General features: G+C 32.9%; 5 protein-coding genes and 1 non-coding gene across 11 annotated transcripts; 2 read left to right on the top strand and 4 right to left on the bottom strand.

The window, feature by feature from the left end:
- Positions 1-13,991: 13,991 nt before the first annotated feature.
- LOC130441049 (zinc finger matrin-type protein CG9776) lies at positions 13,992-46,038 on the bottom strand. Of its 5 annotated transcripts, none has more exons than XM_056774531.1 (11): positions 45,738-46,038; positions 45,459-45,560; positions 41,266-41,359; positions 37,322-37,509; positions 31,090-31,507; positions 23,768-23,886; positions 23,005-23,490; positions 22,610-22,938; positions 18,524-18,758; positions 17,862-18,167; positions 13,992-14,292 (listed from the first exon to the last, which is right to left on the bottom strand). In XM_056774531.1, exons 1-11 carry the CDS (start codon positions 45,750-45,752, stop codon positions 14,050-14,052), a joined length of 2,535 nt encoding a protein of 844 aa, XP_056630509.1. In that variant the 5' UTR covers positions 45,753-46,038; the 3' UTR covers positions 13,992-14,049. The 5 variants fall into 5 exon arrangements, with proteins under 5 accessions (XP_056630509.1, XP_056630512.1, XP_056630511.1 ...); XM_056774534.1 differs by lacking the exon at positions 45,738-46,038 and adding an exon at positions 37,567-37,656 and having other exon boundaries at positions 45,459-45,505; XM_056774533.1 differs by lacking the exon at positions 45,738-46,038 and adding an exon at positions 37,613-37,656 and having other exon boundaries at positions 45,459-45,505.
- A 10,085-nt stretch (positions 46,039-56,123) lies between these two features.
- LOC130441253 (glycine receptor subunit alpha-2) lies at positions 56,124-88,617 on the bottom strand. Its single transcript, XM_056774840.1, has 10 exons — positions 88,475-88,617; positions 83,061-83,141; positions 80,133-80,207; positions 75,266-75,410; positions 72,711-72,937; positions 71,496-71,578; positions 66,316-66,450; positions 63,732-63,832; positions 56,684-56,844; positions 56,124-56,630 (listed from the first exon to the last, which is right to left on the bottom strand). Exons 2-10 carry the CDS (start codon positions 83,123-83,125, stop codon positions 56,351-56,353), a joined length of 1,272 nt encoding a protein of 423 aa, XP_056630818.1. The 5' UTR covers positions 83,126-83,141; positions 88,475-88,617; the 3' UTR covers positions 56,124-56,350.
- Positions 88,618-112,761: 24,144 nt separating this feature from the next.
- On the bottom strand, positions 112,762-232,407 carry LOC130441527 (head-specific guanylate cyclase). Of its 2 annotated transcripts, XM_056775249.1 has the most exons (13): positions 232,142-232,407; positions 193,916-194,167; positions 189,808-189,884; positions 172,180-172,262; positions 160,349-160,709; positions 148,443-148,576; positions 135,119-135,330; positions 125,515-125,694; positions 125,213-125,351; positions 119,569-119,735; positions 119,326-119,469; positions 113,196-113,350; positions 112,762-113,138 (listed from the first exon to the last, which is right to left on the bottom strand). In XM_056775249.1, exons 2-13 carry the CDS (start codon positions 194,099-194,101, stop codon positions 112,937-112,939), a joined length of 2,040 nt encoding a protein of 679 aa, XP_056631227.1. In that variant the 5' UTR covers positions 194,102-194,167; positions 232,142-232,407; the 3' UTR covers positions 112,762-112,936. The 2 variants fall into 2 exon arrangements, with proteins under 2 accessions (XP_056631227.1, XP_056631226.1); XM_056775248.1 differs by having other exon boundaries at positions 112,762-113,350; positions 232,142-232,330.
- Trnac-gca (transfer RNA cysteine (anticodon GCA)) lies at positions 154,157-154,228 on the top strand. Its single transcript has one exon. It is a non-coding gene; the product is annotated as a tRNA-Cys (tRNA).
- LOC130441528 (uncharacterized) lies at positions 183,115-185,394 on the top strand. Its single transcript, XM_056775250.1, has 3 exons — positions 183,115-183,397; positions 183,579-183,831; positions 183,920-185,394. The coding sequence occupies exons 1-3, from the start codon at positions 183,203-183,205 to the stop codon at positions 184,453-184,455; spliced, it is 984 nt and encodes a 327-aa protein (XP_056631228.1). The 5' UTR covers positions 183,115-183,202; the 3' UTR covers positions 184,456-185,394.
- On the bottom strand, positions 219,713-220,939 carry LOC130441197 (uncharacterized). Its single transcript, XM_056774765.1, has one exon. The coding sequence runs from the start codon at positions 220,937-220,939 to the stop codon at positions 219,713-219,715; it is 1,227 nt and encodes a 408-aa protein (XP_056630743.1).
- Positions 232,408-252,649: the final 20,242 nt, after the last annotated feature.

The raw sequence follows: 252,649 nt of genomic DNA, 5'->3' as shown, positions 1-252,649 counted from the left end.
ATTCGAAGTATAGCCCATCGTATTCTATTGTTTCAACCCAATGTTCAGCAAGCTCTTTGGGCATTCTCAACATCTCCTTTGGATTCAAATTTTTCCCACGCAAGAACAAATAATAATCTAATAGGGGAAGGTCCGGACTAAATGCTGGATAGGCTAGAAATTCAATGCCGTCAAGTTCTTCCATCTTATTATGCGTAAATTTCACAGTTTGTATTTTAGTATTGTCTTGTTGTAAGAGAATCCACTTTCGGTTAAATAAACCTAAATTTTCCTCCGATAAAACCTCATAAATTTGCAACAGCTGTTCACTATACCTATACCTCGGCAGTGATAGCTCGACGTGCATTAAACGTTCTTAATTCCATCAGACAATAAGACTTTTCGCTCGAATCGATCTCTTTTATCTCACCAGTGATTTTCCATGTTCGGGTTGTTTAGAAAAAACCAATTCTCATAGCAAGTAAAATAGTGCGTCTAATCAAGCGATTATCTTTCAGCTCGGAAGAAAACTGTTTCAACGTTTAGCTTGAATCTCAGTTAATTAGGTGGCACTATACGACAATTTTTATAGATCGTACCAAATCATTTTAAAGGGTAGATGTGGAATCTTTAGTAGGTCCAATAATCGGCGAGTGCTGGTACTAGGATAGTTTTCTACTGCTTACTAATGATTTTAAATGGTATAGTATGAGAGGATATGGTATGGAATGTGCACTGTGGTGCGAAAATGTAAACATTCATTTTTATTTCTCATATACAAATTTTTCCGAACATCGAAATTTGTTGTTAGAAATAATTTTGCAAAAAACTTGTGGAAAGTGTTTACTATTACCGACTTTTGTTTAAATTCTAGAAACTTAGAGGGAAAAACATAAGTTGACGCACAGAAGGGAGAAAGTGTTGGGTGATACCCTTATCTTTGTGTATAACTAATATAGAGAAAATAGAAAAACTATTTACTAGGATAGGAATCAAACTAAACATATAGAAATAGAATTAGAGCGGTGAGCACATTTGAATACCTTGGAACAGAAATAAACTACGGGCAATGAAGGCGCAGAGATTGCCAAGAGAATTAAAAAAGCCTTAAATACATATCACAGCATAAACAACTGCCTGATAGATAAAAGAGAACTCTCAAAAAATACAAAACTTAATGTCTATAAAGCAATTTAATAGCCCATGACGACTTACGAATGTGAAACATAGATCCTAATGATAGACAAAAAAAGTATATTGCAAGCTGCATAGATGAAATGTGATAGGCATGTGAGAGGAGTCACAAAAAAGGATGGATTAACAAATAATCAAATACGACAAGATCATGTCACTCATGGAATTCATTGAGCAAAAACCGTTAAGTTGTTGTAGCCATTTACGAAGAATGGAGGATTCAAAACCAGTGAAGAGAATATGGGAAGCAAAATTAGGAAAAAACCAGAGAACCCTAGGACAAAGTTATTGGTACGTGAGAAAAGAAGCACTACATGGAGAGCATCAAAAATAACAGCATTTTCTAAAAAAAAATTTTTAAAGTAAGTGTAAATAGACTATAAACTTCGACCATACGGTAAATGTGGAGCCTATTATATATATATGGCATCTTTAGAAGGTCAATAGGTTCAAGGCAGTCCAAAAATCGGCTTTGCTGGTAGTAGTCTACTGTTTCTCTTGTAACGCAGGTGATCGACCTGAGCGCGAAGGATATTTATTCAAGTATCAAATCTCAATTTTTAAAACAATTAAATAACACTGTGCCGTTTCCAATAATGTCTTAAGAATACGCGAATTTCATATTTATCACACTCCACACTATTTATTATAAAAACGTACTGCGACGCCAACAAGGAGAGAATCATTAAAAGACGGTAAAGCAATTTTAATCTTCATAGAAACAGAGATTAGATTTAGTGAATACGATATGTTTAAATTGTAGCGTAGGAATGGTCACTTTTGAGACAATCTCTGTACAAAGTATCAGATTTCCTACGATTCTAGTTAATTTTTTCTTTAAATTTCATTATTTTTGATACATTTGAATGATTCTGATCATTCATTATGAATTAGTAGACTGTATTATTCAATCGAATGAAGAATGTGTGGCGATTGATTTCCGCATTTATCAATGAAAAATCAGATAAAAACATTCCAATATCACCCTTCGTAATAGTTCCATATTTACACTACGATTCTAATATTGCTCTCACTATTTAAAGCACTAAATGTATTAAGTTAACCAGTTTAGAACAACGGTTACAATTCATTGACCTCCTCCACGCTACCATGATGAATTCCTTTAAGGTGTTACTTCATTCTACGAAATAACAAAAAATATGGAGGCAATATTGATATTTTAGGTTGAATGAGGTATTGTTGTAACATACTTTTAGTAAAATCCATAAAGAGTGTGACTGTGCGTTATAGTGGTGAAAGATCCAGATTGTTTTAGCGTATATGAAAAAAGGGTTCCTTCGGCCGCTCTAAGACGCAAACTGATTACTAGTATTGTTTGATCAAAAGGGAACATAGTTAAAATAAAAAATACGGAAGATATTCAAACAAACATTAATATTCACTTGAATATCTTCGACTTTGTTGGTTCCCCACATATTTCTATCCACTACTGACTTTGTTGATGGGTTTCGAGGACATACTCAAATATCGTTTAATCTCCCGTGATTCCTGAACACATCCAACATCTACAGTCGCTCCGTATGCGAATATTGAGAAACGGAGCAACGCATGTTGTTAGCTTAGTAATGATTGTAGCATAAGTCTTAAGTGATGCATATAATTCTAAAATGAAGAGGGAACAGTGTAAGTGATTGTGTATCACGCAACTATATATTTTGCAGGTTCCTCCGTATCAGTTCCTGGGAGGTGGACTCCCAGCTGTCCATCCATCTCTTAGGTGGTCGTCCGGGTTCTCTCTTCTCTCCAGGTTTCCCTATTGGTTTCCCTCCAAGTACGATGCGTGGCAATCTACTCTCTTCCATTCTTCTCATGTTGGCGTATCAATATCTTTTTCTTTGTCTCTCCCATATTACGATGTTTTGCACCCCACATTGTTCCCTGATGTCAGTGTTCCTGATTCGATCTACTCTTGTTTTTCCCACTATAGTTTTTTGGTTTCCTCTCTTGTTTCTATTCCGTATGTCATGATTGGCCTGATACAAGTCATATAGATCCTAGCCTTGCTATCCTTTCGGATGTATTCGTTCGCCCATATTATCTGCCTTAAGCAACCCGATATGGCAATCGCTTTGTTGATCTGGCTTCTTAGGTTCTTCACTGGGCCGTGAAAACTCGACAGGTCCATAACCAGCGATTTAAATTGTGAGACTTGTTCGATGATTTTGTTCTGAACTACCAGCTTACATCGTATGGGCTCTTTAGCAAAGGTTATGCTTTTCGTTTTTTCTGTGGATATAGTCATGTTCATCGCTTGGTTGACTTGGCAGAATTTGTGTACTTGTCGCTGTAGGTCGTCCTGCGTTTCCGCGAAAATAGCTGCATTGTCGGAGTCGCATACCATGCTGATTCTTTTATTCTGTCCCATTCGGTAACCCATATTTAGTGATGATACTTCCTCTATAATGTATGTCTTGCTTATATCATCAACTAATTTTGCTCTGCTTCTCCATAAAATTAATGACAAAATAGACACCAAATTTAGAAATGCTATTCCTGTGAAAGAGCGATTATCCATAACGTTACATTTTCTTGCTTCTGGTGATTCCTATCCAACAATGCGTCTTTGTCAAGAAGAGACCGCATCCTTTCAGCAAATAATTTTGAAATATAAATTTCTTCGCGACACAATATGTGATTCTTTTTGTATTCATCGATATGCAATACTAGCTCATTGTTTTTCTTGAATAAACACTATACTAGTATACTATACTTGGCGTATAAGCACTTAGATGTTTGAAAAAAAAACCAACAAATCACGGATAAGGTTCGTGAACGCAAAAGCTTATAGGCACGAAACTTTCTCTTGGTACTCACTTGATCAATTTTACGTGCACAGCGTTCGTGTGCCTACGAATGTTCAGATCAGTACGCAGCTGTACAGATCTCTATTCACATTTTTTATTCATGGGTGAGAGCTTTCAGCATCATATGTGTACAAATATTTTGCGTGTTGAAATCCTTGTGTAACATCTTGCGGAAGGTTTCTTGTTAATATTCGGTTCAAAAGATATTGCAAAAGTGGTTAGGCGCCGATCAAATATCATCAGAGTACAAAAACAGTCGATAATCGTATCGGTGTGAGATTGAATCACGACACATTGTTTATTGTCAGTCATCATTTCAAAGATACTATTAAAACATTTTCATTAGAAAAATACGCACAAAACACAACCGAAACTGTTATTGACATCAAGCTTGAAGTAGAACTGAAAGAGGAAGAGATAGCCCCTTTGCTAGGTAGATAACATGATGTTTCCAGTTACCAAGTTATAACTAAGTTATAAGATTATATATTATATAAGATTTTTATTCTTGAATTGACAATATACAAAGATGTAAAAACTTGATAATGTCTCTATCACTAAACTTTACGTAGAATGATAATAATGTCGCATAATATTTAGAATGTATTTTTCAATGTACCTTACAATTAAATTGAATGTTCAAAATGACCAACATTAACTTTTTGACAATAACCTAGGCGATTTTGGAATTCTTGTACATTTTGTATGATCTCAGGCATTACTTTGTTAATTTCTTCCGTTATAGTAACTTTTAAATCAGCAATATTGTCTGGTCTATTAAAATATACTTCAGATTTCAAATAGCCCCATAAGAAGTAATCGAGAGGATTCAAATCGGTGGATCTAGCCGGCCATTCGATAGTTCCACGTTTTCCAATCCACCTATCGAAAAATAACCTCGTTTAAATAGTTTCTAACTGTAAGTGCAGAATGCGGTGGAGCTTCGTCTTGTTGGTAGTAAATGTATCTCATTTGGATGATTAACATCAGGAAAAGTCTTTGAATGAAACCTCACCTTTAACTGTACCCTCGAAGAAATAAGTGCTAATAATTTTTGTTAATGATACCAGCCCAAATATTTACTTTTTTATGATATTGAGTATGAGCCTCACACAGTAAGAATTTTCTCTGCTCCAATATCTACGAGTACAATTCTATTTGTTAACCGTTCCGTTTAAATGAAAGGTTGCTTCATCAGAAAAAACTATTTTGTTTATTATATACGAGGATATATTGAAAAATTCTTAGCCTACTATAGAACCAAACAAAATTTAATGTCAAAATATTTTATTACTCAACATATTCTCCTCTTAATTGGATACATTTATTACAGCGAACCTGCAACATCTCTAGACCTTTAAAAAAATGTTTCTTCTTGCTCTGCAAAGCAGACGTCCACAGCTTCTATTACCTCCTCGTTGGAAGAAAATTTACGACCTTTCCAACTTTTTTCAGTTGAGGAAAGAGATGATAGTCGAACGGAGCCAAATCTGATGAAAAAGGGGTAGTAATTCAAACCCTAAATCACGAATTGTTTGCATGACAACATAAGATTTGTGTACAGGGGCGTTGTTCTGCAAAAACAAAACACCTTTGGATAGCTTTCCGCATCTTTTCTCTTTAATTTTTTCCTGTAGAGTAGCCAGTAATGTCGAATAGTAAACTCCAGTTATTGGAGTATATTATCCAAAAAATCAATAATGATTACTCCATGGCAATCCCAAAAAACTGAAGCAAGAACTTTTCCAGTAGATTTTTGGACACGAAACTTCTTAGGTCTTAGAGAACCAGAGTGTCGCCATTCCATCGATTATTGTTTTGTTTGTGGATCGTAGAAATGAGCCCAAGTCTCATCCATAGTAACAATTTGGCTTAAGAAGTCTACATCGTTTTCAAATCGATCACAGATCGAACGTGATGCTTCTATCCTTGCACGCTTTTGGTCAACATTCAAACATTTAGGAATCCATTTATGATGGATTTTAGGGAACTGACACACAAACTAACCTTCCCGATTGGTCATCTTCTTCAATGGAAAATTTACCTCTTTTGAAGCTTGCAGTCCAATTTTTCATGGTCGCATACGAAGGACATTGATTACCAAGGGTATTAAGCATGCCTTCGTAAATCTGCTTACCTCTTAATCCTTTTAAATTTATTGCGTAACTCTGGTTTACTTTTTTGACGTCAAACTTTACACCGACACTTCTAATAAGTTATTGTTCGTTGCTATGGTAACGCAATATTTTGTTTATGCATGGAACTAGGCTAACTAGATATGAATATATCCTCGTATTTTTATCAATTCTTGTCTTCTCTCACGATCATCTTCATTTAAATACTGAACCAGCTAAACCTTGTAAGCGTGGTATTTTTCTTTATGTGAAATTGTCAATCTCTAGAAGTACATCTAACTTTTTTTCATCAGTAAATTGAAAATGTTCACCTAGTTTCTCAATATTTTTCACGATACTTTTTTTCTATTTTGCTAACTGTAGACAGCGAAACGTGTTGTTACTAAAACGTTCACAAATCTCCTTATGAGTTCTTGTTTCATTACCGGAACCAATATTGTACTGACGTCTTTTAGTAACTTTAAATACCTAAATAACAGCAGGCTACTAGATTCATATCAATTGTTCATTTGGCTTTTTGACTAATATGTTATTATCTTTTAAAGATTTTTTCCTGATGTTTAGTAGTACAGAAACGAAAATACTTGAGTATTTATAAAGATATTTTAATAAACCAGATAATATTGCTGTTTTAAAAGTTACAAACAAGCGCGGTTCTAGGGGGGTCATGACCCCGCCCCTAAACCCTGATTAATTGACTTTTTTGGTTTTTTGTTTCAAACTTTATGAGGAATTGAGGTTTAAAAAATTGCGAAAAATTCGTAATTATGCTGTCAGAAACAACGTAATTAACTTATATTTTGTGAGAAAAAGGCTCAAAATGTCATATCTTTGAGGGAGGACTCGTCCTAATACTAATGAGCCTCCCCTCCACTTTGTCAAGACCCTGGATACGCCCTTGCATACAAAATATTGTACGAGAATTTCAAAATCATTTCGGTTATTGTCAAGTGTTCATTTAGAACATTTAGTTTAATTGTAGTACATTGAAAAATATATTCTAAATATCAAGCGATATTATTTTCTTCATTTCTACGTAAAGTTTTGTGATGACATTATCAAAATTTTACGTCTAAAAAATTAATTTTCTCAGTAGTGATTGCACCAAATTTAAAAAAACTCTAAATTGCTAAGCAGAGGACTAAAATACCTTTCCAACAAGGTGCCACATGACCCCCTTTCTTATCTAAAATTTTCGAGGGGGTGCTGAAGGGGGATAATATTTTCAAACTGTAAATTGTCAATCTAAAAATAAAAATTGACCAGGTTTTTTTCACATAGTACATAATAACGCAAAAATTGATTTTATTCCATACATATGGATCGCATTGTATAACAAATAAAAAAAGCGAACTAACAAGTTTCGTGGAAATTTATAGTTTATGTTTCTTTGGTGATAAATGGGTCTTTGTAGTCCAACTCGAGGCCGGTATATTAACCACACTCTTAACATTGAGTTATTATTAAAAGCTTTCCAAAAATTACTAAGTTTTTTGTTACCTAGTAATATTTTTTTGTTTTATTTGATTATTTTGACACAAATATGTATAAATATAGTACTGCAAAAAAAATTTTGTGTTTGATTAATAATTACGATTTCGGAATTTGTTTGAAATGTGAAATTTTAAATAACTCAAATATGTGACTTAGTGTCTTGTTACCCTCTTCCTCCATGCCCCTCAATTCAAATAAAGCTTTCATTTAATATAAAGTTTCCATTTCCTGCCAGACGTATAAGTTTCCCGAGAGCACGATATTTTTTATTTCCTTCGTTTTGCTAGGGTGTGCAAATTATTAAATAGTATATTTCTGGTAGTACAAATAGTATTTCTGAGCTCAAATTAATTTCAAAGTGTATTGGTAAATTAAAAAACATTTTGCTGTTAGATATCTATAATATGAAATATTTACAAATGAAAACAATATGACAAACACTTTAACCCGGAAAAACTTGCTAGGTGAGATTTTCTTTCACCTGTACACTTTTTCGGCGCCAAATGGTTGCTTAGCAAGGAGCGAATATGATTGTCCGTCTAGCTGCTTGTGGGAGAGATGGGAACACGACGCTATCATTGGTTTAGATTAATTATCCATCTGGAGCGTGTACTGGAAGGTGATTTCTGAGTTATCTCCCAATATGGGCGTTTCTCTCAAAGCGAATTCCGGTGATACAAATTTTGTTTCAGCTTTATCGTGCTGCTTTTTATTTTGAAGTTAATTAGCAGAATTATCCAGTTATATTTCAGTATAATTATAACTAGTAGAGGAAGAATTCTTGCAGCATTCGGGAAAGTTATATACGAACTGTCTGGTAAGTAAATTTGTTATGACTTATTTATAAGACTATTATGTTTTTTACCGAATTTTGGGAGTTTACTCCTTAAGAATCCATTTGCATATATAAGGGGCCCGGTATGAGAAAAATGTGAGGAGTAAAATCTATCGATGAATGACCTCGTTACGTTTTTGGTGCGCACCCTATGATGCGCAACTTTCTAATTTGTCAGTGTCATTGCTGTTTTTATTATAAATGTCGATAATTAATATTGTTATTGTGAAGTTTTAATTTTTATCATTGTGCTCCGCTAAACTGAACTGAAAGTATTTTCAAATAACTATGGCAGAAAGAGGTGTAGTTGATATTGCCGGAACAACTAACAAACACGTGGTTGCAAGGTACGTTATAATTCATGTATTGTATGTATGAGCATGGGCAATTTGTATTTATTAAATATTTTAATAATTATCGATGTAGTTCATATAAATATATATTTGGAAACAACACATAAAATTAGATAATCAACCCAATATGAATTATCGAGCCCACATAAAATAGAAAATTTCTAACCTAACCAAAAATTAATTTTTTTGTCGATGTCTATAAATTCTTCCACGTTATTATGATTTATTTTATAAATAATTTTTAAATATTAACAACTGTACGATTGTGGCGATTTTAACAAAGATTATGGATTGACATTAATAAAATTTTTAAAATCTGAACTGAATTTAGATATTGTTTCTGATAGAGCAATGGGGACAACGAGGTATGGTACAACCATTGATGCGGTATTTTCAAGATTCGTGAACCACGTATCTACGAACGTCCATGTGTCTTATTTTAGTTACCATAAACCACTTGTCACTGTAATTAATAATGCAGACAATGTTGATTTAATTAATATTTAAATAAAATGATAATAGTCTGATAATAATAATTTCATAATTTATCAACATTCCTAATGATATATTTATGCACATCTGAAATTGACTATTGTAAAAAGTTTAATGTAAAATATTTCGTCGGTTAGTTATAATAAATGTATATGAAATGAATAAATTGAATAAATATATATTTATATATGTATATTATTTTCATTAATTAACTAATTTACCCTTTTATACAGTATCAATCTTTTTTAAGTTAAATAAACTCTTTTTGCGTCTGGTTAGACTATCGAACTTAAGGAGTAAACTCCAGTCGTGCGTCGGAGCTGACACACACAATTTTTTTATTTATTTTCTCAAGTTAATTATTATTTTTTATTTTTCTAGTCCAACTATCATGGAATGTCCAGTACCCCGGCAGATAGGATCTGAATGACCAGACAAATAGATTAGATCCTGAAACTGTTGCAGAGAGTAATCATTCTGATCACGATACGGATTCTGAGAAATCGGAAGATGATCTCCGTTCATATGAAAATAACTTATCTTCAAACTGTTTTATGGGTTTGGCATTATGGGCTACTGACGGTACTGCTCCAGAATACTTTAGGGCAATTATGTCACGTTTTCAACGAGAGATGCAAACACTAAGACACTACCATAGACGAGATGTTTGAACCTTTCAGTGGGCGCTTTATTTAGGCAATAAATACCAAGTAAGCCGGCAAAATATGGTTTGAAAATTTATAGGCTTTTGACTCACGTACTTTAAACACTAGCAGACAGCTGGCGGACTCTTCAAAAAAGATAATAGTGCAAGTGTGGTGATCAAAAGATTAGCTGATCATATTTTTTATACTGCACGTAATATTACAATAGATAACTATTTCACATCGATCTAGTTCTTCTTTCAATGCAAATCCACTAATGGATGTTCGCAATAACATTTTCCATCGCTTCTCTATTTATTGCGGTGTGTATCAAGGATTGTATATCGAGTAGTCCTGTCCACTGTCTGATGTTTCGCAGCCAAGATATTTTTTCCTTCCGATCCCTCTCTTTCCTTCAATTTTACCTTCAATCAGTAGATGCAAAAATTGATATGTTGTTCCGCATAATGAGTCCTAACTACGCCGTTTTTCTCTTTTTAATTCAGAAGTTTTCAATCTAGCCGTCCAAGGCACTTCTGGGATTCTGGGGTGCAGCCACATCTCGAAAGCCACCAACTAATTAATCGCAGTCGTCTTCAATGTTCAGCCTTCCATGCCGTGAAGAGGCACTGACCAAATGTAGTACTTCACGAATATCAGTCGTAGGTTAAGATCAAAATCGGGACAAGTAAGCACCTTTCGAAATATCAAGAATGCCTGTCGGGCTTGTTCAATGCGACATTTTATTTCTTTGCCTATGCTTAGTTTTCAAGGAGCCAGATTACCAGATATTTGAATTTATCCACCCTTCACATCGATACCATTAGCGCAATTGCTGGAAAAACGAACAACTGTGGATGGCACAGTACGAAAAAATAAAAAAGATATTCCAGCTGAGTTCCTTGAAACGAAACCAAAGGCTTTGTATGCCAGTATTTTTGGATTGGCTAAAGAATGTGTTCTACAAAACGAAACGGTCCCGTAATATTTTGGAACTTTCTACCTTCCATAACAATGACGTATAGATGATAGCACCGGAGCTTTAGCCAAGCCCGAAATAATAACATTTTACAACTTGACAAAAGGGGGTGTCGATGTTGCGGGTGAAAGCCTCCTACTCAGTGGCTAGGTTGTCTTGCAGATGGCCACTGACCATATTTTTTAGATTAATAACAACCAGATCATTTAAAAAGCAAATACTTACGATTTGATTGAAAGGAGGGTTTTTTTGAAAGAGCTGCCCTAAGTGTGATGAAATCTCACCTTATTACCAGATCGACTATCCAAAATATGAAATCTCAACATCATACTGCTATCAAAAGAATTGCGGGTGATAACTTGAATACTGACGAATACCAGTAAGGTAGGAGACGAATTCTATGCTTTTTGTCCAATACAGAAGAACAAAAAAAACAAAAAAGTGTGTAGTGATTGCAACACCCATTTGTCCATCCCACACTGTATACAATTGCGAAAAATATGCTGATATTGATTAGAAAGCTTTTTCTAGTAGAACAATTTTATTTTTGTTAGCACATTCATTACTTTTTGTAAAAAAGATAAGGGTTAAGATATTATATTTTTGTTTTTTGTAATTTTTCAACTATATTCGAACAATTTATACATTTGGATTAAAAAATTAGTTAGTATATGAACTACATCACATTCTTTTTATAGATAAACATCACAAAATGGAATAAAATTCTCCCGGGTTAACACAAAAACCAAAACATTAAAAATCAAAGAACATTAACAAAAAACAGTCTAAAAACAACCATTTTCCTAATCAGATTCTATATCTGCTTTTAACTACAGTTTTTACATAAATTACAAATGTGATTCAAACATAAATATTTATAACATTTTTTTACAGTATAGCTTAGTTTTGTTATTTAAATCAATACATTCTTGACATCGCTTCAGTTTTTCATGTTCTTCCATTATATATAATAATGAGAGCAAGTTATCGATACTTCTTAATTCGCGTGACAAATGTTTTAATGTTGCTCTGTGATTCCGATAATCACTTATGGGCTCATATGCTGACTGCTGCAGAAATTTTCGTCTTACCAAATCAGAGTTACGATTATTTGCACAAAAAATAATACGCGCATTAATTGCAGCCATATTGAGCAAAGAATATAATGATACCATAGGCCAGCGTCTGTTATTTCTCGCACCATCATAAATTGCTGTTTTCCTATCTACCTCATCAACTCCAGATTTGGTTGTATTGTAAAAAGAAAAATAGAAGATTTGAATTTCTCTTTTGTGGCTGAATCTATTTTGTCATCATGGTGCATACTAGTATTACATTTTTATTCTTTCTTCGTACGTAGGACAACAGAGTCTTTTGGTTTTGAAAGCCAAACATAAATGAATTAATGGGTAGTAATTTTGCATTAATAAATTCTTGCTTTTTTTTCTTAGAGTGCCACAATCGACAGCCTATGACCTCGAAACAAAAACGAAATAGGTTTAATCATTCGTAAGACAATGTTCCTTGCGTCATTACTTAGCCGGTAGGGTCCCTCGGGTTTGGTCCAATGTAAACTTCTCAATTTAATGTATAAAACATTCTAGCGTCCACAAGCGCAAAAGTATTTTTTAATCTACCGTTGCATATTTAGAGATGTTTTTGGCAATTTGTTACAAAAGAATTAAATATATCTGGAATCAGTGCGGTTTTATCATATTTTTTGAGTTCTTCCCTAGATTCTTTGTCATCATTACAGATTACGCGTATTAGAGTACGAAATCGCTGTAATGATGTGATAAGCCAAAACATATCAATTCTATAGATTTTTAGTATTAAGACGGGTGTGTACCTGCCAGGTATAGTAAACAAAATAGAGCTTTTAAATTTGCTTGGTTTGTTAACTTAGCATCTCTAGGTCGACTGTACGTATGCGATAGATTTGCAATATATTTGTGTGTATTATTGATAATGATGTTAAGTATAATTTCATCAAAATATAACATTTAGTAATCCTTGGGTGTTTTGGCACTTTTTGCCGCTCTTCTTACTTCAGGTAAGTAAATGGTCGTATTCGGCGGATGAAGCGCATAGCATAACATACCTATCGATAACGGTAAAATTTAGAGAATAATTCATGCAGTTCCAATTCATTTTTCTTATCTTCATAAACGATTTCAATCATAATTAACTTTGAAATAAGGATCTACATGCACTCAACCATATCTTCTGTATCTGCATCCTCGTATCATGGGGTGACTCCTCTGTTGGCTGAACGCCTTCCCAAAGACGCAGAAGACGTGCCTGTTGTTTTTCGTAGGAATTTACATTTCTAAAATAGAAAAATATTGTGGTAATGAAAAAACATTTGTTTATCAAAATAAGAAGTGTTTTACATCAAGATAAGCCTTGGAGTGATAAAAAGAAATACTTACCAAATAAAAAATTTTCAAATACGGAATGCAAGTGGAGCCACGCTAAAACACAAAATAAAATGAGTTTAATCAGTCGCGCTGAGTCAGACGTCAAATATTCGTATTTCACACTGTCACACCAGCGATTAAACGGAGACTGGCTACGTACATCGACTGTCCGCCTCAAGTTAGAAAGGTAGAGGGAGTGATACGCTCCACGACATTGCGACATCTAAACTACAGTACAAACTAAATGATCTGGGTCAAATAGACCCGACACGACCATTCAAGGGTTAAAAATAATCAATTTCCTTTATATGGTTTTCTATGATTAGTTCTCATGAGCAGCCTAATTTGATAGGTCACTGAAGCTTGCGTTTTCCATACTTATCAGTTACATAAAAATAACTCATTGATATTAAACTAACTCAATAACCGCCAAATAGCCTGATAGGACTGTAGCAATATTTTATTTTGTCGAACCTGAACACTTTTTTCTAATAATTTTGTTACTTGATACGAGATAGGTAGAGCTCGCCCTGAGTTTTAAAGTCTATTCCTGTAAATGCTTTTGAAAATTATTCTTCACAATTAACATTATTTTTAAAATCGATTCAAGACATTTTTTATCGAAAATAAAACTACTTGGGTTTCCAAATATTACTTTTAATTAATTCGATACTTAATAGATATAAAAATAATTAAAATTTAAAACGATTGCGCTGCCATGTCATCAGCGCAAATTCCTAAAAGAGCAAGATCATCATCAGGTGGTAGAGGAGGAGGTTGCAAAGGCATCGAGTGAGAGTGTGGCTCTGGTGGTGGTGGTGCCATTTCAGAAGCAGGCATTTCATAAGAATACGAATTCATCGATTGGTAAGCGGTAGCTTCGAACTGTTGATAGTACTGACCCATCATACTTGGATTCACTCCTTCTGATCCATACAATACCTGAAAAAAATATTTTCAATATGTGGAAAGTGTTTCAAATTATAAAGACAAACGCGATTTTCACTGTAGTATTTGTTGGTCAATAGAATATAGAATATAGAATAAAAAATTCTTGAGTTCCGAATAAATGGACGTGATTTCTATTGGTACATTTTTAAATAAAATTTTGATATCAATCAATTTATTCAGACATGTTAGTTTATGAACAAAATGTATATTGAAATAAAACTGTATCTTCCGAAAACTAAATTTCACAGAAAATATATGAGACTAATTAGACAGCTCTAAATGTTGAGCATATGTTTCAATCTAAGTTCAAAATTCTAAATATTGAGTATTTCACAACATTTTGTTTCTGTCAGACAGTTCTACCAAACATATTCCTATTCAGCTTTCATGAAGTTTAACAATATCTCCATATCAGTAGGTCAAAAAGATAGATCACCACCCTGCATATAAAAAATTTTATACAGATGACTCAATGAAAATAGCTGTTTCTGAAATATTTTTTTATGCTTATTCTATACATATTTGTTTTCCGTTTTTCTCTATACGCCTAGATTTCGTACAATTTCATAATTTAATTTTTCCCGACCATATGTATTTTATGAAGAAAAACACGTTTTTTCACACATCTACAATATAAATTTTGTTTGCAATATTAGAGATGTACATGAATTTTTAATTAATTAAAAAAAATCATGGAGGCATTTTGAAGTATGTAAAATTAGATAAGATAGTAACGTAAAAGTATTTTATTTTAGTTTTTGAACTTTCGTTTTTTTGATTTCCTGCACAACTCTTGGGTGCTTGGCAATCCCTCTTCCTCTGAGATTCCAGCAGTAGTCAGCCACCTACCTTGGTACCCTCTTCCCATTCTGTTTATGTCCTGGTAGAACCGTTCACCTTGCTCTTCACTGTAATCCTCTATGTTATCAGGGAAATAGTCAAGGTGGGAATGTAGGAAGTGCACTTTCAAGCTCATGTTGCATTCAAGATTTTTATAATGGCATTGTTCCTACTATAGTCTATTTCAGAAAGGTATAGAGTAATAAAATGGGGAATTCCGTCCAGTTCGGCTCAATTCCGGTGTCGGCCATAGGTGAAGGTCTTAAAATATTGTGTAGGGATTACTTAGGTAGTAGATTATACAATTACGTTTTGAGTATAACAGATACCGTTCAGCCTTCTATTAGTGCCTCTGCCTAATTCCAATCCTATTTCAGATTAGGCTTAACCATGCGCCATAAGGGCAATTGTGCTTATTATTTTAAATGTACACGATTGCATAAAATACGATTACAAAAATATAACCAGTGCTCGCCAAGCTTTTATGGAAGGCCTGTCAACAGGTGCCTTCAGGTAAAAGGAAAAGACTAATAATCGTCCATATTGGAAGCGAAGAGGGATTTTCAAAAGAAGGTTTGCTAACCTATCAGTCGTGCCATACGGGAGATTACCACGAAGACATGGATTCGGATGTTTTTGAAGATAATTTTGGTGAAATGTTGAATATGTTCCAGCTGATTCAGTAGTAGTTATGGATAACGCAAGTTATCATTCTCGACGCATAGAGAAAACTCCAACTTGATCTTGGAGAAAACAAGAAATTATTGACTGGTTAATCACAAAAAGTATTGAATTTGAAGATAATTTGATAAAAAAGAACTATTAGCTGTAGCAAATTTACACAAACATCGTTTTATGAAATATGCCGTGGAAGATATAGCAGAAAAACATAGTGTAACTGTGCTGCGCACACCGCCATATCACTGCGAACTAAATCCTATAGAACTTATAAGAGCGCAAGTGAAAGTATTTGTAACAAGACACAAAAAGCAGTCCAGCATGTCATTAAAGAAGAGGAGAAAATGTGGGATCTTGACTACTTGATCGTCTACCCGTTAATTATAACGTCAAGAGGAGATGACAGTTTCTCAGATGACGAAGAATATTATGATTTTTTATAATTTAATTTCTGTATAATGTTCAATAAAAAATAAGTGTACCTAATACTATGTACATAATGCCTAATTTTTATTCTGTTAAAATAAAATTCTTTCCTTTTTACAAGTATCCTACTGGCACGCCTTTGGAACATTATTTTCAGTGTTTGTGAATGGATAACAATAGGCTAAACGCATATATTGACTCCAACGCGGGTGGTTTAAATATTCGTTGGGTCACTCTGTGGTCCCTTTGCATACCTAATGAAGTTTTCTTACTCTATACATTTCTGAAATAAAGTATAGATATCTGTACTCAAAATCTTTCATTTTTTTTCTAATTCATACTTGTTTCGAAATTTGAATCTTTCATCAAAATTCAGATTAATAGACCTACGACAATTCCCACCTCGATTTTTCTAAGGTAATGCGCGGAAATTTTTCTGAAAGAAACTAAAAGCAGGCGCCTTCTTTTAATAAAGCGGTCACAAATCGCTTCATCAATCCGAGATTTAGGTCAATCAACCGTTCATGCAGGATTTTTTTTTAAACCAGGTACAAAATTTTGTCGTTTTGGCCACAATTTTTGTTTTTTGTCATGAGTCCCATTTATATAGAAAGCACGACAATTTCAGATTCCTCTTTTGATAGGTTTAAATCTCTAACCAAATCATTTCATTCTGCTTGGGTAAGCAGCTGTGGTTCATTGCGTCTTACTGGCGTAAATTTATCCTCTGATGAATTGGCCTCACTTTCAGATTTAGTTGATACATGTATCAAAATGTCAGGTGGAATCGGTAGATCTGGCCCATGTGGTTCAGGTCGTATTGCTGATGAAATGTAGTAAACAATACTCTTTTTATTTTTAGAACTGTATCCTCTGATCTTGGCCATTCAAAAATAGCACTCATTTACATTATTCCACGGTTCTCGTCATACCATAGAATGCCAAAGAGCATTTGCTTTTATCCTACCCTTCAAAGACGCACATTACACATGTGCGACACATTTTATGGGGAGCCCATGATATGTCTTGATCTCCACGTATTATGTTGAAATAGGCAAAATACAGTTTCTCTACTAACCCATTAGTGTCACTTCTCTGTTTCGCTACTGAAAAATTACTACTCTACGGTATACTGTTTGTTTTCAAAAACTTACAAAAAAAGATGACTAAGTCGAGAGAGACAGAAAGAGAAACATATAACGGCGACTTTGTACATGTAAATCCTAATTTAATCACCGCGGTGCGTCACAGATGTCTGATCATTATTTACTCACTCACATAGGAATGATCGATTTGTGAAAAAAACGAATTGCATTTCTAAAATCCGCGTGAAAAACTGCTTAAAGATCTATTTTTATTTCGTCACAAATTTTAATACAGGGTGGTGTAATTGGAATGTTGATTTTTAAATCATTATTAAATTGTACATTTGATCTTGCTCGAAGAACAACATATATAGTTTGTTCTGATAACTTCCGGATGAAGAAGCGGACTGTTTTCTTTTTTATTAATTACAGCGCAGACAGCTTTTTCTCGAAATTTATCTTAGCAAATCGCAAATGGGAAATTGACCTATTATCTGTAGAGGATTACAAATAGATATTTGAAATTACTACCTCATCATCACTTAAATTGTGATTGTTTTCTTCCATTGCTTGATTACAGTCCAATTTTGGTGGTGGGGGTGCCTGAAGTTTTTCACTAAAATCACTAATTTTGGGTGGTTCTGGAATGGAAACTCTAGTTGTAATTGTTGGCGGAGGAGGTGGTATTGTTAAAGGTGGAATTGAAGAAAGTTTTGGGAAACATACAACATCCGGTTTTGGAATGAATGCTTTGGGGAGATTTCCAGGTTCGAATCGGGTTCTCCTCGCTGGTTCATAAGCTTGTTTCTTAATTTCTTTGGGTTGATCTTTTTCTTCCTGTGAAATAAAATTGTTGTATCATGAAAATATCACTATAGAAATTTGCTAAGACTTTATTTGACTTTATATAATTAGGCGCGCCACCAACAGTAGGTTCTATTGAATTTTACCAACTAAAAAGTTTTTTTGTATTTCGGAAATAATATTTTTTTGTAATATTTTAAAATATTAGATTATACTCAGTGAAGAACTGAGCAATCGAAAATATTTCAAAGCACAATTTGGACCTATTTTATAAGAATATGTAAGTGAAGAGAATGTCGACCTATTAAATGATTAACCTTTAAATTATAAAAAGATCGTCAGTTTCAAAAATTTGTTAAGACTATTTATTTTAAAAAAATAATAATTACCTGTTGGGATTGCTTGGTTTTATTCTTGAATAACGGCATTCTACCTATAAAAGGTAATTTTTTGTAACTAGGTGGTCCTGGAATTTTCTTTTTAGAAGATTCTGAATCGTTTTCCTCACGAGTTTGATCTGGACTTCGTTTATCTTGATTGTAAATACGTCTGTCATGGTCGTGACTTTTACTACGACTTCTTGAATTTCGATTTTTGTAGGATCCCTCTCGCTCGGAATTTCTCCTAAAATTTTAATTAACGTTATAATGGTTATTTTTTTATTGAATGATTTCGTATTCCTTTCTAAGCTAGTAACCAGCAGTAAAATTGTAATTTATACAGGGTGCGTCATGAGGAACTTAACATACTTACTTATTATATATTCCTTCAGGAAGGATATCATGTGGCTCCTAAGAAGTGTCAACTCTTTATTAATTTATAAGTTTATTTGTAAAATTGACCATAAATTTTAATAGGCTATATTGTTTACACAGCTCATTTGAATTTTTAAAATTTTTTTCATGATGAAGTACACTGTTATCAAGCATTCGGCTGGTATTGGCTAAACTGAGAAATTTCATGAGCGGCTTTATATATATCAAACCTCAATTACTGGCTAATAACCCTAAGTGGTTGATGCGTCAAAAGAAACAGCTTATTATCTGATACGTCATTATGATTGTTCTATGTTTGTTAAGATTCGATTATTCACTAGAAATTGAATGAAAATGCGACAACCCTGTCGCATATGTCAGTTCCATTGGTTATTTATTTAGTTTCAAAATCACTTATTGTATTTAAAAATATATAATAAAGGTTGCAATAATCAATACGAATCGCTTAATTGATTTTTCCAAAGTCCTGGAACGTCTAAGTTTTATGTGTTTATACTACCCCTACATCAATATTCACTGCCTACAATAAAGAGATCAGAAAAGGAAAGTGGCCAAGTTTCAGAAAATTCTACTAGGATATTGACTCTACATCTGCAGCTGCAAAAGTTCAGAAGGTCTTGGCAAAGGATAAAGTCTATACAACCATGGCACTGAAGAAGCCAGATGACAGGTTCACTGAAAGCGAGGACGACAAAGCAAGGCTCTTGCTGAAGACACACTTTCAGGGGAGCGGCAGTTTGGTCTCAGAAAAGAAAATTGAAAACATAGCAAAACTTCGAGACAAACTGTAGCAATGGCTAAGCACGTATACAGCAGTGAACGATAAAATGGGCTATAAACACCTTTCAACCGTTCAAGTCGCCTGGAGTGGACTGACTCTTCCCAGCCCTTAAACAAAGAGGATCCTACCACATATGATTCGTCTCGGTAGAAGTAATGTAGAGCCTTGGAGAAGGAAAAAGTTACTTTCATACCATAAGTAGAAAAGAAAGACACCACAGATACAAAATCCTTCACACCAATCAGCCTCACATAATTTTTCTTCAAAGCGATAGATAAAGCTTTTGACAACTACATTAGAACATAGATAGTGAAGTGGGAATCCTTCCGTTTTTGTTAATATGTATACTAAACAGGTACATCGACGAGGACTGCACTGCTACATTTGACAGATGGAATTCAGAATGCTCTGACGAATAAAGACAACAAAGTATTTGCTTTCTTAGACATAGAAGGTGTTTCACATGAGGCTGTCAAAAGAGAGTTAGATGCGAGAAGAGTAGATAGGACAAACTCCAAATAGATGGGTTAACTACTATCAACTGAAACAGCAGAAATAAAAGTAGGGCAAGAGACCACTACTATTACTGCTAACAGAGGATGTCCATAAGGGCTAGGTGAATCACCACGTATGTGGAACGTAGTAGTAGATGAACTTCAAGTGTCCATTGAGGCGACAGTGCACCGGAAGGACTGTTAATTAAGTTGACATCTTCGGGACCATTGTTGATATTCATACAACCACTACATCAACACTAACACTGACAAGGTAAACATACAGTCTCTAAAGACGATAACTTGGTTATCGAAAAGCGCGTCTGACAGTGTAATTGTGAGTGTTGGTGGAGTAGTAGTGTAAACAGTGTGTTCAGCATGACTATCACCAACAGTTCCAGAAATTCCAACTTAACTGGAATGTATCAGTTTAGCTAATATCTATTAGTCGAATGCTTGTTGGTGGTGTATTGCATCATGAAAAAAGTTAAAAGATTAAATGAGCTGTGTAGTGTACAGTATCATAAAAAATTTAAAAGACCAAGTGGGGTCAAGCCAATTGAAATTTATGACCGCTTTCACAAATTACCCTGTAAATTAATAAAGAAAAGTTGACACGTCTTAGAAGCCACATAATATCCTGCCCGAGAGACTACCTTTCCATAAGCACAAGTATAAGAGATATAAACATATCTACAGAAAATTAAATATTAAAATTAATATGCAAAACAGAAAATCACTTTCTTAATATTCTGACCACCCTTTTTAGCACCATCTATGATAGAAGAAAGATTTCCTGAAGACTGATTGCAGTCAACCTTTATCACTATCACTAAAAAATCGAATACGAAGCACTGTGAACTATACCTATTAATCTGGTTAAACCACATAACGAAGGTTTTTACCAAAAGTATACAAAATCAAATATACGCAAAATGTGAAACAAACATCTCTGAAACGCAGTTTGGTTTTTGTAGTGCACTAGGATCTCATCCAGACATGCAGAAATATAAACAAAAAGGTACACCTGTGCTTTATCGATTTCTCCAGGGCTTTTAACAAAGTCAAAAACGAAAAAAGATAAAATGTTATATATATATAAATATTACAAGCAGTTTCTTGTTGGGAATATGGCAACGAAACACCAAAGTAGACTAACTTTAATATATTTTCCGAGCTTTCGAATACTTATGTTTAAGATTAAGATATAAATTTTCAAACTAAAAGGATTCAAAATTCAATTATATATATATATATATATATATATATATATATATATATATATATATATATATATATATATATAAGTATAAATTTATTTTTTTTCCTCTAATTTCTTGGGCTCATAGGTTGTTTGTTTTGTATAATATTTAGGACAATTCAAACATGGTATAGATGATATAATATTTGATTTCTTAGTGTCTTCAGTTTTGTTTTTTAGTGTAGTGAATAGAGGTGATAATGTGTTGTGTGACTTATGACTTATTATATTGATGTTATGTTTCGATAAAATGTATTTCAATTTTTCTGATAGTTGGTTTGTATAGGGAAGTGCTAAATATGTATCTTCTTTACTTGAATTTATTTGTGTAGTTGGATTTATATTGTTCTTATTGTGTAATTTATAGGTGCGTTATCGGATGATTCTATTAATTCGATTTTCTTTGACTTTGGGAAATCGATAGACCTGAGGTTTTTCTTAAATCAATTAATATACTTTAAAGTACTTATAAAAAAATTAACCTTTTTGCTTATAATTTATTTTTATGGTGAAATATTGCCTCCACCGACTGGTCTCACCAATAGACCACTGGCAATGACCATAGAATAATCAGATATAAAGGAGTCTGGAAAATAACAAATTACGGGTAATGTAAAAACTAGAACTGGAAAAGTTCACAAAAGAGATCGAACTATAAAAAAAAAGCTGGCTTAAACTACTACCACTACGCTAGATATAGAGAAATCAGAGATTAGCATAGAACTAGATTACGGAAAGGCATGAAAGTATTGGTAGATCAAAATTAACATCTCACTAGGAGATGAAAAAAGTGCTGGCTCAAACTAATACTAGATAGAATGAAACGGTGAGAAATAAAAGAAACCTATATTGATTTGCAGCATTCATCATTCCAACATATTTATGTACCAAACAATAACAGAAAAGTAGTCATAATGAATGCAGCATAAAAACATTATTGAAGAATAGAATCAATATTGGCTCAAGTGAAAAATGTAAGTGAAATAGAATTTTAACTCCCCCCCCCCCCCCACATAAAGCCATAAAAATGATGGTTCCATGGATAATTGATGCAGTTCCTTTTCATCTATTCTCTTTATCTCTACCAACGATTTTTTCTGATATTTTTTGTTTACTTCAATTTCGTGATTTTATGATTAAAATAATATTATTTTGATATTTACCTATTGTATTTTCCTATTTTATCTTCATCGTTATCCTCATTATCACTCTCAGAATGTGACCTTTTACTCCTACCATGACTATTCGTTTTAAATTTAATCTGATTTCGTTCTCTATCCTTCAGTTTTTGTATTTCTTCCATTTCTCTCTGTTTCTTCAGTCGATCCGCTTCTTCGACTCTATATTTTTCTTCACGTCTTTTTCGCTCTACGTGATCCTGTTCTTCCCGTTCCTTTTCTCGTTTTTTTTTGTCGATTTCCGCCATACGGGTACGTTCTATATCCAATTTGTGACGCATTCGATTTCTCAGTGTGTCCAACATCAACTTTTCCTAGAAAATAATAATAAAAGTAATATTAAAACTTTCTCAAACTGCAAACATGATGCACAAGCTTACCTTTGCAGGTGGTTGTGGCACAGACATCCATTGGTTAATTAACGGATCATTTGAAGTTTCTGCTTCATTATTTGCTTTCAAAGTGTCTTCTTTATCTCGCACTTCTTTCTTTTTATGCTCCTCCACTAGCTTTTCTAATACACTCCATTTTGCTGACAAATCTTCATCCATTATAGATTGTACTTTCTTCATATTTCTCATAGCTACTCTAATACTACGAGATTTGTCCTCATTATCATCAGAAGAACTATCAGATGACGAAGAACTTGAACTAGAATCTGAAGATTGCTTCTTTTTCCTTTTGGATTTCTTTTTCTTCTTTTTGTCTTTAAGGAGAAATGCATCACTGAGATGCTTATCTCTGCGTCTACGTTTTTTTTTGTCTTCTTCAGAATCCGAGGAAGCTTGAGTTCCCTTTCTACTCATCGCTTTTTCACGGTCCTTAACCCATTCCGTTTCCCAACCCGGGTTTTGACCGATAAAATTCTATAAAAAAATCATGGAAAATGTTTCTAAATCCTCTTGATTTTATGTCTCTTCTGTTTCAAAATTATTTTTTTTATAATTTTTAATATTATTTGATGTTTTAGTTTTTATTAAAATAATAAATAAATAAAAGAAGTCGAAACGTCAAATTTTCATCTGTCTTTAAAAAATTAAAGAAGAAACTAATTTTAAATCAGAAGAGACCTAAAATCAAGAACATTTACAAGCATAAACATATAAAAAGACCTAAGAAATTGAAAAAATATAGTTTATTTACCTCATAATTTTGATAATGAGTTTTTGATTTTAAATGTTGTGAAGCACAGTGCAAGTCACCTATCCAAACGTCGCATAGTTTGCAATACCAAGATGGAGCCGGAATGAAAAACTGCAAACCTACATAAAATAAACAGATATCAAAAATTGAGTTCTTTTTATAGTTTTAGTTATATAAAAATTTGTAAGAATAATTCTAACACTAATTCTTATAGAGTATTTGTTTACAAATAAATAATAGTATATTTATACTTTAGTTGGCAAAATGACGTCGAATATAATGTATAACATTATTTTCTAATAATGTAGCATGTATCGCAAATTCTAGATGGATTGGGATCTCGATAACAGTAAAATGTAGAGTGTAACATGTCATCCTACAAAATTTATATAAATACAGACCTTTACAAATCACTTATTTTATAGTGGCTAACAGGACATATACTAAGTTAGGTTTAAATATTTGATTCATAACTATACTGTTATTATCTAATATAATCATAACACCAATAGGGCCTTCCATTTTTTACAGAAGACTTTTCATATAGACTTAATTCACCGCAATCTTTATGGAATTTATGCAGAACAAAAAGTGCCTACGTTATTGTCACTTTAATAGAAACTGTTCCAGGAAACTGATAGTGAGATTAATTATCCCACTACAACTTTTTGTGGCGTACTCTATATCTATTGGGATTTTTATTTAAAAGAATGGACAAAAGTCCAGTTTAGTGGAGTCACAGCGCTTGTAAAATCTCGAAAAAATAAAAACAGCTAGATCAGAAAATCGAACAATAATCTACCTAGCTGAGACTTGGTACAACGCCCAGTAAAGGATGGGTTGATGGTATAAAAAAATATTACACGAAAGCTCCGTCTAATAAAAGTAAAAGAATAACTATTCTACATGCGAGGTCAGAAGAAGGATGGATACCAGATCTGTTTTCAACAGCCAAGAATATTTCGGATTCCAGCCTGGATTATCACCCCGATCAAACTGCGGTAGTTTTTGAAGATTGGTTTTATGATAAATTAATGCCGAATATACCACAGAATAGCGGTGATGGATAATGTATCCTACTAGAGTCGCCAAAAGAATAAAATACGAAGATCCAGTAATAGAAAAAGTGAAATACAAGACTTTTTATGCGAACATGACATATATTTCCGCCAAAGTTATAATGTTCAACAATTGTTAGAAACTGTAAAAAGTTATAATTTTTCAAATAAATAAGTTTATGACATAATTGCAAAGAGATCATGTCACACCTACTTTAAACAGTAATGTGATCTTAGTTGATAAAAACGGAAGTTAAAAATGTTATAGTTGAAAACCGGAGAAACTGTATTCACACGAGAAAAAAAAAAACAAATATAAATAATTTAGAGCTCGTAAAAAACATAATGATTTGCAAGAAAGTAGAGATAATATATATCTAGTAATAAATAAAATGTTATTTATGTTTTTATATATTGTGTATAATTTATAATCCATTTTACAATTTAAGGACCGAATATTGCATTTTTAGAGCACGCAATTTTATTTTTGGTACATGTGTGGGAGGTCAACCTCAAGTTTGTGGGTGTTTCGGGAAAAAGGTGTTTACAACCCTTTTTTCAATATGGTAGCCCCGAGACAAAGATAGCAACTCCCCACACATGTACTAAAAATAAAATTGAGTCCTCTAAAAATTGCAAAGCTCATGTAACATTTTAATAGAATATTTGTGGATTGAAGAATAAAAAAAGTCCCTCGATATTGAAATTTTAAACCCAACAATGATAAAACAATGTAAGCAAAGTATATATATTGTATTAAAATATCAATATTAAGTAAGAGAGAAAAAGAAAAAGAGAATACACCCCCCCAAAGTTCAAAAGAAATACAATAGTATTTGATACTTAAACTGACTACTAATGATTATTAGAGATTCCATCTAAGTGCAGAAAAAAAAGCGTGAAAATAACCTAGAAATAAACTATCAGGAATAAGACATGGAGACTCTTTCCAAGAGTAAAGTACCGAACTCCCCATGTCATTGACATAACTGATATGGAAGTATAAAAAACAATGGATAAAATAGGGAAGAATTCTAAAGTCTTTTTAATCTGGGTTCTTATAATCAAAGTAAATAAAGAGACCAGCCTAGAAAAGAGAAAACTGAAAACCACCTTCCCAGACTGGTTAACTCCAAAACGTTCCTTTGACACTTTACTACCTACTGCATCCAAAAGGTTTTCAGATCTTGTTAAAAACAATCTACACCTTCTCATCAATTCCTTACGAGGCATGGTCGCCTCAGAAAGCACTTGATGACAATAGGTCTAGCAGAAACCTTCTACTGTTTAAATTTGACAGTAATAGTATTCACATACTTTATACAACTGTTTTATTGCTACCATTTTCAAATATGAGAATTTTATGAATGCACTTTACTCAAATTTTTCCATTGTACAAACTTACTATGACGCTTTGACTTTAAACAACTGAGAATATACGAATGAGTTAACTGACCTACCTGAAAATTCACACGTATTTATAAGAAATTAGGAAAATTATAACGACTAATCTCTTATTGAACGAAAGAGAAAAGCTTGAAGTGGTAATCTTATAATATACAAAGTGGTTTATTAGCAGTCTTTTCGGAAACTATGGTCTTGGAATCGATATATCATATTTTTCATCACAATTTCCGACCGTTGATTACAATTTTTGGTGGAAATTTTGACTTGGTATACAAAAACGTTTACTTTACATTACTACTTTCGTGAATTTATCATTCCATGATATTTATTAAGTTGAGTGATAGATTCTAAATGTTTAATATTTGTTATTGAGCAGTTATCAAAGTCATACTCAGTCTATGCTATTTTTATGTTTAAACGCCAAAAGATATAAAAAACAAAGCAATCCGTCAAATTGTTTTTCACTCACTTATATACTGGGATAGAAGGGATCCTAAATATATTTTGATATGATTATTTCGATCAGTTTCCAATAACATCAGTGAACGTGTTCCAGATTATGTTCTCAACAACAGTGAATTTTGCTTAACCCGATCATAGTTTCCGATAAGGTCTTAAAATTTTGTTGTGAATCATTTTACTCGCGAAGTCACTCAAATAATTGTGTATTTTGTTTGAACATCTACAGCTTTCACATAAAAAGCGACGTGACTTGGTCCTCAAGATATTTAAACTTCAATTCGTGTCATACTATGTCACAAAAAAGATCAGTGATAATAAGTTTGGCTGATAGATATATCCAACTATCAGATCCTGAATTTAGATGCTTAGCTATTCAAAAAGCAAAAACTGCATTGAAACAAAATAATTATCCGGAAAAAATGATAAAGAACATATTCAAGAAAAGGATAAACAGATACTACAATCAATTTAAAAACAAAACTGAAATATCAAAACAAAACATTTTTCCTTACCATATGTACAAGGACTTTCCCAACAATTATTGAATTATTTCAATAAATATGATATTAGTATAAGACATAGAGGATATAATACATTATCCAAATATTTCACTAAATTAAAATCTAAAACACCAAAAAACAAAAGAAGTAATATTATATATCAAGTGCCTTGTACTAATTGTGACGCTGTCTACATAGGGCAAACATCTCAGTATTTGTAAAATGGACTAAGAGGTCATCAATACGATAAAAAAAATAGAACTGCATTAACGAACCATGAAATATCAGAAAAACATAAATTCAATTATAAAGATTTAAAAATTCTTTAAACGGAATCTAATACATGAAAAAGAGAAGTTTTAGAAATGGTTCACATCCATAAGAACGAAAAAGCTATAAATGATAAAAAAGATCTAAACAATTTAAGTAAAATTTATTCTAATAAGAAAGGAGATGTGGAAACCAAGGAAAAATTAATTTTTCTTATTGGAACAAAGTTCTAAGTTGATTTTATATTATATAAAGACTTAAAGGAAAGTCGGAACGTCAAAATTTATCTTATCAAATAAAAACTAATTTTGAAACAGAAAAGACCTAAAATCAAGAACATTTAGATGCATTTGTATATATATATATATATATATATATATATATATATATATATATATATATATATATATCTTTATAATTATAATATATGTATATAATTGATCCTTCTAACTTTTTTTCATTAGAGGTGGAAATGTTGAATGTCAATGTAGTGTGCTATGTACAAATTAGAGATTCACATGTTCTATAGCGTTGTCGTAAACCGATTTTTCCTCAATGGCATTATTTACATCGTATTTTAGGCCATTCGTTTATAATGCCCCTGCAATCAAATAGGCATAAATATCTGTTAAAGTAGTAACGTTCCATCTGTTTGGACTTGTAATTTATTTGCCTGTTTGTTTCATTGAGGTGAAAAATACAGTAATTGCTTTTACGAGTAACACAACATTCACGTCATCTTCGCGACTGATGATGATAAACTTAGTTTACTTTCAGTCTCTAAAGACGATAACTTGGTTATCGAAACGCGCGTCAGAAAGTGTAATTGTGAGTGTTGGTGTAGTGGTAGTGTTAATAGTGTGAACAGTGCAGAATTTACTTGCTTGAGTTTTTATTTGTGGGGTCGATTAAAAGATTACACGACAAGAGATTCAAATAATACAACAGACAATACATAAGATTTTAATGGCGGAAATTGAAACTGCTGTCCTATATACATGTCAGTGACTGATTTCATGCATAGAAAATGATGAAAGACAGTTTGAACACCTAGAGTGCCACTAATTACATAGTTAATTATCCAAGTTGTTAATTGTTAGATTTTTTACGTGACTTATTTAATGATTTGTTCTCCTTGCTAGAAATATCGGCTTTACATTTAGATATCGCCATCTAGCATTAATAATTAGACCATTGTAAGAACTTCAATCCAAAATAAATTTTAAAGTTCCTTTTGGGTGAACCAGCCTAAAAGACATTTGCAGAAAAATTCTCAGTTTACACATTGATCAAGACATCTCGGGACAGAAAAAAGAAATCGACATGCGTTTTGATATGAATTAAATTTCATTCCAGTACAATGTAACAAGAATATGGGAGAAAATACCCGCAGTTGCTCCTTTGCGAATGTACAAAAATTGAAGAAATGGGAATTTCTAGCTTTACTGAATTAAGGGTGATAGTATAGGAAAGACCCATCTCAAATTCATAGGACCAATCACCTCCTAAACTTTGTTGCACGAATTTAGAAACACCCTGTATATTGCTGAACAAAAGTTCTCCCAAACAACATCAAGTTTAGAAAAATAGGGACAAGGAGAGATGGGTGAAACTTTGCTTCGCCCAGTTTTAGAATATGCAGAAAATAATTTGAAGAAACTTGTAGGAGCAAGGATCTAGGGAAATGTATTTTATTTATCTCATTAGATATTTTAGATCAATTAATAAAAGATCTCATAAAAGCAGTCTTTTTCCAGAGCTCTTACTGTGTGTAAGCTACAGAATATATCTAAATTTTAATGAAGAGTATTTTTTGCTAAAAGCTATAAGCAAATTTTACTGTGGTTGACATTTTTTTCTAAATGGAAACTTTCGATAATAATCTATTACAGTGGCAAAATTGTGGCGCAGTCTCTGAAAACTTTAACTTGGTTATCAAAATGTGCATCAGACAGTGTAATTGTGAGTGTTGGTATAAAAAGTGTGTTCAGTATGAATATCACTAAAAATTCCAGAAATTTCAACTTAGCAGTCTGTACAGATGAAGCACCAGCAATGATAGGAAGTCACAAAGGATTATGTGCCAATTTCAACGAAAAAAAAATCCTGAGATTGTTACAATACCTTGCTTCTTGCATTAAAAAAATTTTGCTGTACGGATAATGCATGCTAATCCACATTATGGATTTCATAAAGGGGTGCTCTTTGAACTCTCAGATATTTTAAATGATATGGGAGGAAAAGGGATCACCAGCATTTATTGTATCATTCCGAGATTTAATGGTTATGTTACAGAAGTATTTTAGCTATATTCAAGATGAAATGGAAAAATACTGTTCATAAAATGTCCATATGAAATACATCTAGGTAAGAAATTTATCTGAAGTAGATGTAATGGTGGTTGCAAATATTGAAGCAGAATTATTTGGAAAGCTTATTTAGAGCAACGAAGTTGAGAAGGTTCTGATGATATGCCTAAAATTCCAGCATGAAGTTGTAACTAGTTGCTGATTTTTTGGTAAATTGTTTAGTTCATGTTTAAAACGTACTTTAATTTACTCCGATGGAATATCACCAATTATATTGAAGCGATGCGCAGATGAACTAACAATCCGTCATGCAAAATCTTTTCTCTATCATACAAAAGAGGTCCGTACCCTGTAGACTGCAAAGTTGTTCGAGTTCAAACTATACAAAAAAAAAAGAAAAAAGACAAAAAAATCTATCGTCCGATTGATTCAGTCCCAGCCATTGTCAAGGTCATGGAGAAAGACGTTAACCAGCAAATCTCGAGTATGTATATCATCAACGTATGGACAGAAGCTACAGAGAAATATGGGGAATCCACAGTAATCGCACTGGACATATCGAAGGCTTTTGACAGGGTTTGACACGCCAAACTTTGCATAAGTTAACATCGTACAGTTTGTTTTCCTCACTAATTAAATGACTTAGTGGCTTTTACAAGAAGATTGGCACTGCAGCTTAGGATTTGATCCTGTCTGGCCATAAAATATCACCATCACCCCAGATTCGCTTGTCGGGTGTTGAGTTTGGGAGCAATATGCCCTGGCATGGTCATGTGAACGAATTAGTTAAGACAACTTTATAAAAACTTAGAAGCCTTTTTTAAGACCAAAAGCTATATACCCTTAGGATGCTCGACTCAATACAGAAGAGAGCAAATCGACTTATAGACTATCGATAAGAAACCTAGAGAGCTTATAGCATAGAAGAAAGTTTGCCGATCACGACAGATGCCTTTCCGAGCTGTCAAACATAATCCCACCTAAAGCAGTATTTGACTCGACAGGCAGACGTAGCTCATTAACACAGAGTTCGCCTGCAGACGCCCAGAACATCACTTTATCGGGACTCCTTTCTTTGGAGAAGTGCTAGCCTGTGGAATCATCTACCAAGGTACGTCTTCTCCGAACACAACCACCTACAAAAGCTCAAGATCAACATCCACACATATATTTTGGATCGTCAGTCAAAAAGGTTAAGAATGAAATAATTTTAGAAGAAACCTAAATTATACATTTGCCAATAACATAATTCACATTCAGAAAAAAAAAATGTTCACAATATAAAATTGAAATATAATCAAACATAGAACTAATACCTTTAATGGGAATTCTTTTTGTAGGTGCGTTTTCAGTAGTCGGCATTAATTGTTCTGGTGGCAATTTATGCCACGGTGTACTATCTATGTCATTATACTTCATCGTTTCTCGATGCTTCTTATCCTGCAGATGCAAAAGAAAATCTTTAGCAGTTTCCGGAAACTCGTCACACATTCTACACCAATGTAAACCAGTGTCGTAATGAACGTAATTATAATTCTCAGAAACGTTCTTCTTAGAATGGTCGGGCGTAGAAGATGTTTTCCAATTAGTTGATGTTGGGGACTTCGATATTGATTGAGTTTCGTTTTTTGACAATGAAGCTTCTAAATCACTTATAGATTGACCGTCTTTTATAATACCAGAAAGCATTTCAATTACATTATGAATAGCTTTCATTTTTCCTTGAATTTCTTCCTGAAATAAAAAATACGAGTTTTAAAAAAATTATTCGTGGCATATATAGTACACAAAAGAAAATACATACTGGACATTGAGATAAAAGAAATGTGCGTCTTGATTGCTCCTTTCTAAAATGTAAATACTAGTAATTCGATTGTTTACTTATACTTCACTACACTTACATGGTTTATAGTTTGTTTTAAAAAAAAAATATTATAATAGACTCAATTCTTCTGTTAAGTTGAAAGAACAACTCCATTTAAATCCTGTTAAGGCATTCTGATGCCTAGAAAACACCATGGACAAAATTAAAAGAATAACTAGTTTCACAAAAGATATTGCTAAGACTAAAAAATATTTGGTTGATTGATTTTTTTTTGTTTAAAATGTTTAAGAAACATTTTAATACACTTGTGAAAAAAAATCAACGTCGGCGACACCACTGCAATAACAAGTCACTGGCAAAAAAAATGAGCAGGAAATTTATTTTTCTTATTAAAATCTAAAAGCCAATGGCATAAGCTTCAAAATGATATGAAATATTCAATCTTTCTTGTTCTCCCAGTATAACAATATCTAATGATGGGCAACCACCCTATTTATGCTTGTTTACAATTAGGGGTAACTGATCTTTATAAAAGGGCAACTAACTGACCCATCATTATCAGTTACCATCAAACGTCAACAGATACACAATTCTATCCCTCAGTATACACTTTTTATATCGTATTTATTAATTTATATCAAATATTTTATTTGGTAATTCAACCTAGGCTATCCAACTTATTAGTAAGTTAGACTTGTTATGATTACGCAGCACCTTTATTAATTGGTAACGGGGTGGCTACTATTCGATTTATTCAATAAAGACCATTCAATTGTTACATTTATTTAATTTGACATTTGCACATCCAAGAGAGATGACAGAGTCATTGTAAGCACATCGCTAAGACATCGGGTCCTCACTGGTGTTCAAATCCAACAATAGATCAGAAAAACGTGAGGAGTTGCTGAACAGCTGGAAGAAGATTCGAGTCAGTTGACCATGAGCCAAAAAGACCAGCTACTGGCCTCAAATTAACCCGAGCCCACCGAGCAACACGTCTACGATTTGCCAGAGAACACGTTAATTGGGCTGACGAACAATGGCTCCGTTCTCTACTCTGAAAAAAGCAGTGTGCCTGCAAGGTAGCGATAGAAGAGGACGAGTCTACCAAGGAACTGGAGGAGGTTCATTTATGGTTTCGACGAGCATTTTAATGGAAGCAAGAACAAAATTAGTTTAGTTAGATTAACGGCGAAGAAATTTAGGGGATCACGTCGTTTCCTACGTCAGTTTTATCGACGAATCTTCCTCTTAATGTAGGACAATGCCCGTCCACATTTTGCAGATTCTGTTCGGTAATATTTAAAATTGTCGCTATGGATTAGCTAGCACGTAGCCCGGACTTAAATCCTATGGAGCCCTTTTTCATTGCTAAAGATTCTTTTTCGTTTAATATTTTCTCTTTATCAAAAAATAACTCAATAACAACATAGGCTAATAGCTTTGAGATGCTACAATGAGAAAAAGAATAGAAGCTACAGATTTTTTGCTAAAGACTTTTGAACGTTAGTGTGAGACTTGATTCGATTTTTTGGCTCACGAGTGTAATTTCTTATGATATATTTTAATTATTAACAATGACTTTGATGGTTATAAATAATTCTTTCTTGTCGTTGAAATACCAAAAATTATTGAAACATGTGTTTCAATGAAGAGAAAGTAAATAGAGAAATACTTTATTGATTCGTGGGTAGACAATTACACAAATTCAAACAAACCACCATGTACAAAACCTGCATCATTATTCATGATTATTAAAAAACAACCTTTTTCAATTTGAGGTAAATAAAAACCCATTCTAAAAAAGCTTGCGTAGGATTTTTAACCAAGTGGACTTAACAAGACTTTTTTAAACGTTTCAATTTTTCCACTTTTCCTCAATTTTCTTATTTACCTCACATATTTTCAACTCAAGTAAATTATCTTTTCTCTACTACTGTTAATCCATGATACTGTTTTATAACAACTCCTTTTTTATTTGCAATCTGTGAAATTTACAATTAGCAAATGGTTCAAAGAAATATATAAGTTGTCTTGTAGGAAGATTGCTGTGGCAATATCCTTTCACTTATAGTTTGATGGAGGGATAACTACACAACAAATCACTATGACACTAAAATCTGTCAAACATATCACACAGAAGATACCTTCTAAGCTTTCGCTGGATGGGAGGTCTCATTAGAGGTTTAGTGTGTTGGGATGGGAAACAATTCTGAGTACTTTTGACTGAAATATTTCTAGAATTGCTATATTTGAGTTGAAAGCAGTGCTCCATAATTGAATACCATAACTCCAGGATGGGTTTTAGTGACTTTGTATATTAGCAGTTTGTTGTTGATTGTTAGTTAGGATCTTCGACCTATTAACTAATACAGTTTACTGAGTTTTGGACACAATTGCTTTCTCTTGGTTGGTTAGTTGCGAGCTATTTAGTTTTTTCGTTGTTTTCCATAAGTCATAATCAGTTGCTTCTGTTGCTGTTAAGTTCCTGAGGTAGTTCTGTATTAAATTGTTTTAAAGTAAATTACCTTTTCTTTATCATTGCTAATCCATGATACTGTTCCTCCCAAAAGAAATTTATTTTATTTAAAATTTTTCAAAATTGTTATATACTTTCAATTGTTGATATTTGTTTAGTAGATAAAATTAATGTTGATTTATATAAGTTTTCCCTAGTAGCTTCTTTGCCAGTTTGAATATTAAAACATATTTTATGTTACAATTTTATAATTGTATTTTATTGAATTTTTGTCATATTAGCACATTTTAAAATTTTACTGCGAATGGTACTTGTTGGATTTTTGTGCTCGAGTGCATGATACACATTTAGTACAACTATTTTTATATATGTAGTTATAGTGGTACTTTCAAATTGAACTTGATTAAAACTTGTGGTTGATTTGGTTGGTTGGTTTTTCAAAATATTCTACATGGAGATCAATACACTTTTCCATGCATTTGAACAAATTTTCGAAGCATTTTTTTCCATTTCGATTAAAGTACCTCCAAAATATGTGTATAGAAAAACGTTGACCTGGCAATTTATTTTTTATCTGCGGAAATAAGAAGAAATCATTGGGTACCAAACAAGGACTGTACGAGGGATGGCCCATCAATTCGATGTTGTTTTTTTGTTTGAACTGATGTTTGAGAGCCCGCATTGTCATGGTGGAGAATGATTCGTGTTCTTCAATTGGTTTTTCTGATTTTTTCGAACACTTCTGGTAAACAAATAATGATGTACCATTCAGAATTGACCGTTCTACGTTGCTCTAATGGAAAGGTGGTGACATGTCAGGTTATTCCGGAAAAACAGCCTTTTTTTTCAACATTTCTCTGCGCTAATGGACACAATCTTTTTTAATCGATTGTCCAATACGCGGTATCCAACGAGAACAAATCTTTTTAACGGCCAAATGTTCATGTAATATTGAATGTATGCGAGTGGAACTAATTCCCAAGTATGTTTCAATCTCACGGTATGTCAGATGATGATATTGCAATATCATTCTGTAGCGAAAAGCGATTATGATGGAATTCGAAAACCGGCGAAAACCGTGGCTCGAGATGATGCTTTATCAGCGAGTTGATCGGCACACTGCTGTTGGTTTTATCATTTTATCATCATCAAAAGTCATAGAAAATCATCACACGAAAGTGTTTGCGATTCATTTCCATTTTTTGACCAAGATGAATGTTTCAAGTATCTATAAACAACTCAAATAGCACTCCTATAACAACAAGTTCTGATTATGTTTACCATTAAAAATGTCAAATTTTAATATGAAATTGTCAGATTTGGCATATTCAAATCAATGTTGTCATATTTCGAAATTAGCAACCCTCGTACAGTAAAAGAATTATTTATTAATAATGTGCCCCACCTGACAATCACTGACACATGAAAACTTATATTTAACATTTAATCAAAATTATAAATAATGCAGATGGAGTTTTTTATAATGGATTTTATACAGGGTGCTCCCGAACTTGTTTAAAAATATTCTGAAGTGAGTAGATGTGAATGTGAATTTTTAAAGGATGATTACGTATGTATATAAATAATTCTACACTACTATACGAAGGCCAGGGGCGGCTCAGTCAACAATCCGTAACTTTTACAGGGACAACCTGTACAATCTAAAGAAAGCAAAAAAGGTACTCATTGTTCACTCTATAAAATTTATGATTTAGAAGATATGTAGATTTTTAGATCGTTGTACATGCCAAGGAAACAGTTCACCTTAAACAGACATTCTGAAGGAAATTATCCTAAATGGTAATTATTTATTGAAAATAACTATAGGAATCAATCAAATGGAATCAAATCAAATTTCTTCAAGAGCTAATGATTAAATAAATAAACTTTTGTACTACAAACTAGAAGTAGAAAATATCCAACGATACTGACCTACGCTCGTTGCTTTCTATATAAACGAGTTGATAATACATTTATTGGAAAAGTACTGTTTACTGATGAAGCTGGTACACACGAGAGGCTTTTATTAATTCCCATAATTTACACTTATGGGCAGATGAAAATGCTCACGGTACAATGCAAACAAAGAATCCACATCGATATTGTGTTAAAGTGTGGGCAGGAGTAATGCGTAATAGTTTAGTACATCCATATTTTTTCACAATAACTTGAATGATCAGTGATACTTAGAATTTTTCCAAAATTACTTCCCACCCATGTTATGTGACTCACATGTGGTTTATGCACGATGAAGCCTTTCTCCATTTTCTAAATCTTAAATATCTTAAAAGCTTGGTATATGTAACAGTGACTCACATGTGGTTTATATATATGTATATGCAACAATGGTAAACACAAGGAACAAAATGATCAATATAATAAACTTCCATTGTGATGCTATAAGGCAGAATCTTCCAAGTTCACAGAAATATCCTCTGTAGACTCTGGAAGTGCAAAGTGTCCACTTCGAACATTTATTATAGTTTTTTATTTTATTTGATAAGTTGTATGCTAATCTACATTTTTCTACATTTAATTTTTAACCCTTATGTAAGTAACATGATTTTCGACAGCATTCAGTTCAATTAGAAATGTTTGATTGTTTTTTAATACCACCAAACACACATGGACATAAGTAATCATCCATTAAAAATTCATAACTCAAAAATAAGTAGTCGTATGAGAAATTTTTTTTATACCACAGCTTTATTTTTACGTCATCTACTCACTCTCGAATTTGTTGCATTAAGTCCCGGATCACCCTGCATACTGAAAATTTCTACATCTTTAGAACCTTTTTGGAAAATCGGTTTCTATATATTAACCATCACTAAGGTAAAGAATTATTTTCACCAATTCAATAACACTATTCACTTAAAGAGTCACTGAAAGAAATATTTCAGAAATGGAGTTTTATGCAAATAAATTTATATACCAAGTCTACATTTTTTTTCAAAGTATTTTCAATTGAAAGTTATCCATAAATACGAGTAAGTGCTTCAATAACATATCAACTAACACTAAGTATTTCACAAAATCCGGGGATCCCCCCAAATCATTCAGGATAAGAAGTTTATCACTACATTTGAAAATTGTCTGGTCTATTTATACTTCTAGATTTGAAATTAAATTTATCTGGTTCTAAAGTCAAAATTTCACCTAAAAAGCAATATTTTCTTCAAAAAAATATAATCCAACGGTGTTTGATTAGAACCACTAATTCATAAAGATTTTTTAAACAAACCTGCAATTTTGAATTCTGCTGTAAGATGCGGGAGAGATCCGAATCTGCCATTGGTTTGCTGCCCATCAGATCCTGTTTCTGTCCTTGTAATTGCTCCAATTCATGTTTCAATACAGTCGCCTTTCTAACATAATCTTCACGCTGTCTGACAAGTTGAGCTTTTTGTTGTTGCATCTCTTGCACCACAGCTACAAAATAAATATTTTAGTTGATATGTTTAAAGCGAATGCCTAAAAATAACAAACTGAATATTTGGAAAAAAAACTTATTCTGTGATTCGATTTCTTTAACCTTTTAAGTGGCTGAACTTCTCTCCTTTATTGAAGACCGTAACCCTACGAAAAAAGTTTATTAAAATGATAGAATTGAATATAATATCCATATAACACAGATACATTTTTTTCTAGGGTACAGTTATTAACTTATAAATTATTTGCATTCAGGATTGGCAATGTGTGTTAAAGAAAATCATGATCTATTTTTTTTGTTGTCATATACTTCAAGTTTACTTTTAATTCATTATTCAAACTATTGAAAGAGACAGATTTTATGACATTATTTGAGCAACAACTAAAACACAATTTAATCATTATATTTATGACAAAACAAATTGAGAAATAATAATAAAAATGGAAAAACTACTCAAATGTGCACTAAAAACTAAAAAATAAAATGGAAACTTAGGTCCTAGTAACGCTGATTGGTATTGGCGATAAAATTGAAGAAGAGCCAGAAAAAAAATTAAAAAGTACTGTAGTCTTGGTAACTCAAATCACTGCACAAGCTAAACCATTTTAACTCCAATGTAAAAGCTGCAACATTAATAAGTGTAAAGACAACAGAAATCTTGTATATATCACAACAGAAATATATTGTAACGAAAATGTAGTAGTAAATCAAATACATTAAAACTTTAAGTGGATGTTATTTTCGACAATATTTTGAGATTAAAATAAATCTTGGCTAAAGCAAAATTAATAATTTTAAGTTACATACTTAATCCAGGGAAATTCACCGACAATGAACATATAATTATTAAACCCTCTGAATATGTCAAGTTTTAAGAGATTTAAAAAGGCTATAAATTATAATTGAAGTACTTACTGTACATTGTACATGAAAAAAAAATATAACCAAAACAAACACAACACACAAAATACTTTAAAACCCTAACATATAGAAACAAAGGATTTTGGATTGAAAATATAAAAAAAAAAAATGATTGTCATCACCAATTTTTTTCTTACTTCTTTCACTTACCTAATATATTTAGGTTTAGAAAAATAAATACTCTTGTAAGAAAACATCATGAAAATGATATCCCTATGTACAAAGCTTGAAAGATATCTTTAGAAAACCATTTCTATCTACACAGTAGGCCAAAAGTTTAAGACCACCTTAATTGAAGCGGGAAAGTACTCAATAAAATATTGTTTAATTAAAATGTTAAATCATCCAAATGAATAACTTCAAAAGCAAAAAGAAATATAAACAATTCATACTAAAAAAGGCTATAGTAATCTAATCTGATTTTTCATAAAAAAATTCTCATTCATCAACATTCTAGGACTTTTTTCACAAGTCTCGGCATACTGAACAGACTGTTTACACTATCACTACACTAATACTCACAACACCAAATTGACTTACCTATTTTATACACCAATAAACCTTATCCCACGAAAAATTCCAGAGGGAAAACCTCCTTGGCAGAAATCTTCACTTTTATTTCTTGACTATTCAACTATAGAGAGGGCTGTAAGGAATTGGCCCTAATTTAACCTAACCAATAAATTGTTGGATGTATACAGTATAAAACAGGTAAGTCAACTTATTAGGTTTTAGTTTACCTTCAGTCTCAAACAATAACTTGGTTATTGAAACGCACGCCAGACAGGGTAATTGTGAGTGTTAGTGTAGTGGTGGTGTAAACAGTGTATTCAGTATGAATAGCAACAACGGTTCCAGAACTTCCAACTTAGTTAAGTCTCGGCATACCGGTAATGAATTTGTTGATAGTGTATTGTGATATATTGCTACAACCTTCTCATAAAGAATTCCACATTTATTCTCGCGAAAATAGACCACAATTATGGACGTTCAATGGGATTAAGATCTAAGGAATTAATGGCAAACCCGAAGTACTAGCATTTAATGTTCTAAAAATGTTTTCATTCCATGGCTACAAAAGCAACCCTAGACCATAATTGAACTACCACCCTGCTTGATTGTTGGGACTACACAGTCTGGCATCTTATTTTCTCGTGCGTCGTTTTGAACCGAATAGCTTAAACTTGGATTCATCGATCCAAAGAACTTCTTCAGTTTTCAGTCCAATCTCAAAGGACAAGGTCACACTACATCCTTTTTCTCTTGTTTTGTGGTATTATCAAGGGTTTTCGAACAGCGACACAACCCCACAACTTCGCATCTCTCAGTCGCCGTTTTGCTGTAGTCATTGATAAAGGTTTAACTAGAGTTTTGTTCACTTCCACGCGGATTCCTGTTGCTGTTAAGCGTCTATTCGCTCACTGATAATAACAATGAAATTATCTTCATTTTACACAGGTATTCGATAATTGTAAAGAAATCTCACGTTAGGATTTGCCTTCAATATGTGAAACAACGATGGCAGAACGCACTTCACTGCTGATTTCGCACGCTTTTCCTATTTTAAGAAGTCTTCTCTGCAGAAACCACAAGCTTAAACTAATTGAGATTGTGACTGAACAATTTCATGTGACCTCAGGTAATAATAAGTCGGAAGCATGTGTTTTTAAAACCTAAATAATCTTTATTATTGATGGATGAGAAACAAACGCAAAGCAATTACTTATTAGCACATCATAAAATATTATTACGACTCTACCACCTGGCTTTAACGCAAAATGACTTCTTTAGATATACGATATTAACAATAGAACATGCAGTTTGGCAGTTCTTTTATTTATCTTTTGGAGTTTTGTTACAATTGATAGATAATTGTTGTCATAAAATTTTGGCCGGCAGTGTTTATATATCGTTGCAATTGAACACCAATATTTCAAGAGCCTTGTTATGGTTTTAAAGTTTCAACTTAGTTTTCATAAACTTCCCACCAGCCACCAGCTTAACTAGGGGTTTGCTTGAATTTTTTCCTTTTTGCTGCACATTTTAAGTAGTTTTCAAGTTTTTTTATAAAATATTTCAATTACAAACTTATTCACATTTGAGAAAAAAACTTTTGAAAAATTGTCAAATTGGGTTTTGACTTATTGACTCTGAACAATTATATGCAAAATAATTCTTGAATATTGTGAATTAAATTCACAGAATTGCACGGTTCTTTTCTAAGCTTTAATGGTTCAAAATTAAATAATTGATCCATTTATTGTTAACCTATTGTCAAATTTCACCATGACAAACAAATTGAGTTAATCAAAGTATTTGTAAATATCTGATTTGGGGAGGATTATGCCATTTATTTTTTATAACGAAAAAATAATTGGTAATAAAGACTGATTTTTTTTGTTGCAAATCCTGATAACATCACAGTATAGTCTTAATATATATCATTAACAATTGAATATTAAATGAAAATATTTTATACAATGATATGGAGCAATTAACTACATTTAACATAATACATACAAAGATACAATATAATTATAAAATCCAATAAAGATATTGTCAATTGTAATACCTTTAAATTACTGTAAAAAATTCCAAAATATAATTATATCTTATACCAAAAAGACCAATAATTAACATATTTTCAATAATATAAATTAAAGAATAAAGGTCCGCATCCTATTAATCAATATTTCTGCAACCTATTGGACAGAACAGTAAATAATAAATCTAATCATACAAATAATCCATGAAATTTATCTTAATTTATTACACTATAAAAAAACTGCAATTTTTTCCCTTGTATCGATCTTTAACAAATAAATAAGACTTACCATCATTTTGGTTAGGTTCCTGACTCATCCAATTAGTTACTGCAAAATTTCCCGATGTTCCAGATTGTGGTTGAGCAGGTTGAGACTGAATGGCCTGAGAATATAATAATATTTTTCCCTGTTTTACAAATATAAATTTTGTTATATTTCTTAATAAATATACAGGGTATTTCTCAGGTAATCTAAAATATTGTAGTAGTTCCTATAAACATGTGTGATAAATTTTGTAGTTGATAAGATACAGGGTATCGAATTATATTATTATAAGCAGCATCAGATGTTAAACATAAAGGGAAAATAGTACATTACAGAGCATATGTTGAAAATGTGCACCAACATCCAAAATTATACCAGACTTGTATAATATAAGTATGTTTAATATCGGAGTTGTTTAAATGAGCACTTTTAGATATCTCCACACACAAAATCCAGAGGGTTGTGTCCAGGTGAACTAGAGGAAGAGTGTGGAGATCTTCGTCCGATCGAATGGTCTGGAAAAAAGGTTATTTAAAAACTCGCGCACAATCGCTGCTCAATTTGGAGGAGCGCCGTCATACATGAACCACATGCGCCTTCTGATAATAATAGGTACATCTTCCAAAAGAACTGGAAGTTGATTTTCCAGAAAATGAGGTTATGTCTGACCAATCAACTATGCAATTATCTCTTCTAACATTGTCTCCATTAAATATCTTCTTTTGAATTATTTATGAATTTTCCCTACTCCTTTAGGTGTTAGTATGCTGACTCTTGTTTCACTCATAGTCATCTTGATTGATTTTTTTAATTTTGCATATATACCTTGTTCTTTTAGTGCTGTCAATTAATTGTTTGTTTTTATTGAGACAAAGGGCTGTTGAAAATCGATTTGATGCTCATGTGCTTTTTCCATTACAGTTGACACTTGATAATCAGACAACTCCTGAGTCTGATACACTCAGTAATCTGAAATCACGCCTATTGTGTCAAAATTCGTCGGGGGTTTTTTGTTTTTTCTTGGTTTTTATGTGTTTCTTTATTCTAGCTGTAAGTATATCAAATGATATTTCAAAAATAAACGGAACTAAAATAGGCGACATATCGACGGCTGTTAGTCTGTTATACCTAATTTCTTGTTATGTACTTCCAATAGCAAACATTTGCGTTTATTTAATTTTGAGAAGTGTTTCAGCTCGGTGGCTTATTTTAGTTTTTTAATGTCGAGTAAAAGTGCTATTATAAAACGCAAACATAAAACTTTAACTCTTCCTGAATAATAGGAAATTTAGTGATATGATCTTGGTGAATACCCTACAACCATATACGAAATGTTTTACATTGGAAGAGCTACGGTTTACATTTTGAAAATAGAGAAAACATGTGTTGAAGGCGAGACTAAAAGAAAAACTCTAAAAACAAGCAAAAATCCCCATGTTGAAGAAGGCCTCTATACATGGATCCAACAACAGAAAATGAGACAGGCCCCAATTCCTGGAGACATTCTAAAAGAAAAAGCCAAGTTTTTTTAACAACAAATTAAGAAAAAAGATGATTTTTGCACAAGTGTTAGGTGGTTTGAAAATTTTTAGAAGAGCCACGGTATTCATACAGATGAGCCATGAGAAATTATCTGCTAATGAGTCAGATATTTTAAAATCTATTGCAAATCTAACAACAAAAATCACTGAACTGGGCCTTACACCTGAAAAAGGTACAATGCTGATGAAACTGGCTTGTATTGGCGTCAACTTCCAGGAAATACATTTGTAACATCAGATCAACAAAAGGTTCCTGGTCGAAAAATGCAAAAAGAAAGAAACATGTTAATGGTATGTGCAAATAGTGCTGGAAGTTATATGCTAAAACTGCTAGTTGTAGGTAAATCTAAAAATCCCCGAGCATTCAAAAATACAAAAATTGAAAACCTTCCAGTTGTTTATAAGGATCAGGTGCGGGCGCGGGTAACACAAGAAGTGTTCAATGACTGGTTTTTAAATATTTTTGTGCCTGCTGTAAAAAAGCACTTAAGAACAAAAAACTTTTCATAAAAGCCCTTTTACTTCTTTATAACACTCCTGGACATTCAGATATGAATGGCTTCAAAATTAAAACAAAAAATGGCTAAATAGAGGTAATTTTTTTTGAATGATAAGATTTTTTTTTGATGAGGTTATGTATTTACCGAAAAACCCAACGGCTCTGATTCAACCAATGGATCAGAATGTCATCAAGACATTGAAGGCACATTATAAAAAGGGTCTACTGACGGATATTTTGTGCCAACTAGACGTAGAAATCACGTCACTTTTGACAAAATTTAGCGTTAAAGAAGTTATAAATGACACGCTTACACTTTGCAATTAAATTAACGCTCCTTCAAAATATTTAGAAGATAACTTGAACGCCGACTTTACAGATGAAGAGATAGTAAAAGAAAGGACATAATGAAGATAAAAAAATAGAGTAACTTCCGAACGCTAAGCATTCTGGCAGCTGTGACGAAGCTATATTGGCTGAAAATATTTTAATACACTGGTGCAACAACGTGACTAGCATTCACCACAAAAAATAAAAAAATTACGGACTTTTTTAATGCTTGAAATAAATGATAATTTTTATGTTAAAATCAATGTTAAAATAATTTTCATAGGCTAGGTGTTGATAATGAAAGATAGATTTTTCTTAAGTATGTATATGTGTGTACACTGCTAAATTGGTCAAAGAAATACAATATTTGATAATCTAACACTTTTGGTAATCCAACAACCAATCGGCCCCATAACTGTCAGATTATCGAGTGCCAACTGTATTTGTTTTTTTGGATGTACTGCATCTTTTGTTGACCTACTCAGCCTGAAGCCAAATTGATATTATCCCACTATTTCTTGAGATCTACTAGCTAGTCGTTTTTGGATTACTGTTGATGGAATCTTTTATGCAATATCTAATACGGTAACCCCTTTCTAGTTACTGCACTGGTTTTAATCATTTTTCTCGTGTATAATGATAATGTGTCCTATATCCCATCATTTTGGCATCCTTTCCTTAAACCATATTTTCCTAATTAGTTGGTTTATTCTTTCTATACTTTATCAGCTACATGCCTATTTCATCTTTACCAAGTGCGTTTCCATTTCTCATTTAATTTATGTTTTCTTTAAGGAAGAGAAAATGGCCCTATTCAATAATTTTTTATGATACCAGGCCAAACATTGACCGAAAAGGAGTGTTAAAACATGCTACAACTGTTGCATGTAGATTTACATCTGCCTATGTGTGGTTATTATGAAACTTCATAATGCCATGTCTTTAAAAGTTGGCTTTATGTGTAAAACGAAATATTGGCCGCAGAATTGGGATTGTTCATGATTTTATTTAATATTCATTAAGAGCAAATAGTCAATAGGTAGCAAATGTTGAACATGTTCAATGAAATATGGATACAATAAATTATATTTTAGAATATTCCACAGTGTTGTTACTAACATTTACTTCATCAGAAATCTTTTTTATACTTGTTTTTGGATATTGGTCAATAACTTGTAGAATCTTGTTTTCCATCCGTAGAGTTCTCAAATTTCTGGGTCGTCCAATGATATTCCTAGATTTAGTAAAAGTTTCAGTCTCTTATAAATCAATATATATCTTAGTAAGCCTATCAGAACATGATAAATGATCACTTCGATAAAGCTGGACATACATACATCTAGCTTCCAAGGCATTACCATTCGATAATCCATACAAAAAGTGTATATTAACCATTCTATATCAGTAAATGCAGGCATCCTTGTTCCAATTTAAAACAAGAAATCTGTATGACAAAAATTTCTCACTAATTTTTTATGTTAATTTTTAGGTGTGACACTGTATTTGAGAACATTATGTCAAAGACCACTTAGAATAAGCAAGTTCTTTCATATTAGTTCTAGTAGTGTCACCAGGAAAAATAAATTTAATTCAATCAGAAATCATTTATAACAAACAATTCAACACCTTGTATCTCATCAACAAGACTTATCATACATGTTTATAGGAACTATTTGTTTTAAAATGGAGTGACGAAGCACCCACTACAATAGTTTAGATTACTTAGAAAACATCCTGTATATGTTAGTTATTAGTATATATCGGTATCTATGGGATTAAAAAAATTAACGCCTTTTTGTTACAAAATAAAAATAAATTCAGATTCAAATGAGTAAAAATCAAATTACCTGATTTCCATAACCAGTATATCCTTGGTAGTTATAATTCCCAGAATATTCTTGAGGATATGGAGGTTGAGCATATAAGAATTCCGAAGGAGGGTATTGAGGCTTAAATAAAATAATTCATGTCAGTAAAAAAGAATTGGAGCTGAACATTCAATTAAAAAGCAGTATAGAATAGAACCACAAATAAACAATTACTTCATCACATTTCTAATAGTTCTTATATTAATAATTTGTATGAACAATTGGTACTTATTGTAAAAAATTGATGAAAATACCTACATTATTATTGTACATGGTGTCCTGTAAACGGTTTAAACAGAACCACTAGGGAAAGCCTAAAACAAACTTTAATACCTTGATTCAAAGTTATAAATGAAAATTTATCAAAATCATAAAGAACAAAAATCCTAAATTCACAAAATTTGCAGTTCGAATAATAAAGAATATGTTATACTCATTCAAGTAATTATTGAATCACTAATTATTAAATGCGTCCCTCATAAATTTATATAGAACAAGATCGAACTTGACGCCATTTTTGATAGCTTGTGTCCACATTGTCACGTCAACTGTCATCATCAAGGAGGATATGCATAGACAAAATATAATTATAGAGGTCCATTGGAAAGCCTAAGGGCAAATCGGAAATTAAGAGTACTTTTCAAGGCAATTCGCGTGCGAGTTGGAAATACCACTCATACTTGGTATACGAGAAATAATGTTAGCTAAAAACCGTGCTGACATGGTCCACAGAGACTGCAAGCTCCAAGACTTTGCATTTCGTGGCGTCCATAACAGACTTTTTAATTCCAAATAATCTGAAATAGTCTCTCTAGAGAAGAAATTCATCATTTATTTTCGTATAAATATTCATTCAAAAAACAGCTTAATAAAACTTGATCTTAAAAAACAAACAACTGGTGCAAAAGAGCATATGCAAGCACTGTTCGCAAAATGGTTGGTAAAGTTGATTACAAACGGGCCCATTTTACGTAGAAATACGCATATATGTAATATTCCTATATGGGCATTTGGTGTGGGAAAGAAAGGTCCCTACGTTACAGTGCCGACAATATTAATCTTCACACTCGTTCGAGACACTTTATCTATACTGCGCATGCTTGAGAATGCACAGAACCGAGCTGAAACCTCAGAGGATCGTGAAATCGTTATCATTCTGTCTTCCGTAATCGGAACAGCTTCCACTGTCCATGGAGAAGTATTACATATATGGTACTTTGAGTTCCTGGACAGATAGATCACTTATCAGCTGATTGGAGATCTTAATCCAGAACGAGATTTAAGTCACAGTTTCGGAACGTCATATTCAATTTTCGGTGAAAATTTTCAATTTAAAACAGGAACAACAACTTTAATTCTTCCACGATATGCATTTTAATGTATAATAAACTCTAGGTCTAGATGTTCAACAGCTTTTATTATGCAGTTATCAACGATTAACATTTTCTACGGATTTTGCTCTAAGTTTAATATAAATAATAATATCAATGAATGAAAAAGAATGTCTGGTACACAAGCTCTATTTATTTTTATCAACTTTCGTCAATAATTCACTTTATAATATATATTGCATTCGCAAACTTCAGCAACATTGCAAAAATATTGTCAAAAAGTCACTTGCTCTTTGCTTATTTTTAAGTGTTCAAAGCGACTGATAAAAATATTATTTTATTAATTTATAAATCAAATTTTACTACAGTTGGAAGTGATGATATAAAATTGAAAAATCTTAATATTCGCCGATAGGAAACACAATATATTGATTCTAGATAAGGGAACGTCGTTTTTATTGTTGCGTATCGTGGCGTGAGTTCTACAAGTAGGTAACTACAAATTTGGCAAAATCTGGGTTAAGTGTACAGATAAATCCCATTAGGCGAGGTCCCCACAATACTACAACTAGGTATCTGTTGTAGACATTTTACAGTAGATCAACTTAATAGAACTGCAAGATAGAAGCAACAATTGGACAATTCTACATGTCTAGTTGTAGCACTACAAATCTGGGGCTTGATTTTTGAATCAATTAGTTGTGTTGGTAAGGTTAAGGTAAAGCTTTCTACATTTTCGAGCTAGTTGGATGTAAACAGTGTATAATATTTAGTGCTTTATTCTTCCAGAGCTCCAAGATGTTTTCAAGAACAAGACGTATATTGCAATCATGCGACATCAACATAAGTAAGTATAATTTTATTACTCAATTTATTAAAATACCGTTACCGACTCAATAATGTATTTAGGTAATTGTGGACACTAACTCATTTTGTCAGTATCAAAGAGTGTTTAAAAGGATTTTTGGAGTAGAGCTTACAGAGCAATGAAATAGAATGCCGAAATTAAAATTATCGGAATAGTCATTCGGTTAGCGTGCCTTCATCGGTTTGTCACTTATTTCATAACATGAATTTATTCCGGACATTATTATTGAATCATCAGTTCAGAACATTTGGAATTACATGCACTTAGATTCAAACGTATATGAAAAAGACGAAAACAACGCAGCCAAAAAGTTATTCCGTGCAATGAATTCTAACGGGTAAGCATAGAAAGCAATCCAGGACAACATATTAAAATTTAATTGTAATGTATTTACAGTTCAAAACTGTAATTTTAACTTTTGTTTTATTCTCAGGTGCCGTGTTGAAGTACCTCAAGTATTTTATTTTGTATTTGATTTCAAATCAAATTTTCTTCAATTTACGCTCTATACATTTTTTCATTAGAGTTTTCGTCATACAAGAATTTAACATTTTTTTTTCTAGTCATTCTAAAAGTTCTATCTACTATTCATGTAAGTCTTGCCCGTACCGGTTTTAAATTACATTAGGAAGGAGAATCTTACGAACTGGAAGGAGGCAAAAAATGGGCTGGATGCGTTTCGAAAAATCCGAGCTGAATAAGATGAAATTCACGGAGAATTTTGATGAATCCTTCAAAATCTTAGATTTTAATAAAAGAAGCCGTCGGCACACATTGTTGAGGCTGAAGCAGCGGTATGACCAACCAATTCCCATCACCTCCTTGAAACACAGGGATCTGGTTTCCTTGTTCTCGCTAAAGCTGTCAGCACTCGGAGATAGGTACAAACAATTTTATCTAGGTCTGCCTCATGAAGGAGATGTCGGCGAGCCCGAATGCGATTTTGATAATTCTGACAACGAAAATCTATAATTTTTTTTATTATTTTGTTTTTGCTAATTTTTTATTTTTAACTTAGTAAATTTAATTAAATAATATCGTTTGATTTTATCGATTTTGATTTGTTGCTCGTAAAAAAATTGGCGTTTACTTTTGTCAGATATATTCGATTTACATCTATCGAAGCCGATTGAGGTCGATTGTCATTTTATGTTGATTGAAAATTTCCAATATCTATTGACGCCGACTGAAGTCAAATCGCATCAAATCTTATATTTTTGGGGGTATATTGGCGCTTAGTTTTGTCAGATATATTCGATTTACATCCATTCAAGCGGATTTTCACTGTATCTTGATTGAAAGTTTCTGATGTCTATTGAAGCCGATTGAAGTCGTAACACATAAATTCTTATATATTTGAGTGTATTGTCGTTTATTTTTGTTAGATATATTCGATTTACATACATATATTTGGGTGTATTTATATTAATATAAATTATTAACATTATTGCCAATAAAAACTTATAAACACTAAATAAACTGTTCGTGTACTACCCTGCTTGCTAAATGTGTTTGAATTATTAAGTTTGACTCTAACATTGTGCTATAAAGACTTCCTAAATTGGATATGAAAAATCATTTATTAAAAACGACTTTGATCATTTGGTATGTAAGTACTCAATATTAAAAATATCCTTATTTCTAAAACTAGGTAACTGATATTTTTTAGGATACATTAAATTTCAAGGACTGTTTTTCGTCAATTCGTACAAAATTGTGGTCAAAACGAGACATAAATACTTCTAATTAAATATAATCCAGAAATGGTAGTAAAATAACTTTTAGTTTAGTCTCTACAATTTTCCAAAATCTTAGTAAAAGTTTAATTTGCGTTTTTCTCGAAACAGCTGGATTTTAGTAACCTAGTTGTAGTATGTTTGTTTTGATTCAAGGATAAGTTCAACAAAATGATTGGTATTCCTCTGAAACTCGCAAGTTTTATGTTAAATTGTCGAAAAGCATGAAAACTGAAAACTTAAGAAGCCTATCAATAACACCGTTCATAAAAATTCATCGTACACAGCAATTTAATGTTGAAAAAAACATAAACAAATGAAACAAACCGTCAGATGTTTGCATTTATTCGCGGTCTAAGATGGAGCCGATCTTCATTTATTTTTTTTTTTGCTCTTTCCCACGTCTCTTGCCGTTACAAAGTCTTCATATTCGCGTTGGAACTCTTACGTATCTACTTGATTAAATAGAATTATTTTTACGAAAACATTCAGTTTTTATGAATAAATTACCAAAAGTGTTTCGTTTTCTAGCTCTTTCAATCCGGACTCTGATCTGGACCTGTTCAACCTGCTGCCTGCTGCTGTCGGACTCTTTTTCTCTCCCCGAATGGCTGCCAACTTTCGTACGTAAGCTTTGAGAATAGCATTAGAGTTGATAGAGAAAACTGAAATTTTCCGGTTTCGATAGGGGTACAAATGAGGAATTTGTAGTTTACAAATAGGACAAATTAAATAGAAGCCATTCGCTTCATTTTTCCGTAAAAATCGAATATTTTCGTGCTAGAAACAAGATTTTCCACCACTCATGGGCAGAAGGTACGAACGTATAAACGACTGAGTTGATCTGTGAAGATTTATTTTCTTCTAAATTTCGCGAAGGGTCAAATAGAGAAATCGATATTTCGAATGGTACAAATTAAAAGAAAACTAGCTTTTACCCGCGGCTTCGCTCGCATCAAATCCATTAAATAAGTATCAGAAATCATTATAATAGAAAAAAACGAACTCTGTAGCTATATTAGATCCTGAGATATAGATCTTTGAATGTAGGAAAATTGCCAAAAACCTACAAAAATCCATAACTCCACATTGAATGTCCGCGCCTAGCTCCTCTCCAATTCAACCGATTTACGTGTTCAGAAACTCAAAAGAAAGGAGGTGTTTCAGCGAGTGTTCTTAAACTAAAACGAAGTCTCTATATTGAATAGAATCTGAGATATTGAGGATAAAACGTGTGTATGTGAAAAACTCCCATAAGTAATGTACAGGGGGAAATCGCATTTGGATATAACTTGAGAATGGTGAAAATTAGATGAAATCCGATAGTTGATGGCTGATCTGTGCATCAATATCTTTCATTAAAAAAAAAATTAAGCAAATCGGTTGGGTAGAACGCCTGAACGGACTTGGAATGGAAATCATCAATTTTTTTAATATATAAGATTTCTTGTATTTTTTTGCCCAGAAAATCTTATTCTTTCCTGCTAGGAGCATAGATTTTACGTAGTACAAATTATTTGAATTTTATTTTCGGATGGTACCAATTAAATCAAAGACTAACCATGTGCCGTTTATTTAGGAAATGATTTATTCTCTTGCCAGGCTGGCTCCATCGGTCTACCAAATTAGAAACCACTTAGACCAGGAAAGAAGAATGGACGCGCACTATTATATTCTGCTACCAACTGGCTTTATTGATACTATGACTTCAATCATCTACTACCAGTAGTGGAATACAGGATAAATTGGAAGCTGCTCACTTTTAATTTTGATCAAAAATTGTCACATATAAATAAATGAATTTGAAAAATATTGCTAGAAATAATATTACTTAAGTTGTTTTCCACTAGTTTTTCAGCACTTGATATGTACTCTTATTTGTTATTCAAAAATGTATCATATCAAAGGTATGATATTATTAATGTAATGGGTATACTTTGTAAAGACAATTGACCGGATAGAAAACAGAAAAAACGTTATTAACGTTATTTAAATAAAAATTCATCAACAATTGAACAAAATCAATTTGTCTCTTCAATGACTAAGAGATAATTGTGGTGTTGGTGTCATTTTGGTGTTCATCCTTTTTTTGTCAGATTCGAAAATACAGTTGAACGATAAATTCACTACAGACTACAGTTACGTAGTGTAACCGCACATGAATTCTTAGTTCAACATCGAAAAAAAAAGGTCATAAAAAAATTATTTCTCAATATATCCTCCTTCGATTTCCACACAATTTTCTGAACGTCTGATTAAAGCTTCAATGCCACTGTAAAAATATTATGCACCTTAGAGTCGAAATGTTCGTACTCCGTCTGTTTTTTTACACCGGGAAGAAAGTGGATAAAGGAAATAGTGGAGATAGGTGAAAGAAAAATTAAGAAAAAGGAAAGCAGAGTTGTGGATGCAGAATATAATATCAAAATAATAAAAATAAGACCGAGAAGGAACTGATAGACGCAATAGGGAAGACAAGAAAAGGAGAAAATCTTAGATCAAACAGAAATATTAGCAAGACACAGGACGAAATAGAAATATTGGGTACCAGAGGAGCCAGAATCTTCGTTAGTATAGAAAAGTCGATGAAGAATTCTTCGTTGATGTTCAACTTGGCTGGTAAGCAGCAATAGGCTCAATTTCTCTTGAATTTCCTCTCTTCTATTTGTTCTTTTTTATATCCTTTCGAATTATCACTCCTGAATTCATGTGAATGACGCCCTCAAATCTGTGAATCTTTATTTCTCTTTTTTCCTTTCTATACACATACGTAGTGCGGTCCATGAATTCTCATAATAACAAAGAATGAAAAGTCATAAGTAAAAAAACTGATTATTTTTCACAATATTTCCCTTTATTTGCACATACTTTTTAAAACGTTTTTACCCCTTAACTCGATTTTCAGCTTTGCAAACAAAAAATAGTCGGGCGGTGTTCAATCTCTGGGAAGTCACATTCGCGTAGAGTAGCCTTGAAAAGGGAAGCAGTTTGGGCTGGAGCATTTTCATGAAGCAAACACAACTGCCTTAATAAGTCAAAGTAATATGGCGCGATCAAGATTGAACTTGATTCCTTCCAAAGCCCATCCCTCTAAATTCCAAAATATTGTAACCATCACTTTTCTGGTGCTTTTCGTGACCTTTGATCCTTTTGGCACAGGCTTTTGTTCCCAACGCCACTCCATGGAATCTCTTGTCGGATCAAAGTAAAAGGCCTTCTCCTACAAAAAATAACTTCAGCGAGAAAACCTCTTCAGCGGGAATCTTTACATTTATTCGTTAACTACCAAACTAAAGAGTGGGGTGTAAGGAATAGACCCTCTGTCCCTATTTAAACTGTTCTTACATTTAACAATTTTAAGGCCTTCAAATGCATCGAACAATTTCTTATTGGATACATTTTTTTAACAATTTTACTTTATTCATATTTATTTCATGATTATGACTGAGCGAAAAAGTCAAGACTCGGTTTAGACATGAACAATTTAGCGCCGAAGCGACAGGCTACAAGAACTAAGCCCGAGCACATCAAGACAAGATCCAAGTAAAAGAAAAGAGAAGTGGTTTTTACGTTAAACTTCATCAATAGAATACTGGGCATGAAACACTTTTTCGATCAATTAGAAAAGAGACCATTATGCTAACGAATAGCGCAAAGGACTTAAAGCTTCCATACAACTACAGGCTTATCCATCTCCCCCATTCGATGGCAATATAAGCGATCATGTTAGAAGAATAGTTCGGATAACCTTAAGGGGACTGATATGTATTATCGGTATATACTTTTCTCGCGACTTAAAAAATAAAAATGAATACCCGCAAAATTCAGTTGTCGATTGTCAATATTGAAGTCGTAAACTGAAAAGTACACAGAGCCGCCGGGTTATCAAAAATGATAATGAAGAGGGACAGTGTCATGACATTTCCTGTAAGAGAATGATTGGAATTATTCATTGAAAGAAGATCCGAGCTAAAGCTGAAAATCAGTTTCTGCATCATCATTCTTCTCAAGCTCTGTACTGAAGGATATAATGAAAAGTGCCGTAAAAGCCATAAGTCCAGCAGAATATCAGTCGCAGGCAAGCTGTGATCTTCTTTTGGTACATCAGGAATCACCATATTTGCGGTGTGTTGCACCAAAACAAGATTAAAGAGATAATTGTCGTCTCCGCTAGTAGAACATTTGAAAAGCCGAGGACGCACCTCAATATCCGTACGAGAAAATTGGCGTATCACCCATGGAAAGAATACAAAAGGAATCCAAGGACAAGTAAACATATTGGTCATGGCCACCACGGAAGGACCAATGAAAAATTAAGCCAAATAAAGAAGAGGGGCTAACGGAAAGTTTGTCAAATGAGTGAGATTTTCAAAATCTTCAGAAATTGGTCGTCTTAAGCCAAGGCAGAACCCTAAAGAAAAGATTAGTAGGATACTTTTAACACTCTCATATAATGGGAAGGAGAATGAGCAACAGAAAACTGACGGCGTGATAGGGGTGGTGGAAATTCTTCCTAGAGTGTATGGTTCTTTGGGGAATTGATTTTTGAAGAGATAGATTTGGTCTGTTGTAATCAATAAAATTCTAGGTCTGTTTGTTTTATGCTCAATATTATGATCGCAAGACCAAGACCCATGAGTTCCAAACGTATGCACGACCAAGACCTAGTATTGCAATACTCACGCAAGACCTAGCTTGCGGTCTTTTGTGTTTGTTTCTGAAATATTTTTTTCTCCAAATATTGCTCTTAAATCTTATGTTGAAATTTTCGAGTAGAAATATAAATTAAACATTTGTGAAACATTCATAGAAGAAAACATTATCCTGGGTTCTTCACACAGATGATGTTCGAAAATAAAAGGAATGTAGGTATTTGGTATCTAAAAAAAATGTTTAAATGGAAAAGGTATTCATTTGCCATTATAATTCTATTTTAAGAATGAATTAAGAATAAATGTATAATTCACAATTCTTGACAATAATAAAATTAAAAAAAGTATTTGTAAAAACTGTTGGTGTAACAGTTGTCCTTGTATTGTCCTACGCTCCCACGCATTTCATTGATTTGAAGAAGTGTAGCTTCTTTCTCTTCTTTGAATAGCCCTGATGGAAGTTGATATAATTCGAGAAGGTGATTTGAAACTTGACACATAAACTTACAAGCACATAAAGTAATTATGGTCACTGTACTTGTAATCTAAAAAGTGGCCTATAATATTTTTATACATCCAAAAACTCTGAAAATCAACTTATATGAGATCGTTTATTAACATTTGCCTCGATTTAGGGTACTTTATATTTCTAGAATCTTTTCACTACACTTATACCAGCTAGTTATTCACTTTGGAAGCCATTTACTTTCAAATTTTCTTTCAAAAATTGCCTTCTATGAAAATCTGATACAAATATTCTTGTTCGAGAGAGTCAGATAGATCCTTCTAGACCAAAACTACTCATTAGACTGCAAGACCAGGACCACATTATGCAATACTAGTAACCTGGTGTTAGTCTTGTATTTACTCCTCATTCAATTCGAACTAGTGTCCAGACATTCGAAAAATTTTAAAATAACAGTCCACAATGATATGGGATTCATAAATGAATTATATCTTCGTTGCGATGTTTCTGGTTCTGGAGAAAAAAATGTAGCTTACAAAAATGTTTTGGTGACAAATTTCATTCAATATATTAACGTCAATAATATTAAATACTCTAAGCAAGATTAAGAACATAGTGATCAAGAGAGAACAGAAAAAATAGAAAGACCCCAAAATCCTTGCTTGATGATATTAAGAAAGTAACAAGCCAACAATGGATGCAAACGATACAATAATGTGGAAAACATCAAAAGAGACCCTTGTCTAGGAGTGGATGAATAACGGCTGATGAAGAATTATAAGAAAAATGGCAGCGATTGAGAGAAATATAAACCTGGGTGGTCGAACGATGAGTGAAACAACAAAATATGAACAAGATAGAATCAATATGTAATTATATAAAAAAATTGTTTGTTTATCCAGTTTTTTGTGATTATAGTAGCAATTTATTTCGGAGATGTAATGGAAATCATATATGTTAACTTTCCACATGTAGCGGACGTCGGACAGAAGACTAGATACCTTACCCTAGTATTGGCAGTACGCTTCTTAAAGAACCTTGGTCTACCAAACAACTGTCCTCCATTCTTCAAGATGTTGTACGTTTCTCCGCTAGTTTCGGACGCCTAGTTCTTTTAGGTCCGGTTCTATGTCATTCTGGTAGTTTACGACCTACCGGTTTTTGTCGTTTCGCAAGTTTGACCTCCTCGACCTTCCTGCATCCGTTTGACGAGACCAAGCCATTTTAGTGTAGCACTCTTGATCTCTGCTACCGAGCTGGGCTCTCCATACAGGGCGTAAGTCTCAGCGTTAGTACGGATGCGTCATTCTCCTTGATCTTGGATTGAGCCATAGATGCGACGAAGCAGTTTCCTCTCTGACGAGTTGAGTTTCAGTTCGTCTCTAGCACTCATTGCCTAGGTTTCAGAAGCATACATGACAACTGATCTTAGTACTTGTCAAATTTATATAAAATTTTGTCAAACTACATCAGAAACATTGTGAAAACTAACTATATAATCACCATACCAAAGTATGGTCAGCTTCTGAGAAATCACTCTTTCATCAATTCACCCTCGGCAAGTATGGTGTTTTGCAATTAAAACAACTAGTTTTGTTATCATTTTTATTAATAAATACATATAAAAAAATCAAATACATTGCTTATACGAGTATAAAACAGAAAATAAAGGTTCTGAAGGTTTTGGGACAATGCAATGACTGAAACTGTACAAATATCACACTGTATGTACTACTTTGCAAAATTTTGTATGAATATTCTCAACAAGCAGAATGAGTGGAAACAACGATATTTGTTTTTATATTCGACCCTTATACATTAGATATACTCAGCAAATAATATCCAATACGTACAGTTCAGAATAGTAAATAATAGTGGAAAGAAAACCCTAGAAAATCTATCGATATTTATAGCCCTATTTCTTTGTCTTTCGGCAATGTTGACAGTCGACTTTGCTTTACTTCCAGCAAAAGAATTCTCGCTAGTAGGTTTGTCTGAGACACCGGGAGGATTTTTCGGAGCCGGTTTCTTAGGAGCATCTGAATCTCCCAAGACGATATTCACTAGACAGTATTCCATAAGAGCCATAAACACAAATCTAAAATGAAAAATACAGAATTTTTTTACTTATAATTTTATCATAGTACTTACATAGTACAAACGGACATGAATCCATCTACAGCTTTTAAATAGGAAACTGGAGGAAGAGCTGCTTGACTTTTAGCATGTTGAGTCGACAATGTTAATAATGAAGTTACTCCTAAAGTAACTCTTGCTGGAGCTGCCTCTGGTTTTATCCAAAAGGATACCCACTACAAAACACATTGATATTTTCTACCAGCACATTATGGGAAAACCTTGGAATTCTAACAACAAGAATATTTTTCAAGAAATAAATTATTAATATTTAGTCAGTAAAAGCACAAAGTTAGGTTAGGTTAAGTTAACAATATTACTGATTAATTGGTAGAGGTGGTGAAAAACGTCTTGAACAATGACCTTGAAAATAGATGAGAACTAAATGGCAACGATACACAGAATTATTCAAGTGAGAGCTCACTTTTTGACAGTCACAATTTTTACTACAATCCGTCTTGCATTGCACAAAAAATAGTATTAAACAGTTTTTCTGGACCGGGAGTGAAGTTTCAAATTGGCTCCAAATAATTATCTGTCAATTTCCAACCCCATCTTTCTGGGTTCACTTTAAAAAGGGAGTATAAAATATTATTAAACGTTTGGCCAGTAATTTTGCTTATAGAAGCAAGTCCAACTGCACCAGTATTATGACAATTAATTTTATCATCGCCGACGACTCCGCTGGCAATAATTTTTAGAATTATAGGGAAAGGACCATGTAATAAGAGCCACTCCATAAGTTTATTAATATCTTCAATATATGTCTTTACACGAGAATCTCTCGCACCCACATGCTGGTCTATTATGTCCATTATAACATTATCGAGATCTTCCTATCATTCACACACAGAATTCATCGTATGCAAGCTATAAAACCATTTACTAATTACACTTTCTTGTGGACTTCGCCCACGAGCAACACCTCCATCCATAGACTTCGTCATTGATTGTTCAATCACCATATCCATCGAAGTTCCACAATTTAATTCATCATAACGTCTAATAATGAAAAATCCAATAAATCTTTAATAAATACTAGGATCCATCAAGTTCTCTAATTGCATCATATCTTGTAGATATAAAAGCGCAGACTTAAAATCTCCTGATGAATAAAGATAAGGAAGTTTTTCTTTAACGCAATTTAAATGAGCTTGCCAATCTCCCATAGGTTCAGCCCTTATAAATTCCGTTGTAATAGACACCATATGAAAATTTTGTATCCCTAGTTTTGCTGTATGTCCTCGTTCTCTGTACTCCTGTCATTAAACTGATAAAGTAATGCTTCAGCTATTCAATCGCCTTGTTCAATATTATTATAGTAAACATTTTTTTTTCGTTACAAGTTCAATTATATTTGTAAGGTTTTCCTTCACTATCGAGAGCAAGTTCTTTGTATATTATTGAATTGAGGTTTGAAGTAAAAATTGTGTAAAATTCGTCATTATGCTGTCATGCTGGCAAAAACAACGTAATTAACTTATATTTTGTGGGGACTCGTTCTAATACTAATGACTCAATTTGTCAAGACTCTGGATGTGCCCTTGTGCGGATACGATTTCTCGAGCGTTTGCATACAATGGTTGATCAAAAGTAATAATACAATAATCTTTACATCTTCTAAAGTAAAGTTGTGTATATGGTATTGTAGTTACTCGCTGGTTGATTTATAATATCACTTGTTAAATGTTCAATATGACCATAGCAGCCAGGTAGTAATAAATTTTTCCATTTCCCATATAACCATAACATATAAACTTTTTCAAGTGAAAATGTATTATTTTCATAATCAAAATACTACTAAAGCTATTTTGCTATATCCCACTACACATCTGTTTGATAGACTTGTATTGGCACATGAGATTTTTCTTCAAAATGTTGCGCTGAGGGAAGTATGTATGTTCATAATATAGGATGTTCTGCTGTAACTGAACTTTTTCGAGTAATAATGTTAATGATTCCCATGATGTGAAGCGTATTATGACCGTCTAAAGTAAGTACATTTATATCAGCGTTGTTTGCTACATACTGAATAACTGTACCAGTTTTTTGGTGGCAAAATATGCGGTAGACGATGTAGAATTGCTGCTGTCTCATACATTATAGTATCATTATATGAGGCATACAATACGAAAGACGAAAAAATCTGTATAAGACGTTTTGATCCAAATCGTCGATGAAAAAAAAACTGAGAAACGCAATTGCAATCTTATTTGAAATACCTAGGCCGATCAGCAGTTATTATTGAGTGGCTGATAGTTGTACATATTAGTTTCAAATGATCTAATTTTAATCCGGAATATCGCTGTCAATATTTTCAAAAATTCGATTCGGCAGGGGAACATTATCATTATCCATCACTAGATTGAATATCCCCTCGAATAATTGCCGCGGCAGCTTTCAGTATTCTGGATCGTTCTTCGTTCATATTTTGTTTTTTATTTTGATACCAAGCTTTATTAAGAATATATATATATATATAAGAATTTTATCAGCATACTATAGTTGGATTTTTGTCCATATTTTTCAATTCTTGCAATGAAAATTGACAATCATCATTATTTTCAATGTACTGAGATATTTCCTCCATCGCCAAGTTTACTGAATCATCTTCGGGACGACCGATTTTATATCCGGTAAAAAGTCTCAGAAATAAATTATAACAATTGTGGTAGTTAGTTTCACCAGCAACTAACTTAAATTCATGAAGTTTGAAGTCTGCTGATATATTAAGAAAAAAGATTTTATTCTAAAACTTCCAACACAAGTGTGTAATTTGATTAGGTTTGATGTAGATTTTCCACATTAAGTGTTAAATGATATAGAAATCTGATGGTTTTCTACTATTTCCGATTTTAAGAATTTATGTTTTGATAAAATTACAAACTACAGTTTCCCCACACCCTACTATACATATACATTGTCTCCCTGGTTAGGTGAAACGACTCTTAAACGATAAAAAATCTTCGATTCCAATTTCCATTTATTCAGGTTTAGATCTGATTCATGAAGACTAATTCTTAACATAGTTCAAGACTGGAAAAATCAAGTATGCGTCGGAAAACACTTGTTTTTCTAAAGTAAAGTATCTTTTATGTACCAAAAATAAAAACAATGTTCAGGATTAACATCTAGGCGCAATTATAATTTATTTTGTTGAAAAATTCACTCTTACCTCATTACTATTAGCTTGGCAGTGATTAGTGATAATTAAATAAAGTTAAAAACCTCATCTACTTCACCGACTATATCTGGACATTTTTAATACGTTATCAAAATTTTCCAAAAGCTGCCTGTACTTTGTGATATTTCACTGTCATAAACTATTTATTTCGCCTTTCCATATACACAAAAATCCATTTTTGTAAAGTCTGGGGATCTAGCAGGATACCATGATACACTCTCCAAAACCATTTATCATTAAACAGATTGTTTAGCCAATCAGTAATCTTTTTTTGTATAATGATCAAAGCAACTATCGTGTTGATTTAATGTTCGTTCATTAGAGGAAGGTTTCTAGCTAGTATGATACAGCACATCGAACATGCATTTTCGCTCCAATATCGATAGTTTTCTGATGACCTTTAATTTTTCCAGAAAAATATGTTAATTTATGATTTGTTTTCTAATTATTTGCTTCCCTGAAGACAAACAGAACTGCAATCACCTTCCTTGGTTAGTTTCTTCTGAATGTTTACTTTGTATGGTTAAATTTTGTTTACTTCATAAATTCTCTGAGTGATATTTTGGATCTGCATCTATTGAATGTAAGTCAAATAAAATACTTACATCAGTTTCATGTCAAGGTTTTGTATCTTCCTCCTCATAATAAATGTTTTCGGTTTAAAAAATTTATTGATCAATCGTCAAGCAGTACTTTTGTTTATTACAGCATACATATATTTCATTAAACAAAGCAATAACCTTATTTATCGATCTTTGGCCGGCTCCATTGAACCATTGAGTTAAATAAATTTCCCTTATGACGTTATCATATTTAACAATAATTTGAGTTTAATAAAATTGTTTTGACATTTCATTCCAGCAGATTAATAATGTTATGAATTATGGTCTGTGTTACAAATATTAGTCTTAAATTTGGGGAATAAACTTAAAAAAATGATTTTGAAGTATAGAGATCCAAATGTTAACAACTTATACCAATAACTTTTTGTCAAATCTGCCACTCAATAGGCAATTTACTGTGGAGAAAATAGGTTTTTAAAAATTTTTAAGAACTTCATTTCTTAAAACCAATATTATGCTAGAAATTAGTTTCTTACCAAGTAGGGGCTGGATTCTAAGAAATGAAAACTTTAATGGGGAATACCGCATCTTTTACAAGTGTCGTTTTACCCATTCGTGGACACAATGTAGAGTAATCCAATATTATGTAGAGGTAAGTGTTACAAGGGTTGAAAAATGAAAATACTGGTCGTCATCGTTTTGTTGCAGTGACAAAAAAAAGGAATATCCAAAGATAACCAGAAAAAACCTTTTTTATCAGTCTAAATTAATTTTATTAAACACATACCCAATTTCATCTTAGAGCTCTCCTACGTTTTAAAAATGACCCTATGTATTGAAATTGAAATAGTGGGTAATAATGTCAACAGATCTTGACTTTTTTTTAATTTCATTTCAACATATTTGACACTATTTCATTCTGCTCATATAACAATAGATTTGGATTAGGTGATTAACATGAAATTCTATTCAGTGACATTTAATTAATAACATGTAAAAAGGTAACAATTTGAAACAATCTCCTCCAAAGTGCTGCTCTTGTTTAACAAACATTTTTGCTTCATCGTGGTCTTCTCCCAAACGTTTTTCTTTTTATTGGTCCTCAATTTTTGGGAAGCGCTGTAAGTAACAAAGTGATGAGTAATGCGCGTGTGGACAGATGAGACCTCTTTTCGCACATTATTCCGCAAACGTTCCAATACGCGAACCACTTGTTTGAATATTTTTTTCCATCTTTGCACATTTCCAACTGTTTATGAGGTTAAAGGGTGTTCCGATCATCTATTGTTCTTAAATGACTCATTTTCACTTTCAAATTTGTGAAGCGTCTTGTAAATAGTCTTGAAAGTTACTATATCATCGTCATAATCACTTATTTAAGTTGAAATAAAACGTAATGTTTATCGCTCTTTAAAACCATGTTTCATGATGGACACTGTGAAAAGAATCTTAGTGAAGTTGTTACAGTAGCTCAATGACCACCGGAAACTGATTCAAATTCATCACTGATCATATAACTTATGAGGGTTCTAATCATACCTAATAATTAAAATAGATGCAACACGATGGATTGCTGGTATAAATGTTATACCAACATCGTTCACAAGGATCCTTGAAACTACGGCTTCCTTGGATTTTGTCTCGTGGTGCTGGAAATAACCTGCTGTGTACGGCCGTTCAGCGCAGCGGTCAGTTTTTCGGTGACCACAGTAGTAGGAGATAATGTTATGATACTGGGTCGGTGCTGCCCTCCTGAGGTCGACCTGTTCTAGTTTTCCTTGTGACTGGACTTTGTTGTTTGAGGAATTCCGGAGACTCTTGCACGAACTGCATATATACCCTGACTTGCCACAATTTCAACATTTACTCTTTTTCGGCTTCTTGTTAACCATACCTTTTAACAAGTTGATGATCTGGTCCAGTTTTTCCTCGTCACTTTTTTCCTGTATGGTCCTATTCTGCTCATGGCTGCATCATATTCAAGAGTAGCAATAAGTGCATCTACTAAAGTTTTCGGATGGGTTAATCGAAGCATCTTCTGCATATCATAGTCACGTAGGCTATCAATGAATTCCTAGATGCCCAAACATTCCGTAATGTTCTCTGGTGCTGATAGATAAGCAAATCGGACAAATCGGACAATATATACCTCGAACACTTACAAAGCTTCCTCACACTTTGCCTTCAGCTGAGATTTTTAAGAGTTCATGACCATATCACATATCCAACCTCTTCTTTTATTGTTCGAAGTAATCGGTTTCTACAAGAGGTATTATTTGGAGTATATCTAAAGCATCTCCTCGTAGTGCGATAGTTGAGTTCACTGCATTTTTTTTGGACCAATTATTCACTCAAGTGGCTGCCTCAAACTGTTTAACGTAATTGGTCTGATACATCAAACGGTGGGGCTTTGACTCGAGAAAAACTGCCAATGTCTTTTGTCTTAAATTGTGCTTGTGAATTTTATGATAATACATGTTCACTCTCCTTTTTTCTGCTGGAGTATCTGTTCTTAAATTTGCAATATTTTTCTCTAACTCGCTTATCTGACTTGTCATTTCATTTTCGATATCCGAATCAATGGATGAGATTGTTTTTAATGTCAGCGGCAAAGTCAATATCGTTTTCAAATGTCGAAATCTTTTCGCCCATTTTAGTAGAAATATCATTCTTCATTTTAGAAATTGAAGAAATTAATTTACTCCTCACTCTTCTTACTGGACTTTTCAAGCTCGCGATTCTCCAGTTCTGCTTTTGGTTCTATCACTTTCAGTTTACCAAGTCTCTTAGCCATGTTTATATCACTATTTATTCACAATATCCCACTTCTGACACCAATCTAATGCTTTTCTTATTTATTTGAGCTATTTTCTAATGGTGAAGTGAGTTTATTACATTGTCTTTTACTTATTCAATTTATTTAAACATTCACTTTAGACATTATAAAAATTAAATCTTTATACTTACTTTATACTATTTCGTTTCGTTGACTATGAGTTTGAATTAAATACTGACTCTCGCTGCTTAACAACTTATACTAGAGAGTAATTTTTAGCATTCTAGGAAGTAAACGAACAAACAAATAAATATAGAGGCCTTCCTAGAAATTGGTTCTAAAGACAATAAAACCCCGAAGAAAAATAATATCACACGATTTACGAGAAACGACGTATTTGCCAAATTTTATACTCTTTCATCATAACCGGATAGGACCGGCTTCACTGTCCATGTCGTGGACGAATTCTTTCGCCGTATTTAGATCACATTTAGTATCTACTTTCGTATTGCACTTGATGTTTAATTAATTATTACTTACCGACATGATAACTATCAAGCATGTAGGAATGTATGTATGAAACAGATAATATCCCAGTCGTCTTTTCAGAAGGAATACTACTTCTAGGCATGTGAAGTTTCCTACAAATGAAAGAGAGTCAAAAGTAAGTTATACTGTAAATATAGTGCGCAAACCTAACAGTTCTCTTCTCCCTCCTATATTTTGAACAGTAGTGATAATTGGAGAAGGAAAATAAGTGATTTAAGGCAATCTCTCCTTTGACTTGACAACTTAATTACTATACAAAGAGGGTGATAGAAATAATTCTACTCCTATACTATACCTATACCAATATTTTGAGAAAATGATGAAACTGAATCCAAGGTAAGGACATTCAATTAAGGATCCCCTTCTAATCCATTACCCATTACCCAAGAATTCGATCAATCAGATGTTACCTTACAGGGATTATTTTCTAAGTACAATATCATTTTCGATGTTATCTGTGAGATGGGGATCAAGAGTTTCCTCCCAAAGAAGATAGAGCTCCACCGCTCTATTTTACAGTTGAATCAGTTAAAAAGAAGCTAAATAATTGATTTTTTGGCATATTAGTTAGTCAAAGAGGAGCAATGAAATGGCACGTGATACATGAAATATATATATTTTATGTTTGTGAAGGTGATTACACAACCTTTAAAATAAGGTACTACTCAACCCTAATTTCTATTTTAGAGGTTACTTCTGCTACCGCTACAGGGTTGAAGTAATTTAATTGAAAATAAGCCTACAAACGGTTCTCCTTAAAAATAATTGTTATGCGACTTACTCGAATATTTTTATGGGGCGACTCGTTTTCAAATTGACTTCCTATATTTTGGTATAATAGGAAGAAATTTCAATATAATAAAAAATACAGCCTGAGCTGGCTAGATTGAAACCTTTTAATTCGAAATTTCATCATTTGTATTTCATGATAACAACAGAGACGAATAGAATTGAGAAGTCAGGTATATTACGAAGTATACTGCAAATATAGATTAGATAACGTATACCTATTCAAGTGAATAAATATTTTAAGCATCTAATGTAATCTCAACTTAGAAAGCGAAGAATGTTATCAAATCAACATAATAATTCTATTTCCCATTTGGATTCCCAAAATACTATGGTCTACATAGAGCAGATATCTCAGTATTTAGAATATAGACTAAAAGGTTATCAATTCGATAATAAAAAATAAAACTGCATTAACGAACCATGAAATATTAAAAAAAATATTCGAAAGATTCGAAAATTCTTAGAACGAAAAAGAGAATTTTTAGAAATGGTTCGCATTCATAGGAACGAAAAAGCTATGAATAATAAAAAAGACTTAAACAATTTAAATAAAATTTATAGCTCTCTTTTGTAAATTCTAATAAAACTACAAATAAATTAATTGACTACTGCTACATATTTGAAATGTAAGAACTAAAGAAAAAATTTCATAATATATCAATCGATCATCTACAACACGAATATAAAAGTGAAAATTATTTTCATATAATTTTTTATTATATATTCATATATATATTCATATAATTTTTTATTTTAAGATCCGGCCCTCATTGCAGGAAAATTCACTCGTGATAAATATCTTCAAATATACCATAAAGGTTGAACCTTGGGTACACTATTACACACCAGAAATGAAAATAGGTCAAGGCCACAATGAGAATCCAAATGAGAAATAGGAATATTATGTTGATTTGATGAAATCTTTGGATTTCGAAAAAACTAGCGTAGTTGTTGAAGAAAAGTAGCCAATCTGCATTACGATTCTTTGGCTCTTCTAGCTTCCTCCAATCACCTTCTGTTCCCCATCTTAAAAAAATGGCTTGGTAGAAAGCGATATGAAAAAAATGGAAATTTGATGGTAAAAATAAATGTAATGTAATGTAATAAACGTATTTTGAGGAACTTTCCAAAGATTATTATTTGAGGTGTATAGAATTAAAAGGAGATTATGTTAAGAAATTTGTTTGAGTAAAGTACCTTTTTACAAAAAAGTTAATTTTTCATAAAACCTCCATCTTATATATTAAAAAAATTGATGATTTCCATTCCGAGTCCGTTCAGGAGTTCTACCCAATCGATTTGCTTAATTTTTTTTCAATGAAAGGTATTGATGCACAGATCAGCCATCAACTATCGGATTTCATCTAATTTTCACCATTCTCAAGTTATACTCAAATGCGATTTCCTCCTGTAGATTACTTATTGAAGTTTTTCACATACACACGTTCTATCCTCAATATCTCAGGTTCTATTCAATATAGAGACTTCGTTTTGGTTTAAGAACACTCGCTTCAACACTTTCTTTCTTTTGAGTTTTTGAACACTTAAATCTGTTGAGTTGGAGAGGAGCTAGGCGCGGACATTCAATGTGGAGTTATGGATTTTTGTAGGTTTTTGGCAATTTTTCTACATTCAAATATCTATATCTCAGGTTCTAATATAGCTACAGAGTTCGTTCTTTTCTGTTATAATGATTTCTGATACTTATTTAATGGATTCGATGCGAGCGAAGCCGCGGGTAAAAGCTGGTTATATATTACTATCAATAATTTCGAAATCTTACCCGTTGAATATACCTGAGTACAATCAGCAGTATTATTTTTAACTAATGCTAATTGAGGAAGTTCGATGTTTTCATCCACTACCAAAGGAACATCAGGGTCCCATTCAAAAATCATATCGTCCGTTGTGTGAGATACTGAAAAGAGCATTGAAATATCAAAATTTGCGTATAATTTTTGTTAATAGATTTTTTTTCAAGCGTATAATAATATCTATATTTTTTCGGCAGCACAGTTCGTAGAAATAACCTATTCTTTAACTAGTACAGAATAATAAGAAACGATAGTAACATCTTATTATAGGTATTGTAACAAAGTAGGCAGCAACTGCCATTTAGTTTTTATTTGATTTGATGTTTGTCAGCTTTGAAAAGTGTATTGTAAAAATGTCTCAAGAAGAAGAATTTCAATGTACACCTTCAGAATTAGTCGAAATAGCTAATTCTACTATTGAAACACTAATTCCAAAGAAGTCACGAAAAGTGTATGATTTTGCTTATGAAAATTTATAAAATGGCGCAAAGAAAATATTGTACGAAGATACAAACATAACACAGGCCAACAAAAAACTTTTTATTTTAATAGCTGATCTGTATAGATTTTTATGTGCTGAATCCAAATCTGGCCTTAATTTTTTTGTATCACCCATAGTTTCTAAGCAATATGTATTTTATTATAATCTAATACCCCTGTACGGTATATAGGGAAATCAATGAAACACTATGTTAAATCATAAAAATGGTTTGTATTTACAGTATAGTAATGTAGTGTGATAATACAGGGTTTACTTGTCAACTGGAATTTGTCTATAGTTTCCTTCCCTTTTTTCTTTGAAACTTATTGTGTAACTTTTTCTGCTATGGTTCGCTTGCTGAACTTCCCGGTGAAGTGACCCAGTAATCCCCCATCATGTTGGTGTTCCAGCGGCCCTGGTAACGTTTTTCCATCACTTTAAAATCCCGGTGAAAACGCTCACCTTGCTTCTCACTAACTTTTCCTAAATTGTCCAGGAAGTAATCGAGGTGGCTGGTCAAAACGTGACCTTTCAGGCTCATCAAACATCCTAACTCTTCAAACTTTTTTAGCATGTTGGCACCAATAGACTTATATTCTGGGTCTTTTTCATTTCCCAAAAACTTAATGACAACTTACTTGAAGGATACCCATGCTTCTTTTTCATTTGAGGTCATTGTGGATTCGAAGTTAACTTCAAACATCATTTTTCTAATATCAGGTCCGGTAAAGACGCCTTATTTCAATTTAGCTTCTGAAAGGTGTGGAAATTTCTGACAGAGATATTTGAATCAAGGTCCGTCTTTAGGCAAAGCCTTTACAAACTGTTTCATGAGGCCTAACTTAATATGTAGTGGTGGTAGAAGCACGTTTTCTGGGTCTATAAGGCTTTTGCGTAGAATGTTCTTTTCGTCAGGCTTTAAAGACTGTCTAGAAGGCGAGTTGTGTTGATTCCTAACTCTACTGTCCCATCACACAGGAAACATTACTTTTTGTTACTTTCAAATCACCACATAACATCCAACTATGTGCAGAATAACCTATTTTATTTAACACTATTTCTAGATTTTCGTAGCTCTCTTTCATATGTACAGAATGACCGACAGGTACAGAAGCATACACGTTACCGTTGTGTAGTAAAACAGCCTTCAAACTATTTTTGGATGAATCAATAAACAGCCTCCAGTCTTCTTTTTTGTACTCAATTCATTAGACCAGGAATTTCTGAGCAGTACACCAAATCACTCTCTTGTTCAAAATACTGTTCTCTCTTCCTATACAAATGGACGCTAGTTCCAGCCGCCAACAAGTTCTTTTTTTGTAGCCTAGAGCCAAGCAGTTCAGCTTCTTCTTTCGTTAAGCCCAGATACCTAACTCGTTAAGCTCGACCTGAGTAAACAATTTAGGCTCTATATTTTCTGTAACACATTGAAATTCTTCATCGTGTTCGTCTAACTCCGACTGTACATCAGATAATTCTTCTGTTACAATAGAATTTACGTCCTCTGGTGGTTCAGGGGCCGACAAATCTATACCGTGCCCTACTGGTCGGGTGGCGAACGGAAGGTTAGGGTAACTTATTACCTTCTTGTTTTTAGAATTATGACCAGTAATATCTACACTGCAAAAGTAACAGTCATCGGAATGATTTCTTGGTTCCCTCCATATCATAGAAACAGCAAATTTGAAGTGTTTTCTTTCTTTTTTTGACCATTTTCTAAGGTCTTCATCACATACATAACAAATCTTATGCGACGCCCAAGATTTATCCTGATCTCCAAGTTCCAAAGTATGCTAGATAAACATTTTTTACAAAGTCTATAATATTTCTTTGGTGTTTTTTGAAAATAGACTCACCACAAATATAACAAAAACTGTCAGTAAAGGTTCTGAGCACATGTACATACAGGAAACGGAAACGTGAATCTGAGGTTAGGTTGAAACTAAACTAAACATCAGCTGTTTAGTATGTGTTTCAGCAATACTACCAACATTATCTTCATTCATTAAATACCCCTAGATAGGTATGGAGTCGGTCTTGGTTCATTAGACCTATTTTTTCAATTTTATTTTAACTATAAAAAAGCTGTTGCTTAATTTCATAAATGTAACTATGAAATGTGAATAAATGGTGAGTGATACAGCTTTTTAAGCATCATATTAGGAATCAGCAGCCTAAAAAACATAAGAATAAGGTATTTTCAGTAAAAAAGTTTTTTCATCGTTGGCCTGTGTAATGTAAAAATGGAAAATTATACCAAATTAGCTGCATTTTCATAGCGACAAGGAGAAAATTTTACTCCGAAAAAATGAAAGACCAATTTGATAAATTGCTGCAGGATACACCGAATAATGTTTATTTAGCAACAAAGGTGGGCTCTTAATAAGATTAATATTTAAATTGACAAAAATTAACGTATTTCGAACTTTTAACGTTTTATACCACAATAGCTCATCTTTGGCTTTTGTGTTCTGTTTGGGAGGTCTGCGGTTCGATTCTCAGCGCCGACCGATTCTTTTATTACTTATTTCAACGTTTGTTTTTAGGTTATATTAATATTTGAAGTCACAGGACCTTTTAGATGCGAGGAACTCGTTCGCTTGAAGTACAGCGAAATCCAAGATATAGGAAATTTAATTTTAGTAAATATCACAATCATATGAAACAACGGTAGTTTATTATACTTGACGATTTTTATTTGAGCTTGGTCAGACAGTATACGGCACTTCGTCCGGATGATATGGATCTGCATAAAAGTTTTTATTAAATATCAAAACAGTGAATGAAACCGTGTGGTAATGAGTATATATAAAATATCAAACGTTCCAAAAGACATTGCAATGTTTTTTAAATTAACAAATCCTCATGAATATACGGGACATTGCCTTCGTAGGACTTCAGCAACTATTTTAGTTGACAACGGAGGGGATATTACAGCTTTAAAACGACATGATGGATGGAAATCCATCATGTGTTGTTGAAGGGTAGGTACTTCGAGGATGTTTTGATGTCTAGTTAGCCTAGACCAGTTCCATGCATAAACAAAATATTGCGTTACCATAGCAACGAACAATTACTTATTAGAAGTGTAAGTGTAATGTTTGATGTCAAAAAAGTGAACCAGAGTTACGCAATAAATTAAAAGAAAAAAGATGTCCACCTAAATTGTGAAAATAGAAAAATTGGAGTATAGAGCCATCACCAAGTACCTGTATTTAAAAGGATTAAGAGGTAAGCAGATTTACGAAGATATGCTTAATACCTTTGGTGATCAATGTCCTTCGTATGCGACGTAAAAAATTGGACTGCAAGCTTCAAAAGAGGTAAATTTTCCATTGTTGATGATGACCGATCGGGAAGGCCAGTTTCTCTGTCAGTCCCCGAAAATATCGATGCAGCTCATGACATGACTTTATCAGATTATCGAATTGGGCTGAAACGGACATCTGAAGCACTGAATATTTCATACGAACGCGTTCATTATATAGTTCACGTTCATTTGTAAAGGAAAATTGCTGCAAAATGGATCCACAAATGTTTGAATGTTGACTAAAAGCGTGCAAGGGTAGAAGCATCGCGTTCGATCTGTGCTCGTGGACTTCTTAAACCAAATTGTTACTATGGATGAGTCTTGAGTACATTTCTACGATCCAGAAACAAAGCTGCAATCGATGGAATGGCGGCACTCTAGTTCTCCAAGACCTAAGAAGTTTCGTGTTCAAAAAGGGTAGAACAATAACTGGAGATTATTATTTGACATTACTGACCATTTTATGGTAAAAAATAATGATAAAAGACGCGGAAAGCTATCCAAAAGTGTTTTGTTTTTGCACGACAACGCCCCTGCACACAAATCTCATGTTGCCATACACATCTCGTGATTTAGGTTTGAATTTCTGGAGCACCCCCTTATTCACCTGCTTTGGCTCCGTCCGACTATCATCTCTTTCCTCAACTAAAAAAACGTTTGAAAGGTCGTAAATTTTCTTCCAACGAGAAGGTAATAAAAGCTGTGGAGGTCTCGTTTGCAGAGCAAGAATAAACATTTTTTTTAAAGGTCTAGAGACGTTGCAGGTTCGCTGTAATAAATGTATCCAATTAAGAGGAGAAAATGTTGAGTAATAAAATATTTTGACATTTAAATTTTGTTTGGCTCTGTAGTAGCTAAGAATTTTTCAATATATCCTAGTAGAAGATTCTGTTTCCTGCAAGAGACAAACTGCACAAAAAATACTTCATTGGAAAGAGCAACCAAGTACGAGTTCTGGAATCAAAAGAGATTTACCGACAAACATCTTACTAATTATAACATGTATACCAATGACAAGATTGTCAATGCCGAAGCCGAAAGTGGTGGCAGTAGTCTAAATTTAAATAACTGCATTGTACAAAACTGCACCTTTAATATTACAATTAATAAATAGGTAATGCTTATGCAAGCCGTAACTGATTTTTTCATATTTGTATTAATAAATAGTTGAGATATGAACAATGTATTAAATTTTTTTCTTCTTATAAATTGCATTATTGTTACGCTTGAAGAAAAAATATAATATCTTACTCCGAGCAGGAGACATATTATATGTTTCGTACAGTTCAAGAATCTGGGCTCAGCAATAATGATAGCCTTTTACTCATGGTAACATAATGTACTATTATATAACTTACAACTTTCCATTTGCAGTTTACATTCTTGAGTATCATGCGGGTAAATCATAAAGTTCATAGCACAAGAGAGCCTCAATGTTAACCTAAAATTGATAAAGAAGTTTTTTCAGTAATCAGCATTCATTCAATCATCAATCAATAACATCATGTTTGAGCTAGAATATTACGAATTAGAAAAAACTATGGACCCACTTCTGGTTTTCAAGTAATCCCATGGACATTCGTTTGCGTATAATATTCACTCAACTTCAATTGATTGGTCTTAATTTTAAAAAATTTACTACACAGCAAAGTTTATAATAGACTTTTTAACGGAGAGAAAGATATAATTTGTTATTTCATTTTCAGTTGTACTTGAAATTATGAGATGTTTCTAATGAAAAGAATATTCAAAAGTTTTTGTAGGTAAAGAAGCATATACAATAGTTTTAGTAGTTCGATAATAATTAATATAATCAAAGTTACGTACATCAAATACAGTAAAATACGAGCTTACAATTACAAGTGTGTTTTCCACCTAGAAATTTTCTTAACATATTCAATGTTTTAGTTCAGATAATGAAAAATACAGGGCTTATATTAGAAACTTTTTCCACGAGTGATGCCACTTTCGGATGAGGTCACTTTCAGAACTGACGGATCCATTATTTTGCATCATATGCTTTGAGTCGTTGCTGTCTTACTATAGGATATGACATCGCGGAACTTTTATGTGTCTTTACTTGAATAAAATCTGAGGGATGACGTTATTTTTTAGTTTAGTGCTACATCTATTGCCTATTATATTAGAAGATTATTGCCCTTGCAATAACGGAAAAATATTTTCTCACAACTAGACTGATATTTAGTATAATTTTGAAAAAATGTGTGGAAATAATTGAAAACATTAGCAAAGGCGAAAACTCATTTTCTTGCCAATCCCGATACCCAGAACTGGTCGGTATTTCATGGAGGATGATGATGGTAAACCTATTACTATTACCCAGAATATTATAAGACCATGGTGGTGACACCATTTATACGGGATATCAAGAGGTTTTGTCATGTAAAGAATATTCGGATCAAAAACCAGTGGTTTCAAATGGATGGGGCGACTACTCACACAGCTCAACAATCGCTGCATTGCTGCAGGCACTTGTGCAATTGAGACTATCTTTATTGATTGACAAAATTAGAACCAAGATTGATTGACCAAAAATGTGAATACCTACTTACTTTACCATATAAAGTATGGTCTTGTCTTTATAGAGCCACATATAGTGATTCGGAATTGTCATTGTTTGGAAAGTAACAGATTTGGCATTTTTAAAAAACGAATCCGGCCTCCACATTTTTTTCAACCATTCCACTTCGAGTAGTCTATATTCCGTTGTCATGTTCTCGGGAAGTCTCAATCTGTGATCTTTCCAAGTTTGTGCAAAAAATATATCCGCTGCATATGTCTAAAATATATAATTATGAATTACAAAAACAGAAAATGAGAAAATTATTATTCAGAATGCCACATACATACTGAGAATTATCGAATATGTTTTCTTTTATGCTGAAAATGAAAAGATTGGTAGTTTTTTTAATTTATCAACAATAGGTATTGAATGATAATATGCCACTATCTCATTAATCTACAGATAACTGATTCATAATATAGATGTGTACAAAACCTTATGAAACAAACGTGAATAGTGTTATTGAGAACTCAGCCAAATAACCTTAGGAAAAAAACTTTCAAAAATCATGCACTGCATATATTCTATCATTCAAAGTATAAACTGCATGAAATATTCAGTCTCCAAGATGATCCATTCAAGAATGTGACGGTAATTTGCAAATAGATCTGAAAAGGTCGTCGTGGAAAGTATCTGTAGTACTAACCACGAATATTATTTTTCTTTTGTTTGTTAATTAATTATAACTATTGTTTTTCTGTAATTGGATATGTTATTCAACACTTTTTCTATAATCACAATTTCATATTTTAATTTGGGTTTGTAAACCATTCTGCATATATAAATATGAATAATAGAAGTTCTTCAGATCAAAATAACATATTTCATCTCAAATTCAGAAATTTTCTTTTTAATTAACAACAACAACAAAAAACAGTTTTTATGCCTTTATAATCATTAAATAGAGAGGCAAGAATGGAATAATCAATTGAACAAATTCAAAGAAGACCAATTTTTTCAAGTGAGTAGATGCTAAATGTTCAAACATTTATCATGCGGCAGAACTAAATTTATTACCACACATGTAGAAAATCATATTTTGTTGTAATGGTGCCTTGTTAGAAAGTAGAACTGACAAAGAAACAAGTTTTCGTCATTGTTGATTTAGACGAAATCAAGGGGTTGAAACGTATAAGAGATTATATTTCTTTGCGGCCACATAGCTTTTCAGATAAAGTTTATTTTTAGCCTACAGATACTGTGCTTTACAATCTATTGGAAAAACAAATTTGGGAGAATTCCCTGTAGTATTTCTAGTTAGGTTTGAATAACGAAAAGTGCACTTGTCATTGTTGACGTCGAAAGTCAGAAAGCGTTTCACCAGAAGCTGAAGCAGGTATATCTAAGCTGAAGCTCCATGGTGTATGGTTGCTGAAAGATATTGGACGACATTATAACATCAGAAAATGAAGTTTCGAGGATGCTGGTAGACCTATCGTGTAGATTTCGCTTTTTCTTACAAAAATCATAATCTGATATTGTGTTAAAAATGCTAATTTGGTCTGTTTTTTGCCTTTTGCTCGCAGGGGGGCATAAAGTAACCCATTGTGTTGGTATCTAGGTTACAAAAATTCTAGTATGACATTCTTCAGTTAGATTTAAAGTGGTGAACTCAACCTTTAAGAAATGAATAAGGTAATAATTAAAGTGTTAACATTGAATGTAAAGGATGCCTGTCTATTCGAAGTATGTGGATTTTCTTCAAATTGAAACATAATATCCAATTTTATTTCAACTCAACTCCTTCTCTATTTGGAGAAAGGAATAAATTACGTTACAACGAAAACAATTAATAATATCCCACAATCCAATTGCACTAGAAATATCAAAAGTGAACTTGTTTAAATAAAAAACGTTAATCTTAATACTGCAGAAATTTTTAATTTAACGCATTGGTGGCTTGTTACTTTAAACTCAGAAAGTGAGTACGCTTGAAAAACGTAAAATTATATTTTGAACTTCATATTAAAAAAAGGAGCGCGATAAAAAATTATATTTATTGACAAAACGGGGAGAAGTATTGCATCTTCCTAGAGCTAAAGAACGTTCAAAAATGAATATTATATTCCAATTCCCACCGCACAGAGTTTATATTAAAGAAAGAACGGCATGTTAATGTAATTGTAATGTTAGGAGAGGAAAAGAAGAATTTGTTCCAATCAGAATAGAGTAGAGCAAGATAGATAGTAGTATATCGATGTTCTTTCTCTCTATAACAGCAGCTCCCTCTATCTTTATTATTAACTCTATGCCCTAGCATCGGAAAATGAAATGCTTCGTTTATTACAGCCATGAATTTAAATAGAATTGTATATTATTGAACAATATTAAATTGAACTATGAAGTTTGGCTCTTTTGTAGATAAATTATCAAAGGCGAATATCGTTTGGTGAGTTGTGAACTAACTAAAGAAATAGCTCCAAACGTATATTTATCCAATTTTCGCCATATTTACTAATGCTTAAACCGATAGAAACGGATTTTTTAGATAAAAAATTATTGTTTTGACCTGAAAAACCGGTAGTAACAATAATAATGTTATACCATCGAATTTTCGTCGATGCTGTCCAAACCCATGACAGTAACATGAAAATGAACTATGGTTGGATTACCATCACGTTTTGGTGGCCTCATTTTATCATATTTACTTGGATCAGTCGGGAGGATATCACGAATTGTCAAACCAGTACTAAAACATTATTAAAGTGGAAACTTTTAATAAAAAATATAAGCAAAACGTGTTTACGACCATTATTAGAAACTGCATCATCATTTTAGTCTAGTGCGAAATATTCTACTCACGTTCGTTCGCTGTTCTACCAATTTGTTGAGTAGATGTTGTTTTCATTGTGATTTTAAATATTTTATCATTCGATTTTGAAACAAAAATTTTATGGCTGTCATTTTAAGCCAATCAGCTGCATTAGCTATAACGGTTGCTATAAAAACAATTGTTTTCCATTATCATCGTTCACAAAATCACTTAAAATAATATATCCTGTTAATCCTACTATATAAACAGTTCCTATACGTGGAAGGTGTTCCGATTAAGTGAAACAAATAGTATATCGCTCTCTCTCTCCTCCGAGCGCTTCAGATAGTTCTGCGCATCTTCTGCGCGCTTGAAGCATGGGCAGTATAGATAAAGTGTCGCGAAGGAGAGAGAAAAAGCAAATTGTCGGCACCGTAACGTAGGGACGTTTTTTCCCATACCAACTGTCAATATAGGAGTACTGGGACTAGTATTTTGAAAATTTGCTTGCATAGGTTTTTCGAAATGCTCGTCTCAGCTAAAATAATTTCAGTTCTCTGAAACTTCCCGTTATACCGGAAGTGGACCCAAACTTTGTTATTTTAAACGAAATTCTATGGCTTTTATTAAATTTTTGGAACTTACGCGAAAATTCAATATAACTTCAAATAAGGCATCGTATGCCTAAAGTCCACCATTTTTTCATCATTTCACATTGTCGAAAATTTTGGACACATACAGCCCTACACTAAGAAAAATATATTTCTAAGTTTAAGCGAGCTAGGTCTAATATTTTTGGGATTTGGACAAATAACAAATACAGCTCTCAAAATCTGTGAAGACCTTGACAAAAATTTATAGTGTTCAAAAAATGGTGCCGAATTGCGCTATCTAGAAACTTCGTTAGTAAATTCATATATCTCAAATTAACGGTTTTGATAGAAACTTGAAAAAATTGAAATGTTGGTTGGTTGGTTTTTAATTGTCGGTTGTCTGGAGAGACCAAAAAAAAAAAAACAAAAGAAGGCTAACATACCAACAAACAAATAATGAAAATAACTTGACGCTTAAGTGTTGCAAAAGTGTCCCGTTTAGGATTTATCAATTAAGATTATTTCAATTTGCTTGTAATATACGGGGAATGTGATAGGGTTATTAAACGAGCCTGCGATACTTTCCGTTTGCGGCAAAAACATTGAAATTCCAGTACCCTTGAAACTGTCTTTCACGCAATATGTGAGGATTACTATCACTCCAATAATGGGAGTTACGCCGATTAAATATCCCGTTCTTCTGAATTTCTTATCTGTCCAAATTAAGTTTTGTAAAAAATTTTCGTCTTCTTGAGTTTTAATTAATATAAATTCGCAATTTTTCTTTGATCGTCACCTGGCTTTAAATTTTCTACCAACGAGATTCAATACGGATAGAACTTTTGTTTTTTAAGAAACCTGTGAATACTTATCTCTGATATTCCCAAATCTCTTTCCGCATTAGTTAAAGAATTTTCAGAATACGATCTGAAGTATCTCAAGACTATAATTTCATTAGCTTCATTGTCTACGACAGGTTTCAATTTGCAGCACGGTGCAACAAACTGACCGTGGTTTTTACGATTATGAATGAGTCGCGTAAGTGTATCAGGGGTGGGTCGTGGTCTATCCGGATATCGCAAACGGAAAGTATCGCAGGCTCCTTTAATAACCCTATCACATTCACCCTATATTACCACCAAATTGAAATAATCTTAATTGATAAATCCTAAACGGGACACTTTTGCAACACTTAAACGCTATTTTCATTGTTTGTTTGTTGGTATGTTAGCTTTTTTTTTGTTTTTTTTTGGTCTCTCCAGACAACCGATAATTAAAAACCATAAGCATTTCAGTTTTTTCAAGTTTCCATCAGAACCATTAATTTTAGATATTTGAATTTACTAACGAATCTCCTTAATTTAAAGCGTGAAATTCAATTGAAAAATTCGGCACCATTTTCTGAACACTCTCTATAAATTTTTGTCAAGGTCTTCACAAATTTTGAAAGCAGTAAGTGTTATTTGTCCAAATCCCAAAAATATTAGACCTAAGTAACCCAAACTTAGAAATATAATTTTTTTAGTGGAGGGCCAAAAATTTCGAAAATGTGAAATAATTAAAAAATGGTGGACTTTAGGCATACGATGCCTTATATGAAGTTATATTGAAATTTCGCGTAAATTCCAAAAATTTAATAAAATCCATAGAATTTCGTTTAAAATAACGAGGCTTGCGAGTTTCAGAAAACCGAAATTATTTTAGCTGAAACGAGCATTTCGGAAAACCCATGCAACAAATTTTCAGAACACCAGTCCCTGAAATTTGGTAGTGATTATTGTTGATTCTCCCAAGAAATTTCAGAGAGTGTTAATCTCTCAGATATTACAGAAGTTTCTGGTAAAGAATACACAATGCTTAAATCAACACTACATTCAAAAAATTAAATATATACTGAAGAAGTCAAAAGACAAAGAACACATACTTCTGACAACCTGTTTTTAGTAACAAAGATATATTTAAAAAAGAATCTAATAAATCATTTTGTAGTTTGCCTTTGTTTTTCGGGGTATCTAGATTTAATGTGCATCCATCCAGTTTTAATAATTGTAATATTTCGTCTATAATCATAAATAATCATAAATATTAAAATAATGATTAATAAATAAAATAAAAGTTTCAAATATTTTTCTCCACTTTAGAAAAATGGGCGGTCGACGGAAAAGTTGTGTAACAACTCTTACATTAAAATGCGATTAATTATCTAGAACATTAGAGATTGAAACCCAGTAGCGTCACGTCACGCTACGCCACGCCACCCCAGGCCATGCGACGTCAGCTCACGTGGTACGTTGTTCTGTATACATTTGTAACACTCCCCGTGACAACACTCACATTTTATTCTATAATATTCTGATCTCCATATTGTACAGAATGTATATTATATAAGAAATAATATTGCCGCACTTTTTCTATTAACAACACTTATTGCATTTCGAGTAAATGTAATGTAAGGGAACTTTTCCTTAGACTGGCATACAAAGGCAAGAGATGGGCATTCACACGTATAACACTCGTCGGCTACATCTGTGAATTTTAAATCGTCCCACGTGGGATGGTATGGCGTGAGGTGGGTTGAATGTGTAAAAATTATTAGTATTTCTTAAGGATTTCTGAGGGCACTAAATTTAAAGGGTGATCCTTTGAAACAGCAAGGATCATTATTTTTCCGTTAAAAGGAAAGATCTGACAACAATGTAGATACCTTCATAATACCTGTATCACAAGACCCTTGTCCACAAAAATTTTAAAAAATTGCCCAAGCTGTTTCTGAGATAATTGAGGCTTCCATACATAAAACTCTATATAAATTTCTGTTACGTTTTTTTCAAATAATTCTGACCATTTGCATAAGAAAACTAGAATTACTTGTACATGATGCACCGTTACTTGAAAATAAATGGATAAATCTCCAAAAAGATGAAGTCTCTGAAATAGTTTGCAAAATTTATCCTTGATTACAGAAGATAGTCCTTAAATCCTGTTTTACCGACAAAGCTACGTTTACCCCCAGCCACCTTAACTTTCTCACAATTTCACGAAATATCTTCGAAAGTATTGATTTTATTTTCAAACAAAAACTGAAGCTCATAAAAATCTCTACAAAAAAGGCTTTACTCATTTCCCGCGTAAACCTACTTTTTGGCAGTTATGTGTAAATATATCAGCAGAAGAATTAACCTCAACTTACTTAACTTAACCTAACATAATTTTCTCCTGTTATGATGATCTTTAGATAATTCTTGTATTATCTTTACTTTGTGACACAGATTAGTCTTACATAAAATCATGTTGTGAAAGATGTAGAGATTTTCCTACAGAATGCTGTTTTGGAAGCCAGTTTCAGGGTAGTTAAGCTCACATTCTTCCAAACTGGAATTTTGGTATATATATATATATAAGAAATATATATTGTCTCTCCTCACAAAAATTGGTTTTCTTTCTTGCTCCGTGAAGATAGTTAAATTTTAGTATTCAATTACAATAAATACCTTTCTATAATGAAAATGAGAAACACTTATTGACACTTAGAGACAACCAATGACAGACAAACCTACTAATTTTTTAGTATGTAACTAGAAGATTATTATCTGATGTTGACAGTTTTACTGGTAATTTAAAATATTATGAAACACAGTATAAAGGTTACTGTTTAAAAAGGACGCAATCGTATTTTGGAATAGCTAACTAGATATATACTTCGAATCGACTTAAACCGATGGCCAGAATTATTTGTTATAACAAATATTCAACATTTTCTTGATAAAAAAAATCGATAAATTATCAACTACCGTTACTTTATAAAAATATTTCACATCATTTCTGTTCACTCTGGAAATATTCTGTAAGTAAGAAGGGCTTGTAAATCAGAATAAAGATGTCGAGCAAAAATATGGTCATTCTATGATATTGTTACTTATATATAAAGCCCATCCAAATCGATATTTTACTAAAATTTGGAATTCTAAGATTCTTATTTGGTGGTGTAAAATGACAAACGACGTGCCTAAACTCTTGACGCAGTTGCTAATGATGGCTTAAATTTGTTCACTCCCAATATACTTACGCTAACTCTTCTTTATCCTGTTCCATCCTCTCTCTATCCGGTATTTTTTGCGGATAAATATCAAGAGGACACAATCTAAAAAAAATAATGAAGATGAATTCTGTACATTAGAGCTATAGGAACGTAAGCCCCAAATATTTCCAAAACCCTTTTATTTCTGGAGCCATATCACAAATATACAACAATGTAAACAGGGTTTTTTAATGGTTATTTCACTCACACTCATAGTCACACAATTACAACCTTGATATTGACTCAGAACTCTTTTTTCAGAACATTTTTTTTAAATAATGAGGTTCTATTATCATAAATGGAGAAAATATTGAATTTCTTTCAAACCCTGAATACTTTCTACTAAAAAAGTCATGTGCATTATCAACATGCGGAATTAATTGAAAGAGATTATCCCATTGGAGTAATATTCTGAAATATTTTTATTTATTACTACCAATTTCCTTCATTGCTGTTTGTGCGATAGGAATGTCATTGGCATGGAAACGAACCCTTTTTGTGGTGGTGATTGACATCCTCCGAATCCAAGTTGTCAGCCATCGTGGCCATAGTTGAGGGTCAGCATTCAAACCTTGATACAGCATGCAGGGCTTAGCTGGAGTGGACCAATGCTTCCCTCGCTACTCGTAGGAACAAGCATTATTACAGGCAAAAAACTTAAGAAAAACGAAAAGCAGCGGGGGCGTACCGCAATGCCTTAGAAGCTATCCACCTCTTTAGTGAGAATACCTCACGAGAAAGAGAAAGAGAGATAAGCAATCTGCCTCTTCCACAAGGCGTAAGAAAAACAGGCTGGAACCGGGCCAACCGGGAGGCAGAGACGAACCACCGAGGCGTGGACTCAGTGGAGCAGGATGCTGATTGTATCGCTACAGCAAAGGGCGTACACCGGAAGAAACAAGAGCCAAGGGGCGAATTGGAGCTTAAATTCAAGTGTGGTATAGACGAGCAGTCTGGGTAATCAACCTCTGAGGCCCCAATGGAAATTGAATGTACAAGTAATGAGGATGCCGTTAAAGAACAATACGTGAAACACACGTGTTGAATTTACGTACCCTGACGAAATTATCTTTGTCTCTCGGAATTTCTGAAATAGTTTACTACTACTTGGATGGAAACGAGCCTGTAGCGCCAACAAAACGAAAAGCAATGCTGTACTGTCAGAGGAAGAAGCTGCCAATACTCTAGAGAGAAAGCAAGGAAATGGTAGAGGTGAGAAACTCTTAGAATATATATTCTAAATAATAAGTTTTACATACATAATGTAGGGAACACAGCAACATTCGTAGCTAGGGTGAGGGAGGATGTTTTATGCATAACATTGAGTACATCGAACCTTCAAGATCGCGTAAAAAACTAGAGGTTATCGAATGAGCCGTATCTCTCTGATCAAACAATAATCATGTTCAGACTAGAGACCAATTACACTGGTCCAGAACTCAGTAGAAATCCAAAGACAACTGATTGGGAAGCATACAACACCTATCTATAGTATAACTTGATGGCCATGCAGACCAGAACGCCTATACACCAACTGAATCTGGGGTGAGATCTCAAAGAAGTAAGTGAAGCAATACTCTATGCATACAAATAGAGTTGTTCTATACAAAATCGCAAAAGAAGCAGCGATGCTCTCTGGTGGAAAGATCATCTGCACACGTTAAGATCTGAGATACGGCACCTCTTCTACAAGTGTTTTGAGGACTGGCAGAGCTACACCAGGAAACTCACTGCCTGCAATGAAGAAATCAAAAAAGCAAAGCGACCAAGTTTGATAAGATTCTGCAAGGCAAGATTTCACAAGGTCTTGGCGAAGGGTGAACTCTATAAAACCATGGCACTGATGGCAGCTTCAAGGAAGGCAAGGAGAACAAAGCATGGCTCTTGCTAAGAACACAGTTTCAAAGGAGCAGCAGTTTGGCCGCAGAAAAAAAATGAGAAACAGCAAAAGTACGAGAGAATCTGTTGCCAAAGATAAGCACGTATACAGCAGTGCACAATAAAATGGGCTATAAACACCTTTTAACCGTTCAAGTCGCCCGGAGTGGACGAAATCTTCCGAGCCTCTCTTTAAAGAGGACCGGAAGGAATCCACATATTATTCGCTTCAGTATAAGCAATCTAGAGCCTTGGAGAAGGACAAAGTACTTTCGTACCAAAAGTAGAAAAGAAAGATGTCTCACATAACAAATCTTTCACAACAATGAGCCTCACATCGTTTTTCTTCAAAGCAATGGATAAAGCTTTTGACAACTACATTAAAACAGAGATTCTGAAGTGGAAACCCCTCCATCTTTGTCAATATGTACACTAAACAAGTAAATCGACGGAAGCTGCACTGGTAAAATTGACGAACGGAATTCAGAATACTCTAACTAATAAATAAAACACAGTATTTGCTTTCTTAGAATTAGAAGGCGCCTTTGACAGTACTTCACATGAGCCTGTCAAGACGCGAGAGGAGTAGGTAGAAAAACCTCCAGATATATGGCTTAACTACTATCTACTAGAACAGCAAAAATGAAAGTAGGGCAAAACAACATTTCTATTACTGGTAACAGGGGATGTCCATAATGGCGTGTTGCATCCCAACTTATGTGGAACTTAGTAGTAGATGAACTTCAAGTGTCTATTAAGGCGACAGTAAACCGACAGGACTGTTACTTAAGTTGAAATTTCTGGACCATTGTTGATATCCATACTAAACACACTGTTGAAGCAACTACTACACGAACACTCACAATTACACTGTCTGACGCATTTTTCGATAACCAAGTTATCGTCTCCAAGGACTGAAGGTAAACATAAAAGCTTCTACGCGTTTCAATTATTTTCATTTGGTGGAAACGGTTAACGCACTTGATAACAGCGATGACGAGTGGACTGTTAGGTTTTTAAATGGGCCGTTATACTTACGATATATCAGCGTCGATGGAGTCGTGCATACTGAGAAGAAAAATAATTGCCGACAGACTTTTCATATTAGAATAAAGATTCCTGAAAAAAAAAATATTAACTGACACATTTTTTTAAATTATTTTTTTTTATTCTGAAAAACAAAGCTGAAATTGATGACTTTAATTGCAGTTACTATTTATTTATCAAAGTTAATTTTCAATTCAATTTTTTATTCAATGAGTTTTATATCAGACATTCCGGAAATTCCTATATTTCACTTACTTAGGACTTGAAAATCTACAATGTTGAACCTCTCTATTACAAACGGTAAATAGTATATTATTCACTAGTGTATAAATTAGGTTATGATTCATGAGGTGAAGTACACTGAGTAAATAAAAACTCATTATATGCGATTAGAATACTATACTTTATACACGACCTAACCAAATAATATTTTTGTTTGCAGGAAAATTTTGTTACATTATTAAAGACATTATTATTTTATTCTAATAAATATTCTATTCAATATATTATTTGATAATAATCAACACAAAAATCCAAGTATTAGTTTTTTGATCAGCAGCTGGTAGTGTGTCATAAAATTTGACATGAAATATTAAAATACTGAGAATTCTAAGCATACAATAATACTAACATGTTTGAGTGAAAAGGTTTTTGAAAGAATTTATAAAGACATTGATTTAAAAACCATAGTTCGTTGAGAAGGACATATCCGACATACATTCTATATGTCTCTGATAGCTCAATATTAATGCTCTGTACATTATAACTGCAGAAAACTAGGGTCCAAGGTTGGTCTAGGAAAATTTACTTTTGATTTTTGTCTACAGAACTAAATTGAAAATATTTAGCAGCGTTTTAGATGTGAAAATTTTAAAAACCCAATTTTTGTAGCAAAACATTATACTCGTGATACGGCTAAATCAAGAAAGCATCTGATTGATGATTCATTAATCACGGCAGTGATTAATGAGTATTATTAAGGTCGGGCAAACAGACGTATAATGGGTACATTATACAACATTCGTTGATTAAATATATAATCCATCAGCCAAAGTGTTGATTTGAAATAGTTGAGTTTTCAGTAACTTAGTTGGAATATTGGAATGAGAGTAGGTAAGCTATTGCCCCGTCACATGCTTTTGTCTACATGACACGCTGCTATTGAATATTTTGAGCGGTTCGTCAAAACCTACGAAGATATTGAAATTAAAGTAGCGCACGCCAGTAGAGACAAGGAAACTGGCCAAGTAATAATTAAAACGTCAAATTTGTACAACATTTTTGATTTTAGTATCATGAAATAAATAATTGAACCCCAATGTGTTACTAATTGTATCAGGCATGAGTTTGTTTTTCAGAAAAAAGCAAGGCTGTCGAACAAGAAATGAACGTTTTTTAGGAAAGATACCTGCGAATATTCTATTAGGTAGTGAGATTAAGCTATGGAGACCTAGGTGTTTAACTAGTGTTCGGAAAAGTTTATGTTAAATACCTGTTGTGGTCCTTTTCTGTTCTAATATAACGTTATAGTGGACTATGTGTTTGAAATTAAGCATTTTTCTGGACTAGCAGATCAAAAGAGATCTACTAGATCCATTTTTTGCTGATTGAATTTCAAACGGTCAATCCATCGTGATTATCTAGTACCAAGAGCCGTGCTTCAATGATTTCAAGATTGAAATTAAGCTGTAATCGGAATCCTGTTAGTAGTATACACTCAATACACAGGAGCAAACTTTGTTTCGACGTTAGAGAGCTTATAATTTTTCCCTATATCTTGGTATTTGCCTATATGACTCAGCAGCTATTTGTTTAGAGTTTCCAATACATTGTTATTTTTATAGTTCAAGTAGTGCGTATTATGGGATTTCAAATTCCTTCAATCTATGAAATTCAAAATTTTGAGAGTTTCATAATTTTTAAATCACTAGCTCATTTTCATATTTCAAATTTGTTTTAATAAACACAAAAAACAGAATGTATTGGATGAAGCAAAGTACAATAAACGCGATGAAAGAAGTTACTATTAGACCATTGCAAAATATATAGTTAAGGGAAAGTGAACAGATTTTAGTACCTAAGGGTTACAATAGATGTCAAGAATGATCACTGAAGTTACAGGATTTTTTAATTTAAGTTGAACAGCAAAGGACCAAAAGTCCTTTTTCGGTTACTTATCCTGAAAAGTTACATAAAAAACTAAAAATATAATTGAAATATCGAAAAGGACGATATTTTGTGGAAAAAACATGGATATATATGGGTCATGAGAAACTAACTAATAAAAAGTGAAAGCTTGAGTATGTTCAGCTGTAATCTACCACCATATAAAGACACTAAGAAAAGAATAGGCGCTACAATCATAATGACAGTAGAGAGACGTGTCCGTAGAACTCTTTTTAAACAGAAAAGAGGAAGGAGATAACTGATTAAAAGTTGCACTCACAACGAAAAAAAGCAGTAAGAGAACCTATAAAGACAGTTACAGTGGGTCAAAGATTCGTAAATAATGAAAAAGAAACGCAAAAAAGTTTTGCCAAATGTTTACAGTAAAAATGATTATGAATAGTTTTTATGTAGATGTGTAATAATATAAATTAATATTACGAAGAAACAAAAAGTTTCACAATGTCATAGTGCCGACGACTGCTACGATCCGATATATCGTTGAAAGATTAGAAAAAGTTCTTTTTTTATTATTCGCAACTTGTTTACTTTTCGTTCATTTTTCATTACAGACCAGTTTTATTTACAGAGAAGTTTAGACGGGTAAAAGCCCCAAATTAATCATATTTAATATTTCAAATCTACTTTATGTAAAAACGTCGGATATACCTAGCTTTATCTGGCTTAAAACTATAGATATTACATGGGAGCAAATAAAAAAATATATATTAGTTGCACGAAATTCTACATACAATTCTTGGAAAAGGCAATAATACAGGGAAAACGGGAGGAAAATTATTGATAAATATCAACTCATATTAATTTCAGTCACACAAAAGAGAAAACATTAAATCCAAGAAAACCCATGTTCGTTGGAAATTAAGTTGTGAATCAGAATAGTACCGTAAAAAGATGAACTATAAAAATATTTAAAAATAATTCCAAATTTACGTGCAAGAGGTATTCTTGAGTAGACACTCAACCACAACAAACTTCTCAAACTAATCTAGACAAAAAGACACATACAGGGATCACTAAGAAAACTTCGTTCCATTAAAAATAATTTGCTGAAACAGCAATTATATGCTGCTATAAAAATGTGGGTGAAAATGTGAGTATAGTTTGACAGAAGAGTATATTTCAGAGAAGAGTACGAAACTTATACGATAATTTTCTCAATGCTTTTCATCGTTCAATTTCCAACTCACTCAGGTTTTTTTTTACATCCCTAACCACATAGATCTAAGCCTTTCCTTTCTTTTTCTTCCTTCTTGATCCTTCTATAGAATTGATAAGGCTACTCTGTGCCTCACTCTTTGTGTTTTTATTGTATAATTTGTTTGAATAGCTCCTAATATATTTCTTTTATTCCTGATTGTCTTTCCCTGCTGTTGTTTAATATTAATTTGATATAAGAAATTTTGTGCGTTTTCAAAATGGTAGTATCCTATATTTGTCTCTTTTCGAATTTCTACACATATCTCATGATTTTTTAATTTCTTCAAATTCATTTTTAGCCTTCTGCTCACATTTTTGTGGATTCACTTTCCATTATGTTTCTCCGTTGGTTCTTCATAGCCCTCGTCACCATTTTCCTATTGTTTGAATCGATTGAATCGACCATCTGCCTAATTGGCATTAATTATATTTTAACCATGCAAGAAACCTCACCAATTATCTAATTGATTGTTTCCTCTGTTACTTCCTTCTCATTCTCTTCAGCTTCATTATTTTTAACTGTATATTCTATATCTTCCGTTTACTATTATTGGAAATGTTCTTTTCAGATATCTTCAACTTGGTTCTGTTCCTACATTCATTCTCGTATAAAATGCTTCTGTGTTTTTACTTAGACTATTTTCCTGTATATCTTAATATCTAACATTTCCAATCTATTTTTGTTTTTCTAATTGTTTATTTGCATATTTTCTCATCTCTTAATATTTTTGATATCTTACCTTGCTTTTACCGTCTTTGTTTTCACTTCTTGTTGGTATTCCTCATTATATAACTATGTTTTGGGCCACCTCTCCTCCTTTCCTTATTTTTTCTCGGCTTTCAGTAGATGATAGTCTTTAATATTTTCCAATTCTTTTTTCACACACCTATTTTTTTATATCTATTCGCTTCGCTTATTCTTTCTTTTTGCTTTTATTTGATAACTTTAATTTATATCATTTCATACGTTTTTTGCTTTGTGATATTTTGTTCAAAAAAGGCACTACTACATTATAATAAGAATCAGCGTTATCTCTCTTCTAATGTTCATACATCTTTTATCGTTGATTTTTCGCTCGTTTTGTGTTGTAAGTTTTTGATTTATTGTGTAAATCTGGTGCGGCTACCAGGTTGTATAAATGTCCATTGTTATTAGTTTTATCATTGATAACGTGTTTACCAGCTATTTGATCTAAGGAATCCTCTTAATTTGTGCGCTAGAGTTGTTCATCAACATTATTCTATCATGCTTTGCAATTAATATCAGCGCTCCTTCAATTTTTTTTCCTTTGACGGACTATTATAAAATCGATTTTGTTTAAATCCTTAGAAAAGATAGTCCCTCATTTATTGAATTAAATTATTCTATAATGTCCTTTTATTTGGATATTACTATAAATTTTATTCCATACTTTCCCCATCTCCAGCACCAGAGTAGTAGAAATGTAGAATTTTCTATTCAATTAAACCTTTTTCCTTATCCCAATGGCTACATTATATTTTTTTGTTCATAGTATATATATAAGTAGTTTTTCCTGGTATTTTATATACTGCCTTATTTTATTTTGCCTGCCTTATTTAAGTGAGATAACGCAGAATGTTGTTTCTTTGATCAATTTATATATTTCATGTTTTATGAAACTCTACAGAAATGGATAATGGTCTGTAACTGAAAATTAGACTTTATTTTCATTCAATCACTTGAGAAGAGTATTTAGCCTTGTTGATTAGATCGATGCAACAAGAAAATTGGCACATCTCTCACTATAGAAGTTGACAATATAAAATGGATATTCAGATGTTACATATGTCTACAGAAAATTATGCGAAATTTCGAAAGTCCAATTCATTAATATGATATCAAAATCTTTTACAATAGAAATTTTTTGAATTAGACAAATGAATTTATTTGTCTTATTCAACTAACAGCATTTTCTTAATCTATACATGACTCAAGTTTATTAGAAAATTTTGGGAACACATCTAATTTCGTTAAAGCTTTATTAAAAACAATAACTTACCAATTCGTCCTTTTCCTTCACCAACGAACTCAATATAATATTTTTCGAACATTCAATTTTTAACGAGTATTGTTAAGGGTGCCAATAGTGCGCACTCTAGCGGATTATTCCTTTAACGAATATGTATGAACTGAATATTTGACATGCTTTAGGTCTACTTATACTTTTTTGTACCCAGAAGCTGAGAGTGGCGTGAATTGTACCTATATTAGCGCGCGCTCGTTTGTAAGAATTTTCTGAATTATGGGGATGATACAAAATAGGGATAAGGACTTTCTAGAGTTAAATTCATTAGAGAACTTACCATTATCATAAATTAAGCACGTTTCAAGATGCTCTATTTTTAAAATTTCATGTAATAAATACAAGGCACACTAAACGGGTAACTAGTACATTTGATGAAACAATCATTCAATCTTGATGATTACGTTAGTGACTAATAACGAATGTTCTTCAGCTTTATGACTCATTTCAACATAATTGAAATTTTTGCAAACACAGAAAGATATATTACTTTTTGTTTAAAATATTTGACATTCTTCTTTACATTTTTAATATATTAATGATTTCTTTATATTCTCGTATTTTGTATTCAGCTCTCAATCAAGACTGTATTCATTTAATAGGGAATGGCTTGAAAAAAATCGTATTGGATGGTTTATATACAACTTTTATTATATATTTTTTCAATTTTTTGATCGATATTTAAAATAAAATATACAAAAATTTTTATTAAGCTTTAATTAATCTCAAAAATGGTATATAAATCGTGTTTTGTACCTTCTTCCTAGCGAGCCGTATCAATTTCCCTTAACATTGACGATCAGCATGGTAAAACTCACTCTATCTTGAGCTAGTCTAGAAAACTGTTCTTTTTCTCTTATCCCAGTCCATTCTCTAATATTATTCAACCAAGAGGTTTGTTTTCTCCCAATTCCTCTACGACCTTCAACTTTACCCATCATAATCAATATTAAACCGGCTCACACCCATTATGTGTCTCAAATAAGTTATTTTCCTGCATTTAATGTTATCCATATATATTAATCGGGTTAAAACGTTCTTCGCCGTCTTCCGATTCCCAGTTTCCATTTTTCTCGATCTTCCCAAAGATCTTCTTCCAATCCTCTCTCTCGAATATCCTTCTCGATAATGTTATCCAACAACCGCATTTGCTCGGTTGAAGACTTGGACTGCATCGTTTTTTTACATAGTTGTCCACGGTATCTTTAGGATATGTAACATTTGATCATCCGTTTCCAGAGTTGAAATTTTGAATTATCATTAGAGAAGAGTGACCTTATTTTAAAAAATGTTGTACGAGCTACCTCAATCCTACATTTTATTTCCTTATCGGGATCCAGCTGCTCAGTAATGCAGAAATTAAGATATTTGAAACTGGACACTCTTTGAATCGTTTATCCTTTTACCTGTAGCTGTGTGCTATGGTACGGCAAGCTACTAAATCCCATATATTTTGTTTTAGAACAGATAATGTTTAGATCCATCTCTCTTCTCACTCTATCAATGGTGTCTAAAAGGCATTGCAGTCCATTCAAGTCGTCACACAATACAATTGTATCATCTGATTGTATTTATAAATTTACTGTTAATTTTTACTCCATTTGATAAGTTGTGTCTAGCTTGCTTGAATATGTTTTGTACCAGGATGTAAAATTACCACGACTAAAACACTTGATAAAGATTTTTTTATGATGTCAAGAAATTCGAATATACAACAAAAATGGTTTGAAGGTGTCGGTCGTTTTGACTATCCTGCGAGATATTATTTTTGTGGCCAGGATCATTTTAATATAAGTCAGATTCAAATTTAACTTAACTGCACTACGTATGTACATAGAGAAGAAAGAAAAAAAACAAAGATTCACATGAATTCAGAAATGATAATTCACGTAGATATAATAGAACAAATAGAAATTAGGATATTCAAGAGGAATTGAGTCTATTGCTCAATAATCCATGTTAAGTAGAACATCAACAAAGATGTTCTCTTCGACTTTTTTATACCAACGAGGATTCCGGCTCCTCTGGTACCCAATATTTCTATTTCGTCTTGTGCCTTGCTAATATTCCTGTTTGATCTAAGGTTTTCTCCCATCTTAATCTTCCCTATTGCGTCTTTGTACTTCCTTCTCGGTCTACCTTATGATATTATATTCTATTTCCACAACTCTCCTTTTCTACTTCTTAATTTATCTTGTCTTTATCCCTGCCATTTCTTCTATTTATTTTCTTCTTGGTTCACATCTTCTCCTTATACTACTTGTAAGTCTGTCTCTTTCTATTTTCTAAATGTGTCAATACAATATTTTGTTTTTTCCACTATATTTTCAAGGTGTATAATCTTAATTTTTACTTTCATGTCCATATCTACATATCCTAATATCCTAGTAGGGTCTTATTAAACGTGTATTATCACAATTTCGTTGATTCATTCTTCTCATTTCTTATTTCTGTTTTCATTTTCTCATCTTCTGTCATTATAATTTCTAGATATCCATACAACTGTATTCACTTCCATTTTCATGTTTTCTAGTTCTGTAGTCCCCTAACTTCTGCATCTTGTTTCTAATGTTTGCTAGCAATACAACATAACCTGAATATAGTATTAAAGCATAACTATCAGATTGCGCCTGGTAGCTTTCTAATTTCTCTAATAATTGGTATTATTATTTCCACAATCAATCAATATTCTTTATTTTTTTGCCTCTTTGCATATTTCATAAATCCATTTTTTCCTTATTGTACCAGCAATTCCATCATTTCTGAAGCCTACTAATTTCTTTCTACTTCTTCTCTGCTAATTTTATGCTGTTCTAATTTTATGTTCACCTTTTCACCTTGTGTTTGGGAATTAAATTGATCTACGTTTTTATTTCTACCTTCCCTCTTCGTAATTGATTACTCATAGTTCCCACTGCTTCAATTTTTTTTCTTTCATTTTCTCTCAATATCTTCATTTGTCTTAAGAACTTATATACATTACTTCAACTGCTCTTCAAATCTCATGATTCTTTTTCTCTTGTCTCATATTATTTCAAACCTCAAGCTTCTCTTTCTATCATAATCATCTTTAGCTTCTCTTTCTTTATTTGGATGGGTTTATACCGCCATATTTTTATCATTTGGTTTCACCAGCTTGTTCTTTTTAAGTGTTTCTTTGTTCATCTTTGCGGCTGTTAATATTTTTGCTTGCACTTAAACCATTACTAGTCATTAGAAGAAGAATAAATCTTAATAAATGAAGATAAGACCAGTTATTAGCTATTTATGGAAATAAGTATAATAATGACAACAAATAGAGCTAATAATAATCAAAATTGCATCACAGACTATAAGAGATGGATTAGTAATGAATAAATAATGAAATGGAAAGTGAAATCATAATGAGATTAATTATATAGCAGCGATATGGAATATCATCATGGAAATTATAAACTGGATCTCGATCGCACCTTTACAAATAGGAATATCCAGAAAAAGGTGAAAAGTTGCGACAGAAGACGATACAAAGAACTAACTGGAAATTGGAAATTAAAAACATAACAAACAGATAGAACATAGTACAATGCAAAGCATTAGCATTAGAATTAGTCATAATACGTCACGATTGAACGGCTTGATGGTGATCATGTTTTTTATCTTCTTGCCAAATAGTCATTGGAAGATATATTTTCACCTTATTTATTTTTTTGCTTTTTTGATTTAGGATTATTGGAATATACAGGATACAGGTTGTTTCAGGCCTTGATGCAAAAAATTCGGAAGTAGATGGCGTGAAAATAATGCTGTGATGTATAAAAATTTTCCCATACGACCCCTCATTCCTGAGTTATGCTGTGAAACCAGAACTTATATTTAAGTATATTTTCCAAATTATACTTTCGACCATTGTTGTATAGTATAATAAGTGAAATACACATTCTAAGGATCATCGGATATACATGTAATTCTGAATAAGCCAAGTGACAAAGTTTTATATATCTGAGATATCCGAAATATTTGTCCTTGGAAGTGGATGTCTACAATGAAGATATTGGAAGAGTCCTTGGAAACCGTGTGAAGATATTTAATTGGATCCATCTTCTTCTTCTTCCTGCTATGTATAGGCATCATTGCCTGTTTTTCTTCACATCATTGCCTCTGCTCAGTCAGCTGGGAGGCTGCCACTCCATCTTTTCCTAGGTCTTCCAATGCTGCTTTATCCTGCTGGTGATTTGTCCCTTGATATTTTCACAATTCGTTCTTCCGTCATGCGGTCAATGTGCTCATTCCATTTTATCTTTCTATCCAGTACCCAGTCATTGATGTTATCTATCCCGCATGTTCGTCTTATGTTTTCACTCCTTTCTCTATCCATTAGTGTTCTTCCCGCTATTCTTCGAACTATTTTCATTTCTGTAGTCTCCAATATCCGTTTCGTTTTAGAGGTCTCAGATCGGGTCTCTGCTGCAGAGGATAATTTAGGTCTGATTGCGGTCTTGTATATGCGGGCTTTTGCTTCAGTTCGAATGTATTTATTTCGCCAGATTGTGTCATTTAGGTATGCTGCTGCTCTTTAGGCTCTTGTAGCTTGGTTTCTTACTTCCGTCTCCACGTCCCCGTGTCCAGATATTTCGATCCATCTGAATTATATAAAAATATTTTGTAAACGTTTGCTAAAAGAAAATGGAAAACATCCTTCATATGTCATGTATATATTACTAAACTAAAGGAATTTTAAGTCATAAAGAGATGGTAAGAAGGGATGTAATAAGAACCAGAACCTTCCTGAGAAAACTGAGAATGTAAAAGCTGAGCTGTGGATGTCAGATTACGTATAAATTTACATATCGATTTTCTCATAAGTCAACATTTAATTCAATGTCTACTTCATAGAGAAATAATGTTTTAAAGAAAATAACTCCATTCCAAGCATTTATCTAACGTGAGTAATAGATATATGAAAAATTAGTGATTCATTTTCTCGAAAACATGGAATTTGAATGCACTCATCTCAATATTGGATTCATAACTGGAAACATTTCTGGGAAGCTTTTTTCGAAATGATTTCCGTTTGTCGTGGGTAACCTTATCAATACCAGAAGATTCTCCTCGCTACATCTGGAAATAAACTTTTTAAACTGGACTAACCAAGCGATAGAAGGACTCAACAGCAAAACATTGGTATCATGTATTTATTCCATATCTGTACCCCACAAGGAGGTTCGTCATTGTGTAGTAAGTGTGCCAATCGGAAGCAAATAACGTTTCTTTGATTCCTTCAAATGTATGCTGTGTTCTCTATTGGGGCCTTATTTAATGATATAAGGAATGTATTCCAATATCTGCTGAAGTTTTCCCATATGGTTCAAGTGATCGTATTACAATTGATACTATTCCAACTTTGACATTTTGATCATTTCTATATAGACTCAGTTTCTCAGAATCCATTGGTATAAGAATACAATATTGGTTCTTTTGTACTTTATTACAACGTATTGTTTTTTAGCACCGATAGTCTGTGTTAGTCTCCCTTCTTCTGATCGTGCTATTGTTATGATTTCTATTTACGAGTTTGGTTGTAGGTACCGGTATTCATAGAGCATAGTTCTCGTTAGTCCGTTAGGTTCATCCAGATGTGGGGTGTTTGACCACTATCACTCTAAATGAAAATGATAATTGCTATAGCGAGCGTGGTTATTGCTTCAAATTTGTTGAGGGAATTGAGTTACGTTTTTAGTATTAGTTTGATTTTATTATATTTATGCCCTATTTTGGGATATGTGTGGTTGATTGTTGCGTTCCTTTGAAACCCTATACATTTTCTGAGTCTTCAGGTACCATTTTCTCGAGCATTTTACATTTTTGATTCTAAACTCCATTTTGTGTCTATGTTCACTGTGAACTCCTCTATAATTTTTAGCAGCGCTCTGTTCTCTTAGTATCGAGGATTTTGTTTGTTCTCTAACCTATATTATGTACTGAATGAAATTTATTATAGTGATTTGTTACTGTTATTATTATCATTATTGTAATATATGAAACCAAGTTCTTGATCGAACTTTATCCAACTAAAATTACGGTTCTTCGTAAAATTTGCTTGATTAGTGGTAAAAGATATCCTCAAAATAAAGTCATAATGCGGAAAAATATTGTAGGAAGATAAAATTCCGCCAGCATGCCGTTTTTCACTTATTAGAAGGTACTCGAACACGTTTCTCTTTCGATAGCATTTTTTGAGCACTTTCGATTTGTTCTTAACGTTCTACTTTGCTCTATGGTCTGAATTTATAATGTGAACGAACCGATTCAACCGAGAAACAAGAGAAGCTTATTATATCTGCTTTTTCCAGGTAGATAGGAGTGTAGGCACAATTAAAAATAAAACAAAAGTGAATCGAGATCCGTGATCGTTACCCAGAAAATATTGTCAATGAATAAAAATACTCATTGAGCAATATTGATTATAATGCTATATTTATTGTGTTTACACTGTTTTCATTTTCTTTGAAACATTGACAATTTTGACAGTACTTTCTACTGTAGATGATTATACCGATAATTCAGACGTGCTGAAAAAATATCGCAGTTGGTTGGGAAAACTTAGTAGACGTTTTTGCAAAAATGTTCTACATAGAAATCAGTTTTCGTTTTTTCACTGATTATTGTCATTTGTCCAAACTCTATCAAGCTATAACAACTTGAGTAATTTCCAGACTATAGCCATGCTTATAATAGCTTAGGTCCTTTTATTGGAGCGAGCCACAAAAATGTAACTTCACTTAATACACAACTTGGAAAACTCATGAAATCTTCGGTAGCTTTGGACTTTAAATGATATCATCTACAGCAACACTAATGTGTATGCTATGGGACGTGGGGATGGGATGACATCTTGCTTTTACTCAATGGCAGTTCAGAAGTTAAAGGAGTAGGTATGGTTATTCAAATGCAGTGAATAAAAACCGGAACATTAATATGATGTTGATGTAGATTTAGCTCCTAAAAACAATTCCGACAAAATTATAGAACAGGCAAAAATTAAAAAAAAGAGCCAGAAGCCGTATTCATTTTCACATCCAGCAATAGGGTGAATTTTATAGCTAACTATAAGAAGAAGCACCCATTCATCGTTACAAAAACTAGAGAACACCAGTTTGAAGAGAATTTCAAATGTGTTGATCTTAATCGCACTACCACGACAGACTCATTCCCAAACCGCCAGTCATTTGACTGTCTTTCATGAAAATGTCGCAATTTTTTTATGAAAAAAGCAAGCACAAGGGTTTAAACTCTATCACACTCGAGTAGTTCGAGTGGAGATTCCTGAGAATATTGATTTTGAACTTCTCCAAAGAAATGAATGAGATAGAATGAAGTGCTGGGCATCTGCAGATGATCTCGGTGTCCATGAGCTACGTGTGCCTGTCGAGTAGGTTTTGCAAATACTGATCTGAGTGGAATGTTGTTGGACAGCTAGGAAAAGCATCTGTCGTGGTCAGCAAACTTTCTTTTGTGATCTAAATTGTATAAGTTCCTGGTTAACTCTCGATCGTCGAATTACTCTCTTTTGTATTGAGTCGAGCATCCACAACGAATCAGAGCCTTGTATAGGATCCTTCACGACGAGCTGAATCGATATGCCTATGGGAAAGTACTGGGACTAGTGTTCTGAAAATTTGCTTGCATGGGTTTTCCGAAATGTTCGTTTCATCTAAAATGATTTAAGTTTTCTGAAACTTCCGGTTATACTGGAAGTGGAACCAAACCTCGTTATTTTAAGCGGAATGCTATGTTTTTTATTAAATTTTTGGAATCTACGCAAATTTCCAATATAACTTTATATGAGGTATCAAAAATTGAAATACTATAATCAAATAAAAATTAAATTAAAGTAAATGTTCGAATTGGTTGACCCCAACTTCAAAATATTTATAGATTATTCTTAAAAACCCGTGCTGAGTGGCGTTTTGAATTTCTTGCGGTGAAACAGCTCAAAATGCATTCCGAACTCTTTCCTGACAGTCTTCTTTTGTAGTTAGCGGCGAAGCATACACGATATCTTTTATACGACTCATCCTATCCATTCGTCCTCAAAATGAGTCTGTAAAAAGTTATTTACTTTAGGCATAATATGCCTCATATAAAGTTATATTGAAATTATGCGTAGATTCCAAAAATTTAATAAAAACCATAGCATCCCATTTAAAATAACGAAGTTTGGGCCCACTTCCGATATAAACGGAAGTTTCAGAAAACTGAAATTATTTTAGGCGAAACGAGCATTTGGGAAAACCCATGCAAGCAAATTTTCAGAACACTAGTCGCAGCACTTTCCCATATACATATCGATTCAACTCATTGTGAAGGACCCTGTACAGTATTAGGAGCTGTTGCAGATTGTATATCTTTCCGGTTTTAAAAAGGGCTCGTTTTGTTAAAAACCATCAACATGTCCAGTGCGATTGGTGGTTACATTAGTGATTTAGGCCAGGAGATTTCTGTTTGATCGCTGATGATGTTATCAGATTCAAGATATCTAGATTTGCTGGTTCACGACTTTCTTCATGGCGTTGGTAATGGCTTAGACTGAAGCAATCGTACGGTATTTATTGGGAACCGTCTTTTATCCTGGTTTTTCTCAATATACAGTGAAGAGATCTATTTCATCTGATTGTGAGAAGAGTTTGCATAGCTTATTAGTTCAGCTGCGCATTCCTTCAATATGATTGGTGTTCTTTTGTCGGGGTAATTAGCTTTATGATGTCCAAGCTTTTGAGAAGTTTTGTCACATCTCGGTGTCGAGATTTCTGGCATCGATGAACTAACTAGTCTACTTTCTCTTTTGCGGCTACTGCAATTTACCCATCTTCTCCAGTCAACGGTGGAATTTTTGACTTTCAAAAACCTTGACTGACTACTTTTGTTAATTTATAGGAATCAAAAGCTTAGTTTAACTGGTTTTTAAAGAGAATTTTATGTTATGAAAAATTCTAAATTTCTATTTTTGGCCACAATAACGGCCACTATTTTCCAATTTAAAGGAAATAGTATTTTTCACAATTGTGGCGAATGCGTACAATTTGAATGAAACCATTTGAAAAGACCACATTTCGCATCGTTTTATGTTTTTATTATGATTTCTTGAAAAAAGTGAGTTTGATGAGTTTTGAAGTTTTCAGTTGAGAAATAACCGACTAGAATAAGTTATCCTCTCATTACCTTTCTCATATGACGCATCTACTGGAATATTGTTTTGCCTAATTTCACATTATTAATAAAAAGCTCTCACTCTGGAGCCTCAATCTGCGCAAATATAAAATGATTACAATAGAAAATAAAAATAATATGCTTACCATCAAGAACACTGTTGACACTAACCCACTGCCTGTTGGTCTAGAGCGAACTTAGCTTATTATTTCTATTTTCTATTTTGATTTTTTATTTAATATTTTTGTTTCAATTTTCCATTTCCTCGGTGAACTTCCAAGGAGTAAGCAGATTGAGGCCTTGGAATCAATCAGGCAAAAGGGATGATTCGTTTCGTGGAGTAGGCAGATTCAGACCACGGATCACTTCTTACCAATGAACGAATAACCACCATATCCCCACCCTTCTCTTAATAATGGCTCCAAAGCTGGAACCGAAACGTCGAGAATTTTTAAAATTCCAACGTAGTTCAATACGTTTTTTTGTAATCCTGACCGTGGAAACCAGGTTGGCAATGCAATAGATATTTAGTGATATATATAATTATTTCTTGTTTCGTCGCAAAATGACTGTTAATTTTTATCGTACGTTTTCATGTAAAAATAATATAGAAAAATCGGTAATATGAATAAATTTACATGTGAGTTCATTGATACTAAAGAAAATCTGCTCGGCAAATTTTACTTGACAATTTTAACATGTTTGCCAAATTAATGCCCAAAATTCTCGCTATTGAACAATAAATAGTTCATAAAGGAAAGGATAATAAAAAACCTGTTTTTTACGATCTTTGAATGGCGCTAAAACCAATACAATGGAAGGGTTCATCTTTAAGGAGAATAAAAAAGTTTTATCAGCAAGTCAAAATTCAAAGCACAGATAATTATTTTCTATTCACAATATTGTATATTTGTAAGGATTCCTTAAGGTCGAATTATTGGACGTGTGGACGTTCAATTTGGATTATTGACAAAAAATTATCATTTTAGAGAGCAAATACGTTTACTTTGTTATCGAGAATTTCAATAATTTTTTTTTCATTATTCGGACAGATCTATTTCATTTTAAAATTGCATTTATGCTCTTTATACAATTCTAAATAGTATTAGTGACCTGATTAAAATAAGTACTAGACATCATGTATCATATATATACTTCAAACACTGAAAACTCTCACTTCTAACTTTTAATATAGGAATGTACAAGAATTTGAGATGATTTCTGAAGAGACTAAATATATTATTCATATAGAGCCTGGAGATAATTTTTCAAAAAAGTTCATGTCGAAAGCAGTTATGCTCATGACATAACTTCAATCAAGTTTAGTATAATACAAAATGTGTCATAACTGATCGTGAAAAATATTTTCCAGTGTACATCGAGATATAGGTGCAGTTTTATAAGTAGGTCGTTGCTATTAACGCATTTTTATCGAGAAGAATTATACTTTTAAGTATTTGAGAGAACCTTGACGTCAGCTTACGATAAGTAGTGAGAATATAGCCAAAGCGGAACAAAAAATTGAGATAAGACATTTGAACTTGAAATAAAAAACTTTCTGGAACATTAAATAGTAAAAGTCAAGTTATATGCAGTTGGTTGGAGATTTTAAAGCAAGTTTCATTAAAAATGCTTCTCTATGATTCGTTAGAACTTCATACACTACACAAACAAAAATATTATACATAATTTATGTAAAAAATAGTACTATTTCAAATTTATAGTAAGTATAAGTATTTTTCATTTATAGTTTACTTGCAATGATTACGGACGTACATTCCGCTTCTACCACATCCGGTTCAAGATAGTGACAGTGGTACTGAAAAAAAAATAGTGGTCTGTATGATCATAGATATTAAAACGATTCAGTTGCAATTCAAAACCAGCAAATGAAAAATTCAAAGATGCACGAGAGATAGATATAAGTACATAAATACTGATACCGATTGTCCCAAAAATGACAATATTATGCCAATACGTCAATACACCGTCTATATTAAAACATATTTTAAATTTACGTGAAATTTTAGTACGTATACCTACTTTTGACTAAAAACTAAAAAATGCATACTATTTGAGTATTTTTTCACGAGGATACCCTTAAAGATATGAAAATGGTTTCTATTCTGTTGCTTTTAGCAAGGTCATACGTATTTGAATCTGTGTTGAGAAATTTCTAATTGTATACAGGGTGTGTATAAAAAGTGTTCAAAGTTTAACTTCATAAATATCCGATTTCTTTATTTTATTAAATACAACCACCAGGTTTTTTCTATTTTAATGCATTCAGGGGTAAAAAATAAGGCAAATACTTTTTTAGAGATGCAGATGCAGGTCAATAACTGGTTTAAATCGAACTTTTGCTTCAAATTAACCGTATAGCTTAAAATTTTTGAGGATTCTTCTAACAGTATGCGAGTTTGGTCGTGGTCTATCTGGATATCTTGCAGCAAATAAATTACATGTTCTTGTAACAACTTTGACACATTCACCATGTTTTAAAAGCAAATTTACATAATCCTTGTTATTAAATTGAGAACGAACCATTTCAAAAATTTTCGAAAATATCAACAATTGACTAATGACAGTTAAATAAGTGCCATTTATTATAAAGTCTACTAAAAGTATACGTAAAAAATTAAAACTTGTTGAAAAATACAATAATAATTTAAAACCTCAAATATCTCGGAAACGACTGAAAGCTGGAATAGGATTAGTAAATAAAATTTGATTTTTCTACAGACCTTGACAAGATAAAGAGAAATACTTTTTTATTTCTTAGTGTTTGTATGAACGGGTCAAAATAAAATTTAGACCACACATGCATCTCTAAAAATGTACAGAAAACATTTAATATCTGGATAACGGTAAGGCTTAGGTATAGAAAAGTATACATGAATTTGCCTTATTTTTAACCCCTGAATGCATTAAAATAGGAAAAACCGGTGCTTCTATTTAAAAAAATGAAGAAATTTGACATTTATGAAGTTAAACTTTAAAAACTTTTTATATACACCTTGTAAAGAATGAATAATTTTTCAACATAGATAAAGCAGCTGAATAAAAATCTTTTTACCCGACTGTCAGGAAGGGTTATGTTTTTGACGCGTATCTTGTATGTGTGTAATATTCTTTATTACCTTGTATCTCCAGAACCGCTAAACGGATTTTCACATTTGAAGTATGGTTAGCTTCGTTTCATTAGTCCAATTGTTCTTAGATAGGAGACATTTAAAAAAAAAAACCAAAATGGCGGATTTTGGAAGCTATGTAATGAGGTAAAAAAATTTTTTTACTACCAAGCATATCGAGTTGGGTATCAAAATGAAGGATTTTAAACACTGATTGTAAATATGTATATAGCTTGCAGTTTTAATATTAAGTGGAACGATAAAAAATTGCTAATTAAAATAATTCAGACCTGTGCGGATAGATGGCACCACTAGGTTTTTATTAAAACGCGGTATCGTTGTGACTTCTTGTTATCCAAGACTAATATATTTACTACGAGGAAGGATCTACGTTGTTACTATAATTATAATTGTCTTGTGCGATTTAAATATCTTCATTATTGTGAGTTGCCCCAAAATATGAGGCAAGCTGGAGATACAACTTTTGTGGACATATTAAACAGTCTTCACGTTGGAGAACTTACAATGCAGCAGTTACCTATCATAGAAAACCCTAGAGTACCGTTAATAGGGCCATTTGACGATGGAGAAGCTGTCAGAATTTTCATAACAACTAGACTGATTGATGCATATAACGCGACTATGACAGAAAAGTTAAAAAAGCTTACAAAAGTATACACCGTTAGTGCTGTAGACATCTCATTGAACTGCACTACACAAAGAGCAGTTGAAGCCGGGAGAACTGCCACAAGCAGTATTTGTGGAGTTCGATGACCCAAATATAACAGGGAACCGACCTGGTATTGGAGTCCGGATAGAGCCTTGTGCTACAGAATTTGATGCTTTACGTGGTAAAGACAAGATCGAGCGACGAATGTTTCCCTTAATTTTATGCTGGGCAGTGACGGTGCATAAATTACAGGGCACAACTTTAGACCGAGCAGTTGAAGATTTAAGTAGAAACTTATTTGCAAAAGGTCAAGCTTACGTTGCTTTGAGCAGAGTGAAGACTCTCTCCGGACTTGCTATTAGTTCTCTTGACCCTAACAAATTGCTTAATCAACAACATGACATAAACTCATTCAAAGAATTAATCCGGTTACGTAATCTTAACTAAAAAGACATAAATAAAATAATAATTTAAAAAAAAAACAAAAATCCCGCCTGCATGGATAACTACAATTAAAAATCAACTGAAAAGACTGAAACAAGATAAAAATTCAATGATAAGGTATTTTAAAAAAAAATAATGATTCGCAGGCATGCACAAAGAGATATATATCATAGCATTCAATTTCATGCCTCCGACTGCAATTCTGTTTATAATGTTGCAAAAAAGTGAAAAACTACCGTGCTGATATTTCTAAGTGTACAATATGCAGGTACATTGGTTTGGTACTGTGTCAATTCATGTTTCTGGTTTTAAGTACCTAATCATTATTTTTTTAAAATACCTTATCATTGAATTTTCATCTTGTTTCAGTCTTGTCAGTTGATTTTTAATTGTAGTTATCCATGCAGGCGGGTTTTTTGTTTTTTTTTAATTATTATTTTATTCATATCTTTAAAGGTATTCTCGTAACAAACTAATTTATAAGGGTCTGTAACGATCAATTTTTTTTCCAAAAAATTAAAAGCTCAAAAAGTATGCATTTTTCGAAAAAAGTTTCCAGACAAAAGTATCCCAAAATTTTACGTAGATTTCAAAAATGTATTGATATACAGGGTGTTCTATTCAAAATAACAAAGCTACTATCAACTTCCGGTAACTTTGAACTTAGTTTAGTTAAAAAGATCGTATCCGAAAACCCAAACGTGGGAATTTTCATGATTTTACTATAAGTATTTTGCTATAACGCATACATGATTTGCTACAAACCATTATAGAAGGGAAGTAGACAATAAAAATCACCAGCTTTGAAACAACAAAGATACAACTCGATGACTTCACAACACTTAACAAAAGAGCTTGATAAAAGAAACACTGAATATCATGCATTCAGAACAAAGAGCTAGAAAACTTGATTTGTCCTATGAAGACTACAGCATGGAACAGACACCAAAACCCTGCGTTACGATTTCCTATAACATGACCATGACGTCGTAAATGTTTATAACATAAAACACAGAATCACAGAGAAACCAATGTTTCATATAAACATAGAGCACAAAGAAAACAACATAGAGATGTGTAAAATAGAAAAACTTGGCAAGAACATAGTTAAATGCGAACCACGAGACGTCAAAAGGTCAATACCATAATGCTCTAGGTGCCAGGCATATGAAAATACTATGAGCAACTATCGAAAATCATTCACGTGCAGGCTTGCACGAAATAAACGAATGCATACGGAAAACTGTGGGAAAAATCATCCCCCAAAATATAGGGTTTGTGAAATACATAAGCAATTATAGCAAAAACTATATCCAACCTCACAACAGGATGGGCATGTACCCCAGCAGCCACAACCTAAAGTAAGTCAGCAAACACAATCAGGTATATTATATTCACGAGCTGACAACAATAAACCAAATATACTGGAATATATTGAAAAATTCTTGGCCTACTATAGAACCAAACAAAATTTCAATGTAAAAATATTTTATTACTCAACATATTCTCCTCTTAATTGGATACATTTATTATAGCGAATCTACAATGTTCTTGCTCTTCAAACCAGACCTTCACAGCTTTTATTACTTCCTCGTTGGAAGAAAATTTACGACTTTTTGAACTTTTTTTCAGTTGACGGAAGAGATGATAATCGAACGGAGCCAAATCTGGTGAGTAAGGATGGTGCTCTAGTAACTCAAACCCAAAATCACGATTTTTTTGCAAGGCAACATGAGATTTGTGTGCAGGAGCGTTGTCCTGCGAAAACAAAATACCTTTCCGCGTCTTTTCTCTAAAATTTTTTCCCGGAGAGTAGTCAGTAATGTCGAATAGTAACCACCAATTATTGTTCTACCCTTATCCCAAAAATCAATCATGATTACTCCATGACAATCATGGACATGAAACTTCTTAGGTCTTGGAGATTCAGAGAGTCGCCCTTCCATCGATTGTTGCTTTGTTTCTGGATCGTAGAAATGTACCCAAGTCTCATAGTAACAATTCGGTTCAAGAAGTCTACATCGTTTTCAAATCGAACGCGATGCTTCTACCCTTGCACGCTTTTGGTCAACATTCATACATTTGGGGATACATGTTGCAGCAATGTTTCTCGTGTCCAAATTGACGTGAACTATATGATGAACGCGTTCGTATGAAATATTCAGTGCTTCAGATATCCGATATTTTCGAGGACTGACACAGAAACTGGCCTTCCCGATCGTTCATCTTCTACAATGGAAAATTCCCCTCTTTTGAAGCTTGCAGTCCAATTTTTCACGGTCGTATACGAAGGACATTGATCACCAAGGGTATTAAGCATATATTCGTAAATCCGCTTAATTTAAATACAGATAGTTGATGATGGCTCGATATTCCAATTTTTTGATTTTCACAATTTTGGTGGACATCTTTTTTCTTTTAATTTATTACGTAACTCTGGTTTACTTTTTTGACGTCAAACTCTACACTGATACTTCTAATAAGTTATTGTTTGTTGTTATGGTAACGCAATATTTTGTTTATGCATGGAACTGGTCTAGGCTAACTAGATATCAATACATCCTCGTATATAACAAATACAAACAAACTCAAAACATTTATTCATAAGCAAAACATTTACATTATGTTAATCTCTGAGGCACACTTCATGGGTGAACATTACTTGAGGATTCCAAAATATAAGAATTTACTTCACAACACTTCCAATGAATTGCACATTGAGGATCTTCTGTTATCATTAAAAACAGCATAAAACACTATGAAAGGTGAACATTTATTAGATATTATTTACTAGCTACTATCGTGACCACTGATGTAGAAAAAAGCCGAGTAACGTTATCTGCCTGCTATCCTTTGTCCTTCAATACATAAAAACCCAAAAGAGAACATTTGGAAGGATTATTTAGTACATTAGGAAATAAATTTAACGTAGAAGGAGGTTATAATGCCAAACATCCCATATGGGGATCAAGATTAACAACAACAAAAGGTAGAGAACATTATAAAACTACGTTGGCAAATCACTATTAACAATTATCCACTGAGGAGCTCACGTATTTGCTTTAAGACATAAACAAAATTCCTGATGCTAATAGACCTTTGTGTTACTTTACTTATCGATACCATCTGACCACTCAAAATTAATCTTAATTGTATATCTACAGATTGTACATAAAAGAGGAAACATTGCCTTAATAACAACAAAGCTAATTGGAATGCATTTAGAAAATATCTAGACACATTGATATCACTAAACCTTCCCTTAAAATTTGAATTCGAGATAAAATCAGCAGTTAAACTAATAACCAAGAATAAGCAACAAGCAGCATGGACCGCTACACCTATGTATTCTTCTCCTCAGGGATAAATAGAAATGTCATCTTATTGAAGGAAAATATCGCAGAAAAAAGACAACTGGGGAAAACATGACAGCGGACTAGAACATAAGAAAGTAAGAGAAAATTAAACAGAACAGTTAAGATCTTTTGACAGGGTTTGGCATGCCAAACTTCTAAATAAGTTGAGATCTATCTAGGTCGCCATCAATGGATAAACCTCAAAGGGGTTGAGGTCGACGCTAGTGTTCTTCAGGAATGCATCTTGTCACTCTCAACGATCTACTCGACAGAACTACAAACCCAATATATAGCTTTGCCATCAGTTGTGTCGTCGTTCAAATTAGTCGTATCAATAAACTCAGGTAACATCCTAATCCTTAGGCAGCAACAGATCACCACCATCAATACCCACCTTGAAAACATTCCTCAGTGGGGTGGAAGCAATCTGATTGAGTTAAGCAAATACTCATACTGCTTTTTTTTACAAAGGAGGTGGCACTGTACCTCAGGATTTAGTTCTGTATGGACATAAAATATCCCCGTCACCCAAATTCGCTTGTTGTGTGATAAGGTTGGGAGCAATATGTCCTTGCTTAGTTACATGGTGGAATAGCTAATGCCGTTTCACAAAAACTTGGAGCCCTCTCGTAAAACCTACATACCTCATAATAGCTTCTGAACCTTTAAAATTCCCAGATTTGCTCATCTTTGGAGAATTGCTCGTATATTTGGAGCTCGGTTCTCAACCATATTCTTAGAATGTTCGACTCAATAGAGAAGAGAGTAATTCGACTTACAAGCGACCTAAAGTTGACCAGAGAATTGAACAGTTTAGAGCATTGAAGAGAAGTCGCTGACCTGTTTTATCGATACTACCACGGCGGATGCTCTTCTGAGCTGTCCAACAAAATTCCACGATGGAGTATCTTAGGGTCAATTCTTCACCTGATGTACAGAGCAGCCTTACCTACTTCAAGATCCACATTCATAGCAGCATATGCTGATGACACCGTTGTGTTATTATACACTGATCCAACAATAGCATCCTACAAGCTACCCTAAAAAAACAAGAGTTCTGGCATAAAACATGGCGTATTGAAACCAATGAAGCACAATCAATAGGTGTGGTAGGAATGCACGCAAAATTTATTTTTCCTTAAAATTTTGCAATACGTCGCAGTATGTGCATCAAAGCCAGTGTTAACCAAGAATACATGTTATTTTTTTAACATTACTCTTCGGGTTTTAATTTCATATATCTTTTTTAGGTAAGGATTTTGTTTTCCAGAGTATGGATCCTAAAACGAAGTAGTAGTGAAGAAGCAGTGGATTTGGATAGTGACATTGACGAAGCTTCTTCAAATCATGTAAATTAAAATACCGATATTGAACAGTCAATAATGATTATGAGATGGAATTGCTACAACATGGGAGATGGAATTAAAAATATCACAAACAAATATTATAACAAAATTTCTAGGAGTTCGGCCAATTGCTAAAAATTCCACCACGATTTTAGATTGCTGGAAATTATTTTTCACCGATGATCTTAATGTGGATATAGTGATACAAATCAGAACCAAAAAAAGATGTAGTCATCTTAGGAACACAAACGGGATCACCTTACCACATAGTATGATGAAATTCATGCATTTATTGATGTTTTGCATATGACAGGTGTCCTCAGAAGTCATCATTTACACACGTTCAACTGTTGAAGTAGTGGTGGAACTGCTCCTGAATTTTTCGCTGCTGTAATTTTCGAAAGACGATTTCACACTCTATTGTGAGCAATAATGTTTGATGATAGTGACACCAGAGAAGAAAGGACAAAAATTGATAATCTGGTTCCAATATGTAAATTATTTGAACATATCAATCAGCGGTATTCTGCTTGTTACATTGTCGAAATTTTTACGACGATTGATGAGATTCTGGAAAGATTCAGAGGTTAATGCAAGTTCAGACAATATATCGCGAACAAAACGGCCAAATACGGTATCAAAAATTATATTTCAGCGGATACAAACACATGGAAATTTATACTGGGAAACAGCTGAATGGGTCCTATAATTTGCTAAATTATGCCACTAGTGTTGTAATGCGTCTCATTGCTCTAAAAAGCAGATCTGGTCACAATGGGCAATTATTTCACTCCTGTGCCGCCAGTTGATAGTAGTTTCTCTCGTTTATGGAAAAGGGGAAAATAAATGTGTTTTGGTTTCATTCGTTCTCCTCATTCTCCTACTTATACTACAAAGGGAGGAGGTAACGTAGTAAATAGGATGAACTCAGAATATTGTGCTACCAGAAAGAATAACAGATGGCTTTTTACAATCTTTTGCGCATTATTTAACGTTACTATTATCAATTCACAGATAATCTATGCAGCATATACCCAAACAATTGTAAGAAGAAGACAAAATATCGCCTAATTAGTCAAGAGCCACCATTCTAACATTTTACATTCCATTACATTACATAACCAATGTAATTGGTCGTGAAAATGTACATTTCTTAGTTGCGCCAACTGTTCTTGTCCAATATGCCTCTATAGCAAAATATACACAAAACAAAAGTGTGTCAAATAAGCCATAACTCGTTTTAGTGCCAAATACCAAATGTAGTGAAAGAGACATGGTGAATGAGTGTCAGCTCATCATAATGTGCTAGCCAAACAGTTGAATGTACTCCACAATAGTGGAGTGCGAAGGTTGAAACACCTGCTGCTACCCAAACTGAACTATGAACACAGATAAATTTAGCTAGCTAAGATATATGGGAACAAAAAAACGAAACTTTATTATAAATACAACTTGAATTGAGATTTAGAAGAGGTTACCCGCTGCAGTAATTCTCATCAAGTCATCCATCCACTCATATTAAACGTTTATTACCTTTTAGGCAGATTGCATTTACTCTGAAAGTTCAAAGAAAATCGATGTTTTTACTATATTATTTTTCAAATCTAAGCGAATCATATTAGATCAGTGACCAGTGAGGTAGGTCCACAGGCCTATTTGTGAAGATGAGAATTATTGATGTATCTACAAGATAGTTACTGGAAACAGTCGTTTGCTCAAAAGTAGTTTTAATGAATCAGTATTTCGGAAATTACTTTCAATTCATTAGAAATTATAGCAAAGAAAATAGTAGGAAGAGAATAAAATTATAATAAAGATTTTATAGCCCTTGCCTACTGTTCCACTGACAGAGCTAAACTTAAATGGTCGAGATGTAATGTGTCGATGTATTATATATAAAGTAGTGCAATGATACATGAATATCTAGAGCTGATATTGCAACTACAAATAAAGGTACTGATACATATAAATTCACTAAACGGAATAATGAACTCGATTCGCAGTAAATCTGTTAAATACTTTTAATGATAAAATTCATATTTAGATATTAGTATAATTTATTTCACATCACAACTTTCTAATCGGTTAGAATTTTTATTAATTATTTTTCTTCGTCATGTTTTCCTTTTTTGTTCTTTTTGATCCTGCAGTTCAGAAGTTGATAGTTGCCGGCTAGGTCCCCAAAGGAAAAAGATAAAATCGCCGCTATATTACTGCTAGGTAACCGCAATACCACCGCTGAGAGTTGCAGTAGCCAAGACTTCTTCAGATAATTTATCAATTTCTAGTCTATATAACTATTAAGTTTGTGTTATTTTATTATATTAATTGAATTAACTAATTAGTACGTAGTATTAATTAAATTCTGAGAAAATGTTGAAACAAGTCAATTCTTTCTAGTCACATTTTGCCATATAGAGATCAGTCTACTTCCTCCATTCCACTTTTCCGAACCCTTATTTCAAATAGTAATATATACCATGTGAATCAAATCATTAGAATAACGTTTAGAAGAAGTATTCAAACATAACGATCATCCACGTTTTCTTTATTCTTCTTCTTCCTTTCATAATAGCTCTATTGCCTGCTTCTCATCCTGGCTCTAGGTTGTCACTCCACCTCTTTTTCGTGGTCAACCTCTACTTCGTGTTCCAATTAGAGATTTATCCCTTGATATCTTTACCAGACCATCGTCTTCCATTTATACGCTGGTTCCATGGTTTCTTTCACTGTGTTAGCCATTTGTTAATGTTATCTACGTCATATTATTGTCTAATGTTTTCGCTTCTTTCTCAGCCTAATAGTGCTTTTCCCGATATATGCTCTAAAATTTTCATTTTGTGGCCTTTGATGGTTTTTGATGTTTCGGATGTGTTGACAAATGACTCTGAAGGCAAGTTATCATGTACGAGGATGTATTGATATCTAGTTAGCCTAACCAGTTCAATGCTTTAACAAAAATTGCGTTATCATAGCAACGAACAATAACTTATTAGAAGTGTCAGTGTAAAGTTTGACGTCAAAAAGTAAACCAGAGTTACGCAATAAATTAAAAGAAAAAAGATGTCCTCCGAAATTGTGAAAATCGAAAAATTGGAGTATTGAGCCATCATCAAGTACCTGTATTTAAAACGGTTAAGAGGTAAGCATATTTACGAAGATACACTTAATACCCTTGATGATCAATGTCCTTCGTATGCGACCGTGAAAAATTGGACTGCAAGCTTCAAAAGAGGTAAATTTTCCATTGAAGATGACCGATCGGGAGAGCGAGTTTCTTTGTCGGTCCCCGAAAATATCGATGCAGTTCATGACATGATATTATCAGACCGTCGAATTGGGCTAGGATGGATATCTGAACCGCCGAATATTTCATACTAACGCGTTCATCACATAGTTCACGTCAATTTGGATACGAGAAACATTGCTGCAAAATGGATTCCCACATGTTTGAATGATGACCAAAAGCGTGCAAGGGTAAAAGCATCGCGTTCGATCTGTGCTCAATTTGAAAACGATGTAGACTTCTTGAACCGAATTGTTACTATGAATGAGACTTGGGTACATTTCTACAATCCAGAAACAAAGCAACAATCGATGGAATGCGACACTCTGGCTCTCCAAGACCTAAGAAGTTTCGTGTCCAAAAATCTACTGGAAAAGCTCTTGCCTCAGTTTTTCGGGGTTTGCCATGAAGTAATCATGATTGATTTTTTGGATAAGGGTAGAACAATAACTGGAGATTCCTATTCGACATTACTGACCACTCTACGTGAAAAAATTGAAGAGAAAAGACGCGGAAAACTATCCAAATGTGTTTTGTTTTTGCAGGACAACGCTCCTGCACACAAGGCTTATGTTGCCATGCAAAAAATTCGTGATTTAGTGTTTGAATTACTAGAACACCATCCTTATTCACCAGATTTGGCTCCTTCCGACTATCATGTCTTTCTTCGACTGAAAAAAAGTTTAAAAGGACGCAAATTTTCATCCAACGAGGAGGTAATAAAAGCTGTGGAGGTCTGGTTTGAAGAGCAAGAAGAAACATTGCAGATTCGCTGTAATAAATGTATCCAATTAAGAGGAGAATATGTTAAGTAATAAAATATTTTGACATTGAAGAATTTTTCAATATATCCTCGTAATTTTTACAAACATACATCGACATACCTACATGTCTTTTTATCCCCTTATTCAGTTATTTAGTGATATGTGTATATTTCGTTTAATTGTACTCTGTCTATCTACACTTAAACTAAGTATTCAAGTGTTTCCGATAACAGTTTTCTGAAAATTGAGCATATTAAGGTGGTATTATTTTCATACATTGGAATTGGCGGTCCAAATGTGTGGAACGAGCTTTAATAGATTATAAAGAAGCTCACTGTAGATAATTGCCTGATTTATTATGATCCTGTAGAAGTTGCTTATAAGATGCGTATTGTGTACTCAAAAGTATTCTACTCATATCCTCATAAGAATTGTTTTGGAAGTATTGTGAATGTTTGAACAGGTTTTCTTGGCGAGCACATAAACCGCCAATTTTATTGATGGAAAATTGACTAGAAACATTTATATCTGGAATTATCCATTAACTCAAATATAGGCATATGAAGAGAGTCTTTTTTCAATGAAATCGAATAACCGATTTATTTCTTAAATTTTTTGTGCGGCTACTTTAAATCCCATCTCAATGGTCTCAATGGTATAATACTTTTACAAAAAATAGTGACAAAATTCTATTAAATTACACCAAAAATATTGCGTAAAATTTTCTAATCTAATAACTATATTTACTTTATTAGTAAGTTACATGATAAATTATTTGCAAATGGAAAAAACGGAAGAAGAAAACTTAACTATGAAGCTAGTTGAAGCTATCGAGAAATATCCATGTATATAAATCTGGCCTTGTCCAAGATAGTGAAATAAGTCAAAGACACAGGTAATTATATTTGTATTGTTGGGGAAAAAGGGACAATGAGAGTCAGGGGGCAATGGTGGTCAGCGTTCCAGTTCCTAGACGAAAGTGGCCAAACAAACGAATATAGTGAATAAAGACTAATTAACGGGCAGGTCGAGGCTCTCCGCATACCCGTTCAGTACGTCTACATCATTTGCACAAAAAGACCGACGCACATTTTCGCGTGAATTTGATGTAATTTAACGGGTCCACAAAATTATATTTAAAAAAATAATTCTCAATAATTTCTTTTCCAGAAGTGCCGATAATATGTTACAGACCCACAAACAAGGCTCAGTGGTCATCTGAAAGTATATGGGCGTTCTCATAATTCTATAAGATGTGCTACTGAAACCATGAATATACCTTTTACAACCTCTCAAAAGTGGTTAAAGAAGAACAATTCATGGGAACCACGCCTCGGAAGACTTTCTGTATTCATAGCATATGTAGAAAGGTTTCGTCAGTCTGGGTAAAATACTAATCTCCTATTTTTTGTAGAGTCACGGCGATTCAAAAAAGGGAACCAGTATACCAGTACGCAGAAGGGCATAAAATTTCGAACAATTTTGACAATAGCACTAAAATGGCTAGACTCAATTGGCTACATGTCTATTTGAAAGGCATCGTCATCTCTGTTTCGAAACCAAAACCAAAATTTTATTTAGAATCTAAAGAGGAGACAAAAAGCAGTGACGGAGTAAAAAGTCATTTACCAATTGTCAGATGTCATAGTTATCTTTCGAATGATACGTCAAACGTCATTAGCAATACATGTTTTAATCTTTTAGACTTATTTACAACGTCCTTTGTGTCAAGTTTTAGGATTTACTGTGTTTGTCTATATACATCTGATGACTCATGGATGTTCGGTATTATTTGACAAACCACTTTATTTCAGTCATTATTCAGGTCGCGTTAGATTATATAATTTTTACTGGATATGATCCTGTTGCACAGAATCTTCACAACTTTACGTGAAACTTCAACCGCGATTTCTTCACGGATTCAATGAATGTCAATTCATCTAGAGCTAATTCTGGTATCCAGGTTCACGTGCCCAAGAATTTTCTTGTATTTCGAATTGATTTGACAAATTGTTGGCCTGCTTCTGTACACATTATCTATTTATTTCAATAAGAAGACTAAACTAAAAACAAATACTGTGTTTCGAGTGTATATTTTTTCTTGGAAATAAATTATTATTACATAGTATATAATACCAAAAAGTAGTGAGGTATAAGTAGGAGAAAAAGCTTAAAAATAATTTTTCATTATTATTACTTCCACACTGTAAAAATTTGCTATTGCAGTTTTTATTGCTAGTTCTTAACCAGTCTTAAGAAGTGTGATCCCATTTTAAACCGATATCCAATAGTCCAGCTTCGATATGTTCAGCCATAGTAGCATTTTCGTCAACATCCTGATGCTTATAACCAGTAAGGAAGTGACAAGTACCGGGTATGTGAGAGGGAAACCCTTTAGGGAGACAAGTTACGTCACGTTCTTCAGTTATAAAACCACCAGCTCTAATCAATCGTCTGAAAAAGAAATTGAAAATATACAAAACAATATCGTAAAAAAATAGAATTCCATACACGAACGTTGTAGGACTGATATTAATCTTGAGAGGTTCGCTGGTAGATTCGAATTTATTTGCTATAGTCACATTATGTCCAAACATACAATAACGAGGCATTTTCACTCCTACAACACCAGCTAGAACTGGAGCTGTATGAATTCCAATCCGCATCTGAAAAGTTAGATGGGAATTAATACTTAAAAAAAATATTTCTCAATTTTCAGATGACTTAGATTTTATTTATTTTTCTCATGTTATTTATATCAGTATTTGCGTGAAAAGAATATAAAATTCAATGAAAATCCACTTCTTTGTGGAGTAATTAATGAATAAATGAGAGAGCTGGAGACAGGAATTTGCTTTTTACCATCGATATCGTTTATAGGCCAAGCAAATTAACTCTGCTTGGAAATAATTGGTGGAGTTCAGGAAACTATTTCAATAATCTATTTAGACCTTCAATATGAGTAGTTTGAGTTTTGGCTCAATTTCCCAGTGGAAATATAGCAATTTTTTTTTACTATGGAACGTAACATATCTATGAACTTTAGAAGGAAATGTCATAGAACGAAAGTTGTTAATCATCAAATTGTCATAGAAACGTACCCGTACTTTCCCACCAGAAATTAAATTCGTGCAGTAGCTCATTTTTCAGTTTTTCTAATTATTTTTCAATTATTTTTCTCCAACAGCGGTCGCCGATTACAGACTTTGACTTCAGAGGTAGCCATACATTTGAATGAAAAAATATAATTAAAAACCAGTCGCGGTACACAATTTATTCTATCGCCAACTGCCAAACTAGGTTTGTGGAACTGAAGAGCTGGATCTAAATTATGATGACTATCTGCATGAAGGAAATAGAAAAGACCTTAATAATGATTTGAATATGGAAGGGATAGAAGAATAAGACTACCAACTTCCTCGCGCGTAGTATTATTGTTTTATTGATAATAAATCAACCTAATAGATTTCCAATGTAAAGTTGCAGTGTTTGGATATTTGGAGGAAGTTGATAGAGTTGGTCTTCTCTATTTGTTGTAACTGTCATGGTGAAAGCAGTGTCATCGTGAAATTAGAACAGTAGTAATAAGATGATACCGCGCCTGCGTGGTTTGTAGTGACTTTTTTATTATTACACTTTTTTCTAGTTATTTAACCTTGCGTCAGATAACAAAAATCACTGTCAATAAAATCAGTGTTTATCCAATTTCACTGTTGTGTTTGACTTCACCTCAATAGTGGCGACGAGATAAACATTGCGCCATGAATGCCGATCAACTCGCACAGTTTCTAGCTGCGTTCAAAGAGGAACAGAAGAAGCTACTGGACACAGTGATTCAACAATCTATTGCCGCTTCGACTGCCGCCGTTCAAGCTGCTATTTCTGGTGACGATTCTCGTCCTTCAGGTCAGTTCAATTTTACTCTAATTGAATCCTTCAAACATTTCGACTCAAAGAAGGAATCCTTCAAAATCTATCTCCAGAGAATCGAAAATAACACGAAAATGGAGAATATTTCAACCAAGCCTGAAATGTGTGCACAGTTGCTTCTGAATTCTGAAGGTTCTTCGACTTTTCAACTCTCAAATTTCGCCAAAAAAATTTGCTGATCTTGACTATACATCATTGGTCAAAGAATTCGAGAAATTTTTGTGCCCTAAGAAAAGTATGGTGGTTTCTCAATATGTTTTTGTCTCAACTTACCAGCGAGATGAGCCTATCGCTGAGTATGTAACCAAATTGCGCCGACTTATAATTGACTGTCAATTTCAATCAACATGTGAATGCACCCACGTCACTCCAATATCTCCATGCTCAATTTATCAGGGGAATCAAAGACAATTCCATTAGGGAGCTGCTTTTGCAGTCGGCAAATGTTTGATGATATTGTTGCTAAAGCACGGGCATTAAAAGCTTCAAAACTAGATAGTTGGGAGATGTCAACCTCAAAGAACGGATAAACTGAAGAGTGCACAAGGTTTATAACTACTCTATCTCAGCGAAGCCAGTCAAAATCACGTTTGTATCTCGCAAAATTTGGGATCGCTACTAGACACAATCACTCTACCAGCGAATGTCGTACCGAAAAATCTAGCTCTAAATGTTCGGGATGTAGCCATAAAGGTCGCATTGTCAAAGTTTGCATTCAAAAATTTTTTAAAAATTAGAAACATGATTCTAAATCCAAAGACTACAAATTTTCGTTGAGGATTATGACTTCAATGACCCCTCGAAGTTCAAGTAGAATACCAAGGGAAGTGTTTCATGGGAGAACTCTACGTGATTCCAGAGGAATTCGACGCTCTTCTCGTCTTCTAACCTAACCTGGATCCGTCATTTGCAAATCAACTTCAACGACCTTGACAAACACAAGTCTTGACTGGACTGGACAGTCGACCACGATCTTGATAAAAGGTACCCTCGAATTTTCTATCAACGTATTGGCTTGTTCCTGATGTCAAGTGTCACTGCACTTACGGGAAAACGCCAAACCAACATTTTTCAAGTCACGAGATGTAGTGGATGCTTTAGAAGCTTAAGGTATAATATCGAAAGTTGACACAAGTGTTTGGGGTTCACCTTTGGTGATGATACCAAAGCCAGATGGAAATGTACGACTTTGTGTTGATTACAAAATGGCTTTCAACCAACAATTTGTCAATTCGAATTACCCCATTCGCCGAGTTGAGCAAGTACTGAATAGTACCAGAAACTTAAAATATTTTTGCAGGCTAGACCTTCACAAAGCTTACTTGCACGTTCAAGTCGATGACACATTAAGTCGCATTCAAACGATTTCAACCCATAGAGAAACCTACCTCATCATAGTCTGAGTTTTGGGATCAAAATTCAATTCAACCCCATGATTGATCAAATTCTACAAGGCCTAGCCAATACTATATCGTATTTTGACATTGTGCCATGGCTCCACCAAAGAAGAGTGCATTAAAAATCTTGAACTCTCCCTCCAACGTTTACAAAAATTCGATCTGCATTTAAACAAACAAAAATGCATCCTATTCCAGGAGAAAATCGAATACCTTGGGTACGTTGTTGAACACAACAAGATTTCTAAAAGCCCTGAAAAGGTTCGGACTATAGCTGATATGCCTAGACCTGCTTCCAAAGACGATGTTCAAACATTTCTAAGCATGATCACATATTATGTTCGTTTTATACCTAATCACTCACCTAACCTAATCTTCCCTCTACGTCACCTTTTGAAGAAAAATGTTAAATTCTTTTGGATTGCTGAATGTGAGGCTGCATTCATCAAGCTGAAAAACGAATTGGCTAGCGACCGAGTACGAAAACACTTATTTTTTAAAAAGTGTGAATATTTGCCATATTTCGGCGTATGATTTCTATAGAATTACTTAATCCAAATATAATGTTATAGTATTTTTTAAAAGCAGAATTTAATACTGAACACATTCCAAAATAACAAAGCTTTCGATGCATACCTTAATAGATATTGGAGAACAACCTAAAACGGTTACTTTCTTATGCCTCAAGGGCACTAACCCCCAGCAGCGCAGAATTACCCTCAATTACACAGAGAAGCTCTTGCTGTCGTTTTTGCAGTTGGCCATTATTTCAACTACTTATTTGGTAGAAATTTCAAAATCGAAACTGACAACAAACCATTGAGCAAAATCATCAAGCCTACTGCTAAACCTCCTAATATGACTGCCGATAGACTTTTGAGGTATGCAACATACCTTTCTGCGTTCAACTACAACGTACTATTAAAGAGCGGTCGTCTATATGCCGACGCAGATTGTTTTTCCAGATCTCCGTTTCAACAGGTGACAATTTCACCGACGCCGGCCTCAATCTTGAAATCTCTCATATTTGCATGGCTGACGTCAATCAATTTCATCTCAAATTTTTAATGCCGAAACCATCAAAATGCTTCTTTTTCTGATAGTAAAATCAAAATCTAATTGCTGAAAACGGAATCATCCCAACCTTGGCATGTTAATACACTGTTAAAGATGGTATATTGTCCTCCTCCATTTGCAGGTGAAGCGGAGCATATTTCACTAAGAGTTTGCCAAAATAACGAAAGTGTTAACCACCTTCTTGAAATCTCTTGTTCTAAAAAGCTATGAGATAACTGTACAACTGATTCATCAATTACCCTTGTTAAAACACCAAGTTCAGGTCTCTTAAATTCTATTATCTGGTTTAACATTGACAATATTTACATGTAATATACATTACAGAGAGACAGTGTCGCATTTAGCGACACCCACAAGCTAACCCAGAAAGTAAAACTAGATCCAGTGATTCTGATAGGTCATTCTAAAGCTAATAAAGCTAGGAGGCCGTGACAAACCGATGGACCAAATGCCATACTATGTGTCTCTTTGGTACATGGATGGTTCGAAGCTAACGTACGCAGACTGGTTACATCTGGACCAAAATGCGCTCCATATCTCTAGGAACACCACTCACCACTTTTCAGATAGAGATTGAGCAAATGTGCACTAAAGTGTTTGGATACAAACATCTCTAAAAAGCATATCTACATTCTCTCAGATAGCCAAGCGTCCTTGAAGGTCCTGAAGCTCTTAAAGCACTAGCTAACAAAAACAAAGTAAGCAGACCTATACTGTGGCCTCACGAGATGTCACATCGATAACGATCTGAACTGATGACTAGAGAATCAGGTGGAGTATAAGTGCCTAAGACAATATGAATGAGATTCATAACCATATCAGCTTAGAAGTTTGCAGAATTTCTCGTGATGACCAGAAACGGCATGAAACTGGTGGTCAGTCTTCTGACAGTTCATTCTCCCGTCAAATACCACCTTAAGACGATGGACATGGCAGATTATAACAACTGTAGTTTCTGCGATAAGCCATGAAAATAGCGAATATTCACTCATTTCACTAAAAGGCTTAAGTACCTTGAAGGAGTACTACTAAAGCCTAGGGAAGTGGGAACCCCAAAAAATAGCATCCTTTGGGAGGACTCTATGTATTTTGGAAGCGGAACAATAAGATAAAGAATCTTGTATAAACTACACTCCCAAACGATCTAGTAATATGTGTATTTGTTTCTTAGTTTTTTACAAGCTTTTGTTCACAAATTGTAAACAATTTTCTGACATTAAAGCAGATCCCCTCTCTCTCTATGATGACACCAAGTAACGCTAAGTTACAAAGCAAAGCTGGATCACAAATTTGAGGTAATAATTTCTCTTTTGTTTCCATAAAATCGTCTATCCGAAGGAAGGTTATGAATATTTCTTGCATTTTCCCTGTGCTTAGCCACTTCCCTTCACAATAATATGTCATATCATTATGTTCTGAAGAGAGTTCATCTATATATGCTTCAAACTGGCATCCATAACATTCTTCAATCGATTGGAATTATAGCAAAAGTTTTGTAGGTGGATGCAATGCAGACCGATCCCACTCTTAAAATAACTACTACTACATCATCACTCCTGTAAACCGTTAATCTTTAGTCTCTGAGGACGAAGACTTGCACGTTAAACAGTGTAATTGTTAGTGTTAACAATGTGTTCAGTATGAATATCACCAATGGCTGCAGAAATTCCAATCTAGATGCATTGCGGAATTAATAAATCACCTTTGTAGCGGGTGGAATTCTCTTCGGAATCCGCAGTGATAATCATAGACCTACTCTTCCTCATAATAGTCTAGAGTTCTCTCAATAAATGTGGAGAAAAAATTGTTTGTGCAGAGTAATTTATCTGTAATAGTATTGAGTTTTCTCTATACATTGATACAATAATGATTTTTGGGCATATTTTTCTTCTGTCATATTTTCATTCTCCATTATGGTTCGTAGATTACATAGTTTTTATCCATTCTTATTATTTTTCAGTTAATTGATTAATTCTGGTATTTCTTCTTTCACGGGTGTGGCTATATGCTAATTACTTTATTCGAGTACGTTCTTGATATGGTTAATAAAATTCTCATGTCGACTTATTTTAACTTGGCCGTTCAATGTACTTTCAAAATACAATTTCCGCCGATTTCCACATCCATTTCAACGCCTCTGAACTCCATATTAGTGAAGAAAAAACTTGAGGAAAAATGATGATGCCAAGAAAATTGAAACAGACAAATTATTGGAAAGAGTATTGTGAATAATTTACCTTAATTGGTTGGCCCTGGTGAGTTTGATGCAAAGAACAAACCTCTATCATCTTTAGAGCCATCCAAGCAATCTGTTGAGCATGGGTGTTGGTTTCCTTGTGTAGCCCACCAGCAACACAATATGCGTCGCCAATAGTTTCTACCTAAAATAAGAAAAACTAACTTCGAAATGATTTCTAACAATGTTTATCTGATAGGTGACATTAAAACAAAACAATTATAGCTGAAAGATATATTTGTACCTTGTACACATCAATTTGTCCACAAAAAATGTCGAATTTATTATACAGGTTTTGGAGCATGTTGATAACCATCATCGGTGTCGCTGTGGAACAAATTGAAGTAAACCCAACTATATCGCTGAATAACATTGTGACATCTTCGTAAGTTTTCGCTTCAATTGTTTCACCTATAACAGATACAGTAGAAGTGAATTGTGAGGAATAACTCAATAAGAGGTATGGCTATGAAGTGTCAAGACTAACGGTTCTATATAACTGAGGACAATTATTACAGTGCAGTGTCTCTGGTATAGCCGCAACCTTCATATGCGTCAGAGTTGTTCTTTGTTTAGTCGAAAAAATTTTTTACGTGAGGAACAGGTGTTGGAACTAATTCATTGAAAAACTTTTATAGTAATAGTAAATATTTATTTGTGTGCACATGTTTTAGAGTGTTTGGAAATGTTCTATACGATTATCAGACCACCATTCTACGCTATAAACGCAATACAATATCAATTGAAATCGGTTATTTGAATCTATCCGAGTATTCATGCTATTAAAGAAATTGTAGTAATTGATAAGGAATCCGTATAGCACATGCTGTGTATAACTTTACATTGCTAAAAGTGTGTGCCAAATTGCTACCCGAACGTCTCAGACACCAAAATGTTTGTACTGACAGGCGTGTGATGAATTACGGCATTTCATTTATTATCCTGGATCTAAGTGCCAATGAAGGAGCTGACCGTCATCGAGACCCAAAGCAACTTCAAAGAACAAATCAAAGACACACCAATTGAAATATTTTTGAGTGTACCTTCACTAGATTCGTGGAAAAAATGCATTGTTTTCCAAAAGGTTTCTATCTAAGTGCAGCATCCCAGTGTTAGGCTGATCGTCTAATTCGCTTGATCTTCCGTTGTTTTATTTCTATCAGTTTCGTAAGAGAGATAATAATTTGATTCCATTGAAGCTGTCGAAGAGATAGTGACAGGCGTTCTGGATGGACTAAAGCTTGTAGCGATTGAGAAGGGGTATGAATTTAAAAGCAATGATAATGTTTTTCGTAATTCAACAACTATATTTAAAATACTAATAGAAATATTAAGACTTTTGCAAACTGTATTGTACTTATAGTTAAAAGCGACCGCGTGTGAAAATTCATCGGAATCAAAGACAAAAGTTTTTTTTTTCTTCTTAATACCATTTGATGTTTTATAACTTCGTATGATCACGGAAAATTTTTTCTATAATACTCTTGGTATCTATGTTCTTCTTTTTATTTTTCTTCATTACAACGTTCCTATTTCAAAAATGTAGATATTATGAATTTTTATAGTGTAATTTTTAAGGAAAAATTTTGCCTAACGTTTCACTGTGAATATTTAAAAATGAAGAAAATTGAAGAAATCCAATCAAAATATTATAAAAAGTTCACGTTTTGCCTATTGAATGTCATAAAGACATCGATATCTTTTGGAGTATTGGATCTATTGAATTTTTTATTCAAGTATGTCAGAAAATTTTTGAAAATTTCAAAGTTTTCACTAGAAAATTAAAAATATGGGTATATAGTGAAGGTATGTAAAAAGTAATATGATATCATGTATTTTCCGTTGCAGATTTTGAAAATTATATCAGAATAAGAGGTATAGTTTTCCGGGTAATCCAATTTTCATGTATTTTCCGTATTTTTCCTTGTTATAAACGTTTCTTCTGGAAACTGATATCTTTTTTGTAATCCCTATATCAAAAAACCCCTGTGTGAAACTTGGTAGAAATCAGAGAGGAAAGTTTTTTCTATTCTCAAGTCTTTGAAATGTTGAATTTCGATCAAAACTTCAAATTTAATGTTTTATAACTCGCCTTATTTAATCACGAAAAAGAAGTTGTAATTTTTGTATGATCCGATTTTTCCATATAACAACGTTTCCAATACTGTAGATACTATGAATTCTTATAGTGTTATCTTTGAGAAAAAATTACTTTCCTACCTCTTTTCAGTCACTCGTTATGTTTATTTGAAAACACCTATGCAATGAATTTTCATAATTGATTTTCAATAAAATATGAATTGTTATTATACTAAAATGATTTCTCAATTTTTTTTTGTTTTATTTTCAAACATATAATAGTAAAGGCATATTTTTTTCAGAGGGTAACAACGTTCAGCTTTCGTATCCTGTATATTCTGACATCAATATTCCATAAACGTGCAACATATAGTTTTTTAAGGGATATATTTACAAGAAAATTTATAAATCTAATTTAAATGAACTTTAAGTATTCCGCATATGAGATTGAAAAAAATGGAGAGATAAGAATTTTTATGAGAGAATATCCATTTTCAAGTTAGTTTGTCAGCATTTTCATAATTAAGAAGGGGAAAAATATTTTCTAACAATTCTCGAACGTTCTTTGAAAACCGTGTTGGTAGAAAACGACGATGATTTGCACACTCTGAAAAGACATGGAGCATGGCCTTATTTCAACGTAACAGAAGGATACATAGAATCTGTGCAAAAAATAGAAGTATCATAAAAATTGTTTAACCCTTCACACTTGGAAAATATCGAAATTCCATCAGGAAAATCCAAACATCTGCGAGCCGTCTGCCTCAACATCTTTAGTACTAAGGGATAAAATACCGAACGGACTAAACTTCTGCTATAATAGAAATTGTACGATAAACGGTACTATTACTACCAAGGATTCCTAAATATGTTAATCATGTTGTTTTTATTTTCGGAAAAATTCTATAAATAAATAATTGTTTTCTCTCATCATTAATTTCATTTGTATTTTTTTAATTCAGCACGCGGAAAAAAATCGGAGATCAGAAAAATGTTCTGTGCGCTGTTCTGAAAATTCCACCTTCAAGTCTCTCTAAAAACAGATGAAAGCAAGGCGTTTTTATGTAAGTATAATATAAACCATATTGCAAAATTTGAGGTAATGTTGTAACTTTCAGTATACCTGTCATTATCTAAAACATTTGTTCAATATTTCCAGTTATTTTTCATCCTATATTGAGAACCAGTGGCATTTATACGTCAAAATAGTATTAATAATTTCTTTCTTCTGCTCTGTTCTTCTTAATATAGGTGATGAATATTTTCTAGTATTCGGAAGCGATCAATCCATTTATAAAAACTGTAGCAGTTAGATACTGCCTAACAGGATACTCGATCACAACGTTTCAAAATAATCCAAGTTGGAGGAAGACAACATATAATTAATTGCACTCAATTTCTTGTGAGGACATTATACAAGATTCTTGCCCTTATATTATTGCTAACCAAAGGTAACTTTGCTGTATAAATACTAATGCTCCGGAAGTAAAAATAGAAAGCAAGAAAAATCACGAATCAACACAAGTTAGGCTTCCGTTTCAAAATATATACGACTATCCTAGCCGTACTGTGCGGACTATTACGCCGAGTAATGATTGTAAATATTCAAAATACTTGTTTTATTTTCACAATAAACGTGCAGCATCTCATCATCTTTAGGACATATAGATGAGGCAAGTTGAGTTTCAAAATAATATGACATATTATTGTAATCAAATAAGTCGTTGTGCAGTAAGACTTCTACAGAAACTAATAATGAAAAAGAACATAAATATTAAAACTCGACTCATTGACCAAGGGTTCCGTACAAATTTGTGATTTTTCCCACAATTCAGTTTTCATAGCAAAACATCATTACCACTTACTAGGATACTAGAATGAATTTTAGAAAAAAGAAAAATTTATAGCTAAAAATGGGGAAGTTGGTTTCAGTGCCTCAATGGATCACCTAATTTAACTGATATTAGAAATGGAACCGAGCCGATGAAGTTAATTTTGCGAAACTTGTAGAAATAAATTAGTTGAGCTTGATTTTCGTATACTTGGGTTCGAAACATCACGATTTGCCTTGTTCCGTGAGTGTCAAATGACAATATCAGAAAAATACGCAACATTCTAATAATTATACTCTTAAACACACAAACACTTAAGAGAAGAGCTTGAAAACACATAAACTTGACATTCCAACATTCAAACAATAAATTATTCATACTCTTGAATAAAAAAACTCTCAAAAATCTATACATACAAACACTCAAACTCTCAAAACTCAGTATCCAATTTTTAAACACTTAAACACTATAGCGATCAATCATTCAAATATCAAGTACTCATGAACTTAAAAACCTAAGCACTTGTTTGTCAATTGTTGAGTATTTGAATATTTGCGTGGTGACATTTTGAGTGTATGAATTTTGCCATGTTTTACATATAAGCATTGGGTGTTCGATTGTTTGTATTTTTAGGTAAGGATAGGTAAGTGTTCAAGTGATAGATGTATTTTAGTGTGTTTGGAATTGAAACAATCAATATTTCACATTAGCATACTAACAATTGAACAATGGAACACTGAAACAACCGAAAATATTTAGTATTATATTATATTAAGTACACAAACAACGAAACAAATCAATACATAAGAACAAAACCCTTCAAATATCATACCCAAAAACAGTCAAAAACTCGAGCACTCAATTCTTTGAAAATCCTCAAAAATCTATTAAATGAAACACTCCAATATAGAAAACAAACACTCAAACTTCTAAACATATAAAACAGTTAAATCCTCCAATTGTCAAATGCCCAAACACTCAAATACACATATCTATTTAAGCATTCCAATCATCAAACACCCATACATACAAACATACATACAAACACTCAAAGACTCAACATTCAATACTCAGATGCATAAAAACTGAAACAATGGTAGGCTCAAGCATAGAAACACCCAAACACTTAAAACCAACTCTCAATCATTGAAATATACAATCACTAAAACGCCCGTACACCAACATCCAACAACCAATATTTAACACTCCAAGAATCAAACACCTAAACCCTTGAACACGTATAAAATTTTTTTCATTCCTTTATTTGAACAGTCAATTTCACATGAAATCAAACTTACAAACCCATACACATAAACACCCAAAATTGAATTGAACTTCAAAATCTCTTTTAGGAATATCATTAACCATTATAAGGAGAAATGAAGAAAAAATATTATTCGTGTTTTCCTTCAATTATTATTATATTATATAAGAAATTACTCTCCGCTATCAGTTTGCATTAATATTTCGCCGCATCCGTAAGACTTTTTTTCTGTCCATCTCCGATTTAAGCCTTAAAAATTTATATAATTAATTGATTATTTTCATTAACAATATGATATTGTATTTATTAATAATATTTTGAGTTGAAAACTTACTTTATATTATATAAAATTAATGTAAATATTCACTTATAACATCTAACTGAATCGATTTTGGTGATAACACGATTACTGATGTTTAAACTTAAATACTCAGGGAATATAGTCGTGTTGAAAAATAAACTAAATAAATACAAGACGCGAAAATACTCGGTTAGAGCGTAGGGAGAACATTCTTTTGGATGAACATATACATCCCGAGCAGTCAAAGGGATTGTTTGTAAAAAGAACGATAATTAGGATTCAATAATAACAAGTATATTGTAACTATTCCTAAAGATGCATGATTGATTGGATTTTTAATCACTTTCACTAATATTTTATGTTCATGATTAATTGAAAAAAGTATATTGAAGTTATTGTGAATAATTTTTACCTAACCAAAGTCGCTTTGCAATATCTGGTGGAAATATTAAATGTAACAAACTGACGTTCTTTTCTCTCTCTTTATCAACAGCTCTATTGGCTTCTTCAATAGAGCTCTTCAGTTTATCCATTCTTCTTCTCAAACCATCCTAAAAATATGCGACAAGAAAATATATAATGGATTTTTTGTATCATATTACTTAAAAAAATGGTTATTCGACAATAATTAGTTAGACAGGAAACAATCGGAACGAAAGTTTTCTTGAAAAACAATATTTTGTAAATCACTTATTGTCATTTAATTCATTTTACCTGCGCTCTTGCTTGCTCCCCTACTAAAATTACATCTCGAGTAGCATCGTGCAGTGGAATGTCGGAGATGAAAAGTCCACTTCCTGTAAGACCCTCAAGTCCATCGATGAAGGGAGAACCGATAAATAAAATTGAATTTGATTCCGGACAAAACACCATTTGCCCTTTAAGTTTTAGATCCTGAAACAATAAAAGCCGGTTTTTCTCTTCAATCAAATGGGTAATAAGATATTCGGGAAAAGCTTATATATATATATATATATATATATATATATATATATATATATATATATATATGAACAAAGACTTTGTCAACTGATATGAGCGGATTTCTTAGTGGGAATGTGGCAAAATCGAAAATTACACAAGTGTAGTATCTACTACTATCTGTATATTTTCAAGCAACTGAAAAATTAAATATTCATCGTCGGGGAGAAGAAATTATTAACGAGTGGATTGGTGTTGAAGTTGCTTACTAACACGAAAGTTGTTATCCGAGAGATGCATTTTTAGCATGATGGGATATATCTCACTTTTAACTGCTGGGCTTGAATAATGAGTGTGTTAGTGTCAATAGTGTTCTTGATGGTAAGCATATTATGTTTATTTTGATCCTGCTATTCAGATATTTCTGTTCCAGCTTTTCATTTCCTCGGTGAAATTCCAAGGAGTAGGCCGATCGAGGCCTTAGAATCAACTAAGAAAATTATTATTTTATATTATATTTCTAAATGTTCTTGATTTTAGGTCTCTTCTGTTTCAAAATTAGTTTTTTTATATAATTTTTAAAAGAAAGATAAATTTTGACGTTTCGACTTTTCTTCAAGTCTTCATCAAAATATTATATTGGCACTGACAATTTGCTTATTTATATTGATCAATAGATCACCTTAATCATGAATATCAAAATAAGAATGAAATCAAACTAGAACTTTGTTCTAATAAGAAAAATTAATTTTTCCCTAGTCCTTATATCTCAAATATATAGCAGTAGTTATATGAATTATTTTTAATTTTATTAGAATTTACAAAATAGATCTATAAATTTTACTTAAATTATTTTGGTCTTTTTTATCATTTATAGCTTTTCGTTCTTATGAATGTGGACCATTTCTAAAAATTCTCTTTTTCGTGCATTTCCAGTTTTTTTTATCGTATTGATGACCTCTTAGTCTATTCTGTAAATACTGAGATGTCTGCCCTATGCAGACAGCGTCACAATTAGTACAAGGTACTTGATATATAATATAACTTCTTTTGTTTTTTGGTGTTTTATCATGTCCTTCATGACTTATACTAATAACATATTTATTGAAATAATTCGATAATTGTTGGGAAAGTCCTTGTACATATGGTAAGGACAAATTTTTTATGTTTCGATGTTTTGTTTTTTAATTGATTGTAGTATTTGTTTATCGTTTTCTTGAATATGTTATTTGTCAATTTTTTCCGGAGAATTATTTTCTTTCAATGCAGTTTTTCCTAAGAAAAATATATTACGAAAATTGATAACCTAATATTAAAACAACAACCTATTGCTGAAAATAAAAATGAAATAAAATCATATGGGATCGAAAATTTTAACAGATATTATCATACCAGATGAAGTGAAAGAAGTTTTATCTTTAGGGTCTTAGTGACCTAAAATCAAGATTTCGATAACACTTTCATGTTTACTTTGTATGAAAAATTACATCGCATTCAATAAATAAACCTAAGTCACACTTTTTACACATAGTTGTTTATAATTCCTCTCAGGATCTTGATTCTTTAAAATACCCATCTTCAATCTCATTAATATTATCCTTGAGACCAGTTTTATCTAGCAAGAATTATGGAGCTTTATTATATTCGTGTTAGTAGTTGTACTTTCTTGGAATTGCTGGGACCTGTCTAAATTGTGTCTTCATAATCACAGGAAGAAATGCGTTGTTCATTCAAAAACTTCATTTCAACTTCGGTCCTCGGCAGGAAGGACGTTTGGATCTGGTTGCTGTATGAATATCAATGTACGCCATTTCGAAGACCCCTTTTAACGCTAGAGAGCCGCTAGAAAAGAGACAAAAAAATATGTTTTTAAAAATTTTTCTATCAACTATAGTTTCTAAGCCTAGCGTTACTTATATGTAACCCTCGAAAGAAGCCGTTTCAAGGTAATTTTCACTAATCTTTGTATTAGAAATAAGATTTACTAATAAAAGATAGATACTATAGAAAAAGACTACGGAAATAAATTTAAGTTAAGACGGAAATGTTTCGTAATACTTACAGAAAATGATTGCCCAGTTCTTCGTCAATGTCTATAATTATTTCAACACTCTTTAGCAAACAAACAACCACATGATATAACTTCGTTTGCAGAAAGAAACCGTTAACATAATAGTTCAGGATTACACTGGTAACAGCATCTAATCACAAAATGCTGAAGTATAAAACTTATTTGATTTTAAACTGAAAGCTGTAAACGTTTTTTATATGAACGCTAAGCGCTTATGGGTCGAATTATTTTTATTTTGTTGCAATTACCGCATCTTTTCAATTTTTATTCATTCGTATTAACTACATAATTTCAGTTAATGTTTTAAATTTGTTCCTTGTTTTTGGCTACTATTTATTTTTTATTTGGTGTTTGTAAGTATTGTAAATAACTAAAATACAGTTCATCATCTTAGTTAGAATACTCGATTATAGTTGCTCTGTTGTTTAAAATCATAGAAAAATGTATGGAATTTTACAGAGTTGAAGCAAAGAAATTCAATGTTAAGTACCAGGTAGTACTTAAATATAAAGGGCTTTGAGTTCTAGCTGGAACTTTCCAACAGTGTTATTTCGGATTCTAGTACATATGTGTTAACTTTTATTTCTACGTCTGATATGGATATTTTTATGTATATATGTATTGCTCTGAGGAAGGTAATATATTTCCCGAAACGTCGATTTTCAAGCTGCTTCGGAATCTTCTATTCACGACCTATAGCCTATACATAGAAACGTTCTAATATGAATCAGTTCATAAAGTGTAATTTTACTTTAGTTCAGAGGTCACCCAGTTGGTAGACAAAGTACTACGTCATTTTTGTGAACTATATTAATATGTCAAACTGCAAAAAATCAGCTCTCTAGTAATAAACCAGCTAATATTAATTTTGGATTTTGTAACACATGGTATACTGATATTTTTATCCAAAGAGTTCTGCTAAATATGTCGATGTTTAGCATATAAATAAAATCCAAGCAATTGAAAAAGTTTAATTTCTTTTTTAATTACCAGTTCGTAAAAGGCCAAACTTTGGAATATTAGTCATAATAATTATTTCTAGTGAGTTTTCAAAAATTTTGATTCAATTCAGATGAATATGGTGCTATTGGTACCACTATTTAACTAACTCGGAATTTCGGAATGAAACTAGTTAGTATTCACGTATATACACTATATCGGTAAAATTCAGTACCCCAGGCTTTTCACATAACAGCATTGATTTTCTCGTAAGTCATTTTATTTGTAACTATATATTAAGTGTATCTTCATTTCAGTTCTCAAATTGATTTTCAGGTATAGTCCCAATGATTAAAATCTGCGTCACAGGTCTTTGACCGGATACATTCAAAGTCGAAGTTCATAGCGCCGACTTGGTAACCTGAGTTTGTAAGGACTCTTTGAGGTCTCATTTATAAAATTTATGGAATAAATTCATGAAACCACATCTTTACTGTTGAAACTCTTTATTTATTGATTAAATAGTATTTATTCTATATTATGACCAAATTTTAGCTAGATACACGATTCATTCATTTCCATTTTCTCTTCAAATCAAAATTTAGTCGGCTATAATTTGAGGTTAAACACAAAAAAAAATTTGACAAAATAATAAATGTCTTTTGGCAGGTGCAGTACTGTCCGTTTATATGAGAATCGGGAAATTCATATAGTCACGAACTTATTGATCCGCCCTCGATATACTAGAACATGGGTTATTTGGAATAAATCCTGTAGGAGACAAGGGACCTCGTAAATTCTGTTCGAAAGAGAAATAAAAATTTTATATAAAATTATGAAGTGCTATTGTATCTTTTGGAGATGCGTGTATAACACCAACTTTTTAATCGGAAAAACCATAGATTTTGGAATTTATAAAGTATAGCTATAAGTGTAAAATACGTGAAAAACTGTCAATATATTATCTATTTAATTCTGGTTGAGTAGGATACTATATTCTTTCTACTACCAGAAAGTATGACTCAAAATTCAATTGAATTAGAACAAGCTATTTATTGATATATTTATATTAGACCAGTTGTTTGAAAATAAATCGCACTTTATAACATTAAATATATTAAAATTTGAGTTAAATGCGATAAAAAATTAGAGGAAAGTGAGTCAAACAGTTTCAACTATAAATTTACCAGCGTTCAATACGTACAACGCAAAACTCTACACCATATGCGGACTCTTGCCAAACGTTGATCAATGTCTCTCTAGTAGTTGTGGTAACATCTGCTTCAATCCTTTTTCCGGACTCGGGAATGTCAGCACATACTCGGTATACTTTATGAGCCACCAAAAGTAGAAATCGGAAGATAATTGAGTTGCCGTGGAGGTTATAGTAAACACTCCCTGTCATTAGACCGTTAACGCCCAATCCAGCGGTTAGATGCCGTGATGTTCAGACAATCGCGAACTTCGTTATACCAAAGCAGCGGCGCGCTAAAATGACGGTCTCTTGTTCATTTCGTTTCAATTAAGAGAAATCCATAGCTATAGAATTAACAGTACTTGTTGCGCATTTTTCTTCAATGAAGAAAGGCCCACAAATTTTTCTCCGAAATATTGTACAAAAACTTGTACAATTCCGTGATGCCATGCGCTCCAGATTTTGGAGCCCTAAATAACTGCAAACTATAGAGGTGTAGCGGTGAACGTCGCCTTAAACCTCTCAAAAGAATCGTTACAGGAATTGTTAATTGCGAAGGAATTCCTTTAGGCTATAAATGTTTTACTCTCGCTCAACTTTTCTTCTCATTTCTTATACAAAAGAAGCAGCTTTCCGAACTTAGTGCAAAAGGACAGTTACCACATATTCCGTCTTTGCTAACAAGAATAAACGAGAATCTAAGTCTGGTCGCTTGTCGATGGCGTATGACGTGCGAATGGGCTTTCACGTTGTCGTTTGTGTCTATCGTAAGACGTTGTCGTAACATGTAATAGCTCCCAACTTCTTCCGACCAGCAATATATGAAAATTGAAGTTTTACAAACGTTTCCGGAACGAACACTTGTCAAATATGTATATAAGTGAAATAATTATTACTTTGGTACGTGAAAAGGAATATCTTCCAGTCAAAATCCAGATAATGAACATGTGGTGGAAAATCGATATTTCTTACAGTCAATCAGTGAAAAATTAAGACCTGAGAGTGATATTTAAAGAGAGAACATGTTCATTATCCTTTGAAACAATCCAAAATACTGACGCACTGCGTTTACACAAACAAATATGTTTCTATTTCGTTTGATGTATTATTAATAACCATAGTTTAATTAAATTGTATGTCTCATATTCATATCACAGCAAACAGTAATCCATTTTTCAAACTGTCTGAACTGAATATTCCAAGATATTTACCAAAAAGGAAGGACGAAGCAAATGTCGACTACAGGATTCACAGAATATTTTTCCATTGATATAAGCAAGTTTGTGATACTCTCTTATCCAAAAATTAAGCAAACTCGAATTGTCTTTCGACATTTTGCACTTTCACCGAAAAACTAAACGTTCAAATTTATCGACTAACGGTCACCGATGAAGTTGTAAAGTCATGAAATAATGATTAAACAAAATCACAAACCGCATCTATTGAGAAAATAGTTGGAAATCCTTAATAAACTCCATGGAATACTCCACTCTGTAATCCGGAAAGGGACACCAACTAGACCGTAATGAGTCGCATTAGAAAAACCACTTAGTATGAAGAATTGAGAAATGTAGGTTAACCTTCAGTAAGTTCGACACAAATTTTAATGACAAGAGAACACCGTAGAAAAATCAAATAAATTTGTGTCTCTAATAAATAATCGTCGAATCATCACATATTATTCAAGAGTCTGAATAAGAGGAAGCTATAATTTTCAGATTTCAGTGCACGTATATTTGTGCAAGTATAGTAGCGACAAGAGAATGAATAAAATTTCATTAGACCACTCCGTTATGATATTATCCATTTCCATATTGAATAAACAGAACAGACAAATAAGAGGAAAACATAATTTCCATGCTTATTTAATACGTCGCTTATCTCTTGTTTTCTCAGCCATTAAATTGAAAGTGACTACCTCTTATGTGGCATCAGAAGCTTATAGTCTGGTGCTTCAAAATTGTATTTTGAAACGTTCACTGCCTAGATCAGTTGCAAGCTTTGTGATAATTGTAGGACATTACAAGTAATTGTTCAGAGGTACTTTATATCTATGTTGTCTGTGGACGCAGCTTGAATAATTAGTTCCTTTTTGTAACATGTCCAAGGAATTTAACAAAAGCATTTTTCAATTTAAGAAAATCGCGAGAGAGAATATTAAGTTTTGAATCAAAAATGAACTATATATAGAGCTAGTCCAGAATTTTAAGAAATCAAATAGTTATTAACTACTCATTCGGTCGAATATCAAATTATTTTATAAGTATTTCAGGTAAAGATCGAGATATTAATGTCATAATACAATTTTATCCATTATAGTTCCTTCATCATTGAAATCAGAGTAAAAATGAATTTACAGATAATATGAGGACTGCTAATTAAGTTTGAGATATGGCAACACTGCGTTGGATATGTCAAATATGACATTGCCATAATGAATTTCAACATTTTTAATGGTAAACGTACTCAGACCGAGTTGACAAAAATTGAAATTAAATCACGAACGATTTTCTATGACTCTCGAAGTAGATAAACCAACAGCAGTGTACCGATCAACTCGACAACATGAACTTTTGACCGTCAAATGATTTGTTCGCGTTGGACACCACATAATTCGTCAATCGCTTGAAAAAAGCTCGTGGCGATTGGTGGAGACAAATGATGAAAAAATTCAATTGTGGTGCTTTAAAAGATGTTTTTAAGATCAGGACAGCTCATCTATGCATATAAACCCGAAACTAAACAACAATCGACTGTATAGATCTTTAAAGACGTGCCAAATCTAAAAGTTGCTTAAGCACGAAGCACTTCGGAGGAAATGATCGCCTGTTTTTTGGAATAACTGGATATGTTGCCACCATTCCGTTAGAGCAGCGTAGAATGGTCAATTCGGAATGGCATACCATTATTTGTTTGCCATTTGTTTTACTTAAATGGTCAGCCGGAGATAACTAATACCAATGAATGTTACTTTTCTGTTACGAAGACAAAGTTGACATGAAGTTTGACATTTTCGAGTCGTTTATAAACACTTGAAATATTCATCTTGGTTTAAAATGGAATTTATACGCGAATATTTTCGAGCGAAGATTTTCTATAACTTTCGACCTGGATTGAACATACACAGCAGTGTGCCGATTAACTCGCTTCGACTTTTGGTGATGGAGCACCCTCTGGAGCCATAGAGTTTCCCTGATTTTCCGAATTCGATTGTGGTCGCACTTCGCTAAAGCATGAATTTCGAGAAAGTCGTCCAAAATCGGCTATTGTGACAGATAACATTATACGAAGCTGATATTGTAACAGCGTGATGTGACATACCGTAGGGTTATTATAATAATTATATATATTGTCGCATAATTTGACAATCTCTAAAAAAAATCTCGTTTTGTTTGGTGCAAAGAAATACTGAAAAAATTTAATCGCTATATTTCTGTATCGCTATGCAAATAAACCCGAATCGAAACAACAATAGACTGTATGAATCTTTCGATACGACCCAAATCCAATAAAAGTTGTTCGCGCATGACGCACTTCGAAGAAAATGGTCGCCTGTTTTTTCGGCGAACTTGACATGTTGCCACCGTTCCATTAGAGCAGCGTGGAACGGTTAATCCTGAATGATACACCAGCATTTGTTCGATAGAAGTGTTCGAAAAAATGAATGAAACCAATTTCAGAAGAAGAATTATTCTCCACCATGACAATACAAGCTCTCACACATCAATTCAAACAAATAACAACTCTCGTAAGAAGCTTACGAAGAGATAACGTGGTGCTATATTTCTAATAATTTCCTTTTGACATCTCGACAAATTAGTTCATAATGGACACCAACATTGAGTGTACTAAATCATGTTGTACTTGAAAATATGAAATATATGTTCATTTGATATAAAACCATGATAATGGAATAAAACCTATTTCTTTATAATCAGAATAGTATAATAATCTGTTATCACCATCAGCTCGTTTCAGTTAAGTCAGAATAAGAAAGTTTTGAATACTTTAAGGACAGTGATGATTCTGTTCCAGAATTTCATACCAACCGACAAAGGACCAAAAAACGATTTTTACTTCCTAGAAGCTGCTTAGAAAAATATGTTGAAGCTGGAAATAATTTTAAATATTAGCACATTTTGAATAAGAAGGAGTATTTTGATTTTTTCTTTCAGGATCATTCAACCATGGTTTCTGCGGAAGACAATTTACAGCACAGTTGTATCAGTAAACGAAAAAGAAAATCAGAGACATGGAGAAGGATGGCATAATCCAAATAGAACAAATATAAAAATTTTAGTTTCGAAACTTTTATGTCATAGAAAAGTGAGTTCCAAAGTTAGAGAAAAGATGCTAAATTGCATTTTTATGCTAAGAGCACAGTATACGAAAACAAACCTGCGAGGAAGAATCAGGCGAGAAGTATATGTAAATATATTATTTTCACGTAGAAGATGTAAAAATTCACGCATGTAAAATATTCTTGTTGACCCTACTGGATATTAGTCAGCAACGAGTTAACTATTGTCATGAATAAAAGAAAGATAAAGTTACAGGAATTCCAAAACAATCGGCCTGGAAAAACTGCTCCAAATTAATGATAAAAAGTTTATGCGATAAGCCAATTGCGACACTAATACTTCTAGCAAGAATGTCAAAGATGGTATTCTACTGATTTTTCGAAGAATGATTATTCTATAACTTGATTACCTAAAGTCCCTACCAGAACATCCACTTTTTCTGAGAAGTAAGACTTGTGTTTCATCATCATCTCAATATAAATTCACCTCACCATTCAATATAAACGTAGATTCATCAGAAAATGAAACTCCTACAAGAATATTATTCGTGTTAATCCATAATTTGTTCATAAATCTGCTATCAATCCGAAAGACCGGTCAAATTCCATGTATATATGTAGCCAGGCTCAAAAAATTTATGATTGATCATAAAGAATTGACTAATGCTTTTGGTTTTATTTTAATTCCCGAAAGAATCGCTCTAGGGTACCAATCGCTTAATATGTGTACACTTAGAAGCTATATTCTCAAATGAAACAAAAACATATATTACAAGCTTTGTTGGGTATTCAGTCGTAAATGCAGAAGTTAGTCCACAGCTGTCATAAATAAAAAACTTGAATTGTAATCAGATTTTAATTTAATAAGATATCTATAACTTTTATCACTTACCTCGGCCGTGAAATCCCCTTTGGTAGATAATTTCTTAATACTTAATAGGAACGGCGTATTTGCCCTTTTTACAATTTCGTTGAAAGACAAAGTAATATTACGAGGTCGTTGAAATTCGAAGTATGTAGATACCGACGCACCACAAGTGTTCAAAAACTGGCCAAAAAGACGCATGAATCCGCTACCCAATTGCACAAATTCTAGACGATGATCTGCAACAATTGAAAAACTTTAGAAATACAGTCTCTCATCTTATATTTGAATTTCAAAAAATATTTCTCTACTTTTTTATTTAATGTAGATACCACAACTAATGCCATATGTCCGTCAAGCGAACAGCACGAAAACAAAACACAAACCATCTATTTTAACAAAAATTCCGAACAATTTTGTTTTGAAAATGTTTCATCACTGTTGCGTCTTGAACGGACTGTGTGTTTACAGCTACGAGTAGAAATTAATGAAAATTGTTTTGCTTAAGTTTTATTCAGTTTACATAGAGACACTTACGTGAGAATGTGGCGCGCAGCAAATTTGAGAAAACAAGAGGAAGAGGATTTAGTTTGCTAGATGTTGCATCTTTCATGATAAAAAAGAAGAAAACTGTCTGTTTTGTAGTATATAAAGGTGCATTACGCCTTCTAGGCCCATAGCGTGGGGGTGATTCCCTTCCACTCAATCCTATTTTTTCGTTTTTCAGTCCTAAATTCCTCTCTCTCTCTCTCTCTCTCTATCTCTCTCTCTCTCTTAGATCTTCTATCACCCCTGCGTACCATCTTTTCCTTGGTCTTCCTTGTATCTTCTTGTTCTACGTTCATTTTTTTGGCTGCTCTAGAATCTGGCAATCTCTGTATGTGACCCAACCACTCTATTCTTTTGGATCTTATTATTTTGCTTATTTCTACTTCTCCAAATAGATTCCTTATTTCATTATTTGTTCTCCTTTGCCATATATCTCCCTCCTTTTTACCGCATAGTATCCTTCTAGGATAAGTATTTTTCTTTCATATATATCTAACTTCTCTTTCTCTGCTTTGTTAAGAATCCACGTTTCGCCTCCGTAGCTTACTGTAGCTTCGCTTTTCTGAAGATTTTGTGGGATCTTATTATCGCGTTCAGTGTTCCCAGCTGTTTACTTCCCCTCATTATCATCGCTTCCAGATTTTCTCCCTAGTCACCTTCGTTCTTGATAACCACCCCAAGATAAACATAACTTTGGACTTGTTCTAAGATCATTGCCTATTCTTCGTTCAGTTGTATTGACAAATTCCTCAATGCTCTTTTCCTTTGTGGTGTTGTCATTATCATGAACTTCGATTTATCTTTGTTGACTTGTAGATTCACTGCCTCTGCCATTTCTATGAAGGCTCAACAGGTCGCCTTAAGCTGTTTGTAGTAGGACTTCTTTCTGAACTATTGCAAGATCCTAAAGATGATATAAGAATTGGAGGTGAAGTTCGATCAAGCTTCAAAAACTTCTTAAGAAAGTCAAGTATAGATTTTGAAAATCTGATATGTTGAATTGGTACTATCATAAGCAAGAACATCACCAATAACAGAGATTCTATGCAACAACAGGAACGTTTTTCCATCATACTTGTTTTGTGCGAAAAGAAGAGGCTGCTTCAGACTTTTTATATTTTTTATAATTACGTTTCTTCGTCGGTACTGCAAATTTATGTTGACTAACTTCCACTCAACTTCAGCAGTGGATACGTTACACATTTTCCCCAGGTCTATAAAAGCATGCTTTTCCTTAATGTTGTTTTTGTAATCGGCGTGTTTGGCACCCCTTTAAACATTCATAATTTCTATAGCCCTCATTTAGTTTTGAGGTATCTTCCATTATCCATGATTTTTTAGAAGTATTGTAGAAGTACTTTTACCCGTTTGTTGATGTAATAAAATAATTACTTACATCAGACATTGCGACTTGTTCCCTTCATGCACCAAATTTAAAGGACGTTTATACCAAACTAACAAACATCCCTAGAATACTTGGACCCATCGAAGTTACCTATATTCACCGGGACACTGGGACTAACAAGATTAGAAAATGATCCAAAAAATCGATAACAGTGTGGGGACTGTCACAAAAGGACAGAGTTCCTGTTTTATTTTTGTCCTGTGTGCTTGGAGGCAGCCCGATATAATGATACATACGTTTTGAATGGCATGAGTTTTAGAAAAATTAATCGATAAAATTCATATCACAAAATACAAAAACAAAATAAGATATTTTGTTTTTGAATCGTTGATAATTTATTACTATTTTTTTAAACGTCAATCAAGCTAAGAAGTGAGAAATAAAATGTAAGAATAATTAATTTCAATGCGCGAGGGGCAATCGGTATAATTTCTTATTAATTTTATTTCGAAATGAAAAATTACCTTTTAGAAGCGAGTTTTTTAGTTTTATTTTGTAAACAATAATTTATTTCCAATTTATTAGTTTCATTGAGAATAAAAGCGAATTTTCAGTGGTTTCAACTATGATTTATTTGTTGAATGATATATAACTAGAATATCATATGATGAATTATTTCGCACTCTAACCATTTCAAGTAATGGCTTTACCAGTACATGAGACTCTGTAAATTTATTTTTGGTAAAAAAGGTCTTCTATTCAAATACCCTTTAAGAACTAAATACAGCCAGCGAGCCCGCCAAGGATAATCCTGCAAATTATATGAAATTATTCTATTGTAGTCCAACTTCGAACATGTATGCAAAATTTTGAATTTATTTGTTTGTCTGAAATGATAAATGAAAATAAAGTCCAAAAATTTCGTTACACGATAAGCTAGTGACCTGGTAAGTATAATGGTACTAATTTTTGAAATTATTGTATTTGCATTGGTTTTTGATGATGAGGAAGATGATGTGGTGTATTAAGAAAGTACCAAATAATAGAACGAATGACATAAATGTGTTTTCTACTTTACCTTGGAGTCAGTGTGAATATAAAAAATATTTATCGATTATAGAAGCACCACCAGAAGTACTCGTAACTATGATTGTGGATATCTTAATAGGCATTTTAGTATCTATCACAAACTATGATAGAGAAAATCGACTTCAGAGGCACTATTTAGAGTCACTTTGTTTTAGTTCTATTGGTTTTAACGACTGAAACTCTACTAATACTTCTTGTCATTTTATAGTTACCATATATACTTAGATGAACACTTTTGCTCAAAAGATGATTAATAGATATTTGTGCTAATAGAACCCAAATAGATGTTATATTTTTGACATTACAAATTTCCAACCAATTCCATGAATACACAGATTCCTTTCGATTCTCTGCACCTTATTCTCCTTATTTACACTCCAGTTTAAATCAAAGTAAATGTTAATAAATTTGCGTTGATATTATTCTTTATATTCGCTGGTGAAATTTTCTAATATCTGATTAATGTTTTTATTAGTGTGCACACAAAAATGTGGGGACAGAAGTAATAGAATAGAACAGGTTCCTGTTTGGTTATATTTTAAAATATAATGTATATAAATATATTCAGTTTTTTTATGTTAGATCATATGCTCCTTTTATTCGGGTTTGTTCCTTCTTCAGTAATTTCCATCTGTTTTCCCGTTTCTTTCAAACTCCAATTCCAAAAAAAAATAGAATGAAGAAGGAAACGGAACATAGATGGAAATTAGTAAAAAAGGAATTAGTAGGTTGAACAGATTTGAATAAAAAGGCGCTCAAGCTATAATATTTGCAAAAAAACTGAGTTTCTATTTTTCTTAAAATATAACCAAACAGAAATCTGTTCTATTCTCTTCGATCTATTACCCAAATAGATAGAAAATACGATTTTACATGAAATACAATATAATTCAAAATTTGCTTAAAATAGATAATTAAAAAGATATTTAAAAAAACTTACCAGCGGATATAAAGAATGAGATCAACAAAAAATTATTGAAATTCAAATTAAAATTTGAACTGGAGAGTAGATAGGTAGATTCCAAATACATTCTGAGGTTTTATTGAATTTTTCGAATTGAATGGAAGGGGGATGACAAATTAATTATAATAAATAAATTCGAATTGACTACAGTGCCACAATACGTGAATGGAAGAATATTTAGTATGTTTAAATAAAAACGTATTAAGTCAAATGGTATGTTATACAAATGAAATAAATTAGAGGTAAAAATTTAAAAACTAAATAAAACCGTGATATGCGTTTAACGTGTGAGCGACAGCGTATAAGTGTAATGGTAATACGAGGATTGTTACTAGATAGAAAAATATTTATGATTGGATATGGCTTTATTATTTTTTAAAATATTCTTCATTAGATTCAATACACTTATGCATGCGTTTGAACAAATTGTCCAAGTATTTTTTTCATTCCGATTAAAGTAACTCCAAAACATTTGATTTGAACGCATCAACCACTTCTTCAGGTGTAAAAAAACGTTGACCCCGCAATTTATTCTTGATCTGCAGGAATAAGAAGAAAACATGTATGCCAAACAAGGACTATTTGGCGGATGACCCATCAATTCGATATTTTGACTGTTCAAAAACGTTTTTTTGGAACTGATGTGTGAGAGCTCGCATTGTCGTGGAGAATGATGCGTCTTCTGCGATTGTTTCACTTGGTTTTCTCGAACACTTCTGGCGAACAAATGCAGGTGTACTACTCTCACTGAATTTTTGGAAGTTGATCTAATGGATCGGTAGCTTTATGTTCAGTTATTTAGAAAAAATAGGCCATATTTTGCTTCGAAGTGCTTCGTTCGCGAAAAAATTTTCGGGTTCCGGGATCATGTGCATAGATCCTTAAATCGTCGCATGTCACGATCATATAGTCTTTTGAAGCACCACGATTGAATTTTTCAGCATTTATTTTCACCAATAGACACGAGCTTTGCGGTATCCAAAGCGATAATTTTTGTTACAGCCAAATGCAATATTGAATGCATGCGAGTGGAGGTAATGCCTAAGTATGCCTCGATTTTACTTAATGTCACATGACGATGTAGTAATATAAGTTTCCGTACAGCATCGATGTTTTCCTTGCACAACAGTTAATTTAGGATGACCTCCACGAAATTCGTCCTGTAGTAAAGTGCAACCACGATTGAATTTGGAAAATGAACGAAATACCGTGGCTCAAGCTGGTGCTTTATCACCAAAAGTCGAATTAAATTGATTGGCACACTGCTGTTGGTTGATCTAAAGTCATAGATAATCATTGCACGAAAATGATAAAATATAAATTCCATTTTTTAACGAAGTATCTGTAAACAACTCAAATAGAACTCGTATGACACCACGTTCTGAGTACGTTGACCATTAAAATTGTTGTATGATGGCAATGTGTCAGATTTGACATATCTACATCAGTGTTGCCATATCTTAAAACTTAAATAGCAGCCCTCGTTTACAGATCGTCCAGTGAAAGTGATGAGAAATTAAAGTTGATTGTACTACAAATAGTACTAGGGATTTGAAGTCAGAACATATATTCCTGAAAATACCTTATAGCTTCAGAAGTATTGTAAAATTTATCAAAAAAGTAATGCACTAGAAATTTACGAGTTGCCCTTCCACTTCCAACGCATGTGATGGTAATAAAAGTGAATATTTATACTGAACAATATATCACTATATTGCAATTGCATATTGAGTTTAAAATTCTTAAGCAGAGGTTTTTTTTGAGATATAATTGAAGAACTTCAAAGAGGGCTAGCTCACTGAGAAGGAACTTTCGGATGAAAGAGATTTAGATTAGATGGCAATAAAACCACATCTAGCATTCATACTTTGCTTTTGTCAGAATAATTTCTCACCATCTTGTATAACTTCTTTTAGTTCACAAAACAAAAATTTATACATACATACATATAAGTTATTTTGGGATGACGATTTTCATCTACTTCGAATCGATCTATGCAGATGGCTCGAATTATTCGAAAACAATGTGGTGTTTCTTACCTTTATTTTTATATAACCTGCCCTAAAGCGATAATATAGAACTTAAGTATCTGATTTTGATGTAATTTACACATCACTCATAAAATTTATTTTCAATATTTTCTCATTTCTGAAGTCTCTTGTTGCCTTCACTTTCACAATCTTTTGCTTCTCTAGTTTTTCAATTAATATAATTCTTAATTAATTGCTCTTTTCTTTGCCCTCCCTTTTTTGATCTTCTTCAACTTCATTATAGGTTTTAACTAATTCCACAATCCCTATCCCATCCTCGTCTTTGTACCCAGCAGACCATGCTGTTGATCGAATATCATTTTCGAAATTCCATTACAATCTTCAATGCATAAAATTTTATCTATATTCCCATATATCTGTTTTCCTAATCAGAATTTGTGTATAGACCTCTTATCAATGTTTACAGGAATATACTTTAATGCAACATATATTTTATAAACCATTCCATTTGATTGATAACAGAATTATTGAGTGTCGATTGATTGATTGATTATTTTTGTTCCATTACGTGCTCCTATTGGTTCTGCAAATATTTACTTTTGTTGTAATTGAAATTGAGTTACGAAATTGAACAGAATAATAATAATAATAATCTATAGAAGTTTTAAATTTAAACAAATTTGTTATTTTAATATGGTGCAATTTCATGGTCAACGTTGGTTTCTAACGTCAAATTCGGTCACATAATACAATTAGGCTAGACGGCGTATGAAATAGAGAATAGCATCAAACATCAAAGTATATTATTCACGAGGTGAAGTTTACTTCGCAAGTGGCATAATCACTGAGTGAATAACACATTATACGCGTGGCTAATATCACACTTTATCCACTTTTTTTATTTTATACAATATATTATTATTCATTTGAACACAGTACATTATAAATTATAATAATCAATACAAAAATAGTTCAACAAATATTGGGTATCTAAGAATTCGGGAGGATTTATTTATAGTTATTTTGTCACTTCAAAATTCATATGCCATATTATATACTTTCTTCGACTTTTACGGCAATTAATTTGAGCCATCTTCAGCAGCTACTCTAGTTTCTGGTTTTATTAAAGTCACTTTCATTTTCTATATTCTTTTTGGTTGGCTTTTTATCATAATTTGAAATAAAATATCGAAACACTGAGAAATATAATCATACAATGATGGTGACAGGCTTGAGTCAAATTTATATTGTTTCAAAATATACCTCAATTTATAAGTTGTTTCTGAAACCATGATACGCTAAGAAACACATATACAGCAATCACATTCAAAGGCTCTGACAGCTCAGTGTTAATGCTCCGTACATTAAAACAGCAGGTCACAGGATCAAGTCTGATCCAGGAAAATTCATACATGCATACAGAACTGAATTGAGCATATTTGATATAGTATTTTATATGCTAAAGATATAAAAACCGTTTTTTTGTAACAAAACAAAATGATATTTATTTGCTGAAAATCACCTATAACTTTCAACCACAACTTCCGCGGTTTTTCAGGTCATTGAAACTGGAAATCCAATCTTATGGAAGTTTAGTGAAACATACCCAATGTGTACAGTGACTATAAATCAGACGTAAACACAGATGAGAAAATGGAAGAATGAACTGTGAGTGCCCATTTAAAATTTCTCCGATGACATTGAGAACTGTCAATCCATCATTTTCTACCCCGGTTAGTGGGAATTTAGTTTTTTTTTCAGCAGACCGCTTTTGTTATCTACATAATGGTGCAGTGAAATCTTGTCGAAAAAATAAGTCATTAGCTGCGAAAAGTCTATATTACTCTGTATTAACTTGATTTTATTTATGAATATTTGCCGGGAACGATTTACAGAATATTTGGATTCAACAATCAGGTAAAACTATAAACAATTGGGTTTGTTCAAGCACCAAAATTATCCGTTCTGTACATTTCTTAGAAGATTTCATCAAGAGATTTTATGTACCATCATTAAAGCTATCGCCAACCATAACCCAAACAATTATTAGGGATAGTTCCTTTACAGATAGTTCAATGAATGTATCAGAAGTAACATCACATTATCTTCCTGTACTGCAGGTCCAAGTTCTCAAATGGTTGTTGAATTCCAGAAGCTGAAACGCAAACATGAAAATCTAAATTGAAACGTTTGAAAAGTTTTATATTGAATTAACCCTAATTCCATTTTCCGTTATACAATAATTAGTGCTGAAAGCAATAGAAAAAAAGGAAGGAACGAAATCCAGATGATCAAGTCAATCCACACAACACAAAAACAATTGGTAATTTTTAATCATCAATAGACAGATGAAAGTAATTTTTAAAAAAGTATCCATGAAAGTGTTTTCAATATGTGTAGTATTTCTTTCACCGTCACTGCTTCAAACCAAATATTCCAACAATTGAAATTTCTTAGCATATTACTATAATCATTTCAATAACTACCTCATTTATAATTATAATTATCTTAGTTACTTTTCAATTGAATCCTTATCACATTTTTAAATAAATACAGTTTTCTTTTCATTAATTGTGATAGAAAGAGAGATTTACGTGTTTTCTATGAAAAAATCGTAAATTTAAAAGTTCCTAGCCTTGCCTCAAGTTTTTATTTCGTTTTAAAAGTTCATTATGTGATACGTGAATTCTTATTACTTTTCGTTACTTTGTAAGTACTGATGATAATTTGTACGAAGTTGGTTTGAACATACTAAAATGACATATTCATGTTACTCTTATGAAAATGAATTATTCATTTCAATTAAATCAATTCATATGATCTAGGATTCCCAAGTTGGCAAAAAATATTTGAAAATGAGCCTCTCGTGTACCTTTTTCCATTTATTTTAGAAAGATCTTATTAATTTAAATTATAAATATCATTCCAACTGAATAACAAACGAATATAAATTTTTGGAATAATTTTTCCCGACAAAGCCTTGTACAAAGCCCAGATAAATTTGAATGACCTCTGTATTTGCGGGTTGAAAATGGCCATCAACATATTAAAAAGTTTGCGCATCCTGTTACTTTTTCTCTCATTACTTCGATAAACCCAAGATCAAATTAGGTATTTTACATCTTTGAAACTCTGTTAATTTTAATTAGGGAAATTTTTAAAACAATATTGAATTAATTTGTTTACGTAACTTGTATTTTACTGTATAAGAACTCTTCGCTAATTTGGAACAATCTGAATACATTTTATAAAGGTATGTATCATGTGTTTAATAATTTGGAAATTAGAATCCTTCTCTGATATTCGCAAGATTCTTATTGTTAATTTTAATAACTACAAATCTCATACATTTTTATTTTTTGTCAAGATCCACCAAATAAACAATTTTAAATTTCTCCCGTTGGTCGTTTACACTCCCGTTGGTCGCACACAAAGTATTGAATCACCCCGGTAAGTAAAAATTTATGTGTTCAAATCTGCACCAACTTCGTATAAATGTTACCGGCAATGTGTATAATTCAGGTATTGTACACAATCCCTAGGTAATGTATACAATTCCTAGGGATTGTATAGAATACCTGCTGGTTCACCGGTAATGTGTAAAATAAATAAATCTTAAGACTAAACTAATCTTAGGTAAGCCGGTTAATATCAATAAATCTTAACAGACTTACTTATCAAATAGCGGACAAATAAAACATGTTGTATTTACTTGAAATAAACTTTATTATCAACTTTAAAATCACAAAAAAAATAACAGGAAACTTAAAATTCTTCTTGTTTGTAACATCACATTACATTACATTACATTACATTACAAATGTATCTTTTAACATAATATAAGTAATTAGTGTAATTGAACTTCACAAACAAAACAATTCTCTTTATAACAAAAAGTAGGTCTAATAGGCATTCACAATTTTAAGTAAAAGTAGGTTTTATTTATTCTTACACGACAAACTATTATGGAACTTTGAAGAGCACAGAGCCTTACTTTTGACACAGGAACACTTTTTAGAGTGTAGAGTACGGAGTGTCGTTTCCAGATTGGGGACGTCTTCTTCTTGCAGTAATTTCTGATGGCAAACAATGAACTGTTGTCTTGAATACAATGTCTTGAAAACGCCTTGCTTTGTGCCTAGTTGATATAGATCGTCATCAGTTTTGTGTAATACTACAGCCAGTATATTGCGAGCATCACCACGACCTCTATCGACTTCTGGAACCCAACGATACGGAAGGGAATTTTTTTTCAGAAGTTTTAAGCATTTTCTGAGCTTGTACTATCAAATTCTCTTTGGCTCTGATGCGGTTTTCTATCGAAAAGGCGTTTTTTGCGCATAAAGGACAAGCAACTTTGGATCCAAAACCTTCTGCAATATTTTCTTCCGGAGCAGCACAAATAGTATGAATAGGCCTATTGCACATTCTGCACGAATGACCACCTGTTGTCTCCTCGGAACAAACACAGCATATAAGTGCACAACTCAATGACTACTCTCGTACTGATACCAAATTCGGATCATGTAACGCTTGATCATTTACCTCACAAGGAAGATTTTCGACATTCGCAGGCTCAACAACATTCTTAGTATTTGGGATAGCCATGTGTTCATCATGCGCACTTTGGACATTTGAAGCTTCCTTACCGATGTTAAAACTATCGAGTGCAGCGTTTTGTTGATCTGGTGCCTGTAGAGGTTGAGTGTCAGCTGTTTCAGTTTCTGATGTCTCAGCCGCATCTATTACAGATTCTGAAGATGACTTCATCACTTTTTCTAAATCTTCTTCCCTCTCCAGGTTGTGAGTATCCTCAAAAGGCAAAGATATGCCAACTTTTATTTTCGATCCAAAAAGAGCTTCATAACGTGTTCTTTTGATTCCTGAGTGAAACGCCCTATTCTTCATGAGTTGTACAAATCGCAGACCATCACTCCAACGTATTAATAAAAAAGGTATTTCCACATTTATGTGGAACATAAGTATACGTAGTTCACGCAATTACAGAAGAAAATAAGTACCTAAATATTTTGTTTTGGATTCAGAGCGTGATAATGGCTCTCTTATTAAAAATACGGGTGGTAGTAACTCTGACAGTTCCAGTGATGAAGAATTGTGTAATTTTACTTTGAATTTACCTACTTTCGCATATTTTTGATTAAAATCATCTTTGCACCTAGCTTGTGTGTCCCGATAATTTTTATTCGTATTTTGTTTTATTAAACACAATTGCGTTCGGGTGTACCGACATTATCTAAACGAACTTACTTTGATCGCGCCGCCTTGGCGCCGTGCCGTCTCTTGTCAAAGGATTTAATTTTATTTGCAAAGGATACCCGCGTGCGGCGTACACTCGCGAGTGAACGGTCATGCTAAAACGATTCACTTCCATTAATGCTTGAAATGGCGCCTCTAGGAAGGGTGTCAGGGTTCTATGAAACTTACCGTACTTATTTGTTTGTAATAACCACAATTGCGTTCGAGTGTTACATTACCTGCTGCAAGTTTGGCATTGTATAGAATACCTAGGTAAAGTGTAAAATAAATTCTATTTCATACTTTACCTGCCCATTTTAGGTATTCTATACATTGCCTAGGTATTGTATACCAATACCGATTATACACATTGCCGGTAACATAAACACTAACAACTCCGAAAGTCGGCACGGCACGCTTTTGTAAGCTCGAGTCAATCAGCGAAAAGGTAAGAGTAATATTTACTGTTTATCAACATAAAAATATTTAAATTGGAATCAAGTTCATATCGAAACGAGAATAACTCTTTTCTTCCTAACTTCATTAATTTGTATTTAGGAAATCATTTTGTTGAACGGTTAAATATGTGGAATGATTTTATACTTATTTTACTTTTTTATAGACATTCCATTCCTACGAATGAAAACGTTTGCAGAATATGGTTGCAAAGAATAAATAACCCCAAGTTAATGCTTGCAGATACAGTATTATCATCAATTAGAATGTGATATTTGATGTTCATTTTGAACCCATTTGTAGAAACTCCAATGGCAGGTTAAAAAAGTGTCACTGCCAGCTCTACATTACATGGTAAATACTTATATTTACTGTAACAATAAACCTATTATGAATCCTAGTGAAAAGTTATGCAGAGAAAAAAATTGCTATTCTTGTTGTACGATATTTTTTGGGTACAGGAGCAGCCATCTTCATTTTCAACTCCAAAAAAGCTGATAGGTAGGTATGAATTGTAATATATTATTTCAACAAACATCTGCCTGTTAATTCTTCTAGTCATGTAATCATTGTACATTTTGGGTATAGATATGACTCAACCATTTATGGCAGTTATAAGCAGGTGTTATTCAAAAACAGAGAGAAATTGATTGTTTGATTGATTTGTTTAACATCTGGGGTACAGGCTTCATGTTTTTATTTCAGATTAATAACCTAAAGGATTTTCAATAATAATTTAGGTGAAAGATAAATGTCATTATATATTTTCTGCTGCAAGATAGACAACAGTAAGCATTAATTATCCATGGTTATAAAATCAGTTTTTTTATATACCATTGTATGTACCATGTACAAACAAAAACATTTTTAAAACACGCCAATATCTCACTGTTGATAGTCCTAAGCCTGCTAAAGTGTGAAGGAAAATTTTTTCTTTGTGGATATAATTATAAACCGTCAGAAACAATATATAAATTATAATAATCATCCCGTGTTTCAATATTCCATCTACCTATATCTTATATAAACTAAATTGTGAAATTTAGATGGTCGAACCTGGTTGTCACATAAATTGTAAATAAAACCAAAATATTTTACAAAATACTTCATTTAAACAACATTTTAATTTCAGATATTGATATTTTCTTGTAAATCAAATCAAATGAATAACTGGTACGGACCAGTCGGAGAGATGTCGCTAGGATCGAACTTTGTCGTCAAATTTTTATACAGAGTGGCAGATTTATCCGTATATATAATCTTTGGATTGTACTGAATAGAAAAATACAAAGTAGCGACGGATATGTTTCCCAAACATTTGTTTATAATAGAGAAGTTATTTTAAAAGCAGGATTTTTTACACTCTACGCCTAATATATAAAAAACGATATGGAACTACTTTATCGACGCAATAAATGTACCAAGGCGGTCTGTTGTTTGAACAAAGACAAATATTTTAACATGATTTTCCAAAATATGATAATTTCCTTTTGATAACAATATAAACTGGATGAATGGACAATGAATTATCCAGTATGCTTAGGAACTATTTAACAGTATTGTGATATCATTACAACTGGCCAATGTATTGATGTTTCTTTCAGACAACAGGACGAGAGTAGGGTAATGGGTAATTTCATTCAAAATTACGAGTATCACCTACTAACTACATCTAATCAATCTTTTATAGTTCGAACTCACCTAAAACGAAGTGCCACGGGAAAGCTTTGCAAAACGTACTCACGCCCATCTGCAATTTGCTGCTTGAATAATCTGGAGCAGGTTTATCCGAAATTAATGCTCTTGTTGCCGGTGATTTCAAACTGATTTTGAATCTGGAAATTTAAAAAATATAGTCATTTTCAAAAGTGTCCTCTCGCATTAATTTTGAAGCGATTATACATAAATTAGTGAAAATATTAAGGTTTTTAAAATTCCCTACTTGATAGATTACGTATTCGTCAATGAAGACGTTACAAGCTCTTTATGACCAATAATTTCAAATGCCAAGTAGCACACCTCTTTTTAAAGGCATTGAACAAACCTATCCAATGATTTTTTCTTGTTTGTGTTTATTTACACTGATTGGAATTTATATTTTAATTTTTGAGAGTGAACTATCCTAATTTGAAAGTATACTATTCCAAATTTGTTTGTGGATAGCTATACATCCTGGGAAAATACGTTGTTTCAAAACTTAAATATTTCCATATACATACACAGAATAAAAATCAAAAGCAATGAAGCCAGGAGATCGATCTTTCCATTCCATTAAACCTCGTCTTCTAATGGATCATTCCTGATCCAAACACCGTCTTACTAAACCATGATAATGTAAAATTGCACTATCCTGTTGGGATGCTATTTCCCAATTATCGATTCTGAAATTTCAAGGAATAACGGCTCTTTTGCATTTTGCGTCATTTTGCATATTATTATGACGTTTAAAAAGAGAAAAGTATTAGGCTGTAGTAAAATGAACAAGCTTTTCATTGATTACAGAAGATTATTTAGAGAAGGAACTTTTCTTATGAAGTTTCGTTGCCCCCCAAAATATTGATCTTATAGAAAGAAGTTTCAAACAAAAAATAAAGTTCGTAAAAAGCTCCACAAAATAAATTATATACATTTGTTACGTAAACCTATTCTTTTGGTTATGATGATCCAAAATATTTCACTAGGAGTGTAATTGATTTTTTTTGTGTGTAGAGCGGTGCTCTCGCTACCGCTCGCTTGGACACTTTGAGAATATAAGGTTAGATTAGTTAAATTCAGTCAATCTGACTTTTGAGCTATAACAGCCAAAAAAAAAAAGGTTTAAATAAGTAATGTCTAGGTATAGATTTCTTTGTAGAGCTTTTTATGAACAATCTAGTACAATTGTTATAGCTTTGAAAGTGACTACGTGATAAAAGAAGGTTTGTCGGTAAAATCATTTGGAGGATTATCTTTTATAATAAAGGAGCGTTAACAATAATTTTGGCAAAACTTCTACATATGTATTTTTTTAACACGTTCCCTATGATAAATATACACCTTTTTGGTAGCTTCTTTCGAACATCACTTCAAAGTTGTTTGACATATTTGTAAACAGAATAGTACATCAATATAAAAATTCGATTTGCCTATAGGAATGATGGGAATGATTTATTTCTTCCTTCTTTTCATTTTCACTGTTCCGTTCACTTAAAAATCAATAACTGCCCCTACAAACTACTTCCTCAATGATCCACAAAATATTTCTTATGACTTCATTATTTGTGTATTTGATACAAATTTTCATTTCTTGTGAGGATTTGCGTCATTCCTTTAGTTCACATTTTGTGTATTTAGATTTCTGTTCAAATAGTAATTTTGACTTAAGACAAATTGGTATGACATAGTCTGACTGTTGGTTGATTTTAGATGCTATATTTTCACGAAATTCCAATTTTTGATCATGGTCGTGGTCTGAGAGTTGATGAATTCTTCTTAATGTAAATTTATCACCCTTTTACTGTGCTTCAAGTTCACAAATAAATGTAACTTAAGTTGTTGTATAGTATTGTATTGTAAGTATAATTTACTCTCCAATTCTGCCGGTATATTAGGAACTTCTGGTCTGCCATATCGTTTTATATTATTATTATCACCTGTTGTTTCCGTGACGACCCTCGAATAAATCTTTGAAATGGTGCGATGGAGAAACCTCTCATTGGAAACACGTTCTGTTTTTTTTTTCTAAAATCTCAGTAGTAACTTTTCTCAAAACCAATAGCTGAAGAGGAAGAAAAAAAGAAAGACCAGAATCTATAATTTTTTGAATAAATTGAGTGGAACACAGTAAATATGTAACATGTAATTCGATTGATAATAAATGCTGGAAATAACCACCTCTAGCCAAAATACATGAACGTAGCCTACGTGTCATAGATTGGCGTACATGTTCAAATATTAGAGGTGTATTTCTTATTGTGTCCCAGGCTATTTGAATACAATTTTCCAAATCGTTATTAACAAATATGGGTACGTTGTAATCTAATATTCCAAGGTAGCCCCACAAGGATTTAACTCTGGAAATCGGGGAGGCCAATGTTGGGGTCCTCCTTGACCAATCCAACGGTAGGGATAAGTTGCATCTAAATGCTGTCTAGCGGTCCTACTGAAGTGTACTGGAGCACTATAGTGCATGAACCGCATATTTTGTTTGATATTGAGTGCGATGCTTTCAAGTAGTTAGGGAAATCATTTTTGAGAAAAATGTTGTAAAAAATTCCATTGAATAACTGAGTCAGAAAATGTTACCCGATTAATTTATCCACTATAATCCATACGTTCACAGAAAAAACATGAAAATATTACCCTATAATCTCATGGGGATTCTCATCTGCAATATATGAATATTGTGAAAATTTATTTTATATATTCTTGAAAAATGTATCTTGTCCATTAACAATACATTATTTAAAAATTTTAAAAAAAATGAAAAAAAATTTTGGCGAATGAATTCAGAAGCACCCTGAATGTAGAAAAGTTTCAGAATTATCAAATGCTACTAAAACAGTTAAATTAAGCATTGTAGAAGACACGTAACTTACGAAGATGGAGAATCACAAAAACGTCAAATTAGAGAAACGGAACTTTAGATAGTTTCCAGAGACGATGCCTGAATTTTAGTACTAATTTAACTAATAACAGGTTTGCGCTTTTGCAGCTAGTTGCCAAAATAATCGTGAAATTTGTTACATTTAGTACTCTATCCACGGTGCTCTGAGGTGAACTAAATTATTCACGAATAGTTATGTAAAATAAATCGTTATACGACTTTCTCATGGTTCACATTCTTTAATAACAGTGGTAGCTTAAATCAGTGTTATACTAAATCTTTTATCACAAAGAGGAATTGACCGAGATCAATTATTCACTTTTCGTTTGATCTTGAAATTCAAATTGAGAGTTGAACTGTGATTTTGTTTTATCATTTTTCGATTGCTTAATCCTTGTCCCTTGAAAACTCTTACATAATTGAATAGGTTTCCTTGTCATAGGGTTTCATTTAAAATTATTTATAATAAGTAACTTATAACTTCATATTTGACTAGTAGACGTAATATTTAGTTCACATTTGAGTAGATTATATATGAGTACCACATAAAAAAGTACTCAAGCTGGGTAGGATTTAAAAACAATTTCTTCTCTAAACGTGAAGATCCCAAATATCAAATAATGTGCGCTTGATCCAATTACTTTTAAATCGATGAGGGGAATACAAAGTTGTATGAATAAGAAAGTTAAGGCACAATGGACGCAGTAACTAATACCAATAAGAGTTGAGTGGAAACACACTCAATCATGGAAGTTTTATCAAAAATAAGAAGAGAAATAGAGAAAAATCGGAACAAATATACTACCAACAACCAATTTAGTGATGAAACCGGCAACACGTAACATATGATGATAGATTGTACAAAATTTAACGAGATAATCCAAAGTGAAAGTCCGCAAAAACGCATCAACGGCACTGGGAACGTGTTACTGTTTTTTCTTCACATTTTCCAATGATTAAAAAAAGATGATTACATCAATAAAACTATGTACACCTAGAACTTTCAAAAATAACTGTTAATTGTTCGGAATAAGTTGATTAACCATCTAGTAAAACGATGTGAAGTACAATTTTTTATTTATATGAAAAAAAATTAGTGTATTTCTTAAAAAATTTTAAATGTAATTAATACTTATAGCATTAATTAAATAAAAAATACGGTGAAAAGTTTTATAAAGTTATATTGATTTTGATTTACTAACTTTCTTAAAAATTCTTGTCGAATATGACTTCATGGCGAGTTCTTGGTATTAATGCCAATAAAGGAAACTGAATAAAATTATGTTGTCTTAATTTAAAAATAGTAGTTTACGTAACAAGTCCCGAAAGTGGCCTTTTACCTTATTGTACCATAAACTTCATATTATTCAGTTCACATTTTTATAACAAAAACTCTTTATTAACTAATTTTAACAATTTTTTAACAATCGTTAATTTTTTGTTTACAAATATAAACATTATTTTTGGATAGTTATATTAAACGTACAATTATTAGCATTACTTATCTGTGAGCACGGTATTCCAAAATTATTCGTTGACGTGAGATTTTTTGAATTGCTTACATTATAATGAGTTTCTGAGACAATTTCTGTGTTTGAGTTACCTGTTTTTTCAATTTTATTAGCTATATTAATCTTATTCTGAACTGGATCCTCAATGTAGCCTTCGGCAACTTGAGATGAACTCCAGCCACCAGGTCGTTTTCAGTTTATGATGTCAGCACCTTCGTTAGCTAGCAAAATCGCTGAACTACGCCTAAAGCAATGCCCTGTGTATTCCTTTGGGTTTGGCAATCTCAAAAATGTAGCTATTTTGGAGGGAGCATTATCTACAGTGTATATACCTACAGGTTGTTTATTACATTTTCCTTTATTTTAATTAATAAAGAGACGTCGATGAAGAACGTTGGTAGGGCGTAGCGCTATATACTTCCTATACAAATTTCGTTCATTTTTCCTATTAATAATAAATGATCTTGATTTGTTTGTTTTGTTGTTTGAAACCTTAACCAAAAGCATAGTTTGTCTTTTATGTCGTCAATTAATATATTAGTGACTTTTTCTCGTCGACATGCACCAGTATAACCTATAATCAACAGCACGTTGGTCATTAGATATTGTTCGTCTGAAGCTTCTACTAAAAACTTATCGATATCCTCTTTATTAAGTAGTTTAGACTTCTTTGCTTTATACTCTACGGATTTTTTCTTCATAAACGCTGTTAATTTAAAATATTTGCTTATGTCGATATTTCTTCTGGTACGTAGCCTTCAGCATCGAATATAAACTCCACAACGAAAAAGATTTCAGCGTTTCTGATTTTTCTGACAAATACGCCAATAACACATCCTCACAAATATTCATTACCTTCTTTTCCACGCACCACTTTTCAAAAATTTGGTATGTTTGTTCATATCGTGTCCGGGACTTCGACGGTAATAAATCAAACGTGGCTTGGGTGGCCACCTTAACAATTTCATCTGGTATAATTTCAGCTTCCATTAATTCACAATCATCATCATCATTTTGATTATCCATTTTATAATAAATGTCGCGTTTTCCACTAAACGTCAAAATATGTCAAGTTATTTTATAGTTTTAAATAATACAAAACTCGGTTACTATAGAAACCAATTGACCACTATCTTAGACTATTTTATTATTTTTTTCATTAAAGATATGCCAGAAAATAAATAAAACTGAGTCCGGTAAAAGCTTTTACCGGACTAGCACAATAATTTTCTGGCTCGGTTCGACAAATTAAGATTTTCTGACCTAAAAATAAACCGGAAAGTACTAATTTCTAGCCCGTTTTAAAAAATGGGACTTATGGGGATATAGCTCAGTGGTAGAGCATTCGACTGCAGATCGAGAGGTCCCCGGTTCAAACCCGGGTGTCCCCTTATTTTATATAGGGACGGAAATTGATTTTTAATTATATACATTTTTGGTCAAATTTTTCAAAGAAAAATTAGACTATTATAGTAGGCATGACTAGAAGAAGAATGGGGGCACATCATTTTTTCCATGTTTTGAGACCTCCTGAACACGAGTATGATGGTTTTTCGAATGTCTGTAGTTTATATATATATATATATATATATATATATATATATATATATATATATCTGTTTAAGCTACAATTCTTATTTTTATTTTCGTCTCTCGAGCAATTGCTACGGTTCCGATTTGGTTCAAAATTAGCATACATGGCTTTTTTGGCGTCGGATTGATGTTATTAGAGTTTGGTTGGAAACAAATGAATATTTCGAGGGGTCGCAGTGCAAAAAAAGTGGTTTTTGACCTTTGCCCATCTCTGCAGGTCAAACGAAAAGCGACTGAAAAATGAAATTTCACATGTAGGTTCAAACTTTCCATTTCCGCCCCTCTCCATTTTATGGTCATTTTTTTAATATTTTCTAATTTTTTGGCCAGAAAAAGTTTAACTAGAGGGTTCGAACTTCGCATGCAAGTAGGGGTGATGTTGAAGAATTGTCTTTCTCAAGTTCAAAGTTTTCTTCTTCAGTTCTTCTAGCACAAAACGCCCGAAATCATTTTGATCGTTGTGATTGTTGAACTAGACCGCCTCCTATTTAATGAATAATACGAGTATGATCGTTGCTAGGGTGATTTTTTTTACTTCCCATTTTCGAAATTTCTTGTCATTATGACAATTTTTTCTTTGTTGTCAATTGGAATTGAACAAGAGGGTTCGAGACCACCGGGTCTATTGAAATTATGAATTTTCATTCAAGAGAGAGAGTTAACTTATGAAATGAAAAGTTATTGAGGAATAGCAAATTTTCCATATAAAGAAATAAGATTGAGAATTGATATCATTTCCAAGAAATTCATTTTATGGAAAGATTTGTTTGTGTATTAGTTAAATTCTTCATTCGACGAAAAATTCGACTTTCGTGATGGAGTTCTGCTGCTCACGGCTTTTTTTCCTTATGTTTGCTTGTTGCTTATTTTGAGTAAAGTAATAAACAATCTAGCCACATTATTTTGATTTGAATTCTAGATTTGATTGAGTCAAACAACTATTTTTCGAACTTAAAACAGAATGCATGTGTTTAATCCTGATATTCATTTTAATTAGAGAATTCAGTTACAATTATCAATTGAAATAAGCACTATAATTTCCAATTGAAAATGAATATTTTTTATACAAATACTTGTAAGTACTTTGAGGCTTAAAAGTAAGCCCTTCACACTTGACACTCATTATATATTATATATTTAGAATCAATTGAATCTTTTTTCTTCTAAGTTCAATTAATTTCACTGGTGGAAAAAAAATTGTATTATCTAAAGAATGAATAGCATATTGTGATAAAATTGATATATACAAATACGAAACTATGAAAAAAAATAATTGTAACACGACAGGTTTTTATGTTATATTTATAGAACCATATTCATTGGTAAAATATTGATTATTTATTAAAAAAATAATTTCACGTTTTTTAAATCGTATATATTGACAATATTTATAGTTTACATCTCATAAACATGCCTCACATTTATTAAAAGCAAAAACTTAAAAAAAACACTTTAAATATCAAATAGCTTCACTTTTTCCTTTTATGAGGGGTTGCATTCTCTCTTTTAAAAAACCAACAGTAATCATCCATCATGGCCGAATCCCATCGTCCTTGATACCGAATTTCCATTGTTCTAATATCTTGGTGGAACCTTTCACCCTGCTCATCACTGATAGCTCCCAAATTTTCGGAAAAAATATCAGATGGGAATTGAAGAAATCAATTTTCAATGACATTCGAGCATCAAGGGATTTGTAGGCGTCTAGAAGCTCATCAACTAGCTTTTGGTAGTTTGGATCCATATTGTTACCCAAAAATCCCCTCACTACATTAACAAATGCCTTCCAAGCTCTAAGTTCCTGTCTTGTGAGCTTTTTGCAAATTTGTCATCGTCCCACAATTTTCTTATTTGTGGCCCAATAAAAATACCTTCCTTTAATTTGGCAATACTCAACTGGGGAAAGACTTCCCTTGAACCCATCACCCTCTTTATCCATATCCTTTACAAAGTTTTTCGTCAATCCAAGTTTAATGTGAAAAGGGGGAGAAGGACATTTTTGGGAACTACAAGGGATATAAACTCAACATTTTGAGCTACCGGTTGAAAGTCACTTCTTGTTTACCAATTTTTTTTACATAGTGTTGAGCTACTGCCCGACTGTCCCATAGACAAAGAAAGTCAATGTTTCGTAAGCCCTCCCTGAAGTCCCATTAAAATTCCAATCACCTTCAGGTCCCTACATATCTGCAACTTATACTTAGATAGATAATTTTGTCTGAAAGCAAGAAAATATTTCCATAAGTTTCTTTCATCTTCATAACATAATGAGCAACTGGTATAGACGGTTTTAAATTTTTATTGTGTAATAACACTGCTTTTAAACTGTGTTCAGACGAGTCAATAAATAGGCGCCACTCACTGGGATTATGCTCAATATCAAGTTCCTTCATTAGACCATCAATATACGTACACGCACACAACGAATTTTCCATACTGTAGAATGCGGAAAAAATGTAGCATTTCTTTTTCTAAAGGTCCTAATTATTGTCTCTTCGGCTAACAAGTTGCATTCCTTAAGACGGGTAGCAAGAAGTTCAGACTGTTGCTTCGATTACTCCAAATCGCGAGCTAAATCATTCAACCCACTTTAAAAAATCAAATGTGATTCGCCGGAACTGGTACTTGGGGTAAAAATAGAGTCGGTGCATTGTCCTGCGGAGCTTCCTGTTGATACTTTGACTCCAGTATTTTCTGAAACAATATTTTGCGGATCTAAAGGCACAATCGGTACTGGTAAATCTTCGTTATTGGGAACAGGTCTTATTCTTATTCTGAATAATACAGTTCAGTTATTTTTTTGGCCATAAAATTTACCTACCTGTTAATGTAAACAAGGATAATTAAGCTATTGAAAAATGGTACGTGTTAGAGCTTGACAAATATTTTCTCTATTATTGGACGGGTATTTCCATTTAAAAAATAAAGGTCTCGCATGTGTTACGAAAATCTTGTCGGCCAGTGTTTTCTTTTGGCTACAAAAAACTATTTCACAATAATCAAACAATGACTATCAAAAATGGTGTAAGTTTTTGCTGTCTTTTTAAATAATCTCCGGTCAATATCATTAAATTAAAATTCAGTTTATGAAGAAAAGAATATGTAATTATATTTATATGTACTAAGTCTACAAAAGCACATAGCGCTTGTATAACCAAAACTGATCCGTTCGAAAAACTTTGATTAGATACTGGCGTCAATAACCTCAATTCTATATAGAATGAGGAATTATGGTGTATGTAATAGAAACTTAATTTCTACACAGTAATTTTATTTAACAATACAGAAAAATTAATATATTTTTTAACAATATAAAAGGGAGAATACAATTTTATGAGGTGTTATTTTAATGCAATTTTATTCACATAAGTCAACTGCTAGATATGCTAACAGCCTATTCATGCCAAACTTTTCTGTTTAACAGGAAATACTCATGATATAGGAACACATAGCGAGTGGTGACTCGATCTTAGAGCTATAGAATTCAAACTAAGGGAAATGAAAAAAATGTAAATATTCTTGCCCCAGCAAATGAGAAAATGATAATATTTTTGTATGAAAGTGGAGTATAGCATTTCGGACAATATCACTCTGTAAAAGAAAATAAGTTGGGAAAAAATTGCAGAGAATATTGAAAAAAATACAAAATAAAAATGTTTGTGTGGGTAGGTTATAGCGCAGTGAAGAATTTTTTATTAAAAGAATTTTTGTCCTTTACTTTCTTATGAGACAAATTATTTTTATAATTAATAGACTAAAGTCGATTATTTTTCAAACTAAAAAAATGGAGTGGGATGGAACCATTTCAGGAAGAAATAAAATATAACAAAAAAGAAAAAAGTAGAGGGGGTGAGTTTTTGCACAGAAAAATGGTTTATCTTGATTTGCGCTAAGCCTACAAGACCCATTGAAAAAAGTTGGATGACAAAGTTACACGTGGTGAAAAATTCTATAGCTACACTTTTTCCATATAACCACAAAATTAATGTCAAAAATTCAAATAACCAATTTGTAGGTTTTTCATTATTATCACTGAAAAAAAAATTTTTCTACGAAAATCTGTGGAAACTTACCTTTTTATGGCCTAATCACACATGTAATTTTTTTTTATTTTGAATACTTATTTTTTTATTTTATTTTGACTTAATATCGAAAAAGTACCCTAATTTTCAATTGAAAATTTTCACGTCCAAATATCGACTTTTTAGAAAGAAACCTGTAGGCTTGCTGTTGAAGCCTATACTTTCTGATGGGGCAAAAAAATATTTTCTTTTGGTAAATTTTCTCAGAAAATGCAGAAATCCTCGAATTCGAAAATTTGTCTTGAATTATTTTTAGCTAATTAATTATCAATATTTTACACTTTAATTACTTATGTAACATAGAATCCCACGTTTTCTGACTAAAAAAAGTGCAAAATAATAATAAAATGCTGAGGAATTTGCATTTTTATTTCAGAAAAAATTTTTCGGATTCCATTTTTTTGCATTCTCTGAGAAAATTTATCATAGTAATGTACATTTTTTACACCAGCAGAAAGTAGAGATTCCAATTAACAAAATGTTCGCTGACTTTTTTTAAACAAATGATATATTTATTTGAGAATTTTCAATTCAAAATTTTTTGAAAAATATTTTATAAGATGGAAATAAACAACCAATTTGAATTTTCCACATAAATTCTGAGGTTATGTGAAAAAAGTGTAAATGATAAATTTGAAGACTTTTTTATTACCTAAAACGTTGCCAAATAGTTTTTTTTGAGAATTGTAGTTTCACCACAAATAGAGATATACCTTTTTCACCCTCAAATACTCTCCCGTAAATTATTTTTTTTCCCATTTTCACCACATTCTCTCCTTTCGTCAATAGGTTTCAAACAAATGAAAATAATTAAATATTCACTCAAAACCGAATAGTAAAGGATCAATAATTGATTAATTTTATTAATGCTACATAAGGAAGAAACTGAACATGTTCTTCCGAAATGCTAATGAAAACAAAAGCAGCGCTGACAGAGGTCCACAGAGTGTTTGCACCTCCTCTTCTGAGTCCCAGAGATCGATGTTACTTTATATGCGAATAAGGGATTCCTACCTCAGATTCAGGCTCTGTCAGCAGTTGAGTATCCTCTATGACCAGAGAATAAGAGCAACGATACTGTCTTTCCGCTAACCTGCTCATTGGTTCATGATTTGTAGCATTCCAGAAGAAGCTCTCATCTGTTGTCATTCCTTGCAATACCTTCGGTGCCACTGCGCTGTATATGCGGGTCTGTCAGATCGCCTCTTTTGGATTTATCCATGAATTAGATGTCATAATCTGAAGACAATCTAAGCTTTGCAGATGCTCACAGCTTTTAGGCTAACTGTTGCGGTATTGACCTTGCCGCCTCTGTTCACTCCCTCAATCAGAATATTATAATAACTAACTCAGTCCACAAAATAAGTAAACTTTCATTTATGTCCTGTCCCCTAAATCAGTGTTTGTTAATTTAATCGATAAAGGTATCCAACATATCAGTTTGTGAATTCAGATGGATACCTAATAAAAAAATCAGAAACCTGATTGAGAGAGAATAATAATTATGATGATAATAAATTCAAAATTAGAATAAATGGATATTATAATCAATTCTAAACCAAAACATCAAAATGTGAATCAAATAAAGTAAAGTGGGGAGAGTGCAGACTGGTTTTTACAAAGTTTATTTTTTAATTAATAGAATTTTCATTTGTTTTTCAAATTTTAGCATCATTTCCATAAAACTTAAACTTGTTCAAAAATTAATAAAGGGAATCACAAAAATTTTGTTGAAAGTGATAAGCTCAAGCTGCATGTAACCATTATTATTTTTTATACTCTCTTTATACTATCATTCACCGTATTTCTTATTTCTTAGTATTTTAAAACTGTTACCTGAAATGTCGTTTATCTACTATGTCTTGGTTGAGTACAATCTCTACTTGAGTATTATATAATATCCTTCCAATTGCTTTCAAACATCCTACAAAAAGGTAAGCTACTGCTGGTTTTTCCGTTGTGAAATCCAATTGTAAATTGTCGGCATCGATAACTGTACAAACAAACGCTTCGGCTTCATGTCCGTTTTCGCGACCGTTTTCTTGATACTTCAACACATCATAGACACCATCCAAAGTTGTGAGAAATTCTTTGAGATTACCACCAAGACACATAAAAGCCCGTTCAGTACGACCGGTGAGTGAAGACATTATTAATTCTTGTCCAAGAGAATCGAAAAATAAGCTTACATCTATATCTGAAAGAGAAAATATAGGCTAAAACATAAATACTGTTGGTTGCTTAATAACGTTTGCCATTTAATTAGACTTATTATGTTTATCGTTGCTGTTTTCGACCAAGTGTTTATAGATAGATATCGTGTAGATCACTTAACTCATTCATATGTTCTTAATTGTTCAAAGCTGATCCGTCTCAGTCTTGTTGTATAATTGAAAAGCTTTAATATGTAAACCCAAAACAATTTCGCGAATCATTTTCAAATATTTACCTTCAATATAATTTGTAGAAACGTAATATACTGCTTTCAAAAGTGGCCAACTAAATATTAAAGATGATTCAAGTGAATAACTTCCGAACAGTTTATCAATGCCAGAAAACAAAATACAAGAGATAATTATGCACGGTCCTCGATTAACAGAAAATTTTTGTCACATACGCACGCTATCCAGCAGTTGTCGGTTTTTCAACGAACGTTAAAGGATTTACGGCACATAGTGATGTATATGTGTACATACTAACTGCCGTTAAGCAAATTCGTGAAGGAAGTTTACTATTTGTGTCAGATAGGATTTCCAAGTTTGGTCGTTCTTGCTCTGTATTGTATTTCTTTTTGTCTTTTCAGTACTACCTAAGTGCAGTTTTCATTATTATTAATCCTCACATTACCAAAAAGAAGGCCAAACAGAGATTGAAGAATCTGTATGTAAATAGAAAGAAATATAGTGGAAACCATTTACTAAATATATTATCCCTGGATGACAATACTTGGTCATTTTCGAAATTTTTTGCTCATTTATTTTGCAGACTTTTAGACACTTATATTTTTGATTGGACCACAAACTGCGAAGCAAGACACATACGAGGATATATTGAAAAATATTTTATTATTCAACATATTCTCCTCTTAATTGGATACATTTATTACAGCGAACCTGCAACGTCTCTAGACCTTTCAAAAAAAATGTTTTAAACTTCTTTTCAGTTAAGGAAAGAGATGATAGTCGGAAGGAGTGAAATCTAGTGAATAAGGGGGGTGTTCTAGTAATTCAAACCCTAAATCACGAATTTTTTGCATGGCAACATGAGATTTGTGTGCAGCACCTTTGGATAGCTTTCGCGTCTTTTCTCTTCAATTTTTCCCGTAAAGTGGTCAGTTATATCGAATAGTAATCTCCGGTTATTGTTCTACCCTTATCCAAAAAATCAATCATGCTTCTCAATGGCAATCCCAACAAACTGAAGCAAGAACTTTTCCAGCAGATTTTTGGACACGATACTTCTTAGGTCTCGGAGAACCAGAGTGTCGCCATTCCATCGATTGTTGCTTGCTCCATAGTAACAATTCGGTTTAAGAAGTCTACATCGTTTTCAAATCGAGCACAGATCGAACGCGATGCATCTACCCTTGCACGCTGTTGGTCAGCATTCAAACATATGGGGGTCCATTTTGCAGGAATTTTTCTCATGTCCATATTGACGTGAACTGTATGATGAACGCATTCATATGAAATATTGAGTGCTTCAGATATCCTATTTAGCCCAATTCCACGGTCTAATGGAATCATGTCATGAACTGCATCGATATTTTCGATTTTCGAGGTCTGACATAGAAACTGGCCTTCTTTTGAAGCTTGCAGTTCAATTTTTCACAGTCGCATACGAAGGAAATTGATCACCAAGGGTATTAAGCATATCTTACTCTGCTTACCTCTTAACCCTTTCAAATACAGGTACTTGATGATAGCTGAATACTCCAATTTTTCGATTTTCACAATTTCGGTGGACATCTTTCTTCTTTTAATTTATTGCGAAACTCTGGTTTACTTTTTGGACGTCAAACTTTACACTGACGCTTCTAATAAGTTATTGTTCCTTTCTATGGTAACGCAATATTTTGTTTATGCATGGAACTGGTTTAGACTAACTAGATATCAATACATCCTCGTACTTTCGAGAGTGCATGACAGTGAAAGTAAAATTAGCGTTGATTCTATAATTAGTTTGCAATACCTTTTGAAAATATCGGAAGAAAGAATATAGTTTATAATTCCAGAAAGAATGTTTTTCATATTATTGGATAAATAGAATAATATCTTAATCTTCTCAATTCCATCTCCAGTTACTCGTACAAACAAAATCCCAATAATGTCATTAATTAGAAATGCGACTTACAGACTGAGCATCAATGCACAAGGCGTGACGCAATAATTTACGTTGCTATATTACTCGTTCTACGGCAAACATTTTTGTTGCATCGCTAGAATTTATGTCAGATGGTGAGGTTCAATCTTTAGGAATAGAAACAAAAGGCTTAGGAGATATGCAAACCTGGTATCTGAGTTCTAAAGTAAGTTATATATCACAAAAATAGGCCAAGAAGGTTTTGATATAAGCTTTTATTAATGCCAAATGAATTCTACTTACTAGAAAAATAATATCTGAATACCAGCTAAAATATGCTACCATTACGAGGATGTATTGATATCTAGTTAGCCTAGACCAGCTCCATTCATAAACAAAATATTGCGTTACCATAGCAACTCATTAAAAGTGTCAGTGTAAAGTTTGAAGTCAAAAAAGTTATCCGGAGTTAAGCAAGAAATTGTGTAAATCGAAAAATTGGAGTATCGAGCCATCATCAAGTACCTGTATTTAAAAGGGTTAAGAGGTAAGCAGATTTACGAAGATATGCTTAATACCCATGTCCTTCGTAAGCGACCGTAAAAAATTGGACTGCAAACTTCAAAAGAGGTCAATTTTCCATTGAAGATGATGACCGATCGGGAAGGCCAGTTTCTGTGTCAGTCCCCCAAAATATCGAATCAGTTCATGACATGATTTTTTCAGACCGTGCAATTGGGCTAAAACGGATATCTGAAGCACTGAATATGCACGAATGCGTTCATCATACAGTTCACGTCAATATGGACATGAGAAAAATTCCTACAAAATGGACCCCCAAATGTTTGAATGCTGACCAACAGCGTGCAAGGGTAGATGCATCGCGTTCGATCTGTGCTCGATTTGGAAACGATGTAGACTTCTTAAGCCGAATTGTTACTATGGATGAGACTCGTTTACATTTCTACAATCCACAAATGAAGCAACAATCGATGGAATGGCGACACTCTGGTTCTCCAAGACCTAAGAAGTTTCGTGTCCAAAAATCTGCTGGAAAAGTTCTTGTTTCAGTTTTTTGGGATTGCCATGGAGTAATCATTTTTGATTTTTTGGATAAGGGTAGAACAATAACTGGAGATTACTAATCGACATAACTGACCACTCTACATTAAAAAATTAAAGAGAAAAGATGCGGAAAGCTATCCAAAGGTGTTTTCTTTTTGCAGGCAACGACCCTGCACACAAATCTCGTAGTGCTCGTAAATACTGTAACTGGGAAGTGAGCTGAAGATGGTCTTCTACAGAAGCAGTTCTAATGGAGGGATACAATGTAATATTATTCCCTGCATAATTTTCAATATTCTTAATGTAAAATAAACAATAATATAAAATCAAATTTTTATAAATACTAACTTCTTCCTCAAGATATTTAAACCACAATTCATTTAGTTGGTATAAAGAAGAAATTGTGTCAAGAAAAAACAATAATTATTAGATTTCTAAAAGTGTATGATATATCATATTTTGGCTGAAGTATTTTTGTTTCGGAAAGAACTCTGTAAAATAGATGCCGCATTCGTTAGCACAGGAATGGAACACACTCATATGCGAAAAAGTAATAGGCTAAGGAGAGGTACGAACTATTAGTTTTTTGACGAATAAAATTTTGTGAATTATTTCCACGCTGGTAAATAATGAATATATATTATTATTTAATTTTTAGGATCAACTGGACTATAAATTAGAGAACGCATATCCATCCTATGTACAATTGACAATAAATTTCGACAGAGGTCCAAATTTTTACTTTAGAAACTTTATAAATTAGAACTTCTCTGAAATAAGAGGATTGAAGGGAAAGTATATTCAATAATCTTTCAAACAGCAAATCGTGTTTTATTTATCTAACGATGAAATTAATTAAACAGTTTTTTCATTGAAAGTGAACAAATTCAGCCAAAAATAAGTTCGAATTAGTAATGATAGCGCTCACTACTTTATGTACCATTTGGATTAAAATTACAACGACATTCATATTTTTATGAGGCTATCAATAATGCTATAAACTAAGTTTATTAGATGTAAGGAAGATTAAAAGTTATAATTTGATAATGTTTGCTCTGCTATAATAAATGAATGAACTGACATTTATTCTCCTTTATTGCTTAGTATCTATGGTATAGTTTTCAAATAGTAGGCATTAAACTCTTAGAAATTATGGTCACATTTTATCGTTGTTCGGGCTCTCCTTGTGTCGAATGTGAACTTTTATAAAAGTTTGAAACGGAACTTACTCCTATCGAAATAATTGAAAATAGTTATTTTTTTATTCGTTTATGTTATACAGAGTGTTGAACATACAGGAACTTATAGAATAGGTGTCATAGATTAGGGCTTTAAGCCAATATCTAATCAAGCTTATTCAGCAATACTTAAGTGACAGAAAGATGATGTCCGGATGCATTACCCATAAATGTACGATGGGAGATTCACAGGGTTCGGTACTAGGACCATTTCTGTGGAACATTATGTATAATGTATAAAAATATATGTATAAACTATGGACCTAAGGTAAAGGCAATAGCATATGCCGATAACCTAGTACATTGGTTATAGGGTAAACAAATAAATGAGGTCCAAATAGAGCAGAAAAAGCGGCTGCGCTGGCATTTCAATGGACACACCTGAACTATCTGAGAATCGCCCCACACAAAACCGAAGTGCTGGTAGTTAATGGCCCAAAAAAAAGAAAAGGACCTGGCTATCACAGGAACGAGAAGAGAGGCCTAAACCTAAAGTAAAGAACCTGATAGTTATTCTAACAAAAAAACTCAATTTCTCTGAGCATATTAAGTATATTGTGAAAAAAACAAACAGCAAAACGGCACAATTGCAAAAAATAATGCCGAATGTGGGGGCCCGGGATGCTGTAAGCGCAGAGTTCTTTGCCAAGTTACACATAGTATACTCCTATATGCGACACGTGTTTGGAGACAAACCATAAAGCTGAACAAATATAAAGATATGATAACTAAAGCTCAGAGAAGTGCTCTACTTAGGGTAATAGCTGCTTATAGAACAACATCCATAAAAGCGGCTCAAGTAATTGCCGGTTTCCCCCCAATATACCTCATGATCGAGGAAAGATGTTTTCTATTAAAATAGGAGGCTGATTGGCGGGAAACAGAAGGATAACAAGGCAGAGAACCCTTAGAAGATGGCAGGAAAGATTGGACAAACAAACAAACAAAGCCCAATGGACAATATACCGGATATTAAAAAATGGATGAATTTTAAACAAAGAACAACCAATTATTTTGTCACGCATATTCTTATAGGACATGTACCTTTACTAAAAGAATTAAAAAAACAAACAGGAACATAAGTGATACCTGTGAGCAAAGGGACGACTCATGTCTTGTATGAATGTGCGAGACGGAATTAATAGAGAAGAGAAATAGAACAGAAGATTAACAAAACATTGCCGAGAGAAGATGAGTTAATCGAACTCACGATAAGCTCCAAAATAAATTGTAAAAATGTAACAGAATTCATTACGGCAATAACGATGAAGAAGGAAAAGGAAGACAGAGAGACGAAAGGGTAAGTAGAAACATAGTGATTTAGGAAGGTGTACTGAAGTCTCTGCCCTACCGGTACACAGTTACTCCCAAGGAAGTTCTAAAATGGAGAGTGGTTTAGTAAGGTGAAAGTCCCACACGAGCTCTCAGTATTGTACAGCCCACTGAAAGGATGGCATTACATTCCACCCTACTACTAGGGCAAAATAAAAGTTTAGATTAGGTTATGTTATGTTAGGTACCGTCTTAATACCTGCAAATGTGCGCTCGATGCACCCTCCTATATAATCTGTGCGCTCGAACCACCGTACGCTCGATGCACGCATTCACGAAAAATTGCCTTCAGGAACATCTTAAGCCCTTTTAAGCAAAAGTAGTAAGTACTAGGTTCACACATTTCTTCTTCTTCAACGTATTGTAGGCATTAGGCCAGTAGTTTCCAACTTGTCATCCTTGAGATGTTGATGTCCATGAATCCATCCATCTTTTTGGAGGTCTTCCTAAGGGTCCCTGGTTTAGCGTCTCGTGCGATCATTGCTAATCTTTCTCTGGTCATTTTGTCCACGTGTTCGTTCCAAGCTTTTCTATGTTTACGTCCTCATCTGACTATGTCTTCCACCTCACATTCGTGCCTTATGTTTGTGTTTCTCTTTCTGTCTCTTAGTGTGTACCCGTGTGTATATGTTTCTGAGTATTTTCATTTCTATTGTTCGAATTATGTTTTTAGCTCTTTTGTTGTCCGCTCTTGAATCGATGGCATATGTCAATATGGGTCTAACGTATGTTTTAAATTTTACCTTTTTGTTCATACTGGTATTATTCCAGATAATGTCCCGGAGTACGCCTGATAAATGGCTGGCTTTGTTTGATTGTCCTTTTACTTCATCTATTCTGTTCTGGTCTACGCTGATTTGTGTGTATAGGTAGTCAAATGACTTGTTCTATGGTTTTATTTTCTGGGGTGAGTTTGCACCTCATAGGTTCTTTGAAGATGACAAGGGTTTTAGTTTTTGCGGTGGATACTTGTATGTTAAAGGTTTTGGCTTTTACGTAGAATGAATATAGGAGCTGCTGTAAGTCGTTTTCGCTCTCTGCCACAATTACAGCGTCATCAGCATAACAGATTATTTTTATTGCGTCCGTTGTGAGTGAATATCCTCTTGCTGTATTCTTGGCATGATTTATTATTTCGTCCAATATCAGGTTGAACAGTTGCAGGCTTAAGGAGTCTCCCTGTCGGATAATAGTTGGTATTTGTATTTCCTCTGCAAGGTTTCGTATAGGTCATGTTCCATTTCGGAAGTAAAATTTTCCCAGAAGCTTTGTTTTATATTTCACACATATAAATTTAAGAAACTTAGTTGTTGACAAATACACAGATGTGTAGATATATAACTAAAATAATATGTGAGGTTATAAATATATTGAAGGAAAAATTGTCTACATATCGCGAGAAGTTGCAATTCCTGTTCTACAACTCCTAGACTGACAACTTCTCGGTAGATACTATACACACAATGACTATTCGGAAACTATAACTTGCTAATACTAATCCAGAACGAGATTCAAATCACAATTTCTGGACGTTGATCAATTTTCGGTGGAAATTTCAAATTTAAAACATGATCATCAAGAACTTTTGATTATTGGTACTTACAGCGTTAATTATTCCATGATATTTATTTTGTTGTTGATTTAATAGATTCTAGATGTTTGATAATTGTTATTGAGCAGCTATTTTTATGCTGAAATGCCGAAAAGTATAAAATATTTTATTATATTTTATTATTTTCAATACGAAGTATTCTGGTCATGAGAATTGATAGTAGTCAGCCATTTAAGAAGATAAATAATTTTTAATGTCCAAGAAACCACAAGCAAATATAGCAACCTGCGGCTGATCTTATTTACCCACCAATCTACCAGAGTTGAAAGTATCCTATCATATGACTATGACCTGATTAACTCGATCGGTTTCTTAACAACAATGAACATAATCCGAGTTAAGTCGGTACTACACGATGCATCCAAAGTTTGCGTTAACATTCGAGTTCCAACTTACAGCTGAACATAGGGAGGAAGCATCGATGCAGTGCTGCAACGGCACGAACAAAAGCTGGAACCTCACTTTAACTTACCTAAAGAAATGAAAACATGACAAAAAAGTGATAAATAGCATACAACAGATAAGAATTCTTTCAATATAAACTGGATTATACTGGCAGCTTTAATTTTTCATCCAAAACACGTAGCATTCACGCACAAAAGGACCAAAAATGTTGGTTTCAGCTTAGTTCCAATGTTGGGTACTTTTTTGACGTGGTTCAGTAGAACTGACTTTCCATGGCCAAAGTTTTAATGTCAAAAGGGAAAGCAAAACATTTGTTGAAAGACATGCGCACTACGACCACACGATATGTCCAATCAAACCAGCGTCCAGCGTTGGAAGCATTGAACGTATCTTGTGGTACCGGATTTAGTTCTCGAAAATTCCTCATGATTGAATTAATTAACCAGATCATAGTTATAGAAAAGTTCTCTATTGTATTATAATGTAGGTTAATGCGATCAGCTGAGGGTTGTTTCGTTTACTTTTGTTTTTTTTGAACCTAAAATAATATTATATAATATAATATATCTTCGATAATGCTTGCGATTTTTCTACTGTTTGTATGATATTTTCATAAAATACATGTATGTCTATGAATAGCTGAATAACAATTCTAACATAAAATGTATTAGACACAGTGGCGAATTTACAGATTGGCAGCCTGTAAGTTATGATCTTCTACTGCCTGTACTGGGTTCATGCAAGATTTTTGATTATTTTCACAGCAAAGAACTGTTAAAAGACATGATTTGAAGCTAAGATCAATCATATAATACTTTAGTATTCAAGTATTCAACAGTTATATAATATAAATAAAGAGAAACGTTGATACATATTTTTTTACTACACTCACAGTTCAACAATAAAATTATTAAATTAATATATTGATGTACAAAAACTTGTTCATTAGTTCTGAGCTAAAGCGTTAAGCATTTCTTGGTTTTGAGTCGATAGTAAATAGTTCTCCACTTTTTTCAAGCAATAAAAGCTTCTACAATTTTACAATGGTGTAAACAGAGCAATACGAAGTAAAAAGTGTACGTAGTCCTGAAATAATTCTATTTATTGATCATTAAGATGAAAATTTTCCAGAAAACTACCATTTCGGTCAGAATCGATGATAACAACTCATTCTTTTCTGTAAGAAAATTTTAAGTTAAATCCATTATAGTAGTCTTGTCTCTAGTTTTGATATTACGGATATAACACAACTAGAAAAGTGTTAACTCCAAGTAATCATTTGCAGCCATTCCAATATCTTCATCAGGTGTTTCATCAAACAATCTTATTTGTTGCTTTCTCCATTCCTCTTGTATATTCTTTCTACACGCTTAGTTCCATCGCCATTTCTTTAAAAAACTCGAAACTCTCTTGTTTCCCTAATCAAAACTTCTTAGTGTGAATGATATTTTTATTTCAATTTTGTGAATGGAAATAAAAAATTGCTGGACAAATTCTGCCGCCCGACAATTGAATTGGAGTCAAAGAAAAACTATAAAGTTATAAATTAGACCACTGAATAATGAAAATAAAAGGTTTTTGTAGGTTAAGTTGTAAATTTGAAATTTTCACTTAAAACAGAACGCAACCATCTGAACCTTTGATCAAAATCTCATTCTAGATTAGAATCCACAATCAGCTGATAGGGAAGTTACCTGATTCCAGATAATAGTTCGATATAGCCCTTCTCTACCAACAATCACGACAGAAGGAACGTTGTCGTATAGAGGCAGAATATTGTAGAACTTATTTTCATTGCGAAAGCCGTCGTCTATTTTACTATGCCGTGTAAATGACTAAGCAATATATAATAGAATAAAATAATTTCATAATCTGACAACAATGCCATTTTTATGAAATTTATTGCACACTATTTAGATACAGAACACAAATATTTATAAAAAATTAGTTTCATTGTGTCGATTCCTGAAGATGTACATGAACTTGGTTGTGGAGATATCTGTTCAAAACACATTTCCACAAATTTCATTGGAATAGAAAAAAAAAATACTCAGTAAAATATAAGTTAAAATAGATGGAGATATTGGAAAAGTTTATGAACACACTGAAAACAAGTAAGCTTTTAGAAAAATGGAATTTGAACCACTTCATGTTATAGAGCAGTTACTAGTACAGAAACCTATTGACTAGATAAAATTCAATTGATGTCAATGAACTAAATTAAAAATAGTACGTAACAAAAATAGTAAGGAAGATAAACAATATAATTGCATTTCGTCAAAATTTGCAAGAGTACTTGAGCCAGGGTTGTATACTTCCCAATGGTAGTTAAGCCAGAATCGCTATCTATTTTGATAGTTATTACGGCTCAAGAAATAAGTTCCCCTTCTGTGGATCCTAAGAATAATAACTGAGAGAACACAAAGCCTACGTGCAAGGGGTAAAATTTCTTTCTGTTAACATTTAAACGTGTTATAATAAGCTATTTATTTTGGTCTCTAAGCGGAGGTACTTGTTGGATGGTATATATAGATTGAGCTTTTAGTGTGAAATAGTCGATTGAGGGATGGGACGTAAACCACAACGATAGAAACTCGGTAAGCATCGCCGCTTGCACTCGCAACAGTAGTCCAGTTGGAGTTCCTTCGAGTAGAAAGAAATACAATGTCAGAGTCCAACTCTACAAATAATACGTTACTTATATTCTTCTGACTGCATGTAGGATAGACTTATCCCAACAAGATATTTTAAAACAAACTAGAAAGGTCACTATTTTCATTATTCATTACAGGAACACCTGCAACGATCTCTGCAACTCAAATTTCTTCAATTCGCAATCCTCTTGCAACTGTAATCACCTCAGAGGTGCATTTGTAGCGCATAAATACAGCACGAGCTATAACTATGACTGAGAGGTTTCTCAATACATGCTTGGAACTACATCTGAGCCTAGTTCGCCACTTTTATGCCGGGTCCATGCAACTTTGCGTTGAGTATATCCGCTTCTGGAAATAACTTTATGTGTGATTACCATAGAAGATCCTGATACTCGTATTATGTAGACTACTTGATGTTCCTAATATTAGTACATTGCAATAATATAATTGATCAGGTGGGCTCTAGTGTCAGCGGATGTAAGGGAAGCCTTGCACTTGACTCTTCATAGCACTGCGTAGCGTTGAGCGATTTGCTCCTCCCCATGATGTTGACATTCCCTGTTAATTCATGAATATTCCCTCCGCAATAAAGGATTTACTAGTAGTATTTTGTTTTTCTTTGAATTTTGGGTAGCCTTCAGGTCGATGGTTGATAATATGATGGATCATGTCAAAATATTCTGATAAATGTGTTTCTCACTGAATCGACCCTATGAAGTAGACAATTCTTCGTCGGGTGCCTTCACATGTGATTATCTCGTGACTTCCACTCTGTGTAGTAATCGTGCGAAAGCGGAATCATGAAATGGAAGATTGTGGCCAAAAAAACGAGAATTGAGGTCTCCATTTATAATATTATGTCGTTAAAATGTTCAAATGCATTTACTGGATGAATTTTACAATTTTATTTTACTTCTCAATACACTACAAGTACACTTTTCAGTTGTGATTGGAAAATATTTTGTTTCACCCAAACTATGTTACAAATGATGAACTTATCATAGTCATATTTTCAGTGATTGAAATAATATTTCGACATTAAGCAAATAAACTTACCGTTTTCACATTTAACAACATCATAAAGATCATCTAAATAAGCGTAGTGAGAGCAAGTTTTCACATTTTGCGGTAACCTATCTCTGAAACAAAAAAGTCCATTGAAATACTTTGTGTGGATTCAACAACTAAAATACATCTAATATTGTCGTAAAAATTATCTATAGAAAATTCATCAAGACGTTCGTATACTTTGTTAAAAGTTAGTTGATAAAAGCGTTTCTGTACGAAAAGTCTTTATTTCTAGCATTTCCGTTTATTCTTTAATTGTTTAAAATACTATCAACATTAGTTGAATGCACAAATCCTTATGTTTCATCGACATCAATTTATTATTCACTTTGCTTATTTTCGAACTTAATAAACATTCACTGGAGATATTTGATATGTAGGTGCCTAAATCATTTTGAAGAGTAAGATACCTGCGCCCTGTTTCTAAGGTGGCCCACATTAAAATTTCCCAGGAGCTTAAATTTCAGTTGATGCCTTATGGCCCCTCCACACTCTCGCGAAAATCTCGTGGAGAACGTAGTGAGAATTTCTGTTGGGTACACAGTTCTCCGCTGAAGTAACTGCGGCAAGTTTATTGTTATGCGCATTTGCATATTATACTATTTCTTATAAGTAGCTTGCAAATAATAAGTTTTTTTGTTTTTTAATTCATCAAGAGGTACTTCCATCAATGCACTTTCCACGATGCCACGCATCATGGGTTTTTAGTTTATTTGTAGTCTTTTTTATTACATAAAACCGGTTCCGCTTGAAAATATTCTAAAAACTTCAAGTTCGTTTGTCCAAGTTACGCTCCATATTGATGCCTTGCGGTCCACAACACAATCATTCAAATCGACGCGGCAACTAGCTCGTTACTGAGAAACATGCGAGTGTGGAGTCAATAAACCTTCTACCCTGTTCTCACGTTCTCGCGCTGTTCTCCATCTTTGCTGGAAAACGCCGGAGAACAGCGCGAGAACTTGAGAAAAATCGCTTCCACATTCGCATTTCTCACATGTTTCTTGCGTTGGTATGGAGGGGCCTTCAGAAAGAACTGTAACTTTACTTCGATACCAGTCCATTTTTATAGTGGTTGACAGTTTGTAGTCAGCTACGTAGCAGTTTATAACCTCTTAGTCATAACTTATTAGTAATTTCAAGGGAACCTTACCATTCCCGTAGATTTTTGTTAAAATGAATATACTAAGAGAAAAGGATATTTCCAAAAAGTGAGTTTTGTTTTTATTTTTTGTTCATTTCCATTCAAAAGAGAAAGTTCTTGTCAGTAAAAGTCCTTAAAAAAGCCCACTGCGTGACTTCATGAGATGGTCCGGGCCTTGAGAGTGTATTGGGCTAACCAAGAAAGATTTTTTCTATCCACAGGCCTCTTAAGAATTATTGAACTTTTGCTAGTTGCGTGTTGAAAGTAATTTATGTTAATACTCATCATCCTTTTCTACAGAGTGATTCATTAAGAATGTACAATCTCTGAACTAGACCTCAAAATATGATGATTCTGCTCAACATGCCTTATGCAAATATTGCTAGTTTCCGAGATAAACGGGATGTGTTCAAAGTTTAAATTTAAATTTTGATTTTCGCAATAATTTTTTATGATTTCAAAATTTCTCTTTGAAAATTGGCAATTTTACGTTTTTTGGCATGAGGAATCATAATTTGCACTCTGATTTAACATTGCTAATAGAGGGCGCTAGTTACACTTGTTTGTGTTAATTAAATCAAAGTAAACTTTTTTTGGGCTAAACTTACAATTAAATTAATAAAAAAATATTAAAAAGCGTTAAATTCTACAAAAAAAGTTACTCTTCATTGATTCGTGTAACTCAATCGGTTATCGATTTAATTGCTTCTAAAAAGTACAATAAATTTTAATTTTTTCATAAAAAAATTTTATTATTCCTTAAATATGTAACAATAACAAATTTGTAAACAAAAATAAAAAACAAACAAAGAAAAAATTACTTCTCTTCCACAACTGCGACGGAAAAAAGCTGCGGATGTAATTAAAAATAATAGACAAGGATTATTTGATATTAAGAGATCTTTACGAAAGCGGATCATAAAGTGTATTGAAGTAAATAGTGGGCATTTTGAGTATTTGCTTTGAAGTTTTTTATTTTTGTTTACAAATTTGTTATTGTTACATATTTAAGGAATAATAAAATTTTTTTATGAAAAAATTAAATTTTATTGAACTTTTTAGAAGCAAATAACTCGATAACCGATTGAGTTAAAGAATCAAAGAGAAGTAACTTTTTTTGTGTAGAATGTAACGCTTTTTAATATTTTTTGGAGTTTACTCCGTAAGAATCGATTTGCATATATAAGGGGCCCGGTATGAGAAAAATGTGAGGAGTAAAATCTATCGATGAATGACCTCGTTACGTTTTTGGTGCAAACCCTATGATGCGCACCTTTCTAATTTGTCAGTGTCAACATACTTATATTGCTGTCATTGTGAAGTTTTAATTTTTATCATTGTGTTCCGCTAAAGTGAATTGAAAGTATTTTCAAATAACTATGGCAGAAAGAGGTGTAGATGATATTGCCGGAACATCTAACAAACACGTGGTTGCAAGGTACGTTATAATGTGCAATTTGTATTTATTAAATATTTTAATAATTATCGATGTAGTTCATATAAATATATATTTGACAACAACACATAAAATTAGATAATCAACCCAATATGAATTATCGAGCACATCTGAAATTGACTATTGTAAAAAGTTTAATGTAAAATATTTCGTCGATTAGTTATAATAAATGTATATGAAATGAATAAATTGAATAAATATATATTTATATATGTATATTATTTTCATTAATTAATAAATTTACCCTTTTATACATTATCAATCTTTTTTAAGTTAAATAAACTCTTTTTGCGTCTGGTTAGACTATCGAACTTAAGGAGTAAACTCCAGTCGTGCGTCGGAGCTGACACACACAATTAATTTTTTTATTAATTTAATTGTAAGTTTAGCCCAAAAAAAGTTTACTTAATTAACACAAACAAGTGTAACTAGCGTCCTCTATTAGCAATGTTAAAATACAGTGCAAATTATGATTCCTCGTGCCAAAAAACGTAAAATTGCAAATTTTCAAAGAGAAATTGTGGAAACATAAAAAATTATTGCGAAAATCAAAATTTAAATTTAAACTTGAACACCCCGTATCTCGGAAACTAGCAATATTTGCATAAGGCATGTTGAGCAGAATCATCATTTTTTGAGGTCTAGAATCTACAGTTCAGAGATTCTTAATGAATCACCCTGTATACTACTAATAAGGCTTATCAATTTTGGGAAGAAAAAGAGATTTTATATAGAGTTTTTCTAGTTTTTTCCTGAAATAATTGATAAAATAACAATTATGCAGGAATATGTTTATTGTTTTAATAGCGTTCAGAAATTTAGAATTGAAAAAGGCGCACTTTTAGGTCTTTTTCAAATTATAATTTAAAAAAATAATCAACACGTTGATTTATATATTTTATGCATAAATAAATAAGAAAAATTATGATAACGTCTGTTTTCACAAAGTACATTTCTCTATACACAACATTTGTGCTGGTGTCATGGTCAGTGTCATAAAGATCTCTAGAATATTTTTATAGTCTTTTTCAGAAAGGTATATAGCAATAAAATGGGGAATTCCGTCCAGTACGGCTCAATTTTGGTGTCGGCCATAGGTGTAGGTCTTAAAAAATTGTGTACGGATTACTTAGGTAGTAGATTATACAGTTACATTTTGCATTTAACAGGTACCGTTTAACCTTCTATTAGTGCCTCTGCCTAATTCCAACCCTATTTCAGATTCGGCGTAATCATGCGTCGTAATGGCAACGGTGCCCAAAATTTTTGAACCTTTATAAGTATATTTGTTTAGTTAAACGCATCAGTAATTGCTAAATAGTGTTCACAGTATTATAAGATTAGTAATAAAATGGCAACATTTACACCAACGAAAAGATGTTCCAATAATTCTCCACTATCAGTTAATGAAAAACATTATTTTAAATGTACACGATTGCATAAAATACGATTACCCGAAATTTACTGTACAAGAAACTGTCGATCGATGTTCCCGAATGACTGGAGTTGGAAAGTCCACCGTTTTTAAATTATTATTTATTAGTATTAAATATTAATTATTAAATTTATTATTATAAAAGATAGCAGGTCAATTGGAACCTCCTAAGAAAAGTCCAGGCAGACCAGTAAAAGTCCTTGATGAAGACACCAAAAGTGTAATTCGAAGTAAAGTTCACTCTTTTTATTTTATAAAAGAAATACCCACCCTAGATGAGAATTTAATGGAGCTTGTCCAGGATGACAGTATTCCGTTGATAACTAAAAAACTTTTATGGACCACTTTGAGAAATATGGATTTTGCGTTAGAAAAGCATAACCGTAAAGCACTTTTACTGGAAAGCGATGAAATTGTTTGCTGGCGACGAAAATACTTAAGAAGTATAAAGCAGTACAGAACAGATCAGAAGAAAACCTTTTATTTTGATGAGACATTGATTAATGAAATTTATACAGTACCAAAAATGTGGCAAAACAAAAATATAACCAGTGCTCGCCAAGCTTCATGGAAGGCCTGTCAACGGGTATTAAGGTGCCTTCAGGTAAAGGGAAAAGATTAACAATCGTCCATATTGGAAGCGAAGAGGGATTTATAAAAGAAGGTTTGCTAACCTTTCAGTCGTGCTATACGGGAGATTACCACGAGGACATGGATTCGGATGTTTTTGGAGAGTATTTTGATAAAATATCATCCGGCTGATTCAGTAGAAGTTATGGATAACGCAAGTTATCATTCTCGACGCATAGAAAAGACTCCAACTTCATCTTGGAGAAAACAAGAAATTATTGACTGGTTAACCACCAAAGGTATGGAATTTGAAGATAATTTGATAAAAAAAGAACTATTAGCTATAGCAAATTTAGACAAACATCGTTTTATGAAATAATTAGTGAAAGATGTAGCAGAAAAACATAGTGTAAATGTGCTGCGCACGCCCATATCATTGCGAACAGGAGGTGATACCACAGAACTGGCGAAAAGCAGTCCAGCATGTCATTAAAGAAGAGGAGAAAATGGTGGCATCTTGACTACTTGATTGATCGGACCGTCGACCCGTTAATTATAACGTCAAGAGGAGATAACAGTTCCTCAGATGAAGAAGAATATTATGATTTTTTATAATTTAATTTCTGTATAATGTTAATACCTAATAGTATGTACATAATACCCAATTTTTATTATGTTAAAATAAAATTCTTTCCTGTTTACGAGTATTTTACCGGCACGCCCTTGGCACACTATTTTCAGTGTTTGTGAATGGATAACAATAGGCTAAACCCATATATTTACCCCAACCCGGGTAGTACTACCCGCACTTTATAAAAAATTAAAAAAAAATTACAATGATATAAATGCCAAATGTGGTCCCTTTGCATACCTAATGAGGTACGCACCTTTCTGAAATAAACTATAGTTGTTTCAATTCAACTAAATGAGTTTTTTTATTAGTAGATTGTTGAATTAAAATCACTACAGATTGCAGTCCATCTGGAGAAATTGAAGTTGCAAATAAAGAACAAGCACTCAACGAATAATGGACTCAGAATACTTCAAATAACATTTCGTAACTTTCGCAAAGCCAACCAACAAGAGGAAAGCTTTTTTACTACTACACACTAGTCAAAGAACTCTAGAAGCCATTACTTTTGTTCGCAAAAACAACATAATCACATCAGTCATCGATTACAACTATTCCATTGTAGTATTTATACTTCATTAAAATGTTAGCTTGGCCGAGAGTGTGATTTATAGCTAACAAATCATCCCCCTCAAAGAATTACAATCTAAGATATTGGTAAAGCCTTTAAAAGGATTGCAAATCTAGAGGAAAGCTATTAAGGGGTTTCAAGTTACTGGGATTAGTACGTTTGATCCAGATTTTTTTCTGAATAAAACTATATGCCTTTTCAAGTCACTGAAGTAGCTGAGCCTTCGACAAACTCGCCATTTTGTTCCACAGCCCAATTATAAATAATTTGTTAGGTGAAATTGTTGAAGAAGAGAATATAGAGACCACAACAATAAATTCACAGTCAAATACATACACAAAAACAGTTTTTTACGATAACGCTCAACCTTCAATAAGTGTCCAAGATGTAATTGAAAATAAAATACCACAAAACGTTTTAAGTTAAATTTCACCAAAACCTATCTCTCGTAGTTCTCAAAAAACTACTAAACAAAAATAAAAAACTCAGCGTTCAAAAGAATCATGGTGCTTATCTTTGAAGAAATTTGAAGAAAGCTGAAGAAGAAGAAGAAGAAAAATGACGTAAAGAGTTACTAGTGGTCTAATAAAAAAATTATGCAAGAATTTGACCAAAAATAGAAAAGGTGAAAAAAATGAAGGGAGACAGGGCAAAAGAACAACATTAAAAACAAAAGAATGAATATTGAGTAGACTATAATAGCAATGATTTTGAAAATATTACAGACAATAATTTTCATTGCATTTTTCATTTCAATTGCTAATGGCTATGTTCTCTGGGATCTATCCAATCAAAATAAGAAAAAGAGCCGACGAAAATACATAAAGTCTTTTGCAATGTCTCTTATAAAGCCACACATTTGCCAAAGACTGGATAATAATCCTAACTTGACCAAAGATGTAAAAGCGATAATGATGAAGTTGATCGACAAAGAGCAGACTTTGCCGAGCTCAGATGAACCTGGTCCTAGGCCCCAAAAATTAAGCGAATATGCTATATTGCCCCAGATCCAAAGATAAAAAAAGTACTATTGTTTAATGTAATTCTTGCAAGAAAACTATTTGCAAGCCTCATTCAGTAGGAATTACTTATTGTTGACCATGCCTACCCAAAGAATAATTTTTATCGTTAGTTTAGGGTAGTACGTTTCAAGTATTGTCATCTTTTTTTCTTGAAACATTCTTCCAATCTAAATATAACGAAGGATGCGTTCAGTGTAAAGTAAGTAAAAATTGTATATTATTATATTATATATAATATTGTTTTCATAAATTGGGAATAATTGAACTTCTCTTAAATTACAAAACTACTATTTTTTAATAAAAAAAAATTTTTTCTTACAGAAAATTACTTTTAAATTAATTTTTTTATGTAACTCTTCTAATAAATATGTTGTCTTCAAGTTGAATTTATTTTAGATTGTATATTATTCCATAGCGACAAAGTCCCCTGTGCCCCAAAGACGGGGCACTATATTTCGTTACATTAAATTTTATTTGAATAATACAAATTGTACTTCGACTTCAAATGATCAGAGTGTGGATAATATGAAATGAATATTCAATGAAGTCTATCAAGCTGCTTGAGGAAATTTGAATTTAATTTGTAAAAAAAGCGAATATTCAATACTTCCGAAAATATTTCCTGTAGTTGTTGATTTGTATTAATCTTCTTCCATCGCTTCTTTTTTCATAAAACACTCATATCACGTTTCAAGATTTGGAGCTAATTATTCTAATGAGTATATTTTCATTTGTTTGTCTTTTTCACGTACATAATATTTTTAATTGGAATATGAATAAATTGTGAAAATTGGATAGGAAGAATAAATGAAAAATTTTTATTCAGTTGAATAACTTTTAATGTACCAACTTTTTTACATCTGAACTTAGCGAAAGAAATATGCTTTAATTTCTCTATTTAAATTTAAAAGTTTTCCCAACGACTTTGTTCTGTTAAAGAGATCTTAGAAAATCTAAAATACATTCGCACATTTGAGTACGTTACTGATCCACCCAGCACCTTACAATAAAGGATTTTTTTATTCTTTCTTTTACTTTCTTCAACTAACTTTGAACCAGCTATACAACTTTTATACGAGTCAGAATTTATCTTATTTCCTATATATTAAAATAGAAAAGTTTTCCGATATCGCTCAGAAATTTCTACTTCCTTGGCGCAAGGTCGAACCCCAGAGCTCGCTATATATGAGAGATATTCGGAAGTGCGGAACATTTTTGTATGGAGTCAATAAGCGTACGTATATATGAAACCTAAAATTTATGAGAATATATATGGAAGCAAAGTAATGAATGCAAGTTTCGATCAATAAAGTTGCATTCAGCTTAAAAATTGCCGGAAGAACGTTCAGTTTCGAGTGAAGAGATGGCACTCGAGCATTTTTACTGACGAACTGCTAGATAAGTAGATGAAAAAATTCGTTGAAACTGGTATTTAATAATAACAGAGCTTTCACTTAGTTTCATCAACTTGTAAATTGTCAGATGATATAAAACGATTGAGTGAAAATTGCTTACACACCACCATAAAGGAAAACGAATGGCGATAGAGGGTTAGATACATGAATTGCGAATGTAAAGTAGAGGCGCACAAATTCTACCCAAAAGAGTCAGAAAATATGTGCAAACTTCGTCAGAAAAGTAAATTTTTCTATAGCTCTTTTCGTTTTAAACTTGAGGGAGTGGGGTAAAAGTCAAAAATAAAATTTATGAAATTTAAAAGCTTTTGTTTGCATGAACAAAGCCAAATAGAAATTTGGCCCTGTCCATGCCTACTCTATATAAAATAAATTATTTTAACAGTAATCTGAGAGATTCTCCAATTGATTTGAACACGGAAATATTCTATAAACATGTGTGATATGTCTTGTATGTTTGATTGTAAGGGGTCTTTCAAAAATTACGTTATATGAATTTAATGATTTGTTGGCAATTCCTCATTATTCAGATGTAGATATTATAGTAATTTCTGCACCTACCTACCTAGAACATATTTTGTACAAGACTGTGTATTTGCTTCCAAGCTCTTAACTCTACGTCTCCGAGTTATCTAAGCCTTTTCATGGGCAGGACATTCGCAAAGTAAATTTTCTGATCTCTCTATGGTATCTCACGATGCCTGTCAGTTTCATATCATATCACGAGGAGTTCCTCAGGTGATATGTTTATCATACTTTTGACTTTGTCTTAAGCCTGGATTGTTTCTTTAGTCAAACTCCATCTGAATCTCCAGCAGAAGTGCACTGGTCCAAAATATAAGTGATTTCCCATGTTCGACAAGGCTATCTGCTTCCTTATGCCCAGTATACCCTAGTGGCACGGTAGCTGCATTTATGTTAGTTTGTTTGTGTTAATAAGTGCTTTAATACCTGTTTTGCACTTTCAGGGTATTTTTATTCAAATACTCGTAAGCACATATGTTTATCGCTAAGAACTCTACTTGAAAAATAGTAAGTGATTTTCCCAAAGTATGAAAAGCCTACATTTTGGTCGAGAAATGCCAACTCCAGGCTTTTGCGCTACCATAAAGATGCATTTCGATCTTGCAGAGGCTCTTTATTGACCCATAATTGTATTAAATGGAAATAAAGGGAAAAATAATCGGTGCTTCACAAATGATCAATATTTGTCTTCAATTATACATGTAAAAGAATCAAAGAACAAGATTACTTAGAAAACTCCTGAAGATTACCAGCAGCTGACAAAATACGATATCGTCAAAATTAGAACAAAAAAAAAACTAATAATTCCGTGGGAAAACGAAGGTGATCCCATTACGCACTATGCTCATTTAGAAGAAACTTTTAAAATAATACACGAATGTCATATTAGCATTGGACATAGTGATAGTCAGAATAATGAAAGTGTTAAAATTAAGATATAAAAATGGAACTACTGAACTCGTCACAGTTTATTTGAATCTCTATGAATCTTTTTTTAAAAAAATTGCCAAAAAATGTCTTGTTAAAGAACCGATTATCAGTAAAGAGCTTGATTCAATATGCCAAGCTAATCTAATTTACATAACATACAGTCACATGTTAATGGTGACTATAAATTCATTATATTGTTCCAAGATCACTTAATAAAGTTTCTGCAGCTGCGTTTTTTAAATACCTAGCGGATAGTAGAGGTAGCGTATCATTTACTAGACATTTTTACTACAATCGGAGCGCCTAGTATTTTGTAAAAAAATCGTACATAGAAAGCCCCGACACTCCCAATCATAAGTGTCTGCTGAAAAGGCCATCCAAGACGCAGAGACGTTGCTTTGTACTTAAATGGATTACGTTTTATTGAATTTATTGAAAACAGAGCTTATTCGAGGATAAATCGTAGACCTTACGAAACAGTGTTTGGCTGTATGGCTAAAGTTGGAATAAATAGTCTTCCTGAAGACGTGCCAGTTGAAATATCTACAGAAGTAGAGCTAGAATCTACATTAAATGAAGACGAAAACCAGTTAATTCAGGTTAGAAAAATTGCGCCCGATATTCCCGAATCTATGATCAATGGAGGGGCAAAAAGGAAGCGATATTAAAATTTCAAATACCGATTCGCAAAATTAAAGGCCAAATAAACTGACAACTACGGAAATACTGCAGGTCCGTGAAATATAACATGAAATAATAAAAATAGTAATTGCTTTCGATAAACAGAAAAAAGATATCGGAGACAACCGAAAATTAGTTGTCCAATATCTAAAAAAGTAAGCAGATAATGTAATAGTCAAGTTTCTTGATGTTCTTGAGTACCAAAGCCGATTATATAAACATTGTTGGCTGTTGTAAGTCCTCAGAAGATAGCAATAATGTATAAGATATGCAGTAAGCATGGGATTCTATATCAATTTTATGCAAGATACCAGTTCACTTTATGCAAAGAAACGTTTATTACAGTTGATATAAGAGAATATACAAGAAAAGTCATATCTTATAGGTCGAGAATAGGCTGGTTGACAAAATTTGGAAATTAAATTAAAACTATAGCTTAGCATCTATTTCACCCTAAAAATATATTATTTTGAGAAAAATAGGTTTTTTACGTTAGTATTATGAGATTTTAGAAATGAACTTGAAATTGATCGCGAAAAAGGCCAAGACTGTCATTGCGTCTTGAATGGCGTCACACCTCGTGAAACAGCTGTGATTGTTGATGACACTCAATCGAGTTTTTTAATAAATAATGAATTGCTCATATTATAAATACTGTATAGTGCCCCAATGTAAAAGTACAACGATAAAAACGCCAGACAAATTATTCATATACGTTCCAAACAATAAAAAAATACGAAGAATGTGGTTAAAAATGGCAAGGAGGCAAGATGCTCTTACCTTATCAACTAATTCCACAATTTATTTCTGTGAAGATCATTTTGATGTAAGTATTAAATAAAACTTGATATATCTATTTATAAATGTATAGTAAAAGAAATGAATTTAGCAAATATAATATACCACACATAACCTTTAAAATGTTATGACTTTAATAGGGTTTTATGAGTTAAAATATTATTTTCGTTTTATAAAATGTAATAATTCATACTCTTCTTATTTTTTAGTTGCCAAACGATATGATTAATTATACAGAGTATCATATTATGGGCAAAGTCTCTAAAGTGCGCATGAAACCAGGTTGTATACCAAGGAAGTTCGAATGCCAAGAAGATAGAAGGAAACGGACGTGCAGGTATAAGGAACGACCATATATGTTGAAAAAACAAAGAATGTCAATAATCGCAGAGTGTTTGAATGAACCAGAACAAAGTAGTACCTTAAGTTCTTATATCCAGGATACTTCTAATACAAGTTCAGGTAGGTAACAAACAAACAAAAACGGATTACATTTTGAAACGAGTATACAGTTATTATTATTATCAGCACAATACTGTTTATTTTTCAGATTTTAAAATAGTTGGAGAAAATGTACCCAAAACACATGAAACTTTATGTGAACTAACATCGAATAAATCTGTTCAAGCATTAATAACACACAAATGCAGAAGTAAAGCTATCCAGACTACAATTAAATCAACAGAAAATGCACTATCATCATTGAAACCACCAAAAGTATCTACCTCCACATCCCCATTCAAATCAGAAACTATTATAAATTCAAGTCCTTCTATGTCCGGTCTCAGCAAAACTACAAGAAATATGTCTAATGAAGCAGAACAGTCAGATAGTGACATTTCTTTATATGTACTATCTACATCTACCACCAGCTGCTCGCCTGTGCATTCTTTGAAAGTAGAATCTTCTTATGACTGTAGTGAATTTATTGAAGAAGACAAAAAGGTAGAAGCAAAAGAGGCCATATGGAATGTGATTGAAAAAAATGAGAATAGGCCTCGACTGTACATTGATGTTCCAAGCAAGTGTTACTATTTGATTGATATAATAAAAGAGGAAGTAAATATTCCTGAACATCATTTCTAATAGTTGACAATATAAGAATAATGATTATGACTCGGTTATTTTCAAATATTATTATTGTCTTCAATTTATGTTAGCTGATTTAAAATATTTTATTATATTAGTCTTTAAAGTCATACCAAATATTTATATTAATCTTTTTATATGGCTAGTGAGATTTAAATTTACTTTATAGGGTTAAATTACTTTATACGACAATGTTAATTAAAGTGAAAATTTTGTCTAAAATAATGTTATATTGATTCTTATAAGAAACGTTATAATCATTAGAGCATAAAGGCAGATTGAATGAAATTTCATACTATTTACCCCCATCTTTATGTTTATTAATTTTTGGTCCCACAATACTTTGTCTAAATTGAGTAGATATTATAAATAGTGGCTGGATATTTTGTACCATCTGATTTATTACTTTGGCTGTAACAAAAAATGGATCTTAAAACAATGTCGGATTTATATTTTTGAATGATTGGGCATTTTGCAATTTTTAAAAGTGGAATATTTTTATTCCGACCTTGTTTCTTCTTGCAACGTACCAATCACTTCAAGTAATTCACTTGCATACGTCATAACAGGATCGACACCACGTTATTTTGTTTTAATACCATCCTATGTTGTCGTGTCATGGTTCGTTATAAATATTGTCTTGCACCAAAATGTACCAACACCACTAGTACTACACCAAATAACGTATTTTTAAGTATCTCCAAGGAAGAAAAATTATGGAAATAAAGGTGTAATACAATAAAAAGGGAGAGTAAAAGAAATACTCTTTTATTAATTACAAGTAAACATTTTGGGCAGAGTACGACTTCCGTGGCGCCGCGATTTAACAGCGGATTTGACTTAATTAAGCCAAAATAAATCGAAAATGAAGAATGAAATTTTTTAAATCTCGCTTCGTTTTCGAGATATCGATACTTAAAGTTATAATCAAATGTTAGTTCAAACCTCGCTTTATTGAACCGATGGCGTTCAATACTTCGTTTCAAATGAATATTTCATCACCTCAAATTCAATATGAATCTTGTAATTCAATAAACAAAAGATTTTCTATTTAATTTTCTATTATTTACCCTGATACTCCAAAATTATATTGAAAAAACAGATTTTTATAGCAAAATGAGCCATTTTTGGTAACTTTCATCAACCTGTGATGAATACATGAATAATTTGATGTTTTTCATAAAGAACTTTTTGACTGTTTTTCATTATTTATAAAATAAAAAAAATATTCAATGGAAGTTTGAAGATTTAATCAGTAATTTAATGGAAAAATATCCTCTTTTGAGAAAAAAGTACGTTCTGAATTCTTCGAAAAGTTATTTATTTTGGTTTGTTTTATAATTGAAAAGCCAGAATACTGTATAATTTCATAATTATCCTGAAAAAATTCTCTAGCAATTAATTTGGCATCATTTATGCTATTTTTAACAACAAAATCAACCGAATGAGAAAAATGACTAAAAATCTACCCGCTCCGAATGAATCTGTCCCTAATCTCCCCTTTCCAAATTTACCCGTTCCTCGCGGCCTGTGGCTTTTGGGTAGACCAGCGTCCAGGGGCAGAGCCCCTGGTGGTGTCGAGGGGGTGAAGCCTCCATAAGAAAAAAAATAATAAAATAAAACTAAAATAATCCTCATGCGAAGAAAATTTTTTTAGAGAATTTTGGCTATAAAAAATTCACTAGTTTTGAACTTTTTGCACACAAAGTGCACCACGAAAAGGTTAGGTTGATATATACAAATATTAAATAAAAATAAATTTTTCCAAGTATCGATATCTCGAATATGAAGCGAGATATCGATAAATTTTATGCTTCATTTTCGACAAAGTTAATCCCTAGAGTATTTTTTGAGTGAAATATAAAATTGGTCTGATTTTCATGACGAAATCGTTAAAATGGGGTACTGACATATTATTTTTTTATAACAACTTGTATAAAGCTATATTTTTCATGTGAGTTGGTTGACACCTTTTGTTAGTTATCAGGTATTAGTTGAATTGAATTAATAAAATCTAGGGGTACAATAACTTTTAGAAAACTATAGTATTTCCCTATTCTATTATTTTCCGATAAAAATAAGTAGAGAAATACTTTTTCACTCGAACTCCATAAGTACAACAAAATCAATGTCGAATTTGTTTCAAATTAAATGTAATATATTTGTTTGAACTTCAACTTTTGAAATCTCAAAATTGAGAGGTTCCATGCACATAAAACTTTGTTGTTTTTGCATCATGAATAAATCATTCTATCGATCTGTCGGTTCATCTGGATCATGCCGTGAATTTTACAGTGAAAAAATCGTTATTTGTGGCAAAATAACAAGCAAATGCAAAGAAATCTATTTGGAGCAACTTGTCTGGAGAACCACTAAAAAAGCCTTGCTCAATTTTTATCAACAAATCAACTTTTTGTCGCCAAAATAGCGATTGGTCACTCTAGCTAGTAGCATTTTGTCACACAAGCCTGCCGGTCTCCTACAAAATCGGCGCTGATGGCGTAGTACAGGGGTGCTCAAACGGTCGATCGCGATCGACCAGTCGATCGCGAGTGCTTTTTGAGTAGATCTCGAGAAGAAAAAATTTTTCTTTTGTATGGTGAAGGATAAGTGCATTTGTGTTATTTGTCGTGCGTCAGTTGCAATACCTAATCGTGGTAACTTAGAGAGGCATCTTAAAACGGTTCATAAAAACTATCAAAAGGATTTTCCGCCACAGAATGAATTAAGAAAACGAAAAGTAAGTGATTTTATATCTTGTTTGAAAAAAGAACAAACCATGTTCATAAGACCAGCCAAACAATCAAAAGCTGCTACGATCGCGTCATTTAAAATATCTCATATATTGGCGAAACACAAGAAACCATTCGAAGATGGATCGGTGGTGAAGGAAGCATTTATTGAAGCGGGTGAGACTTTATTTGGAGATTTTAAAAAGAAAACAGAAATCATGTCTGCTATTAGAGAACTTCAGTTATCTCGTCCGACTGTCACAAGGCGTATTGAAGTCATGAGTCGGGACATCGCAGATAAACTAAAACATGATATCATGGAATGTACATACTTTTCTTTACAGTTCGACGAATCCATCGATATGACAGACACTGCCCAGCTGTGTATTTTTATTCGGATGGTATTTAATGACATGTCGGCTAAGGAAGAATTTTTGACAATCATTCCTCTGAAGGGGAAGACCCGTGGCGAAGATATATATGAAGTTTTCTTTAATTTTGTAAAAAACTACGAGCTACCAATATATAAATTAGTGTGCATTACAACCGATGGAGCACCAGCAATGACTGGAAACAAAAACGGTTTTGTGGCATTGTGTCGACCTAATGAAGAATTCCCTTCATTTTTTTCATTCCATTGCATTATACATTAACAAGTTTTGTGTTCCAAAGTTTTAAACACGGAGGAAATTATGGGAATTGCAACAAAAATTGTGATTTCCATCCGTGCACGTAGCTTGCAACGGCGGAACACACTGATTTAGTTCTTCACACAGACGTCAGGTGGTTGGGTCGCGGAAAGTTCCTACAAAGGTTTCAAGAATTATTGCCCGAAATAACAGCTGTTCTAGACGAAAGAGGTGATGACACTCAGATTTTGAAAAACGAAAAATGGCTGACTGATTTGGCATTTTTGACTGACATCACAATGCACTTAAACATCGTTAACTTGGAGCTTCAAGGTAAAGGAAAAACTATTATTGAGATGATTAGCGCAGTAAACGCATTCAAAAGTAAATTTCAACTTATGATAGATCAACTGAAAAGAAAGGATCTGAAACATTTTCCGTCTTTGAAAGCAAGGATTCCTCAGTTTAATTATGATACGTATGAGGCTGAATTATCAAATATTTTGGGACAATTTGAAATGCGTTTTTATGATTGCAGTAAATTGAAAAATATAGCATCATTTATGAGTTATCCTTTTTCATGTAAAAACATTGAGGAATTAGCTACTGAAATAGCAAGTCAGTTTAATATGAACTCATGTTCTGTTGAAAATGAGTTGGTGCAGATTATATCAGATATACATCTCAAAGCTACAGCATCTGATACAAATTTCTGGTGTTTTATATCTGAAGATAAATATCCGAATCTAAGGCAATCGCCATTCAACTGACTGACAGCATTGTTTGGGTCAACTTACTTGTGCGAGTCTGCATTTTCTGAAATGAAGATAATTAAGTCAAAATATCGCAATCGACTAACTGACGATCATATGTCATCATGCTTGCGATTAGCACTCAGTGGTTACGTACCATCTTATGAAAAGTATGCTGAGGACATGCAGTGCCACGCTTCAACATCCAAAGCCACTCTTTAGTTAAGTTTAACACCATATGTACCTCTTTTGTTTTGTAACAACCAATAAACTCGCAATTTTGAATAACTATGAGTTTTTTCATTGATATTGTAGAGAAGAACCTAACTAAACCTAACCCAAACCTTGACCAAAATAATGTACCTATATTGTGCAGAAAGCTAATATCTACATATGTTACGGTACACCCTACCTAGGTAGGTAGGGTGTATCGTGTATGTACAACCCTGCATCACACATACTTGCAGCCTCTCAGAGTCGATCGTAAGTAGTCTAAAAATATTGAGGTAGATCGCCAGCAGTTCAAGTTTGAGCACCCCTGGCGTAGTATCTATTCGGATCGGATCTCTGGCAGTATAAAATCTATCCAGACTTCAGGTCGTTAATACTAATCCTATCGACTTGAAATAAGCATAACTTTTTTTGTGAAATTAAGTTCTATTCATTTTCTTTGAAAAAGGAATTTTGTCAATAAGTTGATCTTCTATTTGTGAAGTGTTCGTTTTTGTTAGTTAGTTGATCTTGCAAAAGTACCCGTTTCTTATAAACAGAGTTATAGATTGGTATACGTCTCAGAACAAAATAAATAATTATTTGAACAACATTGGGCATATGTAGGCTTCAAAAATATTACTATTCGTTGATCTATACAAAATATTAATTTTAATTTATTTTTTTTTTTATTTATTTTTTAATTAATTAATTTTAACTATTTTAACATAAGTAAACACGGACGTCGTTGTTAACATAACGTAATTAGAATAGGTGCATCGGTTTTCAGATTTGGCACGGTAACTATTAATATTTCAAGAGCCACTAAGGATAAACATCTTTTTTCTAATCATACACACATTTAGAACAAAAGAATGGTCTAAATAAATTGGAAATAATTCAACTCACCAATGACAAGACTTCCCGCAAATATTTATAGAAGCTTTCTGTCGTACAATTGAATATTAAACTAACAATTACTTTGGAAAAAATCTGTACTATGTATTTACAGAAAAATATACTTACAGGCAGCGGTACCTATAACGATTTGCCGGAGATTGTTTCACAATTAAAGAAGCAAGACCTTGTTGGACAGCTTCGTTCTGTAAAAAAAATCGATACCGTTATTCTGAATATCCACACCTTTTATATAAATATATAAAAAACATGCCCTCACTGTTTTTCAATAACCACAAAGCTTTACTTCTAAGGGTATTATACACGGGATGGAAATTTGTATGAAAGTGGGTCAATACTGAAGTAAGGATCTTCCAAAGTTGTGTTTAGGATACAAATTAGAAAATAATTAACACGTATATTAGCATTCTTGATAATTTAACCCCAATACTAAAACAGATTGTGGTTGGTAGAAAGGAAAACATAATACAGAAAATATAAGATAGGAAAAGCTCATGAATTCGGATACCTGGAAGCAACACTGTCAAATAAAAACGAAGAACGGACTGAAAAACGAATAGCGAATAGGAGTAAAGTTGTGGGAGGATCATTAAAATAATAAAATCACTGGAGTTATCTAGAGCAATAAAAATTATAATATTTTGTACAAAAATACGATCAAAAGTTACTTATAGAGACGAAATATGGGTTTTAGCATGGCAAAAGAAACAATACTTGATATAAGGGAAAGGAAGAAGTGCGGAAAATTATTTGGGAATTAAAAAGAAATGAGGGACTTTGAACAAAAAAAACTAACCAAGAACTGAAGGATATATAAAAATACTCCTAAATAATAATATAAAAGCTCAAAGAGTCTTTGGAATTCTAAGAGGTTTCCGGAAAAGAGATTTGCAAAATGGTCCAATAAAGAAGAAGGCGGTACAAGAACAAGAGTTCAAAAACGAAATTGTTGGATGCAGAGTTGAGGATATTAGAGAAGTAGAATCTAATTGGGGTGCAAAAGTCTGTGGAGAGAATTTTGAAATCAGTTGGAGAACAAAAGTCATGGACCATAAAGGCTTGTAGTACTGTGAATATATATATATAAGGTGTGAAGAGGACATGAAGTTGTGTATGAAAGGTCTTCAAATCTTAATTTAAAAATCACATAATTCATTAAATCTTCTTACCATTATTATTTACGTCTGTATTCTTTATGAGGTATGCAGAGCATCGACGGCTTACTTAAAAGCGTCATCACCACTACAATAAGGCCAGGGACCTGACTTAGCCTTGAAGGTTAAAAACTTGAGAAAGTAGTAAGAAATTTACACAAACATTCTCTCAATATCATAAGTACATTCTTAGAAATGATTTAAAATAATTGAACCCCTATTTGTACAAAATGAGCGCTGAACATCATATGTTTTCCAAAAAATGACACGAGGACATTCTAACACAATCAAGGATGCAAACCTATCGAACAACAGGAACAGATACAAACCACAAAACACGAAGCTAACCTGACAAAAAAAAGCGATACTACATACGCAAATTTGGTAAAATCTGTTGAAGAAGCACCCAAGCAAAATGGCTGTTGACATACATGGTGTCAGACAAACAAGAAATGGAGACCTTCTCGCAATTCGAAATAATCAGGACAAAGCTGAGGTTCTTAAAAAAGGAAATCAGCAGAATACTACTCAATATCACTGCTAATTTGCTGAGTGAAAGAACAGTTTTGCATGTTAAGGGTATGGATTAAGTGACAACTAAAGAAGAAATTCAGGAGGCCTTTTCATGCGGTGGAAGTAAGAGATTTGTGCCCAGCATACGGCCACAGATAAAATTCTGCAATAGTTTTGTATAAAACAGAAGGTGGAATTCTCTTGCGAGCCAAAAGAGACAAGATTGGGTGGATACGGTGTTATGTAGTGGAGAGACAAGAAGACAATAAATGTCTGAGGTGAAAGAAACTTAATGCATGAAGTGCACAAAAGATGGTCACAAAGCAGCTCAGTGTAAAAGCCCACTATAGTGTATTCTCGGTACTAAATAAGGATAATCAAACTGGCAGTGCAAAATAAGAATTAAAATATTACAAATTAATACGAATAGAAGCTATCCGGCACTCGGCATGGCTTATGTTACTGAAAAAATAAATAAATGCAGATATCTTCATTACATCTAGATCTAACCGTCAGGTAATACAAAACAGGGAAGATATAGGATACAAATTGATACAGACATTAGCGTCGTAAGCTATAACATAACGGTAGCGGTCAAGGTTTCTATCACATACAAACACAAGCCTATCCAATATATGGTTGCTATGCCTCGCCAAATAAGGGACCAGAGAACTTGAAGGAAATTCTCAAAAATATTGACGAACAGATTAGAAGCCAAAAAGACAAAAGTTATTCTAGGAGGTAACTTCATTGTGAAATCAACATAATGTGGATAGCTCAAATCTGCCATAATAAGGGTACCACACAAACCTTTCGTAGAAACAAAAGCTCCTCTATAATAGATATCACATTATCGCATGATAGCGTTAAGGTAAATAACTGGGATGTCAGTGAAATGTAAGATATGATGAGGTGAGTAATATGGACAAACAAGAACTTTGTTCCGCAGCATCGAAAATAAAGACAAATACGACTTAAGTGCTGAGTGTATATCTAACAGAAAACCAGCTTATTGGTGGACAGAAGAAATATCATTAATGCACAGTGAATGCGTGAGAAGAAGAAGGCTATACACAAGAAGAGTTGAAAAGGGGCGAACCGGAATCGAGCCATGTCCTTCTGGAAGAATATAAAACACTCAAAAAATCTCCAACAAGATCGACAAAAACCGCAAAAAAGAAGGTAATGGACTGAAGTCTGTAAGGAACTAAATCAAGATATCTAGGGGGATGGCCATTGAATTGTAATGAGAAAAATGGACGGTTACCCCCCTCATACACATTTATCAATGACCACGGTGAAGAGCGTAGTAGCCAAACTGTTCCCACTCCATACAAAATTTGACTTTCGAATAAATAATGGAGGACAGTTTCAAAGCATCACTTATAGGAAAATGCGGTAGCAGCTGCGAATCTTAAGAAAGTAAGGGTCTTCTTTAGCCTAGCAAACCGAATAAACTAGCTCAAGACTCAATATCCTATAGCCTAATCTGTCTTTTACGCGTAGAAGGTAAGCTCTACGAACACCTAGTCCTAATAAGGCTTGAGCAAGCCAAACAATACCGTTTTCCAGAACCTAGACACTATTAAATATGTCACGGAATTAGCTGATCGAACGTCAGATTTAAGAACACCACATAAAAATCTCTGTGCAGTGGTAATAATTGATGTGAAAAACGCATTCAACTGCACATCATGGCAACCAATATTGGACAAGCTCAGAAAACGAAATTGGAAGATAAGTATCTTACAAATAATTCTTTCTTATCACTCCAACGGAAAAATCATACTGAAAGCCGAAGGTATTTCAGAAGTAATAACGATAAGGACCGGAGTACCGCTTGGTTCAATTTTTGGACCAACGCTTCTATACGACGATCTGCTACGGTGATAATTACAGAATAACATTGATATGCTTTGTCCATGATGTTGCGATGTTGGTCACAGAAAAATATGTACAAAGTCGATTTAGGCTTCTTAGTTATACTCATTGGATGGAGGAAAGCAACTGGTGTCTGGCACCTGAAAAGACGTGTGCAGTTATCTTAACAAAAAGAAGGAGGATTGATCCCATACATTTCAATCCTCTAGGAGTAGTAATCAACGCAAATACGATCATTAAATACATTGGTGTCTTGATTGACAAGAAGTTAGGTTATGGGCAGGATATCCTGCGGACTGCAGCTGAAGTAGAAACAACAATTACAGTTCTTTCGTGTTTGACGCCGAATCTCGAAGGACTAAGAGGTTCAAAAAGGAGAATCCTAGCCAGTGTAGCGCATTCTCAATTTTTTTACGCTGCTCCGATCTAGCACGCGATTACAGAAAATGGATCACTCGTAAAAGAATTGCACTAAACATAAATAATTGAGACCATGGATCACTTCTTACCAATGACCAACCACCCTTGCTCCACCACTGGCTCCAAAGTGGAAGCCGAAAATCCCAACACGGTTCAACTCGTTAATTTGAATCGAAACAGTTATAATTGTAAGTGATGGTAGTAAACAGTATTAGATAGTAGATAGTAGTTTGAATCGTATTGCCTACCGTTGGACAAGTAAGTATCAATATTGCTTCGTTTAAATGCTTTAAGTTGAGAGTATTTCTATCTTCTTCGAATTGGTCGTCATTTATTTGAATCGAGTTTTGTTTAGTAGTGAAGCTTCGTTTGAGAGCCGCACCACCATTTTGAACATTTGATGTTCCGAAGGGACGTTGAAAAGGACAGGACATATTGATCCTATTGGTAAGGCTGTTAGGGGTGATGAGATGTCTGAGTTATGGTTGTTGTAGTTACATCTGAAACAAAAAATATGAAATTTTGTGTATAAAAATAGAGGGCGAAAGAAAATATGGAAGGAAGGTAAAATTTTCTTTTAATCACTCTATTTTAACTGGTAACAGTATTGAAAATAACTTTATTTTTCGTTTAAACCTTTATTTACATTAAAACATTTAATTCTTCATGGTGAGCCTCCCGTGCGATATTATAGTATCTTGAACCCATTATACCAGGTCTGTGTCAACGGAAATGTGACTTTGAGAGATTCACCGTCCTTTCGCAATGATGATAAGGCTGTTTCAAATATAGAAGAAAAATATAAAGTATTGATTAAGCATAATTTTGAAAAAAATTGTTTGAAAGAACAGTACGTAAATATCCAGTTCTTTGTCGCATGGAATGATTTGTAAATGGTTTCTTTGCTTTTAAAAGTGGTCATATGAACTCTTATACTTAGCTTGAAAGTTCGTGAAATACCTAAAGAACTAAATATTTCAATCGAATGAGTATGCAGGATTTCACATGAGACGTTACATATAAGAAATATAAATGCAAGGTTGGTGCCGTGATTGATTACTTCTTATCAAAAGCTTGATCGCAAAAAAAAAATAAAACAAATATCTGAACCGATAACTTTTTTTCATCGATATGTCACAGTAGAAAATATTTGGTTATACCATTATATCTCAGGAATAAAAATATTTTCTAAACAATGGACTTCATCCAACAGTTTCTGAAGACAGCAAAAACTAATAAGATCATGGTCTCAGTGTTTGGGAATTCCAGAGTTGTAATATTTCTTGGTTATTCATGATTAGAGAAAACAATGATTAAACAATATTATTCTGATTCACTGATACGTTTTCATGCCGAAATTTGTTGAAAAAAAAGTCATGCCATTGTCCAGTATTGTTGCCGAATTGCGTGTCAATTTTTGATTACTTTCTATCCGCAAACTTGAAAATATGGTTTGATGAATAACAACTCCAGATGAATGGAGATGTAATGGCATAAACAAATGTATATTTTGTTAAATTGAGTTATATAGCTGAAAGGTGATTATGTGAAAATATATTCTTCAGTCACATCGTCCTCGTACATCGGTATACATTTTTCTGATACCCCGATGATCCGTCTGTAAGTTCTTAGTAATGGAAATATATTGTCATTGTTATTTCATAAGTGTACAAAATTTCAATTTAATCCATTTTAATTAATAAAATAAAAATCGTGTCCAGATTCTGTTATATAAAGATTTCAAGTTAATATATGTATGAATGAAAATGGACCGAATTTTCTAATATTTTTTGTGACTAAAAATTAATAACTTTGAGAAGATTTAAGGATAATATTAAATCAATGAGAAATGTCTATGACTAATAGTTGTGAAGTTGCTGTTGTACTGAAGACGTTTATCCATCATATCTTTTCTTTTTGCATCATCTTTTATAGCAATAGTTAAATAAAAGCAACTTCTGCCACACGATTCGAATCCTCTAATATTTTGTTAACTTTATAAGATCAAGACGGGTAAAGTATCTGGGCTTTCAATTACAATCGGATAATCTACTTTCTTGCAGGTAGCTAGTAAACTTGGTCGAATCGACCTTTTATTTCATATTCTTTAATTTAGAACAGCACGGCATTAGAACCAATTCATAATGAAATTCTAAATCAAAATTAATGAACATTGCATACAGGCTTATTTTCTATTTTCATTACTTTCCACTGAGACCTAATAAACAAAGCAATTCAAATTCGTTATTTTGGAAATATCTGGCTGTATCTTATTAATCGTTTAATGAACATTTCATGTAATTAATTTCAAGCCACCCACCGGCATTTCTCATGAAACATACGAGCGATGAGTATCTTGTGAAGGTAGTGAAAGCAGAGGAACAAGATTGTTTGAGGTCCTATCAATTCATTACCCTGGATTTTATTGCAAACACTAAAAACTAATCGATACTCATGATATTTGAACTATGTTAGTACGAATCAGAAACTAACTTTACAACCGACTGGATTGAATGGAAATATAGAAGAGAAAATAGACAACAATTGATTCGTGAAATTAATTAATTATTATATTCTTCACATTCTTTGGACGGGAATATTTATCGCGTTGTCAGCCAAGAAAGTAGGTGTTTTTTCATTGGAAAAATGGCAGATCATATTTTAGAATGATTAAAAACTCTCAACAATATTTGAGGCAGTTAATATATTCTGATATATTTGACGCAACTCGAGTAACAACTAATTTTTAGTATATTATTAATTACCAAGGCTTGATTTCACCTGATTATTCGGAATTAGAAATAAAATGTCTCCAGCAGACGTTTTGCTATACGAATGAAATAGCAGCGCTTGTTGGTATTGTCTTTTATTTGGAATAGAACAGAGTATCACATTGCTTTTATGAAATGCGATAAAATACTAAAGTTTACTCTTTTTAATATATATTCCAAACTTTCGAATATGTACTTGTCTTCGGGGATTGAAATTAAAATATCTCAAAACTTTTGAACGGCATTTCGTAATAAAGAGATAACTTAATAAGACTATTTATGTCAGTGATGAATTATGGAAGTTGAATTCTCTGTTTAAATCTCTCCTCAATTGTAAAAACAAGTGAAAAAATCGTCGCACTCTCAACGCGAGAGACTATAGTGCATATTTTAGAAATGAGTGAATATTAACAAAAATATTATTTTGTGTGTTTGCGTTTGTTGTTGCTTCTCTTGAATATGTTATATGATGCAATCAAAAAATTTCCAAATTCAATGGTGTTGAGAAATTTTTCATGAGAAAAATCACATTTTGATTAGGTTAGGTTAGGTTTCCAAATAATAACCAAAATTTCTATCGTTTCGGCACATCTATAGGATACAGAAATTAATTGCAAAAAATCGGAGCTCTCTAATTTCAATTTGCTGCTACAGACAGATGGATGGACGGACTGATGGAGAAATACAATAACAAATTGAAGTTTACTCAATTATACACTATTTTGTCATGTTTACGAAAATACTTGTTGAGATAATATTTTGTACGAATAGTTCCATTAGTATATTCGCTGCGCGGTTTCTTCTGAATAATTTAACATATCTAATTAAACAGTATTCATTCAAATTATTCTTTATTTATTAAATTATAAACTCGACCGTGGCGATCAAAATTAATTATAAAAAACTATTTAATAAATATTTACTGAACAGGAAATAATTTTTGGAGTGTTTGCGTTGATCGTAAAAGAACTTACGATGAGGTAATTCACAAAGTCAACGATACGAATCAAAACCTAACTCAAAATTACCAAAATGCACATTTTTGAGGTCTAAAAATCTAAACAACTAAAAATCACTCTAAAAATAGTCGGCCGAAGAGGTTAGTCTAAGTATTGTAGACAATCCTGGTATATGGAAAAGTTTTATCCTTATAACGTAACGCTAATACCATGATAATTTTAAATAGTTCAGTCCATTACTGCAATTGTAGATATTATAATGACTAACCCTAAATGAATGTGGGAGCATAAAACACAAAACTCTTCGAAAGTTAACGGGCAGGTATTATCGCTACCACTGTTATTGGAACATTCTTCATTGGCTATGCCTGAATTACGTAAGATAGTTTGGCGTAAGGGGTAATCACTAAGTAAGTCTGGTGTGCAGTATCAAGGCAGTTACCATTATACTAGGATGCTAACATCTGGGATGCTAGCATTCCATTTTGAGTCGAATTTGTGTTGGGTTGCTAGCATCCTGGACTGTTATTTTATATTAATTTTTTGCCAGTCGTCAATATGTCCCCAACGAATGAAGAATTGTTGTTGCTGATGTTACTAATTAAGAAAAGAAGGCGTCGTGCAAAAAGAAAGTTTAGTGTGGACCCCTTTTTAGCCGTCCGTCGTGTTAAAAGCCTGTATTTTACATTGTTTGATGAACTGTGCAATAGTGAAACAAGATTTCTTAATTATTCCAGAATGTCACTTCCTTCTTTCAAAGAGTTTCCAGGCTACATCCAAAGCAACATCTCTAAACAAAATACAAGATCCCTTAGACCAATTTCGCCCAAAGAAAAAATAGTCATAACTCTGATCAAACTGCGTGCCCGCGCATATGTCAAATAGAGCGCCTGCTCGGATGCTAGCAGCCTAGTATAATACGCCGCATTTGAACCAATGCCCACAACCGATTTTGTGCATCCCGGGATGCAAAAAGCGACCGGCTGCTCGCATTTCAGCATCCCAGCCGGGATGCACAATGCCAACATCTAAAAGGCTGATGTTTTTATCAGAAATTATGGGCTTGCTGATGATTCTGATGAAAATATTGATAATAATCTCCTTATTTTTAAAAAAGATACCAATGCTATATAAAATAATATCAATTTCCAAAAAACTTACAAAAAAGTTGAAGAACGTTGAATTAAATAGTTGAATAAAATGTTGGAGATAAACTTGTCCTAAAGGGACTCTCTAAAAATATCAGTATTAAAAGTGACGTTATGGAAAATTTTCTGTTAATCGAAAAAAAAAAAAATACTTTGCTGACAAGGACATAAAAGAGTAGTCGAAATAAAAACAATCTTGAAACCCGTCGTATTATAAGAACTCGTTTAAGAAGAGCTTCTTCAAGAAGATCAAAAAGGACTGTTTGCAACAAAAACCGACTCTTATTAAATATCCTTAGATAGAGTACTAAATTTTTGTAATATAGAACAAGAAAGGTCTGCAGGGAGGGAAGGGAATATGTAGTCCGCCTTAGTGGTTCATTAGAACTATACCAAGAAGAAATCTGTACTTCGAATACAAGCAACAGATTGTACAGACTTGGAGAGCTAGATGACCAAATAAATAATTGCAAATATATAGAAGGCCAATGAATTTATATTATTATCAATAAGAAATATTAGTATACGTTTGTCAATTTTGTTGGAGTATTTCAATAAAAGTTAGTGACGATGAATGAATACCTAAGAAAAATGCAACTAACGTCTAATTCGTTCGTGAAATTAGTATTAATTGTTGTTGTGATAATTAGAAATGATAGTTGTTTTGATAATTACTTCAAACACTGATCTTACAGATCTTTAAATGGTTTTAGTTTAACAGTATCAATTTTTATTTCATTTTTGATCTATTTTTATAAGAAAAATGATTTTTTAAACCCATCATTACTTTTCACTCTTCCTTCAGTTTACCAACTATTTGACTGACTAAATCTCTGACCGTTTAAATAAAATCAATCAATTTAAAGATTCTGTATATCGTAAAACTTTATTACTATTGGCAAATTCTATTAAGTCACACAATATAGTTATTGGATATAATATATAATATTAATAAAGTTTTAGACCTTAAAGAGAGAATCCTTTTACGGCAGAACCCCAGATGGGCCGGGTATATCGGAGATGCGAATCAATAAGAGCATAATAAACTGTTATAGAGGTGCTTAAAATCAGGAAACTCATCTTAGCGCAAAACAGAAAGTACTAAATTTTTTAGATAAAGCGGCAATATGTAACTTCAAAGAATTTTCTACAACAAGCTCTAAGAATTTGACAGATTCAACGACATAAATGATGGTATTGATAATAAAAAAAACTGCAATACATTTTTATATGATGAAAGATTAGTTTCAAAGACAATGAGACACAAATTATAATCGCACCATGATTTGAGGGTTATTAGGTCAGTAGATATGGTCCTATGAAGTGCCGTGACATCAGGATTGCTTCAAGAGAAACTAGTATGGTTTGCCTTGAGGCACTCCCCATTATTTTGGCTTGCAAGAAGACATCGTTGTATCAACCCTTACAAGCTGTCTTCTGTTGGTAAGGTATGACTTAGTTTTTTGAACTGAATTTCTGATACTATAGTACTGCAAATTGTTGATTAACACAATCGAAAGCCTTAGAAAAATCTCAAAAAGTTGTTGCACCGGAAATATGATCGCTTAGCATCATTTGTGCCGTTGATACTTAAAAACGCTAATTGATGGGTAGTACGTATTTTAAAGTGAAACAGGAATATTAGAAGCCTCTTTTCAACCTCTTTGTAGATAACATGGAATAAAGTGTAGTTGGGTGATGGTTTGATTGTTATCTCCTCCCTTATGCAGAGATATAATTATTGCTGGAAAAGTGCCATTTATGAAATGTTTATTAAAGTGATAAGGTGATTTAAGTGCATTCGGGCAGGAAAAGTCCATCAGTACCAGCTGAGGATATATGATTGATATCATTAATGGAACTGCGAAGCTCTGTTAAACTACGGGCTTAAAGAAGAAACTGTGTGAATTAGCATAAGTAACAGGGAGTTATAGAGTTATATTTGACTAAATTCACAAAGTAATTATTAAGGTAATCGGGTGCAGTAGAGATTATGCTCGACAAAGAAGCCTTAGTATTTCTTAGATCACTCACAATAGACAATGTTTCTTTAGCAAAATTACGAAAATTGGCGAGTCTCCTATTATAATAAATATCCTTGGCGGCTTTATGGTCCTATAATAAATTTTTCTATTCAGTTTCACATAATTTTTGAAAAAGATACTAAACGAGAATTTCCTTGGGTGAGATAAAGATCGCATATTCTTTGCAGATATACGTAAACCTTTAGTGGACCAGTCTTTAGATAAGTGTTTAGTAATAAGTCTTAGTGAATAGTTTAGTATGATTAGTTTTAATGTGTAAATAAAGTAAGAAAGTAAGAAGGAGTGTGTATAAATCTATCCCACCTTATGAGAATCGTATAAATAAATTAGAAGAAAAACATTACAGTAATTTAGGTACAGCAACTTGAACGCACCAGAGTAAGTAAATAGTTAAATGTTTTTACAGATACAATAATAAAAAATATATACGAAAATATATTAAAAGTTAGATTCAAGTAACTCCCTAGCTCAGCTAACAGAAATTGAAATATTAGCAAGTTACATTATTTTATAAGTACTATATAGGGTGTCCCACGACGAGTTAAACCTATCTGTATATGGCAAAATACTTATAGTAAAATCTTGAAAATTTGTACGTTTGGGTTTTCGGATACGATCTTTTCAACTAAAATATTTTCAAAGATGGTCGACTTCCAGTTCTACTGTAACTTTGTTATTTTAAACAGAACATGTTGTATATTAATATATTTTCGAAATCTTGAAAGCTTTTTTCGAAAATGCATACTTTTTGAGTTATTAAGTTTTTTGTAAAAAATTTGACCAGTTGCAGACCCTTATAAAATATTTTTTTACGAGAATACCCTTAAAGATATGAGAAGGTTTCTATTCGGTTGCTTTTAGCAAGGTCAGACGTGTTTGAATCTATGTTGAAAAAATTTTTATGTTATACAGGGTGTGTATAAAAAGTATTCAAAATTTAACTCCTTAAATCTCAAATTTCTTTATTTTTTTTTAAATAGAACCACCCGCTGTTTTCTATTTTAATGCATTCAGGGGTAATAAATAATACAAATTCATGTATACTTTCTTGTACTTGAACCTTACCGTTATCCACATCTAAAATATTTTCTGTACATTTTTAGAGATGCTAGTGTGGTCTAAATTTTTTGAATGGAACAACCCAGTTTTTTCTATTTTAATGCATTCAGGGGTAAAAAGTAAGGCAAATTTATGTATACTTTCCTATACCTAAACCTCACCGTCATCCAGATATTAAATGTTTTATGTATATTTTTATAGATGCACGTGTGGTCTAAATTTTATTTTGACCCGTTAACTTTTGTTTCAAATGACAGTTATAAGTATCATTTATTTCAAAGCCTACTAAAAGTATACATAAAAAATTAAATCTAAAAATACTATAATAATTTAAAACCTCAAACATCTCGAAACGACTAAAAGCTAGGAAAGGATTAGAAAATACAATTTGATTTAGTTTTTTTACAGACCTTGACTAGACAAAGAAAAATACTTTTTTATTTCTTCGTGCTTGTATCAACGGGTCAAAATAAAATTTAGACCACACCTGCATCTCTAAAAATTTACAAAAAACATTTAATATCTGGATAACGGTAAGGTTTAGTTATAGGAAAGTATACATGCCTTATTTTTTACCTCTGAATGCATTAATATAGAAAAAACCGCGTGGTTCTATTTAAACACATAAAGAAATTAAATATTTATGAAGTTAAACTTTGAAAACTATTTATATACACCCTGTATAAAATGTGAAATTTTTCAGCTAAAATAAACAGAATAGAGACCATTTTCATATCTTTAAGGGTATCCTTTTAAAAAAATAATTTATAAGGGTCAATTTTTTTACAAAAAAATTAATAACTCAAAGTATGCATTTTTTGAAAAAAGTTTTAAGAAAAAATTTCTCGTAGATTTCAAAAATGTATAGGGAGTTCTATTTAAAACAACAAAGTTATAGTCGACTAGTTGACCATCTGAAAATAATTTAGTTAAAAGGATCGTATCCGCAAACCAAAACATAGAAATTTTCATGATTTTACTGAGTATTTTGCCATATACAGATAGTTTTAACTCGTCGAGAGACAGGTATATTATTTCAAATTATTGGCACGTTTTCAATGAATGCTATTTGTTTCCAACAACACTCGTTGATTGTGTTTGTTTGTCTCCACGCTCATCAATCATTTTAAATAGCTACCGGCAGATATTAGTGATGTTATGTTTAATTTCGAATTTTGTATGTATGTGAAAATCCATCATTTCCATCAGTTCAGACTCTTCCACATAGATACGGAAATATTTCTCTCTGAAGATAAAATTTATGATTTTTAAAGTATGCAAATCATGTGAATCCATCATTTTAAATTCTCCCTATCTTCCCTATTTATAGACGAAGAATTGAACGATGATCAATAAAGCTTGTAGCCTTATGAAACAATACGTGGGAAATGTGTTTTCCTTCTTAATATAATTTTCTTTGATATAAAGTTGTTTTCATTTTAATGGTAGAGGCACAATAGTCGATAAAGGTCTGACGAAAACCAGCATTTCAGGGAGGGGTAAGGTTCTAAAAGCGAAAAAAGTATATGTTTGTAATTTCTTTGCAAATTATTGATAATAAGCCGGTGACGATGAATCTTTGAAGGCGAAAGTGGTTTTGTGGTGAACATTATAACTCTTTTTATTTGGTTTTATTTGCACTTGGGAATGAAAAACGTAATTTTTGCTCAAAAATGTTCGAATTCAAAAGAATCGGTTCAGTAAATTTTGAGTTCTAATGTTCACGAACTTCACATATGACGTTTACGGAAAAATAGATTTTTATACGTGAAAATTCATGAATTTTCATACTTACATAGAGTCATCAATGCCACCAACACAGAGACAGAGAAAGGAATTTGGAAAACAAAGGAAATTGCAGCTGCTTTCTACTAGCGGTAAAGAGCGCCACGGGGCAGGTATAAAAATCAGGTATCAAGGTAGTTTAAAACGTTTTACCTCCTATAGCTCTACTCGAATTCACTTGTACACAATATTCTCGACATACTGTTCAGAAACAATAATAAAAAAATACTAAAAAAATTTTTGAAACTTTATTCTCCTTTAATAAAAGAGCATCATAATCAGACATTATACGAAGTTAATTAGTTGATGTAAATTATGGGAGGCAGTTATTTAGAAATGTTTGAAAATTGAGTTTATGCTATTCTCTAGTGGTATGTATCATACGTGGTACTAACAAGATTACGCTCCTCCACATTTTAACCGAGTAAGGATTTTAAATCGCACGTTTTCAAACCGTTTGGAAGAATATCCCTGTGTCCTACACTACATGATCTACTCAATAGTTTCAATATTCTATTTTTGAGTCAATGCGAAATTGCAAATACTAAAATATATTGTTTTGATTATTGTTATTTCTTTTTTCCATGATTTTACCTCTTTCAAAATTTGTGTTCGAATGATAATGTAGCAAAGGCGTAATTAACATAAAATGGGTATATGTATTCTTGTTTTGATTTGTTCTAATCAATATCTATAAAGAAAACAATTTTGATTAATCATTCCAAATAAATCAAAGTAATTATGATTTTACGAAAAAAAAAACGAAAAAGGAATAAAAAGTGTCTGGACAGAGAAAATCATTTTATGACGGTTAGGCTGTTCGCACCAATTTCATTTAAATAAGAAAAGTTCTGCTTGAATTTTATAATATGTACTTCTTCTATCTCAAAACCTTAGAAACATATTTTCTTAATATTTTCTTATGAATAAAAATGTCGAATTTATTTCATACACTTTTCATAAACTAATGACTGTTTAGATTTCTATGAGGTTAACGAAACAAATGTTGAATTATAGTTTTCCTGTTCAATTCAGCCTATTTGTCAGCATATTCAAAAGGTCAAGGGAAACCTTCATCTGCAAGAAACTAAAACGACAACACAATGCAAAGTTCGGATTTTCGGATGATAATCAGAGATCAATTCCATTTATGTTACTCCACCGTTCATGGATTTTAATTAGCGAATATCTCGTAGCACTTTCAATAGATGAGTTCTTGGCCAATAAATACATTCCCGTGGCTCCTCAAGTTATTCTAACTTTTTCCTCCTTTAAATTAAAATGAAATAAAATGTAAATAAGGGACGTTATTTTGGGACATGAGAAAACGGTTGTTATCGAACAGCTAAAGGCTATCACTAGTTTTGGCACTGCTATAAGAAGTGGAAGAACCTTTTCCAATGATGCATCATTTTATCTTTATTATATTATACGTTAGTACTCATAACAATGACATTTAACTTTACTCATACTTAAATACTGATAGTAGCAAGATTTACGCGAAAATTTCCATTTTGCAAAGCGATTTATATAGAGTGTAGTTTTTAGAAAGAAGTTCTTTTTCTTGGAAATCACTTGAAAGCAGTTTTCCAAGATACGTGGATTGGAAGGAGAGATATAATAGAGAGGTAAGCCAGATCTTCTAATTTATAGTAATAATATGATAATTAGGATAAACTGAGTAAGATTCATTTTAGCCTCTGCCTGGTTCTTTGAGCTGTAGCCTAGACGACACTTGCTTTATCCTTGTACTGCTTCAGTAACTTCCAATTGTTTTTCTTCAAAAACTGTCGCCAGCACAAATTCAGCTCCTTTATTTGGCACTTCCTACAAACATAATGCCATATCTACCGATTGTCTTCCGTTCTTTCAGTTAATTGAACTCATTCTCACCGACCACCCAATAGTTCAAAACATATTTGATTTCTTTGGCATAAAATTACTCATGAGAAAGTTAATGTGTATAACATTTTTAAACTAACGTTGGCGTTGTGTAACCAATCTAAGTGTTATTCCCAGTCCGTGGCCTGTTGAATGATTTGAGTGAAATCACACCCCACTCTTTTATAATAGTGACTTTAATTCTCTTATCGGTAATTTTATTCTTATGCCCACTCTAAAAACGTGTTACATAGTGTTTTAAAACTATTTTATTTAGTTTGATTATAGCTAGAAGCATGTTCCTGATGATATGTTTATACTGTATTTGATTTTTGGCTTTTTAGTTCAATCGGTTGTTTTAAACCTGTCTTCAATATTGTCACGTTATTCCAATTACTGTTACAAATTCAAATACTCTTAAATTACGATTTGAATATAACGACAAAATCTTCAATCAACCAAATTGACTATTCACAAGATACAACTTCATGTCCAATTGACAGTTGACACTTTCTAGTTTTCAACTAACTTTTCATTATGATCGCATCGCTTTATATCTCTGGCTATTTATCTTGTTCTCGTTCCACTGACTTCTAAAATACTGAAAATAATACTTCGCTTTATTTTTGCGCCTAGTTAACTAATACCGTTCGCAATCCCTATTCAATCTTGCCCATAGGATGAATTTCGAATTCGGTAGCAGAGTCTTCTGTTGTTCGGCAACTATTTCATCTATCTCGGTCTTCCCGCGTCAACCTAGGCTAAGTGGAAGTTCGACATTTGGGAGCCTGAGTATGCCCTTGTGTAGGTCAAGTGTCAACCCATGTTTTCCTATGAAGTCAATTGTCAGGATTACTTCATCTATAATATTAGCAACAATGATCTCATTCTGGAACGATGTTAAACCCAAGATTATTTTAAACTTCGTTTTGCCTTTTACCTCTACATTCTGGCCCGTTGCTGTACGAAGACTCACACCTGGCTTAGGTACCACTTTCTATCGCTTCAGTGTCCAATTACCATTACCAACAATCACCATCCACTATTCCATCTGTTATAAGACTACTGTTTTTCTCCTCAATTCTAAAAATAGATATTCTGGAGCTACTGGGAACAGAAGTCAGTTCACGCTGAACTGACACTTTTTAGTTTACCGACGAGTGATTTTCGGTCAACAGGTGCTGCTTTTTCTCTTCCTTGTGTTGGTGAGGTAGATTTGGATCTTGACATTCACACGATTTCTACATTCGTGTGCTATGTGGCCAACTCCTCCGCATACAAAGCTTTTTCCATTATTTTTGTGTCTTCTCAAGTCAAAAGATGGTTTTGAGGGCTTCAAAATGAGCAGTAAAATTATTTTTGCACCATCTCCAACTGCATCCGCTCGGCGCACTCTTAGATTAGGCCTATAAACGGCTTTTGCGGCTTCATTTGTCAGGGCGAAACTAATTGTCATCTTCGTTTCCAGATATTGAATTCCACCGATAAAAGTACGTATTCTGAATAATTCTAATGCTTCCATTGATTCCTTCGGATAGGCCAATTGGACTAAGGCTAACACATCCGCGGTAGGTTCTTGCAAAGTTTCGTCGGGATTCGGGCTTCCAATTCAATGTAAAACATGTCTCTCTTATGACTGTGGTCAATAATTAAATCAAACGCATTCATTAATCAGCCATAATTTTGTCGATTATACTCCGGAACCAATTGTAAGATGTCCTCTGCGACACTTTTTAAAGCCATAACTAGCGCAGCTCATTTATCGGTTTCACTCCAATTATTATTGGTTGGTCTAGTTTCAAATTTCAACTTGAAAATGTTTAGCACTATAATGCCGTAGTAAGTTGGTGGCTTTAATTTAATGACAATTAGTCCCGTAGCTATAGGACCCCTTTGCAGATTTTCGAGTGGGCTTTTAAAGTCATCGACTTCTTTTGAAATGTTTTTCAATTGTGTTTCAACATAGTTGAATATACTTTGTAAACTAACCCAAAAGCTTCTCTTCCTACTGCGCAATTAAACTTAACTGTTGTTCTTGTTTTCTAGAAAGCTCTGTTCTCCTTTGTCTATTTTGTTATTTTCTCGAACGTATTAGTCTGCATGTTCTTTTTATCTTCCTTTCTTCCGAACATTTCTTTCATCAAATTTGATAGATTTGCATTGCTGATAGATTACTCGACTGTGCTTGGTGCATCTTCTGCCTGAGTTCTCGCATAACAACCCCATCTCTATCACCAATTTGTTACGGTATTCCAATTAATGTTACGCAATTTTAAATTTAATGGTTAGGCCACTGGATTGTTGCACTACAAATCTGAATACTCTTGAATTAAGATTTGTATGTAACGACAAATTCTTTAAAAAACCAAATTGATCATTTTCAAGATACCCTTTTATATCGAAGTGACACTTGCATTTCTAGTTTTCAACACACTGCTTGTTCTGATCGTATCGCCTTATATATCTCGCTATTTCTTTCATTCTTTCTACAGACTTCTAGATTAGGTACATTTTTGCGCGAAGTTAACTTGAATAATATTCGCTACAATATGTACAGATGTGCTCTTTCGGTAGCCGTCGAAAAAATGGAAATATCAAGTATTGTCTATGCTGTATGTATTTTAAGAAAAATGAGTTAATATCAAATGAGTTTTCTATGAAACATTTTTTGAATCTCGATTAGATAAAAAACTATTGGGGTCACATCGTAGCGGAAAACCCGGTATATTTACATCCAATTTTCGAATTGTGGGTTCTCATTGTAGGTCGTAATTTCAAACAAATCTCACGAATAAATTTATATAATCAACTTATACAATTTGAAAATACGACTTAAAATGGGCAAGAAATCACCCTAGACATCAATCAGAATAAATCAATAACAAAAAGAAAACCATACAATGAAATTCCATTTCCTGTTGAATGGTGACACACCTTTCCATTCAATGGAAGAACATATATCCAATTAATCCTCTTTTTTACGAGATTACATTTTTTATGGGTCATAAAACATTTTGATTTTGAGAATAACATTTTTTATGTTTTGATTTACTGGGGTTTCATTCGAGGTCCTAGATAGGTCAGTGGGCTTGATATGAATTAGCTTAAAAATATTTTGTGGTCAATATGAGTTTATTTTTCACAATTTCGTAGAGATAGCAAGTGAAATAAATACATCAAATAAATCATTAATAATAATGAAATTAACAATATGAAATATAAAAGTATGAAAAAATCCAATTTAGATTGTAATTGATGAAAAAGTTCGAAGTTAGTAATCCTCCTTAATAAACATCATTGAACATTAAAAGCTAAATATAATTTCATCTTATTTCATAAATACCAAATTAAGAAATGTAAAATAATGTTTATTCCCCATATAAAATTCAGTTAATATCTTATAAACTATCAGATCACGTGGACTCTGTTTACCAATGAAAACATGGAATCAAAGCATAAATGCATTTCTATTGACTAAAGCTGTATGTACACAATACAATTTCTTTGAATTCTATTCCCGCCAGACATTAGCGTCGCTTGATAAAATTTACTTAATTCATAAATTTCTTTAAATAAATAAAAATATGGCGTTTTTTAGACCATGGGCGATAAAGACAATAAAATTGCACAGTGTAGTGAGAATAAAGACTTACCTATGAATTTAATAATAAAGATTTAGATTTACAAAGACAGCAAGTCATTTTGATCTGATAATGCAATCATAATGAGAATTGCTGAATTAACTAGAGTAAATAAATTTTCTATTTATCGAGTAGTCACGAAAGGAATTGCTGTGGATTATTCACAGAATCGTAAAGAAAAACAGAAATCAGTTAACAAAGCTACTCAAGATTTTATTCGTGGTTTTTATATGGAGAACAGGAAGTAATACAACAAAAGGTAGCATATTATCCAGAATACAATTATACCAGCTTAGAAACATTGCGTCAAGTTTTGTCAGTATGTGGTTTTAAACACAAAAAACTGAATAAACGGATGGCAATAACCGAATCGTCAAGGATAGTTCGGTGGCAACAAGATTATTGGCGTCAGATAAAAGACTACCGAAGTTCTAATAGACACAATTTATCTAGATGAAATATGGTTTGACAGTCACGATTTAGAAAATTTTGGTAGGGTTGACAATAGTAAAAGAGCTTTATAACAATTGTGTTGAACATGTTATGAAAGAAGAAGATGGGTATGTGGTATCACCCTCTTTACCACCCATCATAATTCAATTAAATGATGATACTAGTTCAAACGATTCTGACTACCATTATTATTTATAAACATAGTTTGGAATTGATTTTTTTTGTTTTATTAGCAAAGAATTCATTTTCATTTATGGTTTTTGCTTTGAAATTTCGTTTTTCAGAAAAAACGGAAGGGGTATAAAAAGGGTTCCTCTCTTGTACACTGTTTAAACCAAACTTACTTACAGGCAGGCACATTTTACTCGTTCACGTTTTATGATTTAATATTCAGTTATAGCAAGTTAACGAGGTATAATAATAATTTTTTTCCAAGTTCCAAGTAGGACTACAATTAAGTACATTTTTCTAAATAAGGGCGTATAACGCCGTCCAATTTATAATTATTCGATTGCCATTTAACGAATATTTTCTCGCATAATATATATATATATATATATATATATATATATATATATATATATATATATATAAGTATTTATAAAAGTAATAAATTTAGAAAAATGAGTTATCTACGCCCATGGTAGGTCAAACAAAATTGATGACAAGGGTTTTTATAATCTGCAACTGATATTGGAAGAAATATACTGCTCGTGAGACTATGGATAATATATGTTGAAACACCATAAAAACGTGCTACTTAATAAACTGGGCTCTTCAAAAAACCAGACTTTGCCGACGTTAGACAATTTCTTTTATGCTTACAAGATTATTATATCTTTCTTGCCATTATGAAAGATTGAAAATTTTATAAATCTGAAGTAGTAATTTGTAAATACAAATATAGTCGAAATTTTTTGTAAGGTTTTTATAAATTGGTGTTACTCGTATAATTGAATCCTGAAGAGATACGAATCAAAAATAAACAAATCAGGAAAATTAAAAATTTTGTATAGAAATTTGAATTACGCAATGTATTTTTCTGTTTAAACCTATGGATATTTTGCTCTTATTTGTAAATGTAAAAATCTTAGAGCACATAGAATAAATGAAAATCAAATAAAGAAAAGTAAGTTATTAAGGCGATGGAGAAATTTTCTGTGCATTTATATAGTATACAAAGAATACATTTTAGGTTAAAATGTCATGATGTGGATTCCATTTCCGAAAGTCCTGAATTTAAGACATAAAACCTTAACCGATTTAATAGCTTTAATTAGGACCTTATTCAAACAAGTTGTAGCTCTTTAGGACATAACTACAGACTTCTAACAAAGTATATTAGATTGTAAGAATATCATACTGAGTTACTCCAAGTGAAGTTTGTCCCATCAGTAATTTTTCATTTGATCTCTAATTCGATGATAGCACTAACAAATGCTTTATAAATACCATATAATTGATCCTTAAAGGATAACACAATTGATGATTAGTTGATGTATTTTCGTAAGATCTGACATGGTGCTGTGTAGTAACGAGGTGAGATTTAAACCTCCAAACAATACCATACAACTGTAGGTTTTCATTTTTTGAATTATACAAACAGAAACTTCCGAATAATTACGTGAGATTTATTATTTATGGTTAAATGAGGAATATACTTCTTTAAAACTGACGTGATTAGTTATTCATTATATAAGAAGCCAAATTATTATGTTATATTTTCATTAGACTCGTTAACAAATTTCGATAAGGATGGTAGTAACGCAACTAGTCTATAATTGCAGGCTTATTTATCGCCATTCTTTTGAAGTGGAATTATTATGGCCTTTTTGAGCAAATTAATAAAGAGTGGTATCAAACAATTCATCAATTATTAGTAATGCTGAATTGTTAATCACTAGATCAGATAGGCATTAGAATATTTTCATAGATAATTATTCCATCAAATTAAAGTTCAAATATATCGACCGGAAAAAAGGCTGTAAAAAAGAGGAGATTTCTGTATCAGAGGTATTTGCTTATGTTCACAAACTAATTATTTATTTCATCGTGATCAAGTGTAATATTCTCTTACTTTGATTTGTTTTCACAATAATTTACAATAAAACAGGTTCATATAGAGGTGTTGTGTCCGTTTCAAATTAGTAGTAAGGCCAAAGTTGGTCAACTTGTTGAGCAATTGCAAATATTAAAAATCTATATTCCCAATCTATATAGCCAACAATCTAACCAAAAGTTGGAAAATTTAATCAATGTTCTTTAGGAAATTTTTTCTGAATTGACGATGCTTTCTTAGAGAATTCTCTGGTATAGTATATTGGTCAAAACTTGCTCATGGGTTTATAAACCGCAAATAACCATCTATTACTTTGGTATAAGTCAGAGTCTATATGATGTTTGCCAAATTGCACTGCACATTAAACCAAAATCATTACACCAAAGTAACAATTGGCAATTATAGTCTATTTTTATGACTAAGAGAGTAACAAAATGGTAAAACATTCGTAATTCTGACAGGTTTAAACTTTTTTCTGTTGTCCTGTACAGCTACAAATAAAAGCTCGAACCTCAGGTTCAGGTACATTTATTTCTGTTTTGTACCAGTAAATAGATTTTATTTCTCTTTAATACATAAAAATACACTATAGTGCATGCAACAGTTTACGGGAGAGTGGCAAGTCACACAAACCAGTTTATTAAGTAGCAAGTGATGAATCATTTTATATCAAAATTGCCTGTAATTGTCCAAAAAGCAAAAAAAAAAACGAAAAACGCTGTTGTGTTCACAGTGGAACTTATTTTTTTCCTTAACCTTCCATTAGGCGCGCGAGTATTTCTAACGTATTTGGTCGCGTTGTATCTAGCAGATACATATATAAAATAATTTTTTTTGTTATTATTATTTTTAATACATTAATACAGGAAATTTTGTATGAATACTTCTTTTCTCCGCTTTTAATTTAACATTTTTTCAATTAAAAAAAATAATTATTTTACATGGAAAATGTGTAAAATTTTAATTAGGTTATCGACAGAACTAGATTTAAAGCTACATTATTTATTCAAAATATTTTACTTAACTAATAAAATTAATCGGAGTAATCACCCTCTTCAATTTCTTTATTATAACATTTATTACAAATCATATTTGTATGAAATTTTATACATAACTGAATTCCACATTTTTTACAACAATATGCAGACACCGACGTTTTCTTATTTTCTACATAGCATGATTCGCATCGCTTTCTTTTACTTGGTCCAGGTGTTGCCTCTTGAACTTCTTGTTGTGTTTCCAAGGTTTTGTAATTTTTGAGCGAATCTTTGGTTTGTCGTGGACTTTTTATTTGGGCCCTCACTTTTAGTTGTTCGTCTAGCAAGGCTAGTCCTAATTTTTTCAAATATTCTCCTCTTGTGACAAACGTATTTTTGTTTCCAAGAAATATCACCTGCGAGTTGATTCCGGATACGTTCAGTAAATGGTAAAAAATTACCATAGGTCACCTCTTAGTTGATCTAGCAACATTATAAGTAGCGCAAAGTTTGTCGACCACATCAACGCCGGATTTCTGGCTTTATTGAAGCATATTCTTTCACTTCGTTCGACGCCACATGCAAACTGGAAATAAGGACTACGGTTTTGCCTTTTTTCAGGACATATGAAACTAATGTTTCATTTTTCGTATATCCAAATATACTGATAAATACTTGACGCCCTTTTGGTAAGTCGAAGTTACCTGGAAGTTCTCTTTTATTCTTCCGAACTGTCCCCACGTACGATAGCTTCTTTTCTTCTAACTTTCTCACCAGCTCTACACTTGTGAACCAATTGTCTGCGGTAATATTTCTACCCGACTGAAAAATTGGTTCAGACAATCTCATTACTACGTCAGAGGATTAATTGCTTTGCCCAAAGGGTCCCTCTGGTTGTTGCCCACAATAGATTTCCATATTCGAAGTATAGTAAAGTTTGGCGTTACAGTTACAAACAGAAAACCTAACCATATTTGTTTGGTTGCGACGGTATGTACTGTCGAAATGCACATCGACCACTATATGCTGACAGCATTTCATCTATGGTCACGTTTTGCCCAAGATAATAATGTTTTTTGAAGTTTTCAATGAAATTACTGAAGAGATTCCTAACAGCTGCTAACTTGTCAAATTCACGTCTTTCTTCTCTTGTAGACCGATCATCAAATCTTAGACATCTGAGTAGAAATCTGAAGCGCTTTTCAGTCATTGCCATTTTGAAAAGATCAATTCCTAGCCCGTCAGATGCCCAAAAATCTTTCAAATTGCGGTGACCTCCTCAAAATACACCTGCTAGGTATAACAGGCGAAGCAATGCTTTTATTTCAATCAAGTCTGTAGGACAACAATTTGTTTCACGGTTGAATTTGGCTTTTATACTTTCTATATAGAGATTTATGGCTGTGTGACCAATTACACCAGGTAACTTTCATCATAATATTATGAGGGTGGGCTCGAGTTACTCTTGGTACAATTTTACTCCATCGTGTTCCGTCTTTGCCTACAATGACCATTTCAATGTAACACAATAAAAGTGCATAAAATAGCTCCAGCTTACCCAAAAAGAAATTACTGTTTTCTTGGTTTCCATGGTTATCGTTTCCATCAGCATCGTTTTCATCGTCATCGCTTACTTCAAATTCATGATCAGTCTCGGAATCAACTGATCTTGTCTGGACGTGGTCTTCTGTTTCAGATTCATCAGAGTCATTCATATCTTCTTGTAAATTTTCGTTCTCGGAAAAAGCGAGATTAGTAAGTTCTTCAATATCTTTTGGTTTTGAAAATTCGTAAATTTTTGTACTTATGTTTTAATTTGACACTCGCACAAGCACTTTTAGAATACAAATAAACACTAAAAAACAATAAAATTTACGTTTGAACAATTACAAAACGTCGAAATGAGCGAGAACTTATCCCAACTAAATCTGAAGATAAACTGACGCTTTTGGTCGCGCTGTATCTAGCAGGTACAAATCCGGCGGTCGAACGGGTTTAGGTTGGCCAGGGATTGTAAAAATGAAATCAGCCGATTTTACTTCTAGAAAAGGCTTCGAGATACATCTACCGGGAACTACTGCAAATCTCCATTTTCTAGAGCTATTACATAAATAAATATTTAACAAAAAGTTAGCCATGTATCTCGTAGATACACGCGCGACTAATGGAGGGTTAAAGCTGCAATATTGCTTCTCAGTTTTAAAAATACTTTCTTGGTGTTATTTTTGAAATATGAGAATTACAGTTGTTTCGTTTGACCATTCCATTATTATATCAACAGTAGTCAAAAATATAAAAGGAAACGTTAGTGATGGCCCGAATAGTTCTGGATCGGCAGCAACAGTTTGGAACCGCCAAAATTCTATGGAGTGGTCGGTGACATGTGGTACGCGATAAAGTCGTATGCTACATTTTATCGTTTGTTTCCTTAGTGTAAGATCAGCTTTATGACCAGATGATTTGAAAATATTTACCAAATACATTTGATTGGATAAACATTAGCAGCAGCAACAGCGCAAGAAAGATTGAACTAATAATTATTCCATTAATATAATATCATAATAGTTTCAATATAATCGATTTCTTTTAATTTTTAATGAGGTTACTACGGCAACAAACATTGTATTGTTGTTTAACCACATAGCCAAACTTATTGGCCATTACTATTTTCACCGAAATTATTTCCCAATTGTTTTTATATAACTCAAGCATAATGGAACCTTGAATATTTTATGAGCAAAATAGGTAACCCAATTTCCGCTATGTCCCTATAGACTGTTCACCAGGAATTTTTGTTACTAAATAAAATTATTCCTGTTAACATAATTTTAGACTAGAAACAATAGAAAGTATTTGAAAATTATAGGAAATATTATTAAGAAGCAGTTTTGAATATTTTCAGTTAAAAAAGTCTGCCAGTTGTCTCTAATACAGCATTAGTTATCATGAGATCTGATAAACGAGAAGGACATTATTTCAATTAAATACTGACGAAGCACTTGCTCTACAGTTCCCTGCTTTATCTTGCAATATTAATTCATACGTGTTACAGTTACAAATTCACAGCATTTAATTCGCACACTGATAACATGAAATACGACCTAACTGAAAAAAACCTCACAACAATTATTTTTTAAAATTACATATTTGTAATTTTGTGATTGCAGCTTGCTTAAAATCGAGAACACACAACGCATTTTTCAATTGCACTAACTTCCAAAAAACTAGTTCTTATAAAATATGATACATAAACCAAACCACTTTGCCAAGGGGACAAGTTTATAGCAGAGCTGTTCTAGACATAGTTTAATTTGAAATTATAATTTTCCAAATAACTTAAGCACAGCAGCGTAACCAAAAGGGCAAGGTAAAAGCTTTTTTAACATAAGTTCAATTTCAAGTTTCGATTTTCCTATTAACTTGAGCGTACCACTATCGTATTAGTGGTATCAATGATACGAGGTCCCCAAACTACAGGATCCCAGAAAGTATGTGACCAAAAATCCTAAAATTTTATGCATAATATTTATATATTGTAGATTCAAGAGCTGCCGAACCCACAATATTTAAATTCTTCAAGGGAATTGATCTACAGTAATACATCATTAAAGAATCTACGATGGTCCAACCCTTGAAACAACAGATAACTGTAACAAATTATCAAAAGAAATTTGACCAAAACACAAATTAACAAAAGAACTGAAAATAAGTTAACTAGATAGCTCTACTGAATTCTATATAAGCCAAAAATTAATTCATGGTTTTATATTTAAACAGATCCGATCATTATATAAAAATAACTAGAAAGATTAAGTTAAACAAACAAATGGATAATAGAGTCCTAAAAATTCCGAATCCAATACTACATGAAAAAAACCTAAAAATATTGTACAAACTTTTGAAAACTCATATTATTCATTTCTTTTGCAACGAATTCCACATAATACTCCGGACAGTGGATTTGACATTCGACTAAGCTAAGAATCTACTGATACCAAGTCTAACAACAATATATTCTTTATATATACCTCATTATAAAACAACTTGAAATCCATTCTATTTTCAGTAAAATTAAAGATAGAACACCAACTAATGAATGAATTGGCCAATAGAGTTCATGAAATTCCATGGAACAAAAAATAGATTGGTCAATCTGAAAGTTATACCATTATAGATGTACTCTAGCTGAGCACTTGTTTTATGAACACCATTATATATATTATAGATTTGCAAAAGTATTAACAGCAAATAACTACGAAAAGTGCCTTTTTCTACAGACAACATATATTACTTAAGACGACCAGTATTTTATTCAACAAACCGTTCTATATAATCTGTGCATATCTTTTAGGTATTGAAAAAAAGAAATTCTTTAAAAACTTAATGGCATTCGAAACAACCTAACCTCGACAAACCTTTAAAAAATCAACTTCACTGCCAACGCCCTAACCTAATCTAATTTGTAAATATTTAACGTAATTTATAACGACTGAACGTAACCCTAAATTGGACGCATTTTATCAACAATTACATTTATATATGTTTACATTCATTTAAAAGGAAGTTTGTGCCGCTACATGGTTGCCCAAATTAGCAACATAACGACGCGCGACAAAAGATACTTATAGAGGCACTCCTTCCTCATCTGAGTAACAGTATTTAACTTCCAAATGCACCGTTTTGAGTCAAATATAGTCAAATATTAACCCTAACTATCTAACCTTACTCAGCTTAATTAGTTTCAATATAATGCATCATTAAGGGATGTGCCCGGTTGAAGTAATTTAAAGTGATTTGAATCGTAACTTTTCATTACAAAAACTTTTTCGTGTACATCTTCAAGTTATTTATCGAAATTGGAAAAAGAGGTTTGCAAAAGAAATTCTCATGAATGAATACTAGATTTCCAAGTTTATCATCAAATTGTATATATAATACCCTTGAGGGTCCTTTATAGATGTTCTCGCTGTCCTCAACTATGCAGTTCGATAAAAACAAACATAAGCATGCCGTAGTAACAAGGTATTTTAAAAAAATACGGCGAAAGAACTACACTCCTTTACACTTTACACTTTACCAACTAAATTTTAAGCCTAAATGTTCCAGTTTGTCAGTATGTACTTCAATAACAGCTCTGTACGAACATTTGAAGGTCAGAACATTGTTTTTCTCAAAAAACTTATGGATCTGGTAGTGACAAAATTGAATAGCGGTTAATTAACCAATGCCAATCTTGTCATCATTGCTTAAAGAGGTAGAAAGTCTAGTGAAACTGAAACCATATACAGCTATGGACGAATTGATGAACAAGTTATCCGAAAAAACTTAGCCTAGGTGTGTGTGTGTGTGTTTTTATAAGAAGGGGGAATCCTTTTTACGGATTACAGGCATAGGTGGTACGCCTGGATATGTGAGACTCGACTCTGCGGCGCTATTGCCCCTACTCATTAAACCCTAAACCTCTTATCTTCTATCCTCTCATTCCCCGCGGACCCGCCTTTTAGGCATTACATCGCAGAGGGAGGAATTAGCTGCTGCTCTTCTTTCTGGTAGCTAAGATTTTATATCTTCTTTCTTCTAGTGGACGTCATTCGCTCTTCTTCTTTCAATGGAACGCAGTTCCGTAAGGACTTCCGTGACAAACGAATTGATAGCGTTCCAGGCAGCTTCTGATGACAGCATTTCTTCTACTATTGTCTCTGGCTGGATTCTCTTCTTTAGGATCGTCTCCAGCTCATCTCGTTGTGGATAGAATCGTGGGCAGTCAAAGAAAACGTGCTCTGCGTCTTCATTGATTCCTGGGCAGGACGGGCACTCCGGTGAATCATCATGCTTGAAGCGGTGAAGATATGTCCGAAAACATCCATGTCCTGACAACATTTGCGTCAAATAATAGTTGACCACGCCATAACTCCGATTCAGCCAAACGTCGATCTTTGGTATGAGCCGGTATGTCCATCTTCCTTTTGTTGCGGCATCCCACTGCGATTGCCATCGTGTGATGCTGTTCTGCCGTTCTTCAGCTCTGAGTTCCTCGGCACTTAGTGTAGTTGACCTCTTTCGTTGGTAAAGGTTCCTTCTTTCCTCAGCTAGAACTCTGAGTGGCAAAGTTCCGGAAATGACACACACTGCTTCCTCCGATATTCCGCGGAAGGCGCTGGCTACTCTTACAGCATTTAGACGATATACTAGTCCACCCTTTCTCTATGACTCTTGCAGCTCCAGCGCATCTGCCCAAATGGATATTCCATAAGTGAGCACCGATGTGAAAACTGATGATAATAGTAGTCTTCTGCTCTGGTTTGGGCCGCCGACGTTAGGCATCAGTCTTGCGAGACTAGCTCTTACTACCGATGCTTTGGCACTGACGTGTTCTACCTGCTGCTTGAAGTTGAGTCGGGCATCAAGCATCACTCCCAGATATCGGATATACGGTTGTGATGTGATTTCTTGTGTACCGACTTTCAGCTTGCTTTTCTGCTGCTAATAAGCACTGCCTCAGTATTGTGCTTCGCCATTTGGAGATTCATTTCGTCCATCCATTGGTTGACTTTGTCAAAGGTGATGTCGAAGATATGGCTTATCTCATCAAGATGTTTGGCAACGATCACAACCGCTACATCATCAGCGTACGCTATCAGTTTGACGTTACTTGGTAGTTTCAGTCTTAACAGTCCGTCGTACATGACATTCCACAGGAGTGGGCCTAGAACAGAGCCCTGAGGTACACCTCCTGTAATATCGTAATCCTTAGGACCATTCCTCGTGTCATATTTGAGAACTCTATCGGTAAAGTAGCTGGCTACTATCCTACACAGATATTCTGGAACGCTTTTCTCTCGTAGAGCTTGCATGATGCAGTTCCAGTTGGCGGAATTGAAGGAGTTTTTTATGTCTAATGTCGCCACCAGGCAATACTTCTTTGTGTCGCCTTTCTATCTGGTTCCTGCGATCGCTTCCTTAGCGATATTAACAACTAGATTAATCGCGTCCAGTGTTGATCGTCCTTTCCGAAATCCATACTGGTTGTCTGCTAGGAGTTGATCGCCTACTTCTTCTATTCGTTGATGAATTATACGCTCTAAAATCTTACCTGCTGTATCTAACATGCAAAGTGGACGGTAAGATGACGGTTCATCCGGAGGCTTTTTTCCTTTCGGAAGCAGTACCAGTCGTTGCTGTTTCCACTTCTTTGGGAAGGTCCCCTCTTTGAGGCAGATGTTGTACACGTCTAGGAACAATGTCGGTGCTGCCTTTAAGATGGTTTTCAAGGCAATATTAGGGATTTCGTCCAATCCCGGCGCTTTATTATTTCCTGTATGTCATCCAGTTCACTTGGAGCCAACTGGTAATCGAAATTTCTTTGCTGTGGGAACAGCGCAGTGACGATTTTTTGAAGGAGATGAGGACACGTAGGTGATGGCATTTGTTGCTTTTTCAAGTGGGTCATGACCACCTTATAAGGTCTACCCCACACGTCTTTGTCTACCTCGTATATAAGTTCTTTCCAGCATCTTCTTTTGCTCTCTTTGATAGCTTTATTCAGCTCATGACGCGCTTTTTTGTACTCTGCGACTAACTCCGCTGAGTTGGGCCGTTGATAGCCGCGCTGAGAGATTCTTCTCTTCCTGTGACACTCTTTACGAAGGCTGCTGATGTGGTCGTTCCACCAATGCACTGAAGATCTTGAGTACATGCCACGTTTACGAGGCATACTTGCATCACAAGCATGTGTTACTCTTCTCATCAGGTCCTCAGTCTGTTCTTCCGCACATCCAAAGTTGATCGGATCACTGTCGAGAGCTATCAGCAATAATTCTGGGTCAAAAGTCTTTACTTTCCAACCAACGTTGTTAGATAGCTTGATATGCCTCCTGAAGTTCTGGTTGCTTGATATTTCCCAGAATATTGTATGATGGTCGCTAGCGGTGTAGATATCCAATACTTCCCATTTGTCGTTACCTTTAGCAAGGCTACTTCTGACAAAAGTGAGATCTACAATCGAGCTTGCGTCGTCCTTGGTGTAGGTCGGCGTATCACCGCTGTTGAGCAAGACTACATCTAGTGTAATAAAAGCCTCCAGCAGTGCCTTCCCTCGTGCGTTGGTATGTTTGCTACTCCAGTCGACTGCCCAGGAGTTGAAGTCTCCGGCTATCGCTACTGGATGGTATTGCTTCGCATCTTCGATTAGTCGATCTAGGAAATCAGTGAAGTCACCAATAGAGAGGCTAGGTGGTGCATAGCAGCTATAGAAGCGGATGCCCTCTACTGATGCTGCTACAAAGCCGGCATTGTTGTTGTCGACTGCGTTCTGGAAAGGGAGCTTGCCACATGACCAGATGACAGCCTTGGATGTGCTGTCCGATTCCCAGGGGCTTAGGTGTTTATATGGCTCCGCTATCAGTACCAAGTCAAGCTCTAATTCGCGCACCGTCTGCATGAGCAGGTCATGCGCAGCCTCACAATGATTGAGGTTGAGCTGCAGTATCTTCATGTTCTTTTGCTTGTCATCCTCTGAAGCGCCTCTTGGAATACCGGGCATTTGTGGCTGCCGGCATTGTTAGCAGCATTCTCTGCGCCTTGGTTCTCGGCGCATAATGCACATTTGGCTGGATTTTTACACCCGGCGATCTTGTGCCCTTCTTGTCCGCACCTGATGCAAAGCTTAGAACGATCTACTTTGCTTTTGCAATGAGATCCATGATGCCCAAAGTGCCAGCACTTGAAGCATTGGATCGGTCTCTTCGTTGCTCTAATTCGGCAGTTTACCCAGCCGATTCGGATTTTACCGCTTCCTTCCATGATCTTCTTCGCTGCAGCTGCTGGTAGAGTCACAACAGCAATCTGAGTACCTCTGTAGGCTTTTCGGATCCTAATTATCTCCAGTGGTATCTCGCAGGACTCTCCAATTTCCATCTGTAGGGCGGCTTGGATATCCTCCCTGGTTGTGGTATCGTCAAGATCTCGAAATTCGACATCTTCCTGTGGACCTTTGCAGATTACTTTGGCGTTTTCCTGTAGGATGTCCACGATAGTTTTCTGCAAGGCCTGGCCTTTGTCGGTACTTTTCCTAGAGAGCGTTATCAGCATATTTCCGGCTCTGGTTTTGTGGATCTTATCCACGGTGGTACGGATCTGCTCTTCGGGGACGTCCTTCTTTATTCGACGCAAAATCTCTGAGTACTTCGCCGGCTCAAATGGGCGGATGATTAGTGCATCTTGCTCCGCTGACGCGGTTTTCTGCGCTTAGGCTCCGGCCGGGGCTTCTTCGTTGGCTTATCCTTCCGTAGCTGTTCTTTCTTCTGCTTCTTCAAGTCTTTCTACCCACGCTCAAAAGGTGTGTGAGATTCAGAAGTATGGAGTAGTTTTGTTTAACAAGTAACTGCAACAAATTGTTTGTTTTATGAATGTGATTGCTGCATCCGAAAAAAATGTGATTGAGATCAGCACAAGAATTATCATCATAGGTACATCATACTTGCTGAGTAAAATTTCGAATTTGTGTATTTAAATATATAGTTCTGGGGTGAGGGTAAAGTAGGATAAATTTGAAAATAGGTGTTATTTGAGGATCTTCAGGCAGTATCCCATTGTTTCTGCCAGGATACCTACATTTTATCTTCTATTTAATTGATTGCATCTCTTCCTGTATATACGTTACAAAAAACTCCATTTGTGTCCTTTAACCCAAATGAAGGTAATACTCAAATTTAATAATATAGTTTTGATGTCACATAAACTAGGACATTTCATTGTTAAAGCACCAGATATATATAGATTTCCCCGTCTTCCATTAACTGTACAATATCTCCCTTGGGTAGTTGCATACCTCCGTTCATAATAATGCGTTTCTCGGTGTGTTGGGTCTTGCAGTTAGACAGTCCAACCTCCATATGTATAAAAGTAGAGAATCGATGTGTTATATCAAAAAGGTTATCGATTTGAGGCTCATTTGGTGCTTATAGTTTTATATCATCTATGTAGAAAAGATGGTAGATGGTATATTTAGAGTTTCTGTTAGCTCTAATGCTAAAACCGTACTTTGTATCATTGAGCATGGTAGATAGGGGAATCCATGCAAAGCAGAATCACGGATTCATCCTGGTATATACCCTGGGAATGGTGATATGTCTGAATAACTGATGGAGTTCGGACCGATTTGCAGATGTAGGTTTGTTCGCCATCCCTACATCGTTGTTGAAACGATCTTACAGTAGTTGGGTGGAATTTATAAATCTGCAAGACCTCCACAAGTCAGGATTTGAGTACACTGCCAAACGCTTCTTTTTTGGATCCACGAAAGCCGTATATATAGTCGGTAATATTTCTGTGCCTGCTGAAGTATCACAGAGTCTACAACAATTTGTTCTTTGTACCTTTGGTGATCTCTTCTGCAACCCTTCGGTTACTCAGCTAAGCGCCTATAAATTCTGTTAGTGATTCGAGCTAGGAGTAAGGATGTCATCTAGGTTGTATAGGAGATGGATCAATTATTTCGCCAACTCTTATGTACGCTTGAGAATTACTTATACCAAAGCTTTGATTATTATCTACTTCCGGTGCTTTCCAGTTGCTGGTGCTATGCATTTCGTCAGTGATTTCCTGTAGTGTGAAATAATCAATCTGCATTGAAACAATTCTTAACCGTATTTCTTCAGCGGTTATCCAGTCGGCGTTTCTCTTGTGATTTTTGTGGGTATTAAACATATTGTTTGATCTGTTGCTTCTGCATGCACTCAATGTGTCTCGATAAACGCTTATATTTCGTTTCAAACTTCTGTTGAAGCAGATGAATATACTCACGCAGATGTTGTGGATGTTTTGGATGTTGTGTGTGAGTACCTATTTTAAATATTTTTTATGCGTTTTCTCAAGTATTTTGAGGCTTGCGTACATTTCTTATACTCCGTTAGACGTCCGAGCTCGCTCTTAATAGTATCGATGGAACGTTTTAGGCGCCGTTGCCACTAGGGTTTTTTGTTTTTTATTGGTACGGGTCTTTGTTACGCATATATGCTGATCGTGTAGACAGAGTACTGCAACAGTTCCATAATAAATTAGTGCATACAGTCGTTCAAGCGTATTGTATTCATTGGAGAGGCTTCCCATTAATCAGTCTACTCCTGCAATGATATTATTAGAATTTTTGTTGGTCTTCAATTTGGGTAATTTTAGACGACAAATTGGTTTTGTACCCTCAAATTCTACTAATGCCTTTTGCATTTCGGGTGGCACAGCATCAATGCTATTTGGTTGTGTGTACTTGTTAATATTAGTATTACTATTAAATCTAAATTGATATGGAAAACTGCAACAGCAGCTTATATATTTATGGATACGTTAGCTGAAAGATAAATGAAGATAGAAAAATATGCTGGCTGCAAGAAGTATATGTACAAAGAATTGCTTATGGCGGAAACCGATCAGTAGTAGATTCAAAATTCCCAAGTACTAGAGGATTATATCAAAAATTTCGTGTTTTATTTATTGCGTTATCTAAATCGACTTGGAAATAATTAGAAACACTCAAAGTGGAGAAAAAGTATTTTTGTCCATGAAAGACTAGAAGTTACAATCCGATTCGTGGCTAAGTTGTTTCATTCTACCAATTAATTTTATACTTATTCGCAAAATTTTTATAATTTTTGAATTTCTCTTCTTAAATAAATCTTCTGTACTCCTCAATACATTTGTTTCAGAGAGATATTAGTCCAAGTTGTAATATCACAATAGTTATTTTGCATTACACAGTTCAATAAGTTGAATTAAACAAAAAGACGAAAGTGCCAAAACACTCAAATACTCGACTTCACTTGCAACAAATCAGCAACAATCAAATGGACGCCGTGATTTAGTGATGTTTGGTTCGCTGTTTTGTTGCAAGAGATAACACTTCTTTAGACTTCTCTGTTATAGCATATTTTCGGATATTTGTCTTATTTGTTTCACACCACTCTTCGAATTATTAAAACCCATTTTCATACTAGCATCCGGATTTCTCCGGTACAAGATTCGAAATAATAGAATTATCTGTATCTATTAACCCTTTGCACTCCATTGTCGCTGTAGTTGTGATATTAGAATGCAGACATTAAATCTACTAGCGCGGCTTAGGCGACACAGTTGTTTTACTAACTCGGCGCTCTTAACAGTTAGCTAAGCATGTGTTTATATTATTTTGTTTATGATAAGTTTATTATGTTTACCTTATAATAAGTGCTATATTTAATTTCTTCTCCTAATAATTATAACGTTGAATTCTTTCGTGTGGTGAATATGGGAGGAGAAAATTTTGATGTTAGTGTTTTGAAATTAGTGTTGTGGAAGATGATCTTGAATTTGCATTACTTGGCGACGATTTAAGTGGAATTCCAGTCAGGAAGTTAGAAAAAAATGAAGAATTATAATCATTGAATCTGATTCAGAGAACAAAGATATACAACCTGTAAACAGCATCGCATGGAGTGATATCACGGGAAGTGACATTCCCTAACAAAAAATCAATTTTTCAACAGGTAATAAAGTATTCAACATCAAGGAAGCACTACAATTTTTTAAGCTAAGTTCGGTCCTGACTGTTATTGGGTGACTACCTGATATCTATCAGCTCTCAAGTGTATAGCAAATTTTGCGAGTACAAAATTGAATAAATTCAATTGAAAGTCATAATCTAATTACAACTAATACAATACGTAAGTACTATTTACATTACAACTGATTCTATATAGTATTTATAAGTAATAAGTCGAAATTGCATCAACAAACGGGTACCATCGTGATCAACGTTATCAAAAGGAATCCATTTTTTATTTCTGACTGTCTTAGTAGACAGGGTCGAACCTACAAACCTTAGTGTTGAAGCAGAAAATTGTATCAACAGATGCTTAATATCAAAAATTATTATGAATAACAGTAATTCATAACAAATAATGCAAACCCATGGTATATCATATTCGAGCCTACTAGTATAAAATCAACAACCAAATCACCCACCAAAAGAACAAGCTATTTTTTTCCGTCAGTTAATGGAATCAAAAGCCAAGAGTATTCGTATAAAGTTGGTTTTATCTCTCCAAGAAATATATTATATGCTTCACGCATGGCCAACGACAGAATTTGCATATATTTATCATCGAAACAGATGGTGACAAATTTTTGGAAGACCATGGAGCGGAAATAATTAATAACGGTCAAAAATCAAAGCACCTAGAATGATCACCCCACCAGAAAGACTTATAATTTCAAATGATTACCTTTCAATCCCTAACGAAATTATCTAAGCAGCTTTAGAAAATATTTGAATAAACTAATTACCAATTCCTAAGAATTGGTGTTACTGATCCTGCCTACAGCCATATGCAAGCATATATTAACCCACCAAATAAAGTTATTGTACCAGAAAGTCTCTTTATTCAATTCGAAAAAACCAGTAACACCAACAACTCAACTGAAATTGAAACAGACCAAAATGTCGCAATAGATAATGATCACACAGAAACTAAAAAAAGAAAAATCAACGAAATTGAAAGTCCCCCAATACAAGATAAACTTACTGAATGAGAAACAACTTTTAAAACACACAAAGAGTTCAATGTAAAAAAAAAACCAAGAAAATTGGACAAGAAGAAACAATGAAAATGTTGAAGCCCGCGAACAATTTTATTGAGAAGGACAAAGATGAGAAAATATTGAATTGTGATTAACTGACAGATTTGATCACCAATATTCATGGTTCAAGTGATCCAATCAGTACAATTAGAAATTATACCGCAGATTTTGAGTCTCTTGTTGATATGCTGGAAAGAGTCAAATCACGAACAAATCCCTGAAAATTCGCATAACCAAGATAAAAAAAAACGATTAAGAAGATACATATCAGAAGGCCCCATGAATTCTAGTAGGGAGTCGTCGGAGCCATGATATTATAAGTGTATCTAATGCAATGAAATTTGAATGGTTTATTTACATTATGAAATGTTTGTACAAACCAAACATTATGTGTTTACAGATTTTAAAGGAAAGTAGTGTAGATAACTGGAGAAACTATAACATATACTATAAAAATAGACCCACTGGAGAGAGGAGTTGGGGAGGTATTGTCACATATTTCGGAAATAATATTCAATCGAATAAAATTGATATAAACACAGATCCATCTAAAATAAATATTTGTAATATTCATATACCCTCCAATATTTATCTCAATAAAAATTATTTGGAGAATTTAATTCAACAAATACCTCAACTTCGCATAATTATCGCATCGTCTGCTATAGACTTAATAATATGTGATCCTCCTTTCTTTAACTGGGAAGTAGTATCATACTTTTATGATAGCGATCATTTCCCAATAATAATCTCTGACATTAGAACTAGGACAAAAAATACTAAGCCTTTACCAAAATGGCGTCTCTAAAATGCAGAGTGGAATCTGTTTTCCTAGAATTTGGAAACATTACGTACTCAATACAAAATAACAGATGATATCGATGAAACGGTTAACAAATTTACCAACATAATCAAACAAGCCGCAAATAACGGTATTGGAATGACGGAGACCATAAAAGGTCACAATCCAGTACCTTGGTGAAACAACGATGTCGACGAACCATAAAAGTCTACATCAACATCTAACAAGTTTCAAAAACCTAAGAGCTAATGCGAGGTACATACTTAAAAAGAGTAGAAGGGAATCATGGACGGCATACGTACAAAATATAAATATCTCAACCTATATTAGTATTACTTGGAAAAAAATTAGGCAAATATCCAGTTACAAATCATATCAGAAAACTGCGACTTTAGAAGATGACGGACAAATTACTAGTAACCCTAACCACTTTCACAGAAAGTTTTCTGGAAAATAATAAAAACAGTCTTCATAACTTTCACATCATAGAGTCGGACATCAACAAACCCCTTCTAAAGACTGAGCTTGACGAAACACTTATTTCTTTTGACGATTCTAGCCCAGTGAAAGACGATATAAATATACAGCTAAGGCTACACTGCTGGAAATATTTAATCAAATATGGACAAAACATACATTTTTAAAAAAATGGTTGAAAGGGACTCTTATACCCATACAGAAGATAGGAAAAAAGAAATTATCAGTTAATTCCTGCAGAACTATATCCTTAACCTATACAATGTGTGAATTATTAAAAAAAATAATGATTAACGGACTTGTTTGGCAACTAGACCTAAGAAAACTGTTAACACCAGAACAGAAGGTTTTAGAAAACACAAAAGCACAATCGAGAACATTAGAGATCGAGGCTTTAGCAAACAATCAGAAATCCATGCGAGTAGCTGTATTTTTTGACATAAACAAAGCCTCGATACCCCATGGAGACCAAACATAGTAGAAACCTTGAAAGAATGGAACATAGATAGACACATGCTGGCTTTCATTCACAATTTTCTGAATAATAGAAGTTCAGTAATTAGCCCAATCAATTTTACAATTACACATAAATATACTTATACATAAATGGTCTAGAGACTCCGATTTCCGCTTCTCTGCAGCGAAAACCAAATGAATAATGTCGTCAAATGTTAGAATAGACTAAACCTATTAAAAGTTCTCTAAAATAGAGAGTGGGGATCTGACAAAGAGACTTTACTCTCAATCTATGGGCATGTCATAAGATAAATCTTTCCCTGATTAAAACTCCGAGCATGGACACAAGTTTCAATGTCTTTAATTAAGCTGAAACGCCAGCCTCCATAATATATCAGAATTTTCACTAGAAACTCTCCATGTATTCTAACTTCCATAAACTATACACTGCCGCATCCAGCACCCCCAATGGAGTTACGCCTGCTGTTATCACCTCTCATAAACCTCACTTGAAATATAAATTACCTCACGTAAGTAAGCTCTGTATATTCAGCAGAAATATATACTTTTCTACAAGCTTTGGTGGAAATTTATTCATCAAACCTACAAAAAAGTATAATTATAACAGAATCCTTGAATGACTTGAGCTCCTTAAAAATATCTATACTAACAACCCTCAAATCAAGAAATAATTGCAACTAATACAAAAAAACAACTTAGATGTCGGATTTTTGTGGGTGCCTTCTCAACAATGAAAACAAGAAAATGAAGATGCTGACAAAAACGCAAAAGACGCTACGATTTGCAGTGATGTACATACAATGAATAGTGCGGTATATAATGACGTGAAAGCATATATCAAAATGAAAATTATTCTTAAGTGGAAATCTGAGTGGCAAAGATCATTTCAAAACCTAAAACAAATAAATGAATATATTGAACAGTGGCCGCGAATATGCAGTAATCGCTCGAAACAAGTAATAGTAACTATACTAAGAAATAGACACACTAAAATTACAAATTAATATTTACTTTCTAAAAGTAACAAACCTATGTGAGCAAATTGTAACAGAAAATTTACTGCAAGACATACTTTAAGAAAGTACATCAGAATAAGGATTCGACAAATCAGTACGTCAAGAACAAACTGAGAAATAAAATTCTTTTCAATGATTCTATACGGCGTACATGGAGCGACACAAATAAGGAGGAATTTTAGACCTTTATCGGTGTAATTTTGAATGTGGGAACTATGGTTTTGCCAAATACGCAGGATTATTGGTCTACTAGTGCAAATACCAAAATACCATTTTTTTGTTCACTAATATTACCTCCGATAATCTTATAAAGTCTAATTTACCTAGCGGTACAAGAATTCCATTGCGTCTGTAACACAAATTATTGTCGAACGTACCAAATGCTCAAGGTTATCATAGCATTGTATTAGCGGAGGAGTTACTACAAATGAAATACGCATCACCATAGTGTTTCCGAAGAAAATCTCTTGAGTGGGGGATGGACATGTCTACATTAATTGCATTCATTTCATATATGTGTGTAAAAAAATCAAGAACGAAAAACTAGGGTCTTATTTGAATCAACTCATAGGTGAGTTCCCCGGAGATCGATTAAGACCTTCCACTCCAGCACATGAAATAAGACTGGACAAAAGATTGCACATAATAATAAATTAGAAATGAGATTTTCTTGTGTGTCTGTTAAACTTATGTTTTGTTTTTCTTCTATAATATGAGTTAGAATATGTTTCTTCATAATATAGCTGAGAAATAAATGTTTTGTTTTATTGCAACAACTCCAATTTTCTTCTACATCACAGGTAGGACTCGTAACTAATATGCTGGAGTTATTGATATCCTCTATTAGTAGGTTATTAGGCTGGAGTGCAAAGGTTTAAATTATCTGGGGTACTGCTTATTTCATCGCTGCTTGAAAGCTTTGATGTTTCACGGATGAAAAAATCAGGCACTAGAAGGCAAACTTAATAAAAAAAGTCATTGTTGACAGTACCATTTTATTTCCCTAGTTTTCGCAAATAGTAGAAGGATTTTGAACCACTTTTAAAAGAATCGTACATACCTTATTTGAATGTGTACAAGAAATTTTGTTTATCACTCGTGTGAGAAAAATTGTACCAACAAAACAACCAAAGAAGCAGTTCCCGATAATCAAAAATAACTATTCTAGCACACTACTTAGCACACGCAAACCATTTTGTGTCTTATGTATATTGACTGTGAAATTGCTAAAATTGAAATGAGTAACAAAATATTAATTAATTGGTATTGAGCTTTTTAATTTCATCTATGGATTATTTCAAATACATTTATTTTTTGTTAATTAATTTGAACTTATTATTTGAAATATATCTGCTTCTTTTTTTAGTGTTGTTTCTTTGATCCCTTAAAACAATTTTGTATAAGTTTTTAGATATGAGCACAAAATTAGTATGCAAATGATATTTATCGACTTTAAACAAGCATCGACAGTATGAAAAAGACGACAATTATAGTGAGCATGGAAAAACTACAAATACCCTAAAAGTTTAAACGATTGGTGGAAATGACTATGCTCAATTCTATGGCAAAGGTAACAACAGGAAACGGACCATCTGAGAAATTTGAAATAAATGCAGTTGTGTTTTGAGGACAAATTAGAAAAAATTTTGAAAAAGACAGGAATGAGAGGATTCAACATAAATCATAAAAAGACAAAATATATTGCAAGAAAGAAGTTCACAAACAAAAAACAGTAAAGATAAATGACCTCATTTTCTAAGTAGTTGACACCTTTAAGTACGTGGGAACAATGATAAGCAACAAAAATGACACAAAGAATGAGACAAGACAAGGAATTCATGCGGAATAAAGGGGACATAATTATAATTCAAAGCAATATGCCGAGCAACCAAAATAAGAGTGTACAAGACTGCAATAAAACCAGTAGTTACACCGCTGAAACTATGAGACTAACAAATATTGGCCAAGAACAACTAAGGATATATGGGAGGAGAATAACTAAGAAAGCTAGTGAAAGTTGGAAATAATGAGAGAAGTGGACTTTTGATCTATGAAATTAAGAATATATTAGAAAATGAAGATATAATAAATACAATTAAAGCAAAAAGAAGTATGTGACTGGAACAAACTGATGTAGGACAGAAGTAAGTGGAGAACAATAGTCGATGATACTTAAAATCTGATAAGCTGTGGGACACCTACAAAAATTCAGGGGTCGGCATGAATCTAAATGTTCTTGTTTTTAGGTCTCTTCTGTTTTGAAATTAGTTTTTTAAAAAAGGAAAAATCTGAAGTTTTGACTTTCGAAGTCTTTATCAAAATATTATATTGACACCGACAATTAGGGTATTTAAATTGATCAATAGATTATTTTTTTAAATGCAGTTTTTGCTTTTTGAATAGCTATTTTTGAAAAAAACTGATTTTAAAACAGAAGAGACGTAAAATCAAGACGATCCAGAAACATAACGGCTGTAGAAAAAAATTTGTTTGGCACTAGTGTACGAAATAATTTGGTAATATGTACTTATAAACGAAAAAGTACTAGTCACTTTTCTTTTCGAATACAAAATATCTATATTAAACTATACAAATGTAGATGGAAATGTGAAATATTCGAAGGAAGCTCTGAAGTAAATAAGATAAAATGATATTAATATAAATAAAGAGTATTTCTAAATTAATGCGGCAAAATATCCTCAGCCCATCTTTTCACAGACAATATTCCTACAATTGCTGATTTTTTCTCAAAATTTAGGAAATATTAATAACCAATATTTCACAAATTCCTTACAATCGTAAACATCTAACCACCTGTATTTGTTTAACGTTATAAGAATTAAATTAGTCCTTCCCCTATTTGTTATGTTCTGATAATCAGTTTTATAAAATAAAAATGCTACTTGAAATACCTGTTCATTAGAAAACATTTGTTAATCTTGATATTGTTGTTAGAACTAATAGATTCGGAGAAAACAAGGTTGTAGTTATTTCAAATTTGAATCTCAATCAACAACTTGTGTAAGATGAGCTGAGGAAATTTTCTTATAGAGAATGAATTTTGACAAAACTTTTAACAATCAAGGTAAAAATTGTTAAGAAATCGAAATTCTCATGAAGATAAAATGTGATTGTCGGAGATAATAAAATTGATGTTATTCGAAACAAGCTTGAGATTTTTCAAATATAATCATTTAAATGCATTCCGACAAACATATTTTTGGAGACAACAAATGCCTGCCGTCACAATAATGAAATTATGCACATAAAAAACAACAATAACCAAATAATTTGTATTGTTAAATTGTATAAATACCTTTACAAAAGAGAATGTAACTTCTACGCCCCACAGGATCAATTAGTCGTCGTTATTACATAGACAAAGAGTGATTCAATTTTGAATAGCTAAACAGGAAAAATTATTACGTTTTGTTATGAAAATTCGTATGATCCCGACAACTGACATCTAGAAATGAACAGTCAGTTTCACTGGTATGTTGCAACTAATATAGGCGTCGTTGAAACTCGACGTTCATTCTAACCAGCCGACGCTGGCGCAGTCTTAGGTCGTCGTGATCACACAGCGCGATAGAAAATACAATTTTTTCAGTTGATTCGTTTTATAATATTTAGGGTGATAGCGATGTGGTTTGCATATAAATTGATCGTTAATGTTAAAAGTGAAGAAAAAATAGTGTACAAAAATGTAGAAATTCTATTGCTTATGTTTGCTTGACAATAAACGCAGAATATGATGAAATTTCTTGCAAACTCATACATTTGATGGATTTTGCTAATATCACGCAAAATTTTTGCTATCACTGCCTCTAATGAAAACCAACCCCTCCTTCTTTTCTGTGGTCCTGCTAAAATGTTATCACTTAAAAACTAAATAATATAATCAATAAATAATCGGCCGCTTAATTAGAGATGGCCCTATTAGATTCATCCTTTCAGCTTTAGCAAAGTTACATTACGTCTTTATAAATAGTGTGAACTGAAGTGGATCTGTCAACTCATTCGTATATTCTTAGTCTGGAAGGTATAGAAAACAAGGTGGCCCATTAGTGTGTGGAAGTGCAATAACTTACTTAAGATGAAATTTACAAAAAAATTGTTTTCACCCTGTATATTTGTTCACCATCGAATTTAGCATAAAATTCTGCATCTAGCCCTATCTTATCTTTTCTCATAAATTGTGACGTTGCCAAGTTGGAGCGAAAAATATGAAAATTTGACGAAAATTGGTTCACTATAAATGCTGTCTAGTAAACGTTATTAGTGAGAACTAATTGAACTTGTTTGGTAAGTACGAAGGTAAAGAATGGCTGAAATGTCAACTGAGTTGAAGTTTCGTTTGGGGTTCGGGGTGTTTTTTAGATAAGCATTAATTCTGGAAATTTCAATTAGCAAAAACTTCATTTTTTTTAAATGGAACATCTAGGATATTATTGTACCATCTTGTAAAACTATTTTATCCCTTTAAATTATGTCCAATAATGTACACTCTAAAATTGACTGTTTTTAAGAAAATTGCATTTTTAGTTTATGATTTAAAAATATCCACATTTTTAACTACCATTTGAATTTGATGTATACGGTTTTGTTTATAGATAGAATTTTTTGGACGACAGTACGACTTATGTCGGTTTGTTTTGATATTTCCCGTGTCGAGATGAGGGGATCTTCCGTAACTTTTAACATTACGATCATTTCGTTTTCCTGTGACATTGCATTCTTCAATATTTCTCTTTTTTCGTAAGCTACACTACCAGTTCTGGTAAATCGATGAATTAAATTACCTATGTCTCCTTTCTTGGCTGTCTTCTGTCTGGAAATTTCTGTTGATAAATCCTTTATGCGAGTAAACAGTTACTGGCACCCAGTACAAAAATGTTTGTATCTTGTATCTTAATTGCTTCTTAATTGTTCGTAATACGTTTAGATAATAACTAATCACTCTGACTTTAATTGAGAAAATGTCAAATTCAGAGGTTATTTGATAAAACTATGGATATTTTCATTCCATTTGTTGGTAAGGTGATGTTTGCTTAATTTAGTTTGGTAGATACCCTATATATTGTATTACAGTTTTCAAAAGTATAAAATTACTGGTTTGATTTTGTCATAAAATCTGTAATAAAAAGTATTTTAAACGTCACATTCAGTGTTTACTAGTAAATAAAAGATGAATATTTTTAAATAATAAACTAAAAATGCAATTTTTTTTAAAACAGTCAATTTTAGAGTGTACATTATTGGACATAATTTGAAGGGATAAAATAGTTTTATAAGATGGTAAAATAATATACTGGATGTTCCATTTAAAAAAATGAAGTTTTTGCTAATTGAAATCTCCTGAATTAATGCTTCTCTAAAAAACACCGTGAACCCCAAACGAAACTTCTACTCTGTTCATACATTTCTGCCATCCTCTACCTTCACACCTCCCAAATAAGCTTAGTCACTAATAACGTTTACTAGGCAACCTTTATAGTGCACCAATTTTCGCCAATTATAAATATTTTTCGCTGCCAACTTGGCAACGTCACAATTTATGGAAAGGGCTAGATGCAGAATTTTACACTAAATTCGATGATAAACAAATATACAGGGTTCCCTTTAAAAAAAAAAACTTTACTTGTTGTTGTCACGCTTAGGCTGAACACACGTATACCTCAAAATATTTTAGAAATGTGTATCTGGGCAAATTTAAAAACTTTTATTTAAATTTTTTTTCATGTATTTCATCTCAAATTATTTATTACATTTCCAAATACTAATATAAAAGGGATGAACAGTATTTAAATGTATATAAAAACATTTTATACTAACTATAGAAAGATTGGTGCTGTATTCAATAGTGGTCATCATGATCTCGACGAAGATCCAAGAGAAGGACTTCCAAAAAGTACATGAAGTGAGGAGATACAGTAAAAGCACAGGATATGATTGTGCAAGATTGCTGATAAACCAAAAATAGTGCATACAGCAAAACAAAAAATGGACTGGTATGCAGCATTTGGGGAATTTTCGAATGGTTTTCATGCGTCATTTTCAGAGGTTGTGGGGTACAAATGGGAGTTTTCTTGTGGATTACTCTTTATTGGTGCAATAATAAACGAAGTATGGCTCAAAAACCAAATAGTAATGTTGTAGCATACATTATTCGTTAGAATTGGCTTGATCAGATACATTAAAATTTCTATTCATAAAATTGTATTTTCCTTATCGAACAACAACTGTTTGGCCAGTTGCAAGGTAACAAGCATATTAGATTTGCCACAGAAGACTAAAAACTTAGTTTTACATAAGTACTCCAATGAATAAGCTTATCTAACTGAGATTTAATCAGTTGTTAAACCAAAAACAACTTTATTTCACCTCAGAATTACAATTGCCATGAAAAGAGATCTTGCACAAGTCGTTTGGTCGGATTTCATTTGCGTATGCTTTTTAATGAGATAGTTTGCATTGCTCCTTGTTAAGAAGTCTTTGAAGCATGCAATTTTTTGCAAAGTCAAAGTATTACATCTGGTACATTGTGTGACATTACTGTCGCCTCAAAACTACAATCAGCTAGAACTAATAGTTTCTCTCAAGTGGTAGTTAAAGTGCCAACATTTCATAATTGAATGGCAGCAATAAAAATAACGAAGTAACCAGAAGTTGATTTACCTCAGAAGAAAAAAAAAATGTTCCAATAGCTGATGTGACTCATATTTTGTTGGTGATTAAGAAAGAAATAACTTCATTTTCCCTTAGAATTACATATTTTACATTGTATTGCCTCATGTTAAGCGGCTCTTAGAAGATGATTACAAAATATGTGGGAAATTAGCTGTTTCTGTTAAATGTTTTCAATACGGATACCACACCAGTCATTAACAGAAAGATAAACTCAAAGGGATCGTTTATAATCTCGAATGTGTTCTTCACTTAGCTCCAAATCTTTCATTTGTATTAAATAACTTTTCAGCGTACCAAAATCCAAAAATGATTGTATTTGAGCAATTCAGGATATAAATTAAGGACCAAATTGAGGGGTTACACAAAAATAATATGATTATAACTGTGAAAAGAAACATATTTTAATTAGACATCAAAACATTCATTGATATTGATATGATCTATATTGGCTCTTAGCAAAATTATATGTGGTGAGTAAAAATGGAAAAATAGTAAATATACGTTTTTCACTGGTCGTCATGATATTATGAGAATAGTTGATTCTATTATGAAAACTTTATTTATGCCCACTTTAGCTACTAGTGCGGTTTACTGTAAACGTTAGTTATGGATCTATTGCATTTATATAACAATTTATATATTTATAAAAGGGCCTTTTTATTTGCAATCTGTAAAATTTGGAATAATCAAACGGTTGATAGCAATAGATAAATAAAATTGCCCATTGACAATTCTCTTTCACTCAAATAATAAAGTATGATTGAGGGATAACTACATAACTACACAACACATACACCATGAGACTAAAATCTGTCAAGCAAATGACACGAATTGCAGCCATCGCTGGGTGGCAGATCTCATTAGAGGTTGAGCCAATGTGTTGGGGGGATTTTAGTGCGGCGACGATGTTTCTGGGAGAAGTGAGATATTTTTCTCACCCTCTCTTACTTACTACATTTGTAGGCCACCAATAATAATCTTCTTGGAGACACCTGGGAGCATTTATAAGAAATCTGAGTACTTTTGAATAAAATCATTCTAGAATTGCTGTGATTGACTAAGAAGCAGTGCCCCATAGTTCAATACCATAACTATAGAGGAGTTTCAGTGTTGCTTTGTATAGAAGCAACCGGTTGTTAATTCTAAGTTGGGATTTCTACCTATTAAAAGTTTAAGGCCCAATAATTTTTTTATTTTGGTAAATATGAGTCAGTTAATTAAGATGACTTAAAGCTATTTTGAATACACAAATAATTAGAATTGTTAACAACAAAAACAATAATGAAATAAAAGGAAAGAAGAGAAGTAGATGGGATGGAATTTTAGTAGAAACTGAAATGTCTGTAAATGTCGACAAAAGCAAAAAAAAAAGATTTACAGTCCCCGTTCCAATACATTTTAGGAATTCATCATTCATTTTGAAATAATTTAAGTGCACTATGAGAGTGCTATAAACTTTTTTTAATATAATATATAATAAGAGTGTTTATTACACTCTTGTGTAGCTTAGGCCGTTATTCCGCTGAGCCACTCCTTTAACAGACACAGACATTTGATTTGAAGTGGTAATCAACAACCGCCAGTCATGGATCGATAAAATGGGTCAAGAGTAAAGCTTTAAATGCATCTCTATAAGTTTACAGATGGTTCTAAGCCAGCGCAAGAAGCTGGAGTGGTTTTGTTTTAAACACAAATATAAGCTATCCATACCCCTGGGTAAATCAAATTTTTTTTAGTTATGTTGCTAGCAATAATCATATATGCTCAGGAGTGTTTGGATAGAAATGTCTCTAGGAAGTACATTCACATTCTTTCCGATAGTTTAGAGGTATTGAAGGCGCTAACAACTATTGAGTATTCCCTAGTGTGCCCCATCAATATCTTATTGAACATAACTCTGTCAGCTAAAGAAGTTTCAGAAATTTCTCGTCGAAACAACATCAAATTGGTGGTCGGACTTGCCATAGGTAAGTGCCTCGTCAAATATCACCTTAAGACGATAGTTATGGCAGAAAACAGCAGATTCTGCGATCAAGCTACAAATACAGCAAAGCATCTACTTTGCGAATGCCTTGCCCATTTCATTAAAAGGCTAGAGTAACTAGAAACAAGGACATAAAAACCCCAGTCAGGAGTCCACGTATTTTAGTAGCAAAGTATCTTCAAAGCTTAAGTTCAGAATAGCTGGAAATCAAGAGCAAACTCCCAAACAATATACAATAATTTACCAAGAAGTAAAGGTCTTCACATACACTGGAACTTTTGTCCGCGCTGCTATCACATTCCAGCTACAACCAACTTTTTGATTACTTAGTGTTAAATGATTCAATATGTAAATTAATAATGCTACATCTGTAGAAACTCTGCTTCTGTATGAAAAACTGGAATGAATACCACATTTCCTCTACTTCACCGTATTGTTCACTTGGGTTCAGTACTGATCAAATTACCTTCACCGTGGCGTCGTACCAAACAAACACAACAAAGAGGCATCAAAAACAGAAACGAATGGGTTACTTTGTCGTGTGCTTAAATAGCTTCACTATTCGAATATCTTATCTATGTCTCTAGTAAGAAATACGTATGACATTTGGTATTATTTGAATTAAATGATTTTTTCAATAAGGTAATAGTGATGTACACGACCGCGACGCCGACGGTAGACTGTAACTAAATATTTAATGTACTTCTATACTAATTAATGTCAAATGGATACTTAAGTTGAGGAATGATTATATGAATTTAAAAGCGTATATCGTTATAAGGCTTCTTGCTGTTACAAAGTTCAGATTAACACACATACTTCTTAGCAATACAACAAAAAGAATACAGTTGTACAATGTGTAGCTTTATAGCTAATCCAAATCCGGATCTGCTTTTCCACTATTCCGACTTTAATTCTAACTTACGATCACTATAATAGGAAATACTATATTCGATTTTGTCAAAAATTTCTTTTTAAATCGATTTGCCATGTTGTTTAAATCGATCTAGCGGTCTAGCGTTCTCAAATAATCTGATAAAAACTTTTATGTACCTTAATTTCCATTGCTAACTAAGGATCCGAACATATCAGCTATTCTATGAGAAAAAGAAGATTATTTACACTTGAATGTTGATCTATATAGATGAAAAATTTATGTTAAGTCTATGGTATTTAAAGGAACAATTTTTTAAATCAATGAGGTCTATATTTGGTTCTCCCCAGACTTTATTATTCTGTGGCAATATTCTTCTATTTAGCAAAGATTCAAAAATATTATATTGAATATATATATATATATATATATATATATATATATATATATATATATATATATAATTTCCATATGTTTATATTTCTAAATGTTCTTGATTTTAAGTCTCTAGTTTTTTCAATAATTTTTAAAAGATAGATAAAAAGTGACTTTTCTTTGTTATTATCAAAATAAATTCTATGAGTTTAAAAATATTTACAAGCATTAATAATATCAAAAATCACCGGAATTCTTAATTATTTCCCAGACGATGAATACATAATTATTGGAAAGCTCGGTTATATTTATGTTTCTAAATTTCTTGATTTTGGGACTCTGTTTCAAAATTAATTTTTTTAATAAATTTTAAAAGATAGATAGATAAAAATATTTTAAAAATAACTAGAAGAAAAGTAAAAACGTCAATTTTTATATATCTTTTACAAATATATATATATATATATATATATATATATATATATATATATATATATATATATATATATATATATATATATATATATGAACAAAAGAACTAGGTTCGCGGGTTGAACCGCGTTGGAATTTTAAAAAAATCTCGACGTTTCTGCTCCCACTTTGGAGCCATTATCACGCAAGTTAGTTAGTTAGCTCAAGACCAACAGTTAGTTTGTTAGTGTCAACAGTGTTCTTGATGGTAAGCATATTATCTTTATTTTCTATTTTAATAATTTTATGTTTTTGTTTAAGCTTTTCATTTCCTCGGTGAAATTCCAAGAAGTAGGCTGGTTGGGGTAATTCGTTACGTGGAGTAGGCAGATTGAGACCACGGAATCGGATCACATCTGACAAGTGATTGAATAACAACATAATCCCCACCCTTCTCTTGATAATGGCTCCAAAGTGAGAGCCGAAACGTCGGTGAATCCTTTCCGAACACATATTTTATGATAATTGGTTTTTTTATTGTTTAATAGTTTGTAAAAGATAGATAAAAATTGACGTTTCCACTTTTCTTTAAGTCTTTATCAAAATATGATATTGACACTGACATATACATATACAGCGGTTTCTTATTGGGAACGTGGTAATGAAACTGGACTAACTTTAATATATTTTCATAGCTTTCGAACACTCGTGAAATTAACTTGTTGAAATTTAATTTTATTCATAAATTTACCAATCAATATTGAACATCATTCACTACAACTTATCCTTACCCAACCTATAAAAATTCAACGTCATTCATAATCTAACCAATTAAAATTTAATGAAAATTCCTATAGTAACCAGAATCAATATTTCAATTAATCAATATTTCTATCAACGCCAATTTGAATATTGAATTTTGAATTCTACGAGTTTAAAAAATTGTAGCATTAATACTAGTCCACTTTGGTGTTTCGTTTCCACGTTCCCAATAAGAAAAAATTCCAGAAAACTATGTGTTGGCTAGCCTAGATGCCGATTGTATGTATATTTAGAAGCTTGCCTAAGATTTATTAACAAAAATTGGGAAAAAATCAGTACCCATTGCATTATAAATAAGAATTTATTTTTAGAATTTATATCATTTCATCTTAATGACAGATATTTTTCTTTTAATAATAAATTTTATAAAGAAACTTTTGGTACATCGATGGGTGCCTCGATGTCACCTATTCTAGCATCCTATGTCATAGTCGGTGTGTTGGACATGGTTATTCCTGTAATTTTCTTCAAACCCTTGTTAATTAGAAAATATGTTAATGATATTAACGTCTCTGAACCCAGTAATAGCGACATCTTGAATACTTTCAATAGCTAAGACCCACACATCCAATTGACAATAGAAATGGAACACACAAACCATTCCATACCATTTCATGATACGAGATTTATTTGTAGATTGGATAATTCTATCGTAATAGAATAGTACAGGAAACCTTGTAGCCCAGGTAGATACTTGAATTACCACTCGTACCATAAACATTCTATAAAAGTGAATTTGGTAGAACAAATTAAAAATAGAGTATTAAAGATCTCTAATCCCATTTTTCATAACAAAAACCTGAATATCCTTCTAAACCTCCTCCTAGAAAACTCATACCTCGAATCTTTCTTACGCAAATTATTATTTAATACATCTTCATCCATAAACGAACATACTTCTTTACACATCTTTACCACGAGAGAGACCATATATATGAGGATAGGGTAAACAACCCCCACTTATTCTAGATTACAAGAATTTTATACACAAGTTTCGACTCAATCTCCTGAATTTTCTTCTTAGCACTTTTTTACTTCGATTGCGATACCTCTAAAACCTAAGTAAGTTTTGGTGCCGAAAATCGTTGGTTGTGAGAAGATTTATGTAGTTTTTGTAGCATCCAACAAAAACAAATATTTTTTTACAGCCAAATGAATATTTCAATAATGCTCAATATAGTATCATAACCTAATTAATCAGTTCGCTCATAACATCGATGTTCTGACACAATTTTAATTTGAGGTATTGAGTCATGATCGAACGAAAACTGTCAGTAAATTCATCATACCAGCTATTTACAGTGCTGCAAATTGGGACTTGTTAATTATATAATCACGTGTTGAACCGCGATAGAATTTTGAAAATTCTCGACGTTTCGGGTCCCACTATGAAACCATTATCAAGAGAGAAATGAGTGTAAGGTGGTTATTCGTTCATTAGTAAGAAGTGATTCGATTTCGTAGTCTCATTCTGCCTACTCCACGCAGCAATTCACCCCCTTTCATTGATTGATTCCAAAGTCTCAATCTGCCTTATACTTAGAATTTCACCGAGAAAGTGTAAAGCAGTAACAAAAAATATAGAATAATTAAAATAGAAATAAAAGTGATATACTCACCAACGAGGCTACTAACATCAACACTTAGCTCAAGACCAGCAATAATCATTTATGACAAGATATTTCATATCAATGTTCAAGAAGCTGTAGAATTCCTTTGTCAATATTGATTCATGAGATTCATAATAGATGATATTTTCGATATCTATTGAAACAATGTTGGAAAGACTACTCCTTGAGACAAAAAGTGATACAACAAATAAAATAGTAACCAGGGTCATTAGAATCAAACTAAAATGTATTATAAAGGACATTGTTATAACTACATACTAGTAAAGGTGAAGACGTGCACCTAAATGGAAAAGAACTCAAATGTTCCGAATACATATTGTAAGTAAACTTAGAATTAAACATAAGTCAAATTGCTTTTGTATTCCTCCCGATATTTGGTAAATTACTAGTTAAAAATAAATTTGAAACATTGTAAATTACAAGCATGTTTGATTTATTTATAAACATGATTATTAATATGGATAATATAATGCTTTTAATGGCAATATAGTTTGAATGATTAATTCTCATCAATTTGTCAGAAAATGGAGATAAAAAATAATATGTGTGAGAAATATTTTTCAAATCTTAAAACTTAGTTCACAGTGAACGTTTTCATTGGTAAGGGAACCAATATTCCATTTGCGAGTATATAATATTGCCTATACTATCAGAAATACGATTCGTTCTACAATTTAACTGTTATTAATTCTCCGTACAAGATAGCAATATAAGCAAGTAAACTTGACAATAATGCATTTTTCATAAACTGACCTATCTTAAATTATAGATAATATAGTAACAAATATTATTGCCTTGTCACAAAATTAATAAAAAAACTTTGAATACTATCAATCCTTTTTTTAGATATCATGCTACATGTGTTTCGTTCAAAACGATTTCCTTCAGCTACCGGATGGGACACTCAACTGTTCAGTCAATAGTGACCGAAATAAATGTAGTGCAACAGTTGAAGGTTTGATGAGTGAAGTAATGCCTGAACCATCAGAAGAAGATTGAAAAAGAATCTCACAGGATTTTGAAGACTATTCTAATTTCCCAAATTGTATCGGGGCTGTAGACAGCAAACTTGTCAGCATACAGGCACAACCAAAAAGGTATCCCAATTTTTTAATAACAAGAATATTTTTCAGTTCTTCTGCTTGGTGCAATCGAAGTATGGAAATCGTACTATGACATCTTAAGAGCACAATCATTGTGTTATAAAAACAAGAAACTACAAAAACGAAGGTCAAAATAACAGAAAAAAATATTTAAAAAATCAATTACTAAACATACGAGATATGTCTACAGAAAAGACGTGCTAGAGAAATATGACTTAAACAATAAAGAAGTGCCACACAACATAAGTGACTATTCACGGACGAAATGGTTCAAAAAGCAGAAGAAGCAACGAATGCTCATGACAGAAAACATTATATAGAATAACCAAAAAATTGAAGGGTTACAAAAATTTGCCGCAAAGAATAAAATTAAAGGAGAAATCAGGAAAAATAAATTCGAATAGAAAACACATAAAACAAAAACATATAATTTAACGAAAATGAACGTAAAATGCAACAGATAATTCTTGCGATAAATTCTTTGCAAAAACGGAAAAGCAGAAGGCAGAACTAAAATATATTTTTCAACAATATTGTTCCATCTACTCCTCAATAGAATCTGGAATGGTGGAAGAATCCTAAGATATTGGAACAGAGTACCATTTATCAAATTTCCAAAAGAAGATAACTTATATAATTGTAGGGAATAAGATCATATCTAGAAATATTCTGGAAAGAAGAAGACAACCAGTAAACGACAATCTATGCAAAAGCCAAGCTGGATTCAGAAGAGGTAACTTTTGCATTGACCAAATTGTTTCAGTGAGAATGATACTGGGGCAAACAAAAGCATTTGATTCCAAAAACAAAAAATAATGTGGAAAATCTCAGAAGTGTCCGGACTATTAGATAAATACATCAGAATGATACTACGTATTTATAACTATTACACAGCCAGGATACAGCACGATGGACAATTATTCTAGCAAATCAAAATGAGTGAGACAGGGATGATATACAGAAGAAAACCACAATGAGTAACAAAATTATAGGTAATAGTAATAGGTAATAATTAATATGTAGATCGATAGCAAACTTAAAACAGTATGCCCGGAATTAAATATTATTATTAGAATAGAAGTCGTTTATAGAGTGGAAGGCACAGATGATATCGTTTTGATTTCAGTTGGCAAGTGATTGGGCTTTTTTTAGAATTTTAAAATATTGAGCCCTTAACTAATTCTGAACGTGAGCGTGAGATCAGGGTTGCTCCAAGAGAAACTAGTGTCATCTTCAAATAGACATATTTTACCTTTTCCTTGAAATTGTAGTACTGCAATTCATTAATTAAAATATTGTCATTAACATAATCGAAAGCCGTAGAAAAATCACAAAAAGTTGTCGCAGTGGAGTAATGGCTGTTTAGGCTAGGGTAGACATTATTTAGGAGGGAAAATACAGCATCATTTGTGCATTTGTTACTTAAAAATCCAAATTGATGGTAGTAAGTATTTTATGCAAATTCATAATTATAGCCGTCTTAAGTCAATTGGGAAAAGTGCCAGATCAGGAATCAACTTGAAGACTATAAGTATAATCAAACACACTAGATGAAATCTCAACGCCAGCTGGACTAAACATATATAGCAAAAAAACATAGATACAGCAACACCAATACCAAATTTCCACTTATACTTAGAAGGAAAAGAAATAGAGCAATTCGAACAATTTTGCTATTTTGGCAGTATAATAAGTAGACAGGTAGGGACTGAAACTGAAATCCAAAGAAGGATAGGTGGCGTAAAATGCCAGAAATATAAAATAGGGTCTCAAGAACAACAATGTTTCAGACCAATGTAAAATCTGTTGGGTTATAAGAGCCGAAATTTGGACATACAAAAGAAAGTTGTTCTAGAAAATCAAAACGTTTATCAATAGGTGCCTACGAATGATCTACAAAAATTGGCCTGTACAAACACGGAGAAGAATTATCGAGAAAGAACTGGATAAACTCATCATGGAATGAGGAGAGAAATAGGCAAAAACAGAAAGAAATGGAGAGCACTCGTCATCGAAATTGGACGAAACACACAAAATAATGCATGAGAATAGAGACCTCATTTTACCACACCAGCTGGAACACCGACAGATGCCCTTTGCTCCACTGGTATGACGATGATGATCACATCCCCAAAAGTCCTATTTATAGGCTGGTGTATTTTTGGTTATTCACTTATCGATTCTCTTTATTTTCTTGAAAATTTAGCTTTAAAAAACCTATCATTTAGATGTTACTAATATATATTTCAACAGATGGATACTATTATATATACTATTACTCACAAAAGGTATGTGAATATAAACAATATGGACTTCACAGGATATTTTGGAAGAACGAATATTAAACGTATGTTGTAAAGTGATACCGTGAGTGTTGCAAAAGGTGCAGCAACGGTTTGAAAAAATTTCATAACGAGTAATCATAATTTAAAGAAAATTAGAATAAATAAAAATGATTATTTCCATGAATTTAAGGGATATCATCATCTCTAAAGGTTAGGCTATTATTATTATTGAACAAAGTTTCCCATATGAGACAACTGTATGAAATTTATATCTTGTGTTATTGCAATAAATATATAGGTACAGTGCCATATTGAGATAGTGTAGAGTAGAGTTTAAAAATAAACTAGAAATGGACGACACTTCTAAATTTGAAATATGAATGGAATGAGAGATGATAGAACTAGGCTACTTTTTCAATAATAAATACTGTATATTTTATTGTTGCTGATAACAAAAATGTATAACCGTATATCAAAATGTTTATAGCTCCCTAATTAATATCATGAGTTAACACCTATAAACTTTGTATCCAAAACTTGATTGTTTTATTCACCTCTTAATTCTCACTAACACACAACTCGTATGCACACTTCATATATTTTTCCTAAAAACTGTCTCTCTTTCACACACCACACAGACTATAGTTCTCCATCTGCCTTGTTTGTTTGAGTTAGCTAAACGTTCAACATTATAAAATAATAATTTGTGTATACTGAAATTCACTACATACTTCTTTATAGATGTAGCTAGAGTCCTGAACGAACTTCATTAATTTCTGACATTTTTACTAGTGAAAATTGTATTTACACATACCCTTCTTATTGAATGGTATTGTTCAAGGTTCAATTTTCTCCAGCTGTCTAAATATTGATTCTATCAACTCTAGGTTATTAAAATTTCCATCAAACTGTGGACTCAAGAAATAACACATAATTAAGAGAAAAGACAATGTAATAAGTCAACGCCACAAGGGAATTTCAACTTACCTTAGACTCATTTTTAAATGTAATTGAGTCCTATCAAGTTCGCAAATAATGCAATTACTTTTTTTTTCTCAAGAAATCGAATGGAATTACAATGTTCTAATCGTATACTGTAAAAAAGTTTCTGGAATTTTCTCAATATTTGAAATATGGGCATCAATCATTTTTATTTACAACCATTCTTCTTGTATTTAAAGTAGATGTGTTTCAAATAGCTAAAAAAGTTGAACAATATCAAATTCAATTCAAACGCTAATATTTTTTCAATATAACATTGATGTGGGTGTGATTTTTGAAATCAAGTAGCTTAGATGATCTTGCTTTCGGTTCTCATAATTCTCTGTTTTCTTTTATGCATTTCGGTGAATAAATGTCAAATGTGCTACTTCCAAATTAGAACTGCAATATCATATACTAGCATTGCTAGTTCCATTTTTAAGCAGTTTTAAGCACTTAGTATTCTCAAAATTTCTGACTCGTCCACTTAATGTCCTCTAAGCAACCGCGTCCTTTGTAAATACCGTTCATATTGAACGATTAAACTGAAATAACTTGTCGCAATTCATTACAGGAAAGACAGAGATACTAATTTGATTCAATGTTCTAGAAATGGACAGAGGCAGTGTAAACTACAAATAGGTCAATTTACAACACCACGTTATTTTAGATGTTGCAAATAAATTTGTAATGAAATTGAAATATCGATTCTCATACTGAGCGCACTGTTCACACTACCACTACACCCACATTCACAATTACATTGTATGACGCGCGTGTCAATAGCCAAGTTATGGTCTTCAGAGACTGAAGGTAAACAGTATAAATTAGTTATGAAAACGCCCGTCAGACAGTATAATTGTGAGTGTTGGTGTAATGGTAGTTTAAATAGTGTGTTCAGCATGAATATCACCAACGGCACCAAAAATTCCAGCGTAGATTGATTACTATATTAAGTACTGTTAATGACTATTGAAAACTGTGTGTATAATTTTTTAAATTACAATTATAGAAACTGTTTTTATAATGAGCAATTTAAAACTCGTTCAGCTTACACGACCCCATAAGGAAAGAAACAAAAAATGATGTTAACTACTCTTATACATTGAAAGGAAACAGTCGATGTGGACTGGATTTCCGTGCGTCAAAATGTAAAACCTTTGGTCAATCAATTGACACTTATTAATAAGTTCAAACGCATTGTCAAGTCAAGAGGCGTATCTAGCTTTTTTCCGTTAAAAACTTCTATTGTCACAGGCATAGACAGTGGTATGTATTCCGAGGTTTGTCTGAAAAGTTTCCACCCAATAAAGAAACAAGTTTTTTTCGACAATCATTTTTTTTTCAACATATTTTATACATTTTTTCATGCTCTAAGTTATTCAACCCTTTCAAATAATAATAGACGTTTACGTTTGCGATACAATCCTCGTCTAATGAAAATTTCTCTCCTGTCTGTGAAAATTTGAGGTTAGGACACAAAGGGTCAAATATAGTGAATGTGGATAGTGTTCAATCAATTAGAAGTTCAATAAGGGTATTTATCAATGGCGATCACCAAAATGTGAGGAGGTCTGTTCTCTTGATGACAAAGCACTCTAGTTTTCTTCAAACCTTCTATAAGCAAAGGCAAAAATAGTCAGAAGTGTAAGAACTGTCGTAACACGCTAAAAATTGACACTTTATTGATAAGGATGCATTTGGACAAAAAATTGTTTGCTGAAATAGGGGTGGCGGAAGAGAAATTTTGAATTTAAATTGAAAAAATTAAATTTTACCAATAAAAATGATTTCTCGACTTTTTTACCCACAACTAACCAGTCGGGATACCTTCTTATCTTCCCGCAACTGCAGAATTGTTGCTGTAGAGAAAAACAAACAATAATTTTGTTGCAAATCATCGTAGAGGCAACTATCAAAATATGTTGTGTTTCTCAAGACATCCAGTCTTTTTTTAACACGCCACCGAATAACTAATTTTTTATAAGTTTTATGTAAAGAAAAAAAAGTAGGGGACCAGAAAAGAGCTCTAAAATAATTGTATTCATCTTGTATCTAGTGAATCTTCCGACATAATCATGGATGAGAAAGAAAAATTCATATTTCCGGCAATGTCCTTGAAATTTTGAAAATACTCCAAGAAAAGGCAAAATTTTGATTGAATTGCAAACAAAGAAGAGTTGATACATTTACTATTCATGTGAAATGTATGTTGAAGATTATTTTCTAATTTATCTGCAGAACTCCGGAAAATTCGTTCGAGTCAAAACATAGTGATTACTCGCGGCAACACCGTAAAATTACAAAAAGTAACAGTAGGAAACCCAAAATGATTGCATATATGTCTAAATACTATGTACCTAATTCATATTGCTAATCGAGAAAGACACCAAAAGGAAAAAACTGGCTTACTGTTGAAAAAATATCATTTTAACGAACCGACCAAAGAAGCCCTATGCAGTTAATATGAGCAAACTTTGAATCAAAATTATGAAAATGTAATCAAACTCCAAAATTAAGTGGGGACGTTGTACAAAATGCACAAAAAGTTATAACAGGAGACCACCATAAGAGAAATATTGCATCGTACTTGTTATTGAGAAGCCAAATGCTGATTCTATGGGGACCAATAAGTAATATCGTTTCTATATTAATTCATTATCATACGTAAGGTCATTGTTGACTTTGAAGACATTTTGATGTTATTGTTCACTTCTAAATACATAAAATATCCTTCATTATAATGCTTCTTGAGTTAAGTTGAGTGAAAGAAAGAGAGAAATGCTTTATTGTGAAAGAATTGTTACAATTTGTAAACAAAAGCTTGTAAAAATTCAAAAACGAACATAAAAATAATTAAATAAAGAAACAAATAAAATAAAATTTCAATAAACAGAATAAAACTATAATGAGTAACTAATTTATAGGTAATAGTAATAAGTAATAATTAGTAAATAAATCCATAGCAAAAATTAAAGCAGTATGCAGCATGTCCAGAATTAGACACGACAGGCTTAAGGGCAGAAACAGGAGCAGATCTATGTTAGACAACTGAGGAGCACATAAACACACTCAACGAGTCATCTAAGTAATTCACTGCGACGAAAAAATAAGCAGAGTAGCTATTTGCGCACCCCATAATCCCCCATAATCTTTCTTTTGAGAAAAAAGACAACCTTTCAATCAAATGCAACGTATTGTTTCACGACACTTTATAGAACCGTTTTTTGATTGTTTTACAATTTGTTACAACAAAAATAGGCCCTATATGATAATACAAAATGCAAAATGCAGTGGTATTTTCCAAATGAATCAATATGAGGTACTCCAAAGTCAGGTTTACATCCCAAAAATGCGATTCTTTGTGTTTGATAGAATATATGCGGAATTGTTCATTTTCGAGTGCTGAAACCTGGACAAAGTATTAATGCTTATCTTTATTTTAAACATTTAGAACGAATGAACCGAAAAGTCTACAGCGATTGTCAACAGAAAAGTCGTTATTTTGCAAGACAACAATGCAATACCGCACGCTGCAAGACGATCTTGGAAAATATTTATGAATGGTAGGTGGGAGGAAATGTCTTACCCTCCACACTCGCTCAATACCTAGCATAGCCCAATAAGACACTCTCCCATTTTCATTTACTCCAATGAAAACAAAATTTAATAATTTCCAAATTGCTAGTTGGATATATGAGTTTGTGTGCCAAGACTGTACAATCTTTTTATTGCGACAAGGAAAGGAGTCCATTATTATTAATATTAGTTATTTTAGTTATTGATAAGATAATTGGAGGAATAAAGACGAAACTAAACAGTTCCACTCGATAATTGGCTACAAAAATCTGAAACCGGTAAAAATAAATTCACTACTATATGTAGATAAAATGAAACAAACATGATGATTGATTGGTATAATGAAGTTCACAACCTCCTTTTCTTTTGAGGTATCAATTCAAAGGAATATGGCTAGTATATTCATATTTTAAAATTATTTACAATCTTACAGGATGTTTCAAAATTCTGTGCCATATCAAAGTTACATTTTTATAAATAAAACACCGTATATTTTATTACATATTTAGAATCAGCTTGACTTCTCCAATACAATAATATAAGGTTCTGAAGTTGCAACTAAATTTCCATAAAAAACAATACAATAAAAAACAAGTTCAATACCCTGTACAATGAAAGATAAGTAAGTTCAAAAATGAGGATCTGTTGCGTTCAAAGCATTCATAGTAGTGATAATTCTGGAAAATTATCTATTTCGTTGATATTAATCAAATTTAATACAGGTTGTAATAAAATACTAATATATTTCTTGATTTTTGAAATAAATCACCCTGTATTTTATGTGAGTATCGAAAAGTACCAACATACTTTTTTATCGAGTATTGCCTACGCCTAAAATTTTAAGTTGAGATATTTTAATTTTTCTGTGCAAAGCAATGATTATGTAGCATTTCTATAGAAACATTCCAAAATTCATTCCGTATTCTCTCCATCATGTCATCCCTTGTTTTTGGAGGTATTATATAGACTTCATACCTGATGTGACCCCAGAAAATTGAGTCCATTTTATAGAAATGTGGTGACCTCGGTGGCCACTGTACTGGACCATTTCTTCAGATCCATTGTCCAGGAAATAGTTTATTCAGCTCACTATTTATTAATGGAAAAGCGTAAGCCATCGTATCATCATAAAAAACCACATCCTTTGACGTGTACGAGCTTTTAATCAGTTGAGGAAAGATATGATAGTTGGACGGAGACAAATATGGTGAATAATGGGGATGTTATAGTAATTCAAACCCTAAATTACGAATTCTTCGCATGGCAACATGAGATTTCTGTGCAGGGGCGTTGTCCTGCAAAAACAAAACACCTTTGGATAGCTTTCCGCGTCTTTTCCCGTAGAGTGGTCAGTAACGTCGAATAATAATCTCCAGTCATTGTTCTACCCTTATCCAAAAAATCAATCATTATTACTCCATGGCAATCCCAAAAAACTGAAGCAAGAACTTTTCCAGAAGATTTTTGGACACGAAACTTCTTAGGTCTTGGAGAATCAGAGTGTCGCCATTCCATGGATTGTTGCTTTGTTTCTGGATAGTAGAAATATACACAAGTCTCACACGCTTATTGCTATGGTAACTCAATATTTTGTTTATGCATGGAACTGGTCTAGGCTAACTAGATATCATTACATCCTCGTACATTAGGTAATATGAATACTTCGTAGTATTAAAATGTTCCTCAAAAAACATGGTTCTAGTACATATTCACCAACAATACCTCCCACACATCTAACGACCTAGTTTGACGGTAAATCTTTATGGATTTGTTAATAAATAATAGAGAAAGTTTAGCCTGTTAACACAACCATTTTTGTTAAAAGTAGGTTTATTCTCAAATAGAAAATAGTTGAAAACATCTCTCTGTCGATTAACTTTTCGTAAAATCCACCTACGAAATGCTATTTTTTTTCAAAATCAACTTCAATTAATTCCTTTGCAAGTAAATGTAGTAAGGGTGCATTTTTTTGGCAAGAATAATTTGCACACCGTAGTAGCTCAGTTATTGTTCATTGGAAATATTCTTTACACTAAACTTGTGTGTGGGTTTTCAGTAGGCTGGCCAGCCAAATATTAATTTTCTTCTGTCACAGTAGCTTATAATCGATAATGCTTCTCATAATTAACTCAACCCGAGTTATTTAACTGCTGTATCAATCTCTTTAATTTTGATTACATAGGTTGCCGCCTCTTAAGAAAATATTCATGGTATACTACTGCTAATACTAAGAGGTTATATTCTCCCAATATCAAACAGTTCATCACTAGGGAAATTCATTTTTGTGCAAATTCCCCAAAACACCAGAAAATGTACCAAACCGCTTAAACAAAAAACAATAATATACTTATTGTCCTGTCATGTCGTTGTCAAATATCAGTTTTTGACAAATAAATTATAGCCAATCCAGAATCAATTGTTAAATTATTAGGTATAGGCACAGAACAATATTTTTCAGATTCTCATTCTTAAATGTCTCTTACACTGTACAGGGTATGGCACTAATAATTTTTATAAAAAATTAGTTGTAACTTGACCCCGTATATTAGTGTAATGAGAAAGTCAAGTTAATTCTAAATATGTAATAAAATGTAGGGTGTTTATTAAAAAAAATGTAACTTTCATATGGCACAGCATTCTGGAACACTGTGAAGATTAATGGCTATAATCCCTCAAATTATCAAATTGATGTCTCGAGGCACAAATGTACTGAGGAAATAAAAAACAAAAAAATAGAAGTAAAATCCGTAAAACCGAAGTGATAATAATGAATTATGAACAATAGGATAAAAGAAACTGGGACCCGAGAAGGAGTAACAACATTTGAATATCTAGGAACTACGTAGTTCCATGAGTTCTTGGCCCCACAAAGCGTTCGCAAAAATATTTATGCACGTGTCAGTGACAATTCTCAAGTCCTACACAAAGTTTTTTGCTTGCTGCTACGGTCAATTTTATTATAAGAGAGATGGGACAACGACTCAGTTAAGTTGTTTGAAAAAATATCTCAAATTGAGTTTCGCGCTGTTAAAAACATTTTTTACTAAAGAAAGATTAATACCAACACAAATCAAAAACTGAATGGGGGC

Source organism: Diorhabda sublineata, chromosome 3 (genome assembly GCF_026230105.1).
Source record: "Diorhabda sublineata isolate icDioSubl1.1 chromosome 3, icDioSubl1.1, whole genome shotgun sequence".
NCBI lineage: Eukaryota > Metazoa > Arthropoda > Insecta > Coleoptera > Chrysomelidae > Diorhabda > Diorhabda sublineata.
The sequence above is the reverse complement of the archived record's forward strand: the minus strand, read 5'-3'. Positions and strand labels throughout refer to the sequence as shown.

What these genes read in the sequence shown, in the direction of transcription:
- LOC130441049 (XM_056774531.1), bottom strand. An exon ending in GGAACCTAACCAAAATGATG is followed by an intron (nt 37,510 to 41,265) that starts GTAAGTCTTATT and finishes TTTATTTTGTAG; the next exon opens with CTGTGGTGCAAGAGATGCAA. An exon ending in TGCCACAACCACCTGCAAAG is followed by an intron (nt 22,939 to 23,004) that starts GTAAGCTTGTGC and finishes ATTATTTTCTAG; the next exon opens with GAAAAGTTGATGTTGGACAC.
- LOC130441253 (XM_056774840.1), bottom strand. Translation starts at nt 83,125, where the DNA reads ATGAAAAGTCTGTCGGCAATTATTTTTCTTCTCAGTATGCACGACTCC. An exon ending in TCCATCGACGCTGATATATC is followed by an intron (nt 80,208 to 83,060) that starts GTAAGTATAACG and finishes TATTTTTTTTAG; the next exon opens with ATTGTGTCCTCTTGATATTT. An exon ending in TAAACTGCAAATGGAAAGTT is followed by an intron (nt 66,451 to 71,495) that starts GTAAGTTATATA and finishes TGCTCTTTTCAG; the next exon opens with TATCTCACACAACGGACGAT.
- LOC130441528 (XM_056775250.1), top strand. Translation starts at nt 183,203, where the DNA reads ATGAATTGCTCATATTATAAATACTGTATAGTGCCCCAATGTAAAAGT. An exon ending in TCTGTGAAGATCATTTTGAT is followed by an intron (nt 183,398 to 183,578) that starts GTAAGTATTAAA and finishes CTTATTTTTTAG; the next exon opens with TTGCCAAACGATATGATTAA. An exon ending in TACTTCTAATACAAGTTCAG is followed by an intron (nt 183,832 to 183,919) that starts GTAGGTAACAAA and finishes TTTATTTTTCAG; the next exon opens with ATTTTAAAATAGTTGGAGAA.
- LOC130441527 (XM_056775248.1), bottom strand. Translation starts at nt 194,101, where the DNA reads ATGTCCTGTCCTTTTCAACGTCCCTTCGGAACATCAAATGTTCAAAAT. An exon ending in GTAGATAAACGACATTTCAG is followed by an intron (nt 148,577 to 160,348) that starts GTAACAGTTTTA and finishes TTAAATTTCCAG; the next exon opens with ATTCAAAATCAGTTTGAAAT. An exon ending in TGCAAAGCGACTTTGGTTAG is followed by an intron (nt 119,736 to 125,212) that starts GTAAAAATTATT and finishes TATCTGTTATAG; the next exon opens with GTGAAACAATTGAAGCGAAA.
- LOC130441197 (XM_056774765.1), bottom strand. Translation starts at nt 220,939, where the DNA reads ATGAAGATACTGCAGCTCAACCTCAATCATTGTGAGGCTGCGCATGAC.